We start from the raw sequence: 243,793 nt of genomic DNA on the forward strand, positions 1-243,793 counted from the left end.
TTGTCCTTAAACCTTCCTTTTCTCTTTAAGGACTAAATTCTGACTCTTCTTCTCATGTTGAATGGTAACTTGGGCCTTGTCTACACTGCACAATTAAGTCAACCTATGCTAGGTTGATTTATAGCCACCTCAGTAATTACTGCAGTGTTTCATGTCCATGCTACCCTCCTTCTGCCAGTAGTGCACATCCTCACCAAGAGCCATTCCACCGACAGGGGTAGTATGAGGGGCTGAGAGGCTGGGCTGTCAGCTCTGCACAGACCTCCCAGCTTGGAGTCTGGCTACCCAGCACTGAGAGCTCAGGCTGTCAGCTCTATGCGGCATGATAGCTCAGCTCCAGGCAGCCAGGCTCTCAGCTGGGAGCACTGCATGGAGCTGATAGCTTGGGCTCCCAGTGTCAGGCAGCGCAGTGTTGATAGGCGATGTAAGTAACTGGGGGCACGACTTCATTACCCGCCGGATCGGCGGGTAGCAATCGATCTATTGGGGATCGACTTATCGCGTCTAGTGAAGACACGATAAAATCAATCCCCGATGGCTCTGCCATTGACTCCGGAAATCCACCGCGGCAAGAGGAGGAAGCGGAGTTGACGGCGGCGCGGCAGCCAGTCCTCACAGCCAGGTAAGTCGACCTAAAATACGCAACTTCAGCTACGCTATTCACGTAGCTGAAGTTGTGTATCTTAGGTCGACTCCTCCCCTCCCCCCCCCGTAGTGCAGACCTAGCCTAAGTGTCTGCACAGACACTGCGCCACCCTAAATACACCGACTTCAGCACTATGCCTATGGTGGAGGTTGAGTTATTAGTTCAGTGTAGTGGGGGACTAACACTGGCGAGAGCAAAGCTGTAGACATTTACAGAGTTAGTTGACGTAAGCTGCCTTACATCAACTTAACTCTGTAGTGTAGACCTGGCCAAACTCTGCACGTGGCCCATTAAAGTAAGTGGGCCTACTTGTGGAATAAGATGCTACTCAGTGAGAGAAAAGATGACATAGTCTGGCTCAAATTATTATTTCCTCTGCAAAGCATTTGGGGATATTAAGGACATAACATAGAAATCTATATTGTATTCCCTTCCCTTTTTCAGCAAGTATCTTTCAATGCTTTTGTGTCATTTATAAATATTGCGGTCAAGTAAATTCCTCTTGATATAAATGCAATTTTTAATTTAATCTTCTGAGATGCTGATGCAGTTTCATTGTGAAATGACTGATCTCAGTGTGAGAACACAAAACTGACTGAATGACAATCAAATCCTGAGAACTGTAAGACTGCAGTAAAATATTGTACTATCGGTACTATACTTATGCAAACAGATTGCAAAATTATGGCAAATGAATATGAACTTATTTATTGATGACACTAAGGTTCAGTGTTTTAAAATGAGAAAATTCTTCAGTCAGCTAAATGATATTAAATTAGTCATTTGAAAATGCATTTTCAACTTTGGAAATTAAAATAATTTATAGGATGTTATAAATAGAAGTAGTTAAAAGTCATCATTGTATTATAAATCCAATATAAATGTACCAAATATTTCATGAAAATGTGCCTAACATATTGCAAATGTTACACCATTACAGGAGTCACATTCCCAACTTCTACCTGGGATCAACTACTCTATAGTAGACATTTTGCCTGACCTTCTAGTCTGAAATTCCTGCTTACTATTCTGCAGTTTGCTTTACTGCAAGCCTACTTGTCAAACACATGGGTCATGTTCTCCAAATGCCAGTGATAATCTGAAGAATGATTGTCCAGAATGCCTTACCTTTCCAAAAGCAAGAGGTGGGAGTCATTCTCCTGAAAAAGCATAGAAAGAAAACAGAAACAAGGGATGAACATGACAAAGCTCAGAGTGTTCTGAGATTTCTTTAGGCATCTAAATGTTTCAATTATCTGAACCTGTTGATTCCGACTAGATCGGACCCAGTTCCCTCCCTCTCAACAGAAAACCTTACCGCTGAGCTGAATTGTCTTTGTGGAGGGAGGTGAGCCTCAATAGGCTTCTCTGGCTGACCTTGAGTGTGGAAAGGACATAGAGTTCGTCCTTGGCCCTTCTGTCTTGTTCAAGTGCCATTTGGAGCAAAGTACTTGGCCTCATTCCCAACGAGCACTGGATATCTTCATAGGAGGTAAGGAATATAATATATATAATTATATACTATTATATAATAGGTTTCAGAGTAGCAGCCATGTTAGTCTGTATCTGCAAAAAGAAGAACAGGAGTATTTGTGGCACCTTAGAGACTAACAAATTTATTAGAGCATAAGCTTTCGTGGACTACAGCCCACTATGCATCCGAAGAAGTGGGCTGTAGTCCACCAAAGCTTATGCTCTAATAAATTTGTTAGTCTCTAAGGTGCCACAAGTACTCCTGTTCTTCTTTTTATTATATAATATAATATCTATAAAATACTATTATAAACAGCAGGGATGGAGCCCAACACCAGTAGCACCCTCTCTCTCTTGGGCCCACTGCTACATGATTTCAATCTAGCACATTCCACATTTTTGCTCCAGATCACGTGGGGTTGGATTTAAATGGCAATCACATTTGCCAGAGATGGCAGTGCTGCACTCCAAAGGTAAGGGAATAAGAAAACTCAGTGGCGGCCTGATTGGTGGAAGCAAATAGATTGTGAGGAACCATTGCCCACTTTTTTAACTTTTAAAAAGGCTCAGTCATTGTTCAAACAGATGGAAAAAAGTCTAGGCTTGTTCTCACCTTTAAGGCAGCCTGTTCTCTCATCCTCAATAATGAACCAAAGAAAGTTCTTAATCATGCAAGTGAAAGAGCTACGGTTCTCTGACAGAGCTGCTCTCTTCAGAGAAAATCTAGTAACATGGTGGAGCAAGCTCTCATTTGTGTTTGCATTCTGCCTCTCCAGCTGCAAATCACTCTGGCCTTTTTCCAGAAGTTTTTGCTTCAACTAGCATAAAACTATGGAAATTGCTATCAGACTATCGAATTGTATAAGGGTTCTGGGTGCATCATGATGTTCCATAACAGCTCGTGTAATTTGATTCATCACATCATGTTGACTCATGCTTAAGATGATATAACCTGCCAAATGACACTGTGCTGCAATGTTGTGACAATGGGTCAAAAATTAACCCCCCCCCCCCCCCCCCATTCTATAGTTTGCTAATAAATCAGACAGTTGGTTGAAGAGATTTGTGTTACTCATCAGTTTCAAGCTCTCCCTTGTTGGTTCCTAGAGCCCAGAGTAGTTTTGGTCTGTTTGACATATCTATATAAAAAGCCTCTTGCCTTATTAACCATGTCTCAAGAGTAAGAATTTGTTGAAAAAGATTCAAAATTGTGAGACCCTAGGTCTATTTTCACCTGATTCCGCATGTCACTGGTTGAGATACATACCTGCAGCAAAAAAAGAATTGACCCCTTCCTATGGCAGTGTGGGGAAATAGAACAGGGGGGCCTTCTTTTTAATACTCAGAGCTTTGAATCTGTGAGCCCCAAAATAAACCCTCTAACAGAGATCTGTTATGCTGATTGCCTTTACACAGAGTAACACAGGCCTCAAGCCTGAGCAAGACTGAACCACATGGCTCTCTGCCAAACTTGGTCAAGGGTAATGACCGGGGGGGGGGGGGCCGGGGGGAGAAACACAGAACAATACTAAAAGCTACAGCAAGAAACTGCTTTAGCAACATAATAACTGCAAGTTTATGAAACCGCTCGAAAAATAGAATATCTGCTTACATTAAGAAATTGCTTTTGCAAAGAGTTAATCATCCTTGCTGTTCTAGCTATTTGCAACATTTTCTAATTCCAGCTACCTGCAAATTAACCAATCATAGATCTTCTTTAAGCGTCCCATGGTAACCCCCCTTAACCCTTCACCGAAACCCCCCGGAAAATAACATGTGCCTTACCCAGAAATGTACCCCAACTGGTGCCAAACGCCACCCCTGAGGAAAACTGCCAAGCACCCCTCTGCCCAAATAAACACCCACTTCTCGGAAAATAATGAGGAAGATACGGGGGTGGGGGGCGGCTGACCCAAACCCAGTTTCTTAACTCATGACTAACTCATGTCTCACCCCAACCCCAGTTTCTCAACTCATGAGCGACCCCAACCCCAGTTTCTTAACTCATGACGTATTGTTTGTACTTTGCTTGCGGTTTAATGAAATAAAAACCTGCTTGAGAGCGGTGCTCAGTGTGTCAGTTTCCGAACTACACCCCAAACGCATTTGGTACGTATTGCAATAAAGGCCTCAGGCTCTGAGTCTGTGAACTGAAATAAGTGCATGGGTGATTCTTTCCACGACAGCAGAAAGAGGGACAAATCTGGACATTTCCCTTTAGATATGAAAATGTGATAGCACTGGAAAACATATTCTGAATAATTTAGAATTCACATCTTGTCCCCTACCAAACTCCTTGTGAAAAAGCTTTCTAGCTTTTCCTATTGAAATAATTTCTGGTAATTGATTAATTCTAATGATTAATCACCACCTTTTCTTTAGGCTTCATTTTCTTAAAAACTTACTGAAACATTTAAGCTAGTTCTTTTTAAAATAAAAATAAAAGACAACAAGAGTATTTTTGTTTCATGGATGTTGCAAGCAGGTGAGAATTTAACAATTGGTTCATTTTTGTACAAGTAGTGCCAATTTTATGCTGTTTAAGCTTATTATCTAATTGCATGCTTGTGCTGGCTTCAGAAATGGCATGACATTAAGTCAGACTTGTGCTGCATTCCCGAGCAGTGGAATATTCAATTATTTGTTCTGACTCATGTAATTCCCTGTATTCCAAGCTTGTTAATGTCATTACAGGGCTGAAATAAAGTGATTACTCTAAATGAGTATTTATCGGATAGGCAATGCAATTCCTGCACCCTCCAGCTGACAATAGATGATTATGAACGTTCTTCCCTTCTTCCCGTCCCCCCACCCCCATTGCCTCCCCTGTCAAGAAGGCACCATAACATTGCGGTGCTCTGTGAAATACTGTCAGATGGTGTAAAATATATATATAATAAAATAAAAAGAAGTGCAACCTCCCCCGGCAGACTTAAAGCTAATGACCACTGCTTCCACTCCCAGTCAGTGATGACAGGTTGAACTAACTGATAATGGCATGCCTGCTGTTGAGCTGGCCACTTACGTTATTTCTCTTGACATGGTTCTGGGGAAGGCCTAATTTTTTTGACATTTGACCATGCAAATTTGAGTCCTGATACATTATTCTGCATTTACATCCTCCCAGTGTTGCTGTTTAAAATGTGCTACAAGCTCCTTGAGCTCAGCTAATAAAGGCCACAGAATGAAAGAAAGTTAAATATGAATGTAAGAGGAGACCTAAATGAAGGGCTAGCTTGTACATCTCAAAGATGACCTTCTGGAAATGAGCGAGTAGAAAATCCTTTTCAAAGCAAATGGTAAAAAGTGTAACATTTTTTTCCTACAAAAATTCAAAAAGATTCTAAAATATTCACAAAAAGGAAAACATTACATGTTACATGGACATCTCTCCACTCAGCAATTCAGCTGGATGTATTTTAAGCCCAGGTTCCATTAATCACTTTTAATAGTATACCTTCCCCAAAGAGCTGGAAATTCATAGAGCTTCATTAAATACAGGAGAAATTTTGGCAGTCTCCCTCTCTCTCTCCTCTCATGTGCTGGTTCTTAGAATTTTTTTTTCACATTACTGAAGCACAAAGCTATTAACTGCAAGCAAACTCATTTTTTCATTCTTTTTTTAAAAAACTGTATGAATTTAGCACTTATGAAAGATGACAGATTGAAAGCCCTGGGGAGTTCATTTCTTTATTTAGGCACAGAACAGGTGTGGCCAGGGCAGTGGAATTATAAGTCTCCTGCCTCAGATCCAAACTAAATGGTGTACATCCAGAGCATAAGGATAGTTCAGATGCTCTCAGCCATCCAATTTGTGAAGTCACTTAATTGCAGTTGTTTGAGGAGAGAACTAGATTTCATGGGTTTTTTTAAAAAAAGATTTGGATCTTAGGAGGAACTTAGTATCCTTTCTGGATAGTTGTATGGCTGGAACTGTGAGAAAATCAGTCTGAGCTGACCCTGCCTGGTCAGATTGTGCCAGTTTTACTGTTCCTGCACTTGCAATGGTTCTTCTATGCATTCTGGTTCCGTAGAAAAGGGACAGGAATCGGAGTCAGGAAAGCCAGCTGTGTTCTGTTCCTTGATTTATAGCTGGCTCATTTCATTACCTTGAGCAATTCATGTAGGGCCTGAACAAGCTTCCATTGAAGACAGTGGGAATCTTTCCATTGATTTCAATGGGCTTTGGATCAGGTGATTATCAGTACTTCACTTTCACACAGAAACCTCAAAAAACAAGATTGCCCAGACAGGATTCCACTGTATGCCTCTGGTGAAATACACAAAGTAGGATTATCATCTGACTCTGAAACCTTGCAGTACCAGGAAGCTATTGGACCTTGCCAGCCACTCACCAGCTAACCTTTATAGGCTTTTATTTTACCTAAGTGATTATTTTCTTGGATACCAGAAGGTGCCTTCCTTAGAAGCCTAAAACTTAATTTCACTTGATACTTCATTAGTAAACCACTCTATTTCAGCTTTTTTCTGCTTAAAAAGGCATACTAAAAATAGCTTAAAAGAAGAAGAAAATTTTTCTTTCACCTTATAAAGCACAGCATGTCATTTGTAAATTACACCACAGAAAAGAGCAATCTGCCGTGAACAAGAAATGTTTGATCACTGAGTAATTCTGGACTCCAATCAAGGCTTTACTATAAATCTACTGTACTCTAGCTGTTAATTATATTCATTTGCATTATTCTTACTTTCATTTTAACAAGTTGTGATTCTATTTAAGTGCACTAACAACTGCAATACAGAATACAGAGCATATTCCCTGGGATATTGGTACTGTGTATTAATTATACAACTTAAAGATGCAGTGATGATACATAATATCTAATGATTAAAATTTTAGTACACTGTTTCAAAGGTAATATATCAACTCATGTCAAAGGCAAGTTAAGGTATCTAAAATGCTCTGTTTTATTCTTTAAAATTTCTAAAATTCAGTGGCACCAAGAATCAGTTTTCAAATATATTAGCTATAAATTTAAATCCAGGTCAGACTGAACTTTACTGTGACCAAAAAATCATTGCTATCATTGGCCTACATAAACTAGAATGGTGGCTTCAGTTAAATTCTTTTGAATAAGTAACCATCTCACAAAATCATGCCATTTAACATAGTATCCATCATCAGATCTGGCACCAATTAGCAACCTTGTTGGCTGTATGATAACAATGAGATCATGGAGACTGAACTACCTTCTTGCTCTGAGTAGGGTCCCTCCAGAAGACAACTGTGGTATATTGAGGTCATAACCAGTTGTTGATTCTCAGCTTCTCCTTTTCCCCTCTTTTGGGCTGCCATGGGTGACTATGTGAGGGATGGGGGCCATCCTCTGCTATCTGCTCCCCCAGGCTCAGGTATAGACAGTCAAGTTCCTGTCCTGCTCTCCAATTTTAGCAGAACTGTCTGGATTTTTCTTAAGATGTTCCACTGTTCTGGGACATGTTTTCAAGACCCCTGAAATGTCCCAGTTTTCCTTTTCATCAATTTATTTTATAACCATCTACAAAATACATGTTCAAGTTGTACCACTATACAAAGCAGAATATTTTCCTGTGTGTTTACCTGGAACAAATGGTCCATTGTAATGAGCGTTCAGTGTAATGAACACTGTTTGGAGTAAAAAGCTGAATAATGCGGTCACAGTCACTACTGTTCTTTCACTTAAAGTTAATGACACTTGTGCAGTGTTTCATCATAACTCACTCAGAACTTCATAAAAGTTACTAGAACAAATCCTCTGCTCTTAGAAATATCCATGTATTTCTGTTTAGTCAGAAGCTAGCTGCAATGACTAAGCACATTTTTAAAAAAAATCTGTACATTTGTGTTTTGTACTAGTATTTTACAACTATTATATTACCCACAAAAACATTTATTGTTTAGAAAATATGCCACCTTAACATCTGGCTCATATCTGAGCAGCTCCTAGCCCTGAAGGGGAAGCAGTTAGGCATGCAGTGCCTCTACCGCCTGCCCATTTAAAAAATCAGAGGGCACAGCTCTGGGAGTACTTCCTAATAGAATAATTTTCTTTTTAATGCACTAACTCTTGAGCATCACAATTTAGACCCCCCAGGTCTACAAGATGAACACCAATGTGGACATTTAAAAGCAACAGCCAAACCCCCCAACTCTGACGTCTCATTCTCTTTGAATATGAATGTTCACCAAGATTCTGAAACCCTTTTTTTTATTTTAAAAAAAAAATCCACCTGTAACAGAGTTGGCACCCACCTCTCACAAGTGCCCCTCTGTTCTAGTGTGTGTGCCTGCAGTCTCTCAGTTTGTGGTGCTGTAACAGGGTGGCACCCATCTCTCACAAGCAACCCCCATGTCCCTTGGTCAATGTATTCTTCCGCGGGTCTTCAGTGACTCAGCCCTCCAGCCAAGTCACACGCACTGTCTGTAGGTGGAACAGAACAAACCCCTTCCAGCATATACAGTTTTTACTTTTTCCCAGCCCTGGTATGGCTCTCTACCCCCCGGGGTTCCTCCCTAGGGACACTCTCTTTCTGTAGCCCTCGCTAGGCTCAGTCCTTACTCAGTCTGAGCAGCCAGCCAGGAGCTCCGTCTTAGCTCCCCCGTCCTTGCCCACACTGAGCTGTCTGGGGTCCTGCTGCTCTTTCAGCCAGCCAGGAACACATTCCTCTCTAATCCAGCTCCCGGCAGCAACAGACTGACTTGCTCCCTGCTGTTCCTATTTATATGGCCCTCCTGCAGCCACTCTGATTGGCCACGTCCCATGCAGCTACTCTAGGCTGCTTGGAGGATTTCTCTTCTGCTCCTCTCTGGGACGGGGTGTGGCAGAACCCTGAGGCCTCCAACAGGGGGTTTCTAGGCCTAGTCCACCCTGTCACACCACCCTGGTAATGTATTTGCTAGAAAAAACATTGTAAACACTCCAGTATTGATAAGCAAACCTGTAATAATAATCCAGTGTGAGCAAGCATTGGGGCCAAATGGTGACTGGTCATTCTAGGGCATGTGAGATGGGCAAGAGGTCTCAAGACAGGTAAGGCAAGATTTTGGCTCCACCCTCACTTCTGCACAGGCATGGCTGAAAATGCCTTTTCTGATGGAGCACTTTTTACAGCCTTTAAAAGTGTGCTCTCCAATTCCTTTGGAGATAGGCTGCTTCCCTCAGACACAATGATTCCTACAGCTACTGCTGGTGCAGTGCCCCCTTCTCATCCCCATCCTTTCCCTGTGGGCTGTGGCTTACTGGCTATAATATGGCCCTTAGTTTTAGTTTAGAAAAACAATAGTTGTGATTGTGTCTTTTGTTTTCCTCAGAAGAAACTCATACCTAGGGGTAAAGTGAAAGGAGCACTTAGTAGTTGTAATATCTGCAATGAGGCATCTATATGCCAGTGTCTTCTTTCTGAACACTGGGGAGTATTGTCTGCAGAAGAGAAATCTGAAAGCATAGTGACTTGAGGGATGGTGGGGAAAAAGACAGAGCCCATTAACCAAAGATAGAAACTCCTTGAAGATGTCCTTTCTTCCACTTATTACATTTGAAGCAATTCCATGGGGTCTAAATGCTACTCAATAGTTATCTAGTTAGATAGGTAATGGATAAACCAATTAAGAGGTTTCTATACTTACTCAAGTTGTCTCTATTATAGAAAAGGGACTTTTTCAAGTCTCATTTTATTCAAAAATATTTCCCATTTGAGCACTTGAAGGTGGAACTGAAGGGTGAAAATATATGTTAGCAAGTGAGCAATAGAAGGGATGTGATAGAGGCCATGCAGTTAGAGTTAAGGTATATCAGTTGTGTTACAAGGTGTGGGATGCAAGACAGACCAGTAAGCAGTTGTATCACGACTGAAATCATGGGTGCCTCACAATGCTTTGCTACTATAGCTCCAATCTGGGATGCTCACAAAAAGTCTACCAGCATGCATGAGTGTCTGTGTGCTAGACAGCCCTGGTTCAGCAGCCCTGACCCCCGCAGCCAGTCTACAGCCCAACAGTCCCATTCTGGCTTCCACCAGCCTTGGTTACTACTTGCAGGGTGACCCCAACACACTCCTGGTCTTAAACTTTCTTGTGCTCTGCAATGTCCATTCCATTCCTGGACAGTTCAGAGAAATAATAAAGTTTGTTTGTTCCTTTAAAGACACAAAAACTCAACCCAGTTTATTAATTTAACAGAGGTAAATACACCTTCCATTTAAACACAGCACTGGGTTTTTTATAGTGAAAATAAAACAAATATATTATGGCACATAGGTTAAGCAATGCCAAGTAAAAAAAAATAAAGTCACAAATGGTTTCAATCAAATTGAAAACACATCTAAAAATCTAAAACTTAATCTAGCTAGATACAGGCTTTGTTCAAGATGGATTCTGATCTATATTTAGTTTCCAGAGACTTCAAGCTCCCCCTGGTTGAAAGACCCATCTTTTTCATCTTGCAAGAGCTCTGTTCCTTTGTGTCTGTGTCGTGATGGACGCCAAAGATGGCTTCCGTCTTCGCTTATATCTTCCAAAGTTCAATGACTTCATTTCAAGAGACAGGATGACCTCATGCTGCTTTTTCCTTCCTGTGGGCTTCTTATCCCCATCCCTGTGTATAAATGGGGTTTCCCTTGTTTTGATTCCAGCATGCTTAATTTACATAGGGAACAGGTAAATACCTGCCTTCTCTCCTGTTTGGGGATCTGGGGCGGGGACGGATGGAACGGGGATGGGAACTGTTTCTCCCTATTTGGCCGCAGACTTTAAAGCATAATATCATGAAGTACCTGTATCTATATTTCCTCATATAATGTTAATACATACAATTCTATTAATCACCAGTGTGCCATTAACTTTCGGGAAAGACTCACTCTATACACTTTTATATACAGTAATATTGTATACAATCAGCTGCTTATAACTTGTGGTACAGCCCCCACACCCCCATTCTTTATAGACTAGTAAACCTTTGAAAAGGATTCTTCTGGGGGTTACCCGTCAAAGAAAAGTTTTTTCAAGCTTTGAGAAAGATGACATGGAGTTTGGGGGTGAAGGAAGCTCCATGTTCTTTATTCCCCCACTTATTACCTTAATAGCTTTGTTTACCTAATATGTAAAAATGAAACTTCACTCTCTTTGCCTGAAGACCTGGCTGATCAGAGCCTTAAATACATATTCCTTTGTCTAAGGCAGATGTGTTTACCAACTCCCCTGACATGCCTGGTTTAATCAGACCTTAGTCCTATTTCCAGCATATATCCATAACACTTAATACACACCATGCACATACATCACACAAGAATATTAATGATCAACAAGTTATTAGTTTTCAAGTGATACCACACAAGGCATATTTTGTATTGATTATTACAATAGTGTGATTACAGGGGTGCTTAAGGCCAGAAGTCGCCGTGCATATTGTAAAATACAGGGTGCTTTTCTGATGTCAGTTTATCACAGTTCTCCTCTTCCTGAAAAAGAAGAAATCACTTCTGTCTGCTTTATAGTTTAGTTTTAATCTGATTTTATACCATGTAACAGTGTTGCTTAAATTGTGAGACTGGCTTTCCTTAGGGAAACTCAAACTAGCCCATGAAAATATTTCAAAAAATAATTAATACAGTAACTTTTCTTTTTTTCTCTTTAGAACTCCACAAAACCAGATGCTGTAACAATATTGATTATTGGATACTGAATAACAAATATTCATTGGATGACTCCTCATCTACTTTCTTCATCTGAAAATTAATTCACAATGAACAGTATTAATAGGATGCTCTGTTCATATTCAGTTAGCACAAAATTGAGATGTTAAGAACAAAATTAATCAAGGAACCAAAAAGCACATGAAGAGAAGAAATATTTTAATTGATTCTATGCCAGTGCCAGCAGCCTGGGTAACAAACAGGAGGAATTGGAATTGCTCATTTCTGAGCATAAATACAATCTAACTGGTTTTACTGAAAGTGGATGGGGTGATTTCCATGATTGTGATATTATAATCAATGGTTATAACCTATTTAGGGAGGATTGAGTGGCAAAGGGGGGGGGAGTGGCACTCTATGCCAAAAGTGACACTGCTAGTGTTTGAGTCACTGATAACTCAGAAGAAAATTATCTTGAATGCTTATGGATCAATGTCCAAACAAATAATGCACAATATGGGGTACTAGCTGGTGTATGTTACAGACCATCAAACCACATTAGGGAACAAGATGACGAGCTCCTGCACACCTATCTGTAATGTGTAAGGGGAGAAGCTATGTGATCATGGGGGACTTCAGTTTGAGTGACACATCCTGGGGCTCCCATGTTGCCAGTACTAAAACATCCTTGGAATTTCTAAATATTATAGACAATAATTTCCCAACTCAAAAAGTATTGCATCCAACATGAGGGAATTTGATATTAGACCTCTTCTTGCCAGATAAAGAGGAACTGATCACAGAACTAAAAAATAATGGTAACTTAGGTACAGGTGATCATGACTTGATCTTATTTATAATGTGCAAACAGAATAAAGTCCAGATCAGTAATATATATACTTGGTGCTTTAAAAGAGCCAGTTTCACAAATCTAAAAACATTTAAGAATCAAATCATCTGGGAGGAAGAATTTAATCAGAAAACTGTTAATGATAACTGGGAATTGTTTAAGAACACTTTACTAGATGCTCAAAAAGCCAATGAGTTTTTTAAGCATATTAGGAACAAAAAAACCCTAAAGTGGTCTTGGTCTCCATTACTAGATGGAAAAGGTAGAACCATAAATTATAATGCAGAAAAGCATTCAATAATTCATTCTTTTCTCTATTTGGAAAGAAAGGGATGTGTAGACATATTATATAAGACTCATTCCATTCTACCAGTATATCAGGAGGAAGTTAAAGAGCAGCTACTTAAGTTAGACATTTTTAAATCAGCAGGTCCAGATAACTTTCATTCAGAAGTTTTAAAAGAAGTGACTGAGGAGCTCACTGGACTGTTATTGTTGATTTTCAATAAAGTCTTGGACCATCAGGGAAGTTCCGGATGATGGTGGGAAAGCTAGTGTTGAGCCAATATTTTAAAAGGGTAAACGGGATGACTCAGATAATTATAAGCCCGACAGTCTGATATAAATCCCAGGCAAAATAATGGAGCATCTGATATGATACTGGATTAATAATGCATTAAAGGAGAGTAATACAATTAATGCAATCAGCATGGTTTTATGGAACATAGATCCTGTCAAATTAACTTGATTTTTTTATGAGATTACATGTTTGATTGATAAAGGTAATAGTGTTGATGTAATATACTTAAACATCTGTAAGGCATCTGACTTGGTACCACATGACATTTTGATTAAAAAAACTAGAAATATATAAAACTAATATGGCACATATTAAATGGATTAAGCTGTAAATGGGGAATCATCATTGAATGGGTGTTTCTAGTGAGGTCCCATAGGTATCAGTTCTTGGCCCTGTGCTATTTAACATTTTTATCAATGACCTGAAAAAAAACATAAATTCATCACTGATAAAGTTTGCAGATGAAACAAAAATTGGGGGATTAGTAAATAATAAAGAGGACAGGTCACTGGTACAGAGCAATCTGGATCACTTGATAAGCTGGGCACAAGCAAACACTATGTGTTTTATTATGGCTAAATGTAATGTAAACAACTAGAAAGAGAGAATGTAGGCCGTTCTTACACTTACTCTATCTTGAGAAGCAGTGACACTGAAAAAGATTTGGAGGTCATAGTGGATAATCAGCTGAATATGAGCTCCCAAATTTTAGATAGTGAGAGTCATTAATCATTGGAACAATTTACCAAGGATCATGGCAAATTCTCTATCATGGACAATTTTTAAATCCAGATTGGATGTTTTTCTAAGAGACATGCTATAAGAATTATTTTGAGGAAGTTCTATGGATTGTGTTAAACACGAGGTCACACAAAATTAACACAATGGTCCCTTCCGGCCTGGGAATCATGAATCTAGAGGTATTAGCTGTTGTGGGTATACCACTGCCTGCTGCTGAATTGTAGATGTATGTGATATTCTGATTAAAATCTGGATATGGCTTTAAAATCAATACACTATATATGGCCCCTGATCCTACAAACATCTTGGGAAAGTGCATAACTCTAAGCACATCCTTTGCTGTATCAGGGCCAGTTTATAATATCAGATTATGGGCAAGGTTCACAAAAGGATTTAGGCACCGTAATGCCACTTTAGGTGCCTAAATCCCAGAATCCAGCCTCTTTGGGATTCACAAAAGCCCCACTCAGCTGCTCCTGACCACTGTGGGTGCCTAAACTCATTCAGGGCCTACATGTTTGCAGTAAAGGGCATTATATTTCTGCCTGTGTACATATACACTGCTGCTCCCCTCTAAGTGTCCAGATGTCTAAGCCCCAGAGCGATGCACAAACCAGGGGAAGAAGGCATTCCTTTAGCTAATCACCTGTGGTGCAGTATCTGGCCAGCATGCAAAGAGCTCACCTACCAAATTGTCTTCTGACAGGTGAGCTCACACAAAAAGTCTGGGTGGGAAAAGGCTACCTCCTAACTTTTAGCCCTGTGATTGAGATACTTACCTGAGATGTGGGAAGCCCAAAGTTCAAATCCTCCCTCTGCCTGAGGGAGAAAAAAAGGGGGTAATTAAATGGGGCTCTGCCATTGCTTACGTGAGTGCCAGGGCCACCGAGCTATGGGATAATCTGATGTAGGGTGTCTTCAGTCTCTCCTGTTGAACCTGTTCCACTGTGAATAACTAATGAAAGAATCAATGGGTGAGAGAGTGAGCATATGAGAATGACTCTGTAGATTAAAGCATTCATCTGGGAAGTGGGGGACCCATGATCCAGTCCTGTACCAATTACTGTTCAAAATTACTTAGCCACAGTGGAACTGCTTCAACAGGAGAGATTGAGAGAGCTTCTGTCCCATACCCTCCCCTTCCACCTTCATCCCCACCCCCATCTCTACCCCAACTATTCTATGTCCCAATGGCTAAGGTGCTTCCCTAAGAAATGGCAGAGCTTATTCAAATCCTTTTTCCTAGCTGTTCCTATCCTTTTTCCTAGCTGTGAAGGAGGTCTCTCGCTAATGCCCTCTTGCAAAACCAGTTTAGACACCTAACCCTAAGAGAAGGGACGGTTTGCAGCTTAGAATCCCAAGAAGAGAGAGGCAGTGAACTGCCTGAGAGGGGGTGTGGCTTAGGATGGTGTAAATTCACTTTATTTTCCATTCCATTTATTTTCATTATTGTTGCCTCCAAATTTTAAAGTTACCCTCCTGTTAACCTCAGTATAGTTTTGTACAGTTTTAGATATCAACCTATGAAACATTTTATAAGTTTCTACAGTGTGTGTTTTGTTTACATGTTAACCTTAGTTTCCTCAAATATTCTTTGATGCTAGAAAAAAATAATAAATGATGTACTATGAGATAAAAATGTAAAATGAAGGTAACATTTTAAATATTGAATCCAATTTCAAAATTCTGTTTTTGTACTTTGGGAAATATTTTGAAGGCTGCAAAAACAGAAGGAAATAAAAGTAAAAACTGTTTTCATGTGATGGTAGTTTCCGCAAAGATTGAGGAGGATTAACATGACTCAAACTCAAGCTCTTTTCTCCAGGAGGAACAGAAAATTCTGCTCTGTAGCCTCATTTTCACTAATCTCGAGTTGCTATGTCATCTTTGATCATGCCAAGTCTTACAGATAGAAAAGTTCTACTTTAAAATCCCCAATGTGTTTCTGAATGTCAATAATGTTCTTTTAAAATGTCAAAAGCAATTGCTCTGTTTGTAGTTTTGCTATTACAATGGCAATGTCTCCAATCAGAAAAGGGTAGAAAGAAACAAGCAGGTGAGTCCCCTTTGCTCCTCTGCACATTGTATACTGGGACATACACAACCACCATGATGCTGCTTTATAAGAAATGTATTAAATATGTGCACTTTGGAAATATGAAAGAAACATGTAAACAGAGCACTCTATTCTTTCAAGAAATGCTTTCAAAATGCATATACTCTGCTCTCCCTAAATTATGATAGAAGACGGGTCATAATAACTGGTGTAATAGGCAAGGAGGGAGAATGAAGCACAATTCCCTAAACTCGATAAAATAAGCAATTACTCTTGTTATCTGAATGGCTCTGTCAGTGGAGAAGTTGTCTGTGTCATAACAGAATCTAACAAAGCCTGTTGCCTTTAAGCATCAAAGGCTTTGGCCTTATTAGCTTTCTAAGATGTGCATGTATAATAAGCTTCCCCAACAAATGGAGAGGAAGTGTCTCTGGCAAAATATAAAATGGTGATAAACTATGTCCAAATGATTAATTCACAGAAATTCTCCATCACACTGCTGCGACATGTGCCCATCTCTTCTGTTATGCCCTCGGAGATTTTCATACTAAACGTATGTGCATATTTTTCATGGCCACTGATATTTGAATTGCAGCCTGCTCCCATGCAGAACATAAAACACTTCAAACTGCATAATGCTGACTAAATTATAAGTTCTCCAGTGGCCCGAGGTAGCAAGGGCCATAATAATGAATGTGCTTAAGTGGTTTGTGTAGATTTTTTTCCCCTTTAATTTTAATGCCTTGACTTGCTGCCTTTTTTTTCTTTAAGCTAGGAATTGTCTCATACAATCATAACAACAACATAGTGCTAGGGAAATAGAAACTGCATATTGCTTTGAAAGAACATGGGATGCAAAGTAGAAGCTGCAGCAATCTAGCACAGTTATGACCACTTCAACCTTGTCAGTCAAATAGAATAGAAAACTCTTTGATGTCTTTGTGCATATTTGTAATAATTCCATCTGGACTGTTTCATATATATCGATAACTGAGACCATTTTTAATAGGACATACCTAATAGCTGCATCCTTTCAAACAAATTCTTATTGAAAATAAAAATATACAGTCACATTGCATTTAATTAAAATTACAATGAAACCAGGTAAATGAGACCTGCCGAAACTAGCTCCAAGATCTTACCATAGCATATATCTATATTAACTGTCATGAACACTGGCTGATTTTGCTATGTTTTAAATACTCTAGTGCTGATTATTTTTCTTGTTTTCAGTCAAAAGGCAAATGCGTGAAACTACTTCCACTGCAGAAATATTCAGTTCCACAGTAACTGGAAATATATATAAAAATTATGCTAATATTTATTGCTGTTTATATTTGTAAAGATCTTGGGGTTCATTAAATAGCAAACCAGTGAATGAGAAAGAAATAAAACTTTAATAAAATAAACTGGACAGCATCTCTGGTGAACTGCTGCACACAGCCATGCGATGTTCCCAATCCCCGCCTCCAGAGCACATCTCCAAATTCCTATGTTCATAATACTGTCTCTCATGAGGGAGTGTCTCTAAATTATAATCTTCTACAAACATATCACTACATCTTCCTTCTTAAAGAAAAACAAATTAACTTGTATATACATATATATAAACAGCTAATAACTATCTAATAACACATGCATTAAATTCTCAACCCATATAGTACATTTCCATAAACCCAATGTGTCAACTACCTAGAGCAGTGGTGGTCAACCTTCTGCCCAGGGGACGCACTACTTCCCACAGCTCCCATTGGCCAGGAATGGCAAACTGCGGCCACTGGGAGCTGCGGGAGGCTGTGCAAATGTAAACAAACTGTTTGACGGCCCACCAGTGGATTACCCTGATGGGCACATGCGGCCCACGGGCCACAGGTTGCCCACCACTGACCTAGACCCCTTGTCCAGGCATGTTAGCAACTCTCTCTGAGCCTTTCATGACATCTAATCTCCCACTCTGATCTTCTCAGTATCAACCTTTCATTAGCATATGAGTTGTTCTCTTGTTCCTTGACAAGTTTCTCCTTTGTGCGTTGATGATAAAGGATCGGTCATATGGGAAATGCCAGAGTCCACATCTACTGTCAATGTGTTAGAACTTTCTGGGATTATTCATAAATCCTTTCAATGATGGCAAAATGTGTCCCCCTTGTCTATCTGGACTACATAAGATCTGGGATGCAGCTGTTCTTTAATGGTACCTCTTTGGCCCTCAGGCATACTCTATCACCTGGCTTAAAAGATGGGAGATCATGGGACCTTTTCTCAAAATAATATTTCTGCTTCCACTTCTGATTTTCTTTCATCTTCCATATGGTTTCATTGTTTTGAGATTATAGCAAGTTATCAGTAATTAGTAAATTAAATCTGATTCTTCTCCCCATTATATGCTGAGCTGCAGAAAAGCCCCATTCTCCAGAGGTGTACTTTGGTAAACCAGTAATGCTAGTCACAGAGTACTCACGCAAACACATCCCAATATCAAGTGATACCAGAACATGCTGATACTAAGGATGGTACAAAAACATTTCCCAAGGATAACAGGAACACACTGACCCCTCCTAAAAGATAAGGTCAGAATGACAGTATGTAATAAAAATGTTTTAATCAAACCAACACATACAAGGTAATGGGTAATAACTAGCTATGTCAGGGGGCAGTAACTAACTATGTCAAAGGGGCAGTACTAACTTGTTTGTATCGGGATATAAAAATGTATCTCAAAGATAGTATCTTTGTCTGGCCTAGGGAGGAACGGAAAGTCCTGCTGTTCACTGAGTTGGTCCACTGTAATGGGCATACATGTATTAGTGGTCCGATAGAGTCTGAGGGATACTAGTACCATTCTTCGTCGACAATAAACCTGACTGGGTGCCTTCATCCGTTAATGGATCTTGTGGTCATTGGGTGGTTCGCTCAAGGTCTGCCGAGCCAGGTGTCTGAGCAGGGCTGGTATGGCACACAAAGGGAACACACACGCAACCAAACATCTACCAACATCTAACCTCAAACCCTTTCTGATGAATTCAGCTCTTTGGCTTGTGCTTTCACAGTTTCTGCTGCCTTGCTTATTTGGAGAGCTTTTTCTAAAGTTAAGTCTCCTTCACGGAACAGTTTCTCTCTTAACACATTGTCTTTAATGTCACAAATGATTCTATCTTTGGCCAGAGACCCTGTCAACTCACCAAAAGGTTTTACTGAGTTTTCTTAATTCTGTGACATATTACTCTATTGAGTCATCAGTTTTTTGCATGCATGTAAAAAATTAATGTCTCTCAAAGGTTTCATTCCTTTTTGGCATGCAATGTTCCTCAAATTTAGTCAGTATTTTACTTATCTTCATGCTTTCACTTTCTTCAAACATAAAGTTGTTATAGATATCCAATGCTTCCTCCCCAGCAACATGCAAAAAGATTGATAATTTCACTTAATCATTTTTCTCCCCTCCCCCTAAATACAATTCACGTCTCTGTCTGAATTTTTTCCAGTTCTCTGCAATACTACCTGACAATTGCAGACTGGGAAGGAGATTACAACACACCCATTTTTTGCTTTCCACCCCCCTTCTTAAGCTGGTCAAGCTACTATTATGCTCATCAAATACATGCAAAATTCTCTGTGCTTGGTGCTCCATGTGCTTCTCTGGTGCCTCCCTTTGTCTCTGCTTTCAGTGGCAAATGGAAGTTAACTTCAAAAGACTGCAGTTTCCTTCTCATTCAGCACTTCTGACCCCATGGAACAATCTTGGGGTTCATTAAATAACAAAATGAGAAAAGAATAAAACAAACTGGAGAGCATCTCTGTTGAACTGCTGCACACAGTCATGTGATGTACCCAACCCCTGCTTCCAGGGCACATCTCCAAACTCCTAAGTTCATAATAATGTCCTTATGCGGGAGCATCTATAAATTATAGTCTTCTAAAAACAAATCTCTACCATATTCAGATAAAAAGACTCTGGGCACCTAATGTTAATTGTTTCCACCAACTTCCTCTCTCCTCAAACTAGGCCAATCTGGTTGTCCAGCACAGCGGTGACTACTGCAGCCAAGGGTAGTCTCTGGAATTGCAAATCCAGTAGAGCTGTGCTAGCAGAGAGCTGCTGAGGGTCAAAAGCCAGTGCAGCAGTCTAGGAGCTCCTTGCAGAGTCTTCTCTGTGCAACATTTCTCTATCCCCCTTGTGTTCATAAGGCCTCCCTGTGAATTTCATTAATGTGCTGCTTATTCCCTGCTCCAAATCATTAAATGCAGATGTTAAATAATGACAGGTTTCAGAGTAGCAGCCGTGTTAGTCTGTATCCGCAAAAAGAAGAACAGGAGTACTTGTGGCACCTTAGAGACTAACAAATTTATTAGAGCATAAGCTTTCGTGGACTACATCCGAAGAAGTGGGCTGTAGTCCATGAAAGCTTATGCTCTAATTATGCTCTAATTATGCTCTAATAAATTTGTTAGTCTCTAAGGTGCCACAAGTACTCCTGTTCTTCTTTTTGATGTTAAATAAACTTGTCTTGATCCCAATTTCTATATGATCCAGCCGGACACCTTAACCCCCCGCCTCCTGTCACTATATTGCCATTTTTCATTACTAATTTGCCTTACAGTCTTAAGGCTTGCCTACACTGGAAGTTTGCACTGATGTAGCACTGGTATTTCTACATTAATATTGCTGCAGTGATATGCATATCTCTAGTACATCCAGGCCCTTAGAAACAGTTTTCAGGCCTAGAAGGAACACTTCTCCTTCAAGGAGGACAGGCTGCAGTACTGTCTGTAAAGAAGCAGTAATAAGGAAATGGGAGGGGAACATATGCTTCTCCAGAACCAGGTGCATTTAGCTCTACTCTGCCTGCAGGCTGCTCCTAACATGTGAACTCAAACTTGGGCCACTGAAGCAGTGAGAGCAGAAGGGATAGCAGGGTGAGAGAGCTAAGGATTTGTGCAGGGGCAGAGATGAAGAAGCTGGAATTGTGGCAGTTATGGGGATATGCTAGCAAGGAAGTGCTGTTGCAATGTCAATGCCCTTCCCCAAGAACGATGAAAAGACTTTAATGATTGCAGGGTGGCAAACTGATTTACAGTACAAAATGTGAATAGATAATATGCACAGCTATCTGCTATCATGGCCTGCATCCATTTTGGCATGATTTTTACTCTCAGGTGCTCAGTAAAAATGTACTGATGATGAGATTTTTTTTAATCATTTTGAAAACATGGTTTTCTCTGGACTCCCTGAAAAATTAGAAGGAATATGAACTTTAACTCCTAGAGATGAAGACTACGGGCAGGTCTACACTACAGCTGCAAATTGACCTAAGTTACACTACTTCAGTTACATATGTTACATATCTGAAGTCAACGTAACTTAGGTCGATTTATAGCCGTGTCTACACCGCTCTCCCACCAACTTACCTTACAGAAGTCGATGGGAGAGCGCTCTGCCATCAACTTAGTGGGTCTTCACCAGACCCATTAAATTGACACTGATGCATCAATCGCAGGAGTGCCAATCTAGCTGTAAGTATAGAAATGGCTTAAGATATATTTAGCAGGGAAGTGTGTGAAAGTTTTCAATATGGCTGCTGATGCTGCACTTGTTCTGTGAAGAACTAGCACTTCAGTCTTTGAGCAGTCAGTCCAGTATCTTTCACAAGCTTTAAAATCTTGCTCACACACACAGAGACACACACACATACACATACAAAGGGATAAATTCTTTCCTTTTCCTGCAAACTCTATGGCTGAAGATGGTCCTGATCAGATGGAATTAGCAACATCGCACAGTGAAAGGAAGTCGGCAAATCGCTGGGACCTTGCTCCCAGGGTTTGCAGATAGGATCCGTGGGGACACATCTAGTCTGTTTAATCTAAAATGTAATCTTCTTCATATCCTTGACCTCTCATATCTCATTTTGCCCCATTGTAATTGAGGGTGGCATCTCTTGGTTTTGGGCCTGATCTTCTACTGGGTTGCACCTTATTTAGTCATTTATACACATTGAAAGTGAAATGACATGGATGTTTGTGTACTCTTGGAGATGTCTGGCTAGGAGTTACTTTTTATGATACCCTGACATTTTTCTGAATTTAATTTTATAACCTGTGATTTAGCTATTCAGTTCTACACACCAAGTAGCAATGTCTATCTAATCTTTCTTTATATGTGAGGCATTTCCATAGGACTCATCATCTTATTATTATGTGTATTTCAGGCCCAGAGTCACAAAGCTGACTAGTGGCAGATCCAAGCTTAGAACCCAATAGACCACACTTCCGCCTCTTAGCACCAAAATAGCTTAGTACCAACACACTAGTAATTGATGTACAGTTACTGCTTGGCTCTCCAAAGGACTTTTTTTCCTTTTTACTTAGAAAGGAAATAGAAAGTAATAATTCTGAAATATTTCCAGCATGCATGTATGGTTAGTTTTGGCTTTGAACAAAAGATTAAGCAGCATTACTGTTTTGTATTGACTTGGACAAAGATTTTGCATACAGTATCCTAAATTGTGGTACAGTTTATTTGCAGATAGTTCCAGTAACATAGGATTTGTGTATATGAATGAGTGTTCATGAAGTATGCACCACTGAAGTGGGATGTTTTAGTGCAGTGTCTGATGGAGTAGTGCCTACTTAGGAATATTGTCTTTGCCTGACAAAGTCATGTTTTATAGCAGATCTCTTACAGAAGTTTCCAATACGGTATGTGGATTTTCTTTATTATCACAACATTTTCTTCCCCTTCTCTCACTCGTCAGTCTCTCAAAAACCTGTGAGAATACTGTTGTATCCACCAGGCAAAGTATTAACAACTTCAACAGAACTTTATTTACAGTCCAAGTCTCTTCTCCAAGCTGTAGCTGCACACTCTGTAACTCTCCCAGCCTCTTCAACTCCTCCCCCCTCCTTCCTGTTTTCTGTCCTTTCAGACTCCCAACAGTCAGTGCTCCCAGTTCTAATAATTACAAGCAGCATCTAAACACCACAAATACCTAGCCCTAATTCCAATCTCTCTGGGGTTTTTTCTTCCCTCCCAGCCCCCCAAACTCCAGGATATTCATTTCCTATGGATCATTATACTATGTCAACTCCTCATTGATACTTCACTTCATACCTTCACTATGTTATATGTATCCATATTCTTTTCAATTGTAAAGTGTGAGCAAGGCTGAAAGTAATATTAAATTCTTATGGAAGGGGTAGGGCCTTGGGCAGAAGGGGCAGGGCTGGGGGTCAGCCTCCCCCAACCAGCCCATCCGTGCTGCCTGGCCCCCACTGCTTGGGGCTCCGGCGGCAATTTAAAAGGGTCCACGTGGTGGCGGTCGGGAGCCCCAGGCCCTTTTAAATTGCCTGTCACAGGGTAGCTGCCCCTTTTGCCTCCCCTGTCGGTGGCCCATGGGGCAAAAGGGGCAATGATGTTAAAGCGCTGCAGTGAGTGCTTTAATGTAGGCTGCGGACAGGTACACCGTACCGGCCCATAGTGGCCTACTTTCACCCCTGAGTGTGAGGTACTTGTGACTAGTAAGAATCACATCAGCACCACATCACTGTGTGCACAAGTTATAGCTGCAAGTTCTTGTAATCTTGTTTTAAACAGCAAGTAAATATTATAGCTAAACATAGGCATTTGGGGCCAGATTTGTAAAGGTGTTTAAGTGTCTAAGATGCAGATAGGCACCTAGTAACATGTAGCTAGATCCACAATGGAGAGTTAGATGTTGCAGCACTCAGAGTTGCAATACCTAACTCCTAGGCACCCTGCTGCCCATTGGAATTTCAGCCTCAAGTTAGGCAACCAGCCTCCCCGTGCGTTGTATGAGGAGAGTTCAGTGCCTAAGAAAGGGATTCTCAGAAGCCAGCCAGCTGAGCAGGGTAAGGTAACTAGTAGGAAATGCTGAAAGGGGTGGGGAATAAGATCTGCTCCCCAAAGGTAGTTAGGCATCCTTTCCCCCCCCCTCCCCCCCCCCCGCATTTGGGTGTCTGATCCATGTACTGTCTCCTGGAGTCAGGCACCTAAGTCAGGTCAGTCCTTTCTCTCAAAAAATCAGAGTGAGCAACGGCAGCCCCATCTCATTTTAGCCCAGTGGTAGGGCTCAGATGTGGGAGAGTCAGGTTCAAGCCCCTGCTGCAGTGAATATACTCCAAATTAGGCAGGATGGGGGGGTTCAAGCCTTTTCTCCCACATCCCAGTGCTCTAACCTCTGGTAGAATGAAGGACATAGATACATGCCAGCCCTAAAAATTCCTGGCCTGCTTGCTCCCAGCTGTCTTGTGTGGGCACGCTCTGAGCACACCTACCGGATTGCGCCCCACAGGCAAAGAGCTGCAGAGGAATGCCTAGTTTGAGAATCCTGCTGGGGATTATGTGTGAGTGAGGGCATAAAGCAGCTCTGCGGCAATAAGATTTAGGCAGTTTCATGCATGTCAAGCTGCAGATCCGTGGGCACCTACAGGATTAGGCAGAAGGTAAAGTGGCAGTCAGGCATCTAAGTCTTTTTGAGGCTGTAACCCATGGGACTTTTGAAAATCCAGCTAGGCACCTACCTGCATCTCTAGGCTCCTAAGTACCTGAGCAATAATCTGGCCTTCGTAATTGCAGCACTCCAAGTCCCTTAGGGAGTAGTTGCAGATGCATGCTGTGCACAGTTGTGAAGCTACAGACCAGCTAGTGGGTGTGGAGTAAAGAAGCATGCTGACAGTGTAGGAGAGGAGGAAGGCCACATGAAGGAGCTACAGAGTGAGCTCATGTTATATCCCTGTGAAAAGAAAAGGTTACTAGCTGGTTAGACTACTATCATAGAATCATAGAATCATAGAATATCAGAGTTGGAAGGGACCTCAAGAGGTCATCTAGTCCAACCCCCTGCTCAAAGCAGGACCAATTCCCAGCTAAATCATCCCTGCCAGGGCTTTGTCAAGCCGGGCCTTAAAAACCTCCAAGGAAGGAGACTCCACCACCTCCCTAGGTAACGCATTCCAGTGTTTCACCACCCTCCTAGTGAAATAGTTTTTCCTGATATCCAACCTGGACCTCCCCCACTGCAATTTGAGACCATTGCTCCTTGTTCTGTCATCTGCTACCATTGAGAACAGCCGAGCTCCATCCTCCTTGGAACTCCCCTTCAGGTAGTTGAAGGCTGCTATCAAATCCCCCCTCATTCTTCTCTTCTGGAGACTAAACAATCCCAGTTCCCTCAGCCTCTCGTCATAAGTCATGTGCTCCAGACCCCTAATCATTTTTGTTGCCCTCCGCTGGACTCTTTCCAATTTTTCCACATCCTTCTTGTAGTGTGGGGCCCAAAACTGGACACAGTATTCCAGATGAGGCCTCACCAATGTCGAATAAAGGGGAACGATCACGTTCCTCGATCTGCTGGCAATGCCCCTACTTATACAGCCCAAAATGCCATTAGCCTTCTTGGCAACAAGAACACACAGTTGACTCATATCCAGCTTCTCGTCCACTGTGACCCCTAGGTCCTTTTCTACAGAACTGCTACCTAGCCATTCGGTCCCTAGTCTGCAGCAGTGCATGGGATTCTTCCATCCTAAGTGCAGGACTCTGCACTTGTCCTTGTTCAACCTCATCAGGTTTTTTTTGGCCCAATCCTCTAATTTGTCTAGGTCCCTCTGTATTCGATCCCTACCCTCTAGTGTATCTACCATGCCTCCTAGTTTAGTGTCATCTGCAAACTTGCTGAGAGTGCAGTCCACACCATCCTCCAGATCATTAATAAAGATATTAAACAAAACCGGCCCCAGGACTGACCCTTGGGGCACTCCACTTGAAACCGGCTGCCAACTAGACATGGACCCATTGATCACTACCCGTTGAGCCCGATGATCTAGCCAGCTTTCTATCCACCTTACAGTCCATTCATCCAGCCCATACTTCTTTAACTTGGCGGCAAGAATACTGTGGGAGACAGTATCAAAAGCTTTGCTAAAGTCAAGGAATAACACATCCACTGCTTTCCCCTCATCCACAGAGCCAGTTATCGCATCATAGAAGGCAATTAGGTTAGTCAGGCACGACTTCCCCTTCGTGAATCCATGCTGACTGTTCCTGATCACTTTCCTCTCCTCTAAATGTTTCATAATTGATTCCTTGAGGACCTGCTCCATGATTTTTCCAGGTACTGAGGTGAGGCTGACTGGCCTGTAGTTCCCCGGATCCTCCTTCTTCCCTTTTTTAAAGATGGGCACTACATTAGCCTTTTTCCAGTCATCTGGGACCTCCCCCAATCGCCATGAGTTTTCAAAAATAATGGCTAATGGCTCTGCAATCTCACCCGCCAACTCCTTTAGCACCCTCGGATGCAGCGCATCCAGCCCTATGGACTTGTGCACGTCCAGTTTTTCTAAATAGTCCTGAACCATTTCTTTCTCCACAGAGTGTTGGTCACCTTCTCCCCATGCTGTACTGCCCAGTGCAGCAATCTGGGAGCTGACCTTGTGCGTGAAGACAGAGGCAAAAAAATCATTGAGTACATTAGCTTTTTCCATATCCTCGGTCACTAGGTTGCCTCCCTCATTCAGTAAGGGGCCCACACTTTCCTTGATTTTCTTCTTGTTGCTAACATACCTGAAGAAACCCTTCTTGTTACTTTTAACATCTCTTGCTAACTGCAACTCCAAGTGTGATTTGGCCTTCCTGATTTCACTCCTGCACACCTGAGCAATATTTTTATACTTCTCCCTGGTCATTTGTCCAATCTTCCACTTCTTATAAGCTTCTTTTTTGCGTTTAAGATCAGCAAGGATTTCACTGTTTAGCCAAGCTGGTCGCCTGCCATATTTACTATTCTTTCTACACATCGGGATGGTTTGTTCCTACAACCTCAATAAGGATTCTTTAAAATACAGCCAGCTCTCCTGGACCCCTTTGCCCTTTACTATCATCCTTTGATCTCCAAGCTGTTCCCAAACTCTATTTTAGTGGAGCCCTAAGGGCTATAGGACTGAGACACAGCAGAGTGGAAGAGACACACAAGATTTTATGGGCACTTATTAGGTTATATCAGACATGAATACACATATAGATATACATTTTTGTTGTTCTATGGAGATGATGGCATAGGTAAGATTGAGGCAGCACCTTACTGAGGTGAAATCAATGAGAGTTAGGTACACAGGTGCTTTTGAAAATTCCACATCTGCATATTTAGGCACCAAAATACCTTTAAAAACTGTCCCTGAGTGTCTGAAGATCCAGTAACTGACTGGACGGTAGCAGTGATAGGTAAAAGATTTATCTTTATTTTGTTTTGCAACTATTTTGATTTGTATAGCAAATTACAAATGAATAAAAAGCCTGGGTATCCATACACTTATTGCTGATATTAAATAGGGTCTTTATTTCCACATATCTAGAGGTCAAGCAGATGTAGTATGAATTACATAAATTTGAAATGAGACTTTTAAAATGTGAGACCCCTAGAATAACTCCATTCAGATAAATGAAGACCTTTGCTTGCCAAAAAAACCCAACCATTTTGCTCCAAGCTCTTTCTTTAGCTTTTCCTCTAGTGTAATTTGTCCCAGATTTTAAAGTCTCTGAACAGCTACTGTTTAATACTGTAGAATACTCTTCCTCTGAAATGCTTGAGGGTATTCCAAACCTTGAAGGTCCTGTAGCACTAGAATATTCTTACATTTGAAGGTGCTTCATTCATTCCAAGTGGACAGCTAATCTTCAAAGTGTCCTTTCGAGGAAAGTGCCAATTTTGATTTGTTTTTGTATTCACAAAGCACTGAGCTGAGACCTCATTTGTGGCTTCAGGAAGATTTTAACTTGAAACTAAAGTTTTTAAAAAAAGTCTAGTTCATTGATGGTGGCATGCAATCTTCCTATATACCACACTTCTGAAGAAGCCATTCTAGCTGTTAAACTTGTATGAAATATTCTGTTTCACAAACTTGTCTTCCTCTGGGGGTTTTCAGGGAAAACTTGAAAATAAAGGTCTGCTTTGTGAAGTCTAATTTACAAAACATTATGTAAAACAGTCAGATTGCATTATGTTTTAATGAGCAGGTTGGCTTTGTTTAGACATAATCTTAGAAGTGGAATATTTTTATCACCTTACACAGTAGAACAATGCATCATTTATCTCTTGGGCATTCACACACAAGAATCTTGTCAAGATCTATTGCAGAGTTCTCAGTATCACTTTGAGGATGAAAGATTCTTACAGAAATATCTTGCAACCAAACTTTCATGAGTTGATTGATGTTTGAGATCTCCTGCTGTGAGTAATACACTGTAGTTTGTTCAAATTAGTTTACAAGGCTTCTCATTTCAGCTCATTAAAAGCATACATGCAGGATACTAATGACTTACGAAAGTAAGGTGAATTTTATATACCCCCTCTGAATGCCCCCTAGATCTCTTTGGATTAAATAGGTGGTGAAAGGTTCAATTTAAGAAGGAGAAGGATAAATTAACAATGGGATAAAAGCTTCAATGCAGCAGTTTAAAGGGACAGTTACAAAATACCTTAAGTGCTATACCTATTATTTACTTTTTAATTATTTTTGTGTGAAATATAGGCTCTGTTCAACCCCATTGAATTGCATTGGATTTGCGGCACCTAACTCCATTAGGCTCCTTTGTAATGCCTGCCACAATGTCTATGAAAGAGTCAGACTGAGTGCTAGAAACAGAAGTCTTTTACTTTTCCAGCGAAATGGTACAATTTGGCCATACACACTTAAATTTCACATGTGTCCCTCCTCATGTGTCTCAGCCCTATAATGGAAGGCCCTCCTGTAGCTGTGAGAAGCTAGTTCAGTTTCAGTGCCTATTCAATCCTTGGCCTTTCTAATGAAACTCTCACCAAGGTGATATCAAATGTGGTGATAAATAAGAGTTGATCTGAGGCTACCAACTGATTTCACAAAGATGACAGAAAAGGCATCAGATCGTAATCACTCTCAGGATCTACTGACATGGACTGAATTTGATTCAACAACCTAAGGGGAAAAGCCTTGTTGTACTAATGTATATGCTTCTTAACTCATGCCTTGGATCATCCAGTCGCTGTAATTTAAAAGAAATTGTGGGAATATATTTGCTAAACCCTTTCTTTTCTCTCTCTCAAATTGTGTTGGTTCGAGATCATTTATTGCTTTCAGGACTAGTTCTAATGTTCATACACTAATCAAGTAACAGGAAGGAAACATGCACTTAGTCAAAGAATTCATGACATTGGAACCATGTGTTCACAGAGTTTTGAAGAAGGAACTGTTGGTTTGCACTGATTGTAAATATGTTGTGGTATTCAGGAGCATTCTATGGAGTGGTGCTTTTACTAAATAAAGTGAATTTCTGTAATTGTCACTGAGATAATCTTACTGGTAGGACACAACAAGGACACTTACAAACACACATGTGCACTGCAGGAAAATATCAGACTTGCTTCATTGTTTATTATAGTCAGCTGGCAGGAAAATACCGCCCAAAATATGGGGACATCTTAAAGCAGAGGGTTGGCACTAGCAGTCCTCTGCCTTATCCCTACCACATTCAGGTAACCAAGAAAATCCATTTTTATGTTGTTGGATAGAGAAAAAAACTAACATTTCTGATTTTGCCATGTACATACTAGATGTCTTACAAAATGAGTCGCTAATATGTTTTGTTTTGAACAGGGTCGGCCTTAGAGAAAATTGAACCTTGGGCGAACGTGTATTTTGGTGCCCCTGGCCCCGTGGGTGCGGTGCCCCCTCCCCCCCCGCGCGCATTACTCCTGGCTCATGTGGGCTCCCCAGATCCCCCTTCACCCCAATCCCTGCATTCACCCTTAACCCCCTCTCCCCTCCTGTGCCCAAACCCCTACACATGCTTCCTTTGCCACTAATCCCTGCACTCCCCCCTTCACCCTTCTCCTGCACCGCAACCCTGACCCCCCCCGCATCCCAACCCCTGCAATGTGCCCCATTCTCCCCTAACCCCTGCATTCCCCCTCTCCTTCACCCATAAACCCTGCACTCCTCTCCTGCGCCCACGTGGGGAAACTGACCTGGATGCAAAGAGCAGCTGGCATTGCTGCTCCTCCCCGCACCCTTAGGGGGCTGTGAGGGGAGGAACAAGGAGCAAAGTCAGGGTTCCATGCATCCAGGTCACTTTTCCCACCTGGGTTGTGCTGTGAGCATGTGGACAAGACCCACCAGCCAGACACCTGACAAAGAATTCTCTGTAATAACTCAGAGCCCTCCCCTTCTAGTGCCCATCTCCAACCATTGGAGATATTTGCTGCTAGCAGTCACACATCAGCTACATGTCATTGTAGGCAGTCTAATCATACCATCCCCTCCCCAAACTTATCAAGCTCAGTCTTGAAACCAGTTAGGTTTTATCATAACAGCATTATCATAACAGCATAAAGGTATATTCTCAACTCTGATTATCTTAGCTAGCTGTAAGTACTAGATGTGATAAAGGTATTGGATTTAATGCTAATATGATCCTTGGTTCAGGAATACTTTTTCTGCCAAACTGCTGGGTACTTGTATTTCTAATGCATAATTTTTTTAAGCTTGTGCATTGTGTTCTCTCACCCTAACAGCTTTGCTAAGCAATCCATGGAGCAATATCCCCATGTGCTATACAGGGCTGACTTAGGTTGCTTCCCACCTGGGAGAGATGCTGTTGAAAGACAGGTATGATGAGAATAACCTACTCCCCCAAAATATTATAGTTAGTGTTATAAAACGTTTGTGGAATTTGGTATTTAAATCACTTTATTTCTGTGGGGACTGTCATCTGTGCTATTTGTCCTCCTTTTATAGATAGTTGTAGTCTCCCCACATTGTCTGACCCATTCTTTTCTAATTAGAGGCTTCTAATGGAAAAGCCACACTTTCCCACGATGTCTGCTGCAATGAACCTTTCTAATTCTTGATGTGTCCAGGCAGATCACATCTCATTATATTAGGTGACTCCATAAAACAATTTGACAGCAGATAGATAAGGCCACATGATGAATCAATTTCAAAAATAAATTTGGGTGGATCTAAGCAGACTTGCACCATAACAAAGGTATGTATATTTTATATAACGTAAGTCAATGCACACATTTTAAGGAGCCCTGAAGAGTCCATTTTTAAGGTTTTCTCATGCTGAATGCAATGCAGGCTAACATTAATATACTTTGAAACCTGTGTGGTTAGCAGCAGAAAAATATCTCTCTGGAAATAAGTGGATTATGACTTGCAAGAATTTCTACATGTCAGTTAGTATAGAACAATGCGAAGAGAAATTTTGGCCCAGGGCACATCTGTGCTCTTACAAAAAAGACCAGGAGATCGTCAGTGTCTACACAGTACAAAGAAGGCTTCTGTTTTCAACACTTCATTCAAAAAGCTTACCCACAGTGGTGTAAGGGGCTTAATTTATCTACCCCAGGAAAGTGAAGAGATAAATTGACCCTGCAGGGATTTGAACCTTTGATTCAAAGACATCCAGATGGATCAAGTCCAAGTATTGTACAAATTCACCTCCTTTGTCCTTATCTGCTACAGTAACTATCCATCAAAAAGAGCACAGTAAGGAAAGCACCATAGCAATACCAGATTCTAAAGTTTAAAATGTAATTAACATTTTAGGTTAACAGGTTTATCAGTTACTTCCCCAACATTGCATGGGTATTATTCTCCTGCACCCATATAGAGGGAAGTTTAGATTCAGACATTAAAAAGTGTTAGATAAGCTCATCTAGTTTCTCAGACAGCTGTCAGTTAGTCAATTCCTATACAATAACTGAGCGAAATGAGAGAACTACTGGCAAAATATCCAAGCAAGAGTGTGGCTTAAGTAGTTATGTAGTTATCAGCCACACTCTGAAAATTATTAACAGGCTAGGTGACTTTTTGATTATGTTCAGATTTCAACGATCTTTCTTTTTAAATTAAAATGATTTTTCTACTGTATTTACAGTACACCAAAAATAGTAAAACAAAACATTAATTCTCTCATTCTAATTCCCTCATTGACTACAGTGACAGAATGTTGCTGGCTAGCAGGGATGGCAACACTCACAGAATCTGTGCACTCTATACAGTACACACAGATGTAATAAGTAGCAATATTACTAAAGTCTGCATTACCCCTCATTCTGGGATAACTAGTTAACAGAGCAGTGAACCTCTAGAAACCTGTGCTATTTACTCTAAGCGCAGTCCAGCAAAATCAACTTGCTTTACTTTAAGCACGTGAGTGGTCTTATTAAAATCAGTGGCACTATTCACATGCCTATAGTTAAGTACATAGGTATGTGCTTTGCTGGATTGGGGCCTATGTGATTGTAAATTCCTTCCAGAAATGCACTGTGCAAGCAAGTGAATGAGTAAGACAACTTGTCAATGGGTCAAACTGTGAAAAAGCAATCCTTTAAAATATTCTTACAATAAACAAAGGAGACTGCTGCTGCTGCTGCTAGTTAATGTCATACTTATGCTGGAGATTGACATCCTTTCCTTCTAAGAAAACCAACAAACTGGATACAATTTTTATTTATTATTTAGGCTGCTTTCTGCTTGAGTTGAAGATGTCATTGAAAGAACTATTAACATACTAGAGACTTCGGTAGTTCCAAAGTTTAGTTCAGAGTGCCCCCTGGTGGTTAATCTTATTCTTAAAAACATTTCTCATAAGAAGAATTGGTAAAATGTGTGTGTAAGCTCCTATAAGTACTTAAAGTATCACCAGTAATCTCCCTTCATCTTTGATCATTATTATCATGGAATGCAGAAAGTATCTTCTTCCTTTTGTTGAGAGAAATGTTAATTCCTCTGATTGTCAATAAGCATGAATAATTCAAGATGTTGTCACAAAGTATGAGGGACCCATGATAAGGGTATCAAAAGATCAAACAAGATTCGAACTTTTGGAAACTAAATCTAAACTGTTAAACTATTTCTTTAATGCACAATTTAAAATTATGATAATGGTTTCTACATAGCACCTTTCATCCAGACAAATCCTAAAGCACTTTACAAATTAATACTGGCTTGTAATTTACTTTGCCTTTACTGAAATGTAGCCATCTCTTGGCTGAAACGTGCTAACTATTTATTGAGCGCAGAGCAGCATGATGTAATTCCTTGCTCTACTCTGCCTAAGAGAAGGCTTATCTTCCCACTTCTGGATTAGCATAGTAGAAGTGCTAGTGAAATAGTTGATCATGTTGATCTACCTTGAATCACTAGTTGATCTACCTACCTTGAATCACTAGACATATGAAGAGAGTGGGGACTCCCTTCCAGGGGATCAAATGGCTCTGTGGCAACTGTGGATTTTGGTTGCTTATAATGATAACGAAACATTATAATAGCTTAATTTCTACTAAACAACACGGGTACTTCATAATTCACTTATCTCACCAGGTGTAGGTGGAAGAATATGTTTGTGGACACAGTTACTGCATGAGCATCCAGGAGTAAGCTGGGGATGAACATGAGATGGGGAAGTAGTAGGTCCAGAGTTCCATTCTTGGATCTGACCTGTTCTGTAGCTGTGGCCAGTCACTTCAATCTCTCTGCATCAGTTTTCCTGTATATCTGAAGATGACGGAGTGTTTGTTCAAGTCCTTGTTTCCACCAAAAGTCAGACTGATGGTTTTTGGAATTGATACAAAAGGGTTGGACCATTTTTATGGCAGTTTTTTCAGAGTAGTATTAAGGTGGAGGCAATGATAATTAAACTGCATCCATCATAGAATCTGTTAGGTATCTGAGGAAAGAAGGCTGACCCTTGTGGTATCCTCATCAGCATGCTTATGAATGTCACATTGGATGTGACTTTTGGTGTCATGATATTGGTTCCTCTCCCTCCAGATCTGCAGATAAAAAGATTAAGAAGGGAGAGGGCATGTCAGCAATTTGCGATAACTTAGAAACAAGGCCAATATTAACCTTCTCTGTAGTCTTTTGTTGAGGATTATTAGCCTTGTACAACCAGCCATGTGGGGAGACTGGGTTAAATGTTATTAATCTTTCTGTAAGACCACTCAGTGCTACAAAAATAAGTCTACTCACAGGACAGCAGGCTGGGAACTTGCTGCTTTATTTAACTGCATCACAACAGTGTGTGTGTGTGTGGGGGGGCCCTCCCAGACTCCTAAAATGGAAGGGAGGAATGGAGAATGGCTCCATTCCATCATGCTCTGGGTAATCAACTTAACCCTATCATGACCACTTTACTACAAAACTCATGTTACAGACAGGAAAACTGATGCAGAGAGATTAAAGTGACTGGCCATAGCCACACAACAGGTCAGTGACAGAGCCAGGAATGGAACTGAGGACCTATTACTTCCCCATCTCACGTTCATCCGCAGCTTACTCCTGGATGCTCATGCAGTAGTATGACCACTTTGGTGTAGTCTGATATACCCTCTCACCATGGTAGTTCTTGAGGGCATTCCATAAATCTAGCTTTAGCTTTCTCTCTTTAGCCTCACCGAAGGCTCTTAAGCAAAGTAAGCTGTCATGGGATAAGAGGGAAGGTCCTCTCATGGATCAGTAACCAGTTAAAAAATAGGAAACAAAGTGTAGGAATAAATGGTCAGTTTTCACAGTGTAGAGAAGTAAATAGCAGGGGCCCCCAAGTTTCTGTACTGGGACCAGTGTTGTTCAACATATTCATAAATTATCTTGAAAAAAGGGTAAACTGTGAGGTGGCAAAGTTTGCAGATGATACTAAATTACTCAAGATAGTTAAATCCAAATCAGACTGCGAAGAGTTACAAAGAGATCTCATAAAACTGGATGACTGGGCAACAAAATGGGAAATAAAATTCAATGTTGATAAATGCAAAATAACGCACATTGGAAGACATAATCCCAACTATACATACAACATGATGGGGTCTAAATTAGCTGTTATCACTCAAGAAACAGCTCTTGGGCGTCATTGCAGATTGTTCTCTGAAAACATCCGCTCAATGTGCACCAGCAGTCAAAAAAGCTAACGATGTTAGAAACGGAATAGATAGTAAGACAGAAAATATCATAATGCCTGTAGTGGGATGGCAGCCCTACTCCCGCAGAACAGGGGTTAAAACAGCCAAGCTAGGCTGATTGGGAAGGCAGCACAGCTGGGGCCATGCCCAATTAGGTGACAGCTGGCCCTATAAAAGGGCTGTGAGCCAGGAGTTGGGGAGTCTCTCTCCAGCCTTGGAGGGAGAAGGACCGGGCTGTCTAGGAGCTCTGGGTACAGGCAACGGAGCAGGGCTGGGCTGGAGAAAGGCAAGACGAGCTGGGGAGCTCCAGCCTGGCAAATCCCCAGGCTGCTGTCCTTGCTAAAGGCCAAATCTGCTACAGGGATTGCAGAGGTCGATTTAGGGGGTCTTCACTAGACCCACTAAATCAACCTCTCTTCCCCCCCACCCCCAGTGGATTGATTGCCACACATCGATCCCCCAATTAATAGAGACAAGCCCTAAGATCTGTAACACAGCACAGATATAACTTCTGCTAGGGCCAGTTGCAGGCCACCAATCCAGCAGTGTGTGTAGCTGTATTAATGTTTAACACAGGGCTAATAGTTCACAGCCACATCACAAGTGCTTTGGGGAAAATACAGTATTTCTAAAGCCATTTTTGATAGACTATCTTTAATTGCTCTATTTTTCTATAATCAATTTTACCTATTTAACATCTTCAAAGGCCCATATCATTGCAATCTTTCTGCCAAAGGAGGTACTCTCTGGAGTCAGTCAACATTACTTGTCCAGGGTATCTCTAGAGTGTGATACTATCACCCAAAAGGGAGAAGCATGCTGCTTTCGTGGCTTGAGGAAGTCACACAAGGCTATGAGATATGTGGGAAGTAGCAAATGCAACAAATACTATATCAGGGATGTGGCACTCCTACTCCAAAGTTACTACCATATTTTTAGGGTTGACTATGTTATCTGGCACATTTGGATGCTATATATAGCAAACAGTGAAAAGTACTTGGAAACTGTTGCTGTGGTCCTTTAAGAAGGAAATTGCTTCAACAGCTTTTTCCAATGGTAAAAACTTCTGAGAAACTATAGAAGTTAACTATTTCAACTTAGCTTTAAACATTTCCAAAGGTTGATGGTTTAATGGACAAAGCCTGTTCCCTGTAAATGTACCTTGTACTGTCAAGAGGACTTAGAAATCAAACAAAAATCTAAAAGTGGTAAGTTTTGGGCTATTCGTTTGAGGCAAACTCAGCAGACAGCTTCTAAACAGGGGTGATCCCAATAAAAATATCTCAATTTGTAAAAGTCTTTATGTTCCCCCTTAACTCTGGAAACCAGAGTTGGTCCCCTGAGAAGCTAAATTATGTCTGAGGCATTTGCTGAGGCATGAAGAACTACAGACAACTTTCTGAATCACTTCCAAATAATGAGGCATCTCTATTTAAAATCTGATCCTAATTAATGTTAGAAATAAAGAAAAAGAAAACAAAATTTCCAAGTACCTTTATAAAAGCTTATTATAAAATAACACTACACTCCTGCTACTTGGTGTTACAGTACTGCCAAGAGTTAGAAGCTAAAGCTTAGCTGAATCCCTCATTCTAGAGTGGAAGCGAAAAATAAATATTCCTTTCATTTATGAAACTCTAAAGGAGTCATTTTTTAACTGGGGTGAAATACAAGCCACATTTACAAAATCTTCCCCCTAAACAGGATAGAAAGGAGGACCAGGGTCACAGAGGAGAATGATACACAGAGCCTTCACCTTTGGATGATTGGTCAAATCCAGGACAGATCAATGATGAGTCTTTATTAAATTATGGCTGTTTGGTGACCTATGTGAAATGAAGTTAAGGTCTTCGTTTCCTTCAGTAGCTCAATTGGTAAAGCAAAGGACGATAGGCTTAATTTTGCGGGGGAATCCTTAGGTCGCTGGTTCAACTCCGGCTCCAAGGAATTAGCTTTCGTTGCCTTCGTTACATGCTTTTGCACTCGAATGGGTTATCGAGGGAGGTGGTGGAATCTCCATCCTTAGAGGTTTTTATGGCCCAGCTTGACAAAAGTCCTGGCTGGGATGATTTAGTTGCTGTTGGTCCTGCTTTGAGCAGGGGATTGGACTAGATGACCTCCTGGGGTTTCGTCTAACCCTAATATTTTATGAAATTCCCAGAGGATAACTGTCTACAGCATACAAACAATGATTGTAACAAAGAGCTGAATGGTCATGGAGTATAAAATGTACAGATGAAAAGCCATCTAGTTCATCTCTCTCTCTATGCTGGAGGTCCTTCTCCTAGCACTTTTCCTAGTGCTGTGTACAAATAAATTTTAAATATGTCAATCAATGGTCAAGCACTACTTGCCCCTTCTCACTCATTAATAGAGCTGGGTGAATTTTTTTGGATGAACAATTTATTCATTAAAATGAAGATTCGACCAAAACTATTTGCAACTTCCTGGCATGGTCACAGATTAGTTTTGTCCAAAACAACAAGGGCAAAACTTTCTGGTAATGTTGAAATGAAACATTTCATTTTGGCATTACCCATACATTTTGTTTAAATTTTGCAGGCATTTTGACAAAAGCAAAAGAAAGGATTCATAAAACAGCTGGAAGGGGCAGGTGGTTGCTACCACCTCCCTCATGAGTTTTAGCTCAATGGGTGGGGCTCTAAACTGAGATGTCAGAGACCCAGGTTCAACTCCCCCATGCACCTGATGTAAAAAGGGATTTACACTTGAGTTTCCCACATTGCATAAGTGTGCCCTAGCCACTGGGCTATGGGATATTTTAGTATGAGCATTCTGAAACTGTCTCAATTTTTATAAAATAATTAGTCACTGGAAACTTGAGTCTCTAGGTGAGTGCTCTAAGCACCAGGTTATATTCATCTTCACTCTCTTTTTCCTTATCCAGTGTCAATCATAGTGGCAATTCAAGTACCTACCGAAAATCCTTCTCCACTATATCTTTCTCTTTATATCCATCAGTGTTCCTCCAACAGATCCATATCAGTGGTTACTACTTGATAATTTTATTTTAATGTTTCTCTCACCAGCAATTTGTTTTCCCTTCTTAGGTTGGTTATCTTATTTAAAAGATATTTTTACAAAGATTTAATTCTTTAAAATTCTCTTGCTTTGACATCTTCTGTATTTCAGTGTTTGACTTAAAAAAAATCCTCCTCCACTTGGCTGCCATGCTGAGTCCACCTACATGGAACAGCTCAGTTGGCTGGCTACTTCTGCCCTGACTTGGAACATTAGGTTACATAGCCAAATGTGGAGGGCAATTACCGAAGAGGCTGTCAAACCTGCCAGAGTCTGGTGGAACTGAAACAGATGGGCAGCAGAGAAGGTAGGGCCAGCCGCTGGTGCTATGCCTCCATCTTCTATGTGGCACTTATACTGTATGTGCAGTTGTATTAAAAAATACCAGTTTTCAACAAGCCCATGAGGATTCTATGGCCTCTTTATGTAACCAATGAACTAGTTATACCTCTGTCCTCTGAACGAATGATTTGAGCAAGTGTCGCTCCACCTTAGCTATATTTGCACCCTCAGACTCATATTGAATCTAGCCAATAGTGCAATTTTGAACATTTGTCACTTGCAGATTTAAGAAAGGAGAAAACTAACTTTAGAAGTTTATCATGGCTTGTATTTTAATTGCTCAACAAAAACTTATGTACAACACTAACAAATAGCTCCATCCATAATTCTTGTGTGAATCCTTTCAGCATTCACTGTTTACAAAACAATTATAATATGCATATGAAAATTGTTTTGTAACCTGTTGCAATGTCTGTTAATCAAAAGTAGATACTACAAAAGTCAGTTAGATGGTTTTAATGTCAAACAAAACATCACCAATTTAAAATCTCATTTGTACATAATTTCTGTGTAAATATTGGTGACAGATTATGAATTTTATTAGGGATATTTTTATATTTACACAAATAGATATTTCATCAGCATAACTGTATTTAGTGTTCTTAGCACTGATTAAATTAAATATGTTTGTTAGTTAATATGCATCAATATTCTTCCTTTCTACTCCTTCTCACAAAACTATTCAATCTTGTAACTTGGCCTCTGTCCTTTGTAGAGACATAACATTCTAGAGTGGCATATTCAATTTAGAGATTTCCACATTTACAACCTTTTAGAATTTGCAACAACTTTTTTGCCTCCTACGTTTCTGTGGTGCTTGGCTGTGCCTTCATAAGTCTTCTGTGAGCTCTTCAAACTGGTGCTTCTGAAAGGTGACCTACACATCTCCCTGTGCCACTATTCTCTCTAGCCTTATTCCTAGCAACCCAGAACCAGCTAAGCACTTAAGCATGTGCTTAACTCTAACTATGTGAGTAGTCCCCTTAAAGTCAGTAAAACTATTAATTCACAAAGTTAAATGGTTGCTTTGCTGAATTGGAGTCATAACAATGTTACTGCAACAACCTCCTGCACACACTGTACTGAGACACCGTGGTTAGCACCTAGCTTTGCAAATTTTCTTCTGTACACTTGAGCTCTATCATCCATGCCCTAGGCTTAAAAATACTAGAATATCTTTATCCAGCAGCTACCTCTTGGTAGGCACAGATTCTTGTGGTTTTATCCAGTATCCAGGTGCTACAAAGAAAGAGAGAGATCATTTATTATTTGTTTCTGGCAGTGCCCACAACATGCTCAACTAACAATCATAGCAATATTTTAAAGAAAATGGACTACATTCGTCATTAGGCACAAAACTCCTGACTTCAATGTTCAATGCTGTTTCACTCGATTTCATCAGTGGTCAATTTGATCCCATGGCTCAATAACAAGCTGAAGAAGAAGACCCTGATTATGGAGTCCAGCCCATGTAGTCTTCTCCTCTAACCAGAGCACTGATTCAGCAAGGTACTTAATTACATGAGTAGCCCATTGATTTCAATGGGATTATTCAGATGCTTAATGTTAAGTGCACAAACTCATAGACTTAAATGCCAGAGGAGACCATCATGATTATCTACTCTGACTTCCTGCACATTGCAGGCCACAGAACCTCACCCACCCACTCCTGTAATAGACCCCTAACCTCTGAGTTACTAAAGTCCTCAAATAATGATTTAAAGACTTCAAGTTACAGAGAATCCACCATCTACACTAGTTCAAACCAGCAAGTGACCTATGCCCCATGCTACAGAGGAAGGCAAACACCCTCCTGCCCCCCAAAACAGGGTCTCTGCCAATCTGACCTGGGGGAAAATTCCTTCCTGACCCCAAATATGGTGATCTTTTTTAGGGTATGTCTACATTACAAAATTAGGTTGATTTTATAGAAGCTGATTTTTAGAAATCGATTTTATAGTCGATTGCGTATGTCCATACTAAGTGCATTAAGTCGGCAGCGTGCGTCCTCACTACTACGGCTAGCATTGACTTACGGAGCGGTGCACTGTGGGTAGCTATCCCACAGTTCCCACAATCTCCATGCCCATTGGAATTATGGGTTAAGCTCCCAATGCCTTATGGGGCAAAAACATTGTCGTAGGTGGTTTGGGTACGTGTCGTCAATTGCCCCTCCCTCTGTGAAAGCAACGGCAGACAATCGTTTTGCGCCAGACACCAGATTAGAAGAGCACAGCAAGGCATTCTGTGCATCAGAGAGGCTTTGAAAACCAGTTTCATGACTGGCCAGGCTTCGGTGTGACAGTTGTGTGTGTTTCTCCTTGATGCAAACCTGCCCCCTTTGTTGATTTTAATTCCCTGTAAGCCAACCACCCTGCCCCCTTTGAAATAAAGTAACTATTGTTTTGAAACCATGCATTCTTTCTTTATTAATTAAAAAAAAATGAGACAATGGACAAGGTAACTCAGGTGGGGTGGGGGAGGAGGGAAGGACAAGGCCACATTGCTTATTGTAGCTACACTAAAAATCAAACTGTTTGAATGACAGCCTTCTGTTGCTTGGGCCATTCTCTGCAGTGGAGTGGCTGGGTGCCAGAGCCTCCCCTCCCCACCCCCACCCCACGTTCTTGGGCGTCTGGGTGAGGAGGCTATGGAACATGGGGAGGAGGGTAGGTGATTATACAGTGGATGCAGCGGGGGTTCTGTGCTCTTGTTGGCTTTCCTGGAGCTCCAACAGACGCTTCATCATGTCCATTTGCTCCCCCATTAGCCTCAGTATCGCACCCTGCCTCCGCTCTTCACGCTCATTTAATTCTTTCCTGGCCTCTGCCACTGAATGCCTCTGTGCATTAAGCTGTGCCCTATCAGTGCGGGAGGACAGCATGAGCTTGGAAAACATGTAATTGCGAGTGCACTTTTTCCACCTTCTAATCTGTGATAACCTCAGGGACGGAGATGATAGGGGGAGCGTAGAAACATTCTACGCTCTACGATTCTGGGGGGACTGTGCTGCTGAGTTCACCATGCTGACCAAACAGGAAATGAAATTAAAAAGTTCCTGGGACTTTTCCTCTGTACCTGGCTAGTGCATCGGAGTTCAAAGTGCTGTCTAGAGCGGTCACAATGGAGCACTCTGGGATAGCTCCCAGAGGCCAATACCATTGATTTGCGTCCGCACTACCCCAAATTCAACCAAGCAAAGTCGATTTTAGCGCTACTCCCCTCGCCAGGGAGGAGTACAGAAGTCAATTTTATGAGCCCTTTAGGTCGACGGAACGGGGTTGGTTGTGTGGACACATTCATTTTTAAATCAACCTAACGCGGCTAAATTTGACCTAACCCCATAGTGTAGACCAGGCCTCAGTGTAACATTGCATCAAACATACTTCTAGGATATGAATATCAAAGTGTGGCCTCATGTTCCATGGTCCTACATACTCTGAGCAAGGCATCTGCCAAGACCCAGGAGCCAGAGACCTGGGAAAGAATTCTCTGCAGTAACTCTGAGCCCTCCCCATCTAGTGTTCCATCATCAGCTTGTGGAGATATCTGCTACTAGGTAAATGCTTAAGTGCCTTGTTGAATTGGAGCACCAACGTTCTAAACTTGACTATGAAGAGGCCATTTACTGACACAAACCTTTCTATGATACACATCTCATGATTAAATTTATTGTTCCCACAACTGTCAAACTGTACTTGAATATGGCACGATTTCTGCTTGTTAGCTTTCAAGTTGTTTCCCTTTTTTTAATCAAGCCCCTCACTTCCTCCCCAATTCTCTCCTCTGGATAATTTCATGTATATTTCTAATTTTGAATCCAAAGATGAAACGTCAAAATATAAATCAGTCCCCAAATGAATTATATACTTGGCTGAACATCAAGCCCCCATACGTTCTTCATGAATACTTGTACTGCTTGTCCCTTGCAGTCCAAGTGACGTAAATTCTCCACCAACGAGACCTCATTATTCACCCCCAGGAGAACAACCTATCATCTGATATTTTGAATTACATAATGAATTATACAAACTTCCTATAGGCCCCTACACACCCACTATATTTTCTCCAATCTTTACCATCCCTAAGGGGGGGGGGTCGTCTCTCTTGCTTCCCCATACAAATTCCATTTCACTGCATGTTCCCTTAACGACTAATTTACTGGGGGAGGGGGGGAAGAGGAGGAAGCAGTTACTGCTAATTGATTACCACAATTAAACTGAACTGCACAATCTTTTCTTTTCAGCATAATCATAGCTAATGTTCAACAGTTCATTTAAATCCTTTCTAGTTAATCTTCAATTACGTTTCAGGTATATAAGTCCCTTGGCTCTACTTCTATTAGAGAAGGTCCTTCTTTTCTTTTCTCACTCTCCTTTTCTTCAGTTTCACTGTCTGCCATTATTTTTTGACCACCTCTTCAACAGCTGCTACCACGAACTTTTGCATGCTAGAGCTTTGGATCTCTATCCAGAGTGTATTTTTCCCTTCCCTAGAGACTCTCGCTGTACAAATCTGATGCTAGAAGCTGAATGGAAATTCTCTGCTACAGAAAATCTCTGCCCTTCTAATTGTGGCTTTAATTTTACTCAACTCTTTACTCTTTTTAAAAATTAGAGCAGAAGATCTAGGAGAAACTGAAGATTGTGGCCTTGGAGTATAGACTCTGGGGGCTATCTTTCATAATCAAGACTTTTTTTGGTAATGGCGAAAGCTCATAATGAAATCCCTGGATCTGCTACTAGCCTAAAGCAGGGTATTCTATTTTAATCTCTTCCACAGACATGAAATTTAACAACTAATTCATAAAGGTTTGTAAAAAGAGAATATGATTTTCTTCATATTTTCAGACACTTTTTAAATTCTCATGTCCCTTCTTCTCTCTTTTGGCTCCAGCAAATTTACACAGAGAAGAAGCAGCTTTCTCTCTTCTCTGATATTTCTCCCAATGCAGCATCAAGCCGAAAAATTCTATACTCACTTCCTCTTTGATTGCAGAAATCTTGGAGAATAAATCCGTCCTCAGTGCTGTGAATTCATACTGTAAATCTCTGATATCTGCTTTAGTAGTCAAATGACTTTAGCCTTGTATCCTTTGCCTGTTATGGGAGCCATGCTTTCTGGCGCTCTGCTTTTGGGGTGTTACAGTGAGGTTAGGGTATGGATGGAGACAGATTATTCAACAGAATAATCCGCTCTGAGCTCAGACAACTGTTTTGCTTGGGTCCCCATAGGTTGGTCCTCTCTTCTGAATTTTAAGGGTGAAGAAGTAAGTTAATGTATGTTTCTCTGTGTTGTACTGAGCTAGGTTACAGGATGCAATGTTTTCAGGGAGAGATGACATAACTGAAGTACAAATAAACCTTTCTTTCAACAATAAACTTTATTATGAAACAGGTTGGCTGCCAAAAATATAATATACACATCAACTTTTCCAAAGGTTCTTGTAGTGAATTTCATATATATTTGCCAGAAGCAGTGACCTTGGCAGGAGGTGCTGGGTACTGGTGGGCTGAGGGCACAGTCAGTCAGCAATTGAGTTTATAGTTCCAAAAACCCATTAAAAAGCAACAGGTGGAACAATCTGTCATCCTTCCATAAGTTTGTCTCACGTTGCATTTAGTTAGACATGTAATCACCCATTTATTTCTTACTATTCTACTAGTACTTTTTCTGCCTGTTTTCCTTGTACTACATTTCCTTAAACCTGTATACTTTCTCTAATTCCACACACAGATCCTTCTTGCTTTTGTGCTTGTTTTTGATTATTCTGGGAGTGTGGACCTGGGCGGGCAGTCTGCACACCTTCCCTGAAGACCTGGATCATCCACTCCAGTGGCTGAATTAAAAATAAGGAAGTTGGTAGTTATAGCACTCCATTACACTGGGAATGCAAACTATTTTGAGAAAGATAACAATGTCAATACATTTTGAATACCAAGTTTTAGTGTAAGCACCTGGTCCCTAGAGTGCAATGGTAAGGTCAGCCTCCTTCTTACAGGCTCATGTTCAGGACTTGTCCCTAGAAAGAGTGATAGGGGAAGCTACTAATGGGGCAAGAAGAGGTTTGGGGACATGCTATGATCAGAGCAAATTTAGTAATTATTTAAAATGTAGGCAGTTGAATTGTTACAGGCAGCCATTTCTCTGGGAAATATCACCTTCCTCAAGTTTCCCTCCAGAGGAAAAAAGGAATTATTCCAAAGAGTTAGTGATAATCCTCACACAAATGCTGCAGTATTATTTTCCCATATGGTTACCCCACAGCTGTTCATGGATTGGAGGGACTTTATTAGCCACTGTAGGGTCCCAGGGATAAGCTAATTGTCATATAATTTAATAAAAAGTTTTTCTATAGTTTTTCCACATTTACAGAATAAGGAGAACACCACACATGACAGATGCTACTCATGATACTAAATGCACTTCTGGAAGGTGCTCAGACTTCCTGTTGATAGGCGTGATCTAAGAATCTAAATAAAACAGATTAGTCTAGAAAGATTGGAGTATAGGCATTTCTCTGATATTGCCGTTTAAGACTGTGCTGCAGCCTAGGGACAATAAACAGAATGGTATGCTAGGCTGCTTGTGGTTGTTGCACCTCAATACATTTCCAAAATTGTGTTTACAATTGTCTAAAATTATCTGTCTTGCAGTTGCTTGGACGTTGCTGTTTGAAATGTCAGCACGATGCTGCTCTTTATGTCTGCAAACCAAAGATGTGACTGTCAGCTCTTGGCCTCATCAGGTGGGTCTTCAGTAGCTCAGCCCTCCAGCCAAATCGCAAACAGTCCAGTGCATGAAGGAACTTCTTCTGGAGTAACAAAGTTTCAACTAATGGTTAGACCCCTTCAGGGTCTTCAGCCCTGTCCCTGAGCCTTTTTAAACTCCCAGCCCCTTTCTTGGGCTCTTAATGCAGAGCCTTATCCCTTCCTTGGGGCTTAGGCCACTTCGCCAGTCGGGGGACCGGGGCCCACCCACTACTCCAGGTCCCAACCCAGGGATCCTACAGACAGCAGCCACATACTGCTTCCTCTAATAGTTGCTGCTGCGATTCCCTGAGCCGCTTCCCACATAGCCCCTTCCGCTTCACCCTTAACTCAGGGCTGAAGTTCTCAACTCTTCTCCTTACTCACCAAATGCCAATGCCACCAGAACCCATCTTCTGGTTCTCCCTTGAGCTTCTGAATTTACAGAAAGCAGAGTTTCTCCAGGTGGGTCTTGAGACACTCACTAGCAATGTCCAAATGATCCCCTCTTTTTTCTACCCAGAATGTAACAGGCAGGGCTCAGCACTGATGTTCATGTACTGCAAAAATGCAGCGCAACATGTACAGTACCCACTACTCCACTAAGTAGCCTATTTGATGACCACAAGAGGTGAGAAATTGGTCTGCTTCTAGGGATAGACAAGGAGCAACCTTAGCTATCTCATTATGCGCTTGAGACCTACCTCATATGAAAAACACGCCCCCAGTGGCTTTCAATGTAAAATGCAATACATTAATTTAAAAACTTTTTGAATTAACCAAATACACACTAATCTGTTTGAAACCCATAAATACTATCCTTATATAAAAATCTTATAAACTCTCTGCCTTTTAACTTTGAAATCTTCACTACAGTCTGAAAGAGAGAGAAATGCAGGAATCTTTAAACCAATACATAGCATATTTGCATATACTGTACTTTATCCTGGTTTAAGAAAAATTGCTTGAAGTTGATCTGACAACATATGAATAATACTTACACTGAGAATTGCCAGGAGGTCTGGTATTACTAACACTACTCTCAAAGGAAGAGTGGAAATTGTTTATGGTTTCCTGTAAAATCTGCCTCTCTCGTCCCTGTAAAAGAAATAGATTTAAACAAAAAAGGCATTCTTAAATTTCTCATTCAATAATTCATTTATTAGGGTTAAACACAGATATGAAAATTTGTGTATATCCTGGAAAGCAATTATCATATTGAAAGTGTAATGAATTGAACATAATCAAAAATTATGCCCTGCAAACACAGAGTAATATATATTTATTTTTTTTTATTTTATTTTCTTAATGTTGGAAATTATAGAATTCAGATTTACTTGGATTTAAAAAAAAAAATCAATTCTGTTTCCCTACTTTACCTTCACAGAACCATACTGTAGACAAGTATCAGAGGGGTAGCCGTGTTAGTCTGAATCTGTAAAAAGCAACAGAGGGTCCTGTGGCACCTTTAAGACTAACAGAAGTATTGGGAGCATAAGCTTTCGTGGGTAAGAACCTCACTTCTTCAGATGTCTTGCATCTGAAGAAGTGAGGTTCTTACCCACGAAAGCTTATGCTCCCAATACTTCTGTTAGTCTTAAAGGTGCTACAGGACCCTCTGTTGCTTTATACTGTAGACAGTGTACGCCCAGCTTCATGGCCATGGAACCTATTGGGAATAGCTGGTAGATAGAGATGCAAACATGTTCTTCTAGCCCTACATTCCATGCGCACAAAATATAAACAGCACATTTCCTGTCAAGGTCCTTCATTTCCACGCTCTACCAGCTGTAAACCAATCCTCTTCCTTTCCATCAGGATAGTAGGGCAATTTGTAAGATTTAATTTTTTCATAACTTTAGGATTTTTTAAATAGTTTCCACCATTTTTCATCAAGTTTCTCCCTGTTTTATGCTGTCTCAACTTTAATCAACAATGGCAAATCTATCCAAAACCTTGGATTTTAAGAAAACTTGGCTTTTATTCCTCTAAACTCTCTGTTTCTAACAGATACAACATATGACTGTTATGCGTAGTGAAGTATATTCAGACAAAGCTGTGAGATCTAGAAGTGCTTTTCAAAAAAGGCTAAAACAGACAAACAGATTTGTCTCCAGAATTTGCCCTTACGAGAGGTTTTAGAAATATATGAACTGGATGCTCTCTGTATGTGTGTATATATATCTCCTCCATATTTATTCCACTCTATATGCACCCGAAGAAGTGGGCTGTAGTCCATGAAATCTTATGCTCTAATAAATTTGTTAGTCTCTAAGATGCCACAAGTACTCCTGTTATTTTTATGAACTGGAGAGATCTTTCTGAAACTTCATAGATTTACTTGTCAATTCTCAGAAAATCCATTCTGTGCTCAAAAAGTATGTGTTGTAACTTTAGGGAGGACATGCTATATTCTTAATATGAGGTTATATCCCTACTTTAAGGGCAAAACACAATTCAGCCTTAACTATGAAACCCAGTAAGAGCTGATGTAAAGACCTGCACAAAGAAAATCATTTACAGTGCTGTGACATTCCCCTCTCCTGTTATCTGGACTGGTGATCTGCTGGGTCACCCCAATCCTTGACTCTGGGAGCCAGCCTTACCCTGCTCTGCTGTGAGAACCCCACTCCTGGGCTGTTCACGCACAGCCTCTGGCATGTTAGCTGCTCCCAGCCACTTGCAATTGAATGACACTAGACAATATCTCCGCTCCCAGACACAACCCTAGGAACCTTCGTCTTGCAGTGTCCAGTTATGCCCGCTGGGACCAGAGACACTGTGTCTGGGACCAGAGATATTGGCTAGAGTCATTCGGTTGCAAGTACCTGGGAGCAGCTGACATGCCAGAGGCTATGTGTAAACAGTCCAGGAGTGGGGGTTCTCACAGCAGAGCAGGCTCCCAGAGTCAAGGATTGGAGGGACCAATCAGATCACCGGTCCGGATAACACCAGGGGTGCACATCACAGTGGTGCAGTGAGCAGGATGTATGTGCAGCTTGTTACTCCAAGTGAAGTTCACAATTTAAACACTGATATTTGTGATTTTAAGTGAGGCTTAAGTGAAGTGGCTAAGAACAGTCAGGAGGAGGTCAAGTTTTGTTATTTTCTGTTTGCTTATTTTGAGAAAGGGAAGTAGGAACAGAAATGCAGGAAAATTAGTGAAAGCATTAAAGCGATTGCGAAGTTGGAACTTTTTAAACTGCGGATTGCAGAAAATGAGAGGGAGCACCAGAGATTATTGCAACTGAAAGAACTGGAGATAAAGGAAAAAGAGAGAAAAGAAAAGGAAAAAGAGACACCCAGGGAGGCGGCCAGAAAGGAGGCTGCACACAGAAGGGCCATGAAAGAAAAAGAGAGAGAGAGAGAGAGAGAGAGAGAGAGCAAAAACACCAACTGGATCTGCTAGAGATGCAGAATCAGAACCCCTCCGACCCCAATGACTCCCATCACTCCAAAAATGGGAACACTTATGTCCTGCATACAGTGAGGAGGATGATATTGCTGAATATCTGACTATCTTCAAAAGGCTGTGTGTAATACATGAAATCCAGATAATAAGAGTTCCTACCCTGATTGCAAAATTAACTGGTAAAGCTCGAAATGTATTCAATTGAATGCCTATTGAAGATGCTTTAGACTATTGTAAATTTAAAGATACTGTTTTGCGAAGTTTTCAGATTACCCCTGCAGCATTTAGAGTTAAATTTAGGAATCTTAAGAGGGATACTGGTATGAGTAATGGGGAATATGTAAACAAAATGAAAAATTTGTTGGGAAAATGGGTGGGAGCAAAGATGTGGCAAGTTTTGAGAGAATGTTGGATCTTCTTGCTCAAGAGCACTTCCTAAGCATATGTAAGGCTGATGTAAAGCAGTGTCTATGGGACAAAGATGTAAAGTCTGTGGATGAGATGGCTTTTTTAGCTGATGCCTTCAAACAGAATCAGGCGTCTATTGAGGGCAGGCCACAAAAAGAGGGTTTAAAACTGGTGGGAAGGGAGGATCTCATTTTGCCCCTGGGAAGAGAGAAGGGGGTTGGGAGCCTAAACATTCTCTTACCCAAAAACATTCTTCTACTGGTAACTCTCATCCCAAAACGCCTGTAAAAGCAGAAGAGCCCAAAAGGTGCTATCAGTGTAATTCCACTGATCACCTGAGGAATAAATGCCCTGGGATAGGAGGAAGCAGGCAAACAATAGCTCATGTTAGTTGTGCTGTCCTCAACACAGAAACCCCCCAAGCAGTTGAAACCTATCATATTGCTTCTGTGAGGTTAGCCTCTGCAGAACCAGATATGGAGCATGTTAAGGTTGTCCAAATTAATGGCAAGGAGTACTTGGGGCAGAGGGATATAGGGGCCCAGATCTCTCTAGTTAAGCAGAGTGTGGCCCTAAAGGCCAGTAAGTTGCCTGGCCAAATGGCAGAAATTGTGGGAGTGGGCGAAAGCAGATTCCTCATACCACTAGCTAAAATCCATGTGGTGTGGGAAGGTTTGGAAAGTGTTTTGACTGTGGACATAATGGAACGCCTCCTAGTTGACCTTCTCCTTGGTAATGATTTTTTCTGTGTAGCTCATGTTAAAGTATTTGCCTGCAGCAAGAGGCAGTATTATGCTGTGACCCCTGAGAGAAACAGTAAGGTCTCAGGAACTGCTGAGAGAATGGTAGAGAATCTCCTTGATTCTTCTGCAGCCACATGCTCCCAGGTGGGAGGGTGGTTGAGACCAACTCCTGCACTGCAGCTGGAGGCAACACCACATCAGGAAGGGATGCCTGTCAGGCAGAGAACTGTCCAGGTTGTTAGCTGCCAGCAGGTCGCAGCTGAACCAGAGAGAAACCCAGCTCTAGGGAGCAGAGAGAAACGTGTCCCAGAGAAGGGGCAGGGGATCCAAGAAACCACTGAGGTGGGTGAGGATTCCTGTGACTCTGTAACACAGGGAAGCAGGGTGCTTCCAAGTATGGGAGGGCCTGAGACTAGCTCCTTTCCAGAAGAAGGCAACATGCCCTCAGGCGCAGGGACAGGAAAGGTGTTGTCAGTGATTAAAGAAACTGTCCCAGTTGTTAGCTGGCAGAGTTCAATGTGGGTTTGACATGATCAAAAGTCTTAGTGTCCTGTATGCCTGGACTGGTATAAAAGATCAAAGACAGAATGGAACTTGGAATTGAAAGACTTGAGAAGAACCATAAGACTTAGCTGCAGAGATGCACCAGCTCACAGTCTGTGACTGAAGAAATCCATTGTAAGGAATTCTCCTTTTTTCTGCCTGCGTTTCTCCTTATTTCCAACTGTAAATACCAAACAAGAAGACAAAACTGTGCCGCCTGAGAAAAATGCTATATGAGCCCAGTTGAAACGAGACCAAAAGGCTGATTGGCACAACTTTATTCTAGAGAAGGATAAATTATAGAATTGTTTTGACATCATGATGGTTGAAGGACAAATAGCTGTAATATGACCAATATTTAAGTCACCACTAGCTTCTTTTTATTATTATGAATTAGTAAAAAAAGTGAATAACTGTCCAGTTACTGAACAAGGAAGGAATTAATGGAGGAGGCCTGGAAATATCAAAGAAATATAATATTGTTTATCACTAATAATTTACATTAAATATCTTGTTTATAAAACTAGGGTTTTTTTCAACATCCATTATTTGGATCTGAAATACAAGCAAATCTGAAAAAGTAGTTTATCAGTTTTCTTATTTCAAACCATACCTACCTTTCCTGCATTCAGTTCAGAAATAGCTGCCAGAATTTGCTGCCTAGATCCATCAGTTTTAATTCCCAGCTCTTTCAAATCACCATCAGTAAGTGTGAGGAAGGCTTCCATATCCACCTTTGGAAAAAAGATACACAGGCATACATTTACTGTGTAGATTGGTTCTCTCTCATATATATTTAACTTTATGAACTTCTTTTATATTATTTATTTATATATATATACTAGAAGCAGAAACCCCATGCTGTCAAACAGGTGTGGCAATTGGGCCAAGAAATCCATCGTCTGTGCAGTCCTCATACAACTAATGGAATTGTTGCATTCAAATTAGCTGTAGAGTAAAGACAGTGATTGGGTGAACTACTTCTGATATCACAGTGCTCTACACCTTTTGGCATGGATACATGCCTTGCTGTCACACATGTGTAATTCATAACTTTAGAATGGCTGAGAACTTAAAAGCTGGCTGGTAACAGACTGCAAATCCCAGTGATGATTGAAGCTGGTGATATTCTGAACAAAAAGAGCTCTCTTGACTCAACAGACAATCTAGGGTGCCAAGTGACACACAGGTTCACAGATTTTAAGGCCAGAAGGGACCATTGTGATCATCTAGTCTGACCTCCTGTAGAACATAGGCCATGGAACTTCATGAACATAATTCCTAGAGCACATCTTTTATAAAAACATCCAATCTTGATTTAAAAATGGTCACTGATGTAAAATCCACCACAACCCTTGGTAAATTATTCCAATGATAAATTACTCTCACCATTAAAAATTTACACATTACTTTCAGCTTGAATTTGTCTAACTCAGCTTGAATTTGTCTAGCTGACATCATGCTGGGTTTGTTCTTTGAGCATGAGCACCAATATTGATATAGTGCAGTAACTTCTCACTTAACATTGTAGTTATGTTCCTGAAAAACGCGACTTTAAGCGAAATGATGTTAAGCAAATCCAATTTCCCCATAAGAATTAATGTAAATGGGGCGGGGGTTAGGTTCCAGGGAAATTTTTTTCACCAGACAAAAAACTATATATTCATGTGGGGAAAAACAGTGGAGTTTTTTATTTAACATTTACATTTACAAATGTCCATTTTTTCTTAACAGGTCTTTTTGCAAGTATCTTAAAAAAAACTCCCATTTTATATTTTAGTTGTCTTCTTGCTTTTATCTATTTTTTCTCATAATTTCTTGGGGTGGCACCATTAATTATTCATTGATTTATCAATTCTGGGCCATAAACCAAAGCCTGGTGGTTTTGCTCCCTTGGTATGGCAGACCTTCCAATTAAGTGTCAGGTGGCAGAAGGTATTAGGTTAGACCCCAGATTAAGTGAATGGTTTAGGACATAACATCACATCAGATACCACATTGTGTCCTGTATGGGGTCATATCTGGTGACATCATCATCTTACCTCTCTCAATCACTCTCTTATCTATCTCATTGTAACAGAAAAATAAGATACTACTAACATTTATATAATATATATCTGTATATACTCGATCATAAGCCAGTTAGTTTATAAGCCGATCCCCCCAAGATGGATAAGTAAAAATGGAAAATTTTTATAACCCGTTCATAAGCCGACCCTATAATTCAGGGGTCGGCAAACTTTGGCTCCCAGGCCATCAGGATAAGCCGCTGGCGGGCCGAGATGGTTTGTTTACCTCGAGAGTCCACAGGCACAGAGGTAAACCTAAGTAAATAAAATGTCCCAGCGCGCCAGCTGCTTACCCTGACAGGCCGGGCCAGCAACTGGTGGGGAAATTTTTTGGTGGGGAGAAGCTGGGAATCAGGGGAGTAACCCCTGTGACCACCCCCCACATGACCCCACCCCTAGCCTGGGACTCCCACACTCTCCCCATCCCATCTCTTCCCACCTTATCTGTAGAGGGCCAGGAGAGGATGTCTCTGGCCTGGCTGGAGCTGCTCCGGCAGGCTGGGCAGCGCAGCTGCAGCCTGCTCCGGCAGGCCAGACCGGGCGGTGTGGCCGCAGCATGTTCCAGCGGGCTGAGCCGGGCGGCATGGCCACAGCGTGCTCCGGCGCCTGGGTGGCACGGTCACAGCCTGCTCTGGAGGGCAGGGCCGAGTGGCACGACCGCAGCCTGCCAGCCCCAGAGCTGCAGCTGCTTCGGAGGCTGGGAAGAGAGCAGCGTGGCCAGAAGTGGAGAAACTCTGGCCCCGCCTCTTCCCTTCTGGCTCCGCTGCCTGTACTGCCTCTCCTTGCTCTCTCTGTTAGGGGGAGGGGCTGTGTCCCACCTCTCCCTCTCTATACCCGTTCATAAGCCGACCCCCTTCTCTGGTGCTTCCTTTCTTTTACTAAAAAAATTTGAGTATATATGGTACATATTGCAGAAAAACATATTTTAGGAATATTTTATAGAGTTTTAATTGGAACTATGTCTTGCAGCCTTCTACCCATAAAGGCAGGTGTCTTGGTAATCATGTATCAAACTGTGCAAGACTCATAAGGAGGGAAACGTTAAAGGTAATAAATGCTAAATACTTCCTAAAATGAACTAAAATAGAAAAACTAAACATAAAACCACCAGGGCTTTAAAATCCATTACATCAGGCCCTCCTAGGGCTAAAAGCAAGTGCTACGTGTCCCACTGGCAAGCTAAAAAGTACTCCTACTCAGTGGTACAAAACTCTCATTTCTAGTCCTGCTTGTTGGTGAAATGTTGGATTTCAAAGCTATGACATTTTTATGTATCTAGAAAAGCTGCTACTGGCCCAAGCCTAAATCTTGCCAATCCTAGTTTTTGGGGTAGGTAATTTTGGGGACAATTACACATTTTGAGACATGGGGCAGAAGGAAATATTTCTCTTGGAGGAGGCTTAAAAAAAAAAGAAGCTCTTTAAAGCAGCTGAGGAGTATGGAATGTCAGAAAAAGCTCGAGGGAAATGGAATACAGTTAAGTGATGCATTCATAAGCATGTGATAAAATGAGTGTTTTCCATTTTTCACATTGATATGACCTCCACATACACAGCATATATATATTTTATAATTAATATTCTTTCTCTGATTTTTTGGAACACCTGGTGCTGTTTTTTCCTATTTATCACTTTATTCTCAGATTTGCAGAGCACAGCTTTCCTTTTCATTAAATAATTGGATAAAAAAAACAAAAATAATTTTCCTAGGAGAAAAAAAAACAGATTTAAATTATAGAAAAATATGTTCCACAAAACCCAAAATGCCACATGCTATTTCTCTTCCTTCTTTAACTTTAGACTCTCACTGCCAAGTATAATGCTCAAAAAAATTCACTTACATTTTTGGGCACTGACCCTGAAAATACATGATTGCCTTTATGCACATGAATAGTCCCATTCAGTGGGCCTGTTCATGTGTGCAAACTTAAATGCATGTGTTTAAGTGTGTATAGAATTGTGGCTGTGGAGAGAAGTGCCAGGGGGCCTTTCTGCCCATAATATACAGTCTAGTTTTGCACTTCTCAAAATAACTTTTTTTTAGCATGCGCATAGCTCAACACCCATGTCTGCTACAATAAACCTTTGTTTGCAGTGGTGGTGTAACTGTGTTGGTTCCAGGATATTAGAGAGACAAGGTGGGTGAGATAATATCTTTTATTGGACAACTTCTGTTGGTGAAAGAGGCAAGCTTCTAAGCTTACCCAGAGCTCTTCTTCAGGTCTGGATTAAAAAAAAACATAAGCTTTTCAAACTGTCATGGACAGAATGGTTTTTGGGACCTAATTTTCAGAAGCTAGGTGCTCAGCATTTTCTGCAAATTAGGCCCATGTAAGGTGTCTCAGTTTGGTATCCAGAAATTGTGGCACCTAAAATTCTGAGTCACTACTGAAAATTCAGATCATACATTTTAAGACCGGAAGGGACCATTATGATCGTCTAGTCTGATGTGTTATATAACACACAACATGGAATTTCACCCAGTGATTCTTACAGTGGAGGCAATTATCTTCCCTATTATGTAGGTGAATATTATTCAAGCCCAATATTTTGTGGCTGAGCTGAATAACCTTTATGTGTGGCCCTGAACACTCTGTGATACAATGGGGCCAAATTCTTCTACATGCACCCAGACATTCTGTGGCAATGTTAATTTATTGTATGTCCATGAAGTACTCTTCATTCTCATCCTCTATCCATCTACAAACAAGCACACAATTTTGGCTCAGAGTGGAAAATACTCATTAATGAAAAAAATTTGATGATTATTTTCAGCGAAGGTTTTCGTGCATTCTCCAAGCAGCCCAGTTCTTCAGCTGCCACGTGCTGTCTGCATAGTCCAGTTCAAACCCCCTAACCCTCATCTGTTCAGGAAAAGGAGGAGATAGTAGCCTGCTTCAGTGGCTCGTCTTCTTGCCCTCCCCCCGCCCCCCCGCCCCAAGCACTGTTCTCTCTACACTGCTGGCTCCTCCCCACTCTGGTTGTACACTGGATTCCAACTTTGGCTTCATGGAGCACTGTAGAGGAATATAGAGTATAATCCAATTAATGCCATCGTGTGGAAAGATATATAGGAAGAGACAGCTGCTGGCAGGTGCCAGCAGGGCAGGGAGACAAAAAAAAAAAAGGTGGGTATCTGGTCTGTGGCACTACAGCAAAGTCAGTGGAAAACATGTTGAATTTTATGGCATTCTGGGAAAATGCCACATTCCACAGCCGCCGAATGACAGAATCCAGGGAGACCTGACTGAGATGAAGGGAGTAGCTCACACCTCTCAGATTTGTTGTTTCAAGCTGTCTTCCTGATTATGCAGACTCATCACTTTATCTTTTAACATTCGGTTCACATTTTCCAGGTTATTGCTGCAACTAGAAATACTAGAAAGAAGCCAGGTATTTTTTGAATGAAAATTGAGATTTTAGATAACAGTTCTGCAGCAAAGAGTAAATTGTGCTGCAAACTGCACAGCTATAGTGAACACAGAGCCATGATTTTACTTAGATAATAAAATACAGGTTTCAAACAGATAAGTAGATTATTCATGCTAAAATGCTGAAATAAAATACTGAAACACTTAAAACTTAAAAAACAAAAAAACGCTTACCTCCTGTTCTTCAAAAATGGGCTGATATTTCTCAAGTGACAATTTTTTAAGGATACTAGTCAGCTCATCTTTAATAACAGAAAAGAAAAAGAAACAATGTTTAAAACAATTCAATTTTGGTAACCTGTGGGGAAAATATATTGAACTGATGAAGATATACAGAAATTAAAGCAAACATTCCAGGAACCCACTCATACAAAATTGCAAAACAAGATTGTCTTTATTCTATACATATACAGTAGGTAAAAATGCATCTCACTCCCATGACCTACTATACTAAACTGTACTTGTTAGACATCTAGTCTTACCTTTAACTACATTTTACATGCAATTATGTTACTGGCACTAGAAAAGGTTCAGAATAGGGCAACTAAAATGATTAGGGGTTTGGAACGGGTCCCATATGGGCAGAGATTAAAGAGGCTAGGACTCTTCATCTTGGAAAAGAGGAGACTAAGGGGGGATAGGATATGATAGAGGTATATAAAATAATGTCGCTTGTATTAACAGGTGTGTTGTGAGCAAGACACGAGAAGTCATTCTTCCGCTCTACTCTGTGCTGGTTAGGCCTCAACTGGAGTATTGTGTCCAGTTCTGGGCACCACATTTCAAGAAAGATGTGGAGAAATTGGAAAGGGTCCAATTGGAAAGGGTCTTGAGAACATAACCTATGAAGGAAGGCTGAAAGAATTGGGTTTGTTTAGTTTGGAAAAGAGAAGACTGAGAGGGGACATGATAGCAGTTTTCAGGTATCTAAAAGGGTGTCATAAGGAGGAGGGAGAAAACTTGTTCACCTTAGCCTCTAAGGATAGAACAAGAAGCAATGGGCTTAAACTGCAGCAAGGGAGGTCTAGGTTGGACATTAGGAAAAAGTTCCTAACTGTCAGGGTGGTTAAACACTGGAATAAATTGCCTAGGGAGGTTGTGGAATCTCCATCTCTGGAGATATTTAAGGGTAGGTTAGATAAATGTCTATCCGGGATGGTCTAGACAGTATTTGCTCCTGCCATGCGGGCAGGGGACTGGACTCGATGACCTCTTGAGGTCCCTTCCAGTGCTAGAATCTATGAATCTATGAATCTAAGAAAATCATGAGTGATGTGGAGAAAGTGGATAAGGAAAAGTTATTTACTTATTCCCATAATACAAGAACTAGGGGTCACCAAATGAAATTAATAGGCAGCAGGTTTAAAACAAATACAAGGAAGTTCTTCTTCACGCAGCGCACAGTCAACTTGTGGAACTCCTTACCTGAGGAGGTTGTGAAGGCTAGGACTATAACAGCGTTTAAAAGAGAACTGGATAAATTCATGGTGGTTAAGTCCATTAATGGCTATTAGCCAGGATGAGTAAGGAATGGTGTCCCTAGCCTCTGTTTGTCAGAGGATGGAGATGGATGGCAGGAGAGAGATCACTTGATCATTGCCTGTTAGGTCCACTCCCTCTGGGGCACCTGGAATTGGCCACTGTCGGTAGACAGGATACTGGGCTGGATGGACCTTTGGTCTGACCCGGTTCGGCCGTTCTTATGTTATGATGGAAATTGGAAGTAAGCCCCAAAGCCTGGATGACTACAATTTCTCTGTCTCTTCAAACTAAGGTTCCAATAACCTGTATGGAAGTTCAATCACTTTAGCTATTTTTCCCATCACTCATCTCCCTCCCAGGTTGGTCACAAAACAGGGAGGGAAGGGTCATTCAAACCACAAAATACAGAAAGCTCATACTGGCTGGAGATGGCGGGATAAAAGGGGTACAAAAGAGGCCTTTATGATTACGATACCCCACATTCATCCTGCTTTTTCTTCTTCCTCCCACAGCATCCTGCCCCATGATATTTAATGCTATATTTATTTCTGAGTTCAACATATTGAAAACTATCCTTTATAATGGTCTCTTTTTTTCTTAAGGTAGTCTATCTAAGCAATCTAAACATTATGAATTAATAACAGTTCACAAAGCTTATTTCTACACAGAGAGAGACTGGGGTATGATCTTAGACTGGGGTATGATCTGTGATGTTAACTTTTAACTGTAAGGGAGAATGTGATAAAAAAAATGTATTGACCTGTGTGTATATTTTGTAGGGCAAGAGAAATAACTGTAATCTTTATATTTCATTTTTACACTTCTCCCATCATATCTGAGCGTAGTTTAAATGGTGCTTATTCCTTCATCTTTGGGAAGTCTGTAATGTGCCCTTGTGACATTGACAGACTGGTCAACTTGGGTATGACCCATAACAACTTAACAAGAGGCTTGAAATGTTATCAAGACAATGTACTTGTATATGAATTTCAAAGAGATGCTCTAGACCAGGGGTCGGCAACGTTTGGCATGCGGCTCGCCAGGGTAAGCACCCTGGCAGGCCGGGCCAGTTTATTTACCTGCTGACGCGGCAGGTTTGGCCAATCGCGGCCCCCACTCGCCGCTGTTCACCGTCCCAGGCCAATGGGGGCGGCGAGAAGCGGCACAGGCGAGGGATGTGCTGGCTGTTGCTTCCCGCCACCCCCATTGGCCCGGGACAGCGAACCGCGGCCAGTGGGGGCCGTGATCGGCTGAACCTGCCGTGTCAGCAGGTAAATAAACTGGCCCGGCCCGCCAGGGTATTTACCCTGGCGAGCCGCATGCCAAACGTTGCTGACCCCTGCTCTAGACCAGTAATCACTAACCCATTTATTTGTAGCAACAGAAATCAAGGGTAGATGCTAAGTGAATTTGTCTGTGTTTACCTGTATCTAGTTAGAAGTTTAACAATGTAACCAGATTAGTTTATAGATGCTAATTCCCTTTCATGTCTTAACTACTTTATAATATGCAAGCCAATGGGTCAGTTAACCTTAAAATCAAAGATGTAAGATACTGCATAAAACTAACTATATCATCTATATTCTCTTCAACTTAATTGTCTATGCTATAATGAACTGCTGGCTAATTGCGTTATGTGAATGAATGCAACTAATTTACCTGTGTATGCATAGGAAATGGAAGATTAGCTTCAAAGCAACAATCTGCACTGCTTATTCTTCCCTGGGGGGGGAGGGAAGGGGGCGGGGGAGGAGTGCCCTGCTATGACAAGAGGCTTGTCAGTTTGTTAGGGAACTATAGAGGAAAGCCCCACACCTGATCCTGATATTTATAGTCTACTTAAACTTTGAACAGGGAAAGTCTGAGTCATAAGACAGAGATTTTCCAAATAACGTTTTGGAATAACATGGAAATGCACGGAAAGACTTGAACAGACTCTACCCCTGGACTGTCTATTGGACTATAACTTTTTAGACTGATTCCAGAAAGATTTGTATAAATCAGCAGCCTCACAATCTCTGCTATGAAACTGACCTAAGGATTTTACACATATTTGTATGTAAATTGATCTTTTCGCCTTTTGCAACTCTTTTCTTTCTTTTTCCTTTTATTATTAAACCTTTAGTCTTTTAATTACTAAATGACTGTCATCTGCATTGGGTAAGATCTAAGACTCATATTGACCTGGGAATAAATGTCCGGTCCTTTGGGATTGGTGAACATCACATATGGTGAATCCAGTTTTCAGTAACCACTCACTATATTAGATTTGGCTGTCTAGATGGGGACCAAGGGCTGGAATGCTTAAAGGGGATTGTATTTGGCTTCTTGCTAATCAATGTGGTGTTACAGAAGCTGTTTTGTTACTGACTTGGTGAATCTCATTATAGAATAAACTACCAGTTTTGGAGATTGTCTTCCCTATTCCCTGCAGTCTGCCCTGAGTGTAGCATTCTCAGTGTGGCCCATCCAGGCACTTGGTCACAGCCCCATCAAGCTTTGATTCTATAGTGCAATTGAAGCTCCTGCCTACCACAAGTTCCCCTCCTCTAAACATGTCTAGAATCTTAAAGCAGGTGTTGAATGCCAACAGCCCTTGATTTAGAAGCACATATGGGCCCCACTGGAAGCATTTTCTTCTACTAAGATTCTACTAAAATAGACAGTTGCCTCTGTGCTAAGTGGAAGCAGACTTTGTGGCCTGGCAGACTGGCTTCTCTTTGGAGGAGAAATCAAGGATGCCAAGTCAGGATATTTTCTTAATTTCAAGTTATTTATTTACACTCTGTACACTTGCTCTTGAACTGCAGTGGGTCACAAACAACATACATGCAATTCCCTCTCTCAGGAATCTCAGCCCTAACTCTACTGCCTGGTTCCCAGGAAGCCACTCTGCTCCAAGCAATTATCTCTAGTTAGAAAGATTAGGGCAGAAAGCAAACCACACTTACTGTTTTCAACAACTACCCCAAAGAATGTCCATCACAAATGTAACAAAAATACACCATTTTTTCAAAGACTGTACACTATTCACATGCTAAGAAAATTCGTAAGATTACGTGTTAACAGCACCACTCAGTAATTCCTGACATAATAGTAACTACCTTTCACGTCTTGCAGTTTACTTTCATGAGGGGAAAAGACAGTTACCTTTTCCGTAACTGGCGTTCTTCGAGATGTGTTGCTCATGTCCATTCCACAATAGGCGTGCATGCTCGCCACGTGCACTGGTGCCGGACGTTTTTCCCCTAGCAGTACCCGTAGGGGAGCACTCCTAGCAACCCCTGGAGTGGTGCCTCTATGGTGTGGTATAAGGGGCACTGCATGCTTCAGAGGGGAAGGAGGGCAGGATGTGGAATGGACATGAGCAACACATCTCGAAGAACACCAGTTACAGAAAAGGTAACTGTCTTTTCTTCTTCGAGTGATTGCTCATGTGCATTCCACAATAGGTGATTCCAAGCTATATTTGTTGGAGGTGGGAAGCAGTTCACAGACTCTCAGGACAGAGTACAGCCCTGCTGAACCCAGTGTTCTCCCTGGTTTAGGAGACGATCGCATAATGTGAGGTGAATGTGTGAACCGAAGATCATGTGGCAGCCCTAAAAATGTCCTGAATGGGGACATGGGCTAAAAAGGCAGCTGACGAGGCTTGCGCCCTCATTGAGTGTGCCTTTACAATCGGCGGCAGGGGGACTCCTGCCAGGTCGTAACAAGTACGAATACACAAGATGATCCAGTTGGAGAGCCGCTGAGTGGAGATCGGCCGACCTCTCATCCGTTTGGCCGAGGCAATGAACAGCTGTGAAGACTTCCTGAACGGCTTTGTGCGTTCCAGGTAAAAAGCCAGAGCCCATCTCAGATCCAGCATGTGGAGGTGGTGCTCCCCACTGGACGCATGGGGTTTGGGACAGCACAGTCAGGAAGATGTCCTGACCCATGTGGTAAGTGGAGACCACCTTGGGGAGGAACGAAGGATGCGGTCGGAGCTGGACCTTTTCCTTATGGAACACTGTGTATGGGGATTCGGCGGTCAGGGCCCTGAGTTCCAAGATCTGTCTAGCTGACGTGATCGCTACCAAGAAGGCTACCTTCCATGAGAGGTGTGACCAGGAGCATGTAGCCAGCGGCTCAAACGGGTAACCCATCAACCGGGCCAGCACCAAGTTCAGGTCCCATTGCGGGACTGGAGGCCTAACGTACTGGAAGAGACGATCCAATCCCTTAAGGAATCGGCCAGTCATAGCATGGGAGAATACCTTGTGTCCCTGCACTGGTGGGTGGAAGGCCGATATGGCCTCCAAGTGCACCTTGATGGACGAGGGCAGTAGGCCTTGGGCTCTAAGGTAAAGGAGGTAGTCTAATATGAGTTGAATTGGAGCAGCTATAGGCAAAACACCCCAATCAGCTGCCCACCGGGAAAACCGAGACCACTTCGCCAGGTAGGCCCGACACATGGAGGGCCGTCTGCTTTCCAGGAGGATGTGCTGAACCCCTTCCAAGCACGTCCTCTCCTCCAGGGCTAACCATTGAGCAGCCACGCCATGAGGTGGAGTGCCACTAGGTTGGGGTGGAGGAGGCGGCCCTTGTCCTGGGAGAGCAGGTCCGGGTGGGACAGCAACATCCATGGTGAGGCGACTACCAGGTTCATGAGAGTCCCATACCAATGTTGCCTGGGCCATGCCAGGGTGATCAGGAGGACTCAGGCCCTGTCCATTTTTATCTTCTCCAAGACCTTGCCAATCAACAGGATCAGGGAGAAGGCATAGAGAAGCTGGCCCAACCAGGATAGGAGGAAGGCATCGAGATGGCATCTGCACCCAAGCCCCACCCCTCCCCAGACCAAAAGCGGGGACACTGGCGGTTCTGCCATGGCATGAACGGGTCCAACTGGGAAGTGCCCCATTTTTGGAAAATCCTGTGCACCCCCTCTGGGTGTAGTGACCACTCATGCTGAGAGGAGAAGGCTCGGCTCAGGCAATCCGCCAGTGAGTTCCAGGCGCCCGGTAAGTGGTGGGCTTCCGGGCAAATATTGTGGGCTATACAGAAGTCCCACAGCCTGAGGGCTTCCTGGAAGAGGGCAGAGGAGCAGGCCCCACCTTGCCTGTTGATGTAAAACATTGAGGCCGTGTTGTCCGTGAGAACCCTGACCACTCTGCCTTCCAGGTGTGAGTGGAAGACTGCGCATTCCGACGGACTGCCCTGAGCTCCTTGATGTTTACATGAAGGGCAAGGTCCTGCGGGCACCACAGACCTTGCATCTGAATGTTCCTCACATGGGCTCCCCACCCCAGATCTGACATGTGAGACACCAGCTCCACTGATGGGGGTCTGCCCCTGAACGGGACCCCGTGGACCATGTTCCCCAGGGAGGACCACCATTGTAGGGAGGCAATCACCGGTTCGGGCACAGTGAGGACCTTGTCCATCCTGTCTCTGGACTGGGAGAACACCACGACCAACCCAGAGCTGGAGGGGCCTCATCCTGAGTCTGGCTTTGTGAACCACATATGTGCATGCTGACGTGTGACCCAGGGACTGCAGGCACACTCTGGCTGTGGTCATGGAGAACCTTGTGACTATGCCGATGAGCTCCCTTAGGGTCTCGAATCTGTCCAGTGGGAGGGAGACCCTGGCCAATGTCGCGTCCAGGACTGCCCCAATAAACTCTTTGCGCTGCACCAGGACTAACATGGACTTGGTGTTGTTTACCTACAGGCCCAGAGTGGCGCACGTGGACAGGAGGAGTGACACGTGATCCCGCACCTGCGACCTGGAGCTGCCCTTGACCAGCCAGTCATTGAGATAGGGGAAGATCTGGGAGCAGTGGACAGGCCAAACGGGAGGACCGTACATTGGTAGTGTTCCTGCCCAACCATGAAACAGAGGAAACGTCTGTGCCCCTCGAAAATATGAATGTTGAAGTATGCGTCCTGCAGATCGAGGGCAGTGTACCAGTCCCCAGGATCCAGGGTGGGGATGATGGAGACCAGAGAGACCCATGCGAAACTTGAGCTTTACCATGTACTGGTTCAGGCCTCGGAGGTCCAGGATGGGCCAGAGCCCCCCTTTGGCCTTCGGGATAAAGAAGTAGCTGGAGTAGAAGTCCTTGTGTCTGAACTCTGCTGGCACCACTTCCACCGCTCCTAGACCAAGGAGCCGTCCCACCTCCTGCTTGAGCAGGGCCTCATGAGAGGAGTCCCCCAGGAGGGATGGGGACGGAGGGTGGGTGGGCGGTGTAGAGGTAAACTGGAGGGTGTAGCCCCATGAGACAGGGTTGAGGACCCATCGGTCCGAAGTCAGCCACAACCACTGCGGGAAAAAAGCACACAACTGGTTGGAGAAGGGAATCTTTATTGCGGATGGATCTCTGGTACAAACTGGTAAGTCGCCCCCGGGCATCCCGTCAAAACTGATGCTTTCCAGCCTGTTTGCCCTTGGAGGGCCCAGGTTGGGGCCCAGACCGGGATTGGGTGTTTCTATTGGTGCTTCTTATAGTCTATGGGTGTTTCTTATAGTCCCTTGACTTTTTATAAGGGGGCTCATATTTAGCGTGAGTGGCCTGGGTGGGAGCCTGTTGCAGCTTAAACTTGGTCCTGGCCAGAGCTGGTACATAGAGGCCCAGGGTCTTAAGCTTTTTGCAGGAATCTTTCCATGCAATTTCATGTCCGTCTGTTCGGCAAACAAGGCCTTGCCATCGAATGGTCAGCCCAGACAGCAGGAGCCATGACGCCCCCCTCATGGACGCTGCGGAGGCCATAGACCTTGCAGCCGTATCCACAGCATCCGACACTACCAGAAGGGCCGCCCTGGCAGCCGCTGTACCCTCCTCAACCAGAGCCTTGAAATTCTTCTTGTCACACTCTTAGAGGGAGTCCTCGAATTTGGGCAGAGAGCCCCACAAGTTGAACTCATATCTCCCCAGGAGGGCTTGGTGGTGCTCCACCTTTAATTGGAAACTTGAGGATGAATAAACCTTTCTCCCAAATAGATCCAGTCTCCTTGAGTCTTTATTCTCAGAAGTAAGGGCTGGTTGTATCTGCCTATCCCTGTGGTTGAGTGACTCAACCACCAGGGAGTTGGGGGCAGGGTGGGTGTACAGGTATTCATGCCCCTCTTAGAGATGTGGGGCAAGGAAGCCAGGGTTTGCCACAAGGCGTTCAAAATCTTTGCCACCCCTTCATGGAGTGGCAGGTCCACCCTGAGCAGCCCCGAGGCCAAGAGGACGTTGAAGAGGGAGTCCGAGGGTTCCTCCACCTCCTTGGCTTGAAGGTTAAGGCTTGATGCCATCCTTTTCAACACTTCCTGGTGGGCTTTGGAGTCCTCATGCGCGACAGGCGGAGGAGGGGCTGTAATCACCTCATCAGGAAGGAGAGGGCCCCACAGTGATGAATGCCCCACTGACTCCTTCCTGGGAGGCTGACCTAGGGAGAACGACAGTTTCTCTGAGCCTCCGGCCACTGAGCGAGCCTCCACCGTGGGCTGCGTTGGGGGCCACGGAGCCCATTGGTATCATGGTGCCGGCCATGGAGCCCGGTGCCACTGCACCTTCTGTAGCACTGGTGGAGCAGGCTGTTCAGCCTGACTAGCCTGTCCCAATGACTGACGAGTGTGAAGGGAGGCCGGACTGGCATATGCCTTACCACTATCCCGGGAACAAGAGGAGCGGTGGCGTCGGGAACGGTGCCGACCACAAGACTATGATCCCGGTGTGGAGGTGCGGGAGAACCGCCGGTAGAGCTGCTCCGCGATCGGTTCTGACAGATGGATCCGCAATGGCGAGGTGCCAGCGATCGACACCCGGGACTCTAGGAGCGGTGCTGCAGCGGGGACCTCGAGCAAGACGAAGAACATGAACGGTGTAGATGCCCATACCACGAAGGGCTACGGTAGCCTCTCGGTGACGAGGACCTCCGGTGCCATCTGTCCCGGTCTTGACAGGGCACATTCTCCTCGTGAGGTCTATGGTCCCTCACGGCGGAGGGTTGCCTGGAACCCCTGCCGGTCAGTACCCAGTCAGACAACCTGGTGGGGGTCAACAGGGACCCGGCAGTGACTGCGGGGATCCAAACGGTGGCTTGCCTCTGGACCAGGGAGCCAACGGTGGCGGTGCCCCTGGTACCAGCAGAAACATAATGTCCCGGGCTGCTTGCAGGTCCTCCAGCCTGGAGGGCACCCGGATGTCCAGGGAGGTCGGTGCAGAGTGGGCCAGGCTACTCTGCTCAACCTGAGTCGGAGGCCAGGAGGCCGACGGGAATCGAGAACTGCCCAATGTGAGTCTAGTCTCTCCCCTGGTCTTACTCCGGTGTCTCGGCAGAGAAGACCTCTTCTTAGCTTTCTTGGAGTGTCCCGCAGACAGGGAGTGGTGTCTGCTGGTAGAAGGCACCGACGCATCGCCGTGCACCAACGCTGCGGTGCTGACTCGGAGCGGCGCACCGGAGTCGGGGTTAAAGCCGACTCCATCAAAATGGGTCGGAGCCAAATGTCCCATTCCTTCTTGGTCTGAGGCTTGAAGGATCTGCAAATCTTGCAGCCATCGCTGAGATGGGTTTCCCCCAGATCCGCGTGGGGATCACTCACGGGCATCGGCTGCTTGCAAATGTCGCACGACTTAAAGCCCGGGGCACAGGGCATGTCCCAGCCCAGGTGCACTAAACTAACTCTAAACTAAACTACTTTAAATACAGGTACTACTAACTATGAACTAACAGAGTCCAAGAGGGAAGCTGCAGCCAAGCTAGAGCAGAACAGTTCTGATGCACCTTCACTGTCGGCAAGAAGGAACGGAGGGTGGGGGAAGCGCGCAGCACCTCTTATACTGCGCCATAGAGGTGCCACTCCAGGGGTCGCTAAGGGCGCTCCCCTACAAGTACTGCTAGGGGAAAAACTTCTGGCACCATTGCACGTTGCACGTGGTGAGCACACACACCTATTGTGGAATGCACATGAGCAATCACTCAAAGAAGAAAAATAGCAACAGTTTTATAGGTACTGATACCAACTATGTATACCAAAATGAAGCAGCCTCTAAAGAATCAACTTCTCCCAATTTAAAGTGCATTGTTTGTATAAGGGTAATATGAAGTTGCATTTTCTTAATTTCAGTTATTCCCTTTCATTATTTTACTACATTATTAAGACTGTTACCATTAATTTTAATACACAAACAAATAATGCATTCAAGTGAATAGTATGCTACGTCTGATTATATATTGCTAATAATTTAATCAATCAACCATTGAGTCTAACAATGACTCCATAACTATTCAAATTATGTTATGACAGAAAGAGCATTTCCCATGTAACAATCATCTCAAAGACAATGATTGCTAAAAAAAAAAATCTATGTAATACTCATATATCAGAGTCACAGTTGTTGTTTTTTATTATTGTTGAGGGCTACTGAATATGAGAAACCTTATGTCCACCTAGGACTGGGAGAATAATAGATTTTTTTGGTTTGGCCAGAAAACCAAAAACTCAGAATAGTGGGGTAATCCCAACTACACATGCATAATGAAGGGTTCTAAATTAGCTGTTACCACTCAAGAAAGAGATCTTGGGGTCACAGTGGATAGATCTCTGAAAACTTCAGCTTAATGCACAGCAGCAGTAAAAAGGGCTAACAGAATACTAGAAACTATTAGAAAAGGGATAGAAAGTAATACAAGAAAATATCATAATGTCACTATATAAATCCATCGTGAACCCACACCACCTTGTCCAGTTCTAGTTGTTCCATCTCAAAAAGGAAACAGTGTGACTGGAAAAGGTTCAGAGAAGGGCAACAAAGATGATAAAGGGTATGGAATAACTTCCATATGAGGAGAGACTAAAAAGACTAGGATTGTTCAGCTTAGAAAAGAGACAACTAAAATGGGATATGATCAAAGTCTAACATCATGAATGGTACGGAAAAAGTTAACAGAGAAGTGTTATTTACTCTTTTCCACAATACAAAAAATCAGGGGTCACCCAATGAAATTAATAGACAGCAGTTTAATACAAACAAGAGGAAGTACTTTTTCACACAACACACAATTAACCTGTGGAACGCATTGCCATGGGATGTTGTGATGGCCAAAAAGTATAACTGGGTTAAAAAAAAAACTAGATAAGTTCATGGAGGATAGGTCCATAAATGGCTATTATCAAGATGGTCCGGGATGCGTCCCCATGATCAGGCAACCCTAAACCTCTGACTACCCAAAGCTGGAAGAGGAACATGGGTTGGATTATTCCCACTGTCCTGTTCAGTACATTCTCCTGAAACTCTGGTACTGATGACTGTGAGAAGTAGGATAGTAGGCAAGATGGACCATTGGTCTGGCCCAGAATTGCGGTACTTATGTTCTTGAATATTCAATATTGTTCATGTTTTTGGTATTTGTCAGCACATCGAAAAAGGTCTGGTCAGCTTCAGAAAACTGTGTATGTGTGTGTCTGTCTATCCACAATAATCTTTACCCCCATGGTTAAAGTACTTGCCTGTGATGTGGGAAACCCATGTTAGAATCCCCACTCTGCAGAATGACTTCTAAACTCAGATCTCCCTCCTCCCAGATGAGTAGGTTATAGGCTATTCTGGGGAGGATTGCTTTCAATCTCTCCTTCTGAAGCTGTTCCACTTTGTATAAAGACAAAATTATTCACTGGGTCAGAGTCACAGACACAGTGATTCTACAGAATGATGATTAAGTCACTCTCTTGGGAGGTGCAGGAAATGTGATTCAAATCTTCTCTCTGCCTGACTCAGATGAGCAATTTGACTCCACATCTCCTACGTCCCAGGTGAGTGACTTACTCACCAGGGTATAGAGAATCCTCAAGCATCCCTTAGCATCAAACAACTTTCTTACCAAAGTCTTTTAGATTTTCCTTTCCTTATTTTATGTCTCAGTTTTAAAAGACGACATAAGAAATAGCCTAACGTATTTTAGCCAAAAATATGGGGAAAAAATAGAACACATATTATAATAGCCTCAGAAAAATAAATGAATTATATCTCAGCTGGACAGGAGAAAAATAAATAAATCTCTCTCATGGTGCTGCAAGTGAGATATGTTGCATAACTCCAACAGTATCAATTTTCCACACATCAAGAATAAATTTCTAAACTCCAATAACTTGTGTGCTTAAGGGCTTGTTCTTCTTAGAAAAACAGTAAATATTTATTTTTGGAAAAATCAGTCATTAATAATTCCAAACAACTGATCCTCCGTTGAAGTTGTTTTAGGACACTTTGAAAATTAAAAATATCAAGTTTCAAAGTCAAGATAAACATATTTCTTATTCTCATAACATGCAGCTTTGTTTCATAAAATGCTGCCTTCTGTACTTTAATCTTATTCAGATCTGCTTTTAAATATTTGGGGCCAGATTCCCTGCTCAAGTTCTGAACTCTTTGCAATGCTTGAGCTGCTTTGTGCAATTTATGTCAACCATAGTTTGCATATGGTCCATTAGTGAAGGGCTGGGACAGATTAAGAATACAGAAGCCATAACTGGCTTCCTAACAACCCTCCCCTTTCTCCTGCACGACAAAGACCTTGATACATGACACAATCTGATTACTGAATTTCAACCTGTGGGCTTGGGGTTCCCTTGCAAGATCTGGAGAAATTAAAATTTGGAGGCGTTGATAGCTAAAAATCTTTTTCAAACACACTTTGAACTTTTATCACAATCAGTTAAATATTTAAACTATATCAACAGAGTTCTACAAATAGTCATCTCTGTTAATATTAGACTGGACATATTGTCCTAGCTATTTCTGTAGTTTCATCTCCTCACCTGATTTATACTTTCTTTCTGCCATTCTACCAAAAAAAGACTATTTAATTTGAGAAGCTAAAGTAAAATAAGCAACCAAACGGAAAATTATAAAAATGTAAATTATGGAATTACACAATAATAATAATATTATTGTAAAAACATATCCCTTGGAGATCCTATGGACTTACTTTAAATAATGACACTTGCAAGCCTCTTACAAACGTTCTTCTCTTTATATTTTCTTCTTCTACTTTTAACTATCTTTTTCTTTTCCCCATTAATACAATCACACGAAAGAGGACTTAAAAGGGGAAGTCGAGGGTAATGAATATAAATCAGGAATTAGGAACTGTAGAAAGTAGATAAGGGAAGCAAAGAGACACAAAGAGAAATATATGGCCAGCAGAATTAAGGACAATAAGGAGTTTTTTAAATATATTAGAAACAAAACAAAAAAAATCCTGACAATGGTATTGGTCAATTACTAGCTGGAAATGGTAGAATTATCAATAAAAATGCAGAAAAGTCAAACATCTTCAGTAAAGATTTCTGTTCTGTATTTGGGGAAAAAATAGATGACATGGTAATGATAACATTCTTTCCATTCCTCTAATATCTCTGGAGGATGTTAAACAAAAGCTAATAAAGTCAGACATTTTTAAATTAGCAGGTCCAGATAACTAAGAGTTTTAAAAGATCTGACTCAGGAGTTTTTTGGACCATTAACATTGATTTTCAAAAAGTCTTAGAGCACTGGGGAAGTTCCAGAAGACTGGAAGAAAGCTAATGTGCAAATTTTTAATATGAATAAACGGGATTTCCTGGGTAATCATAGACTTGTAAACCTGATATCAATCTCAGGCAAGATAAAGGAGCAACTGATATGGGACTCGATTAATAAAGAATTAAAGGAGGATAATGTAATTAATACAAATCAAAATGGCTTTATGGAAAATAGTTCCTGTCAAACTAATGATATCTTTTTGTGATGAGATTACAAGTTTGGTTGATGAAGGTAACAGTGTTGACATGATATACTTAGACTTCTGTATGGCATTTGTCTTGGTACCCAAACAAGATTTTGATGAAAAAAATTGAATGATATAAAATTAACAAGGCCCACATTAAATGGTTTAAAAACTGGCTAACTGATAGCTCTCAAAATTTAACTGTAAACAGAGAAAAATCATCAAGTGTTTCTAGTGGGGTCCTGCAGAGATGAGTTCTTGGTCCTATGCTATTTAACATTTTTGTCAATGACCTGGAAGAAAACATAAAATCATCAGTGATAAAGTTTTCAGATGACACAAACATTGGAGGAGTGGTAAATAATTAAGATGACAGGTCACTGATAAACAGCAATCCGGATCACTTGGTAAACTGGGCACAAGGAAACAATATGCATGTTAATATGGCCAAATGTAAATGTATTCATCTAGGAACAAAGAATGTAGGCCATACTTAAAGGACAGGGAACTCTATACTGGGAAGCAGTGATTCTGAAAAAGATTTGTGAGTCATCGTGTATAATCAACTGAGCATGAGCTTCTAATACAGCACTGTGGCAAAAGAGTTAATGAGATCCTGAGCGGCATAAATGGGAATCTCAAATAAGACTAAAGAGGTTATTTTACTTCTGTGTTTAGCTATGGTGCGACCACTGTTGGAATACAGTGTCCAGTTCTGGTGCTCACAATTCAAGAAGGATGTTGATAAATTGGAGAGGGTTCAGAGAAGAGTCATGGGAATGATTAAAGGATTAGAAAACATGCCTTATAGCTATATCTCAAAGAGCTCAATCTATTTAACTTAACAAAGGCAAGGATAAGGGAGGTCATTTGATTACAGTCTCAAGTATCTACATGGGGAACAAATATTTAATAATGGATTCTTCAATCTAGCAGACAAAGGTATAACATGAGCCAATGGCTAGAAGTTGAAGCTAGAGAAATTCAGACTGGAAATAAAGTGTAAATTTTTGACAGTGAGGGTAATTAATCACTGGAACATTTTACTAAGGGTCACAGTAGATTCACCATCACTGACAATTTTTAAATCTAGGATGGATGTTTTTCTATGCTCTACGAATTATTTTGGGAAAGTTCTATGGCCCTTTGTTATACAAGAGGTCAGACTAGATGATCGCAATGGTACCTTCGGGCCTTAGCAGTTATGAAATCCCTCTTAGCTTTACAAAAACTCAAAATAAAATAAAAGATATCTTGAAGGACTGATTCCTCCTTTAAGTCCCTCTTGGGAGCATCCTTGTTTACAAATGAGGGGTGCTTCAAGGTTGTGGACAACTCAGGTAGCAGTCCTCATCTTAATGCATGTCTTCATTAGACACTTTTACCTCAAGTTAATTGACTGCCAATTAATTCAACTTACTTGACATATTTCTAAAAGCTGGTGAGGACACTTCCCACACATTTGATCCATGCTACAAATGTTTGTTCTATACCGTAGGCTGATCCCCAAGGTAAAGTCTAGTGTAGACATCCTTAGATCTTTAAAAGCAAAGGGTCAGATTGTGAACACTTACTCACACTGGTCAGCAGTAAAATCTAAAGGTTTTATTCTTATAGGAGAAGATAAGGTTAATTAGGAACCCCCATTTGTACCTTATATCCCTTTTTTCCTCAGTTCCTTAACTAGTTCTCTCATTTCTCTGAACGATCTCAGTGTAATAGGTGATAAATCCTGAAATATCTGGATTTTGGGGTTTCACCGACGATATTGTGCTCTCTAGCCCTTTTTCATCAGAACTTTTTTGTTGATAATAATGTATAATTTTATCAATTACGTCACTGGAGGGAAAGAGGGCTCTGAGGGATCTATCTACTAATACTTCTACTGTGCTCAGATTTAAAGCCCCCTCTCAATGACATTCTGCACAAGAGAGATTACCTTTCTCCAAGTTTTCACAAACTCCTTTTACTCTCACATGGTTTCTTCTTTCATGATTCTCTATGTCAGAGGTTCTCAAACTATGGACAAGTTTTTGGTGGTCCCCCAACTGGTTGCCTAAAAAGAAACCACACAAATTGTTTAAGCACTATGCTCATGATAACTATATTATAGGAATATGTGCAAATCAACTGCCTAATTTTCTTTTGTGTGAAATAAAGAAAATCTTAAATATTGTAACAAGTCCTTTGAATTTATGAATTTTGCTTATCATAAGGCTTCTAAGTGTGTGTGCACTACCACTGAGTAAGCTCAGCACTGCGGCTCTGGCACTGCCATAGGGTTTCCGAACCTGATGTCACTGGAGATGAGGAAGCTTACAGTGCCACAGCACTACTGGTATAGCCAAAGAGCCTTAATCCTCAAGCTCAGAGTAGAGCTTCTGTGAACATATGTTACTGTAGCACAGAAGCATCAAGTCTGAGATTGTAACACAGTTCCAGGTTTTTGTAAAGGGAGCAGTTTAGATGCCAGATTTGAAGAGTTTCAGCTGGTTCTAAGGCCTTCATGGATGTGATTAACCTGTCAGTCAGTGTTCAGAAAGTGGTCGAGGTCCATTACAGGACAGGGTTGCCAACTTGCTGATTGCAGAAAACCGAACACTCTTGCCCTGCCCCTTACCCTGAGACCCAGCCCCAGCCCTACTCTGAGGCCCAGCCACCACTCACTCCATTCCCCCCTTCCTCCGTTGCTCACTTTCCCCCACTCTTGCTTACTCACTCATTTTCACTGGGTTGGGGTAGAGATATGGGAAGGGGTGAAGGCTCCGGCCGAGGGTGCAGGAGATGGCTCCGGGCAGGGCTGAGAGGTTCGGAGTGTGGAAGGGGGCTCCGGGCTGGGGCAGTGGGCTTGGGATGCAAGAGGGAGCTCTGGGATGAGTCCAAGTGATTCAGAGTGTGTGGGGGGGGGCTCAGGGCAGGGGTGGGGGCCCTTCCCTCACCTGCAGGCGCTGCCCCCACAGCTCCCATTGGCCGCAGTTCCCGGGCAATGGGAGCTGCAGAGCCAGAACTCAGGGCAGGGGCTGCGCGCAGAGCCTTCCTGGCCACCCCTGTGCCTAGGAGCCAGAGGACATGTCACCGCTTTCGGGAGCCAAACAGAGCCAGGGCAGGCAGAGAGCCTGCCTTAGCCCCGCTGCACCGAAAACCACACTTTTAACGGTCCAGTCAGTGGTACTGACCGGAGCCACCAGGGTGCCTTTTCGATGGGCGTTAGTAGGTGCCTTTTCGACTGGGCATTAGTAGGTCCTTTCTATAACAGCCAATCTGCAGTACAAGAACAGTTAGCGAGGAAAATTCTGCTCCCCTTTACGCTAATATAAATTGGAAGTCACTCCACTCCAAAAGTAAATGGAATTAAACCACCAACATAAAATCAGAATATGTGAAAGTAGAATCAGTCCTGAGTTTCTCAAAATGAATAAAGTGCATCAACAGCAATGATATAAAACAGTTAGGGATGTTTTATCTAAAATTCTAAGAGGACTCATATATTAACAATCCAATTTCCAGAAATATCAAAATCAACTATTTTCTATTTTCAATAGCGTAACAGGGTAATTTTTATCAGGACAGTAGCTTAGGGCCAAAATTTCAATTTAAAAAGTTGTAATCTATCTAGGAAAGTCCTAAACATTTTAAACAGTTCTTTAAAACCCCTCACTCTCTCAAAGAATAATAAATCAATAAAATAAATATAATGCACTGCTACAATTAAAGATTATTAGTACCTGCTGACATCATCAATCCAAAATGTCATAACATAATGTAGTGTTTAAATGAATTTGTTAAATAAAAAGAACCATGTCAATTTCAGTTCCATTTGGAACATAATCAAAAAGGCACTTGCTACTGTCAAATTACACTGTGCAAAGTGTAGAAAAGAGGATTCACAGTAGAGGACGTGGGGCAGAGCAGCTCTGCTACATGATTGACCCTGCCCGTCACACATCGAAGAAACCACTCCATGTGGATGGGACTCAAAGGCTTTGAGGGCTGGAGCAGTTGAAGAGTTAAGGAACTGCCAGTCTCAAACGCCTAGAAACAGAATATTTTAAAATTTCTAAAAAGGAAACAAGACTCATTTTTTTCCCCTCATACACAAAACCAGTATCATTATGGCTTCTAAAACTTTGTTTTCTTGACTACAGTGATCTACTCACCTTCATCAGTAATAGTTCCACTGCTGGAGCCACCATTGCTCTTGGCTTGTCTGTGAGATGAAGAGAGAGACGACTCTGCATTGTGAACCTTAGGGGATGGGGATGGAGATGGGGATGGTGTGAGAGTTGGTGATGTGCTTTTAGATGTAGATGAAGTCCCAGATGGAGGTCTTTTGTTCATCTCCAGTTTCTGCTACAGTTAACAATAGAAATGTTTTTGTTAACTAAAACTACCATACAATTAATCATTATAATTAAGGCCCCAATTCAGCAAAGCACTTAAACGGATCTTTAAGATTGTGCTTATGTCCCATTGAAGTCAATGGAGCTACACTGATTCATACTAACTGAAAATTTCACCCCAAAAGGAATGGATATTTGTTAATCTCTCAGGACTGGAATAAAGCAATAATTCCCCACTCCAAACAAAAAGAGTTGTAAATGTTCATTTAAATAACTGTTTATAAAGGATAACATTATTTTAACTTTGGATACAACTTTTTCATTCACAGATTTAACTAAAACACTACTGATTTAAAAACATAATTTAGGCCCTGATTCAACAACATACTTAAGCTCATCTGATTGACCATCTGTGACGTTATCTAATTAAAATCTGACCATGCAAATCATTGTTGCTATCACTGTTATACAATTGCAACAAATCTTATACAAAGTGTGATGTATGGCCAGAAAGGGTTAAACATCCTGCAGGATAACTGACCCAGAGTCAACCATAAGCGAGATGTTAGATCAGTATGTAAATGGTAATTAGGACCACTCCATGGTAGATAGACTAGAACTTTGAAATGCAAACCTGTATTGTTAGAAATTAGAGGTGATACTAATTGTATGTATATGCTCATCTCTTTTTTAATGCTAGCGATGTAAACAGACACTTCTTGTCTGTCACTATAGCTGTTGATTCAAAGATCAAAAGGGAATATTAACATTTAGATTAAATTCGGATGAAATGATGTCATTGTTTTTATGTCTCTTTAATGTTTGTGATAGACTGCCTAATGGATAAATTGCCTTACATTAATCTATGTGGATAATTACCGGCGATGCTTAGGAAATAGATCTATTCAAAAGTCCCCATAATTGCCTATTGTTCGCCAAAGGACTCCGAGCTGTCACAAGAAGGCCTGAAACTGTATAAAGATGCCTTGGGTCCCAATCCTTTTTATCTCAGATCTGCTTGATGCTTCATGCAGGGGAAGCTTAAGTCATAAGATTGAGATCTCCAGTCTCATCTGGATCACCCTGAATATGGACATTGGACTATAACCTATGGGCTATTTCTGAAAGAACTCTTTGCAACTACAAAGCTCACCATCTCTCCTATGAATCTAATCTCAAGAACTGTACTCATGTCAGTATTATATTGATATTTTAATCAATACTCTCTTTTTTCTTTTTTTAATGAATTTTAGTTTAGTTAATAAGAATTGGCTGTAAGCATGTATTTGGGTAAGATCTGAAATATTCATTAATCTGGGAGGAAATGTGTCCGATCCTTTGGGATTGGTAGAACTTTCTTATAAGATGAATAAGATTTTCAGTAATGTTCATCATATTTGACTTGGGTTTCTGGGTGGAGCCCTAAGGCTGGGTTGTTTCAAGGGAACTGTGTTGTTGGCTTCTGGGTAACCAGTGAGGTATTACAGAAGCTGTTTTGTGCTGGCTTGGTAAATCTAAGTCTTGGAATATCCACCAGCTTTGGTGATTGTCTGCCCCATTCTTTCCAGTTCACCCTAATTGAGTGACCCTAGTTGGCTCCCCTGGAACCATGGTCACACCATCAATAGGACTTCAGCAAAAGCTTAGAAGTTAGAGATGTGTTTAAGTGCTTTGCTGAACTGGAGCCATGATGTGTGAAGGTTTTCACTACCTCCTTAGTATTTATATGATTATAACACATGGGCAAGTGACAAATTGTTCTGTATATATTCATTTCACATATATTTATTAAATAGATGACAGCATGGAAATGGAAAAATGGCATGGATGATAAATGTGAGCATACATGTTTCTGAACAGACCATGCCAAATAGAGCCATTACATCTCATCTTATAAATTACTCTGAAGCCATGCACCACCTACTTTAAAGTTTGCATTATATATGGGCCCAAGGGGTCCTGATGACTTTCCCCTGGAGTCCTAGATTCACAGCTGTTTTAAGGCCCCTTTATGCTAGTTAGACTGATGCAAAGGGGCTATAAGGCACACATGAGACACTTAAGAACACTCCTGGTACAGGGGGCCTATATATCAGGTGGAAAACTGGTTTTTGCCAATTCTGGGTCATCTCCACAGAAGACACATGCATTCTGGGGGAGGAGGAGGGAGGAAGCATGGGGGCCATGGCTGGGTGTGTTTTTTTTTATCCTAGCGATTCTGTATCTTTGCAGAAGTTCATATGGGTCATTGCTATAGGGCTTCAAGTTAATGAAGCTCTTAGGCCACCCTAGCTGAGCCAGCCAGCAGATCTTGGAATTTATGCAGGGACAAATTTGCTCCCTGGTGCTTTGGAAGTTGTATTATTATTTATTAATATTACTAATATTATTACCTCCTTCGTCCTGCATGTCAAACTCCGATGACTTACACAGTCTAATACGATATTTGCTTTTTTGCAGCAGCAGCTGCAAGCCCATGTCTAATTTTTTGTCTCATATTGAATCCCCAAATCCCTCTCTGTCATTCTATCCTATTATCTATTATTTTGTTCTTCAGAAGTTTTTTTTCTTCAAGTGCATTGTCTGCATTTATCTAAATTAATTACATTCTCAGTGATTTATGCCCAGTTCTCTAATCCTTAGAGAAGGTTATTCTTCAATTGCTTTCCTTTCTGCGTGTCTTTTCTAATCTCTTCTAGTTTGATACTGCCTGCAAATTTGATCAACGTAAAATCACTACACCTCCTAGACTAGTCATTCTCAGGTTTGGGGCTGTGACCCTCAAGTTGGGCCATGAGTGGTTCTGTGACAGATACAGACTAACTTCATTTTTATAATATGTAAAACTGTCAGAGCCTTTTTTTCCAATCTAGAATGGTTACTTACCCTAAGTAGCTGAGGTTCTTCAAGATATTGACTCTGACAGTAGGGGCAAATGCACTTAATGTGTGCAACAGGGGAATCTTTTGAGAAGCAGTGTCAGTTGGGGCCACGCATGGGTCTTTCTCTCCTCGTTCTCCCATGTGAGGGAACATATGGTGGCGCGGCCGCAACCTTCCCTGAGTTTCCTCCTTGCAATTCAAAGCCCATGTTTGCTGAGGGCTTCAAAAGAGGAGAGTTGTGGATCCCACAATTCCAACAACTCTCAAAGAACTACAGTTACTATAGGGTAAAGTACCATTCTTTATTATTCCAGTGAATCAGTGAGGATCATACTGTAAATGGCTGGCAAGCAGTATCCTTGTCAGATGGTGGGACTGAGGAGTTTCAGCTTCATTAGTCAAATAGTAACGTCAGTACTGCTCCCCCAAACTTAGCAAATGACCTAGCATCTAAGTCCAATGCATAATGTTCAACAAGGTCAGTGGGTTACTCTACATCACTGCCTTGCAGATTTCAGATAGCAATACATTTCAGAAGCAGGTGGAGGATGTTGATTGAGCTCTGGTGGAGTGACCCTTCGCATTCAATAGGTCTAGACCAACCAGCTGGTAACAAAGCGAGATGCTCTGTATTATCAACACAGATATTCTTTGTGATGAGATGGTCTGACTTATGGAATGGCCGTCTATCCCCAGTGTGACAAAGTCAGGCCGGGCAGCTAGGAGAGAGTGGTGGAAGGCAGGTGTATCAGTGATAGAATGGTAAAGGCCCTTTTCCCTATGAACTGGAAAGAGAATAGCTCAGGTCAGCTAGGGACACCTGAGTCCAATGAATGGCTGCCTGTGACATTTAAAATCCCCTCTTTCTTGTGAGAGAGAAAGAGGAGAGACAAGCTGCAGCAAGGGTAGTAGCAGCAGAGAGAAAAGGCTTCTCCTGGGTGGAAGGCTGCTCTCCTCCCTGTAAGAGCAGCAACCAAGCTAACTGCTGTGTGGGGAACAACTGGCACCCAGAAGCCAGTATAACAGGGCAACAGCCTAGAGGGAGGCAGGGAAAGGCATTCCCTTTTTGTGTTATGAATTTGGTTTTTTTGTTTGGCTGAAGAGTACTGCTTGGGCCTGCCCTGAGACCCAACTTGTAAGTATCAGAAAATAACAACCCCCATGAGGAATAAAAACTTTCTGGAGTGGGACTGATTTACACCAGGTCCCCCCATAGGCAGAGGGGAAATGCTGAGCACGATGAGTGAAGGAGATGCCTCGCTACACCAGAAGTAACCGGGGAAGCATCTGAACAGCATGGTCCCATTGATGTAATAGACTAGGGACCGAATGGCTAGGTAGCAGTTCTGCAGAAAAGGACCTAGGGGTCACAGTGGACGAGAAGCTGGATATGAGTCAACAGTGTGCTCTTGTTGCCAAGAAGGCTAACGGCATTTTGGGCTGTATAAGTAGGGGCATTGCCAGCAGATCAAGGAACGTGATTGTTTCCCTTTATTCGACATTGGTGAGGCCTCATCTGGAATACTGTGTCCAGTTTTGGGCCCCACACTACAAGAAGGATGTGGAAAAATTGGAAAGAGTCCAGTGGAGGGCAACAAAAATGATTAGGGGTCTGGAGCACAGGACTTATGAGGAGAGGCTGAGGGAACTGGGATTGTTTAGTCTCCAGAAGAGAAGAATGAGAGGGGATTTGATAGCAGCCTTCAACTACCTGAAGGGGGGTTCCAAAGAGGATGGAGCTCGGCTGTTCTCAGTGGTGCCAGATGACAGAACAAGGAGCAATGGTCTCAAATTGCAGTGGGGGAGGTCCAGGTTGGATATTAGGAAACACTATTTCTCTAGGAGGGTGGTGAAGCACTGGAATGCGTTACCTAGGGAGGTGGTGAAGTCTCCTTCCTTGGAGGTTTTTAAGGCCTGGCTTGACAAAGCCCTGGCTGGGATGATTTAGTTGGGAATTGGTCCTGCTTTGAGCAGGGGGTTGGACTAGATGACCTTTTGAGGTCCCTTCCAACCCTGATATTCTATGATTCTATGATTCTATAGAGTAAGGCTCTGAAAACATCCAGAGTGTGTAACTTCTCTCCCAGTGTACAGTGAGGTTTCAGGAAGAAAACAGGTAAATCAATGTACAGAATCCCATCTCAATCAAAGACCACCATGGAGACAAACCTAGAATGTGGTTTTATCTTGTCCCTGTGAAAAGTCAAATGACTCTGGTGGCAGTAACTCTGAGGTTCATCCTGTGGGCCAGATGGACGTCTACGTGGACGTATATGTCCTGTAAGTCATAAGTCACAAACCAGTCCTTAGCCTTAAGGGATGGAATGATGGATGCTGTCACTCTTGAGAGTAGGTCAGCGTTCACTGCCTCTGTTGGGGCTGGTATTTATGGGGTTTGTGGTAGGGGCTGGGGTACAGATCCCAAGGGATCTTAGCTTGGCCCTTGAGTCCTTAAGTGAATGGCACACTTCATCAGTAAGGTTGCTGAAGAGCTCCAGAACGCTATCCCCTCTATACTCTATGGTGTATTGGACCTCTTTGGGGATACTAGACACTTCAAGCTCATATAATGGTTATGGCCATGACTACTGATCTGGCAGCTGCACTGGATGCATTCATAGCCACTTGCAATGCTGTTCTAATGAACTTCTGGCCCTCTTTTATAATCTCCTTCATATAATCTCCTATATACTCCTGTGGGAACTTGGATAGGAAGGGAGTCACTTCCACCCATGTGAGAAAGTTATACTTTTCAAACAGAGCCTGATAGTTCACCATGTGAAGTTGTAATGAGGTCAAGGAGTATGCCTTGTGTCCGAAGAAGTCCAGTTTCTTAGTGTCCTTGTCCTTCAGAATGCCCTTTCTAGATCTGGACTTCTCTTGCACTGCCAACACCACCAGGGACCCCAGGTATGGATGTGTATAGAAGTATTCAAAGCCCTATTGTGATATTTGATATTCTTTTCCACCTGTTTGGATGTGGCAGAAAGTCTGCCGAAGTCCCTTCACCAGCTTGAATATACCCTTGCTGAGGGAAAGGGTGATATTGACCAGTGTCATAGAGTTTAAGATGTCAATGAGCTTGTGGGACTTTTCCTGTATCACTGTGGTTTCAATGCCCAGGGTCTCTATGGTCAGGGGATCATGGAATACCCTGAAATCATCAGCCACTGAAGTGGACACCAGTGTCACTGCCTTGTCTGACTCCTTGTGTAAGGTTTAGGGTTCCTGTAGTCCCTCTGTTGTTGGTTACGGTTGATCCCAGACTCACTCTGGTGTAGGAGGCCTCATTAACAATACCACTAGTGAGTGAGAACTTCTTCACTTTTTTGAAGGGTGGAAAGGGGATCTCCTCCAGGACATGTCTGACAATCATTCCCAGTAAGACCAAAATGGCCAGGGTGGCATATTATATGGATACTGGTCCGGCTGCAGTTGGTCAGTCTACTGCCATTCACATCTGGCTTGAGGCAGAGCCTTAACCTCTGGTCTCCTTCTGGGGTCACTTCCTGATTCCATATTTGACGCTGGCAAAAATTAATATCTTGACAAAGGGAATGAGGAATATAACTCCTCAAACGGTGGTGTTGTGGGAAGTACAGCCCCAGTACCGATGATGTTTGTGTCACCAGGGTCTCAATGTGTAGCAGGCCTCGGGAGGTGATGTTGATTCCTCCAGTGTCATGAATCTTGAGGCTGTGATTGACTTGGTCACTGGTCCCAATGTCATCTTCAGTGTCATCACTCCTGCACAGCACTTGTGGTCTGGCCTGCATCCCCTGCCCTGAGAGTGGTAAAATACTTTGAGTAGTTTTGTTTGGGATGCTTCCTTCAGGAAGAACCAGCCTGATGTTTGGAGCAATCTTTATATTATGTACTGGCTTGTCTCTTGGGTGATACAGGCTGAAGTGTGGAGAGGGATAGCTCAGTGGTTTGAGCATTGGTCTGCTAAACCCAGGGTTGTGAGTTCAATCCTTGAGGGGGCCGCTTACGGATCTGGGGCAAAAATCTGTCTTGAGCTTTTGCGAACAGGGGCTGCTAACAGGGAGTTTCGCAAGAGAGTTCTCCAGGTGAAGGAGGAGCAAATATAGGACCCTTGGGGTAAGTGACTGTGTGTTTGTCTGTGTTTGGGGGTTACTTGCTGTGTGCTGAGCTTGTGTTTGTCAGTCTGTTTGTTTGGTTGGTTGTTTGAAGGACCGTGTGCTGTGGCTGGCAGTTGGAAGCTGTGAGCTTCAAAGGAAGGTCTGAAGGCTAGAAGCCTCTGGTAATTGGCTGAGCCTTAATCAGTGGGCGGGGCATTCACCCAGGCCAGGGCTTTATAAAGCAGCGCACAAGCGACCAGGGAGCTTTTGCGACCAGGGGCTGCTAACAGGGAGTTTTGCAAGGGAGTTAGGAAGGGAGCGCGGGTCCCTTGCCGGTTCTATCTTAAACCCTTTATTCCCCTTAAAACCTATAGCCCAAACTACATTCAAAACTTCTTGCTTTAAACAACCCCTTCATTAACTAGGAGAAAATGCAGGCAGAAGCCCAGCTGCAGAGTGGGGGCTATCCAGTTTATTGCACTGAGTGTAGCATGTATGATTACCTGTCCCGTGGGCGGGTGGCGTATGTGTGCATTCGGTGCAAGGAGCTCCTGGCCCTCAGAGACCACTTACGGACTCTGGAGGCAAGGGTGGCGGAACTGGAGGAGCTAAGGGAGGCAGAGAGGTATGTTGATGAGGCTTTCCGGGACACTGTAGAATTGTCCCACCTCCGGTCTGACAGCCCCTGCGCTGTTGAGGAGGATGAAAGGCCCAGGGAATCAGAGCAGTCAACGGGAGCAGAGGGAAACCTTCCCATAGTTGGGACCCTCCTTCCAGACGGTGCTGGGGTTGCCTCTCGCACTGAGGTTACCTCTCCGGGGGAGGGAAGTCCAGTTGCTAGGAAAAGGCAGGTATTAGTATTGGGAGATTCGATCACTAGAAACGTAGATAGCTAGGTTTGTGATGACCAGGAGAACCGTATGGTGACTTGCCTGCCTGGTGCAAAGGTTGCGGATCTCTCGAGGCATCTAGACAGACTTATGTGTAGTGCTGGGAAGGAGCCGGTGGTCGTGGTACATGTAGGTACCAATGACATAGGGAAAGGTAGGAGAGATGTCCTGGAGGCCAAATTTAGGCTGCTAGGGAAGAGACTGAAATCCAGGACCTCTATGGTGGCATTCTCAGAAATGCTCCCAGTTCCACACACAGGTAGGCAGGCAGAGCTTCAGAGTCTCAATGCGTGGATGAGACAATGGTGTAGAGAGGAGAGGTTTACATTCATTAGGAACTGGGGAAACTTCTGGAATGGGGAGAGCCTATACAGGAAGGATGGGCTCCACCTAAACCAAAGTGGAACTAGACTGCTGGCACTAAACATTAAAAAGGTTGTAGAGCGGTTTTTAAACTAGGAGATGGGGGAAAGCCGACTGCTGCAGAGGAGCATGTGGCTCAGACAGAGACTTCTCTTAGGGGAGAGTCTAATGATAGAGAATCTCCAGGTTATAGTCAGGAGCAGAGGATGGAAGAGGATAAAGTAGGGGCCAGATCAGATGATAAACATTCACATAAAAAAGAATCTGATACATCAGAAAAGGGCAGACAAATAAACAGTGACAAGTTTTTAAAGTGCTTGTACACAAATGCTAGAAGTCTAAATAATAAGATGGGTGAACTAGAGTGCCTTGTGATAAAGGAGGATATTGATATAATAGGCATCACAGAAACCTGGTGGACTGAGAGTAATCAATGGGACACAATCATTCCGGAGTACAAAATATATCGGAAGGACAGAACAGGTCGTGCCGGGGGGGGAGTGGCACTATATGTGAAAGAAAATGTACAGTCAAATGAAGTAAAAATCTTAAGCGAATCCGCATGTTCCATAGAATCTCTATGGATAGAAATTTCATGCTCTAATAAGAATATAACATTAGGGATCTATTATTGACCACCTGACCAGGACGGTGATAGTGATGATGAAATGCTAAGGGAAATTAGAGAGGCTATCAAAATTAAGAACTCAATAATAGTGGGGGATTTCAATTATCCCCATATTGATTGGGAACATTTCACTTCAGGACGAAATGCAGAGATAAAATTTCTTGATACTTTAAATGACTGCTTCATGGAGCAGCTGGTACGGGAACCCACAAGGGGAGAGGCAACTCTAGATTTAGTCCTGAGTGGAGCGCAGGAGCTGGTCCAAGAGGTAACTATAGCAGGACTGCTTGGAAATAGTGACCATAATACAATAGCGTTCAACATCCCTGTGGTGGGAAGACCATCTCAACAGCCCAACACTGGCATTTAATTTCAAAAGGGGGAACTATGCAAAATGAGGGGGTTAGTTAAACAGAAGTTAAAAGGTACAGTGACTGAAGTGAAATCCCTGCAAGCTGCATGGGCGCTTTTTAAAGACACCATAATAGAGGCCCAACTTCAATGTATACCCCAAATTAAGAAACACGGTAAAAGAACTAAAAGAGAGCCACCGTGGCTTAACAACCATGTAAAAGAAGCAGTGAGAAATAAAAAGACTTCCTTTAAAAAGTGGAAGTCAAATCTTAGTGACACAAATAGAAAGGAGCATAAACGCTGCCAAATTAAGTGGAAGAATGTAATAAGAAAAGCCAAAGAGGAGTTTGAAGAACGGCTAGCCAAAAACTCCAAAGGTAATAACAAAATGTTTTTTAAGTACATCAGAAGCAGGAAGCCTGCTAAACAACCAGTAGGGCCCCTGGATGATTGAGATACAAAAGGAGCGCTTAAAGACGATAAAGTCATTGCGGAGAAACTAAATGGATTCTTTGCTTCAGCCTTCACGGCTGAGGATGTTAGGGAGATTCCCAAACCTGAGCTGGCTTTTGTAGGTGACAAATCTGAGGAACTGTCACGGATTGAAGTGTCACGAGAGGAGGTTTTGGAATTAATTGATAAACTTAACATTAACAAGTCACCGGGACCAGATGGCATTCACCCAAGAGTTCTGAAAGAACTCAAATGTGAAGTTGCGGAACTGTTAACTAAGGTTTGTAACCTGTCCTTTAAATCGGCTTCCGTACCCAATGACTGGAAGTTAGCTAATGTAACGCCAATATTTAAAAAGGGCTCTAGCAGTGATCCCGGCAATTACAGACCGGTAAGTCTAACGTCTGTACCGGGCAAATTAGTCGAAACAATAGTTAAGAATAAAATTGTCCGACACATAGAAAAACATAAATTGTTGAGCAATAGTCAACATGGTTTCTGTAAAGGGAAATCGTATGTTACTAATCTATTAGAATTCTTTGAAGGGGTCAACAAACATGTGGACAAGGGGGATCCAGTGGACATAGTGTACTTAGATTTCCAGAAAGCCTTTGACAAGGTCCCTCACCAAAGGCTCTTATGTAAATTAAGCTGCCATGGGATAAAAGGGAAGGTCCTTTCATGGATTGAGAACTGGTTAAAAGAGAGGGAACAAAGGGTAGGAATAAATGGTAAATTCTCAGAATGGAGAGGGGTAACTAGTGGTGTTCCCCAAGGGTCAGTCCTCGGACCGATCCTATTCAACTTATTCATATATGATCTGGAGAAAGGGGTAAACAGTGAGGTGGCAATGCTTGCAGATGATACTAAACTGCTCAAGATAGTTAAGACCAAAGCAGACTGTGAAGAACTTCAAAAAGATCTCACAAAACTAACTGATTGGGCAACAAAATGGCAAATGAAATTTAATGTGAATAAATGTAAAGTAATGCACATTGGAAAAAATAACCCCAACTATACATACAATATGATGGGGGCTAATTTAGCTACAACAAGTCAGGAAAAAGATCTTGGAGTCATCGTGGATAATTCTCTGAAAATGTCCACGCAGTGTGCAGAGGTGGTCAAAAAAGCAAACAGGATGTTAGGAATCATTAAAAAGGGGATAGAGAATAAGACTGAGAATATATTATTGCACTTATATAAATCAATGGTACGCCCTCATCTCGAATACTGCGTACAGATGTGGTCTCCTCATCTCAAAAAAGATATACTGGCACTAGAAAAGGTTCAGAAAAGGGCAACTAAAATGATTAAGGGTTTGGAACGGGTCCCATATGAGGAGAGATTAAAGAGGCTAGGACTCTTCAGCTTGGAAAAGAGGAGACTAAGGGGGGATATGATAGAGGTATATAAAATCATGAGTGATGTGGAGAAAGTGGATAAGGAAAAGTTATTTACTTATTCCCAAAATACAAGAAGTAGGGGTCATCAAATGAAATTAATAGGCAGCAGGTTTAAAACAAATACAAGGAAGTTCTTCTTCACGCAGCGCACAGTCAACTTGTGGAACTCCTTACCTGAGAAGGTTGTGAAGGCTAGGACTATAACAGAGTTTAAAAGAGAACTGGATAAATTCATGGTGGTTAAGTCCATTAATGGCTATTAGCCAGGACGGGTAAGGAATGGTGTCCCTAGCCTCTGTCTGTCAGAGGATGGAGATGGATGGCAGGAGAGAGATCACTTGATCATTGCCTGTTAGGTTCACTCCCTCTGGGGCACCTGGCATTGGCCACTGTCGGTAGACAGGATACTGGGCTAGATGGACCTTTGGTCTGACCCGGTACGGCCTTTCTTATGTTCTTATGTGGGGAGCTTAGGTGCTGGATCCACTGGTACCAGGGTTGATGCCAAGGTTGCCAGTGTTGAGATTGCTGGTATGAAGGTTGGTGGAATTGAGGCCATTGGCAGGGGTAGCCAGTGACAGTGTTCTCAGCACCTTCTTGGATGTCTTCTTCTCACTACGGGATCCCAGAGCATGGTGCCTGCTTGAGGGGGCACCAAGTGACTTCCTCAGTTCTGGCTTTGCAGTTACTGCCTCCGGATCCAAAGGGACCCTCTTTGTCTCAAGCTATAACTTTTGGAGAAATCCAACGTCCCTTGACTTACGGGTCCTCAAGGAGACAGACCAGCAAACCAAGCATCAGTGCCAGGCTTAAGAGGCATCAAGAGTGTCCACCAGTCTGGGGGATGAGGCCATAGTAGGATGGACAAGGTTTGAATCCAAACAGTTTAGAGTCCAGAAGGTGGTTGGTGCAAAATGCCTCACCCCACTGGACAAGGAGGTAGTTGGATTAATTTAGATTTATTTTTTAATGCCAATAGCAGTGAAATATAGATAGGGCCCTACCAAATTCACAATTTTGGTCAATTTCATGATCATAGGATTTTAAAAAATAGTAAATTTCATGATTTTATATATTTAAATCTAAAATTTCACTGTTGTAACTGTAGGGGGTCCTAACCCAAAATAAGGTTGTGGGAAGGTCACAAGGTTATTGTAGAGGGGTCGTAGTACTGCCACCCTTACAGCTGGTGGTGGCGCTGCCTTCAGAGCTGGGCCACTGGAGAGCAGTGGGCTGCTGGCCAGGAGCCCAGCTCTGAAGGCAGCACCATTGCCAGCAGCAGCGCAGAAGTAAGGATAGCATGGTATAGTATTGCCATCCTTACTTCTGTGCTGCTGCCTTCAGAGCTGGGCCATTGGCTGCCAGCAGCAGTCACTCTCCAGCCACCCAGCTGTGAAGGTAGTGGCAAAGAAGGGTGGCATGGTATGGTATTGCCACCCTTACTTCTTCACTGCTTCTGGCGGGGCACTGCCTTCAGAGCTGGGTGCCTGGCCAGCAGCTGCTGTTCTCTGGCCACCCAGATCTGAAGGCAGTGCAGAAGTAATGGTGGCAATATGGCGACTCCCGTACAGTAAACTTGCAATCCCCTCCTCCCCCCACAACCTCCTTTGGGGTCGCAACCCCCAGTTTGAGAAACGCTTATCTCCCCCAATGAAATCTGAATAGTATAGGGTAAAAGTACCCAAAAGACCAGATTTCACGGCAGAGACTAGATTTCACAGTCCGTGACACGTTTTTCACAGCCATGAATTTGGTAGGACCCTAAGTATAGATTAAGGGGGAGGACAGTGTTCTTCTCATGGTAGATTTGAGAATAAAACAAAGGTTATAAAGCTCTGAACAGGGTAGTGGGTCAGACACTCACAGGATTCCTTGCTTGCTACTAAGAGGGAACTGAGGGAAGGTTGTGGCAGCTCCATCCTTTATGCCCTTGCACAAAAGCACAAGGAGGCACAGGGCGCATGCATGGCTTCGATGGACACTGCTATTCCATGGACTTGTGCGTGAGCCACATGTACACCTACATTGGGATCCTCATTGACACACTCTCAGAGAACTATGAGACATATGATTGCCAAACAATGTTACAGATATTATTCCAGTTACACAAATCACAAATGCAGTCCTGTTCCTATTACAGTTTTTTTGGCCTTTTTAGATGAAACGGCATAAAAGATTCTCATTTATACAATCACAGAAGAAAAAAATTAGTGGTTTGGGGGTAGCAGAGGAGAAGTTGAGAAACCTTCCTCTAGATCAATTATAATAATATTAATACAATACTGAATGCTAAAGTAATCCCTGCAAAAGGACGTACATATTCTCTCTCTCTCTCTCTGCGCGAATGGTATATCAGTCAATTTGTATCCATTCCCCAGTATTTATTGCAAAAAAAATTCTAATTTTTCAATTAGATTCTCAGGCAGGACCACATCAAAAACTTTACCAAAATCTGAATACTGGGCCTGATCCTGATCACAGACTGGTGTAAATTAAGAAAAACTGTCTTGAAGTCACTAAAGTAAAAGCAATGTGAAACAATTATAACAAGATCACCGGACATAATAGGGTTTAATCTGAATTCCCTCTTTTCACCAAGGCCCCTATTCAGTAAGGTATATCAGCAGTCCCACCGATGTGTTTAAATTTTGGTATGTGCTTAAGTAGCTTGCTGAATTGGGGCTCTGACTTGTGATAGTATTGCAAAAGATCATCAGAATTGTCTGCCACAATTAGCTGTTTATGAACCTTGAGCTTCAGCTGGTCATTTTCCAAGTGTTTACAAATAAATTTCTTCATGAAGCTAAAGCTTAAAATTATATCACTCTGCTTCCCCAGAAAAATGTTTGGGTTATCTCTTGCTTATTACACCAGCTTTTTTCTCTGGCTTCAGTTCAGGAGAGCACTCACACATGTTTTTAAGTCCCACTGGCTTCAAAATTAAAGTTAAGCATATGCTTAAGTATTTTGCCAAATTGGAGCCTTAATTCTTGGAAAGGGCATATTAATTAATTAATTGAGATAGGATATATCTCCTAGAACTGGAAGGGACCTTGAAAAGTCATTGAGTCCAGCCCCCTGCCTTCACTAGCAGGACCAAGTACTGATTTTGCCCCAGTTCCCTGGGTGGCCCCCTCAAGGATTGAACTCACAACCCTGGGTTTAGCAGGCCAATGCTCAAACCACTGTGCTATCCCTCCTCCCCATATACTTCACTGCAGCTGCATATCCCATCTTGTGTTACTGTCTTTGTTACAGAGAAAGGATGCCAACATTGCTATTTATTTATTTTTAAATTTCCAGGAAAATGCTGCCTCCTAACCCCCTTTCGTGCATATTCAAGTCTGATTGTGAAAACTTTAAAACTTCGTTCCAAAGAATTAGTTGCTCAGCAGAGTCAGATTTAGGTGGCTTTGCATGCTAAGCAGGCACATGTCAGGCTGACGGTTATTTTCAGGAAATGTATTAAAGTCTGGGCTGTGATTACATTTATTTAAAATGAACCAAGCAGAAAATAAATAAAAACTTCCCTTTATTTTTGCCTGCCTTTGCACAGATTTGTTACTAAGGGAAAGTTTGGTGGAACTGACATGTTTCTACCAGCGTGTTGGACATTCACACATTTTAGTCCATTATATGTTGTGTAATTGTGTTTCCTACCACACATGACTAAGGCATGTTTCATTCACTGCTTTGTTAAGTGTTAGCTATTTTAGCAACAGGAAAGCTTAAAACTCATATATATACCTTTGCAATATGTCCATTGCCAGCTATCTGAGTGTACTGCTGCAGTTCAGGAAGCGTGGATGAAGCAGCTGTGTGGATTGAGCTATATTGCTGGCTGGGTTTCTGTTCAGGTAAGCCTGCTGCTTTTTTCCTTTGAGCAGCAATTTGAGACAAAACACTATCTGCACTGCCACCTGAGGAGGAACCATAAATTAAAAAAAAAAAAAAAAAAGTTAGGTCCAAACAAGCAACATATTAAATAAATTGATATCATTTAAAAAAAATAGATTAGTCCCTAGCCCAACTCCTCTGCCACCCTACACCCTCCAAAAAACCTCAGTGCATGAACAAAAATCTCTCCACAGCAGTGCTGGTAGTCCTTGTAGGAGTTACTGTTTCTTCAGGAGGAAGAGTTAGGCTCCCAGGAAGACCTCATGTCTTTCTTGGATTGGCCTGTGGGGGGCAGGAAAGTAGAAGCAAACAAGCAAGAATGGGAAAATCCACTAAATCCCTGGTCTCAGTGCAAGAATTTCCCACCGTTGCCGGGGAGTGGGAAAGAGAGTTGCAGATACTTTGAAGGCAGCATAGACTTGATAAATGAGTACAGATGTTCCTAAATTCTAATCTTGGCTCTGCTACTGATTCACTGAGTGGCCTTGGGCAATTAACTTCAACCTTCTGTCTCAGTTTCCCCATTTGTAAAATGAGGACAATAATACTTACCCACCACCTCATTTATCTATTAATCTCTGTACAGTGCTTTGAATGCATGAAGCACAATATAAATGGTAAGCGTTATTATCTGAAACTGTTCACCTGTCCACTTATTAATCTACTGGTCCCCAAATCCTGCAGTAGCCCTTAGCGTATCAGGTGTAGCAGAAGCAAAACATATGGGGAGGCAGCCACCACCTTTGGGAAGTATCAAGACAGTGGCAGTTGCCTGTTTTGCCACAGTGCAAGTGAACAGACACCAGGAGAGGGAAAATACTTGAAAGGCTGACAAATGAGGGGAAAGATAAAGCCAGCAAAGACTATCTAAAGCGCTGGAAACAGAAGGCTGAGGGCTGCTCTCCAGGCTTCCAAGAAAGCGGCAAAGAAAAGACTAAAAGGCTGGATGTGGGGGGTCAGCCTATGTGTATCCTTCCATTACTCTTTGTCTCCAGGTTTCGCTAGCTGTTTTGTAATTCCAGCAGGACAGGAGAAGAGGGGGATGCCTGACCAATGAAATTTAACATTTTTCGATTATTTTTATCCAAACTCAAACTTTTTTCTAATTATACATTTCACAGGATCCAGGTACTAATTCCAGGTTTATGCACTGCTAACAGAGATGGGTTTGCCCTCTGGACAAAGGGTGTCAAGCATTATAACCATCTTTGAAAATGCTGCCTGGGTTGAGAAGAGCAAGGCTGAAGTGTTTAGTGACACACTAGTAGTCATGCTGGTCTTACTATTACTTGTAGTGCCAAAAGGTCCCAGTCAGAACTGGGGCATACTGGGGTTGTGTTTCTCTCTCTGGTGTCAGGTGTGTGCCTGCTGCCTCATTTCCCCCACTGGAGACTGTCTTCCTGGATTAATAAGATGATCTGGTTCTCTGGCCCAACAGTCAAAGTAAAAATTCTCTCCTTCCAGGGTAAATAAGTCCAAACACACAAAAATAGGTGTTTTAGGCTTCAGCAGTCCTTTCCCCCTCGCCAGCTATGTAGTCCTTCACCCTTTGACACAGGGGACCTCCTTCTCCCCTTCTATCAAGAGCTGACAATAATCTCCATTGCAGGGATCAGTCAGACTTTGCAATACTTCAGGCTTAACAGTCCTTTTTCTCCTCAATGCAGGAGCTTGCACATGACCTTTCTAGGAGGTGTCTTGTGCCCTCCATTTACTACAGGCCCCTACACCATGAGCAGCAATCTGCTCCAAACCCAAGACTGCCGTTCTCCATTATCGTCCTGTCCCTTACAATGCCTGTCTCTGGCCAGTTCTTGCTCAGGTCTCTTCAGCCAAGCCTCTCACAGGTTTTGTTTCTGTCTCCTTCACAGGGAATTGTGTCAGCCTTGATATATACACCAGATCCTGGAGAGTTTCCCTAATCAGCTGCTACTCTTCTTGAATCTCTCCCCCTACTGACAGCATGAAGCTCTTGATAGGATGCTTCTTCCTTCCCAGGGGCTTGCTCACTTTCAGTTAATGCTCCCTGGACTTGAAGTCCCATGATTCAGCACAAAATTAGGCACTGGTGAGAGATGGGCCTAAATTCTCCTTAAAGGACCGGCTTTCCCTGTAACAGGGTCTTACCGTGTGAGGGGCCCTATGAAGACATAGGGTGAAACTCTGGATCTATGAAAATTAGTGACAACATTTTCACTGGTTTTAACAGAACCAGAATTGAACCTGAAGAATTTCTTAATATGAAAAGATACAAATGAAGTGAGGAGAAAAGAGATGCATGTAAGCAAAATAATTGAGATGATGACAGAAACACATTTTTAGTTGCAAGTATTTCCTCAAATCCTACTGAGGGGCACTGCCTGCAGACAGGAAAACCACTCAGATGTTTCTGATGAACCCACCAGGTCGCTGGGCTTCTGAAACACATCCATGTTGTTTCTAACACTCTGCTGCTCCTGGTCTTCTCTTCCCCAAGGTGGGAGACCCTTTATAGGCCAGCCCCTTGGGGATCCTGTTGGTGGCGTCCAGGTAGGTATATGGGGGCCACGTTTGTGAGGCGATGCATCCTATTAAATCAACTGAACAGAGATCTACTGGAGTAGGGCTGCTAGACTTCCATCCATGCATTAGTTTTCTGGCTCAGCAGATTGGGTGGGAAGAGGTACAGCATAGGGAGAAGCCCATCTAATTCTCAGGTTATAATAAAATATGGGGAGTAGATGCTGCTGTCAGAAGAATTTGGGCAGCGGCAGTAACATTGCAGAGTTACAGAGGGTATCTTTCTTCCCACGGTTGGGGGTTTACACTGTAAACTCTTTGGGGCAGTGACCATCTTTTAATTTGTGTGCACTACCTAGCTTAATGGGGTCCCCAATCCTGATTGGGGCCTCTAGGTAGTACCCTAGTACAAATAATAAAATATATTTGGTAGATGAGGGGAAAACTCTAAAACAGTCCAAAATCTCCAGTGACCATCTGTTGTTGAATGCAAAAATCATAGCATCCCCCTAGTAAGGCTAGACTTTATCTGAACCAGCAACAGTTCATGAGGACCTGGGGTGGCTAATGCTTGATGCAATGGAGAAGGATTATTCAGCTCTTTTCCACCATGAGCTGAAATGGTTTCTCATCTATGTGTAGAATGAAAGGGGTGTTTCTATCCACCCTGGATCTGAAATCCCTAGCAATTCCCTCTTGGTGAAAAACACCTTTTACATTCAAGATGAAAATATATGGAAAAAAACCCCAGTCTACAGCTGCAATAATATAACCCCATTGAACTGGGGAGGAAAATGGCAGACAAAAGGAGTATTAATTTTATGGATTTCAAGAGGAGAAAGCAGTATTGCGATCATCCAGTCTGACCTCCTGCATAACAGTGGCCAAAGAATTTCACCTAGTGATACTTGCTAGTTAATGTAGCTCTTTTTGAGATAATCAGTAAAGAATCCTCAAGTGGCTCCAGACAGGTTCATGCCCTTGGGAGGACTGACAGGTGCCAGTAACCTCTGTTCTGTGTCAAAATATTACAAATATATTTCTTTATATTTAGAAAATGGGTTTAATCTTTAGATCCTTTCCAGTGATGTGTATCAAATACATTTCTCAGTGATATGATCTTTTGTTCTGTGTTTTGGGAACCTGTCACATGTTAAACTGCTACAACAGGTTTTGAAGTCAAAATCTTTTCTGGCATGTTAAAATTACCACAATTGCTTTATGAAATATGTATGTTCCTCCATAGACTTAACCCATACTTACACAATAAATATTCTTCAATTTCAGTAGCTTACATTATCCAATGTTATGCGATCTTGCTATGAAAGTCTCTGCCATAATATATACGAAAATGGGATAAAGCAGACATGTATTTTTAACAGGTTTTATGCCTGGAATGTCTTCTTTTGGATAGGCATGGCATGAATGCTGGTGATTTGATTTTTGTTTCTTTTAATTAAAAAAAATTCAACCAGAAAGAAGTGATAGGTGAAAAAAAGACTAAAATTCATGAAAGAAATATTAAGGTAGAAACACGTCCTTTAGGACAGCATACCCACTCCTGCAATCTAAGCTGTATGGATGTACCCCAATTAAAGTCACTGAGGTTCCTCAGATGCAGGGTCAGCTTCTGTGGTTCCAAATGCATGACTGGGCTCTTAGTCCCCTACTGTGACTGTCTGTGGTTCCTGTTCCAACAAAGTTAATGGCAATTTTGCAAGCACTTGTGTAATTTCTACCTTACCTGTAAATTTAGATTACCTAGCTGAATCTGTCTTAATGATTTTTATATATGAAATTTAAAAAAATATATCCACCTGATCTATTATGGAGTTCTCCACCATGTCTGTTAATTCCAGTGATGTTGTTGGATCCACCAGAAGAGTGTGGCGAGTGGTTGAAGTTGCTTGAATTTGAGGGAGAAGCAGGTCTTCTTGCAAAGGTTGGCAATTTGACCGGTCTAGTACCTTTGGTAACAGATGTCTAAAAGAGCAAGAAATATATACACCTTTTTTCATTTCTTTCTTGAAGAAATGGCAGATAAAGCTTTAAACACAATTTTACTTACCATAAAGGATAGACTTTCTCTGAGGATCAAAATCAGAAATGAATATGATTATTTTCTTGAACATTACAAAATCCTAATTCAACAAGGAATAAAGTAATAATATAAAAATAGTCCTCTTCCTCTGATTTTTGAATAAAAATGTCATCAGTATAACATGAGCAATACAAAGGCTCACAATCGGTACATAAAATCACATGTAAAATTTATCTAATACGAAGTCCTGCTCTAGTTTCCCCCATCTTATAAAAACACGCTTGGGCTCACTACCTGCTTCTCTCCCATCCCCTTGCCCCTCCATACTAACTAAACTACAACTACTGCTCTCTTCCGACTCCATTCTCAACCCTCTTTAATCCCACTTCAACCTTTTTTCATTCCACAGCAAGTGTTCTCACTAAAGGCTCTAATGATTTTCTGGCCAAATCCTAAAGCCTCTGGTTTTCACCCAGGTGGCCCGGGTTCAATTCCCAGTGTGGAAAGAGTGTAGAGCTTTTGGGGGGAGGGATAGCTCAGTGGTTTGAGCATTGGCCTGCTAAACCCAGGGATGTGAGTTCAATCCTTGAGGGGGCTACTTAGGGATCTAGGGCAAAATCAGTACTTGTTCCTGCTAGTGAAGGCAGGGGGCTGGTCTCAATGACCTTTCCAGTTCTAGGAAATAGGATATCTCCATTAATTTATTTATTTTATTTTAACTCCATCCACATCCTCCTTGAACTCTTTTACATCAACATCCACTCCTTGAAATTCCATCTTCCAGTGGCTTTTGCAGTTATGTCCTCTTATGGTGGTTCTCCTACCTGTCTGATTGCTCCTTCAGTCTCTGGTTTGGTGTGTCCTTCTCCACTCCTCTAGCCCTTGAGTGAATGCCTCCCCGACTCCATACTTGGCCTTCTTCTGCTTTGCTCTCTCCACAGATTATCCACTCATGCTGCTGTCATCTTTATGATGTCTGACTTACAGGTAACTGATTTGTTTTCTTTCAGTTCAGTTGTTTTTCCCCCCCTCTTTCCTTCTTGAACTCACTTCCAACTCAAAGTACCCCTGCTCCCCCCAGGAGGCTTACTTTGAGGACTAAACCATCTCACTTAGAATCTATGATCACCTCAGCAATTTGTGACAAACCCATCATAGAATATCAGGATTGGAAGGGACCTCAGGAGGTCATGTAGTCCAACCCCCTGCTCAAAGCAAGACCAATCCCCAGACAGATTTTTGCCCCCGATCCCTAAATGGCCCCCTCAAGGATTGAACTCACAACCCTGGGTTTAGCAGGCCAATGCTCAAACCACTGAGCTATCCCTCCCGCATTGGTAGAGATGCTGGGGAATGAACCCAGACCCTCATACATCTTAGTGCTGGAGCTTATTGTATTCAAGGAAAAGTGTGGCATGCAAGCTCTTACTCTACTTATGCTTCTCTTCTTAGGTCTGGTCTATACTACCCGCCTGAATCGGCGGGTAGAAATCGACCTCTCGGGGATCGATTTATCGCGTCCCGTCGGGACGCGACAATCGATCCCCGAATCGGCGCTCTAACTCCACCAGCGGAGGTGGTAGTAAGCGCCGCCGACAAAAAGCGGCAGAAGTCGATTTTGCCGCCGTCCTCACAACGGAGTAAGTCGGCTGCAATACGTCGAATTCAGCTACACTATTCACGTAGCTGAATTTGCGTATCTTAAATCGACTCCCCGCTGTAGTGTAGATGTACCCTTAGGGAAGTATATTCTTCCAGAGTAGCTGAGTTTACAGGGACAAACCATTCTAAAGATATGGAAATTTAAAAAAAACTTGCAATGGAAAATACATGATTCTACAAGTTCTTCTCACAGCTACATGTTGTAAGAATCCAAGAGGACCATCAGTCTGAGGGACAGCTATCAAACTATGTGTCTTATCAACCAAAATTTCCTGGAGGTAACAATATACAATATTTTGTTGTACAATGCATTCACTTACTATGTCAGAGTTTGCACTGCTGTTAAAATCATGTTTGATCCCGCGCTGTGGCAAGGCAGTCCTCATCTGTTCAGTCTTGCCATCTTTGTTCATTCGTGTTCGGTCAGAATTCCACAGCTCAAAACTTGAAGGAGGTAAGAAAGGAGGAATAACTGCTTTCAGTTTATCACTAGGTAGCCTAGTAAATGGAGCACCACTTCTTAACTGAGAAGAAAAAGAAATTACCTCTTTTTAGAAAGATTTATTTGACTCTAATTATATGCATTTAAAATAGGAAATGAAGCTATGTAGAGAATTGAAGACTTTTAATATACACTGTCAGAATAAAAGGATGGTGGGGGAGTAAGGGTATTTTAAACAGGCAAAAGAACAATTTAATCAAGACATAAACATATTTGAAGATATACAATACAGAATAACAAACAGAAGCAATGCAAATGACCATTAAAGCTGTGATCATAAACCCTGTGTATGTAATATACTGAACTTGGCTCCCTTAAATGGTGCAAGTTGCCCTGTTAAGTATAAATCTATTTCATTCCTTCCTTTGGGCCTAATCCTGGCTCCCAGTGAAGTCAACAGGAGTGTTAATTAGTCACTTCCAAATGATAAACAGGAGGAGTGACAAAATAAAAACTCTGTAGGTTCCCAGATGAGACCCTGGGAAAGAATGAACAATTGCTTACTCTGTCCCTTTGGGTTCTCCTGGAAAAGAATAAGAAGAAAAACTGAAGTTCTTTTCTACCCCAGTTCCCTCAGTCAACAACACATTGTCCCTCATATCAAATAAATAATTCTCTAAGATCTAATGAAATCAACATGGGTATTTTGACCTTTTACAATTGCCAAGAGGAGGTTATCAACTGAAGATAATGCAGTCTCTAGATTATAACAGAATCTGAAACTGGAGTATAACAAAGGAGAGGAGGAATCTATATTATACCTTTTTTGTAACTTTCTCCAAAAAGTGAAGGTTTTGAGATAGGTTAAAAATTGCTGAAAATGCATATTCATCATGAATTTTACTATAGTTTACCTTTTTATCTAACAGAACATATTCATTTATGTAAATGGTTGTGAAATAAGTCTGAGTTACATCCCCTACATTTCTTTGCCAAGACATCTCTCTTACACATTCAAATTCTTCCTTAAAACACAATACTTCATGTGGCTTTTCAGCAATAAACCAACTAACCAAGTGATCTCTTTTTAAGTTATTATTGACCATCAGAAGTCCATCCATCAACCAATGGATGGTACTTGCTATAAAAGTCAATATTTACCAAGAGTTACCAATCCATACCACCTGCAATATTGCAGTTATTTCCTGTTCTCACTAAAGAGAAAAAATACAGCAGTTTGGATTCAACTGTCGGGTGATCATCAGCAAATGCTATTTCTTTTACTAATGGGGACACTGTATCATTTGTATGATAATATGAGTGAACTGTGCTGCCTGTCTAATTTGGATTGTAAATATGATTGAGTGGGAGTTGCATGACGTTCTATTCAGTGTTAAGCACATTGACAGCACTGTAACATACCATGGTTGTCAATAATTCATCATCCTTTCCTGCTCTTGTGCATACACCTGAAAAACACATAAAGGATATTTAAAAACTCCAAATGCTTATTCCCAAGGATAACTTTGACAAATGTATTGTATGCCACAACAGTTTCACTCAGTAAATACAATGGCATAAATTTATCCCTCATGCAACTTCATTGACTTCCCTGGCAACGTACCCAAGATGAATTTGGGCCACTGCTGTTTTAATATTTTACATTATAAACTGCAGGGTTCAAACCCACTAACCCCCCTTTTTGTTCTATGACTAACAGGGATGTTAACAGGCCAGTTCACCTTGAATATTCCCTTAGAATATGTGCTAGCTACTTATGCTAAACCCAATGGCTCTCAACCTTTACAGATGACTGTACCCCTTTCAGGAGTCTGATTTTCCTTGCGTACCACCCCCAGGTTTCACCTCACTTAAAAACCAGTTGCTTACAAAATCAGACATAAAAATACAAAAGTGTCATAGCACACTATTACTGAAAAATTGCCGACTTTCTCATTTTTACCATATAATTATAAAATAAATCAATTGTAATATAAATATTGTACTGACATTTCAGTGTATAGTATATAGAGTATATTGTCTGTGTGAAATTTTAGTCTGTACTGACTTCGCTAGTGCTTTTTACGTAGCCTGTTGTAAAACTAGGCAAATATCTAGATGAGTTGATGTACCCCTGGGAAGACCTCTGCGTGCCCCCAGAGGTACATGTACCCCTGGCTGAGAACCGCTGTGCTAAATTATCTATTCGATCTTGTAGTTAGTTGTGACACTCTTAGTACCTTTCCCAGACCTGAAGAAAAGCTCTGTGTAGCTCAAAAGCTTGTCTCTCTCACCAACAGAAGTTGGTCCAATAAAAAAATATTACTCACCCACCTTCTTTCTCTAATATGAATCTACTGCCCATTTCAAGGGTATTTTCTAGCACACAATAATGACATACATGATATTAAGCAGCTTCCTTCCTGGGTGATGCTAATTATTGTTCAGCAGCAATTACTAACCAAAAACAGTAGAAGTCTGATAAAATAACTCTCTGTGCAGTCTCTTTCCATATACTGCATACTTATTACATGTTTTCATCTGTAGCAAATGCATTACATTAAATATGGTACCATGTAAACTACCAGATGATAAAACACTTCCCATATATATCATATAAGCAGTTCTGACTTTACCACTAGTTTTGATATTTGTGGTCCAAGCTGTTGCAGCATCACAGTTTCCAGAGTTGTTCACATCAGGCTGTGAAGTGGCTTTTATTGTGGAATTCAGAGATGACTCGGGCTCATCAGTAAAAGGCACAGACTGACTGGTGGAAAATCCATGACGCAATGTTTGGGTCAACTTCAGCTTACGGAATCTATTGGACATCCTGTTCCACCATGACTAGGGGGATGAGAAGACAGGACAACTTTGTTCTAACATATAAGTAAAAGAAAAGTTACATTAATTCAGTTTCGCACAAAGCTATAATTCTGGCAAGGAGTTTTAGTGATATACTAGAAGAGTTGACATTAGAGCAGTTTACCAGTGTCACCCAATACCCTAGACCAGGGGTTCCCCTGGGGGTACGCAAGACATCACGGGGGGGTACACAGGAGAAATTGTGTAATGCTGGATTTTATCTATTAATTATTTTATTTATTGCATTTTCATAATAGATTACTCAGATGAAGCTTTAAAACTCCATGGGAATTTGTTATATAAAATATGGTAGTTAATCTACTTCAAGATGTACCAATGAGAGCACAGATACACAGAGACGCTGACATACAGAGCCTTCACCTCTAGTCACTGTATAGTGTGGGTTCAGTTGCTCAGCAACTGTCCAGTCTGAGCTCAGAACTTAGTCAGGGGGGTTGTTTTTGGTTGTATACATAGCACTATAACTATATCTGTATGTAACAGTGAAATATGGATAGATGACTAAAGATGTGGTGTTAAGAAGAACACACAAAGTATCAATGATGAGGGTTACATGGGCAGCTGGTAGATATGGAAGGAGTTACACAATAAGAAAAGTTTGGGAAGCTCTGCCCTGGACTGAATTGCAGCTATATGTACGGATACAGGTAGATATAGACAATACACATGTATATAAAATTACAGGTTTGTCTGTGTTAACATGAACATTTGATTTAAAGTATTTTTTAAATTAATAAAAAGTAAAACTAATTTAACATATTATAAAATATAAGGTATATAAAGCTACACTGAAGTAGAATACATCTAAATGAATTAATGAATGAATGAATTTTCAAGCTCCATTTTAAAATCTATCCCTGTCTCCCCCCACATTTTTTCTATCACAGGAAATTCATTGTCAAATTGTGAATTTGAAGGGATGAGATTTACCTCTTGTCAATTTTTGTACCTAGTAAATAGTTTTCCATATTTTTTTCCCCACTATAGTCAAGTTGTCTGTGAAAGCAAAGCATGTGCATTTACTCAGGTACTTTGGCTGGGAAGTTTTAAAACTACAGTGCTAAGTATTTAATCTTCCAATCAACTCACAACTTCATACTCTAACGTCATGCTCTCCAGTATCAAGATCTAGCACCTCTTACTGTCATAACATCAATATGTGTGTAAAGTTATTCTATTTTAACAATACACAGATCGCTGTTAAGGTTTTGCATTAGAGCACAAGGTTGATGAAACTGGGATGCGTATTACCTATTTTTAAAAAATTCTTTGTACTACTTGAGCAAAGGAACTTATTATGGTAGACAGGGCCATCCCTAAGGGGGTGCGGGACCGGGGGTGGAAGTCACGGATTCATCTCTTCGGGGACTGACCTCACCGGCCAATCGCACCGGACGGCAGGGCCTCCCAAAGCGCAGGGCTCGGAGCAGTTGCCCCGATTTGCCTTACCCAAGGGACAGCTCTGATTGTATTTTAATACTTTTTCTACCAACATCCATATACTTTTATTGGTGCTTGCAAAAGGATTGAAAGGACTGGAGCTTCAAGGCAAACCCTACAGAGTTTTTTGTAGTAAGCTGGGGACCTGATGAACAGGATACGACAGTTCAGAGATACTAGGAGAAGCGGTGACAGCTAGATTTCTCTGACTACTGTGGATCCTGCAGATCTGGGCAGTTTTAGCCTGGTCACTGTTACAAGGACAGCGAGAGGAGGTACTGGGTCACAGTACATCACTTGATGGTTAGTGAATAATTTTATTTTCATAAGGTACATTACACAGCAACATAATGAGCAATATTGTGCAGTTATTAACACCTTCCAAAGGCCTTGCCTACATGGGATAACTGAACAATTGGGAATTAAATTGGTGGGATGGCTTCTCTGTGAGTATCTACAGTGTACCATGTCCATATTAGCCAGGCTGTTTCAGGTACAGCTTTGTCTCACATCAACACTATCACTATACTACACCAGTGCAGTCCATCTGCCCTCTGTCTACCTTCTCTGCAGTTCCAGTACAGCTACCTGAAGTTCTCAAAACTCAGAAGAGAAGTCAAACTCCCATAATTCTCTGGGGGTAAATCCCGTTAATCCCTTGGTGCCAGCACCGTTTCCTGTCCTTTTCCTCAAAAATGGAAGCCAGAATGAAAGCTCTGTTCTCGTTCCTTGCTCAGCAAGGTCCCTGAAAGTGAGTGGCAAGATGGCAGTGGTGGTTGTTCTGAGAGTAACTCTGGGAAGAAAGAGCCAAGACCAGCAATTCAGAGCATTCATGTAACAACAGGTAAGCAGTGGTGGTTGGGGTATGAGTATACGCTTATACGCTATTCGCAGATCTTCTGTAGATGGCATGCCACTTGTGGGTTTGGCGCACAACCACAGGCTGGCGGGGCAGAATTGTTCTTGAAACCTGGGCTAAACTGCAGCGGCTATGTAAGTTCAGGATAAAGTGTCTGCTCTGTAGTGCAGTACTACAGTAGCAGATCACAAGTATGAGAGCTCCCCTTATTCTGCAAAAAAATGGGAATTGCTCTGTGAAAGACAGCTGTTCTGGATAATTACCAATCAGCTGAGTCTCATTTGGGGAATGAAATATTCAATCAGTGCCGTTGTGGTGAAGTCTGCAGGGCAATAGTGCATTACAGCAGCATGTGATCCAGACGGCCAATGCACCAGATACTGAGGTAGTTAAATAATTGTGCTTCCCAAATTTTGCAGGAGCCATTTGATGGAATCCATATTTTACCAGCCTACAAAACTTAGCCTTCGTCAATACATTTTACAATAGAAAGCTGCATATCTGATGCAGAAGGTCCTTCACCCTGAGGTTCTTCCTTTTACCAACCCAGCTTAGCTGCCTCCTCTGCAAGCATATTGGGATCCTGGGTCCCACTCAAAGAGCTCCTCGTTATACTCTTCATCTTCGAGAGTCTACTCTGATCCCTGCATGGAATGCAAACATGAGTGCACAGACTCCATTATATAATAGAGCCGAGATCTCCGTTCTTGATGGAGCTGCAGCTACCGCCTGCTTTCTTCCTCTCCCTGCCCCCTCAGAGCCTAGCAGGGAGCCTGGAGGGAACAAAGAGAGGGAGGAGCTAGAAGCTGTAAGGAATGCAGCGTTCAGCCCTATCCTGCATGCTGCTGGAGGAGTGGAGCTGGTATCAATATTCCTCCTACAGCACCTTCAGCTGTCTGGCACATGTACAACTTGCCTCTAAAACTAACTTTAGTGCTGTAGTGCCAGCCCAGCTCCCCTAACAGCTTCCCCAGCCGGTGACTCACCTGCAGTTCCAGGCAGAGGGAATACAGGATAAAAATCACAACTCTAACCCCTGGGACTGTTAGGGGCGACAGTATGGTGGGGCTGTCTGAATGGTCCCATCACCTTACCCTTGATGCAGCAGGTGAGATCACGGAAAGAGGATGAAATGTAGATCTGACACCACTCTCAGAGATGAACTCTGCTAATGTCCCCTTTTTTTCAGGGTAGGGACTCCTTTCCTCACATGAGCCCTGAGCTTTGGAGCCAAATAGCTGGCCCAGCACTGACACTTAGAGCAGTTCCCTCTATTGCAGAGCATGGAGCAGTGCTCTGGTGCTCCCTACTCTTACACCTCTGCCCTGTCCCAGCCTCCTCCTCTGGCAGAGAGGGGATGGGCAGAGCTGGAGCTGCAAACTCTGCAATGAAGCGAACTGATTTTACTGTCAACATAAGAGCAGCCCACATCCCCCTCTTCCGCTCACAATACTAATTAAACCTCATATCCCATTCACTTTGAATGCTGTAGAAAAATTCTAACTTGGCTGTAGATGTAACCTAACCAATTTTAGGCCAATACAACTTTTTTTCAGAATGAGAACTAAAATCAGGATTAAAATGGAAACTCAGTTATAACCTTAACTACACAGTGACTTTTCCCACTCTGGAATAAGTTTCTTTGTAAGGGTGATTATATCAACTGTCCTCTAAAATTAAAGAAACAGTTCCACCCCATCTCCTTACCACCACTCAAGCAGCCAAAAAGTCTACCACAATCCACATCTTAGAAAATCAGAAAGGACTAATGCATACTTGGCTTGCAGAAAGCAAATATGTTAGTTATGCCCTAGGTCTAAAACACTTCCGTGTGGTGACTTTCCACACTTCATACCTTAGAGTAAATTGTATATTTGTTATTTATGCAGAAATCATCAAAGAGAGAGTACATATGAAATTTGTTTACCTTTAATCCTCCCTTGTCATCTGGCAACATCAGGGTATTTAAAGATTGCCTACTTCTAGAACAGGGCAAAGACGATTTGTTGTTCTGCTTACCCTTGTCTTTGTCTGCTTGCATGCAGGCTGATGCTAGTTGACGTACAAGTTCTGTGTCTGGAGAAAACAAAATTAGTTTTTGTTTTGTTTTGTTTTACTTGTAAATGTCCCTTCATCTCAAATATATATCCAGGATTGATGTGCTGAAGCTTCTCCTATGCATCCTATGAGAGTGTAAGGCAACAGCACCAGACACATATGTCTAAAGTTCTGGTGCCAAGGGCTCCCTGTTTTCCCCTCCCTCTCTATTCTTCTCCAGGTGAAACTTCCATAACATTCAGATACAAAGGTGGATTGACCACAAATATTGAATGGTGGCCCTGCGCTCAGTGAGCTGCTGACTTACACAGTGGTACTTATACCACCAAATCTACAGAAGCACTATCAGTGTTTGATTCACTAGAACAAGACTAAAGAGTATTGAACAGCAAGAAGAGCGCTCTGCTCAGTCAGAATCAAGAGCACTTTAACAAATGAACCTGACAGTTGCTTGATGGGGGGTAAGAAAAACATCGAGAAGCTACTTTTTCTCACCTGAGACAGAAGAAGAGAGCAGAGAGAAAGGATATTCTTTTCTCTTTCCTTGAGCATAGGCTGGAGATAGGAAGTTTGAAGACAAATTCCAGAGGGAAGAGCAATGCTCAGATTAAACAACAAAGAGACTGAAAAGAAGTGGAAGAAAGAAAGGAGGGAAAAAACAGAAAAAAGAGGGAGAGGACAGAAAGAATGGATATAAGGGTGAAGATGGGAAGGCAAAATGAGGGAAAGAAAGAGAGACTCCTGAAGAGAAAAAATGCTGAAGAGTGAGACAGAATCAAAAATGTATCTGGGAGACAAAAAAAAAAAATGACAATAATGAATCTAGAGAAAAAATAAATTGCACATTTTAAAAGCCATTAAACACTGTGTAAAAATTAATCTATGGGAAACAAGATAGTGAAAATGATGGAGAATACACCAAGACACAAAGCAGAAAAAAACAAAGTGGAGTGAATGAAAGAGGAAAGACAGAGGAGAACAAACCACAAGCGAGATATACATTAGCAAAGTAATATTTTATACTGGCAATAAGTGTTCTAAAAACAAAGTGTGGGTCCTTGACAGCACTGAAGACAACAGGAGTTTTAATATTAACTTCACTGGGGTCAGGATTTCCCCCAAAGCTTTTAATGAAATACACAAGGGTTAGAGATGGGATTTGCAAAAGTGTCTAAGGATTTGTCTATGTTACTGTGTGGCCAGCTGTTTCAAAGAGCCATATGTCAAAGTGCACTGTGGACCTTTTATGCACTGTAGCAGTGTCCATATGGGATGTTACTGCACAGCAAAGTAGTGCACTGTACACTCACACTTTGGTTGCCGAGCAGTAACGTGTCACAAAGACAAGATCCAAGGGCATTAGGAACACCTAAGGGAGCTAGGACTTTCAATGGGACTGGTTTTGCTAATTTAGGTGCTTTTGAAGATCTCATCCCAGATTATTTTACATGCTGCAGTGGAAGGGGAGAGAATGATCTATGGGGAGATGGACTAGTGGAAGACTTGACAGTGGCTGGGAGGGATACTTGAGTGTCCAGAGTTAGTAAGCACAAGGATTGGAATAACATGACTTATTAGGGGGGAAAAGGACATTTTGTATTTGGAACTAAATATGTGTGTCTTTGCAGTGCTGATGCTGGAAAAAAGTTCATTAAAACTTTATTTCCAGCAGAACCAGAAGAAACTTCCAGAAGGAAAGAACTGGCCTACACGGTAGCCTGACTGGGTAGAAAACCGGAAACCTTCATCAGCTCTGCAAGTTGACATTCACCACAAGAAAAAACACTTCAGTAGATTTTTTTTTCCCTAAAATTTCCCACTATTGCTGCCCTGGGTGCAGCTCTACTAGTGAGAGCTCCAATCCAGAAAAGGTGCAGGTACTTGTCAGTGATTAAAGAACTGACAGCCTTCAGTCCCTTGTGTACACCAGAGCTCCCACAAGTGATGCTGCAATAGTGGGAAACTTTAGAGAACACAGCTGAAAAAGGAGTGTCTGTTGTGATGCCCTGAATTGAAAAGATCATGGAGTGGGAAGTGCTCTGCCAGCTGACTGGGATTTGTGAGCTTGAGTGTTTAACTGCCTGCAGATCACCTAGGCTTCTGCTGCAGTCCTCCTCTCTGCTCCCTGCCCACACTGTATCAAGGACCTGTCAAAGCAGTAGAATTTCTGAATTAGTTTTCTTTCTCTACATTTTTGCCTGTGACACTGCGACATGTCACAGGCAGATATGTACTGTCAATAACCCACAGTATAGCTTGGAACACTGTCCAATCAAGATGTCAATATACCTCTAATGATTACCATTCAACACTAGATAGTCAACTGGTGATACCAGAACTAAGAACTATTTAGTGTTCAGTTTTTTTCACCTTCCTTGTTTTTTGTTGTTTTTTTTAAAGAGGTCCTCTGCCTGTTCGTTCATTCTCTCTCTCGGATGGAGTGAAGGAAATACAGAGATAGCAAAGGTTAATTCCATCAGAAACAGCATTCTTTGGCTTCAGAAAAGCCAGTTCAGATACAGGTAAGAATAACAGAAAAGTGCCAAATAACGTAAGCTAAAGTGGTTTATTTGACAGCTTAATAGAAACACATTAAAAACATTTTACCAAAGCCTCATTTAAGGTGTTTTTCCTTTCTTTCTAGGATGTTTTTCAATAAAAAAATGTTGGACTCCTGACTTTTACTCGATCTTACAGAGCTAAAAAAGAGATTTGCCCAGGAGTTCACCACTTTCCAGATGATGGCACATTCTCTTTCCTTTCCCTTTACTGTTGGTTACTAAGCCATCTATGCAAATGGAAGCTTTCACTTTCATAATTATTCTATATTTTTGCTCTATATTTTTAGTGATGTCACAGGAGTGTCTTTGGGCCATCATAATTCAACATCACTGAAAAGACACTGGTGACACAAACACTGCATTTTGACACCACACTTGAAAAATCAGGCAGCAGGACAAGTTATAACCCATAAATTTCTATATACTTCTATCTGACCATTTAATCCAATAAGCATACTGTTTCTAGAAAATAATCTCTCTCTGTCACATGGAACTCATGGGAGATTGTTTTCTACAACTCAAATGTATTTTCTAAATTAGAAGGGATGTTTTCCTTGTTGCATGTGCTGTCATTGCAAGCATTTCCTTTGGGCTCTATGACATAACATACCTGGATCATTCAGTAGCATTATCAGGTCAAAGGCTGTGTATCCGTTTTTTGCACGTAGATTGACATCAGCTCCTCGATTCAACAAATACTTAACAACTTCTTTATTTCTTTAAGGGAAAAAAAATTGGTCACATATGTGAAAGAGTGCTAATGTTCCATCTCTTCCCTCTTATGGCACGCTCTTTTTCCTGAATTAGAATTTGTCCAGATATTGTCTATAGACAACCTAGGTAGCTCTCAATTCTGTGGGACTGGCACCAGCAAGGAACCCTCTAACATAGAAAGTGAGGCGTCACTTCTGATGGGGGGAAACAGTGGAACCCTCACATCAAAATCTTTGCAACAAATTATAATGCTCCTGGCTATCTGCAGAACCAGTTTGGCACTTAGCATCTCCAGCACTGAAGTCTCCAGATCTGCCATTCAATTCTTGGATCCATAGTCGCAATGTTTCTTCTTCTGCTGTTTCTTCATAAGAGAGTTCTGGTTCAATAACTAGGGCTCCCTAAGAACTTTCCTCCTCTTATTCTCCTTGGGGTGAAGAGTGGTTGATGGAACTAGGGACTGAGGCTTCTGAACCAGTGCTACTCTGCACTGACAGGCTTCCACTTGGTACCAGCTTGGTACCCTGGGTCTCCAAGCCACTTACTGGAGATAGGACCTGCTAGAGAAACCTGAGGGTCCCAATACCAAAACTGAAGCTTCTTTTGAAGCTAGCACTGAGGAAAATCACATCAACAATACCACAAGTTTCAGCACCTAAGAGAGGCCTGGTGTTTCTCACCAGCATAGGACTTACTGTTCCTTGGCATCAGCATATAGAATTTTTAGTTAGCTTGCCCTCTGCTATTCTGAGCCAATATCTAACTGATTACTTTTGTGTCCATATCTACGAAGTAGAATAAACCCTCTCCTACCACTAATCAAGGGGGAAAATCACTTACCCATGGTATGTGGCCTGCATTAGGGCTGTCCAGCCATGAACATTATCTTGTTTGTCAATGTCAGCATTTCTCTCAACAAGCAGCTGTACAAGATCCAACTGTCCAGTTACAGCGGCAATCATCAGTGGAGAAGCACCATCACCATTAATAATATTAACTTGATTTGGGTCTTCATCCACAATCTCTTTAACCAGCTGAAAATTTCCTATGAGGAAAGTCACAAAACAGAATAATGCTGTATATTAGGAATAGACAATTTCTCAGCCTCTAAATTAATACATATTTTGATTTGCTAACATTGACAAAATATTCTTACTTAAAAAGAAAAATAAAGAAACAAAATATATATCACCTTTAAAACGTATTGTACTATGAAAACTAAATGAAATAGCAACATCAACAGAAATATTATTATTTCACATACACTATAGTTCCATCTACATCAGAGAACTGCACTATTTCAAGTTTAAATGTTACAGCTAAGAATTTGTAGTGCTATTTGTTCCTTCAACTGATCAGCATATCTGTCCTGTTTTGCACAAACAGGCTTAGTGTATCCATACAAAGTGCTCCCTCCAGTCTTTTACTGTGCACCACAGCACTATCCCATAATTCCAAGGATAAATCCCTAGAGCAGGTGTATAAAATGTGTACATTAAATATTATAGAGACATTGGTACTGACTCTGTAGTTAAGGTTTCACTTTGATTTTCACTTAAAACAGGCCTAAAATCCTGTTTCACTTTCATGACCGAACGTGGTGTCGAAACTTTACCATGAAGGAGCCTGTTAGCCACTGGGCCCTTGTTACTTCTACTGTACTCTAGCATCTTAACAGATTTGAGATGACTCTAAGCCCTGGTCTACACTATGAGGTTAGGTCGAATTTAGCCGTGTTAGGTCGATTTTATAAGCAATGCGTCTACACAACCAACACCGTTCTGTTGACCTAAATGGCTCTTAAAATCGACTGCTGTACTCCTCCCTGGCGAGGGGCGTAGCACTCAAATCGACTTTTCTGGGTCAAATTTGGGGTAATGCAGACATAATTCGATGTTATTGGTCTCCGGGAGCTATCCCAGAGTGCTGCAATTTGATCACTCTGGACAGCACTTTCAACTCCGATGCACTAGCCAGGTACACAGGAAAAGCCCTGGGAAATTTTGAATTTCATTTCCTGTTTGGTTAGCGTGGCAAGCTCAGCAGCACAGGTGACCATGCAGTCCCCCCAGAATCATGAACGAGCTTCAACATGGACCGAACAGGAGACACTGGATCTGATTGCTGTATGGGGAGAAGAATCTGTGCAAGCCGAACTCCAATCAAAAAGAAGAAATGCTAATATATATGCCAAAATCGCACAGGGCATGGTGGAGAGAGGTTACAACAGGGACAAACAGCAGTGCTGCGTGAAAGTTAAGGAGCTCAGATAAGCCTACCAAAAGACAAAGGAGGCAAATGGTCGCTCCGAGTCAAAGCCCCATACATGCCACTCCTATGATCAGCTGCATGGCATTCTGGTGGGGATCCTACCACTACCCCACTACTGTCCATGGACACCTGCAAGGGGGGAGTCTCATGCAACAGGGAGGAGGTTTTTGTGGATGAGGAAGAGGAGGAGAAGGAGAATGTGCAGCAGGCAAGCGGAGAATCCATTCTCCCCAGCAGCCAGGACGTTTTCATCACCCTGGAGCCAATACCCTCCCAAGGCGGGTTCCGACCCTGAAGCCAGAGAAGGCACCTCTGGTGAGTGCACATTTGTAACTACACTACAGGGGATAAAAGCAATTGTGTTTAATGTTTGATTTGCCCTGAAGAATTGGGATGCATTCGCGGCCAGTACAGCTACTGGAAAAGTCTGTTAACGTGTTTGGGGATGGAGCGGGAATCCTCTAGGGACATCTCCATGAAACTCTCCTGGAGGTACTCTGAAAGCCTTTGCAGAAGATTTCTGGGGAGGGCTGCCTTATTTCATCCTCCATGGTAGGACACTTTACCACGCCAAGCCAGTAGCAAGTGGTCTGGAATCATTGCAGCACAAAGCATGGCAGCGAATGGTCCTGGGTTTTGGTCGCATTCAAGCAACATTTGGTCTATATCTTTCTGTGTTAGCCTCAGGAGAGTGATATCATTCATGGTCACCTGGTTGAAATAGGGGAATTTTTGTAAGGGAACAGTAAAAGGACCTCATTTATGCAGGGCTGTTTGAGCTTGGCTAAAAGGGATCATCCCTGAGAATAGCTACGCGGTGGGGGGAGGGGTGAAGGGCTCATCCCAGAGAATAGCCACACAGTGGGGTTGGGGGAGGGGTGTCCTGCACATCTACCCGAAAACCGCAGCCCCTCCTTTTAAATGGCAAACCCAACCAGCATTGCTTGCGCTGGGAAAAGAGGGTGCTGCAGTTTGAAACCATTCCCACATATTATGAAGGCGTTAGAAGCCAACCCCACATACCCTTTGGCTTACCATGGCTGCCTGGAAACTGAATTCTGTTGCCCAGCCGTGTGTGATGTGTCACAATACCAGCAGGCGCTCAATATAAAAGGCAAAATGCGACCTTGTACCTAAAGCACATGTGCTGTCTGCTGTGAATTGCTTGATTCACTGTGAGTCTCCCTTTTCTTCTCAGAAATGTATCTTCTTAAATTCTACTCTCCCTTTTTATCCCCCCGCACGTGCAAATGTTTCTATGCTCCCCCATCATCTCTGTCCCAGAGGTTATCACAGATTAGAAGGCGAAAAAAACGCACTCATGTTGGCGTGTTTTCCGAGCTCATGCAGTCCTCCCACACGGATAGGGCACAGCTGAATGCATGGAGGCATTCAGTGACACAGGCCAGGAAAGCATTAAGTGAGTGTGATGAGAAGAGGCAGAAGGCGATGCTGAGGCTAATGGGGGAGCAAACGGATATGATCAGGCATCTGGTGGAGCTGCAGGAAAGGCAACAAGAGCACAGACCACTGCTGCATCCACTGTATAACCGCCTGCCCTCCTCCCCAAGTTCCATATCCTCCTCACCCAGATGCCCAAGAACGTGGGGGGGAGGCTCCGGGCACCCAGCCACTCCACTCCAGAAGATGGCCCAAGCAACAGAAGGCTGTCATTCAAACAGTTTTGATTTGTTGTGTGGCTACAATAAGCAATGTGGCCTTGTCCTTCCCTCCTCCCCCACCCCACCCGGGCTACCTTGTCAGTTATCTCACTTTTTTTTAATTAATAAAGAATGCATGGTTTCAAAACAATAGTGACTTTATTTCCTTTGCCAGCTGTGATCGAAGGGGGGATGGTGGTTGGCTTTCAGGCAATTAAAATCAACAAAGGGGCGGGTTTGCATCAAGGAGAAACACACACAATTGTCACACCATAACCTGGCCAGTCATGAAACTGGTTTTCAAAGCCTCTCTGATGCGCAGCACGCCTAGCTGTACTCTTCTAATTGCCCTGGTGTCTGGCTGCTCAAAATTGGCCGCCAGGCATTTTGCCTCAACCTCCCACCCCGCCATAAACGTCTCCCCCTTACTCTCACAGATATTATGGAGCACACAGCAAGCAGCAATAACAATGGGAATATTATCAGAGGGGTAGCCGTGTTAGTCTGAATCTGTAAAAAAGCAACAGAGGGTCCTGTGGCACCTTTAAGACTAACAGAAGTATTGGGAGCATAAGCTTTCGTGGGTAAGAACCTCACTTCTTCAGATGCAAGAAGAGAGGTTCTTACCCACGAAAGCTTATGCTCCCAATACTTCAATGGGAACATTGGTTGTGCTGAGGTCTAACCTAGTCAGCAACAGCACCAGCGAGCTTTTAAACGTCCAAAGGCACATTCTACCACCATTCTGCACTTGTTCAGCCTATAGTTGAACTGCTTCTTACTACTGTCCAGGCTGCCTGTGTGCGGCTTCATGAGCCATGGGAGTAAGGGGTAGGCTGGGTCCCCAAGGATAACTATTGGCATTTCAACAGCCCCAATGGTAATTTTCTGGTCTGGGAAGTAAGTCCCTTCTTGCAGCTGCTCGAACAGCCCTGAGTTCCTAAAGATGCGAGCGTCATGCACCTTTCCTGGCAATCCCATGTTGATGTCGGTGAAACGTCCCTTGTGATCCACCAGTACTTGCAGCATCATTGGGAAGTACCCCCTTGCAGTTTACGTACTTGGCAAGGTGGTCCAGTGCCAAGATAGGGATATGGGTTCCATCTATCGCCCCACCACAGTTAGGGAACCCCATTGCAGCAAAGCCATCCACTATGCCCTGCACATTTCCCAGAGTCACTACCCTTGTTAGCAGAAGGTCAGTGATTGCATTGGCTACTTGGATCACAGCAGTCCCCACAGTAGATTTGCCCACTCCAAATTGATTCCTGACTGACCAGTAGCAGTCAGGCGTTGCAAGCTTCCACAGGGCTATCGCCACTCACTTCTCAACTGTCAGGGCCGGTCCCATCTTGGTATTCCTGCGCTTCAGGGCAAGGGAAAGTAACTCACAAAGTTCCAGGAAAGTGGCCCTACGCATGCGAGAGTTTCGCAGCCACTGGGAAATATCCCAGACCTGCAACACTATGCGGTCCCGCCAGTCTGTGCTTGTTTGCCGGGCCCAGAATCAGCGTTCCTTTGTATCAAGCTGCCCCACTGCCGCCATGATGTTCCAATTGCCTCATCCCGTGCTTTCAGGAACGTCTGTGTCCATGTCCTCCTCACAATCACTCTCATGCTGGCAGGTCCTAGCCAGGTTCTGCACATACTGCAGGATAATGCGCAAGGTGTTTACAATGCTCACGACAGCAGCGGTGAGCTGAGCAGGCTCCATGCTTGCCATGCTATGGCGTCTGCACTGGTAATCCAGGAAAAAAGGCGCAAAATGATTGTCTGCCATTGCTTTCATAGAGGGAGGGAGAGAGGAAAAGAGGGAAGGGAGACTGATGACGTGTACCCAAAACCACCCACGACAATCTTTTTGCCCCATTAGACATTGGGAGCTTAACTCAGAATTCCAAAGGACAGCGGAGACTGTGGGGACCGTGGGATAGCTACCCACAGTGCACCGCTCCGTGAGCTGATGCTAGCCACGGTATTGAGGACACACTCCGCCGACTTAATGTACTTAGTGGGGACATATACAATTGACTGTATAAAATTGCTTTCTAAAGATCGACTTCTATAAAATTGACCTAATTTCGTAGTGTAGACCTACCCTGAGGAAAAAAAGGGAAGATGGGTGGTTAGCATGAATGTAGGGAAGCAACACCCTTGAAGATGTGCAGTTATTGGCAAGTATCATCCCTTTCTTTGTCACAGTAGTCTCTGCCCATTTTCAGTATTGCTAGTTTGACAAGCAGTACAAACTCCAGAGATAAGCGGGCTGAAGAGTTTTTAATTGAACATCAATTGTAAAAGCACTCTCCCAAATCTAGCATCAGATCTGGAGGTAAAGCTAGGTATTATCATTGTGTAAACATAATCCTATGCTTCTCAGTTTGACCGTGATGAAGACAACCACAGGAGGTATTTCCTGTTGAATTAGCCCAAAGTCCGTCTAATTTGGGAACACTAGCTAAAATGCAAACAAGTCTCTGTGCACAATTTAATTCATCTGGTTGGATGTCAAGAAGCAATGACATTTCCCTTACAATGTTTCACATATGGAATAAAAAGAAATCTAAGTAATTTTCTAAACACCCTAGATTTATCTATGTAATAACTCAAAGCTCTCTTAAAATCCACAGTGTAAAGCCTTACTTCTTCACGGTGTGCATGAAGCTTATGGGAAACACACACACACCAGAAAGTTAATTATTTCGTTAAGGTCTTGGGGTGGGTATGTATAACAACCATGGTCTTGTGAAAAACTGGAAATGGAGGGTCAGGCATAAGACTCTATAGTTTACTTACTCTCCTTATTCATGTCACCATCATCAGGAAGCCTCTTTTTATAGATAGGTTAGTGAGCATCAGATCCCAGATGGTAACTGGGTCTTTGACTGGTAGAAAAACATTAGCTAGACCCTTCAAGGACTTTTTCACTGCTGAGTGCCAAAACACTTTGCTATTGTTGCTCCTCTTTGCTTGATGACACAGTATATTACAGACTTGTTGTCCTGAATGACCTAGACCATACCACCTCAGGTTTGCAGAAGAAAGGTAAAGAACCCACCTGATAGCAGGGATAAGAGATTTTGTACTGCTGCATCTGTGGCATCATCCATTTGAATGTTGGTTTTTCAAGACAACAGATCTTCAGCTCTTCATTACTATGTCAGATAGCATCTCAAGCTGCTCTTCTAAAAAGTCACTGGTCTCCAAAGGTCTGTGGATTAGCAGGCTATACAGTCTGGATTTGTCCCTGGTCTTATAGGTCAGATAGATGAATTGCAAAGATTTTGTTTCAAGTATATATTTCCTGCACTTGCATCTGGAAGTGAGAATTATGGCTACATCATCTACTAATTTGCATTCTGTGGACTGGGTTGGTGGGCCCAAGTGACCTAGCATGGGGGAAATGGTGTCAGCAAGCCAGGTTGCTATGATGTAGATTAGGTAACTCATTTTGCATGAATGGTTGACTGCTGACTTTTACTGATCAGCATAAGGCTGAAATATTTTAATTTATCTGTTTTGAATTTGTTTGGGTAGTCTATTCACTGTGTGCACTGGATTTTAATTTCTTGTCTGCTTATCTTTCCAGTCACTGGTGGGTGCTTCGTCTGTGTTATACTGTGTTCCTAAGTGTTATACTTCTTGATAACACATATCAGAGAAGGTTGTATGTAGATGGTCAGTTTGATCAAGGCCATGCTCAAGAATGCATAGATCTCTTCCTGTACTGATGGAGTCTACAGGTTCAAAGCCTCACCCAGGTTGATAGCCATGTCCTGGACTTGCTGGGGTCTCGTGAGGATACAGAAGATACTCCAGTGTTGTCATCTAGAGAAGTTGATTGTCAATACCAGTTGGGACATCAGCACCCACCCCATCATCCCCTGACAGCCTGTCATTAGTCTCAGCCAGGGCAAAGATAGATTAATCTAGTTACACATCATCTAGTCTACTGGCAAGAACTGAGGGACTATATACAAACTTTGAAAGACTGACAGAATCAGCATGGCACAGCTCTTGTTACAGTCCTGTCCTCCTGCAACACTGCAGGAAGAATTCTTGCTGACTGTCACCCATCCACCTTGTTATTTACTTGTAATTGAGTCCTGAAAATGTCGGAGTGGATTTCTCATTTTGATATCCTCCCAGTGTGTCAAAGGAATCAAAGGCAGTGAATGTCTTTTTTAGCTTGTCAGAACCTCTGATTTTGAGTCCTTTGATACGCTAAGCACTGATGTAGCTTTTGTCCATATCTTTATCTAAATAGTAAGGAAAGGGAAAAGTAGCCTATAACTCCAGTACACACTGTTTCAATTTTCCATGTTAGCAAGTAAGCCTGCCTTACAGTCTCAAGAAACAGATTTGGTGGTGAATTTTTTTTAATGCTTACCCATTTTCAAAGCATGAAAGACATCAGGTTGCCTCTTGTCATTATCTGAGAAAATACAAATATCTGTATTAAAATTAGAGTCATGTAGCTAAAATTTTTAGTACAATTAATTTAGCATAAAAAGTAAAAATATATTTGTGATGTTATCTGATTAGAGTATGACCAGGCAAATCATTGTTGCTACCACTGTTATATAATTGCAACAAATCTTATACAAAGTGTGACGCATGGCCAGAAAGGGTTAAGCGGCTCGCAGGCTAAATGACCCAGAGTCAACCTTTTAGAGACATGTTAGAAAAGTATGTACATGGTAATTAGGGCCATTCCATGTTACATAGGCTAGAACTGTGAAATGCAAACCTGTATTGTTAGAGAATTACAAGTGATACTAATTGTATGTTTACTTATATCTTATTAGATGTTACCCATGTAAACAGACAGTTCCTCTCTGTCACAATAGATATTGATTCAGAGATCAAAAGGGAATATTAACATTTAGATGAATCTTGGGTGAAATAATGTCATTGTCTATATGTCTCTTTAAAGTTTGTGATAAATTGCCTAACAGATAAATTGCCTTATGTTAATCTGTGTAGCTAATTACTGGTGATGCTTAGGAAATCGGTCTACTTCAAAGTCTCCATGATTGATGAATCTTTGCCTAAGGACTCCGAGCTGTCAAGAGAAGGCCTGGAACTGTATAAAAATCCCTTGGGTCCTAATCCTTTTTTTATCTCAGGTCTGCTTGATGCTTCATGCAGGGGAAGCTTAAGTCATAAGACTGAGATCTCCAGTCTCATCTGGATCACCCTGAATATAGACATTGGACTAATTCTGAAAGTACTCTTTGCAAATACAAAGCTCACCATCTCTCCTATGAATCTGATCTCAGATCTGTACTCATGTCTGTATGTATATTGATCTTTTAACCAATACGCTCTCTACTTTCTTTTTTAATAATTTTTAATTTACTTAATAAGGATTGGCTGTAAGTGTATATTTGGGTAAGATCTGAAGTATTCCTGAACATGGGAGGTAACGTGTCCGATCCTCTGGAATTGGTAGAACTTTCTTATATGATGAATAAAATTTTCAGTAATGCTCATATTTGACTTGGGTGTCTGGCTGAAGGCCTGAAGCTGGGTTGCTTTAAGGCAGTGGTTTCCAACCTTTTTACGCCCAAGATCACTTTTTGAATCTAAGGGCAACCCAAGATCTGCCCCGCCCCTTCACCATGGCCCTGCCCCTTCCCCAAAGACTTGCCCCACTCACTCCATGCCCCCTCTCTCCATTGCTCACTCTCCCCCACCCTCACTCACTTTCACCGGGCTGTAGTAGGTTGTGGTTCGGGAAGGGGTACAGGCACTGGGCTGCAGCCGAGGGGTTCGTAGCATGGGAGGGGTCTCTGGGCTGAGCCTGGGGCAGGGGAGTTGGGGTGCATAAGGGGGTGAGGGGTACAAGCTCTAGCAGGGAGTTTGGGTGCAGGAGGGGGCTCTAGGCTGGTGCAGAGTGTTGGACTGCACAAAGGGGTACAGGGTGCTGGCTCTGGGAGGGGGTCAGGGCTGGGGCAGGGGGTTGGGGTGAATGAGGGGCTATGAGGTGCTGGCTCCAGGAGGAGACTCAGGCTGGGGATTGGGGTGTGGCCTCCCACAAGCAGCACTTACTTCCGGCAGCTCCCAGTCGGCGGCAGGCGCAGCGAGGCTAAGGCAGGCTCCCTGCCTACCCCAGCCCCACACCGCTCCTGGAAGGGGCCAACGCGCCCCGGGGGGGGGGGGGGGAGTGCGGAGCATGTGACTCCGCACACTGCTCCTCTCTGCAAGCACCGCCCCCACAGCTGTCCCGGCCAATGAGAGTTGCAGGTATGGTGCTTCCAGGAGAGAGTGTGGGGCCAGGGTAGGCAGGGAGTCTGCCTTAGCAGCAGCCACGCTACACCACCAGAGATTGCATTCGACTGGGAGATCCTCTAGGATCGACCAGTTGATCGCGATTGACCGGTTGGTGACCACTGCTTTAAGGGACCTGTATTGTTGGCTTCTGGGTAAACAGTAATATATTATAGAAGCTGTTTATGCTGGCTTGGTAAATCTAAGTATTGGAATATCCACCAGCTTTGCAGATTGTCTGCCCCATTCTTTGCAGTTAACCCTAACTGAGTAACCTCAGAGTGGCTCCGTGGGACCCCCGTCACAATATTCTACGTATAATTATCTTATTCCAAAATGTACATTCGGGCTTCTATTTGATCAGTAAAGAAGAAAGCATAAAGAAACTAATATAGGCCCTGTGGGAGCAGAGGTCCACCTGCAGGTTCTCAGTGCAGGAGCAGGACTACAAACTGTATAAAGGATCAGTAGAGCTGTTTGCCAACCAACATCTATTCTGTATAAGGAAAAGAAATCTTGAAATGTATACAGTAATGTGTCTGGAAGAGTAAAATATCTGTTAAAGGATGACATTCACTTCAGAAGGCCCACAATAAGGTTCAAAGCATTAGTGTGAATTTCTGGGATAAAATGTGTGAGCTTCTACACTGGGTAAATAGTCCCCAAAGTGCAAGTCTACTCTGAAACCTAGCAAAAAAATGGCTTTTGTGGGATTCCATTTTCATTTCTACTTATGGATTTCCACATCAAATTTGCTCAGTTCACATAAAAAAAAATATTTTTCTAAACCCCCTTTCCAAGGCCATCATCTCCATCCTTTTATCAATGATAAAAGAACGTAAGAATGGCCATACTGGGTCAGACCAATGGTGCATCTAGCCCAGTATCCTGTCTTCCGACAGTGGCCAATGCCAGATTCTTCAAAGAGAATGACCAGAACAGGGAAATTATCAAATGATCCATCCCCTGCTCTCCAGTCCCAGCATCTGGCAGTCAGAGGATAAAAATTCTGCATATGAAATTATTCCAATTTTAAGTTTTTTAGGACATGGTGTTTGTTTTCATATATCTCTGTGAAGTCTCTAGGAACTGTTGGCACCACATAATTAAGGGAAAAAGTGATATATTCTGTTTTGTGTATACAAGTCAGATAATAAATCCAGCTCCGTCTTCCAAAGCATTATTGGCAATTCAGTGCTAACAGAAGTATAAAGTAATGATATATTTGAAATGAAATCAAGAAAAGGTGGACAGAACTACTAAGTTAGAAGTTGCCATTTTTACACAGACAGTTTTCTGTCCATAACTGGACTTCACAGGGAGTAATTCCAAAATACTGCATAGAGTCAAATGCCGAGAAGAGAAACCAAAGGAAGAATGAGAATTCCTTGGACTCTTTAAAACTGGGAGCAGTAGTTGAACGTAATACCTGGTCCTAGTCACATGCACTAGAGGAAACTATATAGAATGCTTCCTAACTCTTAGGCAAAGGGCCAGAAAGGAGAGACCCCGGGTCAGGAAAGGACCTGGAAAGGGGGACTCCTTGCACCTGTCAAATAAAAGGCCAGGTAGGAAGACACCAGGGAACTGCAACTGGCTGGAAGAAAGCCTGAGCTGGAGACCCCCTGGACAAAAGCATATAAGGACTGTGAAGCCCTGGAGACAAGGGTTAAGACAACACCCTGTAGGGCAGCCAGAATATTTTGTTTTTGTTTTAATGTTGTGTATTTAAAAAATCCCTGAGAAGAAAATTTGAAGTGTGCTGTTGTTTAGGGGGTGAATTTTCCTTCCCTCACCGGGCGCATCAGCCAGCCATCTTACAGCATATTAGCAGATATTTAAGAGCTGCAAAACTCATGTGAGTGTCCCTTTCTGCTGCCTTGCCCCTTTCGAGAGTATATAGCTAGACCCCAGTGTATGGCAGGGATTATGGCCTTGTCTACACTAGCACTTATGTCAGCAAAACTTTCGTCACTCAGGGGTGTGAAAAAACACACTCCCTGAGTGACATAAATTTTGCTGGCATAATTTCTTTTGCCCAATAATTCCTGCATCAGACCCAGAAATTTATGGATGAACTACAGTATATATTTTAAAAACACATTCAATCTTGCTTTAAAAACTTGAACTGATAAAGAATTTACCACATTCTTTGGTGGTCTGTTCCAAAAGTTAATTATTCTCTTTGTTAAAAAATTGTCTTATTTCCATTTAGACATTCCATTCCAACATTACTATGCCTTTGTCTGCTAAAGAAAAGAGCCCTCCGGTATAAGATTTCTTGTCCCTATGTAGATGCATTTAGATTTTGATTTAGTTACCTCTTAACCTTCCCTTTGTTAAACTAATAAGACTGAGCTCCTTTAGTCTCTCACTGCAAGGCAGGATTTCTAGACTTGAATCATTCTCGTAGCTCTTCTCTGAATTGTCTTCAATTTTTCAACATCTTTGACCCTTTGGATAAATATTTTTATTTTCCCCTAAAAGAGCACAAATAGGATCCCGCTTGGAACACCAATTTTTTTGTTTTAATTTTTCAAGTCAAATTCATAGTCTTTTTGCCATAAAACTATGGAAATACTAACATGCCTCCATATTATTTGGAGAAAACCTGTTTGCAGGCAAAGGTGAGTAAATCCACTCCAAGAACATCTAGATCAAGAGCCCTGTGCCTCAAAGTATAAAATGTACATTAATTACTACCTCTTTGGTTCTTATGTCTCAAAAATGTCTAACCTAAACCCTGCAGAAAAGAAACCAAAAGAATAGTAGCCCATACCTGTCAGGGGTCTGATTGTTGTTAGTGATTCCAAATAATCTTTCATGTCTTTATGTTTGAAGCCAATGGAGATTTCAAAAGGTGTTTTATTCAGCACATTTAGGTGATTAGGATTGGCTCCCTTGTCCATGAGTTGTTGTGCCAAGCTCAGCTTTCCACTAACAGCTGCCAGCATTAGAGGACTCCAGCCCACAGTCTTCACAGTGTAATTACAATCAGCTCCCCAGTCCAGTAGCAAGTGCACCACTGCTTCATATCCATGCTGGGCGGCTGCTATTAGTGGTGTTATATCAGGCAGTTCCTCTTTGCTGTTGTTAACCAAACTGGTATTAAAATGGTCATAATTATCAACAAAAGCTCCAGATTCCAGCAACAATTTCACGACACTGACATGGCCACCTCTAGAAGCCATTGTAAGTACACTGGCTCCCAGCTTATTCTGTGCATTGAGATCAGCACCATTCTCCAACAAGATGTGAGCCACAGTTAGATGTCCAAACCTTAAGAGGAGGAAAAAGAATTGAAAAAAGAACCAATTCTACTGTAACAAATATCTCCTATAGAGAGCATGTGAGAAAATTTTGCTGCAGCAGTTATCCAGTATGCTAAACTCTCATAAGATACCTACATCAACTGAAAATGTACCATTTGGACTCAAGACTATCACCGCTGCCCAACCCCCATCCTCTGACATTAGGATTTAGAAGAATCCACAGAACTATAAAGATCTGGACAAAACACAAATGTCCCAGATCAAGAGGGCATTTAAATATATGTGAGTTCAATATGGGAATATTCACATGCTTAAAATTCTACACATACTTAAGGGATTTCCTGAATCAGGGCCTAAAAAAATAGAAGTATTGTTTTAATACCACTACTGGATGACCTGCCACTGTGCACACGTATTTCCATTATAAATCCCTATGTTCAGATATAGGCTAGGTCTACACTGGGGGAGGGGAAGGTCGACCTAAGAGACGCAACTTCAGCTACGCGAATAGCGTAGCTGAAGTCGACGTATCTTAGGTCGATTTACCTGGCCGTGAGGACGGCGGCAAGTCGACCACTGCCGCTCCCCTGTCGACTCCGCTTCCGCGCCTCGCCGCGGTGGAGTTCCGGAGACGACGGCAGAGCAATCGGGGATCGATTTTATCGGGTCTACACTAGACGTGATAAATCGATCCCCGATAGATCAATCACTACCCGTTGAGCCGTCGGGTAGTGTAGATGTACCCATAGTCACTTTTAGGGGGGTTATTTCACTTTTCAAATAGAAATCTTTCTTCACCATAAACTTCTCCCCACCCCAAGCTTTTGAAATTTTAGAATGGAGGTTTTCTTTGTTTCTTTTAAATTACCAGTCCAATTAACAACTGGCCCAGTAGTTCAAAACTTCAAATTCAATTTTCCTTCCTATAAATAAGCTTCTACTGCTGTGAGCTCTGCAGAGCCAATATAGCTCTGCGAGAATGAGAGAGATTCTTAACCATTCTGTGGTCAAAAACAAAAAAGTTCCAATTTCAGAATATTTATTATTGGGGATGAGCCAGAAAGACCTAAGCTTGGCTGTGGTGAAAGATGCTAGAAAAGGGAAGAGTTAGCATTCAGTGTACAAATCAAAAGGAAGGGGGAAATGTTCGAGTACAATAATTTTGTTTTCAAATGCATGGGGCTTTTAATAAATATCTCAGTCTCAATATCCTGCAGGAGATTGGAAACAGGCAAGGTTTTTTTTGTTGTTGTTTTTTGTTGTTGGTTTTTTCTGTGTGTGGGGGGGGTTATTTTGTTGTTTCTTTTGTTTGTTTAAACACTACCAGGATATTTTTTATATCATAAGAATCAGGATATGTCCCTCATTCTTGCCTCACCTTCTCTCCTCCCCACTCTCCCCTCTGTGAGCTCCTGATAAAAGAGGTTTTCCTAAGTTCCAGGAGAAGCAATGACAGCATAGCCAGGAAATGCCTCCCTGTCCAATTTCGCTACCAGTAGCTGAGTGTATAACATGTATCAGCTACCCCATTTATCATCTGCCCCTTTCTTCCCACAGTAATTATTATTATTTAATATTTGTCACATAAGAGTATTTTTTGGTAATTCATGTATATATATACACTCATACATTCAAACACCTAATTAAATTTACCATAACTCAACAAAGTTAAACATTTCTGGTTAACTTGTGTGTGTGTATGTATATATATACACACACATATATACATACACAAGTTAACCAGAAATGTTTAACTTTGTTGAGTTATGGTAAATTTAATTAGGTGTTTGAATTTGCATTTGCGAGTGATCAATGTGTGTCATCAATTAGCATAAAATAATTTGTTCCTTTTCCACACAGGATTTGATATTAAGCTTAATACTCTGAGGCCTTGGCTACACTTACCAGCTAGTTCGACGGCTGGAAATCGAAGTTCTGGGTTCGACTTATCGCGTCTAGTCTGGACGCGATAAGTCGAACCCGGAAGTGCTTGCCGTCGACTGCGGTACTCCAGCTCGGCGAGAGGAGTACCGCGGAGTCGACGGGGGAGCCTGCCTGCCGCGTGTGGACCAAGGTAAGTTCGAACTAAGGTACTTCGACTTCAGCTACGTTATTCACGTAGCTGAAGTTGCGTACCTTAGTTCGAATTAGGGGGGGTAGTGTAGACCAAGCCTAAGAGTACAGATTTAAGGAAAGTATTTATTTTGGATCAGATTGTGATAAAATATACACTTCTATTATAATAAGCCTGATTTCGCCATTTATATAAAACCCAATATCCCCCAGGCACCAATTCAGCCCTGCTGGTGCTCCCCAGGAGGAGCACTGGGCTGGAGGGACCATTGCCAGGTGCCTGGTTTTCAACTGGAATACCTGGTCCAGAAGGGACCTGCCCCAGCCCAGTGAAAATGAGTGAGTGTGGGGGACAGCAAGTGACAGAGGGAGGGGGATGGAGTGAGTGGAGCAGGGCAGGGCAAGGGTGTTCCGTTTTGTGTGATTAGAAAGTTGGCAACCCTAACCCTGTTTATTATGGGCTCTAGCCAGGGTAAGTGGAGGAACAGACACACTCCAAGACACGATGATGTTCAGGAAGGAATGTCTCTGCTCCGAGCTGACCACTCTCCCAGGTTTCCGCGGCTCTTGGGGGTTGTTTTGCTTTCTAACTGGCTTCCTTGAAATGAAGAAACAATAGGGGCACTTTATAAACACCAAAGCCAGGTCAAACCGGGGCGGGAGCAGCCCGAGTAGGAGCCGTTCCACTAGAGAAGAGACATTGCCCAGGCCACTGCGCCCCAACCTCTGTCTTGCAGGAAACCCCTGCGCTCTAGCCGCCCTCACCCCCCGGCCCCTGAGCAGGGTGATCCCCAGGCGCCCTAGCGCTGGGCTCGGGCGATGCCCCAGGCGCCGCTCGGGCGGCCGGAGCATGCTCAGTGGCTGCGGGGGAGCGGATACGGGCAGCGCCCGGCCCTACCTGGCCGCCTGCATGAGCGGGCTCCAGCCGTAGTGGTTCCGGCTCTGCACCGAGGCCCCTTTGCGTAGCAGGAACCGCACCAGCTGCTCGTGGCCTCCGGCGGCGGCGAACTGCAGCCCCGTGTTCCCGGCCTCGTCCGTGCAGTCCACCGGCACCGAGGGGGGAGGCGCTGCCGCTTCGCCTGCCCCGGACTCCGCCGCCTCCTCCGCCCCGCAAGCGGAGCCGCCCGCCGCCTCCGCGCCGCCCCCAGGCAGTCCCAACAGGCGCCGGGCGCTCTCGTAGTCCCCCTGGTCGCAGGCGCGGAGAAACAGCTGGACCTGGGTGGGAACCCCGCATTCCCCCATCGGCAGCGAGCCCCGGGCAGCTGCTAGCTCCGCTCCCTACGTCCACCCCCGGCGCGGGCCTCGCTGCCCTGGAAAAAGAGCTCGGCGCTCCGCCCGCGGGAGGGCAGCCGGTGTAATGTTACACACACCGCTCCCGTCCCCGGTTGCTCCGGCAGCAGTTCCTGACAGCCTGGTGCTCCTTGGTGCTTCTCGGTCTGGCTTTGCTACTCCTCGCCTTCCCCGTCCTCTGGGCCAGGGGCGGCGAATGGGGACTGATGTGGAAAGGCCTGTCACAACTTGCTAGCGCTCCCCTTTCCCCAGCTCTTGGGGCAGGCGTTGCGATGGTTGGGGGTGCACTGTCACAATTTGCTAGTACTGTGAAATCTGCATTTCCAGTTTGGACATAAATAAAGACAAACATTTTTGTAATTTGGAAAACCATTCGACAGCGGTAAATGGCAGGGCTAGTGTATGTGAAACCCTGAATGATGTTCTTTCTTTATTAGTCTCTATAGACCATATAGTTTCTATAGTAAACAAATATTTTATGTACAGGAAACACTGAAACTAGTGCAAAGCATTGTAAATAGTATTTGAAATACATTTTAAACACAAGCTGTTAGGCAGAATTTCTTCCATTGTTCTTTATGCAACCTTTTCCCCCTATTGTCAGTTACACATACTGATCAAGTTTTCAACCTGATCTGCTTACCCACTTTGGCAAAACATATGAGTATATTGCCCTAGCTCTTATTCCAGAGACATTTTCTCAGGCCTTTTTCCTCACTGTTCAAACTGAAGTGCCTTGTCCTCATGGTTTTTTCCCCCCATAGAATCATAGAACTGGAAGGGGGACCTTGAGAGGTCATCTAGTCCAGTCCCCCGCACTCAAGGCAGGACTAATTATCTACACCATTCCTGACAAGTGTTTGTCTAACCTGCTCTTAAAAATCTCCAATGAGGGAGATTCCACAACCTCCCTAAGCAATTTATTCCAGTGCTTAACCACTCTGACAGGAAGTTTTTCCTAATGTCCTGTTATACCAATAAACTAAAAACCAGCAGGATCTTATTAAGAGGGATAAGACAAAGATGCCACATTTATTGCAAATATAATGATAAAGCAAAAGATAAAAGTAAACAACGTTGTTTGACTACTTATTCCTATCACTACTTATTCCTTATACACACACACACACACACACATATACATATATATATATATATATATATATATATATATATATATATATATATATGGATTCATTCACACAATCATTCATTCAAGTTCTGTATAGGTGTTATAGTTACCAGCCTAGAAGTTGCTCATGCCAAGTTACTGGCCAGGTATCTTGGTCATGAGGATGGAGCCGAGTCTGTGTCAGGTGCACCTGATGCTCCTGGCGGTTGGCAGCAGAACCAGAGACTCAAAGTCATCAGTCTTGAGAGTCCACTCTTATAGGATTTAATTCCTATGTTAGTCTATGGGAGCTGTTTCATTCTGCTGTTGCTGACTCAATCATCAGATGGCACATTCCTGGTGGCTCCAAACTGTCCAAAGTTTGTGTTTCTCATCCTTCCAGGTGATGGGGTGGATCCCAGTTTATCCTCCGGGGGTTGTCTGGTCATCCACTTGACACATTCTTCGGCCAATGGATACTCCCTTTCTAGGCTGGCACCTCCCTAATCATTCATGTACATCAAGAATTCATCAGCATACATTTCATATCTTAACCATATTTTAATTTACTGTCTTCACCACTTTCGGGGAGTGTGCTAATTCATTTGAGACTCCCTGCCCTTTAATCACAGAGGGTGGGGGTCTGTCCTAGGAGCCGTTGAATGAAGTGAAAGTCACTTAACGGCTTATGGTGTTTGTTTACATTGTATCAATTACTTCAAGAACAAAGTCAATTAACTTATAAGTTTTACATAGTAATAAAGTATCTTTCACAGGATAGATATAATCAATGGTTTCTACAGACAGTAGCTTACAAGTTTTAACAGAAGACCCAAGAGATTTTTGTACATGGTAAAACTGTTGGATTTTAAAGTGTGGGGGACAAATTATGAGGGGGTCACTGTCACTTGGGGGAATCACTGTTAGTACCTTCTTCTATATCCCTACAATCCAACCTAAACTTCCCTTGCTGTAATTTAAGCCCATTGCTTCTTGTCCTATCCTCAGAGGTTCCTCCTCCCTGTAACAACCTTTTACATACTTGAAAACTGCTAACATGTCCCCCCTCAGTCTTCTCTTTTCCAGACTAAACAAACCCAATTTTTTTCAATCTTCCCTCATAGGTCATGGTTTCTAGACCTTTAATCATTTTTGTTGCTCTTCTCTGGACTCTTTTCAATTTGTCCACATCTTTCCTGAAATGTGGCGTCCAGAACTGGACACAATACTCCAGCTGAGGCCTAATCAGAGCGGAGTAGAGCAGAAGAATTACTTCTCATGTCTTGCTTACAACACTCCTGCTAATACATCCCAGAATTATGTTTGCTTTTTTTGCAACAGCATTACACTGTTGTCTCATATTTAGCTTGTGGTCCACTATGACCCCCAGATCCTTTTCTGCAGTACTCCTTCCTAGGCAGTCATTTCCCATTTTGTATGTGTGCAACTGATTGGGCCTTCCTAAGTGGAGTACTTTGCATTTGTCCTTATTGAATTTCATCCTATTTACTTCAGACCATTTCTCCAGTTTGTCCTGATCATTTTGAATTTTAATCCTATCTTCCAAAGCACTTGCAACCCCTCCCAGCTTGGTGTCGTCTGCAAACTTTATAAGTGTACTCTCTATGCCATTATCTAAATCATTGATGAAGATATTGAACAGAACCAGACCCAGAATTGATCCCTGTGGGATCCCACTCATTATGCCCTTCCAGCATGACTGTGAACCACTGATGACTACTCTTTGGGAATGGTTTTCCAACCAGTTTTGGACCCACCTTATAGTAGCTCCATCTAGGTTATATTTCCCTAGTTTGTTTATGAGAAAACCTGACCTATGAAGAAAGGTTAAAAAAAACTGAGCATGTTTAGTCTTGAGAAAAGAAGACTGAGGGGGGACATGTTAACAGTCTTCAAATATGGTAAGGGCTGTTGTAAAGAGACAGGACTGTGAAACAATTGTTCTCCATGTCCTCTGAAGATAGGACGACAAGTAATGGGCTTATTCTGCAGCAAAGGAGACTTAAGTTAAATATTAGAAAAAACTTTCTAACTATAAGGGTAGTTAAGCTATGGAATAGGCTTCCAAGGGACGTTGTGGAATCCCCATCACTGGGCGCTTTCAAGGACAGGTTGGACAAACACCAGCCAGGGATGGTCCAGGTTTACTAGCTCCTGCCTCAGCACAGATGGTTGGACTTCATGACTTCTCAAGGTCTCTTCCAACTCTCCATTTCTATGATTCTGTACTGTGTCCATAATATGTAGCGTACATGCCTGTCTTCTTCAGATCTTCATAACAATGTTGACATCCTCCTTCTTTTCAAAACATTTCTCAGTGTTGTCAGCAAAACCATCCTTCACAGCAGACGTGCATCCTCTTTCATTGATCAGTCACTTATGTCACAGGACTGTCTTCAGTAGTTATGTTTATAACGTTCCCCCTGCCCCTTGAGTTCTCACTGGCTCAGCTATATGGTGAGTAAATGGGAGCGACCTGCCAAGTGGCTATACAATGAAAACATTCTATACAGCTTCAGAAACAAATACAGAGCATGTCTAGTAACTGCCACACTCTGTTTCTGGTGATCAGCTATGCACATGTGTTGAGGTACAACATCACCATGTTTTATGTAAGCTGAAAATATTTTTGTTGTGCCTATCAGACTGTGCCCTTACACCTTTGTGGATATTGCAATAATGGACTCGTTAATATTACCATCATAATGCAAGAAAGGGGTAAACATGACAAATGCTGCGTTTGTAAGTTAAATTTTCCTGGGACCACGCAGTTATTAAAAATAAGGCTTATATTACTTTTGGTTAGCTAGCAGGTAGAGGCTGAAATCAAAGAGAAATCTTTGCAGTTAAAGCACCAAAACCAAGGATCAGTTGGTTAATTCTAATGAGGCAAGAGTGCCACCACTGTCTGTGCATTGCTTATGGAGGGGATCACTCTACAGCTAAGCCAACACCGTCTGTGTGCACAGCAGAATCTACCATAATACTCTCAGGCCTTCACTCTCCTACTCATGAAAGATGTCCTGACCAGTGCAGGTCAGAAAGGAGCAAGATCACCTTTAATTTTAACCTTAAACCATTTACTGAAATTTTGTCAGGCCAAAACTGATACTTGTGAAATATTGCAAAGGTCTTTCTATATAGGGCAACATTCTAAGATGAGTGCTCCACTACTTCACTCCTTCTCTTTGGATACATCTGGACTATACAATGTTTTTAAAATGTTGAACCCAAGTCAAAGGCCTGATGGTGATAGGTTTTGGGGAATGACTCTTGCAGTCTTCTATGGTTGCCCTAACTGCCGTAGTCAAAACTAAGGTCATAACCTCAAAACAAAAGTGTCCATGCAGGGGTTTAAGGCACAGTAACTTATGTGCATTAACTTCACACCTGTAGTGTGTCACACCATCTAGACAAGCCCTTAATAGGGGAAGGGAATAAGGGAAAATGAGGGGTAAGAAGTCTTTATTAATTCCTTTAGTTTAAAATGTTTTAACTGGTTTTCCATGACACCCATGCATTGGAGGGAGAGGGGGGTAGGAGACATTAAGATGCAAATGCCTCTGCTGGAGAAGGAGCAGTATTCACTACATAATCAATATCAGAGTTGTCAAGCTCTGAATAATAATGATTAATTTAACATCTAAATCACCAGTATAGTCTGTGTCCCCAGTGCTAAGAGCATGTGTATTTTCAGTGTCAGGTAACAACATGTATTAGTAAAAACTCAGTGGAGACAAGGCATTTTAGGCTATGGCTACACTACGCAGCTTTTAGCGACAGGGCTGTGTTGCTACAGCCCTGTCCCTAAAAGGCGCGGAGTGTAGCCGCTGTTTGTCGGCTCTCCTGTCGACAAAAAACTTCCACCCCCAATGGGTAGCGTTTGCGTTGTCGGCAGGAACAGCTGTTCACACCGGCGCTTGTCAGTAAAACTTTTGTCTTTGGGGTTGTGTTTTTTTAACACCTCTGAAAGACAAAAGTTTTGTCATTTAGTTGCCAGCGTAGACATAGTTTCACCCAAGGCAAACTAGGTGAGGTCAGCACTATGCCACCCCACCCAAGCAATACAAAGGAGTAACTGGATAAATCATCTTAAAAATCCTTGATTTTAGCAGGACAGAACAATAAACTTGTCAGAAAGAAGAACATCACTGAAATGTATCATAACCAAATATGTAGCATACATAAAAGGCTATGAAATTAAAATATGAAATTAGAAATATAAAAAATTGTGTAGAAAAATGAACATTTATTTATGCAACAAATGAAGTAATAGGAGAGTAAAGTGTGCACTTCAGTGTTTTCAGGATAGGGAATTACAGAAATAAGGAGTTTTAATATGTTTTCAATTACAAGAGGAGGTAGAAATCACATGTTACTGGAAGTACAAAATGATATGGAATGTTATGGGAATGTACAGCTCTTTTAGGTACATGGCTTCTTAGGGTGAGGTGACAACAAAAGTATCAAGCTAATGTGCCCTAAAGGCTCAAAAACAGAAAGGAAAATTAAGAGAGTCCCAAATGTATTTATCTATCTACTTTAATGTCATGATTTTGGGGGGCATAATTCATGATTTTTGAATACTTGTGGTTGTCAATCTGTCTTGGGGTTGTATAGCTAGCCTATATTAAGTAAAAAATACAGTAGAAATTTGTCTTTGAGGAGGATTTTATAAAAGATAGTATAGTGACCTTCGGGCCAGATTTTTAAAGGTATTTAGGCAATTAGTGAGATTTTCAAAAGCATCTAGGTGCTTTCAACCTTTAAAATTCTGGCCTGTGGTGAATATATGGGAACCAAGTTCTACACACATATGACATATGTAAAAGCATCAAGGTACTGGATGGATAGAGAGGCAAAATAACAGTTTATAAAGGCAATCCGTTTGGTGGATCAAAGGGCTTGGAAGAAAGGGTGGAGTGGGGGCAGGGTCTGGGGCAGAGCATAGGAGCATGCAGGGGCGTAATCAGGAAGGCCAAAGCACAACTGGAGTTGCAGCTAGCAAGGGATGTGAAGGGTAACAAGAAGGGTTTCTACAGGTATGTTAGCAACAAGAAGAAGGTCAGGAAAAGAGTAGGACCCTTACTGAATGGGGAAGGCAACCTAGTAACAGATGATATGGAAAAAGCTGAAGTACTCAATGCTTTTTTTGCTTCGGTCTTCACAGACAAGGTCAGCTCCCAGACTGCTGTACTGGGCAGCACAGTATGGGGATGAGGTGAGCAGACCTCAGTGGTGAAAGAACAGGTTAAGGACTATTTAGAAAAGCTGCACATGCACAAGTCCTTGGGGCTGGATCTAATGCATCCGAGGGTGCTGAGGGAGTTCGCTGATGTGATTGCAGAGACATTGGCCATTATCTTTGAAAATTCGTGGCAAGTGGGGGAGGTCCCGGACAATTGGAAAAAGGCAAATATAGTGCCCATCTTTAAAAGAAAAAAAAAGGAAGAAGGAGAACCCGGGGAACTACAGACCGGCAGTCAGCCTCACCTTAGTGCCTGGAAAAATCATGGAGCAGGTCCTCAAGGAAACCATTTTGAAGCACTTGGAGGAGAGGAAGGTGATCTGGAACAGTCAACATGGATTCACCAAGGGCAAATCATGCCTGACCAACCTAATTGCCTTCTATGATGAGATAACTGGCTCTGTGGATATGGGGAAAGTGGTGGAAGTGATATATCTTGACTTTAGCAAAGCTTTTGATATGGTCTCCTACAGTATTCTTGCCAGCAAGTTAAAAAAGTATGGATTGATTGGATGAATGGACTATAAGGTAGATAGAAAGCTGGCTAGATCATCAGGCTCAACGGATAGTGATCAACGGCTTGATGTCTAGTTGGCAGCCGGTATCAAGCGGAGTTTCCCGGTGTCCTGGGGCTGGTTTTGTTCAATATCTTCATTAATGATCTGGATGATGGGATGGATTGAACCCTCAGCAAGTTTGTGGATGACACTAAGCTGTGAGGAGAAGTAGATAAGCTGGAGGGTAGGGATAAGGTCCAGAGTGATCTAGACAAATTGGAGGATTGGGCTAAAAGAAATCTGATGAGGTTCAACAAGGACAAGTGCAGAGTCCTGCACTTAGGATGGAAGAATCCCATGCACTGCTACAGGCTGGGGCCCGACTGGCTAAGCAGCAGTTCTGCAGAAAATGACCTGGGGAATACAGTGGATGAGAAGCTGGATATGAGTCCAGCAGTGTGCCCTTGTTGCCAACAAGGCTAATGGCATATTGGGCTGCATTAGTAGGAGCATTGCCAGCAGATCGAGGGAAGTGATTATTCCCCTCTATTAGGCACTGGTGAGGTCACATCTGGACTATTGCGTCCAGTTTTGGGGCCCTCACTACAGAAAGGATGTGGACAAATTGGAGAGAGTCCAGGACAGCCTCCCCATCATGCCCCAACCCAGTGCGCGCGCGCACACACACACACACACACTATTGCCCTTCCCCCAACCCAGTGCATCCACACTCACACACTCTACTGCCCCTTCCTCCAACCCTGTGTATACATACATACACACACACTACAGCCCCTTCCCCCAACCCAGTGCATCGACACTCACACACACACACACACAACTGCCCCTTCCCCAACCCAGTGCATCGACACACACACACACAAACGACCCTTCCTACAACCCAGTGCATCCACGCACACAGACACTACAGCTCCTTGTCTACATCCTATGTGATAGTCATCTCCATAGCCCTCCATTACTGTCACCTCCACATTACTGTCTCGTCCGCAAACACAGGACATTCACCTCAAATTACTACCTCTTCCCCCCATTTCACCCCCACACCACAGCTCACTGCACTCACCATCTGACTACAGACATTTTCCTCCATTCAGTACATCCACCCCCAAAATTACAGCCACTTTCCTTCATTCAATCAGTTATCTTTCTCCCAAACCAATACAACCACCCCCACATTCTACACCACCTACCACCCTTGCACTGTAACCTCTTTTCCCCCATCCAAGCCACTCATAGAGTGAGGGCTGGATTAATGCATAGGCAAACTAAGCACATGCCTAGGTCCCAGATTGTGGTGAAGGGGGCAAATTGTTTTTTGTTTGTTTATCAATGCAGATTTGTACGCAAACTCAAATAATTTAATTCACTTGAATGAGTGGTGTTGTGACTTTATGCATGGGGTTGCATCACCACTCAAATTTGCCTTTGCTATCCCTCATCATGACTTTAGGGGCAGCTGGACCAAATTTGAGTGGCATTGTGAGTGCAACAGCACTCACTCAAAATTGGGCCTGGCTATTCCTCCATCATGATGGAGGGGTAGCCAGACCAAACTTGAGTGGTGTTACAACCCCATGTGCCAGGTCCCAATGTCACTCACTCAGGTGAGTGTAAAGTTCTTTTAGTTCATGCGCAAATCTGCATCAGTGGGCAGGGATAGTCCTCACATACGGTTGAGATTCATTGTTTCATTCCCAACAGAGCCAAGGAGAGAGAAGGGACTGGGTAAAGAAACCACTTCCTTTTTCAACGGCAGTAAGTGAACAGGCTGGATGGGAATTTACTGCAGTGGCACGTAAGGGAGGGAACATCATGGATGGGTATTTCCCCCCCTTCTTTCCATTTATTGGCTGTTTGTTGTTAGTCACAGTAGAAGGTAGGGGCCCAGAAATTTATGTTTGCCTAGGGTCCAGTGATGGGTTAATCTGACTCTGCATATGGCACAGTCTCTTCCAGTCACCCAATACAGACATATTACAGCATCTTCCTCCCACTCGGTACTCTCCTCCCCACATTACAGGCCCTCCCTCAGCCATTACAGTCATCACCACACTAGAGCTTCATTACTGTCCCTTTCCCCCCCACTTATTACTTCCACTCCCACAACATAACCCTGTCTTCCTACATCTGTGCAGTGCTTGTTATGCTACAGCCCCTTGTCCTCACCTCAGTACTCACCCAAATACAGAACTCCACAATCAAACAACTGCCCTCCACACCACTATATATCTCCCATGCTGCCGCTTCCCTCTCTAACCGAAGCCAGTTACCTTCAAAATCCATGCTTGTCAGTATCTATAGTTCCCTGATACTCTTGTGACACATGACCAGAAAGGGTTAAGCATCCTGCAGGATGAATGACTCAAATTCAACCCTTGAAAACATATGGGGAGATAATGTTTGTGTTTTTGTGAATTTACATATATATTTTGGTAAAGGTCAACAACGTAACCAAACAGTCCCTGTCTATGCTGTATTCTGTTAATTCAGAGATCAAAAGAACTGTAAACATAGGAAATCGCTGTATTCATCTCTCTTTAAAGTGTATTACAAATCATTTGTGAATGTTGGAAAAACAGGCAATTGCCTTATGTTAATCTGTGTGAATAATTAATGACAATGCTTAGGAAATTAGGGCCTATTGTTCCCAGAGGGACTCCAACCTGTCAAAGAAGGTCTGAATTGTATAAAAGATGTTTGGGTCTCAATCCTTTTTATCTCAGATCTGCTTAAGAGTCATCAGGAGAAGTTTGAGTAACAAGATTGAGATCCCAGTTCAGACTGGACTCCCCTGACATATAAACATTGGACTATAACCTTTGGACTATTTATAAAATAACTCTTTGCAAGTACAAAGCTCACCATCTCTGCTATGAATCTGAACCTCAAGAATTGAACTCATATCTGTATGTATATTGATCTTTTAACCAACACTCTCTCTTTTCTTTTTTTTTTAATAAATTTTAGTTTAGTTAATAAAAATTGTCTCTAAGCATGTATTTGGGTAAGATCTGGAATATTCATTAACCTGGGAGGTACCTGTAATGTGTCTGATCCTTTCGGATTGGTAGAACCTTTTCTTTTTTATATGATGAAATAAGATTTTCAGTAATCTTCATCATTTTTGACTTGGGTATCTGGGTTGTGGCCTGAGGCTGGGTTACTTTAAGAGAACTGTGTCTGTTCGTTCTATCCAAAATGCCATCCCTTCTTGAGTTCAGCCAACTCTATCCAAGCAGTCACCCACAGACACAGCAAACCCAGATATTCTTCAACCCATAGTGACACTAGAGTGCTTTCAATGCCCAGATTGAGCATGACTGGTCCAGAGTGACCTAGACAAATTGGAGGATTGGGCCAAAAGAAATCTGATGAGGTTCAACAAGGACAAGTGCAGAGTCCTGCACTTAGGGCAGAAGAACCCCGTGCACCGACTTGAGCATGACTTCTGAAACAGCCCAGGATTTCATGGTCACTATAGTAACCATGGAACTATCTCAGTGCTCATGCACACTTTGGATTTAGTTTTGGGATTGAAGGTGAGAAAATTGTAAATTAAACACTTGTCATGGCTTGATTATTGCTTCTTTCTATTTAAGATAGATGGTCACCTCTCCTGATGGGCCTCTAAATGTCATCTTTCAACTTTAATTTCATAGGTCACCTTGGATTACAGATTAACTGTGACAAATAAAGTGAGAGAAAGAACAGTTAGAACAGCAGTAAAAGAAGTCTCAGACCTAAATTGACCAATTGATTGTAAAGATTTTTAATGTCTTTTGCTGTGTTTCTGCAGTAAACAACGAAGACAACTGCAAAGAGTCAGTTAATTTTTTTTTTTTTTTTTTTATGGTGGGGAACATGTTTAATCCAGGATTCCTCTGCTTGGCTGTTGAGGTGAGTAGATCCTGTTCTCAGGAATTTTATTCTTACTTTGCAGGTAAAATTACTCAAAGTTAGTAAGGGCTATATGCCTCCATGGGAGCAGGGCAAATTCTCAAGGGGACACATACCAATCTTCTCTGCTTGAGTTATGGCCAGTGTCTCTCTCTGAAGGAGTTGGGAGGACTTTATACGATAACTTGTGCTTGGAATCCATATCATTCCTGGCTGGCCTGTGGGGGAGTGCTGGACCCACTGTTAGTGGTGATTGTTAATGCCTCCTTGCAGGAGAGCAGATAGTCTGCTTCACTTAAAGAGGCATGTGTATGGCTTGCTCAAGAAATCTTCATTTCACATTGACATTCTAGCCAATTATCACAATGTCCCATCTTCCATTTTTGGTTATGATTATTGAAACTGTTGTGGCAAGACAACTCTCACAGTATCTAGTATCAAATCTAGGCCTTTGTAAAATGGGGTACTGACTTGGGTACAGAACAGAGACCCCGTTGGTTGCACTGGCAGATATTCTATTTCTGACAATGGATGATGATCAGGTGTCCATGCTGATACTGAATCTATCAATTGCCTTTTGATTATGAGATGTTGACTCAACTGTGAATCACAGAGGGGTGGATGTGTCTTTCTTAGAGTAGCTCCATTTCTTCCTTGTGGAGCATTCTCAAAAGGTAATGGTGAGAAACTGTTCCTGCTGTGTGATGGAGCTTGCTTGCTAAGTTGCATAGGGTTTTGTTTTATTACCTCTCTTACAAAAGGGGGCTGTTGGGAGGGTTACTAAAAAGATATGGGCTGCAGTATTTTCTCTAAACTGCTGATACACAATTTTATGTCACCATTTCATCTGACCCACTCAGCCAGAGCCTATGGGAGAGAGGTTTTGGAGCCGGAGAAGCACCTGTCCGCTCGCCCCAGGGATCCATCTCTCTGCAGAGAGTGTCAGGAGAAGCAGGAAGAACTCCAGGCACTTGACGGCCATTGCACCAGGGCTGCTTTTTGTTTGATCCTGCATCTAGCTCCTTTGGAAGATTGATTGTGGGTCCTGTTTCTTCTACAGCTTGGAGAAAAAGTGGCGGGGAGGTGAAGACATATCACTTGGTATGCATCTGCAGCCAGGTCCACACCTTCCGCCTTTAGGCCCTGCAGAGGCTCCTTTACATTGCACGTAGTCTGGCATGGAGCACACTGGTGTGCTTCTCCCTCTGATGCCTCCAATATGACTGGCGGCTCTTTTATCATCACCCAAGAGGTCACCCCCAAGACTTCTCTGAGCTGCCAGACTTTCACCAGGACGTCCTTAGGACCTGGAAACTAGTTTCAGTAACCAAGTCCATAGCCACTGAGGGGGACAATCTTCTCACAGAAGCCCTGCCACACAACCCTTACCTTTGTGTGCAGGTGACGGAGTCCACTTTGGTGCACCAGAGGATGATCCTGGCTGGTGTCAACGGAACTTGAGACCTCCTGGACTACGTTCATAGAGACTAAGTGGACCCCATGGTGCTCAGCCAGTGTATGTGTTAGAACAAAGGCCAAATACTCGCCTATTATTTCAGCTGTTCCCCATGGCCATAAACTCCCTTTCCCATATATGAACATATAGCAAGACAATCAATCAAAGAGGCTCAACAAATGTATCCTATTTACGGCCCCAACAGATGTATTCTATATACCCCTAAAAGGGAATTTAAAAATTCCATAGGTCAGCAGAATGTATGCACGTTAAGTCATTTGTTACTGGGTATAAAAAAGCCTGCTCTGCGCTTGTAAGGTGTGCTCCTCCCTCTGGCATGAGTCGAGGGGGACACCCGCTCAGCTGACTGATCAATAAAGAACTTGAAGCCGTCTTCTAGACTCCCGTGCCTCCTTGGGGTAATTGGGCAGCTCCAGGGGGAAACGAGCCCATTTGGCTAACAAATGGCGACCACGAAGGGACTTCTCTCCCTGTAGAGGGCACTGACCGACGGCCGAGGGCGATTCCGAGGAGTGGCCACCTCGAGCGGTTGGTTTGCTCGGGCCTCGGATCGTCACAATCGGCCGGGGCGGCTGCGTCCTCTCTAAAGAGAACTCTGAAGGACACGGAAGCAAGACGGCTTCAGAAGGAGGGGAAGTCTGACTGCCGGACGCGGCCACTTCGGGCGGTAAGTGCGTTTACCTCCTGGGTTTGAGGAATAACGCCCCCGAGGTGTGGGTTGGACAGTGGAAATCCCCTAGGCAGCCTGTATACGGGAAGGTATGTTAACATTATTGTAGCTTTGTAAATGTCTTGTTGTTGTGTTTTTGGTTAAAGGGTAAGCAAATAACGGCCAATGAGTAACGTCACTAACTCCACTAGTTCATGGGCCGTTCTTAACAACTATTGGGACTTGGAGCAGCCTCAGGGATTGCTCTTGTTTGTGGGAGGGGTAATCTTGTTTCTCCTCTTGATGGTGTGTTGGAAGCCAAGATTGTAACTGATTAAGGGATCTGTGTAAAATGAGTGAGTGCCGCTGATAGGTCTGAGGCTTAAGCTGACTTCAGCCGCCCCAAGACTCCTGCGAGGGGAAACCCGGTGACCAGGATATCTTGATTGCAAGGGGGGTCAGCCGAACCTCGTGGCCCAGCGGATATCTGAGTTAAAACTAGATCCCTAAAAACCCCTTGATATCTTTGTCTTGAACAAACCCCTGGGTAGAACATAATGGGGTCCGGACAAAGCACCTTCTCCAGTACGCCCCTGGGGTGTATGCTGGAAAACTGGAAGGCGTTTAGACGCCAGGCTGATTATGGAACTGTATTATGTAAAGACAATCTTGTAAGATTTTGTACTCTTGAGTGGACAACCTTCGGGGTGGAATGGCCCGAAGGGGGGACACTCAAGCCAGAAATTGTACAAGCAGTACATAGCATTGTGACCCGGGATGGGCATTGGGACCAATATCCCTATATAGATATATGGCAGGACCTCGTAGCCAATCCTCCCCCATGGTTACAGAAGTGTAAAATACAAACTATTAAAACCTTAATGGTCCGTGCCCCTGTTAGAAAATCCTGTCCCCCTGTTAAGAAATCCTGTCCTCAGACTGTGATTCCTTCTGCCCCTGATCCTATGCCCCCTCCCCCTTTGTATCCTGGCCTCCCCGTTCTGGCATCCTCACTTGAAATCCCCACCCCCTCCTCTGAGGATAATGCCTCAACTGAAAGGGGTGAGCCAAGCGACCAGGACTTTTCCAAACGGGAACCCCCTCCGATCTCTCTGAGCTCCCAGGTGTCTAACCACACCAGGAGAAAGACTGGCCCTGTGACAGCTCAGAGCTCCGAAACTCAGTGGAACTTGTCATCTGACTATAACCCTGGGGATATTCGGTTTACCCTTATTAGCTCATCGAGCAAGGGTGGCCCGGTACTCCAAGGGCCCCTGCAACAGAATTATTTGTGTCCAATGCGGGAAACTGTAGCCCCTGAGGGCAATCTCACTATGGTATATGTTCCCTTTACCACTAGTGATCTATATAATTGGAAGCAACAGAATCCCCCGTTCTCGGAAGAAAGGGGCCTGCATTTTAGCCATGGCCCTAAGGGAAGGATATGAAGAAAGGGGGGACAAAGTTAAGGGACGGCCAGGGCCACCGGGGCCCCCGCCTGGGTCGAAATCAGTGCGCTATCTGTAGGAAAGAGGGGCACTGGAAGAATGAATGTCCCCGGTGACAGGCCATGGGAAAGGAACGTAAAGATAAAACCCCGTTCCTTCCCATCCTCTACAACAGTACAGGATGTTCAGGGGAGGGATCTTCCCCATAGGGAAGCCGAGGGACCCAGCGGCCCCTCCTGGCGGCACAAGCTGCCAGTCTGGATCCCACGGTAAAATTAATGTGGAGGGCTGCCCAATTGAAGCCCTTATTGATACTGGGGCCACTCTTAGTTTGTTCCCCCTTAGTAAGGCTCCCCGAGGTAGAGCTCGGGAATGTGCCATGGTACAGGGGATAGAGGGACAAACTACAGCTTTGGAAAAAACTTTGCCTCTCCTAGTAAAGGTAGGGGACCGCCAAATTTCCCACCAATTTGTTTGCAGCCCCTCTTGCCCCATCGCGCTGCTCGGATGAGATATTCTTACTAAACTCCAGGCAGAAATCTCGTTTGATAAAGGGATTATGGAAGTTAGAATCCCTAAGCAGCAGTCCTCAAATTACCAGATGTGCCAGGGGAGGAATGAAGAAAGCCAGCTGTCAGGGGTTAACCTTGAGGTTTGGGCAGAGGAGGGAGGCGTCGCTCGAGCCCGGAATGCTTCACCAGTGCATATTTCCCTTAAGGAAGGAAGCAGCCCGGTCCGAATTTGACAATACCCTCTTAAGCTGACTACTAGAATCGGGTTAAAACCTCTGATTCAAAAGTTTCTGCAGTGTGGGTGGATCAGGGAAGGCACGTCCCCATATAACACTCCGATAATGGGAGTGCCTAAGCCTAATGGGCAGTATCGGTTGGTCCAGGACCTGAGACAGGTTAACAAGTTAATAGAGGCTCCCTATCCAGTCGTCCCAAATCCCCATACTATTTTGGGCCAAGTTCCCAAAGAGCACAGTTGGTTCTCTGTAATAGACTTAAAAGATGCCTTCTTTTCCATCCCCCTTGATTTGGAATCTCAGAAACTGTTTGCCTTCGAGTGGGAGGACCCAGATACTCACTATAAGGCTCAATACCTCTGGACCGTGGTCCCACAGGGACTTACCTGTGCACCCGAGATTTTTGGCAGCCAGTTAAGAAGGGACCTTGCCCCATTCCTGGCTAGACAACCCTCATGTAACATAGTCCAGTATTGCGATGATTTGCTCTTAAGTACTGAAACAGAGGCAGCCTGTAAAGAGCAGACTGTAAAACTCCTGAATTACCTTGGGGCACAGGGGTATAAGGTCTCAAAGGAAAAAGCACAATTGGTTAGGCGACAGGTCACTTTTCTTGGGTATCATTTGTGCCAGGGAAGTCGTAGTCTAGGTAAAGAAAGAATCCAGGTGATACTCAATAGCCCTCAACCCCGGCACCCCCGAGAATTAAGGGCTTTTCTGGGATTGACTGGCTTTTGTCGGCTCTGGATCCCTGACTATGGGGGAAGAGCCAAACCACTGTATGAATCCTTAACTAAAGAAGGTCTGCTCCATTGGATGTGGGAGATGGGAAAAGCATTTTGAGAGCTAAAAGAAGCCTTGGTTCAGCCTCCCGCTCTAGCCCTCCCAGACCTCCGGAGGCTGAACAACGTAGATATAATACTATGGAAACAGGTTTCCGGGTTGCAATCTGTCTTGTTGCAGCTTTATCGATACGCGGCGCCATTCCAGGCTCTCCCCTTGGACCAGACCGTGCATCCGTTCCGGATCGGTGACCAGGTCCTTGTCAAGAAGTGGAAACGCGACCCCCTTACACCACGGTGGGACGGCCCGCACACTGTCTCGCTCATCAGCCAAACTGCGGTCAAAGTTCTCGGGAGCGACAAATGGACACACCATACACGGGTAAAGCGGTTTCTGAGCCCTAGCCTGGAGACTGAACTAGCAGAAGAGGACACCGGCCCTCTGCCCACCCCGGCTCCGGACGCCCGGGGTGGCACAGGTGAAGACTCTACCTGGGAGTACCAGTACTTGGACGGACTAAAGGGACTGTTTAGAAAGAGATAATGAAATTGCTGCTAATATCTTTGTTTATATGCTTCCACCACTATTATGGTTGGGAGAATAGGTTTTTATAGCTAGGGGAGACAATAGCGAGTTCCTTCAATCTTAGTAGCTGCTGGGTTTGTGGAGGTCCAGGGGATTGGAATGAATGGCCTTGGGTAGCCCAGCCAGTGCAAGCTAAATGGTGGATCAGTAATTTAAGTATAGTCCACAAAGGAACAGAAGTTTGGGATGAGGATAGTAGCCCTTGGTGACTCTATTCCTCTGAGATGGGGATCCTTTGTCTAAACCGAACAAAACAAGAAGGGGTATATGTGGGCAAAAGCCAATGTGACTGGACCCTATCTCTAGGATTTGACTGCTATGATCACCCTAGTTGCCATACGTATGACTGTTCTAAATATCAGGGACGATGGAACCAAACCCACGTAAAACTCACTAATCATAGCTGGGTACAATGTTCCTACCAACAGCATACTGGCGAAGGCTGTAAGGCAGTTGGACAAGATGGGTTCTTTGATGCCCTCTTTCTAAGTTGCCAGCGAGATAATACCGACAGTAAGGATCACGTGGTACGCTGGTATCAGTGGGCATGGCAACATTCTAATGGAACTCGGGTAACCCATTTTAATCATTTTTGGTCTACTACCAATAGCCCTAAATTTGGTTGTAATTGCGTTTGGAAGGAAGGGGCTGGGGCCTGGAAATGTGACTACTGTAATCCTGACGGTACATCTATTGTATTAGGGGGGCCCCTGGAGAGGGGTAACTCTTTGTATTACGAAGAACCGGGCCCCGAGGACTACCCCAAAGCCTGGGATGGCCCCTTTGCGAATGGACAATGGGCCCTAAAAGGCCATTACTGGATATGTGGGCAACACGCTTATCGGAGATTGCCTCCAAATTGGTCAGGAATATGTTATGTTGGGTACATTAGGCCCTTGTTCTTTCTACTACCCCAAATTCAGGGAAATAAGTTAGGAATTAAGGTATATGACGATTTGATTAGGGAGCGGCGGTCCGTTGATTCCGCATTAACAGCTGGAAGCTCCCAAAAGTGGGGAGCTCAAGAGTGGCCCCCTGAAAGAATTATACAACATTATGGTCCAGCCACATGGAATCCTAATGAGTGGATCTCAGGGGCCAGGGAGCCCATTTACAACTTGAATCGGATAATTAGGCTGCAAGCCATCTTAGAAATAATAACTAATCAGACGGCTGCAGCTCTTGATCTCTTGGCCGATCAGTCCACTCAGATGAGGAATGTGCTCTACCAGCACCATCTAGTTCTTGATTATTTGCTGGCAGAGGAAGGGGGAATCTGCAAAATTAAACAAATCTAATTGCTGTTTACAAATAGATGATAATGGAAAGGCGGTAAAACAGCTAACAAAAGAAAGGAGGAAACTAGCCCATGTCCCAGTCCAAACATGGGGTGGGTGGAATACGGACTGGTTCCCGTCCTGGTTACCGCAACTGGGATGGCTCCGAGAAGGCCTTCTTCTCTTTGTACTCTTTATTACAACCCTATTATCCCTAGCTTGCTTTGCTCCCTGTGTAGTTGCATTAGTCCGACGAATGGCTAATCAAATTGTACGCCAACGCATGATGGCACTATATCAACCAGTTAAAGTTGAGGATTGGGGGCCATAGGGCTCTCAAAATGCTTTTAAGGGGGGAGAACCTTGTTAGAACAAAGGCCAAATACTCGCCTATTATTTCAGCTGTTCCCCATGGCCATAAACTCCCTTTCCCATATATGAACATATAGCAAGACAATCAATCAAAGAGGCTCAACAAATGTATCCTATTTACGGCCCCAACAGATGTATTCTATATACCCCTAAAAGGGAATTTAAAAATTCCATAGGTCAGCAGAATGTATGCACGTTAAGTCATTTGTTACTGGGTATAAAAAAGCCTGCTCTGCGCTTGTAAGGTGTGCTCCTCCCTCTGGCATGAGTCGAGGGGGACACCCGCTCAGCTGACTGATCAATAAAGAACTTGAAGCCGTCTTCTAGACTCCCGTGCCTCCTTGGGGTAATTGGGCAGCTCCAGGGGGAAACGAGCCCATTTGGCTAACATATGGGATTGCCCACATTGTGTGTTCCCCGTCATGTGCTCTGGAAGGTGAGGGCAGCCTTGCGTCCCATTTATCTCAATTTTCTCCATCAGGTCATCTGGGAGGGTGCTCCCTGCCCACCCCTTAACCTTGGCCCCCTATAACTCGTCATTGAGCCCCGTCCTGCAAGCCTCCCCCTACATCCCACCTGAGCCAGCTGAATGACATCCAGCCAGTCTGTCTCTGAGCCATGCCCAGAAAACCTCTGTACAAGCTGGTACTTCATACCATCCACTTCCAGACCTTTATGTCCTGCCCCAACTGGGAGGGTGGGGAATCCTGGTGGGCCAGTCTGTACTCCACTCTGGTGTTCTAGAGCCTATTGGGATATTAGTTGGCAGCTCCTCCATGGAGCTGTAAGCACAGGAGTGTACCTGGCACAGGTCACAAAGTCCCTTGACACTAGGGTGACCAGATATCCCAATTTTATAGGGACAGTCCCAATTTTTGGATCTTTTTCTTATATAGGCTCCTATTACCCCCCACCCCCCGTCCTGATTTTTCACACTTGCTGCCTGGTCACCCTACCTGACACCTGTTCTTTCTGCAGTGAGTGGGAGACTCTGACACACGTCTATGTAGAGTGCATCAAGTTGCAGCCCCTTTTCCAGCTTCTCCTAAACTTCTTACTGAGTTTCTGGCTGCACTTCTCCCTGCACTTCCTCATTTATACACACCCCTTTCATGGCCCCACAAAGTCACAGGACCTCCTTGTCAACCTTCTCCTGGCCAAGATGGTCATCCAGAAGGAGAAAGCTGGATGGGGGGGGGGGGGGGGGAGGGCACACCCAGTAGTCAGGGTATGTCTGAGTGGATGGGCAAAGCCTCTAGTGCAGTGATTCTCCAACTTTTGTACTGGTGACCCCTTTCACATAGCAAGCCTCTGCGTGCGACCCCCCTTATAAATTAAAAACACTTTTAAAAATATTTAACACCATCATAAATGCTGGAGGCAAAGTGGGGTTTGGGGTGGAGGCTACCAGCTTGCAACCTCCCCATGTAATAACCTTGTGATCCCCTGAGGGGTCCCGACCCCCAGTTTGAGAACCCCTGCTCTAGTGCTCTACTTTTACAGAGTCCTCTGCTGGGGTGGTCTTGGTAGGTCCCCCACCTCCTGAGCAGGGAATCTTGGAATGAACACTCTGCTATTGCACGTAGGGGTGTTTCACACCTCAGAGCTGTTGCTCTAGGCTGTCCACAGACACAGGCAGATATCATAGTCACATTTTCAAGCTTTCCTTTGCGCCTATGAAAATTAGAAAAATGTTTTAAAATGAAAGCTAAGATACTGATGTAATCACATGACTTCAGGAGCTGGGATCCTAGGCACAGGCCTACTCTGTCTATGCCTTCATCTGGTGTTGTCTGGGGGTGAAAGGGATGAGAATTAAAGTCAGGTGTACACTATAAAGCCCAGCTATGTCACTCAGGGGTGTGAGAAATGCACACCTCTGAGCAACGTAGTAAAACTGACCTAACGCCTGGTGTAGACAGCACTAGGTTAACAAAAGGCCTACTGCCTCTCAGGGAAGTGGATTAATTAGTGAGTAGCTACACTGACATGTTAGTCATGCCATTGTAGCGGTTTAAGTGTAGAAATAGCCTAAGGGTTTTTCATGGATACAAATGAATTAGCATTGTTGTGAAATTTTAGGGACTCTTGGGAAATTTGGCCCTATTGTGCCATAGAATGAGTATTGCTAACCCTAAACATTCAAAAACCACTATATGACGTGTTTTTTCCTTTGCTTTGAGCCATTATGTAAGCGGGGGAATGGTCCCGTTATTGTGGGGAACACTACCCTGGTGAAATGGGCTAGCGAAAGGATCTGAGTCCTTGCTGCACTTCTTTTACCCAGAGGCCTGTCTGACCTCAAGAGTTCCCCTTCCACTCTCCTGTCTGGCAGAGTCCTTGTAACCCCAACAAGGCTGGGCCCAGGATTCCTGGGGGGCTCAACCCCCAACTTTGTCATGGTCACTTAGTACACCCTAGGCCCTGCCCTCACTCCGGGGTGCTCCCTCTGCACTGGATGCTTTCCTGACCCACTGATCATTACATACAGTTCAAAGCAAACACAATTTTATTAAACACCAATCAATTTAAAAAATAAGGAAAAAATGGGAAAGGTTAAAGAAAAACACATGTCACTGTGCGCGGTTATCACAACCGGCGTCTCTGGAATGTAAGGGAAGTTCAGTCTGTTCCTCACAAGTCCCAGGCCTATTTCTCAGGCCCTGGCTGAGGATGCTGCAGGTCGGATACTTGCTCTGCAGGGATGCTGCAAGTCAGATACTTGCTCTGGTGGTGGCCACACGCTCTCAGGGTTTAGGTGACAGGACCCTTCTTCCTAGTGTTGCCCCCGCCCCACTGGGGTTACGGGGACCCTCTAAGTCTGGCCTGCAAGGCCTCGTGACTGGGGGCATCTCCCTGCACTGGGCCCACTGCCCAGGGTCCCCCTCGCTCTCCCCAGCTGCTCACTGCACTCAGCTCCAGACTGCTCCAGCCCCACTCTGCCTCAGCATGGCTGCTGCTGCTACTGCTCTGCCTCCAGCTCCCTGGGGTGCTCCTCTGGCTCTGGTTGCTACAGCTCTGCTCCCAGTGCAGGTCTGCTCCCTAGGCTGCTTCTGTGACTCTGCTCCCAGCACTGACCTGCTTCCTGGGCTGCTTGTCTGGCCCCTCTGGTTCTGGTTGCTGCAGCTCTGCTCCTAGCAGCTTAGCTTGGGTCCCTGCTCTCTCCTTAGCTCAGCCCCACTCTGTCTGACCCAGGCAATTCTGGCTCACACAGAGGACGGGACCTCCTGGCCTCCTGACTCCCTCATTAGCCTGCCCTCCCTGTCAATCAGGCGGACCTGGAGTATTGGCCTCTCCCCTTGTTTCTGAGGACTGTCCGTATCAGGGTCCTGATTTCCGATTGACCCTTCCCCTTACTTTTGGTACTGGGAGTTAGCCATTCCCCCCTCCCCACCACACACACTGAATTTTAGTAAGGGGCCCTACAGTCCCCTTACATTTAGTGTCCACTTGGGTCACATTTTCCAGGTTTTCTCTGCAATCAGAAGTGCTAGAAATAAAGAGAGGTTCTTAATCCCATGACTCCAACTGCTAGGTCTTTTAAGAAAAACGCCAAATACCATGAAGCTTGCAATAAAACGTGCACCACGAAGTGCAATTGGGTTTTGACGATTAGTGTTGGTAGGAGCTCTTCCTGTTACTGTGAAGCTCTATCAAGGACAGATGCTTCAGGTGTTGAGCTCCTTCCTGCCTGACATTTACACTCTGAGGACGCTTTCCTGTCAACGAGCAGTGATTTGTTTGTATTTGGGAAAAGGGAGGCTTCTTCAGCCGTGGGAGCATGGCTAGGAGTCGGACCTCTGGAGCAGTCGGTACAAGCTGAGCAGGGCAGCAACACTCAGCTCCCCCTTGAAAGAGTTCAGGACGAACTCTGAGCCTATTAAATGTAGGCAGCGGGGGCTGGGTTTCTCTTGCTGGGCTGACGCTTCCCTAGGCTGCTCCGCCCGCCTCTGCCCTCCAAGTTTTGCTGGCAGTGGGGCGGGGAGAAGGGAGGAGCCGCTGGCGGAGATCCGGCAGGGTTTCCTGGAGGGGGAGCTTTAGCGCCCGCTCTCGGGTAGTTGTGCTGCTCCCAGGTTTGTGAAACTTTGCAAAGTTCCCAGGCCGCCCGCGGGCAGGAGCGCCCCCAGCGCGGGCATGGTGGGGCTGGCCGGCCGCGGCAAGTGGTGGGGCAGGCGGGGCCGGACCCCCCGGGGAGCAGGGGCGTTGCTGGCCCTGGGGCTGCTGGCGGCACTGGGTTTCCTGCTGTGGCGGCGCGTCCCCCCGGAGAGCGATGCTGCGCGTCCTGCCCGCGGGGCCCCCCAGCCGCCACTGTCCGGGGACCCCGAGCGCCTGCGGAGACCCGTGTACGAGAAGCCGCCCCTGGAGCCTGGGGCGCTGGGCGAGCTGGGCCAGGCTGTGCGGCTGGAGCTGAGCCCGGCCGAGAAGAACCGCCAGGAGGAGAGTATCCGGCATCACCAGATTAACATCTACCTGAGCGACCGCATCTCCCTACACCGCCGCCTGCCCGAGCGCTGGAACCCGCTGTGAGTACGCTGCGCCCTGCCCGGCACTCGCTCTGTGCGCTTAGGTGCCGCCTGCTTCCCCGCCGCCCTCATGGGGTGGGTTCCCTTTTCCTGGGCGCGGCCGCCCTCTGCACACGCAGGCTCCCACTGGCTGCAGCCAGCCACTCCTACTCCGCGCCCCACACAAACGCGGCCCGAGATCCCCCAGAAGTGCTGCTGAGCTCGGTGAGTCCTCCTGGGTCTGCCAGGGATCTTGGCCCTGCAGACTGTTTAGTCGCCTCATTTGCCCTTGGTGACTGACTGAACTGAGCATTAAGTGCCATTTTGTGGTTTAAAAGATGTACAGCCAACACATCAGGAATTAAGATTTATAGAATCAGAAGATTAGGGTTTGAAGAGACCGCAGGAGGTCATCTAGTCCAATCCCCTGCTCAAAGCAGGACCAACACCAACTAAATCATCCCAGCCAGGGCTTTGTCAAGCTGGGCCTTAGAAACCTCTAGGGATGGAGATTCCACCATCTCCCTAGGGAACCCATTCCAGTGCTTCACCAAGCTCCTAGTGAAATTGTGTTTCCTAATATCCAACCTAGACCTCCCCCACAGCAACTGGAGACTATTGCTCCTTGTTCTGCCATCTGCCACCACTGAGAACAGCCTAGCTCCATCCTCTTTGGAACCCCCCCTTCAGGTAGTTGAAGGCTGCTATCAAATCCCCTCTCACTCTTCTCTTCTGCAGACAAAACAAGCCCAGTTCCCCCAGCCTCTCCTCATAAGTCATGTGTCCCAGCCCCCTGATAACTTTCGTTACCCTCTGCTGGACTCTCTTCAAGTTTCAGAGGGGTAGCCGTGTTAGTCTGAAGAAGTGAGGTTCTTACCCACGAAAGCTTATGCTCCCAGTACTTCTGTTAGTCTCAAAGGTGCCACAGGACCCTCTGTTGCTCTCTTCAAGTTGTCCACATCCTTTCTGTAGTGGGGGGGGGGGGGGAATGGACCAGAACTGGACACAACACTCCAGATGTGGTCTCACCAGTGCCGAATAGAGAGGAATAATCACTTCCCTCCGTCTGCTGGCAATGCTCCTACTAATACAGCCCAATATGCCATTAACCTTCTTGGCAACAAGGGCACACTGCTGACTCATATGCAGCTTCTTGTCCACTGTAATCCCCAGGTCCTTTTCTGCAGACCTGCTGCTTAACCAGTCGGTCCCCAGCCTATAGTGGTGCATGGGGTTCTTCCGCCCTAAGTGCAGGACTCTGCACTTGTCCTTGTTGAACCTCATCAGATTTCTTTTGGCCCAATCCTCCAATTTGTCTAGGTCACTCTGGACCAGGGGTTCCCAAACTTGGTTTGCGGCTTGTTCGGGGTAAGTCCCAGGCGAGACACGAGATGCTTTGTTTACCTGAGCTTCCGCAGGTACGGCCCCACACAGCTCCCAGTGGCCGCGGTTCGCTGTTCCCGGCGAATGGGAGCCGCAGGAAGGGGCACAGGCCGGGCCACTGCTTCCTGCAGCTCCCATTGGCCTGGAATGGCAAACTGCGACCACTGGGAACTGCGAGCGGCCATACCTGCGGACGCTGAAGTAAACAAAGTGTCTTGCGGCCCGCCAGGGGCTTACCCTGAATAAACCACAAACCAAGTTTGGGAACCCCTGCTCTGGACCCTATCCCTACCCTCCAATGTATCTGCCTCTCCCCCCAGCTTAGTGTCATCTGTGAACTTGCTGAGGGTACCCTATCTATCCCACCGTCCAGATCATTAATAAAGATGTTGAACAAAACTGGCCCCAGGACCGACCCCTGGGGCACTCCGCTTCGTACCGGCTGTCAACTAGACATCGAATCGTTGATGGCTACCCGTTGAGCTCGATAATCTAGCCAGATTTCTATCCACTTTATAATCCATTCATCCAATCCATACTTTTTTAACTTGCTGGCAAGAATACTGTGGGAGACCATATCAAAAGCTTTGCTAAAGTCAGGATATATCACGTCCACCGCTTTCCCCATACCCACAGAGCCAGTTATCTTATCATAGAAGGCAATCAGATTGGTCAGGCATGACTTGCCCTTGGTGAATCCATGTTGACTGTTCCTGATCACCTTCCTCTCCTCCAAGTGCTTCAAAATGGTTTCCTTGAGGACTTGCTCTATGATTTTTCCAGGGACTGAAGTGAGGCTGACTGGTCTGTAGTTCCCTGGGTTCTCTTTCTTGAGACTGTTGTTTTTGCTCCTTAGTGCAGTACATGGAACTGGTCTTTAAATCTTAATTTAGTAAGGTAGACTAGAAACAGTCCGTGTACCAGTACAGTGGTACTAGATGACAGCAGTCTGCTCTCTGAGCAAAGTTAGCTGTTGAGTTTAATTGCCAATTCCTTACTAATATACAGGCTTCCTGCCCTGTAGTAACTTTGCATATGATTTTTCAAAGTGTTTAAAAATGAATGACCCTAAAACTGTTGGACATCGTATTGTATTTTGTATGCTTGTTTAAAAGACATGGAAATAGCATATTGGCAATGTGCATATGGAGATGGGTGAGGGTCAGTTTCCTTAGACTGCACTAGCAATGTAATATCCACCTTAAACAAATATTGTTTAGTGGAGCATATATGAGCAATTATGCCCAAGAACAAATATTCTCAAGTTCAAACCAGTGCCGCTTACCATTAGCTTCTATCATGAGCATAAGATATGGCCCTCTTGTGTATCCACACACAGAAATGTTCCTAGTGGTGCCCACCTTGCAACCACTGTTTTGGGTTAGCCTTACACAAAACAAGACTAACAGCTATACGGTCTGACACTGAGAGTCTCCACTGGTGCAATGCTAGTGGGGGTGGGGACTGCTGATGTAGTAATCTTCACAACACACATAATTTTTCTACTGCTGCCCCACAGTGCACAAGAATCTGTTATTCATAGATTCATAGATTCATAGATTATAGGACTGGAAGGGACCTTGAGAGGTCATCGAGTCCAGTCCCCCGCCCGCACGGCAGGACCAAATACTGTCTAGACCATCCCGGACATGGTGGACTAGTAGTCTGCTTTCTAAAACCACCCCTAACTTTACAAATAGTGCTGCACAGGCCTTGAAGTTCACTTGTGTGCTGTTTCCACCGTATCTTTAAACACTTATGTGAAGTTTTTCTTACAGTAGTGGCACGCCTTAATGTTGGCTATCATACGAATAACTCAGGCTGGTCGGAGGCCAATATTCAGGCTCTGATAATGTTCTAGGAAGCAAAGAAGGTTCAGAATCAGTTCAACTGTATTATGTAATATCCCATAATCAGGTAGCAAAGCAGGGCATAGCCACCTAAAGCACAAGTTTCAGAGTAGCAGCCGTGTTAGTCTGTATCCGCAAAAAGAAGAACAGGAGTACTTGTGGCACCTTAGAGACTAACAAATTTATTAGAGCATAAGCTTTCGTGGACTACAGCCCACTTCTTCGGATGCATATAGAATGGAACATATATTGAGGAGATATATATACACACATACAGAGAGCATAAACAGGTGGGAGTTGTCTTACCAACTCTGAGAGGCCAATTAATTAAGAGAAAAAAAACTTTTGAAGTGATAATCAAGCTAGCCCAGTACAGACAGTTTGATAAGAAGTGTGAGAATACTTACAAGGGGAGATAGATTCAATGTTTGTAATGGCTCAGCCATTCCCAGTCCTTATTCAAACCGGAGTTGATTGTGTCTAGTTTGCATATCAATTCTAGCTCAGCAGTCTCTCGTTGGAGTCTGTTTTTGAAGTTTTTCTGTTGTAATATAGCCACCCGCAGGTCTGTCACTGAATGACCAGACAGGTTAAAGTGTTCTCCCACTGGTTTTTGAGTATTTTGATTCCTGATGTCAGATTTGTGTCCATTAATTCTTTTGTGTAGAGACTGTCTGGTTTGGCCAATGTACATGGCAGAGGGGCATTGCTGGCACATGATGGCATATATCACATTGGTAGATGTGCAGGTGAACGAGCCCCTGATGGTATGGCTGATGTGATTAGGTCCTATGATGATGTCACTTGAATAGGACCTAATCACATAATCATGTCATCATAGGACCTAATCACATCAGCCATACCATCAGGGGCTCGTTCACCTGCACATCTACCAATGTGATATATGCCATCATGTGCCAGATCTGTGGTCTGCAGAGTTAAGGACAATAAGGATTTTTTAAAGTATATTAGGAACAAAATGAATCTTAACAATAGTATTGGTCCAATATTAGCTGGAAATGATAGAATTATCAATAATAATGCAGAAAAGTAAGAAGCCTTCAATAAATATTTCTGTTCTGTATTTGGGGAGAAATAGATGATATAGTTGCATCATATGAAGATAATTTTTCCATTCCATTGGGCTGTCTGGAGGATGTTAGACAAAAACTACTACAGTTTTTAAGTCAGCAAGTCCAGATAACTTTTATCCAAGAGTTTTAAAAGAGCTGGCTGAGGAGTTTGCTGGACTGTTAATGTTGATGTCAATAAGTCTTGGAACTTTTGGAGAAGTTCCAGAAGACTGGAGGAAAACTAAAGTTGTGAAATATTTAAAAAGGGGAAATGGGATGACATGGGTAATTATGGGTCTGTCAGCCTCACATTGATTCCGGGCAAGATAATGGAGTGGTTGATGTGGGACTCAATTACACCTCTACCCCGATATAACGTGACCTGATATAACACAAATTCTGATATAACACGGTAAAGCAGTGCTCCGGGGGGGGGGGAGAAGGGGGCTGCACACTCCGGCGGATCAAAGCAAGTTCGATATAACGCGGTTTCACCTATAACGCGGTAAGATTTTTTTTGGCTCCTGAGGACAGTGTTATATCGAGGTAGAGGTGTATTAAAAAATTAAAGGAACATAATATAATTGATGCCAATCAACATGATTTTATGGAAACTAACTTGATATCTTTTCTTGATGAGATTATGAGTTTAATTGATAAAAATAATAGTGTTGATGTAATATACTTAAACTTCTGTAAGGAGTTTTCCTTGGTACCACATAACATTTTGATAAAAAAAAATAGAATGATATGAAATAAACATAGTACACATTAAATGGATTAAAAATTGGCTAGCTGATAGGCCTCAATGTAATTGTAAATGAGAAATCAGCATTGAGTGTGTTTGTTTTTAGTGTGGTCCCACAGGGATTGGTTCTTTGCCTACACTATTTAATGGTTTTAGCATTTACCTGGAAGTATACATAAGATCATCACCGATAAAGTTTGCAGATAACGTACAAATTGGTGAAGTGGTAAATAATGAAGGAGACTGGTCATTGATACAGAGTGATCTGGATTGCTTGGTAAACTGGGCACAAGCAAATAATACGTGTTTTAATACTGCTAAATGCAAAAGTGTGTGTGTGTGTGTGTGTGTGTGTATATATATAAACAAAGAATGTAGGCCATACTTTGAGGATGGGCAACTCTATCCTGGCAAGCAGGGACTCTGAAAAAGATTGGGGGTCATGATAGATAATCAGCTGAAAGTCAGCTCCCAGTGCAATATTGTGGTTAAAAGGGCCATTGTGATTCTTGGATGCATAAACAGGTAATCTCGAGTAGGAGCAGAGAGAAGATTTTACTTCTGTTTTTGGCACTGGTGCAATTGCTGCTGGAATATTGTGTTCAGTTCTGGTGTCCACAGTTCAAAAAGGATGCTGATCAGTTGGAGAGGGTTGAGAGAAGAGCCACAGGAATGATTAAAGGATTAGAAAATATGCCGTATGAAGATAGACTCAAGGAGCTCAATCTATTTAATATAACAAAAAGAAGGTTAAGAGGTGTGTTGATTACAGTCTATAAATTATTGCATGGCAATTTTAAAATCAAGATTGGATGTTTTTGTCTAAAACAGAAGTTCTCAACTGGGGGTTCGCAGCCCTCTGGGGGGGGGGGGGGGCACAAGCTGGTTTCAGCGGGGACTGTGAGCCCTGGTGCCCCATGGGGCAAAAGCCCAGAGCCCAGGGGTGGAGTTGGAGGAACATCAGTCTTAACCAAAGCAGGACAGTCCTGGGGGACAGCTCCACACTTCCCACACCTCCTCCTCTTCTCCTCCCACCGAGGCCCTGCCCCCTGGCCAGGTCAGAGACAGGAAGCCGGAGCTGGGCAGTGTGGAGCTGCTGCTCTGGCTGGTGCCATCCAGTGGGCAACTGTGGTGCTCCCCCACCTCCTTCTGTTGCTGGTGGCCGGGGCTGCGGCTGCTCCTCAGCTCCCACCCCTCTTTGAATTCTGCACAGCTGGTAAAAGCTGCCTGGGCATGGGGACCCGGCTCCGGGGCTGGCAGAGCCCTCAGGGAGCAGTGGGGCTTCCTCCTGGCACACAGCCCCCAGCTACCTCTGACTGCACCCTGAGCAGTTTTAAAACTTTTTGAGCTGAGCCTTCCCCACCCCCCTCCTTTGAGATATAATTTTTGGTTGTGTCCCTCCGCTCACAACCCAGACAGTCTGGGTAGCCTGCTGAGGTGAGTGACGGGGTGGAGGTGGCCTCCCTGGACCTTGCAGTGCGGAGCTGGTTTGAGCTGTACTGGTCCCTGCTCCTCCAAAATAGAAATCAAACTATGCCTATGCCCAAGAACCACCCCCACCCAGCGACCGAAGCCCAGAGCCCCACGGGGCAGAAGCCCGGGCGCCCCACAGGGCTAAAGCCCCAAAGCTCCCCCGTCCCTCCCTGCCCATTGGCTGAAGCTCCGAGGCCTCTCCCCCAAACAGGGCCCTGGAATTTTTATAGCATATTGCAGGGGGCGCGACAGGGCTGGAGTAAGGGCCTCTACACACCCTTACACATCTTGCTTTTCAAATATCCCTCCTTTCAAGGGATGTCACTCATTTTTAGTCCCAAGTTATCTACTTTTCACACAGTGTCCCTTTACTCTTGTTCAAAATTATTTACATTAGAAATAAAAGTAATGTAGCTGAGGTTACAGAAAGTCATTTGCACTAAATGAAAGAATTCCATGATGTGTTTGAATAATTTTTTGTGTTCCTTATTGTGGGTCTTTATCACACACTGTGTCCCAAATTTGAACCTTAGCTGGTTGAAAGGTATGCCCCCCACATGCAGCAGTCTTGTTCTTCTTGGGATGATAGTGGCAGGGTACCCTTACATTAGAGTGCGAAACAGTATTCTTTGGGCCTCTCTCCTGCCTAGACCACCAATTTCTGTCTTCAGGCAGGCTGGCTTCTAGTCAGGAGAAGGGAGGACTCATCCTGCATTCACCTGAGCAAAGGACTCTGTTCTAGGGGGCTGGAGTTTCTACCATCACTACCTCATCAGAGAGGCGGTAGGGTCACTTATACCACTCAAGCTGTAGGCTCTCTAAGTGTTGGCCTCCCACTCCCACCACCACCACCACCATTCCAGCAGAGCTCTGATGGGGCAGAAGCAAGGGGGCCATTCTCACACAGAGACTTTTGCTGGAGCTGTGTTGGCAGGGAGCCACCCTGCTCAAAGGGGTCAGGCTACTCATATTCACTTTAAATTTATTCTTCTGTGTGTGGAACAAATGACTGCTCAAGTATAAAACTCATGGTCCAAATTCTCTGCTGTTGTAAACTGGCTCAGTAGAGCACATACATCACTGGAGAATTCAGGCCTGTGAACACAGTCTCTCCCACTCTGACCCCCTTTTCTTCGTCCCCACCCCCATTTTTATTACCTCTTTATTCATTCATTCCCTTTGCTTCCTTCTTTATTTCATGACTCATCTACATGAGAAAGTTGCACCAACCCTAGGCACCAACTTTTCCCAGCAACAGTGGGTGCTCGCGCCCCCGGCCCTGCCCCAACTCCACTCCTGCCCCAGCCCCATTCCAACACCTTCCCCAAAGTCCCCACCCCAACTCTGCACCTGCCCTGCCCCTATTGGACTCCTTCTCCAAATCCCCACCCCAGCCCTGCCTCTTCCCCAAGTACGCCGAGTACGCCACATTCACCCTCCTCCCCCCTCCGTCCCAGTGCTTGCCACCGCGAAACAGCTGTTTTGCAGTGGCAAGCGCTGGAGCTAGGGGGAGAAGCGGTGTGCTCAGGGGAGGAGGCAGAGGTGGAGGTGAGCTCGGGGGCGAGGCAAGGAGCTACTGGTGGGTGCAGAGCTCCCACCAATTTTTCCCCATGGGTGCTCCAGCCCTGGAGCACCCACGGAGTTGTCGCCTATGGCACCAGCTGTGATTTTAAATCTTTTTAGTTAAACCAGTGCAAACCCCTGTGTTGACACTTATTTCAGTTTGAGTGGCTTATTTAGGTTTACCTTTAAACCAGTTCCTAATCGACCCAAGTTAAACTGAAATAAGACACTTTTTTAAAAGCAAAGATTGTGTGCATTCACTGGTTTGCACCGGTTTAACTTAAATCAGTTCAGGAAAGAAAAAGCGAAAAAAAAGCAATAGCAAAAAAAGCTATTCATGTAAACGCTCAGAAATGTGAGTAGGGATTCATGGAAGAACATATTGGTCTGAGGAACATAAAGTGAGGGTCACCTTTAAAAGGCTGGACAAGAGTGTAGAAAGACTTTGGCATGACAGGACACATTACTACAGGTAGACAAGAAAAGGATTCAGGAATATATAAGAAAGGAGAGAGTACGGAGTACAGTGAGGTAAATTAATATTTGTTTGAAAGGGTAAGAGAAATAGACTGTTGCTCTAACCCATCATTTGGTCTCTGCTCTGCCTGACCAGTACTATATCCTCAGTCTAGACAATAGTCCATATTGGACTACCTCTAGCCTTCTGTTCTCTCACAATCATCCTCAGCAAGATGATGAAAAAGAAATAGCTTACCTTAAAAAGTTGCATTGTATGTGAATATTAATATTGCCACTGCTTTTATACTTAGAGGGGCATGTAAGCTTGATTGTATGTATTAAAGTTATTTTTTTTTAAAGCAAATGATCCACATATTTCTATGATACAGATCTTACAGCATCAGTTCACTTCCCCAAAAAATACAATTTAGTTCCATAGTTACAATCCCACCAACTGAAAAACAGAATATATTAATTGCATAATAACTCTCCGCAACCTTCCTCATCACACTGTTTTCTCTATTCATGATTAATAAAGACATTTTAATAACATAAGAAATAGGTGCATTATAGCATGTGAAAAGTCATGTTACTGCTCTGTATGATCGATGAAGAACACAGCCGAAGAACTTCAGGCCTATATCAATACTATGCCACCTCTACCAACTGTATGAGCATCTCATCTTAAATTGCCTGTCATAATTCATTGACAAGCACCTAATCCCAGAGCAAGCTGGATTCCACCCAGGCAAGTCATGCACTGGTCATGTGCTGAATATCACTCAATACATCAAAGATGGCTTTGAAAAAGATATGGTAGTAGATGCCTTGTTTGTTGACCTATCAGCAGCATATGACACAATGAATCAACAATGGCTCCTCACTAAAATATACAACATGATGAAAGATCATCACCTCATATGGCTGATATAACCTCTGTTAGAGAACTGACGTTTTTATGTTGAACTATGCAAGAAGCGGAGCCAATGGCAGCACCACAAAAACGGCCTACCGCAAGGGAGCGTACTCTCGCCAGTACTTTTCAACATCTTCACAAATGACTACCTGATCCATCTCGGCACAAGAAATGTTATCTAAGCTGATGACCTACGTGTCAGTGCTCAAGCCAAGGATTTTGTCTAGATTGAAGCTATGCTAACATCAGTGCTGTCTAGGCTTTCAGTTTAAGACAGAAAATATCATATTGCCTCTATATAAATCCATCATATGCCCACACCTTGAATACTGCGTGCAGATGTGGTCGCCCCATCTCAAAAAGATATATTGGAATTGGAAAAGGTTCAGAAAAGGGCAACAAAAATAATTATGGATATAGAACGGCTTCCGTCTGAGACGAGATTAATAAGACTGGGACTTTTCAGCTTGGAAAAGAGGCGACTGTGGGGGATATGATAGAGGTCTAAAATCATGAGTGGTATAGAGAAAGTAAATAAGGAAGTGTTATTTACTCCTTCTCATAATACAAGAACAAGGGGCCACCAAATGAAATTAATAGGTAGCAGGTTTAAAACAAACACAAGAAAGTATTTTTTCATACAACGCACTGTAAACCTCTGGAACTCCTTGCCAGAAGGTGCTGTGAAGACAAATACTATAACAGGGTTCAAAAGGGAGCTAGATTCATGGAAGATAGGTCCATCAATGGCTATTAGCCAGGATGGGCAGGAATGGTGTCCCTAGCCTCTGTTTGCCAGAAGCTGGGATTGGGTGACAGGGCATGGATCACTTGATGATAACCTGTCTGTTCATTCCCTTTGGGTACCTGCCATTGGCCACTGTCAGAGGACAGGATACTGGGCTTGATGGATCTATGGTCTGATCCAGTATGGCCATTCTTACGTTCTTATTACATCAAGAACCAATTGCATGCCAGTCCAGACAAAATACAAGTGAGTCTCTTCTATTTTCATAATTGTGAGGCCAATAGACAACTCAACATCATCTGGAATGGGGTATCACTTCCCCACTGCTGGAATCCTGTCTACCTTAGAGTGACACTAGACCATTTTCTTTTCTTCAAGGCACGCATGGAGAAGATAAAAGGCAAAGTTAGCATGCAGAATAGCATACTCAAAGAGCTTGCAAATTCAAAATGGGGAGTCAACGCACCAACACTAAGAGCCACTGCACTTGCACTTTGCTGTTCAATGGCCAAATACGCATGTCCAGTGTGGGAAAGATTGTCTCATGCAAAAAAGCTGGATCATGTTCTGAATGATGGTTGCTGCTATATCGCAGAGTGTCTAAAACCATCAAATGTGAACAACTTTTATGTGCTTGCTGGAATTGATCCACCAGATATCAGGAGATTGGTCAAAAGCAAAATGGAACGATTATGACAAGCCAAAGATACCAGACATCGGTTGAATGGCTGCATGCTGGCAGTGAGATGCCTGAAATCTTGGAAAAGGTTCCTGGCTGCAATGGAACCACTTAAAAAAAATCACTGACGGCTACCCAGTTGGAAATGTGATGCGAACAGCTAAAATTACTCAATGCAGATATCAAAATTCACATTGGCATTGTCTAATTCCTTTCTGCAGGCACAGAAGAGGATTTATCAACCTGGAGATGTTTAAATTGCCTCTGACAAGAGTTGGCAGGTCAAAGGTCCATATGTGGAATTGGGGCTATTCCAGTGACCCAGACACATGATACACCATGAAAAATACACCAGGGCCACAGACTGGGCCCTATCATGTGCCTAACACTGGAAAAAGTTATGACTGCAATGGAAGGACAAGAGAAGAACTGCTTTGTATACAATTTTCAATCCCCAGTTTTGGAAGTGTGTGTACAGAATACTTCTAATCTGTGCCACATACTTACCAGGCAATTCACGCAGCCCTAGCTTGTCTGTCCAATAGTGTGTAGGCTGAGGCCAGTTAAGTAGCTTCAGCACTATTCATTGAAAACTTCACCTTGCTTTTCACAAACATTATACAAAATGGATTAGGATGACATGAACCTCCCACAATATCCACAAAGTCCTGCATCACTATTAAGTAGCAATACTTTTTCTTAATGTACTCTTGGGATGGAGGGGGGACTATTATTCATCTTGAAGAAAATATAATTGCTTGTATTAAAGGACTTCATTGTTGGTATTTGCATACGAATTTACATAGCAGATCACACCATGCTCTATTCAATTCAATATCCTGTCTCTGACAGGAGCCAGCACTATATGCTTCCGAGGAAGATGCAAGAAAGCTCTCACTCTCTAGTAGTTAGGAACTGATTTCAACCCTGAAATGTGAAGTTTAATACTTCTTCCAAAATTTGTTAGCATTAGCTGTTATAACTGTGGATATTCTTGTTATCCTGTTCTTTAACTTATCTTGTTCTTAAATATTCAGTCCCATATTGAATATCGCTGTGTTTTTGTCCTCAATTGCATCTTGTAGCGATGAGTTCCACAGTGTAATTATATGTTGTATTAAAAAAAAAAAGTATTTCCTTTTATCCGTTTTGAATTTTCCACTTTTTAGCTGCATCAAATATCCCCTTGTTCTTGTATTATAAATCAAGGTAAATAGAAGCTCCCAATCTACCTTCTCTGTACCATATACTCTTATTTCTGCTAGTTGTCTCCTTTCTAAGATAAATAATCTAGCTTTTCAGAATTTTCATATAAGCATTTTTCCACACCCCTAATTATTTTCTTTGTCCTTCTCTGAACCACCAGTAGCTCTGAAACACGCTTTTTGAGATGGGGTGACCAGTACTGCCCACTGATTTATATAGTGGCATTATTATTATTGTTGTATTACTTGCTGTCTCATTCCATATCCATCCTAATATATTGTGTCCTCTTATATGACTGCAGCAACACATTGAGCTGATTCTTTGTTGATGCTAAGTTCTCATAGCAGCATCTGTGAGTAATGCATTTGTCATCTCTGGTTGTTAGAAGACTCCATCCCATCCTGGCAGATGAGGATCTGGCATCAGTTATTTGCACCTTCAATTCTCAAATGGACTACAGCAATGCATTATACCTAGGCAGGAAGTCTTCGGCACTTACGAAATTACAGCTGGTACAGAATTCTGAAGTGCATCTCCTCAGCCATACAGGCTACCATGAATACATCGAACCTGCCCTTAGCTCTCCCATAGAATATTGAATCAAGTTTAAGGTCTCAGTCCATGGCCTGGGTCCTGGATATTTAAAAGACTGCCTGAAGCTCTGGGATGCAGACCATGGTTGACAACTACTCTTCTTTGTCACAGTGGAATTCTGCAATAAAATAAATAAGTGAAAATAAACAAACTCTGCAGTGTTTTGTGTAGGGGACAGACCTTCCTTGGGGAGTGGTCCACGGTTGTGGACTGAACTTTCTGAGGAACTAAGGACCACCACAAACTTCACCACCATCTCTTCCAAGTGTGAGGCGTATTGCTTTGATTTTTGCCTTCGCTAACATAAAAACCAAAGCAACATGTACTGTTAAAAAAACCAATCAAACCCACAACTTACCAAAACAAGATACCATTGCACACATGTCTCTCCCAGGGAGCAGATGAGAGAACAAATGCCACATGACAGATGTGTAGTCATGTTGCTTAATGCACTACTGGAAGGCGATCAGATACCACAGTGATGAGCATGGTATAGGAATCCATATAGAATAGAATATCTATTTCATTCATGTAGTTACCCCTACATGGATTGCTTAATATAGTAACACACTGAAGTAAACTGCACTACTGTAAGCCTCATTTTACATCTATGCAATGTATCTGCATTAGGCGTTTGTATCAGTGTAATTACAATCAGTGTAGTTAGACCTGTGCAAGTTGCTCTGAAGTTGACAGGGCCTCAGACAGACTATGGAAAGAGCTATAGTCCTACTTGAGTGAGCACTAATCTTTGCAGGTATGGGCATTTAAACTAAACTATGTTGTAATAAGTTTCCATACATGATCGTCTCCATTTTCTGACTATTTGGGATAGATATTGCATCTCCTTTGCTGTTTTCTCCATAAACTACAGACTCTAGTGCAGGGGTCTCAAAGTCCCGGCCTGCGGGCCATCTGCCACCCAAGAACCTCCCCACTGCGGCCCGCGGAGGAGAGACGCATGCAGCCACGTGGCCAGCTCTGTCTGCTGCAGGCGCCACCCCCCGCAGCTCCCATTGGCTGGGGGAGAGGGACAGAGATACCATCACTAGTCACTGGGCAATCAGCCATGGAGGCAGCATCATTAGTTGCCGGGCAGAGTTAGTCATGAAGGCAGCGTCACTTTTTTCCACAATGAATATAAACAAGTCAAAATACCGAACGCAACTATCTGATGTACACCTTGCTGCAATCCTGAAGGTTTCAACTGCTCAGTCACTGAGGCAAACATCAACAAACTGACAGAACTGAAGCATTGCCAGGTGTCTGGCAAACACTAAAAACTCTCTGGCAGGCGAAGAATTGTATAAAGTTGTATGCCAGTTTTATTATTTCCAAGAAATTTGAAATAAAAAATATTTTCTTTTCTGAACACCATCTTCAGTGACATTATTGGCCTGCTGGGAGGATTTGAGGACTGGCATTAACCCTAAGGTAAATTGAGTTTGAGACCCCTGGTCTAGTGGACTTTACTTTTATTTGGAGAGAACAAAGCTGTTTGTAGAGAGAGCCCTGTTCACATCTAGAGTGTATAGATGGGTCTCCCAAAGAAGGGTGTGGATCTCGGGGTAGTACGTCAGGAGCAGAGTGTGATCGATGCATGTGGAAATCTGTGACCACTTTAGGAATAAAATTTAAGTGTGGTCTAAGAATCACTTTGTCCTTATGAATATTAGTGTAAGGCAGGTCAGCCATCAGGGCTTGTAGTTTCTGGCTGTTAAGATGATGTTTCAAATGAGAGGTGTGAAACAGCAGTCTCCTAGGGGAATGGAGTGGTGCTTCTGTTAACTTTGTTAGCACCAAATTAAAGTCCTAAAAAGGAGCAAATCTTTCAGAGAAGGAAAGGGTTGGTGAGGTCCTTCAGGAATTTTGAGACTATTTAGTAGGATTATACACTAGCTCTCTGTATTAGCTTGTGATATGCAATGAAATGGACCTGGATAGATAGTAGAGACAGTCCTAGTTTCTTCAGATGTAACAGTCTAAGATGGAGGAGACTAATCACTTGATAGCCTTTCTTCCTGGCCCATGTTGAAAATCTCTTCCACTTTTGGGTGTAGAATTTCAGAGTTGAAGGTTCCCAACCAAGTTGGTAGCAGAATTGCTTGAACTTGAGAGAAACAGTTTAGGTCTGTGAAAGCCAAATGCCTAGAATCTCTGCTTTCCAGATGCAGAGATTCTGGATTGGGTAGAAAACCCAATAGTCCCTGCATTCCCACTAACTGAGCTGTGTTAGGGTCTTTCTTCTCTTCAGTCCAACAAAGTCCAAACTGTCCATATAGGAGGGTGTAGTTTTGGGATGTTCAGTGTTATACAGACCTCATGTGTAACTGAGTATATGATGTTATGTATGTGAATGAAATTCCATCAGTGTGAGAGAAAATTGTTGTCTGATGTGGTTTAGTCTCTAAGGTAGACAGGGCTTGTAGTATGTTCAGATATCTGTCACCTGGCAGAAAGATTCTTCCTAACACTGAATCCAGAACTATGCCTATGCAGCATATTCTTTGACAGGGAGCAAGGATGGATTTTCCCCAGTTTATTTGCAGACCAGAGTCTGAAAATCCATGTCCATGTCTTTCTGTTAGTGCCTGGCTCGATCTTCCTCATATGAGCTGGTGGTCCAGGTAGGAGAAGGTAGATGAAACCCCTGATATCTCAGCTGTGCAGCTACCACAGCTAGAACTCATGTCAAGTGTGATAGGACAATTAGGCAGGCCAAAAAAGAATTTGAAAAGCAAATAACAAAAGACAAAAAAACTAACAGCTAAAACTTTTTAAAGTACATCGGAAGCTGGAAGCCTGCCAGACAATCAATGGGGCCACTGGATGATCTAGGTGCTAAAGGAGCACTCAAGGAAGACAATGCTGTTGCAGAGAAGCAGTATAAATTGTTTGCATTGGTCTTCACTGCAGAGGGTGTGAGGGAGATTCTCATATTTGAGTCATTCTTTTTAGATGACAAATCTGAGGAACTATCCCAGATTGAGGTGTCATTAGAGGTGATTTTGGAACAAATTGATAAATTAAACAGTAATAAGTCACCAGGCTCAGCTGGTATTCACCCAAAAGTTCTGAAGGAACTTGTCATAACTATAAAGGGAAGGGTAACAGCTCTCCTGTGTAAAGTGCCATAAAATCCCTCCTGGCCAGAGACTCCAAAATCCTTTTACCTGTAAAGAGTTAAGAAGCTCGGGTAACCTGGCTGACACCTGACCCAAAGGACCAATAAGGGGACAAGATACTTTCAAATCTTGGGGGGGGGAGGGGAAGGCTTTTGTTTGTGCTCTTTGTTTGGGAGTTCGTTCGCTCTTGGGACTGAGAGGGACCAGACATCAATCCAGGTTCTCCCCATCTTTCTAAACAAGTCTCTCATATTTCAAACTTGTAAGTAAAAAGCCAGGCAAGGCGTCTTAGTTTTACTTTGTTTTTCTCAACTTGTAAATGTACCTTTTACTAAAGTGTTTATCTTTGTTTGTTATGCTTTGAACCTGAGGCTAGAGGGAGGTCCTCTGAGCTCTTTAAGTTTGATTACCCTGTAAAGTTATTTTCCATACTGATTTTACAGAGATGATTTTTACCTTTTTCTTTAATTAAAAGCCTTCTTTTTAAGAACCTGATTGATTTTTCCTTGTTTTTAGATCCAAGGGGGTTGGATCTGTATTCACCAGGAGTTGGTGAAAGGAAGGAGGGGGAATGGTTAATTTCTCCTTGTTTTAGATCCAAGGGGGTTGGATCTGTATTCACCAGGAGCTGGTGAAAGGAAGGAGGGGGAATGGTTAATTTCTCCTTGTTTTAGATCCAAGGGGGTTGGATCTGTATTCACCAGGAGTTGATGGGAGAAAGAAGGGGGGATGGTTAATTTCTCCTTGTTTTAAGATCCAAGGGGTTTGGATCTGTATTCACCAGGGAATTGGTGAAGGTCTCTCAAGACTTCCCAGGGAAGGGAATTAGCTTTGAGATGGTGGCAGCGGACCAGAGCTAAGCTGGTAGTTAAGCTTAGAAGTTTTCATGCAGGCCCCCACATTTGTACCCTAAAGTTCAAAGTGGGGATACAGCCTTGACAGAACTCAAATATGAAATTGCAGAACTACTAACTGTGGTGTGTAACCTATCTTTTAAATCAGTCTCTGTACCAGATGACTGGAGGATATCTAATGTAACACCGATTTATTTTTAATGTCTCCATAGGTGATCCTGGCAATTACAGGCCAGTGAGCCTAATTTCAGAACCAGACAAATTGGTTGAAACTACAGTAAAGAACAGAATTACCATATACATAAATTAACAAAATATGTTGGGGAAGAGTCAACATGGCTTTTGTAAAGAGAAATCATGCTTCACCAATGTATTAGAATTCTTTGAGGGGGTCAACAAACATGGACAAGGGTGATCCAATGGATATATGGTATAATTGGACTTTCAGAAAGCCTTTGACAAGGTCCCTCACCAAAGGCTCTTAAGCAAAGTAAGCTGTCATAGGATAAGATGGAAAGTCCTCTCATGGATCAGTAATTAGTTAAAAGACAGAAACAAAGGGTAGGAATAAATGGTTAGTTTTCACAGTGGAAGGGTAAACAGTGGGGTCCCCCAAGGATCTGTACTGGGACCTGTGCTGTTCAGCGTATTCATAAATGACTTGGAAAAAGGGGTAAATAAGTGGCAAAGTTTGCAGATGATACAAAATTACTCAAGAGCGTTAAATCCAAACTGTAAAGTGTTAGGAAGGGATCTCTGGAAACTTGGTGACTAGGCAACGAAATGGCAGATGAAATTCAATGTTGATAAATGCAAAGTAATGTACATAGCAAAACATAATCCCAACTATACATACAAAATGTTCGGGTCTAAATTAGCAGTTACTACTCAAGAAAGAGATCATTGTGAGTCATCTTGGATATTTCTCTGAAAATATCTGCTCAATGTGTACCAGCAGTCAAAAAGCTAACAGCATGTTAGGAATTATTAGGAAAGGGATAGATAATAAGACAGAAAATATTATAATGCCATTATATAAATCCATGCTACCACCTTCATCTTGAATACTGCGTGCAGTTTTGTTTGCCCCAAAAGATATATTAGGATTGGAAAAAATATAGATAAGGACAACAAAATGATTGAGGATATGGAACAGCTTCCATGTGGAGAGAGATTAAAAAGATAGGGACTGTTTAGCTTAGAAAATAGATGATTAGAAGGGGATATGTAGAGGTCTATAAATCTGGTGTGGAAGTGAATAAAGCAGTGTTATTTACCCATTCACATAACACAAGAACCAGGGATAACCCTTCTGATTAGGCAGAAGGTTTGAAACAAACATAAGGAAGTACTTCTTCACACAATGCATAGTCAACCTCTGTAACTCATTGCCAGGAGAAGTTGTGAGGCCAAAAGTATAACTGGGTTCAAAAAAGAATTAGATAATTTCATGGAGGATAGGTCCATCAATAGGTAGTAGCCAAGATGGTCAGAGACACAATCCCGTGCTCTGGGAGTCCCTAAGCCTCTGACTGCCAGAAGCTGGGACTGGATGACCTGAGATGCATCACTGGATAATTGTGCTGTTTTGCTCATTCCCTCTGAAGCATCTGTAACCAACCACTGTCAAAAGAAAGGATATTCAGCTAGATAGACCATTGGTCTGAGTCAGTTCTTAATTTGGCGTATCCTTTCAGTGCCATAGATAGACTGGCAAGTAGCACTCCATTGTTCTTCTTTCCCACATATAAGCTCAGATATTTGTAATGTGTTTCTGATGGCTATGAGGAAGTAGACATCTTTGGGATTGAGAACCACAAACCAATCTTATTAGGATACAGAAGGGATGATGATGATTACTATGGTCATAAACTTGAACATAAAAACTGTGATGAATCTATGTAGCCTTCTCAGAGCCATTCTAGGACTATGCATAACAGGCCTGTGCCTGTACCACCACCTTTTCTTGAGGGATCTGGTTCCTTTTCTGATGAGTCTCATTCCTCCTAAAGTACTGTCTTGTGAGAAAGATCCTTGAAGGAACGGGGGAAGGGGACGATGGTGTTACAGGGAGTGTGATGTGAAACTGAATGGTGTATGAATTGCAGAGGGTATAATCCAAAGCTCTGAAGTAAAATGTCATTTAAAAATGGAGAGAATTTCAGAAAGGAAGGGGTGCAGAAGTATCAGAATAGGTGTCATGTTCTGGGGGTGCAATTCAGACTAGTGAGGGGTTGTGTCCCTGCCTGCCCTGTAACTCTAGGTGCCTCAAATGCCCTGTTGCAGTGGCTCACACACCAGAATGCCAGCAGACAAGCATCCAGGTCACTCCTTGAGTGTCTATGTGCTGTACAGCCCTGGATCAGCAGCTCTGACTCCAGCAGCCTGCCTACAGCACAAGAGCCCCACTCTGGTTTCCATTAGCCTTGTTTACTACTTGCAGGGTAACCCCCAGCACACCACAAGTCCTGACATTTCCCCAAACCATCTGCTCTGAAGTGTCCAGTCCTCTCCTGGACCACTCAGAGAAATAAAAAGGTTGGTTTGGTTAAAGAGACAAAACCACATTAGAGCTTATTAATTTAACTGGAGTAAACTAGTAAACTGATTCCCTTCAAGCACAGCATGGAGTTGGTTTATACTAAAAAAAAAATATTATTAATAATAGGACCTAGGTTAAGTGATGCCATGTAAAAGGAATAAAGTTAGAAAGGGTTACAAACAAATAAAAGTGCAAACACATATCTAAAAGCCTAACCCTTAATCTAGCAAGGTACAAGTTTTGTTGAAGATGGTTCTCTCTCCAATTCTTCTTCTTCCCAGCCATGGCTGACTTTCCCTCGGTCAGGACCTTCTACAGAAGAACAAGATGCTGGTTTCCCTTGGCTTCTTAGGTGAAAGGTCTTTGCCTAAGCAGGTTTCTCATCTCAGTACAGAGACTTCAAGCCCTCTCCCCCAACTGGTAGAAGGACCCTTCTTTCTCAGCTTTGCAAGACTTCTGTCCCTTTGTGTCTGAGTAGTGCTGAATGCCAAAATGGCTTTCTGCCTCTGTTTGTTATATCTCTCAAAGTTCAATGACCTTGTTTCAAGAGGCAGGATGACACCATGCTGTTTTTCACTTCCTGTAAAAAGCAACAGAGGGTCCTGTGGCACCTTTAAGACTGACAGAAGTATTGGGAGCATAAGCTTTCGTGGGTAAGAACCTCACTTCTTCAGATGCAAGTAATTGCATTTTACTTTTACTACAGTTACTTGCATCTGAAGAAGTGAGGTTCTTACCCACGAAAGCTTATGCTCCCAATACTTCTGTTAGTCTTAAAGGTGCCACAGGACCCTCTGTTGCTTTTTACAGATTCAGACTAACACGGCTACCCCTCTGATACTTCACTTCCTGTGATCTTCGCAGCCTGCTGCTGATTGAAATGTAAATGGGGCCTCCCTTGGTTTTGGTCACTCGTTGCTTAATTTCACTGGAGACAGGTAGAGAGCTGTGATGTCTGGGAGAGACCCGTCTCTCCCTTTGTTTGGTTACAAACTGTAAAGCACAATATTAATGTGTATCTATAATTCCTTATTTAGCATTGATACATACGATTCACAATTTTATTAATCACCAGTGTGTCATGGGCTTTCATAAAACACTTCATTCATCATACGTTTATAATACAGTAGTACTGTACAATCAATTGATTCAGTTGCTTATCACTTGAGCTTCAGACCCCATCTTTATAGCCCAGATAAAGTTTCTCTTCCCAGCTGAGGTGTAGACCCCATGCTGTATCCTTCCCCACTTGTTAACTTGATAGTTTTTTTAAATCTCATATGTAAATAGACCTTCATTCTCTCTGCCTGACGACCAGGCTAGTCAGAAAAATAAGCATATTCCTTTGTCTAGGGCAGACTTGTTTACCAACATACATCACACAAGAATATTAATGATCAGCGAGTTATTAGTTTTCCAGTGATATCTTACATGCCACCTATTAGATACAGATTAAGATATCAGTGAATTGGGGTACACTGAACTGGTCAGGCCAGCTGAAACTCATTGCATGATACCAGTGAGCCCTTTGCCCCTGAAGAAATTCTTCTTCTAAAAATCATGGAATGAGCCGAGACACTGGATTTATGGCTTATTACAACAATCTATAATCCACTTAACCCATTCCCCCCAGCTTTTTTCCCCCTTTCTCTCCCTTATGACTGGAGAGGTGTTAACGGGCCACCTCACCTTGAAATATGTCTCCTTATGCTAAACAATCTGTTTCATCTTGTATTTATCTGTGACACTCTGAGTACATTTCCCAGACCTGAAGAAGAGCTCTGTGTAAGCTCAAAAGCTTGTCATTCTCACCAACAGAAGTTGGTCCAATAAAACATATTACCTCACCCACCTTCTCTTTCTAATAAATGTGTTGTGTTGAATACCCCAGGGGTAGGTGAAATGGTTCATACAGTGTGTAGATGATTAGATGCTGTGGTGATGTGTGCAAACTAAAAACCTATTTCACAGAGTTAAATACAAAAATAAAAGAGAGAGGGGATGTAATGTTACGGTAGTATAGTTAAATACACAAGTCAAGAAATGCAAAAAGGTGAGGTATAACTACTAGCTTTTAAATTAGGGAAGTTCTATGGGGCTAGACTAGATGACCCATGTGATCCCTTCTAATCCTATGATTCTATATATGTTGTCTTTTCTATTAATGTTTTTATGGTTAAATATTAGACGGCGCAAACAGCAACATTTATACTTGCGGTATACATTAAAGAGCCAGGACGCTCTTAAATTTGCAGTCTAGTCATCTGGTAGATTTGGCAGCTTCTTGAGGCAGTGCTTCTACTGGTGTAGAAAAATAGCATTTTTGTAGTAAATCATGGATGGGTAAAGCAAAGCAAATTCAATCTATTTGACATGGAATTGTTGCCAGGCAAGGGCATGGTATATTCTGCCCTCTATTTCTATATTGCAAGTAAAAATGCTGAAAAATATAAATTCTGTTCCCAGATTCCTTGATCTTACCCTCTGATCGCACAGCTGTAAAAACCTTATTGATCATAGTGTGTTTGGAATCTTACAACTTTAGTCTTGAGTCTGTTGTAGATCACCCTTGGAATTATGTGTGAACTTTTTAATCAAGATACTAGCATTTTTGGTGTCTGATGTCAAATATTTTGAAAAATGGCCAAGATTGTGAATTTACTCTCCTTCTGCAAAGCAAATTATGTGTGTACTTTTATACCTTTCTCTGTTCTTGAGGTTTTTAGTATCATGTTCCAGCATTTTTATGGTCTTCTTGGAATTATGGCACTTTGTTGCACAAATTCCATTGTCTTTATCTGTTACTGAATTTTCTTTAGATATATTTTGGCTTTTTCTGTAGTAGCAATTTTGCTATTGAGCACTTCCACTTTGTTCTCTAGTTTTTCAAATTAAGCCTCCAGGACAAAAGTTAAGTTATCAGTAATTTAGGCAAAAAATAATAGCAGGTCTTAGTTGTTGCACTGGGTGTGTCTTCCTGTGGTGAGCCGGAGGCCATAGCGTTTTCCCCATTGTAAAATTCTTCTTTAAATTGAAGTCATTTTCTGATGGGACACATATTACATGTGAATGAGCCAGATACATCTTCCCTTGTCTTTTTAGATGTTTGGATATTTTTGAAATATAAATGTAAAACTGAAGAAGTTAGATTCCCCCTGAATAATAGCTACCTCACTAAGCACATTGTATGACTTCCCTCATTGTTCCTTTATATCTTTGATGTGTTCTTGCTAAAAAAAAAATTAATAAGCACTATATGCAGTCTTCATTTGAAAACTTTTCTGAAAATTTACAGATAATTTCACACTTTTACTAATTTGGGTCCCCTTATTTACAGGTGCAAAGAGAAGAAATATGATTATTATAACCTGCCAAAAACCTCAGTTGTAATAGCTTTTTATAATGAGGCTTGGTCAACACTTCTGCGAACAGTTCATAGTGTTCTTGAGACATCCCCAGATATTCTGCTGGAAGAAGTTATCCTGGTGGATGATTATAGTGACAAAGGTAGGTATTTCATTGTATAAAGAACGGTACTCTTGACAGACAGACAAGATGGGTGAAGTAAAAGTCTGCAGGAGTAGAAAGTATACTGATACGGTAATGGCTCACTAACATTTTGTAATTGTTATATTTACCCATACTGTAGCTTGAAATTGCTTTTACTTTGCCGTGCTGATGGGACTGTCAAATTCAGTGTCTTGTTCAGCAAGTTGAGAGGAGGAACAGTCTAATGGTTATAGTGCTAACTTGAGACTTTAGAGATTTGGAATCAATTCCCTGATCCACTGCAGTCTTCCTATGTGACCGTGGGCAAGTCCCTCTAATCTCTGTAGGCCTCAGTTCCCCATTTGTACCTCACAAAGTTGTTATGAGGATAAAGACATTGAAGATTGTGAGGCACTCACATGCTACAGTAGTGGGAACCCATGTAAGATAGATAGCAGCTAGAAATATGTGTCATAAAAATATTAGGTGTAGTTTTGTCTGCCACTCATAATGTAAGATCGTTATACTCTGGCTATTTGCAAATATTATATGAAAGAAATGGCTTACTGGCAGGGATATCTTTTTTTAATTTTGTTTTTTAATTGCTACTTATCTTTTAAGAGCTTTCAGGATTTTTAGAGATACTGCTAATATATATATATATATATATATATAATGCATGTTTACAGTTCTTTCATTCTAAAATATCACTTTGAATGTATCTGGAAGAATTAGGTATATTTTTCATATTCCTATGGAATAGTTTATTAAAAGTATTTGTAGAGTACAAGTGCGTGGCAGTACTTCTGTCCAAAGTCTACATGAAGGGGGCAGTATGGAAAATTCTGAACAATTAATCATTATGAACATTCTGGTACAAACATAACTTGTTTGAAATTCTTTCTTACTTACTTTTTTAAACCTTTACTTGATTTCCCTGCACTGTAAATTGATATGGCCTATGTCAAAGTTAGAATCAGGACTCACAATTTTGTCAAGACCGCTCTGCTTATTAGCACAGCGCTCTGCTAATACATTCAGATAATGTGAGTCCCCATGCAAGATTCAAACAGTCTTATTTATATAGATAAAAGGGTGTGAACTAAACAAAGGGACAGAGAGAGCAAAATTGTAAAATTTGCATGGGGCACAATATGCATATCCTGCTTCCTTATTAACTCTTAGCGATCTAAGGCTGGGTCTACACTACCCGCCTGAATCGGCGGGTAGAAATCGACCTCCCGGGGATCGATTTATCGCGTCCCATTGTGACGCGACAATCGATCCCCGAATCGACGCTCTTACTCCACCAGCGGAGGTGAGAATAAGTGCCGTCGACGGGAAGCCGCAGAGGTCGATTTTGCCGCCGTCCTCACAGCGGGGTAAGTCGGCTGCGATACGTCGAATTCAGCTACGCTATTCACGTAGCTGAATTTGCGTATCTTAAATCGACTCCCCCCTGTAGTGTAGATGTAGCCTCAGGCTAATACTTCACCAATTGCCCTTAAGTGGGGCAATTCATTAAGCAGTTAATGTCTGCTTTCCTGCCCCCTGGCTTGCAGCATTTCTCATTTCTACTTAAAGGTACATACAGCATTCTTTAATTCATTCTATTTCTTTAATATAATTCATTTCGCTTTCACACCTACAGTGAAGGATTGTAGAATGGATGTAAAATTTTATACACAAATGAGTGATAAATTTAAGCCACTGGTCCTTTCAGTTTCTACAAAGTTCTACTCTTTTCTGCCACAACTTATTTCTGAATATTTTTCTATTATACTAGCACACCTAGATTCAGAAGGTTACTCAATGAATTTTTTTAATTGTGATGTACTTAATAAAAAAGGATATCTCTCAGTCTGCGTATCTTAAAACAACTTTTAAAAAACCACTTAAAATGTATATATTTTGAAATATACATTTTATGTTTCAACACATACAATATAGTAAGCTATTGTCCACAACTTATATTAAACATACTCGTATTTATTTTTGAATGTATAATTAAAATACTGTAAATATCTTAAATGACCACACTAATGCAACATAAAGATTGGAAAATATAAATATGCACTTCAGGGATGGTTCCCTGCATGATCAGTCACCACGCAGCTCCTAATCATAGGTGCTGGACCTGGGGGTGCTGGCTTGAAGTGATTTCCATTATATACATGGTTTTACAGTTTGGTTCAATGGCTCTTAGCACCCCAATATAAAAATTGTTCCAGAACCCCTGCTCCTAATTGCTGAACTGACTGTGATGGTCCATTCTCATGGAGCAGTTGAGCATACTGCATCCCAGGGATGCAGAGCAGGACTTCTCCTGCAATTGATCCTCCTCGCTGTCATGTTGCCAGGCAGTAAAAGTGAGAGCCAGGAGACTCTTTTCTGGACTCTCAGCGGTTTCCCTCAGCAGGTAGGCAATGTGGAAGAGGAGGAGGAAGAAGCTAACTGATTCAAATGTAAAGGAGAGGCAAATAGGGGGACAGGGACAGGAGCTGTGTGAGAGGGACAAGACATGGCAACAGGAAAAGAGTGGGAAAGGGACAGGGGCAGAGGGGTAGAGATTTAAAATTAAGCCTATCTCACTGTTGGAGCAAAATGATTAAATCAATACAAACCTAATATTCTTTTTTAGGACAGTCTCCATTTCACAGATAAATTGATCTGCTTTTCAGCCCCTTCCTAAACTTTCACCAAAACGTTTACAGATAGAAGACAGATTACTGAAATATTGTACTATTATTCATGTAAATGGGACGATTTCTGCTATTGAACTTTTTTTTTTTAAAGAAAAACATATCTCCAAGTCCATTCACTTCCAGATTGCATTTTCAGCAGCTAAATTTATTTAAGGGACTGCTAAGAGTGTGTACAGGAATTATGCCTGTTTTGATTTTTGTTTGTCATCTTTCTGGAAGTCCAGTTTGAACATGAATGGAGCAGTAAGCCATTTGCTGGTAATCATAGGCACCAACTTCCACTCTGGCCGGTGGGTGCTCGACCCCAGTTCCCGCACTGCCCTTGCCCCACACCCATTCCACCCCTTCCCCAAAGTCTCTGCCCCACCCCAGCCCTGCCCCCTTTCCACCCCCTTCCCCCAAATCCTTGTCCCTGCCCCACCTCTTCTCTGCCTCCTCCCCTCAGCGTGCGGCGTCCCTACTCCTCCCCCCCCCTCACGGAAAATCCTAAGTGCTGCCAAACAGCTGTTAGGTGGTAGGGGGGTGGGAAGCGCTGGGAGGGAGGGTGAGGAGCAGGGACGGAGGAAACTCAGGGTGGGGAGAAGGAGGCGAGGAGGAGAGAGCTTGGCTGCAATTTTTCCCCGTGGGTGCTCCAGCCCCAGAGCACCCACGGAGTCGGTGCGTGTGCTGGTTATAGTGCCCTGATGGCACACCAGTACCTAGTCAGGCATATTGCACACAAACATTGGAATAAAAGTGTAATTGCATTTTTACAGTTTCAACTGATAATCCTGATATTGCAGTGGATTGCAACTTTCAACTCATTCCAAATGAACATTAGGGAGGGAGCCTGGATTTTTATGCATATTAGTCTGCCTGAAATGACTTTCAGCCTCTTGATCAAGACCTCCCAATACAACCCCATGAACAATTGAAGAGCTCCACTGGATACCACATGAATTTTCCACATTTTCGCAGTTCAAAAACCTTCTATCAGAAGCAAGTCACTCAGAGCTCAGGATCACCCCGGGGTAACTCTGTATGTTTTCTACATTGAGTTCTGGTCTGTGGCTGCTTTAGTGTTGTATACAGAGCTCCTCTTTTACACTGCAAAAACAGCAGCCCCTGGGCACCTTTAATTTACACTTGAGGGTTATAGTTGTAAAGACATTTCCAACCCTCAGCATTGCAGAGTGAAGATTTTCTGGAGCTGTAACAGGGTGCTGGCCAAAAAGGCACTGACTGAGCCCTGTTAGCTCAGAGCCTGCTAGCTCAGCTCCCAATAAGGGGAAGTGATTGGAGTGACAGGCTGGGGCTGATTAAAGCTCTAAAAGAGAGACACCTGTGAGCTTGATGGGGTAAGGCCTATAAAGCTAGCAGGAAGGCAGTAGGAGGAGAGGAACAGGAATGTGAGGAGTGAGGGCCTGTTGCTCCCAGCTAGCTGTAAGAGCAAGCTGTTCCCTAAGGGGCTACCTGACTGATAGTTAACTGTAAAAAGCTGTATATACGTGGTGGTGGGAAAATAGAGGGAAATAAAAGGGCACTGGTGTGTGAAAGAGTTGTCTCCAGCGAATTTGTACCGCGAACAACGAAGGGCACGTCTACAGGGGCACACCTCCTTTTTTTCTATAGTAATATCCTTTTTTGCCTATCCAAATAAATGTTTTCTCCTTGCTCGTATGATGCTACTTAAAATGAATTTACATTGTCTCAGAATTCCCTCATCATAAACTTTTAGGTGCAAATGAGATGTACATTCTCTGAGCATTTCTTTACAATAGTGTCTGGAAGTCCTCCAAAGTATTGGGGCCCTATTATGCTAGGCATGATGTATACTCCATACAAAGACGTTGTCCTTGACCTGAAGAACTCAGTCTCGCCTGCAGTAGATATGTTAGGTACCTTTTTTAAATAGTCACTCTTCAGAGCAGAACCACACTTGAAAAGAATGCATTTTTCAAAAAATATTTTATACCAACTACACACACACACATATCTTTCAATTGGAAATACAGGGTCAGGATCTTTGGTCCTGTCTAAGGCTGGGTCTACACTACCCGCCTGAATCGGCGGGTAGAAATCGACCTCTCGGGGATCGATTTATTGCGTCCCGTCAGGACGCGACAATCGATCCCCGAATCGACGCTCTTACTCCACCAGCGGAGGTGGGAGTAAGCGCCGTCGATGGGAAGCCGCAGAGGTCGATTTTGCCGCCGTCCCTACAGCGGGGTAAGTCGGCTGCGATACGTCTAATTCAGCTACGCTATTCCCCCCGTAGTGTAGATGTAGCCTAAGTCCCCTTTGCGCCATGGGAGCAGTGCAACTAGCTCCCTCAAACTTGCAGCTGAGCCTTTCCCCAGATATAGAGAAATCTTTGACTGGTGTAAAATTGGTACAGCTGCTTTAATACAAGATGGAACCATTTAAAATAATAATTTAAATCATTTGGTGGTTTTGTTTGGTTGGTTTTAAATTATTGATTTAGGTCAAGTTCAGGCTTGATCTAAACCAAAAATATTGAAAATTAAGGTCCTCACTCTCCAAACCCTTCAGTAGGTACTCATGTGAGTATTTCCTCTTGATTTCAGTGGGGCAGCTTGTCCTTAAGTTAAGCAAGTGCATAACTTTGCAGCATCAGGATCTAAATTATATTTTTATTAAAAAAACTTTACTATTAGTGGCATAAAATATTTGTCACTTCAAAACAAAATTGTTTCAGAGTTAATAAAGAAAAGCTGTTTAAACTTTCAATACATGAACAAAGTTATTGTGAATTTTTTTTGTACACACAGGCCAAAATGTTCAAAATAGGATTAGGCTCCTAAAATGTGGTATTTTCAAAAGCACTGTGTGATTTAAGAGTACACATCCTATTGACTTCAGACTGCAAACGTTAATGGAGGAGAACAGCATGGGCAAAGCATTTCAGTTTTCTTGACTGGTGGAAGTTCAATATATTGGAAGGTGTTGGTTGCAAATGTAATATGGGCTATTTGTTTATCAATTTTGTATTTGAGTTTGTGGTGTTCTCACAATAAGAATGTTACAGTATTGGGCCCATAACTTATTTTTTATAGCATAAATGACCATTTTAAGTGTGAAACTTCTTAGTAAAAAAAAAAAATGTAAAATTGGAAATGCTACTAACAATTAGAAAACTAATTTAAAGAAACAAATATAAATCATCCACTTAGCAATTAAAGGCTGTAAGAAAAGAAGAAAGCTAAGAACTAGCAACACGTAAATAAAAGTCTGATTTTAAATTTTAAAAATTGATTTAAATAAAATCTATTTTTAACAAGATATCATGATTTTTGTCCACCCTAGTTTTATATTGCCGGTTCTCTTGCCCTGTCCAGGTATAGGGGACATTGCAAGATTGGGAGAAGGGATACAGGCCAGATCACACAGCACTGTTATCAGTGTATTACAACAGTGCTTTAAATACTATTTTTTTATAATTTACTATGTACAATAATTTTAAAGTGATCTGTTCAACTTCTTTGTAATAGACCATTTAAAGAAACCTTTGGAAAACTACGTGGCTGGTTTACGCAAGGTACGTCTTATTCGTGCAAATAAAAGAGAAGGACTGGTTCGAGCTCGACTTCTGGGAGCTTCTCTTGCGAAAGGGGATGTTTTGACATTTCTTGATTGCCACTGTGAGTGTCATGAAGGGTGGCTTGAACCACTACTGGAAAGGTAAAGTTATACCAAATGTGCTGTTTTTCTTATCATAAACTTGTTAAATTCCTGTGTTTGTAGAGGTAATGAAAATATCATTGTTAACCAATAGTTACCACAATGTGATTTCTGAGAGAATGCAAGTATTTGCTATTTGAAGTGCAACAGAATGGTAAATATTCAGTTTATTTAACAGCAAATTTTGTTTCTCTATGGAACAGATTAATAGCGTACTGGAATTAGAGATTCGAAGATCCAATTTCCTTCTTCCTAAAGGAATGAATGATTGTTGCCAGGAAGAGGGGACAGTGTTTTATATGGAACCCCGAACTTTTCACCTAATTTGGTGTTTGTGATTAGAACTGGGTAACGTTTTTTGGGCACAACTTTTTTCACTGAAAAATGCATATTTGGGTTGACCAAACATATTGTAAGTTTGTGTCAGTTTTGGCAGCTTATTTCTGTTGGGGGGAAAAAGGGGATAAAATTCAGAAATATCAAAATGGTGAGTTTTAATATTTTCACAGTGAACAGTTTCACTTGCATTCACAAATTGGAGGAGCTGGCAGTGGTGTTGCCTCTTGCACACTATAGACTAGTGGTGGGCAACCTGCAGCCCATCAGGATAATCCCCTGGCGGGCCACCAGACAGTTTGTTTACATTTGCACGGCTGCCCGCAGCTCCCAGTAGCCACGGTTCACCATTCCTGGCCAATGGGAGCCGCAGGAAGTGGCTGCCAGCATGACCCTGCCACCTGCGCCGCTTCCAGCAGCTCCCATTGGCCAGGAACAGCAAACCACGGCCATTGGGAGCTGTGGGCGACCATGCAAATGTAAACAAACTGTCTGGCAGCCCGCCAATTGATTACTCTAACAGGCTGCAGGTTGCCCACCATTGCGAGAGACCAAGGGTTAGGGCACTCACCTAGGAAGGACAGACTGGGCTCAAGTCCCTGCTCCAGATCAAGGAATCAAACCTGGGTTTCCCACATCCCAGGTGAGTGCCCTAACCACTAGGCTATAAAGTATAAGGGGGAGCACCATCACTGTGATTTCTCCTCTTCCATTTTGTGAATGCCACTGGCTTGAAGTTGCCTTGTGAATCTAACCCTTTGCTATGAATAGATAAGGCTATAAGTGTCCAACCTGAAATGATTTTTTTCCAATTGTTTGGACCTGCCAGTGAACCAAAAAACCATTTATTCGCACAGCTCTGTTGGTGACCACATTGTTAGCCTGGTAAGGGATCAAGGAACAGTTCTAGAGATATTCAGTTCTAGACAGAGGTTCGCTATTTCAGTGCAAGATACACATAAGTAAGTTGAAATAAGGGCAAAGAAGAACTTGCCTTCCTAGTTTTCAAGCAATCTATTCTTTCCATATTCATATAGAATAAAGAGGGCTGGGTCAGGCACTATGCAGAAGAGTTTTCAAAGGGAAAGAATTAAGGTTGTGTGTACACACACTATAATTTGAATCCTGTATACTCAGTGATGCTTTGATTTACAGTTGTCATTTGACACATATGCCACCTCCATCACAGAATGATGCAGAATCCAAGCCTTCATTTAACACAACAAATCACGGAATACCCCATCTACATTACATTAAAACATTTGTAATACTATTTCAGCTGCATCCATATACTACACATCTACTAAATACACTTGTATATTTTTCCTAGTTTGAATGGAGCCATAGATATTCCCACAGCAGAGTTTAGCTTCTCTCAGGCTCTGTAAACAATGCCATATCTTTTTTCTTCTTTCTGCTCTCAAAGCCACATCCAGACCCCTTCTAATGCCAGAGCTACACTTGCAAATATTTACAAAGCCTACAACAGACTTTACAAAGACTGTATTGCAGATAGGAGACTATATTCAATCCGTCCCAAAGGCACCAGCTCTTGCTGAGGCTAAAGGACACGATTTAAACCCATTTAAAATCAATAGACTCCCATTGAGTATAGTGGACTTTGAAGAAGGGGCCAAAAAGTACAACTTTACAAAAAACACAAGTGAGATTTCCAAAACTGCCTTGCCCTAAGGGGTTTAGGAGCATGCATCACATTGACTTTCAATGGAAACATGCTCCTAAATTCCTTAGGCATGTTTGACAGCTTCCCCCAAACTCACTGATTTTTTTTTTAATTGACCTATTACAAACAACCTGTCTGATTTGTTTTCCTTAAATTTAACCTCTGGGACAGGACCATGTATGGTACATTCCAGACATATTAGATTAATTGTACCAGATTAAATGGAAAACAGCAAGGAAACGTGATTAAAAGAATCAGGATTTTAATATCAAGTGACTGAAGAAACAACCTTACATATGAAGAGGCAGTCTGTAAGTAGTTTAGGTAAGCCAGAAGATGGCAGTCTTAGGAAGGACTTTGGATGAATAGTCTGATTTTCTTTACTGAAAATGTAGTGAATTGCCTTCCATACAACTCTATACAGATCAGCCTAATAAGGTCATCTCAGAATCTGGATCCCTTTTGTTGAGGATGGAACATAAGTTAACTGTTTCTTACTTGTGTACTGAATATACTTTGGGTGATCTGGTTCAGTCTTAATCTGCAGAAAAAGCAGGTTTTTTTGTGTTTGTTTATCTGCTTTCTTTTGTAATTATACCTGTGTGGCAGTTACCTTTTTTTGTAATATACAGCAAAATATTTCTATGATTGGATGGAAAAATGTCCAATATTTCTTCAAGTTATGTGTGGATCCCACTGTAAGTGCACATGCACCTCATCATGTAGATGAAAATAGAGCTGTTTTGAATAGCAGTGTCCATCAGGGCTGCGTATGCATCCTGTGCGTCTTCATACTCCCATATGAGCATGTGTCCATATAAAGGGCTGGGTGGCTTCATCCTTCCTCTGTTCTGCCTGCTAGTTCTTCACTCAGGCTAAACTTCAAAACTTTCTAAAGTTTTTGAAGCCACTTCTGATCTACTGTATTTGACCACCATGAACTGATGCAACCCATTAGGACTCAAGTCTATTATTCAGACTCTGCCTCCCATACACACATCTTTGTACAGGGCTCCTTCTTGTGGCAGACTCAAAACCTGCGGGCTTCCAACCCTGTGCATCCAGCAATGGACTAATCCCTCTGAAGGATGGGCACAGTAGGTGTCTCTCTTTGCCTGGGGGAATTGCACATTCAGAGAAGATGCTTGGTGTGCTTGTCTTCCTCTGCTAGAATGCGTAAGTCACGAAACACAAGGCTTAATTGCTATCTGCTGGAACAGTCCATGAAGGTCTCCTCAGACCCTAAGGAAACGAGCTCTGGAATCCTGCTGGTGGACGAGCCAGCATGATCCAGCACCACACTGAGCAAGCAGGTGACGCCTAAGACTAGCATGGAGAAGATGGTGCTGAGGAAAGATCCAGCAGGTCTCAGCAGCAGCTGAAGTCAGGTACTGAGAGGGCCACTCCAAACATGGAGGCAGAAGCTCAAGAAGGAGTGCAGTGTCCTCCCATAAGGACAAACACTGCTCAGTCTCCAGAGAGGAATCCACCAAGCCATGCAGGGTGTCAAGGCCTGGGGAGAAGCAGCAACCTACAATGCAGCAACTCCTTCAGCACCAACCCCAGCTCCAGTGATGCACCCCTTAGCTTTAACCGTGGCCTGAGGAAATGGGACACATCGAAAGACCAAACCGTCTCATCTCAGAGAATAAAAATCTGCTATAATGGTCAGGCTCTCTCACTGAATGTCAAGGCACTCTCCTTCAGGAATGTGCCAGCAAGAACAGTGTTAGACTTGCTGGAGCCCAGGGCAAAAGCTAAGGAGTGCTCTCCCCTTCCCCCTCTTCCCCCCCCCCTCCGCCTCCTTTACCTGCTTATACATGGGATTTCTGCAACATTTCTGAAGCCCAAGTCCCGCTGCACGGGGCCGCCTGTGGTGTGCAGCCCTGGGCAATTGCCTGCTTGCTATACCCCTAATGCTGGCCCTTTATGCCAGTCTCTGAGATCTGCAAGGCAGCTAAGTGAAGCAACTTTTGTTAGACATTCTGCGCTTGACATGGCAGCCAGGTTGGAAGCCAAATTCAGGAGAGCAGTGCTTCAGTTGCTTGTTGACAGATACAGCTGAAATGCCTCACTTCCACAATTCAGGGAGGATACAGCTTGTCTGTCACCTACAGAGGGATTGTCCACACTGACACGTATTCAAGGAAGCAACAGTTACCCTACAGTAACTATTTTTTGTGTTATGTTGTAGTCTGTGTGGGTCACACAGCACACCCTCCATTCCTGCTTTTAGGAATTTTTGGCAACATGGGCTTTGGATTGTGAGGGAACTGAGGGAGGGTTGCAGCCACTCTGCCTTTTATGCTCTAACATACATAGGGCCCTACCAATTTCACAGCTACGAAATAAGCCCTTTCCGATTAAATCTGATTCCCCCCTTCTCCCCCGCTATTGCGAGGAGCACTCCAGCCAGGGGGCTCCTACCTCCAGCTTGGCTGGTGAGGGACAAGACTTGTCCATCCTTTGCACAGCCACTCTTGGGTGGGGGGAGCTCAGACCCACCTCCAGGTGCCTCCCCCATTTCAGGACGGTCTGGGACTGGGCAGCAGCCCCAGAGGTTCCTGCAGCTGGAGGAGGCTTGTGGAAGTGGGTCCAATCTCCCCCTACTGCTAGGAGTGCCCCAGCCAGGGGGCTCCTAGTTCCAGCTGGGCTGGGGAGGGACACGACTTGTCCATCCCCTGCACAGCCACTCTTGGGTGGAGCTCAGAGCCACCTCCGGGAACCTTCTGCAGCTGCAGCCTTTAGAGTCTAGCTCTGAAGGCAGCACAGAAGTGAGGGTGGCAATCCCATGCCCCCTCCAACAGGTTTGTGACCCCCACAATCCCCAGTTGGGTCGGGACCCCCACAGTTACAACACTGTGAAATTTTCCAGTTTTCAAATCCTGTGGCCATGAAATTTACCATAATGGACCGTGAATTTGGTAGGACCCTATATATAGAAGCACTAGGAGACATAGGGCCCAAGTGCAGCGCCGATGGACACTGTTAGCAAAAAAACTCTGGTCTTGTGTGCATGAGGCACACGTGCACCTACAGTGGGATCCACACTGACTACAATATCTCGAAGAACCACACCTACTGTAAGTAACTGTTCGTTACTTGTATCCCAATATATGTAAAATGGGAGTAAAAACTTTACTTTTGTATTAATAAACCCTTTCTTTAGTCCTGTCATTTCTAGTTTCTGCTAGTGTCAACACAAATATTTTTTTTTCTTTCTAAAATAATTTAGAATTGGGGAAGATGAGTCAGCGGTTGTGTGTCCTGTGATCGATGTGATTGAATGGAATACGTTCGAGTACTTGGGAAATGCTGGGGAGCCACAGATTGGAGGGTTTGACTGGAGACTGGTCTTCACTTGGCATGTTATCCCAGAGAGGGAGCAAAAACAAAGACGGTCCAAAACCGATGTAATCAGGCGAGTATTACTTTGCTGTATCTTCATTTTAAATGTCAAATTTTATAAAATTTACAAATTTTAACTTCAGCTGAAGATAAATAAAAGAATGTGTATAACTGAGTACTTAGCATTCAGCACTGAAACTGAAAATATAGAGTTTTAAAAAAATTGCTTTTTCTTTTTTTAATGTTGTTCCAGTCACCATGCTTTTGGCAAAATTTTGCTTTTAAAAAAGAAATCTGCATTACTTTTGCTATGTAAATTGTCATGAATGCATTTACTCAGGAAGCCTTTCTTGCCATATAAAAGAAGTTTACTGCTAAATCTAATGGAATAACAGAAGAACACTGGGAAAAGATAAGGAAAGGAGACTTGGAGAGAATAGCAAGTGGTGATTTATGCACACAAATAAGAAGCTTGGCAAACAGGCAAGAGGCAATAGTTAATAATAAGATTGATAGTACTGAAACAGGCAACCTTACTCATATATTAGTAGCTTAGTTGTCCTATTAAGAGAGCGGGCAAAATCCATTCATCAAGAGTGAGTAGGAATTTTTCCTGGGTGAGTGTCATAAGTTTGTTCAAAATCTCAGCTTTTGATGATATTTAAACAAAAAAAAAAAATCCCAAATATGAAGAGTGTAAACCAATGTCGTGATGTCCTTCTATGTTTTCAGAGGCACAGCTCTGGAGGAGACAGAGCAGGAGAGTGCATGCTGCTTAAGGCACTAGTGTATTATGGCCTGACAAGTAGTCTTGGTCCTTGGGCTAGTAGGTTTTGTATACATTTTTTTAAGCCTTGCCTATAAACAACGGTGGGTTTACTCAGAGTAGCTACGACTCAGCATGAGTGAGGGTGGCAGAATCAGGGCCTACAGGCTAATGAGTGCAACCTATTCATTAGTGAGTCCTTACTCCATCAAGTAGTCTCATTTAAGTAAATGGGACATACTCACATAGGTATGCATAAGGGTTGTAATAATGGGTCCTGAATGAGAAGCTAACATGGAAGGATACTGTCCTTAGGAGGAGACAGCAAAAGCAGTGAGGAGTAATGACACTGTATGAAATGTATCACAGGCCACAGAAGACGAAAGAGGAAGAGGTTATGATGATCTATTAAGTAAAGCTGGGGAGTGTTGGCAGAAATAAATGATTAATTGTATGTGGTTAGCATAGGCCTCCAAACATGGAGCTACTAGAGAAGGCTTTTCTTGAGGAAAGCTACGTCACCTCATATGGAAAGATCAGGCTGTATCTACAGGTTCAAATCTAGACGGTGATGGTTCTCCCTTTATTCTCAAGCTAAAATTGGACCAGATCCTCAGTTGGTGTAAACTAGTGTAGCTCCACGAACTATAGTTAGCGACACTGTTTTACACCAGCTGAGGATCTGGCCCATAGAATTCTGTGTGGAAGTTTTAGGGATAGCTCAGTGGTTTGAGCATTGGCCTGCTAAACCCAGGATGGCGAGTTGAGGGGGCCATTTAAGGATCTGGGGCAAAAATCTGTCTGGGGATTGGTCCTGCTTTGAGCAGGGGGTTGGACCAGATGACCTCCTGCGGTCCCTTCCAACCCTGATATTCTATGATTCTATGATAAGACTTTAAACAAACATACCACACAACAAACAGATCTTCAATTTGAGCTCATGATGCATTTTTTGGAAGAGCAGGGTTTGCCCAGTGTAATTGTACGAAATGTGCACTGATCCCTGCAGTTGTATAACATCCTGTGTGTTGCTGGGTGGCTTCTGCCCTCCACCTTAGAGGCTGCTCCAGTTCAACAGTGGATAGTGTGCTCCAGGAACAAGGCAGCTTTTCAGTATTTGTATCCTCATCATTTAATTAGTGGCCCCTGCCTTTATTTACAACCTATCCTCCAAAGCCTTCATCAAATACAGAATTATTCATTTCTTCCTAGGCTTCTTAGGGATCTTGTCACCAGAATATCTGAGTGCCTCACAAACATTAATGAATTTATCTCCTCTGAGAGATGAGAGCATTATTTTTTAAGAAATATAAATAAGGGGAAACTAAGACAGTAGTGCAGTACTTCTCAACATATTTTGGTTCACAACCCCAAAAAATAGTTTAAACATACATATTCCACAGCTCACCAAGTCACAAGATCCTTTGGCCACAAAAGTTTGTAGGATTATTTTTTATCGTGGTAAAAAATGGGTAGTTTTGGGGTGCTGGGTAGGAAATGTTTGGGCTTGTGGGGCTGCTGCTAAGAGATAATACAAGACTGGGGATTATGGATCTTGGATGGGGTATATAGTTAGCTGAGGGAGCAATAGTGTTGGGTGGGGGAACTGGCTTCTGTGTGGGGAGGGACAAGTGCTGGAGTGAGGCAGGAGAGCTGGCTGCTGGTGGAGGTTCTTCTGTCTTCTCTGCCTCACCTTGCTCCACTGGAACCGCATGCAGCTACAGGGCAGAGAACGTGCTGCTTAAATGGGTTGCCTGTTAGACCTCATTTTGACTTACTAATGTGAATTGATCACTAAGCTACAAATTTAGTAGTAGCCTAGGTGTAGTGATCACAACCTAATTACATTTGTTATGTGCAAGAAGAATATAGTCCTGACAGCAATATATTTATTTGCTGCTTTAAAAGGGCCAACTCTTCCCACAGCTGAAAATAATTTATAGACAAAATCATATAAATTCAATTCTATGTAGACAGCATTGCCCCACTGGAAACGGCAGACTTGGATTTCCCTGGCAGACTTCTTGACTCAGAATCTGTCAAAATGGTTATTTTATGTCACTTTTTGGCCTCTCCAATTACATTAGTTAGGCAATGTCAACAAATTAAAAAAAAACAGTTGAGGGCATATCCTTTAAAGGGTTATACCCACTTTAGGGGCTTAATCCATTGAAGTCTGAGAGTTTTGTCATTGACTTCAGTGGGAGCAAGATTAAGCCCCTATTTTGTTGAAGGCAACTGGGTCCTGTGGTGACACTAAAATATACCTTGGTTTATCTTAATATTATATTTACTTCCCCAGAATTTTTTTTCGCAAGTCCATTCTTAATGAATTTCAGAAACTCTTTTCCAATACAGTATTTTTATTAGCAAATAAAGCTTAAGTGTTATATCACTAGGATACTTATCTGATGTGTTGTGTATTGTTACTTTGTAACTGGAAAACAATTAAGAAAATAGTAGATGTATGTGTAGATTCCTCCTCCCTCCCCACACCCAATCCAGAATTATTTTTCTCTTGCATAGGTCTCCAACTATGGCTGGTGGATTGTTTGCTGTCAGCAAGAAATATTTTGACTATCTTGGCTCCTATGACACAGGAATGGAAGTATGGGGAGGAGAAAACCTTGAATTCTCATTTAGGGTAAGTGACACAATCAGCAATTTTGTCAGAGGGTAAAAACTGGCTTTATCTTACATTTGCTTCTTTACATCTTCTGCACAGGGAGGGAGGTTTAACCTAGAGCTGTGTAAAAGTGACAGTGTTTGCATAGAGAGTTCTAAGAGTTTGTTTCCATCATTCTCATGCTCCAGAAATTATACTTACCCCCACAGTGGTCTTCTTGGAAGAAAAATGTGCAGAAATGTACTTTTATTCAGAATTTCAGCGTGACATTTTGAGAAGTGGGATGATGGCCATCTTTGAAATTTGCCTTTGGTGGACTGTGAAGTAAGGAGAGAGGATGGGAGGAAAGAGAGAAGTTTATAGCTATACAGTAACTCCTCACTTAACGTTGTAGTTATGTTCCTGAAAAATGCAACTTTAAGTGAAACAATATTAAACGAATCCAATTGTCCCATAAGATTTAATGTAAATGCAGGGGGTTAGGTTCCAAGGAAATTTTTTTAGGGCAGACAAAAGGCATTATACTGTACTGTACTGTGGTTGGGAAGTTCCCCTGGCTTACCCCACACGGGCACAGCCCGCTGCAGGAAAGGACACTAGGAAGCACCTTTGCAGCAGCAGCGGCAGCTTCCCCGGAGAATAGGCTCGGATTTTGCCGGGAATGCTCCAGGCCCTCCTCTTCCTGTCCCCGCTCCACTCCAGGCCCACCTCTTCCCACCCCCACTCCACCTCCTTCTGGAGCACACCACATCCCTCCCCCCTCCCCCCCGCCCAAAGTCCTAAATGCCACCAAACAGCTGTTCAGCGGCATTTAGGATTTTCTGGGAGGGAGGGGGAGGCGTGGAGACACGGCGCTTCCCCGCTCCTGCCCGTCCCTCCCAGAAAGTCCTTAAGTGCCAGCTGTCTGGCAGTGGGGGAAGCGCTGGGAGGGAGGGGGAGGAGGCGGAGAAGCGGAACTTGTGCAATGCTCCCTTGTAAAGTAGCTGCTCTTCCATAGAATCTTACAAGCAGACAGCCAAACGACGTTATAAGGGAGCATTGCACAACTTTAAACGAGCATCTTCCCTAATTGAACAGGGACATAACATTGAAACAATGTTAAGTGGGACAATGTTAAATGAGGAGTTACTGTATTGACCCATACCTGGAACTTCTATAGTGGTTGGAGTGAGAGGGAGGGTGGGAGGAGAGAAAGATACAGCCGCTACTGATAGAGCAGAGGCCAGACTGTGCTCCTTCAAGGCTTTACCCAGTTTGACTTTAGGAATAGATTGGGGGCATCAACAGCAACCCCCTTGCGAAGGTGGTGAAAAGGGATGATCTACATCCCTCCACGGCAATAAATTGGGACCACTGACAAGAGGGCTCACTTAAAGAGCACCCACAAAGCAGTGTACTATGCAACAGGATGATGGTTGTGCAGTTCAGAGGGAGAACTGCTATGCATCGACGTAGTAGCATCTCACGGGTGAGTGGGTCTGGCTAGTTTCTCCAAGGATAGCACTCAGAGAACAATCAAGGTAGATGGCTATGCTAGAGTGGGAAGGGTTCTTGGCACAGAAGGAGGGAGGAGATACAGGCCAACACATTTTGATGGCAAAAGGGCTTCTTGTCCTCTACTTTTTTGGTGATTACTGGTACTGCTGCAGTTTTCCAAGTGAGCACAGGCTGCTCATGTTTTACTCCGCGTGGTCCTCCTCTTGCTAGAGGTGCAGTGTTAAGTTGTAGCCCAACTTAAGGTAGCCCTCTCAGCTTGTGTGGGCTTCAGAACTGGGTACTTGGGAGTTTGTTGTTTTTGCTCATCACCAGAAAAGACTTTTTGACAATATTGATATCTCTGTGGTAAATCACTCTTTTTTGTTGCATAGCTTGTCTCAGAATTGATTACTCATGGGTTAATGCCCTCCGCCTGTGGAATCTGGAGATGGTCCATTATTGTTGCTGGAGCCTCCAGGACTAAGCTCCACTCTTCAGTTTAGGCCACCAGGCATTCTGCTTCTGGTGGTGGAACAAGTTCATCGTTCAGTTTGTCCTATTTTGTTTTAAAACCTTTTTATTTATATTCATTTTTGTGCAGTGGTGACTTACAAACTTTCTCTTTGGTTTCCTCCTCCCCCGGATTAGGTTTCAACCACCTGGATGTGTCACTGCAGCGCCCTCCTGCCAGCCTCCTCTGTCCCCACTCGGGCATGGCTGAGCTGTCCTGCAAACACGTGGCATTACATCTAATGCGAGGCAGCACTTACAGGCTCTGCAGAGGGTGAAATATGCCCTGTCTGTTCCCAGGGCTAGGGGCTCGGAGTCAGACTGGCATGTCAGGTCCCCACCCTGCCCTGTGAGGTCATGATCTCAAAGCACAAAAGCCCATTTGGGGTTTCTGAGCTTTGGGAAGAGAACCTAAGCACAAGGAGAAAGCTATCTGGCCAGCTTAGTGGGCAAGTCCTACAAAAGAGCTAGGCTGGAGGCAGAAAAACCCTGAAAGGATCCAGATACTGAAGAAGGTCCTCTGCTCCTTGGGGAAAGTAGCAGGGCTCCTACCCAGCACCCCTTCCTCCCACTACAAATTGGAGGAGTTTCATTATACTCAGGATAAGTGCTGCAAACCCTGGAGCTTCCCAAAAGACAAAAGCAAGTGGGGTGATAATCAGGGATTTAACCCCTTCTTTACCTTCTCCCACTGAGAGTGTGTTTGCTGGGGCTTTTCTCCTACACAAATGCTGTCTTACGAGGCTCTGTACCATGCTCACCACCCCCCATCCCCTTGCATCATGTCTGGGCATGTGAAGAAGCCTGTCCCTCCTGTGCAGCCTTGCCTCAGGAATTGTGCTTGGCTGGCTCCCAGCCCAGGGACCCTCACTCTGCCAGAGACAGGGCTAAGAGTCAGGCAGTAGTGGAATGGGATTTGTGCCTTGTGATCATCTGCCAGCCCTCGCTCTGCCAGGGACAGAGGCCTCCCTTTCTCCAACTCTCCCCTGCTCCAAGTCTGGCTCCACATGCAGGCCTTTGGAGCACTAGGCAGTCTGTGCCCAGACCAGAGGCACTTGCTAATTTCACTCGCCACAAAGCTGCACCTTCATGGGATTACAGGGAGGTAAGTGAGAATTCCCTTCTCATGATCGGCTGATCCTGACTGACTGACTGAGGAAAGCCCTGAGTGGTACTAGGTTGCTCCTAGAGCACTTACCGGGGTGCTAGCCACCCTGGGGGAGCAGGCAGACAGCCTTTCAGCTCCCCCAGACATTTTCACAACTGAGGTATGTGTACCAGTACCCTCCTCTGTTATGTGGTTCCCAGGCCAGAGTGAACACTGTACTATCTTCCCCCTGTAAACAGTCAGGAGAAGAAATACCACACATGCATCACAAAAAAAAAATACCTGCTTGAATTTTCCAGGACAGTACACCAGTGTCTTGCAAGTAACTCATTCATATTAATAAAATGTCTTCAAGCTTTATTAGATACATGGTTTACCATTGATGCCTCCTTTGAGGGCATCATAAGATCCAAATGGGGACATCTGATTTAAACCAAATGTTAAACAGGGGAAGGCAACCTATGGCATGCGTGCCGAAGGCGGCATGTGAGCTAATTTTCAGTGGCACTCACACTGCCTCGGTCCTAACCACCGGTCCGGGGGGCTCTGCATTTTAAATGAAGCTTCTTAAACATTTTTAAAACCTTATTTACTTTACATACAACAATAGTTTAGTTATATATTATAGAAAGAGATGGTCTAAAAACATTAAAATGTATTACTGGCACGTGAAACCTTAAATCAGAGTGAATAAATGAAGACTCGGCACACCACTTCTGAAAGGTTGCTGACCTCTGTGTTAAGCTAACACATTTGTATATAAACAAAGAAATTCCATACATTTTGGGAATCTAAAAGGTGCAGCAGTAGCTGTACCACTGAAAAACATAATCACACCACCTGAAGGGGACTTTGTTCCAAAAGACCACATAGACAACAGTAGTGGTGGCACACAGCACAGCAATTTCAAAGCCTCAGCAATAGCCTTTCAAACCAAAGGTTTTTCATATATTTAGTAAGGAAAGCCTACTGTGCGGCAAATAAGTGGCTCATTGTCTAAAGGAATGATCCTTGCTTGGATTGGGACATCTTGGGTTCTGTCTTGGTCAACATGTGATTTGTGACAAGCAATGGTTCCAACTTGGCAGTTGCAAGGAAGCCATGTTATACTCAAATAGCCATTTTTCATCCTAAATGGATATCTTGTGCAAATTTGCAGGTGAGGAGCTATTGGGGGGGAGGGGCAGGAGGAAATCAGAGAAACTAGTAGCTGAGCTTGAAAAGAGGCCTCAGCCCTCACTGTCGAAGCCAGCAAAGCAATGTATTGTTGGCTACAAACACCAGCGGTATCCAAGAAGGGACTGTTACCCTCGCAGAGAGGATAATCTGGAGCAGAAACTTACAAAGCAACCTAGAAAAACTGTCTTCCAAACCACCAAAATCCTCATTATGGAAAGACAAAGCATTTGTGTACAAGAGTTCACATTTCCTGTACAAGATTTTTCCTTCTGATCCACCCTCATAACCTAGAGCCTTAAGTGGCTGGTTGTAATCACAGCAAGTAACAGGTTGTATGTTATGCACCTATACCCATGCACTGACAACATGCCAATCAGTACTCTGTCCAGAGAAACAGACCCATTCCAAAATGAACAGCTGCTGGAAAGGATTCATAGCCACCAGTTCTTCAAAATCCAGAGGAGCTTTTGATCACAATGCAGAGAATTGCTCATCCAGAGATCAAAACAGACATGGCACTGGCTGTAACACTGGTCTACAATTTTTGAGAAGTTGTCTGCTTCAGAGATAAAATGTGCTATTTATTATGTATTTTGATGTGCTGAATTCAAATATGACCATTAAAACAACTGATTGGCTACTGCTTAAGATATTTAAGTTTTTACATTTTATGTCTATGTATATTGTGTAGATAGTAGAGTTTTAATCATAAATTGTAAACCTAGGTCTTTTCATGTGTTTATGGTTGCTTTACATGATAATATTTCACCTGTCCCGTTTATGTAACACTTTAAAAATCAGCAAAAAGGGTTATATAAATAAAATTTATTATGAAACAAAAGGCAAAATATAGTTATGTACATAGTTCAGTCCTATTCAGTGTCTACTCGGTGCTTCTTGGCTTGTCTCTTGTATTCATTAAATGGAGCATCTCTTGTCACTGTCCAGCAATAGTCTGCAAGCATTGATGGGCTCCATTTGCCCTGATAGCGTTTCTCCATTGTTGCAATGTCCTGGTGAAATCGCTCGTCGCTCACTGCTCCGCAGTTCGGTGGAAAAAAAAAAATCTAGATGAGAGTGCAAAAAAATGTATCTTTAGTGACACATTGCAACCAAGGCTTTTGTATGCCTTGAGGAGGTTTTCTACCAACAGCCTGTAGTTGTCTGCCTTGTTGTTTCCAAGAAAATGTATTGCCACTAACTGGAAGGCTTTCCATGCCGTCTTTTCCTTGCCACGCAGTGCATGGTCAAATGCATCATCTCGAAGAAGTTCATGAATCTGAGGACCAACAAAGACACCTTCCTTTATCTTAGCTTCACTTAACCTTGGAAATTTTCCACGGAGGTACTTGAAAGCTGCTTGTGTTTTGTCAATGGCCTTGACAAAGTTCTTCATCAGACCCAGCTTGATGTGTAAGGGGGTAACAAAATCTTCCTTGATTCAACAAGTGGTGGATGCTGAACACTTTTCCTCCCAGACTCCAATGACTGTTGGAGTGGCCAATCTTTCTTGATGTAGTGGGAATCTCTTACACGACTAATCCCATTCGAAGAGAAAACAGCAGTACTTTGTGTATCCAGTCTGCAGACCAAGCAGCAGAGCAACAACCTTCAAATCACCACAAAGCTGCCACTGATGTTGGTCATAGTTTATGCACCTCAAAAGTTGTTTCATGTTGTCATAGGTTTCCTTCATATGGACTGCATGACCAACGAATTGATGGCAAAACATTGCCATTGTGCAGTAAAACAGCTTTAAGACTCGTCTTCGATGAATCAATGAACAGCCTCCACTCATCTGGATCGTGAACGATGTTGAGGGCTGCCATCACACCATCGATGTTGTTGCAGGCTACAAGATCACCTTCCGTGAAGAAGAATGGGACAAGATCCTTTTGACGGTCACGGAACATGGAAACCCTAACATCACCTGCCAGGAGATTCCACTGCTGTAGTCTGGAGCCCAACAGCTCTGCCTTACTCTTGGATAGTTCCAAATCCCTGACAAGGTCATTCAGTTCACCTTGTGTTATGAGATGTGGTTCAGAGGGGGAGGATGGGAGAAAATGTGGGTCCTGTGACATTGATGGTTCAGGAGCAGAAGTTTCATCCTTTTCCTCTTCCTCGTCTGACTCAAGTGAGAATGATTCTGGTGTATCAGGAACCGGCTGTCCTTCTCCGTGGGGTACTGGGCGTATAGCTGATGGAATGTTTGGATAATGCACAGAAGGACTGCCGGTTCCTGGGTATCAGAAGAGAAGTGTAGTTCAGCATGGATCCTCCATTCTCCCTTGGAAATTCTGGAATAGGCTTCCAAGACAGGGATATAGAATCCCCATCACTGGAGGCTTGTAAGAACAGGTTGGGCAAACACCTGTCAGGGATGGTCTAAGTTTACATGGTCCTGCCTCAGGGCAGGGGGCTGGACTTGATGACCTCTTGGGGTCCTTCCAACCTTAAATTTCTCTGACTCTGTGACTAGCGTCTGATACAGGTTGGTATCCAGACGGAACTCAACCAGGATATTTCACTCATTGATCTAGTCAAAATAACATGTCTAGTGTGGGGGAAACAAAGCTCTTTGGGGGCAGCAGCTGCATCTGTCTTTGTTCAATACCCAGCCTAATGGGGCCTTAACCTCTTGTAGCTTATTGAAATACAAATATTATAATAATCCCAAAGCTCTGGTGATCTCAGCTACATTAGTGTTTTTCCAGGAGTTTTGGTTTGTGTCTTATAACCAGGCACCTTAGAAACATGAGTAGCAGCCATATTGGCATTTTATAGCCAGGCACATCAGGACTTCCATTTGAGTATCAGATGCCAAGTTTAACCACAGTGACAAATTAGACAAGCTTGTGGATGGTCTTTCTACTGCCCATTACCTCCTGGAAGGCAAGTTTTAGAATTTGTTCCCACATCCTACAAGAACCACACTGCCTTGAGGAAAGGGTTATTCTTATAGCTCCAGAAATCTCTCTCTTCAAAGTATGTTCCTGTTTTTCACAATTCCTGGGAAACAGTTCTCCCATCACTATGTTCTAACCCCTGGAAGGTTGTGGCATAAATGGCCTAGAGCTCTCAAGACATATTTCAAGCATATGAAGTACATACACCAATTGTATCCTGTTCATCTCATTCTGTCCAAAATGCCAAGGCCAACTGCCTCCAGGTTGCTGCAGGCAAGACGTAAAAATTCTGCACCAGTTGGCATGCTAGTCATCTGGGAAACAATTCACAGCAGTCCCCTTAGGCACTGGGGGAAACGTGTATGAGTCTCCTCTGTGGAAGATTTGCAAAGTAAGTTTCCATTCCTCTGCAGAGGTGTTCTTTGGTAAGAAGGGGCTACTGGGTTGATTCCCACATAATTCCTTATTTTATAATTCTCTTGCTTTATATGGGGAGAACTTTCATTCCTGTCAGTTACTGTACTATAATGATTAAACTCTTCTTATCCTTTCCCTCCCTACATCTGGTATTTACCGATCGCTACATCCCATGAGTAATGAATGAGGAGAGAAGCTGTGCAGCCAAATGAGAATTTTCATACCAGATAATTTTATTTTATTTCTCTCAGCACCTTCTCTCCAGATTCAATCCAACCTGGTAAATGAGCAGAATATAAATTGAAAATTTTCTCTAAAGGGAGGCTTAGACATATATTGGCTTAAGGTTAATTTAATACATTATACCAAATTGCCTTACCACTAAGGTAAGGCAGGAGTGGTTCTACAGCTGTGGAAGAACTCTTCTGCTGGCCCAATTTGAGGGTGGAGCTTAGTCCTGAGGCCTCAAGTAGCAACAATATTGGATCACCTCCAAATTCCATAGCTGGTGGGGGCATTAACCCATTCATAATGAATTCAGAGAGATGCTGCTAAGAGAAAGAAAAAGGATCAAGTAAGAAATGTATTATTTTTCCCCTCTTACCTTGTGACGGTGGATTTAAGTAATAGACAGTTTTATGATGACATCTACTGAAGCAAGGAGGCAGAGAGTTCTGTTAGTCTGGTGAGGTCTGGAGTGTCTTTCTACAGTTTTCTTTGCCTCCTAACTTTGGAAGAAAAGAATTTTCACTGTTGCTCGCTCCTTCTGCCTGATTCTGTAGGGCAGGGACCAAGAAGACCGGACAAGAATGAAGAAGGGGGTTAAAAAGAAAAGGATGAAGTCTGATGGCTTTGCTTCAGATTGAACAGAGGATGGAAGGCAATCTTCCAAACCCTGTGGCCAAGCACCCCACCTTCTGAGTCAGGGCCAGCCATTGTCTGATGTCACGACTCCTTCCTCTGCATAAAGGTGGAGTGAGGAATAGGTCACCTGCAGCCAGAAATTGCATTGTTCATATGGGGAATACAAGAGTTTTCTAGCTGGATGGTTAGAATTGTATGAGGGCAGGGAAACACCAGAGGGCCCTGTGCCAGGTTGTACTTCGAGGGAGTCCCTTTTGAATGAGGTTGGATGCCTCTCTCATCCCAATATATCCTTTCCTGGATATTGGCATCACTGTAGAGCCAGTTTGGAGTTTGAGGTGTGGTCCTCTGGCTGTTTGTTTCAGGGAGGCCGTCCCCTTCTGGGGAGGCATAAAGCAGTTAAAACAAAAATAGCCCTGCACCCCATAAAATGGTCCAGACTCACTCTGTGGTTTCCTGCAAGACAAAAGATAAGTAGTCTCTGCGAAGCGGGCCTGGACTCCTAATTCCATGTGTCCAAAGGACCCAGGCTGAGCTACCTGAAGTTCCTAAAAGGGAAAACAAAACAAAGATGGTCCCCCTACTCTTCAGCATCTTCCCTGATAAGCAGCCCCTGCTCCGTGGGTCCTGGGAGCAATGTGTTCTAGCTCTGCTCACCTCAGAGTGCCACCCTGGACTGGATTTGGATCGTCCCTTTTAAGGAGCCACTGCTTTCCAGGTGCAACAGGCCTCACAGATGCACCAGGTTGAGGCTGATTGTGTCCAAAGAATGTCTTTAACATCTTCCTGACTGGAGTGCAGGAATCTGCCAACCACAGTCTCCAACAGGCTGAATCTGGAGCAGCAGAAATACCTGCAGGACCTGAAGGAACAGGAGCAGAAGGGGGATCTCCCAGGATGGGGCACAGAAGGCAGCTGGGGACAGAAGAAATACCCCCTCAGAGAAGGATTTACCAGAATTGGGAGCAGAAGGAGACCTCCAGTTCTGGAGCTCATGGCTTTATAGAGGCAGAGAAAGGTGAAGAGACGGAGCAGGGCTGCAAGCTTGGACCCCCAACTCCTATGCCCTCTTTTGTGATACTTCACATGGAGTTAGAGCCAGGGAACAGGAATGCTGCTTTACTCTGCTTTCCCTGCTGCTCAAGGTACTGAGGAAGGTCAGGCAGAATAAAGCAATTGTGATTTTGCTGTCTCTGTGGCTGCTCCTAGGTTTTCAGGCCTGAAAACCTAAAAATGAGTCCTTCCATGGCTGCTTCCAAGATCATCTTGGGGACTGGTATTTTACATTGTTTCAGGGTGACTGTGTATGAGTTCAGCAGATCAATTTCCTTAAAGAAGGTTTCTCCACTGAGTTGACAGACTGGTGAGCAGCAGAAAATTTTCTGCCTTTTGTACTTTTGTATATGGAAGATATTTGTGGCCTGATGTGGCACCCTAAGCATTACTCCCCTGTCTTGGACTTCTTTCTGTTGGGATTCAAAAAGGAACTCAAAGAACAGTTAAGATTTCCATCCAGTGATTCATCAGTAGGACTTGACCCTCATTTTGCATGTTCTGATGGGGAACCCCAGTCAAGCCTTAGGGAAGATTCCTTTGATTTCTTTCCTTTCAGAGGGCTGTCCTTATTGCAGTACCTTCAGCCAGATGAGTGAGTGAAATGAGTGCCCATCATCTCTCCTCCATATCTCCAAATGGTTTTGGAAAGAGTTTTTTCAGTGTTCTCTAGAACTCATTCCCATGGTGAATAGTGAACAAACCCATTTTGTTCTTCTCATCTCTGTCCAAACTGAATATACTTTCTAGGTCAAGAAAATCTGCCTATGTTGGATGTTAAGACTTGAGAACATGTCTGTCTGTCTGTCTGTCTGTCTGTCTTTCTCATGCTTTAATTTTCTAAACTGAAGAAATTATTTCTTTGGTTTTGGGAGTTGCACCAAGGACAAGGGTCCAGCTAAAGACAACATTGCTAGGTGGGACCGAGGCTGCATTGTGAGTGTAGAATCATGTTGATAATTCTTGTGCAGAGCTTGACAGATGCCATTTGGCTAGAGAAATCTCCACTTCATATGCCTCAGTGCTCACCGACTAAGTTTCCAAGTTGTGTAAGGCAAGGACCTGTTAACTCCTTACTCCTTTTACATGTCATTATCAGCTGGACCTCTCCGCTCTCTGGAAGCCTTCTTTGGCAACAAGTTTTGCTAATGGTACTGTAGTGGGGTGGTCACCCGCTCCTGCTCTGAGGGGTTTAAAAACAGACCTTGGAAGGGGGCGGGGGGTGAGAGAGAACACCCTGGGCTGATTGGGGGAAGTAGATGCAGCTGGGCCATGCCCCAATCAGAGCCCAGCTGGCCCTATAAAGGCCAGGGCGGCCAGACGCTCAGCAGTCTCTCTCTGAGTGTAGAGAGAGAAGGGCCTGGCTGCAGGGAACTAGAGCAGAGTACCTGGGTGGAGCAGAGCTGGGGAGCCCCAGCCTGTGGCCTAGTGTTAGGCCAGGAGGTACTGGGGGTTGCAGAGGGCAGCCCAGAGATAGGCCAAGGCAGCAGGCCCAAACCCAACCTTGCCTGTGATGAGTAGGCTGATACTGCAGTCTGCCCCAGGGAGTGGGGCTAGATGGTGACTGGCAGTAGCCTGACACTGAGGCGAGGTAGGGTTAGTGGGTGGGGTTCCCCTGGGAGGGGAGAACTAGCAGTGTAGGTACTGCCAGGGCGCAGCACCCCCAAGCAAAGGGCACCGGGGTCCTGGGAGGGACACGGGGCCAAGAAGTAGAGAGCAAGGCAGATCACTGGCCTGCAGAGGGTGCTCCGGAGGCTGGGTCGAGTTAATTCCCTGAGAGACCAGCAGGAGGTGCCGCAGAGGTGAGTCCGCTTGTGTTACAGGCACTAAAAAGTAAATTCACCTCCTGGTGTTAGTACTTGCTATATCTACTCTCTGTCCCTTAATGCACTGTCATAGGATGGGAGAAAAGAGATATTTGAGAAGGTAAAATTACTTATAGGTAATTTTGTTTATCATAGTCTCATTTTCTGAATTCCACCTTCCATCTTGCTGTGTGGTATGCCACTGTGTGCTTGTTTTATTATTTATCTAGCATACTGTTTCTCCCACTGGAGGGAAGAGTCTAGCTGAAGCGTATATCAAGGACAAAGTTTCAGAATGCTTTGCCTCTGTTTCCCAATAGGTGGCATCATAACATTGCCTGTCCCTTAATCCACTAGTGAAAAATGGGAGAAGAGACAACAACAAACAGATTAGTCAGAAAGTGATTTTCCTATCTCCTTTGTTTAATATATTTGATAGTTTCCCTGATATGAAAATCCATTTTTTAATAAAAAAATATTTACCGTATAGATGGGTTTTTTACATATGGCCAAAGTGAAGAGAGAGTCTGTCATTCTAGTGTTTTAAGTGGAAAAATTCCTGTGCTTTCTAACTGAAAGCCTTGTGCTAACAAGAACTAGAACACACATACATATATGCAAGCACATACCATATTATAATGAAATTTTTCAGCTGAAACATTTGGCGATACCAAATTATTTCTCAAATTCATGTCAGTTTCACTGAATTGTACATGTCAAGGGAAAAAGCAAACAAAATTCTGAAAGTTGAAGTGGTTTTGATATGTTCTGATTTTCTTAATTCAAACTGAATTTTTGTTTTTCTAATCATTTCCTTCATTTTTATTTAAAAAAAATCATAAATGTAGAGGGTGAAAATACTCCACCCTCAATCAAAAATTACAGTTCAGGTCACATACAGCATTTTGTTTAATCAAAATATGTCTCTTTAAAAATTTTTGGAAATGCTTACAAACCAAAAAAGAAATGTGCACAGCTCTACATTAGTGATACATTATGTATTAAGTATTCTTATGTTCTACTGGATGGATGTGGTTTGGTGGGAAAGGAGAACTTTTTCCAGTTCTACCCATTAATACCACATTTAGTATCTGGGTGTTTTTTATGCTGAATTCTTTACTTAGTTTTTACAGCTGTTCATTTTGTATCTGTTTATATAGAGATCATAATATGTCTTCAGTATTAAAAAAAATAAAAATCTGGCAGTGTAATCTCTTTAAAAGGGTGACCAATATTATACAATTATGCCTTAATGAAGAAAATAGAATTTAATGGTACTACTTAGTAACTTTAGGGTTTCTTTTTAGGGACATTTAAATTACAACTGTAGAGGGGATTTCTGTAATTTTAAAAGCTGTTATTATGGAATACTTTTCTCAGTGATTTTGAAGAGAGTCTTTGCAGTCTTTTGGGGGTTTTTTTGGGTCGAGTGGAATGGGACTTCCTGAGAGAAGGACAGAAGGAAGTTCCACTCTATGTACTTTGTTTGGTTCAGTAGAGTTTAGGGCCCATTCCTTCTAATCTTATTGTATAATGTTTTAGGAGTACACATTAATACATAGAGGGAGGCAGTTAAAGGACTGAGCCTTTAGAGGCTACTTTGTTTCATTTGTTGTCAACTTATCACAGTTAAACATATACTCCACAGTACCCAGTTACCCATTGTGACAGACCCAGACCAGTGGGGTACAGGAGTCTGGAAGAGGGCAAATACACTGATCACTGGATGAGTAGTTTTCTGTTCCCTGAGTGACCAGAGCAGGGGCTGCACTAGAGTAATCAGGAACCTGCTAGAATCAATTAAGGCAGGCAGGCTAATCAGGGCACCTGGGCTTTAAAAAGGAGCTCACTTCAGTTTGTGGTGCGAGTGTGAGGAGCTGGGAGCAAGGAGCTGAGAGTGAGAGGGTGTGCTGCTGGAGGACTGAGGAGCACAAGTGTTATCAGACACCAGGAGGAAGGTCCTGTGGTGAGACTAAGGAAGGTGTTTGGAGGAGGCCATGGGGAAGTAGCCCAGGGAGTTGTAGCTGTCATGCAGCTGTTACAGGAGGCACTATAGACAGCTGCAGTCCACAGGGCCCTGGGCTGGAACCCGGAGTAGAGGGCGGACCCGGGTTCCCCCCAAGCCTCCCAATTGACCTGGACTGTGGGTTCTTCCAGAGGGGAAGGTCTCTGTGCTGTTCTCCCCCAACCCACATGGTGAATCTCTGAGGCAAGAAAATCTGCCAATAAGCGCAGGACCCACCAAGATAGAAGAGAAACTTTGTCACACCGTCTATTAAAAATGTTTGGTAAAAACACAAATGATAGCAAATTCCACTTTCCTTCTTGAAATAGTGGAACAAGAATGTTTAAGTTGCTAATATAAATATGCTTCTTGAAAAAATGTCAGACTCCGATTAAAAAAAATGGACAGTACAGTGAATATAATATAAAGAGAAGAATATTTCAAAATATTTATTCCATGGGAGAGAAGATGAAACTTAAACCAACAGTCTTTGGAGTGAAATTGGACAGTAAATTTGATGAGAATTTTCAGTGCCATCACTTCCTCTGCATCGAGTGATAAAAAATGAAATGGATATTTTTTTGATCTGGAATTATGGCTGATTTCAAGTACTCTCCAAATATTGTCCAGCTTTTGTCTGTCCTTAATTAATGCAGTTTGATCTGGGTTTATATAAATGGAGGCAATAGACTCCAATTGACTGGCTAGTATTTTTGCTAAAATATTTGTCATTTTTCAGTAGTGATATGGGTCTGTGAGAGAGCGGCATAAGGGAAGGTCTTTTCCACTTTAGGGAAAACAACTTATAGGAAAAAGGAAAATAGACCCAAACTAGCCAGCACTACATCTCTGGGTGCTTTTTAACAGTCTTAAGTAAATTAAGTATAAGCATTTGTATCTTGTGTTAAGAGGTTGGACCCAAGTGTGCAGGACAGCTTTGTTTTTAATCTTCTTTGGAAAAGATGGAAATGATGATACTCTGCTACCTGATATAACACTAATTCAGATATAACGTGGTAAAGCAGCGCTCTGGGGGCGCGGGGCTGCGCACTCCATTGGATCAAAGCAAGTTCAATATAACGCGGTTTCACCTATAATGCGGTAAAGATTTTTTGGCTCCCGAGGACAGCGTTATATCGAGGTAGAGGTGTACAACTGAAACTTTCTCAGCTTACTGACAGAGTTGTGAATTTTCTTAAGTCAGTTTCCCCAAAGGAACATAGACAGAGCAAAGAGGAGATGGCAAAATGGAAGAGAATAAGTTCTAAAGGCTTCATACTAATTAATTGGAACAAAAAAATAAAAGTTTAGAATAGGACAGTAAAAAACTGGCAGAAGCAAAGACAAAGACCAACCAGGCTGAACAGAGACCCTTCACTCTGGGTTTTATACTTGCTCTATGGAATAATGCTAGGATGATTCACAGCAGTCCTTCTTGAATTTTCCCAGGAGCTCTTCTAACTTAAACAGTCTCAGCTCATAAACAAGAAAAATGTTGGGAAAACCCAAAACATATCCATAAGAGTTGAAACAAAGTTTAGACATGGTTCCTGCATGCATTGTGTAGACCTTAGCATGATTTTGGCTAAATGGTTTTAGGTTGTTTCCAAAGGTTTTCTTGATATTGGTCTGTAGCACTCTAACCTTAGATAGGCCACTCTCAGGACAGGTAGCTTCCTCCTACATCTAGTGAATGCTGTTTCTCCCTCTGCTGAAGGCTGTCTGCAGACTCTGGCAGACATCACTTCTTCACAACCAGGAGGGCTAGAATATATTTAAATGAAAGCTTAGTTTCACATGTTTAAGAGCTAGGGTGGTAGGCACTTTCCTATTGTATATATTACTTACACCCTGGGGTAGAGCTGGATTATCTGAACCCCAGAGAGGAGGAAGCAAGCCTGAGTTGACCAGTGCAGCTCAGCATAGCACAAATGATCATGCTTTGAACATCTGTAGTATTTCATCTTTGCCAACCAGAACTCCAGTGAAAGCACTGTGGTATTCCTGACTCCGTTATCTTACCCATTCTCACATTGATGTGCTTTGACACCTTTGTTTATTTACCTGTAAATTGAGGATCATATTTACCTCCCTCCTGATATTGATATTTATAGTTTATAAGGTGCTTTGAGATTTTTGGGAAAATGCTATAAATACACAGTATTGTTGTTCTGCATATTCTACTGTTTACGTGGTTTCAGATTGCCAACATGTAATGTAAATTCTTTGTTTAGATCTGGCAGTGCGGAGGAAGTCTTGAGATCCACCCATGTTCTCATGTAGGTCATGTTTTCCCCAAACAAGCTCCCTACTCACGCGCCAAGGCCCTGGCTAACAGTGTACGTGCAGCAGAAGTTTGGATGGACGAATACAAAGAGCTTTATTACCACCGAAATCCACATGCACGTATGGTGAGTTTGTGCTTAGAACTAAACTTGTATTTCTTTTCAATTTAACAGAAAAATCATTGATGGTGTTTGTTTTAGTAGCTAAATTCAGGTTTTTTGCAAATTAATGTCTTTCACTGACATAAAAATGAACATTATCTACAGGGTTAATTTTTAATATCTCTTGGAAAACTGGGGAAACTCCAGAGGACTGGAAGAAAGCAATAGCTGTGCCTGTATTTAAAAAGGGTAAGCTGCATGACCCAGGTAATGACAGGCTGGTTAGGTTGACATTGATGCATATTGGAATAATGCAACAGCTGTTACAGGACTCTGTCAGTACATGATAGAAATACAATTAATGCTACCAACTAGTTTAATGGAAAATAGGTCTTATCTAACCTACTTGGCAATGTTCTTCAACAAGATTACAAGTCTGGTTGATAAAGGTAGCTGTGTTTTTGTAGCTGTGTTGGTCATTAGAGAGCTATTACAGAGACAAGGTGGGTGAGATAACATCTTTTATTGGACTGACTTCGGTTGGTAAGAGAGACGAGATTTCGAGCTACACAGCACTCTCTCTCTCACTAACAGAAGCTGGTCCAATGAAAAATATTACCTCACCCACCTTTCTCTCTAAAAGTAACTGGTGACATAATAGATTTGTTTTTTGTAAGTTTGGCATAGTGCTGTAGAACATTCTGATTTAAAATATTAATGTGATACAAAATTAATATGGTGCAAATTAATTTGATTAAAATACAGATCTAAAAACATAATTGTTAATGGAGAATCATAAATGAGAGAGAATGCTGCTGGTGGGGTGTTCCAGGGATTGTTTTTTTCCAAAAAGTTATTTTTAGGAATAATATGGAAAAAATATATAAAATCATTGGTGCTAAAAGTTAGCAGGTAACACAAAGATTGGCAGGAAGGTTAATAATGAGGACAGGTCATTGATATAGAATGATCTGATCACTTGATAAGCTGGGCACAGATAAGCAATGTGCATTTTGATTCAGACAAATGAGAGGTCATACATCTAGGATATCCTTATAGGGTGGTATCTATCCTGGAAAGCAATCACTCTGAAAGATCACTGTAGTGAGCTTCGAGAGTGATGCTATGGCAAAAAATGTTAACATGGTCCTTGGATGTATAAATGAGAATATAAAGTAGGAGTAGAGAGATTACATCACCTTTGCATATCACACTAGTAAGACCATTGCATGAATATTGTGTCCATTTCTGATGGCCGCACTTAAGGTGATGAAAATTGGAGAGGGATGAGAGAATTGATAGAGAAATGATTTGGGGTCTGAAAAATATTCTTTACAATGTAATATTTAAGGAGTCTACTTTAGTTTGCTTGTCAAAGAGAAGATTATATTATCACTAAGTATCTACATAAACTGAAGATATCCAACATTGCAGGAATGGGGGAAGGGGATTAATTTAGATGTCTTAATAGGGCTGTCGATTAATTGCAGTTAACTCATGCAATTAACTCAAAATAATTAATCGCGATTAAAAATATTTATCCTGATGAATCAGTTTTAATTGCACTGTTAAATAATAGAATACCAATTGAAATTAAGTATTTTGGATGTTTTTCTGCATTTTCATATACTGTATTCTGTTATTTAAGTCAGTGTATATTTTTGCTTACAATTATTTGCACTGTAAAATTTAATATATTTTTCAATTCGCCTCATACAAGTACAGTAGTGCAATCACTTTGTCGTGAAAGTGAAACTTACAAATGTAGATTTTTTTTTTTATGTGACTTCACTCAGACAAAACAATGTAAAACTTCAGAGCCTACAAGTCCACTCAGTCCTACTTCTTGTTCAGTCAATCGCTAAGGCCTGGTCTACACTAGGCGTTTATGTCGAAGTTAGCGCCGTTACATCGAATTAACCCTGCACCCGTCCACACCGCGAAGGTATTTAGTTGGATATAGAGGTCTCTTTAATTCGACTTCTGTACTCCTCCCCGACGAGGGGAGTAGCGCTAAATTCGACAGTCTTGGATCTCATCGCTGTGTGGGGTGATGAGTCCGTGCTTTCCGAGCTGCGCTCCAAGAAACGGAATGCAAAGATCTACGAGAAGATCTCTAAAGACATGTCAGAGAGAGGATACAGCCGGGATGCAACGCAGTGCCGCGTGAAAATCAAGGAGCTGAGACAAGGCTACCAGAAGACCAAAGAGGCAAACGGACGCTCCGGATCCCATCCCCAGAAATCAGCAGCTGGGACTGCTTTACCGTTCCTTTACAGAACTGTAACCGCTGGTTTGCAGCCACGCGGTGGAGGCGGGAGAGGGGCAGCCGAAAGGGATCGTTCCCGGGGACAGCCGCGAGGGTGTGGGACAGGAGCAGAGTTCCTGCTTGCCGGATTGCTGGCAGCAGGGACCGACATTGATTTCAATGTGAAATGAGGCCATTGCTAATATTAAAGTTTTAAGCTGCCACGAGTCTACGGCTTACCATGTCTGCCTGCAACAGAAATTCCGTTGTCCTGACACGGTTCTCAAATGTGCTGTGCAAGACCCCAGGCACTGAATGCGAAGGCCGAGAATTCGACCTTGTGCTGAGTGCGCATGTGATAGGTGCTGTGCATGGTCTTGTTCACAGAGAAAGACTATGTTCTTTGTTCACAACTACATTTATCTTTCTGAGGAATTCACTCCCTTTTTCCCATTCCCACAGCCCCATCTGCGACTGTCTCACAACCTAGCCTGGCATCACACTCCCAGAGGCTAGCGAGGATTAGGCATAGGAAGAAGAGGACACGGGAGGACATGTTCTCAGAGCTTATGGCCTGCTCCCGAGCCCAGGCAGCACAGCAGACCCAGTGGCGGGAGAACTTGTCCCAAATGCAGCAAGCAAACATGGATCGGGAGGAGAGGTGGCGGCAGGAAGACCAGCAGGCGACTCAAACCCTGCTTGGACTACTGAGGGAGCAAACGGACACGCTCCGGCGCCTTGTGGATGTTCTGCAGGAGGACAGAGCCCCACTGCAGTCCATCTCTAACCGCCCTCCCCCGCCACCAAGTCCCATACCCCCCTCACCCAAAGTGCACAGAAGGAGAGGCGGCAGAGTCCACGCCAACTCTCACTCCACCCCTGCAGAGAGCTCTAGTAGCAGAAGGCTCTCATTTCCCAAAATTTGACAAGTTCTTTCCTTCCCGCCTGACACAAGCCCCCGTCCAAGTTTCACCTCCCAGTTCCATGTGTAGTTGATAATAAAAAATATGTTTCTGTTAACTAATGTTTCCATCATGTTCTTTTGGAGGAGGGGGGGAAAGGGGGATGGTAATTGGACAGGACAGTCACCTTTGGCAGGGTACATAGGCGGGGGCAGGTACAGCAGCAGGGCACATACACAGTGCAGTGACTAGTTGCCCTGGTCAGTCTGGGAGGTGGTTTTCATGTTCTGTAGTGGGGGGTGGGTTGCTCTGTGACTTTGTGGCGGGGGAGGGCAGTTACAGATCTTAAGCTGCGGTCCTTATGCAGGATCACAGAGCCACACAGCAGGAGATCTGTAACCGTCCTCCCCCTGCCACAAAGTCACATAGCCCCCCCCATACACACAGTCCCGATCAGGAGGGGTGACAGGCTCCGTTGAAAGAACCAGCCCACCACAGCGGAGCCTGTCAATCCTTGAGTTTAGAAGCTTTCTTTGCGTCACTACACTACACCCGCTCCGCACCACAATCCGCGTCCCAGTTTTAAAAAATTCCCGCGAAAACAGTAGTAAAGAAAACGGTGTTCATTAACAAAGTAGAACTGATTTTATTTCGAAACGTGTGTTGGAAGGGGGGGAGAAGGGGGTATGTAACTGGAGAGGATAGTCAACATAAACTGGGTAAAGAAACGGGGGCAGGTTCGGCTTCTCTGTACACAAACTTTACAGTCACAGGTTACCCTGCTCACTCAGGAACTTAGCTTTCAAAGCCTCCCGGATGCACAGCGCGTCCCGCTGGTCTCTTCTAATCGCCCGGCTGTCTGGCTGTGCGTAATCAGAAGCCAGGCTATTTTCCTCAACCTCCCACCCCGCCATAAAGGTCTCCCCCTTGCTCTCACAGAGATTGTGGAGCACACAGCAAGCTGCTATAACAATGGGGATATTGGTTTCGCTGAGATCACAGCGAGTCAGCAAGCTTCTCCATCTCCCCTTGAGACGGCCAAAAGCACACTCCACCACCATTCTGCACTTGCTCAGCCGGTAGTTGAAGAGTTCTTTTTCACTGTCCAGGGCGCCAGTATAGGGCTTCATGAGCCAGGGCATTAGCGGGTAGGCTGGGTCCCCGAGGATGACTATAGGCATCTCCACATCCCCAACAGTTATTTTGTGGTCCGGGAAGTAAATACCTTGCTGCAGCCGTCTAAACAGACCAGAGTTCCTGAAAACACGAGCGTCATGAACCTTGCCCGGCCATCCGACGTAGATGTTTGTAAAACGTCCCCTGTGGTCCACCAGTGCTTGCAGCACCATGGAAAAGTAGCCCTTTCTGTTAATGTACTGGCTGGCCTGGTGGTCCGGTGCCAGGATAGGGATGTGAGTTCCATCTATGGCCCCACCGCAGTTTGGGAATCCCATCGCTGCGAAGCCATCTATGATCGCCTCCACGTTTCCCAGGGTCACTACCTTTGGCAGCAGTACATCAACGATTGCCTTGGCTACTTGCATCACAACAACCCCCACAGTAGATTTGCCCACCCCAAACTGGTTCGCGACTGACCGGTAGCTGTCTGGCGTTGCAAGCTTCCAGAGGGCTATGGCCACTCGCTTCTGGACAGTCAGGGCTACTCGCATCCGGGTGTCATTGCGCTTCAGGGCAGGGGACAGCAACTCACAAAGTTCCAGGAAAGTTCCCTTCCGCATGCGAAAGTTTCGCAGCCACTGGGATTCATCCCAGACCTGCAGCACTATGCGGTCCCACCACTCAGTGCTTGTTTCCCGTGCCCAGAATCGCCGTTCCACGGCATCAACATGACCCATTGCGACCGTGATGTCCTCGGCGCTGGGTCCCCTGCTTTCTGAGAGGTCTGTGCTACTCTCGGACTTCAGGCCATCACCGCGGTGACGTAGCCTCCTCGCCTGACTTATCTGCATCTGCCTCAGGGAAAGGTGTATGATAAGCTGCGAGGCGTTGAGAGCGGCCACAACTGCAGCGATGGTCGCAGTGTGCTCCATGCTCGCAGTGCTGTGGCGTCCGCGCTGTCACTGACTAGAAAAGTGCGCGAACTGATTTCCCGCCGGCGCTTTCAGGGAGGGAGGGCGGGAGTGATGGACGGATGACGACAGTTACCCAAAAGCACCCTGGACACTTTTTTTTTACCCAGAAGGCATTTGCGGCTCCACCCAGAATTCCAATGGGCAGCGGGGACTCCGGGAACTGTGGGATAGCTGCCCACAGTGCACAGCTTCCAATGTCGACGCTTTCCCCGTTAGTGTGGACTCACAAAGTCGAATTACTATCCTTAGTGTGGACACACACGTTCGACTTTGCAATATCGATTCCAAAAATTCGATTTAAGTAAAATCGAACTACTCTCGTAGTGTAGACAAGGCCTAAGACAAACAAGTTTGTTTACATTTAAAGGAGATAATGCTGCCCTCTTCTTATTTACAAAGTCACCAGAAAATGAGAACAGGCATTTGCATGGCACTTTCGTAGCTGGCATTGCAAGGTATTTACATGCCAGATATGCTAAACATTCATATGCCCCTTCATGCTTTGTCCACCATTCCATAGGACATGCTTCCATGCTGATGACACTCATTTAAAAAAAAAAAAGCGTTAATTAAATTTCTGACTGAACTCCTTGGGGCAATATTGTATGTCCCCTTGTAGCGGTGCCTGCTCCCAGCCCCTCCACAAACTCAGTTGGAGACCGCTCTAAAGTACATGCACTAGTGCTTTTATTGTTCGTGCCTATCCCCACCACCTACTATTTACATATCTTAGAGACCAACACCCTGGGAGACCACTAGCTTCTCCTGCCAGCAGGGCTCTACAGCTCCTTGCTCCTCCCTTTCTTCTCTCTCCCCCTCTGCTTCCTCCCAGCCAGCTTTATATAGCAGGCTGGCCACTCAGGCCCACAGGTGCATCCCCTCAGGTGATTAGGGTGTGGCCTCTCCAGCCAGTTCTAACTAATCCCCCTTTTTTAAGCAGAGCTGGGCTAACAGGGGCCTGACTTGGATCTCCTAGCCAGCATCCTGTTACACCCCTGCATCTGCCATATATTTCCTGGTATAGCAGTCTCAGATGATAACCCAGCACGTTGTTCATGTTAAGAACACTTTTGCTGCAGATTTGACAAAATGCAAATAAGGTACCAATTTGAGATTTTTTTTAAAAGATAGCTACAGCAGTGGACACAAGGTTTAAGAATCTGAAGTTCCTTCCAAAATCTGAGAGGGACAAGGTGTGGAGCTTGGTTTTAGAAGTCTTAAAAGAGCAACACTCTGATACAGAAACTACAGTACCCAAACCACCAAAAGAGAAAATCAACCTTCTGCTGGTGGCATCTGACTCAGATAATGAAAATGAACATGCATTGGTCCGCACTGCTTTGGATTGTTATCGAGCAGAACCCATCATCAGCATGGACACATGTCTTCTGGAATGGTGGTTGAAGCATGAAGGGACATGTGAATCTTTAGCGCATCTGGCACACAAATATCTTGCGACGCTGGCTACAACAGTGCCACGAGAATGCCTTTTTCTCAGTTTCAGGTGACATTGTAAACAAGAAGTTGTCAGCATTATCTCCTGGAAATGTAAACAAACTTGTTTGTCTGAGCAATTAGCTGAACAAGAAGTAGGACTAGGTGGACTTGCAGGCTTTAAAATTTTACATGTTTTATTTTTGAATGCAGGGTTTTTTGTATATATATTTCTACATTTATACGTTCAACTTCATGATAAAGATTGCATTACAGTACTTGTATTAGGTGAATTGAAAAATATTTTTTACAGTGTAAATACTTGTAATCAAAAATAAAGTGAGCACTGTACACTTTGTATTCCGAGTTGTAATTGAAATCAATATTTGAAAATGTAGAAAACATCCAAAATATTTAAATAAATGGTATTCTATTTAACAGTATAACTAATTGCGCAATTAATCACGATTGATTTTTCTAATTGCTGACAGCCCTACTTTCTAAACAAGATGTTTTAGCTCAACAACATGTCACTACAGCTTCTCATTGAAATGGTTAAGGTTTTTTTTTTTTTTTAAATATGGGGAAAAAACATTTTCCCCTTATCTCCTTCTTGGAAGCAGCTGAATCATTTTTAGCTGAAACTTTCCCAAAATTTTCAACATGAAATAGACACCTGGCATGGAGAATTACAACCTGTATAGTTAATGTTTGGCAAAGTTATAAACCACTGAAAACGGGGCCTTATAATAGGAAAGTTTCAGGTAATCTTAACCATAGGGAGCAATACCTTCAATGGTTTTCAGGGGTTTATACTACTATGCTACCTAAAATTATAATATTGAAACAGTATGATCTTGTAGCAGAGCTAGAAGTAGAACCCAAATCTTCCATCTAGAGCCCTATGCAGGATTATTTTTAATTGTGCTCCTGTGCTGTTCCCACTATCATGGCAGCAAGTCCTGCAGGAACTGCAGGATCCTGGTCCTGCTGTAGGGCTCTACACTAGTCCTGTGCAGGACTCTTCCATCTTCAAATCCCATGCTTTAACCATGAGACCTGACCATCTCATATACACCTTTATTTTAAGAGTTTGTCATAAAGTGAAAACAGATTGTTATCAATTATAGGAAGCAGAATCTCCACTAATTGATCAGATTGCTGGAGGGATAGCCATTACTGAGTAATGGAATTTTTAAAAACATCAGCCACTTACATATAGCTCACTAAAGTACAGAACACTCCAAACGTGTACTTATATGGATAAGCTGATACGACAGCTTGAAGCACACAATAGACATATTTGCTGAACCTGTCAACACAGCATATTTAGTCGTGTCCCATTAGATTTCACAGGCTAAGCATGGCCAGACTGAGTCAGTAGTTGAATGGGAGACATACAAGGAATATATATACCGTACATGCTGCAGGATATGGTAGTGTTGATTCACTAGTTAACCCTCTTCTGTTTTAGCAGATATTTAACCAGTGTACAAATATGGTTTCAGGCGATGTCTAAGCTACAGACATCAATGTAGCTATGCCAATAAGTCAGGGGTGTGTAGAGGTGTGATCCCTGACTGACACAGCTGTCCTGGCAAAAGTTCCTACATAGACTCACTTATACTGGCATAAGTGCTTTACTGGAATAGTTTTTTTTTTTTTTTTTTTTTCATTCATAGGGTGGGTGGAATCAGCTATATCAGTAAAAACACAGTTTTGCTGGTATAACTACATCTAGAGTGGGAGCGCTTTGCTGATATACTATACTAGTATTCCTATACTGGTAAAGGGCTCCTAGTGTACATGTGACCTTGGAGGATGGGGCAGTTTTGGCAAAGATACCCTCTTTCAAAAGAGACATAACTTGGATATCTTTGGCCATTTGTGGTCAAAGACCTCACTCTACTTTTCATAAGAGTAGAGATATTAATGCCAGCGTTCTAGCCAAACTCCATTCCATTCTCCATATTTATTGTACTGTATTAAAACAAAAAACCCATTAACTTTAACCTCATGCTCTCTTGTTTCAAGATATTGGCACATCTGATTATCACAATCAACATACATGACATACATAGAGTTCTACTTTACCATTACAGAAGTCACCCATCAAAGTTTTGTGTTGGAACACAAGTTTGATAAAACAGGGATGTGCATTATTTTTCCATAACTGTTGGAGATGGAATTGAATGCTTTCCAGAGTGTGGGAATGTTATTGGTGTCATGCATGATGGGAAGGTGGCAATAAATGCTGGGGAATTTTCCCTTTATTTTTTAATTCCATAATTTTAAGGTGCTTGGTAGCTGCAGGATGTTGTGCTGAATCTTTAACTGTCATTAAATGATTTTTTTTCTGTTAATAGCCTAGATTTTTTTTTTTTAGTTGAGTTGCTGTAACTCACTATGTTTAGGCTGGAGGGTTTGCTTTTTGTTATGGGAACCACAATTCAGGGGGCACAATTTTTGGAAAAACAATGTGATGCAACAAATGGCTCCTGGGTCCTGATACAGGATATTCCTTACTCTGCCCGCCCTTGGTAGTTTGACAGCCTCTCTATGCAGCAGGGTTCTTTGTGGTGATGGGGTACAGAAGCATTCCTGAGGGAAAGGGGATCTCCAAGGAATCAATACTGAGATCATAAACCCAGTGGAGGACATATTCATGCAATAGGAAATAGTGGGCCTTGCTGGGGAGAGAAAGGGGGCATTGGGTGACCAGGCACCCTTGCTGTTCCCATCCACACGTGCTAGCCATTTGGTTTTTGGGAACAGGTACATCTAAGCTCCTAATAGCCATGTTTTTTTTTCAACTTGGACATGAAAATTCAAACACTTCACAAGATACTATTGGCATTTTAAAATAATCTTAATCAAAACACAGTTTTGGTGAAAGTTGAACACTCCCACTGAAACTAAAACTTTGGGAAAATCTTAACTATGGATGGTGCAATGGCTCCACCAATATTAACATCACATTGTTCTATCTATCTGTTAGTCTGTATCTCAGGTCTTCCTCCCATTTAGCAGTGGGAATGGGAGGGTGATCGTGATCCCTGACACCTATTTGCTACCTTCCTGGGAGTCTCAAACTCTAGGATGACAACTCCTATTGTAATCTAGCCAGGGAGAAAAGTATTCAGAGTAAGCCATTGCTAATCAGTGAAGTATTCAACAAGGGAAATGTCACATGCAGAAAGGAAACTCCTTGCATCTGGTCTGATCTCAGACAAGTGGTTCAGAACTTTTCCACATGAAACCAACAAACCCAAGTGTGCAAGAGGGAGGAGCTGCCAATGTAGAGTGCCTATTTCTTCTCAGAAAATAGTGAAGAGATGTGAATTTGGGGGCTTACCTTTTAATAAAGTTCTCAACTTTTAGAGCCTTGTCAAGTACATTGTTTGCTTTTTGTGTGTGTTCTCCTCTCTTCCCCCCCCCCCGCCCCCCAGTCTGCTGGCACCTAAGCTTCCAGTGAATTGAACAATGTGTCAGAATGGCTTGGAATGCAGTGGTTCTTTAAGTGCTTGTCCCTATGTATAGTGCACTTCAGGTTTACACATTTGTGCCATGCATCAAGGACTGCAGAAATTTTCTTAGCAATATCTATCTGGTCTGAGTATGTGCCCCTGCTCTTCTTGTGCTCTGTACCGAAGTTGTAAAAGGGGCTGCCAGACAGCTGCCATCTTAGTTCCCTTTTTACCACTTGTGGTTTAGAAAGGAGCTTCAGTGTTCACACTGACTTCAACTTTTTTCCTGTAAATAATTTGTAATAGTTTAGCTAACTAGTATAGTTAGGACAGACATTTGGGGTTCTGTACCCTAAGATTTGGGATCCTCCTCTGGGTCAGAAAGGGATTCCTGTATTTCCCCACCACACCCCTGTTCTTTGACAGTAGTGGGGAGAGCCCCCCAAGGAAGGATTCCTGGCTTCAAAAACTTCAACTGCCACAAATCCTTCCTGATCAGACTACCATCATGCCAGTCTGTACTGCCTGGAGGAAACCCACGTCTCATCCAGGTGCAGTATCTGCAAGTTGTCTCCAAGAAGGACAAAACAGCTGAGGAAGTTCCTGCTCCAAAGATTCCTCATGGAGAGGTCTTCGAGACTAGGGAAAACTTCTGATTGCAAAGACCTGTATGTTGGGCTGAAGAAGGTAGGAGCAGCACACTGAGTTTGGCTCTGTCCAGCTCCAAGGCCTCCCCCCACGCCCACTGGCTGCTGCTCTTCTCTAACGGGGTGGTGATTCCAACCATATCCTGATGATCCTAACCCTTTGCCACCCTTTTAAGCAAGTTCTGGAGAGACACCACAGATTTCCCTGGAAGAAATCCAGGAAGCCCTGCACAAACTGCAGAACATCATATGTAGCTCTAGTTCAAGTAGAGTGGAGCTTCCTATTAACAAGGCTATCCTTGAACCCACCAGGACACTTTGGCAGATGGTTCCACCAGTATCCAAGCAGGCTGAAAAGAGGTATTTCATATCTGCAAGAGGCTCAGACTAACTATTCTCATATTGGTCTCCCAATTCTCTGGTAGTATCAGCTACTACTGTGCATAGTAGGCAGAGACAAGCCAGGTTTCCTCCTCATGAAAAGGAGGCAAAGAGGTTGGACCTTTCTAGGAGAAAAGTGTACTCGTTGGCCTCTCTCCAGTGTCAAACTGAAGCCATCAAGCATTGATGGCAAAATATAATTTTATCATCTTTAATAAGCTGACAGACTTTGTCAAGAAAGTACCTCAGGACTCTAGGGAGCAGTTTTAGGCCCTGATCGAAGAGGGTGGCTAGGTCTGATGGCCAGATGGCTTTAAATGTGGTGAACACAGCAGCGATGGCAAGGGCAGTGGTAATGAGGTGGCTCTCTTTTCCAGGGTTCCTGAAGGAAATGCAAACAGTGTAGGACCTTTTGTTTGAGTGCAACAAGCTGCTCTGCACAAAGACAGAATAATTCTTCCACTTGCTAAAAGTCTCTGGAGCCATGCTCTACACCCTTGATGTGCACATGCTTATGATTAAGTGGAAATCCAGCAAGCAGCAATTTTGACAGACCAGCCCTGCTGGCATTTTTACCATTAGCAGCAGCAAGAACTACTCCTCAGGTATCAGAGGACTCATGAAAATGGTGCTCTGGGGCAATCATCCATTATCTCCCAGCCAGCACTGGCTCCAAAGTGAGTGTTTTAATGGAACTTTCAAGAGCCATGCACCAACAACCTCATCAGATCTAGACATTTCCACTGTCTTTTCTACCCTTTTGGAGGAAGACTCTCCCATTACCTGTCAGCCTGGACAGAGAACACTATGGACAAGTGAATACTAGAGGTTATCTCCTTGGGATAGCCATGCAGTTTTTACCTCATCTCGCTTCCTGAAAGGCTTGGTTAGAGTCTTCCCTCCAAATCTTGTATCAACCAAATCTTGAACCTGGTTTTATCAACTCAGACAAGGGCAGTACTTGAGCATCTTGCTTTTTGATACCTTTATGGAAAGGTAACAGTTCTAGTTATGTCTGCCAGAAGAATAGGGGAGTTAGGAGGGTTCCTGGCTGACACCCTTCACCATACATTTTTCCAGAAGGATAAAATATTCATGAGACTTTACCCAATATTTATTCTTAAGGTAGTATTTCTTTCACATCAATCAAGTATCCACTAACCTGTATTTCACAAATGAGTAGGCAAGAGGTGATGTGGTACTCCTCAGATGTGCGTAGGGACTTTGCCTTTGTCTGCAGAGCACAAAGTAATTTCATACGCCTCACAGACTGTCGTATCTGTGGAAAAGATGGAAGGAGAGGCTAGAAACTTACTTTTGTTTTAATGAAAGGATAAGAAAGGGGCAGAGGAAAAGGAAGGTGGCCTCTTGGAAACTTGTGGATTGCAAATGAGGTTGTGACCACAGGTTGAGAACCCTTGGACTATGGAAAGAAGGCATATTTGAAGAAATTGTGAGCTCTATTTGAATCTGTAGCAAGTGAAAAGTTTGAGTGGTGGCTTTCTTTAGCAGATTTAAGGTTCCATTTTTAAACTTAGTTTTCTTTTATTGAATTTACTAATTTACAAGAGGTAAGTTCAAAGGCAACCTTAACTGAGAATTTCCAAACTTTTAAACACATTTAACTTTAATGATGTCTTTAGAGAGGATTTTGCAAATGGATGGTGAGAATAATTTAGCACTCTTAAAGTCTCAATAACAGTGCATGAATTTAAGTAACAGTTAAGGCTCTTTGACTGGATATTTTAATTTGCTACTGTGTTCACTTTAAACAGTTTTTTTTTAAAGAATTCAATTTGCACTGTGTTTGAAAGCATCGTTCTTAAAATATTAAGAAATTTAATAATGAAACCAAATCCAGGGCCAAGTAATGGGAGGGTTTTTTTCCTGGAAAGCACTGCAGGATCAGTTTCCTAATAGTGTATGTTGCTAATCTAACAAAGCACCTGTTCTTATTCTTCTATTGTATTTTATTGTAGGAGCCCTATGGAGATGTGACAGAAAGGAGGCTGCTTCGAGAGAAGCTCAGATGTAAAGACTTCAAATGGTTCTTGGAGAATATTTACCCTGAACTTCATGTACCTGAAGACAGAGCTGGCTTCTTTGGAATGGTAGGCAACATGCTTCATTGGTGTCTGGAAAGTGTCTCCCTAAGTCACTCTCTCCTCTTTTATTAGATAAGATATGGAAGATAAAGATGTACCTGGTATTTTTATTCCAGAAAATATTTATTTTGGTAGAATTTAATTAGACGTGGTAGACACTAAAATTTGGTGGGTATTAGAAATTTAATATAAAGTAAAATAGTATGGTTAAAACCAAAAGCTGCCATAAATTGCAGCTCAAAATTAAGTCTCTTAAGTGGGCTAATGGGGTTAGCGAGTATGGCTTTCAACATTTCTTAAACCATTAGATAAGGAAAAAGCATTTGAGATTTTGGGATATGTTTTTAGTTTTGAACTTGAAAACAGGAATAAAGTGCTTTTAAACATATATGAACACATAATTGAGATTAGACTAATAGTCAGGAAATAACTTTTTCCCTTTTTTTGAATTTTATTTGTTTGTAGCAATAAAGCACCCACACCAGCTGAGCATGCTGCTGGTTATCAGTAATACACATCTTTATTAGCATCACTCCTTCTACTAAGCAGCAATTCTTAATGTAAAAAAATGCTAATAATCCAGTACACCAAATAGCACCTCAGTTTCTGAACTCCCTCAAAAGGGCCATCAAAGCTGATAAACTGGCCCGAAACAGTTCAGATTGAAGGAAGGGATTCCAAAGCCCTGGGGGCTTTATGGAGAATGCTCAGCCAGCTGTCCCCTCTCTGTTATGTCAACCATGAGCACCTCAGTGATCACAACTGTGGTGCTCTGTCATGGGGAGCGATGGGCGGTAGTCATCCTTCAGATATTCTGGTCCCAGACCTTTTGGGACTTTATGTCAAAACTAACATTTGAAAGTTTATCCAGTAGGTAATTGTTGACCAATGCAGATCCCTGAGCACAGGTGTCATGTGCTGTCTAAGACACTCAGGGGTACATCTACTCTGCAAAATAACCCAACAACCCTGCAGCAGCAGGTCTCAGAACCTGGATCAACTGACTCTGACTCTTAAGGCTCATGCTGTAGGCTAAAAAAATAGTAGTGTAGACATTCCCACCCACCCCAAAAAGAGGGGTAGGTCTCAGAGCCCTGCAACCCAAGCAGGCATGTCTGCAGTATTATTTTTAGCCCTGTAGCACAAACGTGAGTCGGTATCCCAAACGTTGAGACTCACTGCCACTTTTTTTCCTGTTTGTTTTTTTTGCAGTGTAAATGTACCCTCAGTTACCAGTTGGACAGCCAACTTTTGCACCAGTTGCATCTTACAAATAAATTTAAGATGCATTGAAATAATCTTATTCTGAGAGGACAAAGACATGGATGATGGTAGCAAAAGCCACATCTGAAAGATAAAGCTGTACCCTTCTGGCCAGGCTCAGACAAGTAAATGATTCTATATGTCACCTGGTTTTCTAAGTGTAGCTGTGGTTATCCTAAATTTATAATCTTGGGCCCTTCCTAGAGCAAGTTCTGACACTTCTGGTTTTTAATCTCAGGCAACCAACATCACCTCAGTCTTGTCCTGACTGAGCCAGACTGACCCAGCATGCTTTAATACTGCCAAGTGCTGGATTAGTCACTTAACTGCCTCTACTGGATTTTTCTCAGTGGAGAAATAAAGCTGTGTGTTGTCCGTGTACTGAAAACACCATAGCACAAGTCTCCTCATTCACTCCCCTAACAGAATGTGACATTCCCCTGGTGTTATCTGGACTGGTGATCTGTTAGGCCACTCCAATCCTCAGCTCTGGGAGCCAGCCTTACCCTGCTCTGCTGTGAGAACCCCCACTCACAGGATGTTCACACACAGCCTCTGGCATATAAACTGGTCCCAGCTACATAAGTGAGCACTTTTGGCCAGCTGCTGCTTGGATTGTGCAACCGAATGACACCAGCCAGTCCTAGACACAACCATAGGCACCTCCGTCTTGCAGTGTCCAGTTATGCCTGCTGGATGCTGCAAGCTTATGCATTCATCACTTTAACAAACAAATTGATCTATACCAGGCTTGTTATCCCGAGGGGAGTTTCTGACATGCTTCAAACCAAATGCACTGCTTCAGGTAGAATAAACAAACTAACTACCAAAGATAGATTTTAGGTGATTATAAGTCAAAGCACAAGAAGTCAGATTTGGTCCAATGAATTAAGATCAGCTTAGAATGTGTTTTGCTCTTAACACTTTCAGTGCCCTTACAAACTTAGATGCTTCTCAGCACAGGCTGGCTGGTTGTCCTTCAGTCAGGCTCTGCCCTTTGATTAGTGCTTCAGTCACTTGGTGGTGGTGGCTGTAGATGGAGGTGGGAGAGAGAGGAAGAGCATGGCAAACGTCTCTCCCTATTATCATGTTCTTTCTTCCCTCTTGGCTTTGCCCCCCCTTCAGGGTCAAGTGAGCATTACCTCCTCATAGTCCCAAACTGACCAAGGGAAAGGGGGTGACTCACTCGAGAGTCCAACAGATCCTCTGTTGCTGCCTAGGCCAGTGTCCTTTGGTCCTGTGAGGCTGGGCTGGGTTTGTCCCATACATTCCCTGATGAGGTGTGAACTGCCCCTCTGTTCCTGGAGAGTTTTGCCTGGGCTTGTTTTAAGCCATGGGGACACATTTTCAGCCTCATAACAATATACATGAAATTACAACCTATAACATTACTATAACACTCAGTGCATCATGAGCCTTTTGAAGACACCCAACATGACAAACTTTGCATTGGATACAACACAATCATGTTATAAGGATGAGCATGAGGGTGCATGGTATTCCCCCAAGATACAGAGTGTCACACAGACCCATTACATACTGAACAAAAGAGGTGATAAGTTAGAACCTTACAGTACCCCATATGAAAGTGCACTTGTAGTTGATCACCAATTGTCCAATACAATCCTTTGGGACCTCTGAATAAGGAAAGAATGCAGTCAGTCTAAAGCAGTCTCATCCATTCCTTCCAGATTCATGCAAAACCATTGAAGAGCACAGGTTTGAGATGCAGAACAGGAAAAAATAGCTTTTTTTCTGGTAAAATGAGCACATTTGATCAAAACCATTGAGATAGTAATCGTTAAATCCTGCAACTCCAGTCCCTTTTCAAAACAGAACCTCACTTTGAGAGTCTGTACTACCGCTATTGCTACTATCCTCTTTCATACAAAACTCCCATTAACTTCAGAGTTCTGCAGGATCAAGGCCATAGACTGATCATAAAAATGTTAAAGAACAAATAGCCACATATACAAAGATCATAAATTCTTTAAATATTTCAGAAGAAGAAAATCTTGTTCTGCTAGACTAGAAACAAGTGAAAGGATCGGTCAAAGGTTAAAGAGCTTGCAAAGAAGCCACGTCATTTGTCTGCATTGATCTACATGACAAGATACAGCAGTCTCTCTCTCTCTCTCTCTCTCTCTCTCTCTCATTAACAGGTGAAGGTGAAACAAAATCTGAGAAAAAAAGTATAACCAATAAATAAATATAATAATTTATAATATAAATTATAAAATAGAAGACAGGAAAAGAAAAGGTGTGCGGGGGGGGGGGGGGGGGAGGGAGATGAGCAGGCAAAACCAAACCTATGAATGGCCAGAGTTCCTGGTTGAAAATCAAGATGCCATTAGACTTTTTAACCTTGAATGGAAAATAAAACAAGACAAAAATCAAACCATACTAAATAAAAGAAACCTGACAAAAAATGAAGAAAAGCACTAGTTACTCTTTTTCCAGGTTAATCTGAGTTTTATACTATAATTTATGAAAAATTTACAGATTGTGTATGTAGTAGTTCTTCTGGAGCATTCCAGTAGGGTATATCATCCCAAACAATCTTTACTCAAAAGCAAGGCAATCTTGGGCAAATTCAAAACAGTCTAAATCAAATCCACAAAAGGTCAGTTTTCAAAATAAAATTCAACAAGATTTCCAGCCAATGTCAGGCTCTCTTTAGCATGACTGATTATTTGATCTTCAGAATTTAGAACAAAGTCCTATCTATAGTAATAATCCAGAGAATTTAAATTTGTCAAGTTTTCCTCCTCAAACCATATTCCTTGCTAGGAGAAGTCAAGGAACACATCATACACACCAAGAGTTTGTTCTATTATGATAGTAACAACTTGATTTTGTAAATCAAGTTAATTTGTAGTTTGTGGTGACAGGCTTATAGAATGAGATCCCCTCCCAACCTGGAGCTAAGTGAATTAAGATATATAATTTTTTTGAATGAGTTAGTAAGCACACAAGCTCTTGAAGGTCTCAAGGTGCCTTTTACAAGTCCCAAGTCTGCTTCTAGAGTATTGTGATGGTTCTCGAGGCACCCAGACTGTGAGTCACCTTGTTACCCCTTGCCTCCAGCAAGAGGGAGCCTTTCTTGTGGTAGCTGAGTGTTAGCCAGCTGACACCACCAGCCTTTCAGCAGCTCAAGAACTCTTCCCAGGGCTATGCCAGCCCTGACTTTGCCTTGCAAGTTAACAATAAGTGCACCCCAATCTCCAAGTCCTTTTGAACCGTTCCCTTGTGCTATCCAGCTCCTGAAACTGGCTACTCACATAAATTCAACATCCTTTCTGCACCCAAAGGTGCACTATACCCCATTTTACCTTTTTTACTTTCCATCACCACTCCTGTAAGTCACATCACTTGTGAGCACTTAAATAAACCTACTTTTGTTTTATATTATAAGAAAAATAAAGATTTAACTCAGGGGAGGGAAAACTACAGCCTGTGTGCCAGATCTGGCTCATCAGGGCTTTCAGTTGAGCTCGTCAGAGCTTTTCAATTGCGGGAGTGCCAGCCCCTTGGTGCAGCAGGGCTAAGGCAGGCACCCTGCCTGCCCTGGCCTGGCGCCACTCCCGGAAGCGGCCAGCACTACATCCCTGTGGTCCGGGGGGAAGGGCGGGGGCAGAGGGCTCCATGCACTGCCCCCCACAGCTCCCATTTGCCAGGAACAGGGAACTGCGGCCAATGGGAGCTTTGGGGGTGGTACCCGCAGGTGAGGGCAGAGTGCGGTGGAGCCACCTGCCCCACCCCACCCCCAGGAGCCACTGCCAGACATGCCAGCCACTTCCGGGAGTTGCGTGGGGCCAGGGCAGGTGGGAGCCTGCCTTAGTCCTGGTGTGTGCCACTGCCACCCTGGAGTCACTCAAGGTAAGCAGCGCAGGGCCGGGGCCCCCAACCCCGAGCCCCCTCCTGCACCCTGCATACTACCTGCACCCGAACCCCTTGCCCTGAGCCCCTTCCTGCACACCACACCCCCTCCCACACCCCAACCCCCTGCCCTAGCCCTACATTCATGGCCCTGCATACAATTTCTCCACCCAGATGTGGCCCTTGGGACAAAAAGTTTGCCCACCCCTGATTTAACTAGAAGTGGGAGAAAGTGATGGAAACAACTGGGCCCAACACAAAACAAAAATCATACAATGTGATGTGGGTCTACACCTAGGTTCCCTGTAAGCTGCGCACCATGCAGCAGGCTATTTAGGGCTGCACAGGTCCCCCGGCCTGGCCCAGCCCCTCTGGAGCTGCCAGGGAGAGGAGCCCCTCCCTGGGCCTTTCCCCAGCTCAGCCCCGCCAGAGCTGCTGCAGTGAGGGAGAGCTAGGGGGAGTCCTCTCTCCCTGCAGCAGCCTCAGGGCAGCCTGCACCCCAGCCAGAGCCCTAACCCCTCCCCGCACACCCCAATCCTCTGTCCTAGCCCTGAACCCCCTCGTGCACCCTGAACTCCTCACCCCCAGCCAGAGCCCACACATCCCAACCCGCTGCCCTAGCCCTGAGCCCCCTCCTGCACCCCAATCCCCTCATCCCCAACCCCACCCCAACCCTCTGCCTCAGCTCTGAGCCTCCTCCCACACTCTGAACCTCTCGGTCCCACCCCCACCTCATATCACCTCCATATTGGTGCACATAATAAAATTCATTCTGCACATTGACGTACAAAATTAGAGGGAACACTGGTCTACACTTATCAATAGTTACCTTTCCTATCTAACAAATAGGTTTTCTCCACAAAGTTCATTTGTTTGCAGAGCCGGCTAGCTGTGCAAGAACCAGAATACAAACATTCATGCAAACCCCACACTCCTTAAGGGGTTTCCTCAGTGAATGGACCCAGAGTGCCTTTCTCTACATTCTGTTATACTAAAACAATGTTTTGTCTTTATTCATAGCCAGGGTAATCTCCTGCCTACTATAATGTCCCTTTTCATGTCCAAATGGTTTCAATTGTTTGCTGTTGTCTTAGATGGTTTTCATTGCTTGCTCTGGGATATGGCAAGGGTAGACAACAGAACCTTGCCTTACCTCACCAGCTAACTAGGCAGGGGTGACAACTCCCTCTTCCTGGTGTGGGCCATCACTGAGAAATATTACCCTGGTGACTAATTTTAGTTACAAGCTTTCTGTAGATACTTCACATGTTGCCCTTTATAGATAAATATCCTGTAATATTTGTTTGGTATAGTGAGTTTGTCAGGTCTGAGGTGAGAGATGTTTGCAAAGAACATGGGACCCTTTGGCCAGGGGTCTCTGTGTCATAGGTATGCCTTCAGAAAATCCGTGTCATAGAGATTTGCAGAGCCAATGCTTGGCGCTCAGTCCATACCTTTGCCCAGCATTACTGTTGATCTCACCTTGAGGTCTGATGTCCAGTTCAGGAAAGCAGACTTCTTTAGGTAAGAGAGCTGCTTCTGTCCTACATCCTTGGTGTTTATCACTGATTTTTTTTGGATCTGTAGTGATAATATCAAAAGGCAACAAAAAGGTTATTCATCTGTAAATGAAGCTCTTGAATAGGTTGTTAATACGGATCCAGACAAGAGACCTCACCTTCCATCCCCACTTCTTTGAAATCTGTTAGGCTTTGAGGAAGTGGAAGGGCACAAACACAGTTAGCCTATGATTTTAGGAGGGGGATTTTCAAAAGCACTAGTTGTTGGAAGTCTAATTCCTCTCCAAGTGACAATGAGCCAACGTTGAGCACTTTTTGAAAATTCTATCCTGTCTTCCTGTCAGAAATGGTCCCTAATATTTCAGAACGTTTTAACAATTGCAGTTTAAATTACCTATCCCCAACCTCCAAAGGGAATGGTGACTAATTGTGACTACAGAATACACAGCATGGAAGAAAAAAAAATTATGTAGGCAAAGAAAATCAGAAATTCTGCATAGACCGAATTATTGACAACTTTTATGAGCTGAACTAAACTTTTCATAAGGAGAACAAATATTTTCTTGTTATTTTCTTTAATGCAGCATTCTACTAAAATATTAAGGTAAGTCACAGACAAATTTAAAATCCCACACTAAGTTACTGTTTATACTCTTATTTTAGCTTTTCTTGCATGATTTAAGCTTGTTTGATATGTGTTGGAAAAAAATATTGAGAGAGTACATGAATGAATGGATACTATTATGGTACTGTTTTTGTCAGCACAAAGCAAACTGTCTTCATCAGTTAATGGGAGAAGATAGTATTTTCACAAACCCTCTCTCATCTGTTCCTGCCTTGGAACAAGAGACTGGTGAATTCATGCATAAATGGTTTCAGGACCAGATTTTTAAATCTGCAGTTTATGGGTGCAAATATCTGCAGGTGCATCTTGCATCATTTAGGTGCTTAGTACCTGGTTGTACCCATATATAAGGTTCTTAGATCTCTAAAAGGACTACTTTATGGCTGTAAAATGACATTAGAAAATTCTGGAATTCACAAAATAAGTGATCCAGTTATAGTCAGGCTGAAATACTGGCACTACATGTTAGTAGTTTGTCTGCACAACAAAAGTGTGTGTAGGGGACACAAAGATGAGATGACAATGATGGAGCATAAATATATAAAATTGTTCTGAATTGAAATGTGAGGTAATTAGGAATCTTTTATAGTGTTTTCTCTTTTGAGTTTTCAGTTTCAGAACCCTGTTTAAATTTTCTTCTCCTTTAGGTCTACAGCATACAAAGAAAGAGTTGTATCGGTGTGCAGTAATTTGGTTTGTAGTTAACTTATGCACAGACACAAAATAGTGTTGTGCCTAAAAGTCAATAATATTGTATTGCTAACTTAAGTGGGGAGATAATCATTGTGATGTTTAATGGAGTATAGGCAAGAGAATATTTATGCTGGTCAGATGCTAGTGGAGCACTTGGTGACTTCTTTGCTTGGAGCAGTCATCTGGGGAGTGACAGCTGGGGTGAATATTTGACTCAGTTGATCTTCCCATTGGAATAAATGGCTAGTGTGGCAACACAATTAGATTTCTGAGCATACTAATGAGTAGTACCTCCAACTCTGAAGTCAATTAAAGGCAAGAGAAACCCATTTATGATTGTAGTTTATGTAAGAAAATTGTAATTTATAATTCAGCATAATTTAAATCTGATATTCCTTCATATCAGAAATTATAGGTATTGGGTGCAAGTGTTTGGGGGAAGGTTGAAATTTGTATAGTTGTTTCAAGCTTGGCTCAATTTTACTTCTCTATTTTTGTATGTAGCCCTTTACCGGTGTTAAATATAAATTAAAGTTTCTCTTGGTCAAACCATAATTTACAAAAGGGACAGAAGAGGTTCTAATGCAACTGCCTTCAGTCCAAGCCACTCTACAATAAAAAGGAAGCCAGGGAGACTTCCTTTAGCTCTGGAAAGCACCACTAAACTGCAAGGTTTACAGCTGCTCAGATAGAGATCATCAGAATTCAAAATCACTCTTATTGTTTAGTCACATGTTGATTAGTGGTGTTAATGCACTCACCAGAATGGTGATAAACATCTGGAGAAGGGTGTGTAAGGAGTGTTCTTTAAGCTAAAAGTATTACAGTGCAAATGGATCCAAAAAAAGTGGAAAGAGGAGATTGGGTAGTAGGTAAAAGTGGAGTAAAACAAAAGTAAAGAAAAATATTTGTGGAATACCCTTTCACTTGTTTTACTTTGATTTGTCCTAATTTATTGATGTCTATTCATTCTCTGCATTGGAAATTATGGATATAATTATCACCTAATACTTAAGAAGCAAAATTACACCTTCAATAGTTATAGGGACACTAACCCTGCCTGTTTTATTCTTTTATATGCGACATAGCAGGATTCAGGTAAAAGAGGCATTTAGCTTTAATATTTATTTACAGAACTTGTTTTGTTTCAACATTTGTTTAAGTGGATAATATGTGAATGTGCAAAGCATGTATAATTTTTTAAATCATCAATATGCCCTGGTTCAACTAATTTTCAAGTAACTTTTGTTTATCTTGGATATTTTTATTAATTGGAAGTTCTTATTGATTTGCCTGTGGAATATTTAATAAAAACAACATAATGTAATTTTTCTGCAAGTGTCAATAGCAGTAAGAAAGGCTGGGTTCAACATGATGACTAGTCATACCTTTAAAAATAAAAAAAACATTTGGTTCAAGTCACCATTGAAATTGTATCCACATGCAGGTTTTAGGAACTTAAATCCTAAACACTAGTTGCCTTCACAGGGTTTTTTCTTCACTCTGAAAGCACATGAGAGTTCTTTCATTTTTCAAACTGAAATAAATCTCTATTTAAAAAACAAAAAATTAAATGAACAAAAAGAGAAAAAGAACTACGGATATATGGCAGATTTCCTGGGCTCAGTGGTTAATTGACTAATTTGCTGGGGTCCCAAATTACTGTTCAGATACAGTCCCCACTTACCTAAACCGACTCAAGAATCCAGTTAGACTATGTGGCAACCCAAGTGAGTGCCTCCCATACACTTCTGCCAGGCATGGCCCAGTCCAATCAAGTCAGCAATAGCCGGTCTGCTCCAATCCAATCTGTCAAAGTTGCTGCCACCAGGTCTGCTGCTGCCAGGTTTTGGTTCAGCAAAGCCAGCTGCACGAGGTCTATTCTGGTCCATGATTATCAGGTTCAGTTTACAAAGTCACCTCTATCAGGTCTATTGTTGCCAGGCCCTGATTCAGTGAAACCAGCTCTACCAGGGTTCAGAGCTGCGAGTGGGAAGCCTATAATACAACATGGGGTATGAAGTGACACAAATGTATTTACTTCAGGCTGATGCTTTAATTTGTTCTTTTTTTTTTCTTATTTAGCTGAAAAATAGAGGAATGGCAAATTACTGCTTTGATTATAATCCTCCAAATGAGCATGAAGTAACAGGGCACAGAATCATATTATATCCATGCCACGGCATGGGACAAAATCAGGTAAGATTTGTTTTTTTACTGTAGTTATGATTAATTGTCTTAGGATATATGATACAAAGTAAAAATGCTCCACAGTATTTCTGAGGGGACACGTGGCCACTGCAATGTGATCTTAGTCAGCACCATTCCTATTTTTGTTTCCTCCATGAGATTCTGTTAACTTTCTTGTGCCCCATAGAAAACTGAAGTCAGGTTTTCAGAGTTCTAAGTTGCATTTGGAAGATAACTAGGCCATGTTGACCCATCTAAGTCTCCCCACATCTGTCAAGCAATTGTACCTTTTAAAATGTGTTCTCATTAGAATACTTGTCTAACTTTTTAAAATATATACATATTAATTGCCTTCCTGGGTAAAGATGTTTCTTCTAAACTCCCTTAGAATCTGATCCTTTCTCAGCTTTGGTTTTTGCATTCTTGGTTTGAAGCCTGTTAGCCTCACCATACTTCTCATGGTTTGAAATACCAAGTACAAAAATGGCTTTAGTTTTGTGTACAATTTTAATCTATCTACATACAGTCATGAGATCTTAACCTTCTGAAAGTATTGCAGGGCTCCAGGACTGTAATAACTTAAGATATTTGAGTAAGTAGCCTTTTAATGCTGGGGTTTCACATAACTCTGAGGACTGATTGGTGCCTCCACATTCCAGCACTCTTTCTGATGTATTGTTGTACCATCCTGGTATGTCTTCTGGTTCCTTCCAGGACTGAGGAGGTACGGCGTGCCCATAGTGGAAGGGGTGGTCAAATATCTAGGTGTGTGGTTGAGAGGCAGAGGAGTGTAAGTGTATGGCAGGAGGGACTAGAAAACTTGGATATGTGACTGGGTTTGGGGAGGTGAACAGGGACAAGGATGAATAGTTTCAGAGGAGCACCAGAGTTGAGGAGGGTCATGCAGTTTACCAGTCACCTTTGTAAACTTCTGGAAACTGTCAGACTATGAAGAAACTTAAAATATAAAGGGGTGTGAGCAAAGCTATCTTCAAAGGGAAACTTCAATATAGAATCCATTTTACCCTCTTTTTTGGGGGAAAAAGGGTATTCCAAGCTTCCATTGAATTTAATTGAGAACAGTGTTATTCCTGCCATGATTTATCATATGGCAGTAAGATTTATTAGTAGCTGTATTATCAGTGTTAGTATTTAATAGTATTGGTTGTTTAGATTGCAGCAAAGGCCAAAATGTGTGGGTACTTTCTAAACACAGGAAATAGTCCCTGCCCTGAAGACAAAGACAGATGAAGGGTGGGGGTGTAGTTATACATCATAAAGCCAAGGGATTTGTGTGAGATGAGGTTAGGCATATCTTAGATTTTAAGCACACTAAATGTCATCCTTTCCTTGTTCCACAATTCAGTCCTCCTCCCCCAACACGCTGTTTCAAATGAGTAGTTCAGTGAGATGATTAATGAAATAGATAAACAGATAATTTAGTCACCTAGCTTCTTGTTAGGAAGAAGTGACTACTTCCATGGATTGACATCGGAGCTAATCGCACCCATAGGAATGGATGAACTCCAAAAGGCACTCATCCAGTAATTTTATACTTAGGGGTTTCTGTTCCTTTTTAGGATATTTTCATATTCTAATGAAAGTTTTTCAACAAAAACATTAATTTCAGCTTTGTTCCAATAGAAAAAAAAATCAGGGTACAAGGGCAAAACCAATAGAGAACTATTTATTTTCCTGCTTTTAAAAGGTTATTGTGACAGGATGACAATTTGCAATTTGTTTTTATTAGAAATAGAAAATTAACTCCCATTCTATTGTGAAGATATCACAATATAACACTCCCCCCACCCCTGGCTCCCAGTCTTCCTATGCAGTCAACAGGAACAGTAAAAGGCACATCCCTGACAGACAGGCCACCCCCTGCCAAATTTCAATGCCCTGCTCCAAAACATGGGGGCACTCACAGAAGATGTCACCAGAATTTGCTAATGTTGCACAAGGGTGTGGGACTCCCAAATTCGATTCCTTGCTCCAATGACTACTTAATTTATAAAAATGGAACAGCATTAACAGAGGAGGTTAGGAGTCCCCTCCAGAATATCCCATAGACCTGTGGCTAGGACACTCTTCTGCAACATGAGAGTTCCAAATTCAAATCTCTTTTCCAAGCAGCCAGAGGGGGAAATTGAACCCAGATCTCCCACATTCCAAGTAATTACCCTAACTACTGGGCTAAAAGTTATAAGAAGGGTGGCATCAGTCTGAGTGGGATCTAGAAGGAAGATATTTGGACTCACTGGGGAAAGAAGGTGAGGCCAGTGTTGGCTGCAGTAGCTAATCCATTATTGTTTGGAGTGGTAGGAGCCAAATCTGCTTGGATGCAAATCTGAAAGCAGGCTGAACACCACTTCAAGTCTGGGAAGTTTTGTCAGTGACGGGTTGTAGCTGGCCTTCGTGTTCAAACCCTCAAAAGTCCAGTGCCTTTCTCAGTATGGTTAAGAATCAGTGGTGAGAGATCGCACTGATTAGGCTCAGCTGGAGTATTCTGTCCAGTTCTGGACACAAGATTTCAGGAAAGATGTGGCTGAATTGGAGAAAGTCCAGATAAGAGCAACAAAAATTATTAAAGATCTAGAAAACATGACCTATGAGGGAAGATTGGAAAAACGGGGTTTGTTCAATCTGGAGAAAAGACGACTGAGGTTGATACAAGGAAGAGGGAGAAAAAATGTTTAACCTCTGAGAATAGGACAAGAAGCAATGGGCTTAAATTGCAGCAAGAGAGGTTTAGACTTGAACATTAGGGAAAACTTCCTAACTTTCAGGATAGTTAAGCACTGAATAAGTTGCCTAGGGAGGTTGGAGATTTTTAAAAACAGGTTAGAGAAGCACCTGTCAAGGATGGTCTAGATAATATTTAGTCTTGCCATGAGTGCAGGGGACTGGACTAGGAGATCTCTTGAGGTCCCTTCCAGAATTCTATGATTATGGGTCCCCCATGATAGAATAAAATTTCTAGGGATCACCATTGGAGCTAAGATGACATTGTGGCCATGGAGGAGGCTGGTTCACAGAGCACTCATCAAAGGGGGGGAGGGATAGCTCAGTGGTTTGAGCATTGGCCTGCTAAACCCAGGGTTGTGAGTTCAATCCTTGAGGGGGCCACTTGGGAATCTGGGGCAAAATCAGTACTTGGTCCTGCTAGTGAAGGCAGGGGGCTGGACTTGATGACCTTTCAAAGTCCCTTCCAGTTCTAGGAGATGGGATATCTCCATTAATTTAATTTAATTTAATTTACTGTTTCACAACTAATCATTTTTAGACAAATGGGGAATGGAGGGGTGGAATGTAAAAGCTTTCTGGTTTTGTGAGCAGGTCCCTGAGAAGGGAACATAAGGCAGCTTATGTCGACCTAATGATGTAAGTGTACACACGACCACCTTGTCCCACCAGTGTTAGTGCCCTACTACACTGACATCATAACTCCACCTCCATGAGAGGCATAGTGCTTATGTCAGCGTAGTTAGGGTGATGCAGTGTCTGTGTAGACACTGTTACTTCCATTGGCTGTTGGCTAGCTTGTCAATTTCATGGCTCCAGAAGCTGTGAAATTGACAAGCCAGGTAGCTAGAACCCTGCTACCCCCAGCTCCCCACTGGGCTGCTGCCTGGAGTCTTCCCACTCAGAGCTGAGAAGCCGAGGTGGCTGGCCCCCACTCCCAACTAGGAGCTGATCGCCGGGGGGACTGCTGGGCTCCTGGCAGGGAGCTGAGAGCCCTGACTTTCAGCCCTCCACACTGCTACTCTTCAGTCAATGGAAGTGCCCCTGGCGAGGGTGCACACCACCGACAGAAGGAGGTTAGTGTGGACATCAACCACCACAATAATTACTGTAAGTCAACCTAACATAGGTCAACTTAGGGCTGTAGTGCAGACATACCCTCAGTTCCACACTGATAGGGAGTGTTGGCTCTATAGAATGTATTAAACACATCTCCTTGTGCTGCTACAAAGGCTAGTTTGGACTGTGATGTAGTCCCTCCCCAGCAAGGTGTGCTCAACATGAGGAATAAGAAATAAAATCAAGAAATATAACCTGACTATCCTGCATGGGAATGTGTGATGTGCTAATTATGACTATTGATATTTCTATTATTCATAAAATTGAGATGGTTGATACTTTCTTTAAAAAGTGGTGTGAGCCATGTTGCAAGTAGAGCTCGTTGAAAATTTCAGTGGAACAGTTTAGCATCAGAAAATGCAGTTCTGTGAAAATTGAGACATCTCATTGGATGTGTTGATTTCAAGAAAATGTTATGGGAGGATGAATTATTTCAATAATGTCAATGTTTTGTTTCAATATTATTTCAGTTCATTTTGTTTACATTAATTTTTAAATTATATATTTAATATTTTATTTTTTAATGTTTCAGCATTCTCAAAATGAAATGCTTCTGTGGTTTCACGTAAAAAGTTTTCATTCCATAAGAAAATTCAACATTTCGTTCCAATTCTTTTTTAAGTCAGCATTTCCCACAGAACAGAAATTTCATTCTCAGTGGTTTGAGCATTGGCCTGCTAATGCCAGGGTTGTGAGTTCAATCCTTGAGGGGGCCACTTAGGGATCTGGGGCAAAAATCAATACTTGGTCCTGCTAGTGAAGGCAGGGGGCTGGACTCTATGACCTTTTGAGGTCCCTTCCAGTTCTATGAGATAGGTATATCTCCATATATTTATTTATTTTATTTATTTAGTTACAAAGCGTTAAGCTCTTACAATGTTGCTTCTGGAAGCTTATGTGATCTATAAAATGTGGTCCTCCAGCAGTTCTCTATAGTGGCTTTTTAAAAGTATTTTTAAATTACTTACCTTGACCTTTCTACACTAGAATATTTTGTACATATTAACATCGGGTGCTTGTAACGGAGTTGGGACTCACTACCTGGCACCTCCTATTGCTCGTCTTGGGAATTAGCTCAGTCCAGTGGAGCGCCCTCTTCTGGTGGTGTCCCACCCGTTGTCTCTCCCTTGGTTGGCATCTGAACCCGCATCGCTCTCCAGCTCATGGCATCCTCTTCAGGACCCCCAGCAATGCCCCTCAGTCCATCCACACCCCCTTCTGGGGGTGAGGGAGGGAGGGTGAGCAGCAGTCCTACACTCAGCTATCATGTCCAACCACACCCTCTGAGTGTGATCCCTCTTGTCAGGGATCTGGCATAGTCTATAATGGCCGCTCCCTAGGGCTAGCGGTACTGCAAGGGAGGAACCCAGGCCCGCCCTCTACTCTGGATCCTGGCCCAGGGACCCTCTGGCGGCAGCCTCACTGTCCTTCTCTCCCCTCCATCTGTCCACATCCCTGGACCACTTCCCCTTCAGCCCCTTGCACCGGCTAGGCCCTTCCCCTCAGGGCTTGCAGTCTGGCAGACACCAGGCTGGAGTTCTCTTCTGCTCCCCCAGGCCTGCTCAGCACTGCCCTGTCCCAGGTGCTAGTCTCCCCCTCTGGAGACAGACCTTCCCCTCTCAAAGGCCTGGGACAGACTGACTGCTCTCTCCCTGAGCAGCATTTTTATAGGGCTGAGCCTGGCCCTGATTGGCTGCCTCCAATCTGGGCCCTGATTGGCTCCCAATAAGCCCTTCCCTAATTGGCTGCACATCTGCACAGGCGCACTGGCTTGCTGCAGCCTAAATCCTCCAGGAGTGGGGTAGTTTTCAATTGTTTTAGCTATAGTTATTTCCATAAAGCCTCAGTCATACTTCCTAAAACTGTTTTGCAAATGGTTTTCTCTTCTATGCTGTCAGTTAAACTGTTTTTAACACTGGGGCAGCTGCACTGATAACAATGTGTACAATATTTTCTGGGGTGGATAAGTCTCTTGTCTTACAATAATAAGTATAACTTAGTCCCCCTAAAACAATTTAAACATCCCTCACATCCATGCATAATAGTGCTCAAGATGATTTACAAGCATGCTAAATACAAATAACTATTTAAACTTTGCCCATACCCTTTGATGAAGTCCAAATTTTGGCAAAAATCCATGATAAATATCACTGTAGCTCCAGGAAAAGCAGGAAAAAAGTCTGGTTTTGCTAGAATTACTAGCAAATTTCTATTACCCCAATTATTACCATTACAGCGTTTTCAGCCTTAATGGCATAAGATGTGAGATGCCCAGGAATGCAACCAAAACTGGATTGTAGAGTATCATACAATAACCAATACCACACAACTTCCTTAAAATCCTATTTATGTTTAGAAGAAGCTGTACCTAATTTTTCTGAGAATATCATCCTGAAAATTGACATAGTGAAATGCACTTCATCTTGCATACTGTAAACTGTAATTGTAAACAAGTTTTTGATTAAACTGAACATTTTAAAGTTTCAATGAACAACAAACTCCTTAATTAAAGATGACATTATTTGTGACACTAAAATTATGGAGGCCTAGTGTCAATCTATAAACTAGTCTCCATCCCACTGTAGTGATCTAGATTAAAAACTATTGCATTACAATCAAACTTTTAAATCAACCTATAAGCTTTGTAACTTTTTCAGTATAGGGAACTCTGCTTTCCTTTATGTTTGTACAGCATTTAGCACATTGTGGGTGCTACCAGAAACAATATGTGGTGATAATACTGCTGCAGGATTGCTCTCACATAAAAAGTAAAGTAAGTACTAGTAGTCAAGACTCCTGGAATGAAAACTCTCAACAGAATTTCTCTCCAACTCTAAATGAACAGGCAACTCTAAGTGACCATATTAGCACATTGATAGATGGAAATTTTTACCTTTACTGCATCCTTTTTTCTAATAAAATGCTTTTTGTTTGCATACTGCACATGTAACATTAATGTCCTTTGTTTCCTGTCTGGGATTGGCAGTTTTTCGAATATACGTCTCATAATGAAATACGTTACAACACCCGGCAGCCTGAAGCCTGTGCAGCAGTTGATTCCGGGACTGACTATTTGACAATGTACTTGTGTCAAGACAATGTTCAAAATATTCCTGAAAATCAGAAATTTGTTTTCAGAGAGGTAAGCGTGTCAGTTTTTTAACTTTATTGTTTCTGGTCATCATGCAAGCAGCACAAACCCAGAACATGGGTTGGGGTGTTATATCCAGAGCTTTTAGATAGAAACCATTATGATGAATTGTCTTATCAATCCAAAATTATGCCATTAATTGTAAAAGTAGCCTACCTCTTATGTGGTGCTAGCATCTGAAAGCGAGTCCATTTTCAAATCACAAAAAATCATAATTTTCTTACTATGTGAGTACAAAACAGGTGAGACTCAGAAAAAAAATTCTTAAATGGCCCATTTTTGGCTGAAGAGTCATGGTATGGCAATGAGGGAGGGAGCAGGGTGAGTGCTGATATGTGTGGGGGAAAGAGTCTTGGGAAAATGGGCTGTGGAATGAGTCCAGTCCCTCTGTGGTGATGGTGCCTGATTGTAGGGTCACTCAGCACCTCTGGCATTCCTGTCTTGGTACCTTCAACTGTATTATATAGGCATCCTGAGGCACCAGTGCTGGGAGAGTATTTCAGGTGCTTGTGCCACCTCACCCTCACTCATCTATCTCCCCCCATAGTCTCTGCTCCTATTCTCTCTCTCTCTCTCTCACACACACACACACACACACACACACACACACACACACACACACACACACACACACACACACACACACACACACACACACACACACACACACACACCAGCTTGTCTCCCCATCTTCCTTTCACCATACCACTGTCTCCCAGCCCCATCGCCCATCACAGCAATGCCTCCACCCACACCATTACCTGTTGCTGTTCCTGCTATTCTATCCCTATCTTTCTGTGACCCAAGACTTCCTTTCCAATTCCATGCTCCCTGCTGCCTCCATAGACCTTATGCCTCACTCATTGAAGTCCCCACTATCCCTGTCCACTCACTTGCCTACCATTCTTCTCTGCCCTCTCCTGTCCCAAATCCCTTTCCCTTTACATTCAAACACATACTCACATCCCCCTGTACATCACTCATATTATCCTCTCTTTGCCCCTAGCCACAGCATCTCCTGCTGCCATACCTACTTCCTCCAACCTCTGCGTATCCCAAGGCTGCCCAGCCACCCCATGGTCCCTGTTACCCCCACAATCCTTTTATCCAGCAATATATACCTCCCACATCCTGCTGTCCAGGAACCATACCTGCTACCCCAGCTGTCACACATACCCCATAGCTCACAGCCCCTTAATATCCCCCCCTCCAATCTACAATGCCCCATAACCTCCTCCTTCCCCCAAGCCCTCAGCCTCCTTCTCATACAGTCCCTTCTGCCTTCCCCATCACATCACATCAAAATGTGCCCTGCATCAAAATGTGCCTGTTCACCATCTTAACCTCTGGCAGTGTAATGTATGGATATTTTAACAAGTATTGGGAGTCAATCAAAATGGTGCCACCACCCCACTTTTCACTTTTAGCCCAAAGGAGGGCACATTTTGATGTGCTGCTATCCCCACTGCCAGAGCCTTTCCCTGCAGTGGGAAAAGGCTCCCACTGGGACACTACATTGCTAAAAATTGCAATGTAGACAGGGAAGGGACTGCTTGGCCATATAGAGAGCTGTGTAGGGTACATACCCACAGGGTTCAGGTGTGTTTTTACTTACCTAAGCAGTGCCTCACTGTCTACACTGCTATTTATACCCATGCTAGAGGTGTGTATAGTGTATGTACTCTATGTGCTGCCATAAGGAGTGTGCAGTATAGATGTATCCTAAGATGACACATTGAATGGATCCCAGACACTTCAGAAAAAGCAAGATTTGAAAAAATGTGATTTGAAATACTTCCGAGTTCAGTGCATTCAGAAGCATTAATTTTTAAGACTAATGTGTTGATTTTGAGCCACTGAAATCCTCTCCCATGGCTGTTGATCACATCACTTCCTTTGAATCCCTACACTAGCTCCCCATCTTCTGTTGCATTAGATTTAAACTACCAGTCACCACCTTCATGGCTTTCTATAAATCTATCCCTTCCTACCTAACTTCCCTTTTTGAGCTTCAGATGATCTCCTTCCACAAATACCGATAATAATACATTTGTACTGGGAATTGTTACTGAAAAAATTACCCAACTGAATAATGTAGTGTGACAGGGCAGCAATAATGCTATAATTAAGGCTGGGTTCTTTTTTGCATTTAGACTCTTTTGTGGGGTCTGCAGTTAGCTGATGGAAATTATGGTTTACATTGTTCCTTCCATTCTCCAGTGAAGCATGCACAAGCCTTTTTGAACAGGTTAGGAGAGGAATTAGAATGCTGCCATTTGTCATATGCCCCCATGTGTTTTGTGCATCCAAAACTGAGAATCTCCAGCTGTAGTATGGAAAGTTCATATGCTCTTTTAGGGAAAAAGGTCGGACAGAGGTAAATGGGAGGATAGAATTGATATGAAACTGTAAAATTGCACTAATTTATCAGAGATTGATGACAGAGTCTGTCATTAAAAAAGCATTTAGGAAAAACTTAGAGAGAGAGGGGGAAATGCATTTTGCCATGTAGAGGCATAATTATGGGAATCCTTAATGTTGTGAATCAGAGTTTGAAGAATCATTCTCTTAAAAAAATGAAAGGAACAGAATGAAGAAGAGATGAAGCTGCAGTCGCTACAGGAGCAGAATTAGGTTGTTTGTTGCATTTTTGTTTATGATGTTTGTTACATGTGTTGGCTAAAGATGATGCATTTTATAAGCGGCTGTGAAGTAGCTGTATTGTTTTTCAACAGAACTTAAATGTTGTTTCCCTAGATATTTATGTTTGTGATGTTGGTTATTCATCATGAGAAACTTTAGCCATTAGACGACATAATGGTCTTGTGTGTGGATGTTATTAGGTTCAGTATTATGTTCTGACATGTATACTTTAGATGCTGGTAATAATGTACAATCATACCGTTAATATTGTGACATGTATTGAAACTGATGGTAATTGCCTGATTTAAAGACCTGAGGCCTGATCCAAAACTCATTGAAGTCGGTGGGAAGATTGACTCCCAATATTTGTCGAAATATCCATACATTACACTGCCAGAGGTTAAGATGGTGAACAGGCACATTTTGATGCAGGGCACATCCAATGGATTTTAAATCAGGCCCTAAGTAAATAATGAGTATAAACTAAAAAAAGGACCTCTGGATTTGGCCCACACATTTTATGCTGTCAATGATAATTACATTTTTCTTGTAATGTGTTATGAGAGTTATTTCCAAATCAGAGAATTTTTGCATTTTGCAATAGACAACTGTTAATAGTTCATCCCTGGGCTTGTCTAGATGATGGGGTAACACACATTTACATGGCTGTGATTTCTAAAGTGCACTAGCATGTTGTGCATTAACTGCTCTGTGTAGATGCTGTTGGTGCATGCCAAAGTAATTTACTGCCATTGAAACGGTACTACCTTAAAGTGCAGTAGGGAACCTTTAGTGCACACCAGCAGGGTCTATACAGAGCAAATCAATGTACACATGCTAGTGTGCATTACCCCACTGTGTAGACAAGCCCTCTGTGAGACCTAGTTCATTATATGTATGAAAAATTCCACTTAGAACCCAATCTGCTTGCAGAAACTCTTACTGAAGCCAGTGGGAGCACCAAACACAGGCTTGCATGATCAGGCTGTTTATAAGAGGAAAGTAGGTAGTAATGGGAGCAATTATATAGATTTTTTTTCTTTAATTCCCTTTCTAAAGAAATCTGTTTAAGGGCATATATTTTAAGTTGTATAATACATGCTCTAATGATATCTTATAGGTGTGCACTATAAATTTGCTTTTTTTATTTTCAAAATAGTGTGATCTGTAATATAAAAACAAAAGAAGCATCTTTTGACAGATTATTAGGAGAACTCCAATTTTATAGGCAGTAAATATTCTCACTTCCAAATCTCCCTGTTTTAGTTAGGTCATATCTAATGAAGAAAGTTTGCCCAGATTCTAGCATATCCAAACAAGTGGATGTCTAACAACTGAAAACAGGCACAATTTCACTAACTCAGTGGTGTAATGTCCCAAGGTGTTTATCTATAGGATTTGGTTGTATATATCTTGGCCAACTTTCAAGACACCTATGGGGAATGGTGAACATTTGAATGTGTTCTTTGAGGTACATGGAGTTGTGTCTAGGGGTCAGTAATTTCTTCGGGCGCTTATACCATGCTCATCTAAACCTAAATTCACAGCTGTTGAAATAAGTTTCTTTAAGACAAATTCTGCCTTCAAATTACACATAACTACCATGGAAATCTATGGTAGTTGTGCATGCTTTCATAATGCAGGATTTGATCCATTCTTTTAATTGAACTAGCATACCTTAGAAAGAGGGTATTTACCAGTAATTATGGTTCTTTGAGGGATGCCTCTACATATTCACACTCATGAGATTGAAGGTGCCTGGTCTGCAGTCTTCCATGTACAAGCATCGCTTCATGGCATCAAATGTTTGGGGACTTAAAGCTAGATAAGGGAAGTGCAAGACTTAGTCCTTTTCTTCTGAACCCCAGAATCCAGAAATGTGTAAGAATTCTGAGGGAGAGGGGGAGGTAGGTAGAGAGTGTGAATATGCAGAAGCACCCCTTAAAAATACACAGAACCTCGTAAGTAACTTCTCTTCTTTTGAGGACCTCTTCATATTTCCACTCATGAGAGACCAGTAAGCAGTGCAACCCAGATGGAAGATGGGCAGAAGAGTAACATAAGTACTGTAAATCCTGTCTGCTCAAGCTAACATCATAGTGGAACTCTGACACCAACTTTGGGAGGAACTTAGGATAATGTTTTAGTACTGCTTTGTTTTTGTAAAACAGTAAGTGGTGGGTCAAGCCAACAAAGCATGCAATTCACCCCAGCAGCCTGATCAGAATTAAGTTTAAGTCCTGTGTTGGCACTGGGACTTAAACTAGTAGATATTGGTCAACCCTTTCAGGAACCTGGATACCATGGACTGAAGATGGAAAAACCTTCAACAGGAGGGGGAACAGGCCAAAATTGCAGATTTGTTGACACTGATGGATGTCAGAGTCCTTGATTTTTAAGATCTAACAAGTAGTCCGTTACTGGTGGCAAAGAGGCAGAGCATCAGGAAAACCTGTTTTCCACTCAGAACCAGTGCATCTACACTAGCATCTGAGGTATTTGTTGCCTTTTGGAGCCAAGAGAGGTTGTGGCCTAACCTGGAAACAGCTGGGTCCTGGAACCTCCTCCTGGACTGTGAAAGGGGTCTTTGATTTCTCCACAGTTGGATATGTAGCTTCCTAGGAACCTAATTTCTTGGCAGGCATTGCTGACGGAGTTGAGGTTCGCTTGGATGAACTCGAGACTCCTGTAATCAGAAGGCCTTAAGCGTCATCTTGATGTTCCTTGGGACTCTGTGTATGAAGAGCTGGCAGACCTTGCATCCATCCAAGGCTTGCACTACCCTGAAGCAAAATAGGCATCTAACTTCACAAAGATTCTGGGCAAGAGACACACCTGGAATAGAGGCTACCAACAGAAATAAAAACTGTTTACAAAATAAGCAAAAAGCTAAGGATTTTTGTCAGGCAAGATCATATGAGGGGAACATGAGAATGGCTATACTAGGTCAGACCAAAGGTCCATCCATCCCAGTAGCCTGTCTACCAACAGTAACCAATGCCAGGTGCCCCAGAGGGAATGAACCTAACAGGTAATGATCAAGTGATCGTTCTCCTGCCATCCATCTCCACCTTCTGACAAACAGAGGCTAGAGACACCATTCCTTATCCATCCTGGCTAATAGCCATTAATGGACTTAAGCTCCAGGAATTTATCTAGCTCTCTTTTAAACCCTGTTATAGTCCTAGCCTTCGCAACCTCTTCACGCAAGGAGTTCCACAGGTTGACAGTGCACTCTGTGAAGAAGAACTTCCTTTTATTTGTTTTAAAGCTGCTGCCCATTAATTTCATTTGGTAGCCCCTAGTTCTTATATTATGGAAACAAGTAAATAACTTTTCCTTATTCACTTTCTCCACACCACTCATGATTTTATATACCTCTATCATATCCCTCCTTAATCTCCTCTTTTCCAAGCTGAAAAGGCCTAGCCTCTTTAATCTCTCCTCATATGGGACCCGTTCCAAACCCCTAATCATTTTAGTTGCCCTCCTCTGAACCTTTTCTAATGCCAGTATATCTTTTTTGAGATGAGGAGACCACATCTGTACGCAGTATTCAAGATGTGGGCGTACCATGGATTTATATAAGGGCAATAAGATATTCTCTGTCTTATTCTCTATCCCTTTTTGAATGATTCCTAACATCCTGTTTGGTTTTTTGACTGCTGCTGCACACTGAGTGGACGTCTTCAGAGAACTATCCACGATGACTCCAAGATTTCTTTCTTGATTAGTTGTAGCTAAATTAGCCCCCATCATATTGTATGTATAGTTGGCGTTATTTTTTCCAATGTGCATTACTTTACATTTATCCACATTAAATTTCATTTGCCATTTTGTTGCCCAATCAGTTAGTTTTGTGAGATCTTTTTGAAGTTCTTCACAGTCTGCTGTGGTCTTAACTATCTTGAGCAGTTTAATCCTTAGGTTCCTCTAGCCACAGCTTGTGCCAGTAAGAAAGAAATTAAGGTTCTTGGGCCCCATTGCTGCAAAGCAACATTCATGTAAACCCAAAAGACGCAGTTTTTGACCTTGGCATCAGGCGCTTTGGATTCAGTTCAGTGCTTTTAAGGAAAAGTATAAGTTTAGATATAGATGTTTCCTGTTACATTTCAAATATGGTAAAATTTAATGAATAACTCTAATCTTAAGACTGTGCTGTAAATAATAATTTTCCATCATCTTTTGTAGGATGGTACTTTGTTCCATGTACAAACCCAGAAGTGCCTACAAGCCGAATCTAACTCTTACAATGGCAATCCAGCACCATTATTGCGACCATGTAGCAATTCAGAATACCAAAAATGGTTCTTCAAAGAAAGAAGTTGATCCAGATGTCATCAACTGTATGGCAGAATATGAAAATATTAACTTTCTAGTCAGCAGCTAGGAAATCTGTGGACAAATTACATAGCTGATCTATTTTTGTATGAAAAGAGTTGTAACTTGTTTACAAGTTGTAAACCTTGTTTTCTGGAGCACTAAAAGACATTAAGTGTTGAACTCTATTGAACGAGCACTGTGAATATACTGTGCTGCAGAAATCTCCTCTTCCACTGTTCTCTTTACTTGGCAGCTATACTGTTTCTAAAATGTTTTATGTTTTTCATACATGACTATATTTTTTTAACCTACTGTGTGCAAGTAAGGAAGTGAAAGTAATTGCACTAAAGCTATCTGCCAGTAACTTTAAAATCTTTATTTTTCTAAAACATTCTACAGTGGTAGCTTTTTAACAGATATTAGCTAAGGATTCTTCTTTTAAATTCCAAAAATGTAAGTTTAGGTCAAATTCTGCCCTGAGATGTGAAAGTCAAGCAGAGCTCTCATTGAAATCAATGTGGAGTCACACATCTACATCTCAAGCCAGACTAGGTCCTCATAATTTTGCACAAATAACACTCCAGATTGCACATATTTTACTGAATGTTATAACATTTTAAATGTTCATGGTACTTGACAGATTCCTAATAAAGCTGCTTAAGGTTATCTTTGGAGTAAAATTAGTGATTATTTACTGATCTTTCGTTAGTGTAAGAAATAAAGCACCAATATTAAAAATAAATTTGTGGGGAAAAATTAAATTCATATGGGGCCCAATCTTAGAAGTGTATAGTATGTACTTCAAATGGAAGTTCTGCATGCACAAATCGTTCAAGATCTCACTCATAGACACTAAAGCTGTAATTCAAAGTTCAGTTTTTAAGCAAATACATTTAAAAATGGATAACTTCAGTTTCATTGCTACTGTTAATGCACTCCTTTTCTACAAAAATCATTGAAACAAAAATTGTTTTGTAATAATTTTAAGTGATAAGATTGTAATTGATGCTAATCTAAACATTTGTCTTCATGATTGTAATTGTTTTCTAAGAATTTTGATTATGAATAACAAGCTGTTCAATTCATCATGTACATTCCTACTGAAGTCTGGATATATTTAATTAGCATCTATACAAGATGATGTTTGCTTAGAGCATAGGAATTGCCATACTAAATCAGACAAGTTATCATAGTCCAGTAGTTTGTCTTTGACAGTGGTCAGCAACAGATGCTTCAGCCCATAGAGCAAGTTTCTTCCTTATCACTGTCAGAGGTCCACTTATGTGCTAAAGCATGAGTGTTTATATCTCCTCCAGAATACTTATTCTTTTATCCTTACTTTTGTAATTGTGGACGTTCTTGTTATCCATATAAGCATCCATACCTTTTCTGAATCCTGGTGAACTCATGTCATATTTACATACTTATTTCATGATTGTGGGGGACTGTGTGCCTTTAGAGAATATGTATGTAGGTTCTTCCAAGATTGTTGCAAAACTAATGTTTTTATAAGCACCTTTACAATTCTGTCTCTGTGGATTTGGTTGATGAAACTGATATTGGATCTAATAAAATAATTTGTGAATTAATAGTTTCGAAACTCTTTTGTAAGTATTTCTTTCTTGCGGTCTCAATACTTTTCTCTCAAAATTTCTCTGATCTTTGGCCCTGATCCTTCCAACATTTAAGCACATAGGAAAAGACAACTGTTTTATCTTACACTCTTGTTAGTTCTTTTTTTCCTAATAACCTCTTGCCTTGCTCTCTCTGTTTATATACAAATTGCAGTAGTTTTACTCACCTGCTGGATACCAAAGTAGTATAAATTACACAACTTTACCACTAACCGTTTACAACTGTTTCCTTACCCACTTACATTGCCATTTAGCTCACTATTGAATTTGTCCCTGGATATCTACAAATCTACAAAGAAATAGGGTAGTGGCTTCAGTCCAGTGCATATAGTACGGGAACAAATAAAAGAACTGACTCTCTCCGTGTGTGTGTGTAAGAGAGGAAGAGACAATAAAATAAGAGTGAGGTAGCATCACCATAGTTGTGAAGGGACTAAATAGAGGCTCAAACTCATTAGCACTTTTGTTCACTGGCTAGTAGCACCTGTGTTCAGTTTAAAAAAAAAAAAAAAAAAAGCCATTCTGTTGGATCCACAAATCAAAACCAGATGTTGGCATAAGAGAGAGGTGTTAAAATTAAAGCAAGCTTATCTGGTCACTTCTGTTTCCTTCTGGTACTTTTAAAAACTGTATGATATTAATCAGTTAAAGAGCCATATATTACAGTCCATACACGCACAGATCTCCCATTGAAGACTTTGAGTTTTCATGAAGTCAGGACTTTAGGATTTCACCTGTAGGTGGTGATATGCAAATAAGATGAAGAAAAAACAGTCTTCACAACAGAATTGTACAGAGAGAAAGCCTAGTGTGAACCATCTGTTAAGAAAAGCAGTGAGGTTTAGGTTTACAGTAACATAAAATTGCATAAAACTCCTGTTTTCTCACAGCAAATCCTCTGGTTTGAGGAAATGACTAGGTAACTATATGCAAATTCACCACAGAAGCAACCATGGGATAAAAATTTGATGTACTCCAGGCTCTTCACTTAGAAGTCGGGGCACTCTCTCAGAACCAGTTTGCTATTTCTATAGCTATGGCATGCAGTCTGCTCTCTGATAGGGATTTACACCTGGTGACTCTAGGGCTTTTGTGTGCCAGGCCACCTGCTGCTTCTCTTCTCCCTCTCTCGCCCCAGTAGCCTAGTAATGCGTTTGGCTATAGGATCAGTGCACAGTCCAGCATCTGCCTGGACAGAGAATGCCTTTAACCAAATGGTAAGATTCTGTTCCCTTTGAGGGAGATCATGGCTGGCTGGGAGTCAGTCTTTCAGTACCCCTAAGTGGGATGGGTTGAGAGCTCTTGACTTAACTCATTGGTGGAAAAGAGATTGATGTGTCAAGGGAAGGGTGGAGCTACAACCAAGACTAATGCCAGCCATAGGGCCTTGTGGGGCATATGGCCGGACCACGGCCAAAGGGGATCCACTCTACGTGTGCAGTAGCTGTTGTGTAAGGAAGTAAGGTATGCCTACAGAAACCAAAGGTCATCCCCCATTTTGAAAAACAGCGTTCTGGATAGCTGGGATCAGACCAGGCTTTGGCTGTCTGAAGCTTAGAGCCACTTCTCATTGCTGTGCTTTGTAATATATAAATATATACTTGTTTAAACAGAAGCTCTCCATGTATTGATAAGAAGTCCACGAAAGCTTATGCTCTAATAAATTTGTTAGTCTCTAAGGTGCCACAAGTACTCTTGTTCTTCTTTTTGCATAACCTGCATGTGTACTGTGGCAGGGCCATTTAACACTTTACTCTTATCCTCTCACATATGGATATCACCCGGGTCATGCCACAGATTACTCCAGCCACCCTGGTACCTTCTTTCATGGGGTGCTTATCAATCCTGAGACCTTTATGATCCTGAATAAAATGTTGCTTATTTGGCCTCAACACTGTCCATCCCTGGCCTTGGTTCCAATCATCCTGAATCTGGCTATGCCACACTAGCTGCTGTTAACTTCTGTGTCTGTTTGGCCTGATCAAAGAGTTCTAGTCCCGCCTGGGGGCTTGTGTTTGTATGAGAGGCTGATTTCATAGTCACAGTACACTCTCTGGACTGTTCCTTATCAGCTCTACGGTAAATACTTGGAGGGAGACTGCTGTCTCAGCTCTGCCTGCCACACTGGGGAACTTACAGGACAAGCCTGTGTCACAGTCATAAGGTTAACCTTTGAAGGGATTTCTTTATAAAAAAAAAAAAAAAAAAAAAAACTTCAAAAGGGCCAAGACAACCTCTTAAAACAAATTAACACACACACACCATGAAGTGTCCTGTTTCCTCCTGTGTTAGAGACACATCTTTTCTTCTTCTGCCATGTAGCTTGTGAGAAGGACTTAGAACTTGCAACTCTGGATATATTGATAACGTTATCCTGAAAGTGAACAGGGTGCTGGCAGTTCAAGAAGGGAAATCTCTGTTATTTTTCCTCTGGTAAGGTTTCCCATAAGAATACACAAAGCAAGAAAGATATTCTTTCCTGCAGTTTAACTTTTTTGGAAGAGGCAGTGACTGCACGTTGCTCAGTAGAAGAATGAATACGCAGTCACAGGCCTATGTTAATCTGTATAAAATCCTAAGGAAAAGTGGAAGAATAAATTTGGCTCTAGGGTAGGTTCTAATTCCCTTTACTGGTCAATAGGACCATGTTTTCTGTGATTACCACTTCCGTCAAAGACCTAATGGATAACAAAATTAGAGCTTTTCTTTAAAGGATTATCATAACACAACCAGAGCGGTTCTGTGTTCTGCTAGGTCCTTTACCTCCACTCCTAAAGTCTTGCTCTAGGCTCTACACATGTAGCCATGATCTAGGCTTGCAAGGGTAAACCAGGAGAAGAATTTCTCAAAGCTGCATTTCTCAAATGCATGCAGTTTTTCCTGATTTTCCCTACCACTAAGTTTCCTTTTGCTGCTAAACAGGGTATTCGGCTCCAGTATTTGTTGCAAGCTTACTTCCTGCTAAAGCCTTCATTAAAGGGAAGTTTTGCTCTAATTGAGATTTGTAAAAGTCAACACCCTAGACTGCTCCTCATCTAAGCTAGCCAAGAGGAGATGCCAAATTGAGAAGTTTGTGCTATGTCCAATCCCTCTCTTAAAGATGGGCATCTAAATGCAGGCTACAAGGAGACACCCATTTCTTCTCGGGCATCTCAGCTGCAAACCTATGCTGTTTTAGCAAGAATCTGAGGGGGAGTACTCCTGCAACTTTTAGCCCATGGATTAGGATAGTCACCTGGGATGTGGGAGACCCCCTAGTTCAAGCCCTCCCTTTGCCTGAAGCGGAAAGAGAGGATCTGAACAGAGACTTTCCACCTATCACTCAAGTGCCCTAACCACTGAGCTAGGGCATATTCTGGTATAAAGGACTCCCTCGGTCTCTCCTGCTGAAGCTGTTCCATTGTGGACAATAAATTAAAAAGTCACTAAAGGAGGAGAACTGGATCCTGTGTCTCCCACATCCCAGGGCCATGCGCTAACCATAGGCTACCGAGTCATCATGAAGTTTTCTTTTGGGCTCAACGATTCTTTCATTATTTAATCCAAAGTGTAGATATGGTACAAAGGATATTTTGGGGGTGAGAAATAAGATTACGGATTTTTAAAAATTCTTTAGAACTCAAGTTCATCTTTCCTCAGAAGAATATGGTTCTTCTTCAAATAAACTTATGAAGAGTTGCCCTCTTTCAAAATGGCCACCATCGCACATTGTTGTCACTGCTACTGAGGTTGCAGTTGCCTTAGCAAAGATAACTACCATCACAATTCATCGTCTCCTCCTAGCATTCTCCTCTGACTCATGACAGCATAGGGGCCAGCATCTTTCCTACGGGCAGCTGAGTTTCACTCACTTTAGGAACAGTGGAAGGCAGATCCTATATTTGCTAAGGATAGCCTGTGGCATCAGCCCCATTGAGTAAAATGGGAGACAGTTGTCATTTTAAGAAGACCCACTAAACTGAGGGCAGCTTTTGACCTCAATGGGACTGCCCCTCACCCAAAGCTCACACAAAGTCAGTGCCATCACGTGGAGGTTCTGTATCTGCATTTTGGCTCTGGGACCCCATGAGCCTTATGACTTAGGAAGCACTTTTCAACTGCAGACACTTTTGTCTGATAGTTGCCTCCAGAACTCTTAAAGGAGGGTTCCCAGGTGCTGGGGGCTGCAGAACAGTTAATGAAAAAACTACATTACTGTAACATTAAGGTTGAAAAGTGAAGCCCAGAAATCAGTATATAAAAAAGTAAGGTTTCCATAGCATGTTAACTTGATTATAGTCTATGTACAGTACAGTGTATCTAGTCCATAAAGTTGCACAGTTGAACCAGGAAAAATCCTATATATTGGTAATGTTGACAAATGAACTTCTGTATGACAACCTTAACTTTGCATCAATATAGTTAGCAGTAGAGGGAATGTTGTCAGAATCCCCAGAGTAACAATATGTAAATCATAACAAACTAATGCCTACAAACTGATTATCTTTTGGAGACTGATCTGGTAAGTCATTACTACTGGATGTAATGCTTACAAACATGAGTTGTCCACATGAGTTCTATGAGACTATGCATGGTAGTCAGTAGCATACTAGCAACAAAATATTTCAGGACTGGAAGCGTTGTGTGGGAAGTAAACCATAATTAGATGTGGAAATGGAGAGACTGGTGCTACTAAAATTATGGACAATCTCTATACTAATTTTTATATTAATACATATCCCTACATCAAGTACATCAGAAAAATTATAACTTAAAAAGTAGTGTATGCCAGAATGTCACTTTCAAATATTAATAATGGTTTTTAAATTTGAAGATAGTTGGTTTTGAATGATCAGTACATCTTCCTTTATGTTTTATAATTCATCCATTTCTGAGTTGAGTGCAAAAGACAGAATACTTTTCTAAAGTAGAAAAAGTGTCTCTTTCTACCTGCTTGAACTCAGAAAAGGCAGAACAGATTTTCCTCATGTTTTCAGGAGGAAAATGTCTGGGACTGATACAAGGCATGAGAATTTTCAGCTCAAACAGGATAATTTGAGGAACATTTACAATCCAGTGAAATAGAATGGATAGGCCAGCCTCTGCTTTAATTACAGTCCCTGTTCTCTCTGTAAACATCATGAAGAAAAGTGTCTCTATAGTGAGATAAGGTGGTTTACTCACACTCCAGAAGACCCTGATTTTTTTCTGGTTGCTTTTATCCATAAGTGGAAAAATATATCTCAGGATGAGGAAAAGGAGGAAAGTCACCTTTCAAATGACTTGTTTACTGCAATCAATGGTTTTCAACCTTATTTTATTCTTAGACCCCTAAAAACTGTTGAATGAAGGTGCAGATCTGT

The 243,793-nt window shown here is 42.8% G+C and overlaps 2 protein-coding genes across 4 annotated transcripts; one reads left to right on the forward strand and one right to left on the reverse strand.

Annotated features, from left to right (window-relative positions):
* Window positions 1-38,760: 38,760 nt before the first annotated feature.
* On the reverse strand, window positions 38,761-123,242 carry ANKS6 (ankyrin repeat and sterile alpha motif domain containing 6). Of its 3 annotated transcripts, none has more exons than XM_054019769.1 (17): window positions 122,804-123,241; window positions 119,340-119,839; window positions 114,678-114,722; window positions 107,196-107,400; window positions 106,252-106,358; window positions 102,950-103,098; window positions 98,474-98,684; window positions 97,260-97,306; window positions 95,716-95,919; window positions 93,510-93,675; window positions 89,044-89,216; window positions 74,056-74,248; window positions 71,838-71,954; window positions 55,848-55,915; window positions 50,792-50,908; window positions 46,070-46,166; window positions 38,761-39,558 (listed from the first exon to the last, which is right to left on the reverse strand). In XM_054019769.1, the coding sequence occupies exons 1-17, from the start codon at window positions 123,145-123,147 to the stop codon at window positions 39,509-39,511; spliced, it is 2,793 nt and encodes a 930-aa protein (XP_053875744.1). In that variant the 5' UTR covers window positions 123,148-123,241; the 3' UTR covers window positions 38,761-39,508. The 3 variants fall into 3 exon arrangements, with proteins under 3 accessions (XP_053875744.1, XP_053875745.1, XP_053875743.1); XM_054019770.1 differs by lacking the exon at window positions 38,761-39,558 and adding an exon at window positions 43,684-45,133 and having other exon boundaries at window positions 122,804-123,242; XM_054019768.1 differs by lacking the exon at window positions 38,761-39,558 and adding an exon at window positions 43,684-44,158.
* Window positions 123,243-143,841: 20,599 nt separating this feature from the next.
* Window positions 143,842-238,408, forward strand: GALNT12 (polypeptide N-acetylgalactosaminyltransferase 12). Its single transcript, XM_054018521.1, has 10 exons — window positions 143,842-145,852; window positions 168,382-168,551; window positions 174,730-174,919; window positions 180,175-180,360; window positions 183,580-183,697; window positions 199,240-199,416; window positions 212,544-212,675; window positions 222,735-222,848; window positions 229,687-229,842; window positions 236,686-238,408. The coding sequence occupies exons 1-10, from the start codon at window positions 145,464-145,466 to the stop codon at window positions 236,821-236,823; spliced, it is 1,770 nt and encodes a 589-aa protein (XP_053874496.1). The 5' UTR covers window positions 143,842-145,463; the 3' UTR covers window positions 236,824-238,408.
* Window positions 238,409-243,793: the final 5,385 nt, after the last annotated feature.

This window comes from Malaclemys terrapin, chromosome 2, assembly GCF_027887155.1.
Source record: "Malaclemys terrapin pileata isolate rMalTer1 chromosome 2, rMalTer1.hap1, whole genome shotgun sequence".
NCBI lineage: Eukaryota > Metazoa > Chordata > Testudines > Emydidae > Malaclemys > Malaclemys terrapin.

Coding starts and splice junctions, on each gene's coding strand:
- ANKS6 (XM_054019768.1), bottom strand. CDS start 123,147: ATGGGGGAATGCGGGGTTCCCACCCAGGTCCAGCTGTTTCTCCGCGCC. Junction 93,676..95,715: donor GCAGTGCAAACTCTGACATA/GTAAGTGAATGC, acceptor TTGCTCTTTTAG/ACATCTGTTACCAAAGGTAC. Junction 44,159..46,069: donor ACCTCCTGGCAATTCTCAGT/GTAAGTATTATT, acceptor TTTTTAATTCAG/CCACTGGAGTGGATGATCCA.
- GALNT12 (XM_054018521.1), top strand. CDS start 145,464: ATGGTGGGGCTGGCCGGCCGCGGCAAGTGGTGGGGCAGGCGGGGCCGG. Junction 145,853..168,381: donor CCCGAGCGCTGGAACCCGCT/GTGAGTACGCTG, acceptor CCTTATTTACAG/GTGCAAAGAGAAGAAATATG. Junction 229,843..236,685: donor AGAAATTTGTTTTCAGAGAG/GTAAGCGTGTCA, acceptor CATCTTTTGTAG/GATGGTACTTTGTTCCATGT.